This window comes from Neopsephotus bourkii, unplaced genomic scaffold (genome assembly GCF_033783945.1).
Source record: "Neopsephotus bourkii isolate Nb327-2 ecotype Australia unplaced genomic scaffold, CSIRO-AGI_Nbou_v1 NB_1298, whole genome shotgun sequence".
NCBI classification, from domain to species: domain Eukaryota; kingdom Metazoa; phylum Chordata; class Aves; order Psittaciformes; family Psittacidae; genus Neopsephotus; species Neopsephotus bourkii.
Genome location: NW_026901782.1, coordinates 428,615 through 657,396, shown reverse-complemented (window position 1 = coordinate 657,396; position 228,782 = coordinate 428,615). Strand labels below are relative to the sequence as shown.

Sequence of the window (228,782 nt, the reverse complement as noted above, 5' to 3'; positions counted from 1 at the left end):
CAGATAAGGAGGAAGTTCTTTACTGTAAGGGTGGTGAGGCAGTAGAATGGGTTGCTCGAGGAAGTCTTGAATGCTCCATCCCTGGCAGTTCAAGTTGGACAGAGCCTTGGGTGACATGGTTTAGTTTGAGGTGTCCCTGCCCATGGCAGGGGGGTTGAAACTAGATGTCCTTTCCAGCTCTAAGTATTCTATGATTCTATGATATATCTACCTAAGGGATGTGCTCCTGAAGAACAAACCTTCTTGTGTACCTGAAAGCATGTGCAAGCCACATCTGAGTGGCTTCTACATTTTTTTTTTTGTAATTTACCTGTGCTCTGTTCCTTCCTTCACTACGTTTCTGCTAGCCAGAAAGGTTTCACTCATGAGCTTCTGCTTATTTTTGAATATTGACTAACACTGAAGCTTACATTCAACACATTAAATGCTTGAGAAAATTAGGAACATCCTTCCTTTTCAGCAGTATGTGTGCTTGCATGTGGATACTTTTTTTTTGGGTCCTCCAAGCCACTGATGAACAGTACTATGACTTGCTCAGGGCTTCTGTGAACAGCTGTGACGTGAAGATGCATCTGTCCTACAGCATCTGGCTGCTGCTGCTTTACATGGATCTGAGCTAGCTGTAAGTAAGTTAGCTATCTTGAGTACTTAGCTGGAGCTTAACTTAAGCTGTAGAGCTCCCATGAAGCTGGAAATTAATATATGAGCATGTAGTATTCCTGAGAAGTGTGCTGCCAGGTTGTTCCTCAGTACTGTTAAAGGTTAAGTGCTAGAGCTGAGCACTGTCTTCAGAATGTGAAGGAAATATGCCAAGTTGTGTGGAGAGTGACTGCAAACATCACTGCAGATTTGTTACCTGGAAGGGGGCAGCTGTCTCATCAAGTGGGAGAAAAGAAAAAAAAAGAAAACTTTAGTAGCAAAGAAGAGGGGGAAATACAGTTCGTAAAATATTCTTACAGCTTCACCAAAAACTGTGTGAGTTATTTGATTTTTCCAGCAATATGAACAAAGGAGAAAACTTAAGTTACACTTAATAGCTCTTACAGAATAACTTGTAGCATTTTGAGGCCTAATGGTCATTCTTATCCTTGTGAGAAGTGCTGTGTAGAGCGATTTCTCTGTTTTTTTTGTGTCCCACATCACTGATGCCTGTGAGGATGAGGCAGAATGGTGTGATTTGGGGATACAATTTTGCCATAGGTTTCATAGAACTGTAGCAGACGTGTGTTATACTAGATTTTTAAGAAAAAAAAAAGATTTAAACCTACTTGTTACTTTTAATTATAATAAATTGCTATTGAAGTAAATGATTCTGTTGATTTGTTTTATTGACTTTCAGGATGGGAAAGTGTTTTGTTCCCCGTTTTCCCTCTTCCCTGGAATAAAGTTCGGCAGCCTTGATCAATGTTGTCTGGGGACAGGATGTTCAGAGGTAACTCAGTGGTTTTCACCTTCATTATTGCCATTATAAGGATTACATTACAAGGACCTGAGATCTTAGTCCCAAAAGTGTATTGTACATTAGATGTCTTTTCCCTGAGCAGTCCAGTCAGTACCTGCAGATCCATGGGCACTAAGCTTTTAGGATGATAAAGCAGTACAGGCGATTAATTAGCATCTTCACATACCAATCCTCCAAGCAAAGAAAGGCAGATAAATTAGATTCAGTTAGTGAAGCAAGTTGAAAGAAACAGCACCTAGTCTCTGTAGTTTTACAGGAAGGATAAATGTTCGGGTGGGGCAGAGAAGGACTGGATGTAACTGGCCTGTGCTTCAATCCTGTGCTTTTCCTGATTCATGCCATGTAACCCCTCTGGCCATTAGGAAGACATGATCCATTCTGCTAAGAAATGACCAACAAGTCTTAGCTGGGAAGTTCGGGGCTAAGTTGCGCCAAGTCTTCTGGATGCAGAGGTGAACTTTGTAGCCTGCTTTGAAACATGGTTCCAGTGTTTAGGGAAAAACATGTAATTACATATTTGGTAAGAAGCTATTAAATATGGTTCAAAGTTTGATGGGTACACACTTGCCCTTCCATTTGATGCCTCTGTGCTTGCTGTTAGAAGCTCAATTAAACTCTCAAGAGTCCCTCAGCCAAGGCTGCCAGAATAGATGGCTGTTCTAGAAGGTTGTACAGTTGCAGGTGTTGGCTGGTTTACTGCTTCTAGCCACCAACCAAATGGGCAACTGCCCATTAGTCATAAGTAGTGGAAGCATTTGTTCAAAGGAAACAGAGCAGTAAGTCTCATTTTCCCATTCTTATAGAATCACGGAATCAACTAGGTTGGAAAAGTCCTTTAAGATCATCAAGTCCAACCATTACCCCAAGACTGCCAAGTCCACCACTAAACCATACCACTGAGGGCCTCATCTACATGGTTTCTGAACGCTTCCAGGGCCGGTGATTCCACCACTTCCCTGGGCAGCCTGTTCCAATGCCTGAGCACTCTTTTAGTGAAGAAATTGTTCCTAAATCCAATCTAAACCTCTCCTGGTGCAGCTTGAGGCTGTTACCTCTTGTCCTATTTCTTGTTACTCAGAAGAAGAGACCAGCCACCTCCTTACTCCATCCTTTCAGGTAGCTGTAGAGAGCAATAAGGTCCCCCCCAAGCCTTCTCCAGACTAAACACCCCCAGCTCCCTCAGCTGTTCCTCATCAGACTTTTGCTTCATGTGGGGTGTCCCTGCCCATGGCAGGGGGATTGGAACTACATGATCTTAAGGCCCTTTCCAACTCAAACTAGTCTATGATTCTGTGATTCATAGAATCATAGAATAGTTAGGGTTGGAAGGGGCTTTAAAGCTCATGCAACTCCAAACCCCTCCCACAGGCAGAGACACCTTCCGCTAGATTAGGTCGCTCAAAGCCCTGTCCAACCTGGCCTTGAACACTGCCAGGGATGGTGTAGCCACAGCCACTCTGGGCACCCTATGCCACCACCTCACCATCCTCCCAGTACAGAACTTCTTCCTTATGTCCCATCTAAACGCACCCTCTTTCAGTTTAAAGCCATTACCCCTTGTCTTACCAGGACTTGCTCTTATCCCTCTCCAAGAGAAGAGGGAGACATGAGGAAGACACAAGTCTTTAGATATGTTGAAAGAGGATTCTATTATCTGCATTAAATATGACTGGAGGAAGTAGCAGCGATCTTGAATTGCAGGAAATTAGATACAGATTAGCTAAAGTGTACTGGGAGAAGGTATCATCTGGGGCATCAATGGAACCTCTGCTGGAAGGCTTCCGCAGGCAGGGACTGGTGTCTGCACAGGTAGTTGTGCCTGGGAAGGGGCAGATTAATAAAAACATAGCTACATTAAAGGCAGCTGGTCCAGGCCTTAACAGACATGGGACCAGAGAACTCCTGATCTGCCCAAACCTGTCTTGCTGCTGATGTTTCTGACGCACGTCACCTGTATACATCAGACATCAGACTTGACTAGCTTACCTTTACCTGGGAGTTTTGCTGAATAGCAGTGCTTAAAATCCTTGGGGTAATGATATGGCTCCACCTTATTTCAGAACACTTTAATTATTATTTACAATAATATTCCATTTTATTACAAAAATTCATTGTTTGTCCCATGTTTTCTAAGATGATTATTTCTCATGACTAACAGATGCTAAATTGGTGGGAGGGAAAGAGGGGGTAAAGGAACATAATTGATAATATTGAGTCAATTGCTCACTGCTGGCAGGTAGCTGATGAGGAATCATGGGTTTATCAGGTGTTACTAATAGCTTGGCTAGAATCTGTTGCATGGAAAGCTGTTCAGCTTTGCTGTAGCATATGTTCTGCTTCACAGGCAATAATTGTTTTCTCCTCTCTCTTTCTACCTTTATTCTGGAAAACTATTTCTTCTTTTCCCAAGATGAGGAGGCAGAAATCCATGCTGCATTTTATACAGGGCAGTGCCAACACTCCTCAGTAAATCACCCTTTTCAAGGAAAGGCCTCCCATCACCATGTGGGACGTGCCCTTACTCTTCAAAGGTCACAATTTTGCTTTTACTGCCTTCTTCACCAGGTGTTGATGCTGTTGCTTTTGTGCTCTGGCTGTAATGAGGGTCATGATATTCAGTTTAATGCAGAATGACCCAAAACAGCTATTATAATGTGCCTCATCAGTGAGCTGGTTTATGACAGTTTATGGTTTATGTTTTAATCCCATCTTTAGCATACAACCCACCAATGTGAAGGTGCTCTGGTCTCATTTCTCTTTTCTTTGCAGGTTTTTGTAGCTTTGTTCTTTCCCCTTCGACTGTCTTACTGTGGTGCATAATGACCACAGTAAAGATCACAAAGCAAATTTCAATGAATCACTTGCTTGTATATGACAGCAGTTCACACCTGAATATCCCTTCCAGGCAACCTCTTATGTGTTTTGCATCTTGTAGGCCATGCATCAGGGAGGAAGGTGGAAACGTGTCTGTTTGAATGGTTAAATTCCTCATGGAGCAACCTGAAGAAGACAGTCAGTACAGCTCAGTGGTGCAGCTCCATGGTTTTGCCTCCTCCACACAGAAGGAGCTGGTCACCCTGGGTCTGCTGCCTTTCCCCAAGAAGGATGAAGGACTTGGAGTCCAACAACCTTTTGGCTTATGCCTATAACTTGCTTCAGCATTCCTCCTGGTTTGTAACTGCAAGTGGAGGATGGAGATGAGAAGAAGCATGGCATTAAAGCAAACCCCTCCTGTTAGGCAGGGCTGTATTTGCACCTGGGAGGCTGAAGAAGAATCTGTGCACTAAGGAGCTATTGCACACAGTTTCAGTCACGGCTGGAGATACTGGTTTTCTCTGTCACTGAGGTTGTTGGGTGCAAGTCTTTTCTTGATGAAAAACAAGGCTTTGCTTTGAACATAATCTCAGTGGTGTTACCCTTTATTTACATACAGGCATTTTGAGCCCCTGGGGTTCTTGTTCTCATGGTTTTGTTCACAGCTCCCACAAGCAAGGATTGTCTCAGTATGAAAAGAAGAAAGGAGAACTCGGTAATCATATTGCAACTGCAAGAGCCCTAGAAAAAAAACCAACCCACAACATACAAGACACATGATTAAAACCGCAGAGACTGGCAACGTGGTGCTGGCAAAGCTGCTTCTCTGGAAATCCCATGAATTTCCCGCTCTGGGCTGCTAGGCAGACCCCTTTCTGGATTCCCATCTTTGCTCTTGATTCATTTCACCTTGCTCTGAAGAAATGTGCTATTGGCAGCAGTACTTTTAGATCAGCAGCAGAAGTAGCCACGCTAGCCCAGCCCCGGCAGACCTTTCCCTGTCCTACCTCTTGCCCTGCAGTGGGCTGCTGCCCTCACTGACTTGCAGGGGCACTGCAGGCACCACCATAGAACTGGGGCAATGGAGCAGAGGCCAAACGTCTCATAAGGCAGGAAATTGCTGGTGTTCCTTTGCCAAGAACAGGAGAAGGAAGTAGGCAGATCTTTACCCTTTGGAGCAGAGGGAGGGACAGAGGGATCCAGGGGACCAGCCCCCATTCCAGGAAATGCCTAGAACACCCCAGGAAGGTATGTTGCCTCTCAAAGGCTGGTGAGACCAGATCCTATTGGAGACCCATGTTGATCCCATAAGGAGTGTGAGACATCCAAAAAAGCAAACCACTGTGCAGCTGCAGCCTGGGCAATGGGTCCCAGCCCTGGCAAGCTGATGCAGGGAAGCCACAGCAAGGCAGGACCTGCCCTGCTGCACCCTCAGCGCCACAGAACAGCTTCGCCCAACACCAGAGAGGCAAGCTGATCCCTGGGGCAAGGGCTGAGCTGAAGAGGTAGCTGGCCCAGCACCCCTGCCAGCCAGTGGGGCTGTTAGAGGGTGAGTTTCTCACACTGTGCTCCTTGATGTGGCTGTAGGGCTCTCCAGCTTCTTTGAGGGCCACTGGCTTCTCAGGGCATCTGTTGCTGCCTTTCTTTGAGCTGCTGCAGACACTGACCTGAGCCCAGCGGGAATGAATTAGTTGCACAGCTCATCATAAAGGAGCACAGCATCAGCTTGCTTGTGTCCTCCTTGCTTTGGCCAAGGGGAGCGGCTCCAGGATAGCATTGTTCCTGGTAAAGATGATAGCAGGTAAGCAGTGGCCCAAGTTGTCCCTGCCACTATGGGAAGCTTCACAGATAGACCCAGGATGGGTAGGCTCCTCAGGGCAGTGCACCTAGTCTTGGTGTCTCACCTTGCTCCTTACAGGCATCTGCCGTAGTTTCTTTTCCAGTCAGCTCTTTCTGTGCATTTTAGTTAAGTATTTATGCTTTCTTGGGTGGGCTATGTCCTATAATCTCCATTGCCCTTAACATGGGATTTGCTGCTACACAGAAGCAGTATGGGGGTACTGCCTTAGAGCCAGCCACTTGTCCTTATAGCATGTGAAAAATCACAACAGGTAGACCCTAAACAGTTAAACTTTATTAAGTACCAAAATCTAGTGAAAATAAAATAATCCGAACGGGAAAGGGGAATCAACTTGGGGATTAGTCATTACTGAGTAGGATTTACAGAGGAGTAAAACTAGCGTAAAAATGTAAACTAGCTTTGCATCCACCCACCATACCATGTTTGCTTGGTAAGAAACACCAAGCAAGAACGAGTAGGCACATCATCTGGTTTACTGCAGCAAAGGTCCATGGGTCAAAACAATCTAGCAAAAGATTGGCATCTCAGACAGCAGATGCACATGCCTGAGCAGGGAAAGACCTACTTACAGACACGGCACCCACTGGTCCATTGGGCACTGAAGGGTCCTGCCGCCTTTGCCCAGAGCTCTGTCTACATATCTGGGTATTGCCTGTGTGCAAGAGATGTGTCACAGGGACTGCTGCAATCAAAATTATTTTCCACCTAAAGCTGTATTCTGCTCTTTCCCGTTGGCACAAGGCAGGTCAGATACTTGCCTACGGACAGCACTGAGCATTGGTGAGGTTGTGGACAATTGGGTTATACCATGGAGGCCTCCCTTCAATCTGATATGGCCCTTTGCAGTAAGGATGCATATTAAGCCCCCTGTGTCCCAACAGCCCTCCATGTCCTCTGATAGCCCCCTCCCACCAAGCCCCAGCCAATTCCCAGACAGTGGCACCACCCTTGCACATGCCAGTGCATGAGGTTTGACACTGCACAAGGATGATGCTTTTATCTGGCAGTTTGGGGGATGTTTTTCATTCTTAGTAATTCAAACTTGTTTTCATGCAAAGAAGAGATTTCAGTACCTTGCCTGCTGTTGGTCTGCCCTGTATCTCTTCCACTGGCCTTAATGAGCACCTTTTCTTCTGACAGGATCAACACTGCTAAGCCAAACCAAGCTAGCAGCTTGCTTACAGCCCCAGCTTTGGGAGTCCCATGAGAATGGGAAGGTCCTGGTTTATACTAACTTTTCTCCCTGAGAAAGAGAAGTTTTTCTCAGGAAAGAGAAGGGGTTTTCTCTTTCCAGAGAAAAAATTGGTAGCAGAGACCCAGTGCCCACAGCCTTACAAGCCAAAAGAGGAACAAGAAGGAACCAACTGTTGAACTTATGTTTTGCTAAGTTTTGTACTTCTGAAGCTTTATATGCTTTTGCGGGACTTGAGTCCGATCAACTTTTGAAGGCAGGGTTTGCCAGCACTAATGCTTTTCTTCTTCCCTTCCAATCCTGCTACTGACCATGAGTTCATTTTTATTCCCTTTTGTGTTTCTTGCATCAGAGCTACCTTTTTCCCTCCTCCTTTCATGACTGTGAGAGTTTCTGCTTGCTTAATGCTGTCCTCTCTACCTGCGTCTTCAGTGTGACAGCTCTTCAAAGAGGGCAATGGAAGGGAGAGGGAGGTCCTTACACTGAAGACCTCAGCATTGGTGCTGTAAAAGTAAATACCATAGGCTCCAGAAAATGTGTGAAGTTTAAGATACATTTTCCCCCTAATTTAAAAAAAATAATTATGCTAAGCCATCTGTTGCTAATGTAAAAAAAGATGTAAATAGATGATACATAGTGTACGGAGTGTCACATGAGTGCTCCATCTGCTGTGGGGAAAGTCACCATTCCCCAGCAACAACACTGAGTGCTGAAGTCCAGGGTTTGGAGCAGCCTTCGGCTTTCCAAAGGCATAACCACCTCCAGCAGCTGCCCTGAAAGAAAAACAACTCAGATAAGAGTGGATGGGGTAGATCTGTGCATACAGAGTCATAGAATCATAGGATGGTTTGGATTGGAAGGGACCTTAAGGTTATCTGGTTCCACCCCCATGCCATGGGCAGGGATGACTCACACTAGACCATGTCACTCAAGGCTCTGTCTGTTCCTCTGTTTTTCTGACAAGCAGCAATAGTGGCTGTGCTGGGAACAGGCTAAACTATACTTTATGTTCTTGTTTCAGACTCTGAGCAAACTCAGGGTCCTGCTCCCTTGCCTACAATTTCTAGGTTTACCTGGCAGACAGGAATCTAGCTACCTATATCTCTCAACTTAATGACAGCAGAAGGCTCCCACAATGTCAAAGTACTCAGGCAATAAGGTGGCAAATGAAACTCACCTTTGATGAACATAAAGTAGTGTGCACAGGGCACCAACAGCCCTTGCCACAGCTGCAGAATGATTGATGCCACATCTGCTGTTGTCACTGAGGAAGAGACCCAGGAGGTGCTGTGAATTGTTTGGTGTGCTCAGTGGCGGTTAGGAAAGGAAATAAAAGGTTGACAATTATGAGGAGGTAATTTATTAATTCTCTAGTGTGTCTGCATCATGAGCCCCCCGTTGGTTCTGGTGTCCCCATCTTAAGAAGGGTGCAGTGACAAGAGAGAACAGACTCCAAGAAACTGGAAATACATGCCTGAACATGGTAAAAGTGGTAGGACTCTTAACCTGCAAAACAGAGAAGGTATGGTAGAGATCTAAGAAACATGGACTCAAACAGGAAATCTGAACAGGGAAAAACTGCTCTTCACTGCTTTTCATGACACCCCATGGGGTTAGCAGAGAACAGGTCCTGAACTCAGGAAACGATGACCCATTTCACAGAATGCACAGTTAACTTCTGCTGCTGGAGCTGGCGATCTCAGGAGTTTGCCTGGTTCCCAAAAGCTTCTAAATAGATCTGTGGCATGACTTCCAGAGAGCTGCGGAGGCCTCAGAGCAGCCTGTGACCTCTGAAGTTCCCAAATGCTCACTGGCAGCAGATGGAAGATCGTTTATCCCCCCTCGCTCTCTTCTGATGTGCTTGCTGCTGTCAGCCACAGAGCTGCATCAAATGGCCCATGGTCTCACCAGCTTTGGACCAGAAGCTTCCCAGAATCCAATATGTTTCCCTCTTGCAATAGACTTGGGACAACAAGGGAATGCAAAGCAACACAGATGGCAATCCTTTGCATTACCCTGTAGGCAGCATTGCTTGGCTGAGAAAATCTGCTTCCCCTGTGCTGCTGTGGCCTGTGTGTGGCCCAGAGCTGGGGAGAAAGGCAATAGCACAGGGAGCAAGGCAGGTTGTGCTGGCTGGACTCACATGGGGCTCTCCATGCCGCGGTCTCCTCCACCCCCAGCAAGGAGGAGACAGTCTCCAGCCCAGGAATGGAGGGTGAGCCATCCCTCAGGGGCATTCTTTTCAGGTGTCTGAGTGTATTATCCGGACCCTCTTCATTTACAGAGGTACAGCTCTACATTAACAGGTTTTCATCTCTGAACAAGAAGGCACTATCTAACTCAGTGTGGATTTTCACAGTGTAAGGATGACTGGGAGAAACATTTTGGCAGAAGGGCAGTTTGAAACACAAGGACGCCCTTGGGCTCCCTTCCTGACCCTGAGCCAGGGCCCCTTGCTCCAGTGATTCCTAGCACTGAGGGGGATGCGGACATGCTCATATCAAGACATCCACTTCTGGGGCCAAGATAGCTCTTATCGCCAGGATGGAGCCTGCCCTGTACTACCAAACCTGTCTGAGGAAGCAGAGTACACACGGGGTTTGTAAACAGCTAAACCAGGAGCAAAACAAGGGAGAAGAATGTCCCCCTCTCACCCCAAACAGACACCGTTGATCCAGACAGAGGCTGAGCTCATATTGCTCATAAAAAGGCACCACCAAATACTATTTCCTGCCTTTTTAATAAAAACCCTTGAACATAAAGGGGGTGTAATTCTGCCTAGCCCAGTAGGATTTTTGGGGGAGGCAAGCAGGGTGGTGATGCATGATCTGCCTTTGCACCTTATGAGGTGGCACAAAAGTTCCCGCTGGGTGGATCATGAAACAGCCAATGCTACAGACCCAGTGGGATGTAAATGCAATTTGTGTGAGTATGCAGTAGGAAAACAGTAGGTTTTGAGGCTCAAGATGGGGTCAGGAGCTGGTGCCAGCTGTGATACCCTCTACGCCAGCTTCCTCAGGGCTCAGTAATGGGCAGCTCCTGCTGCAGATGTGGAGGAAGGGAGATGGCATGGGAAGGCCTTTCCCTTGTCCCTGCCTGGAAAGCTGTTTCACAGAGGTACAAAGCCAGCAGACCAGAGGTAGGTGAGCCTCTGCTGAGATGATGCTCATACTTGTGCTCGGAGGGCTTTTAGGCACGTGTAGGCTGGCTGTGACTGGTCCATTCCTGTTCCTCACCTTCTACGGCTGCTGGAGAGGCCTGAATGGCCCTGGCTTTACGTCTATGTCTTCTGTGTTGGTTAGCAAACAGGCAGCGCCTTGTCTCCACTGGACTCCTCCACCGTTTGCTGGCTGCTCTCACGTACCTGCCAAAGTGCACCGCAGGCAAATATTTGCTCTGTGGTCTCAGACGCTACCTCACTGCCCAGGTTCTCACTTCAGTGCCTTGAACATTGTGCTTACCCCACCCACACCAGGGGCATTCAGGTCCATAGGAGGCTCCCTGTGTGCCTCCCTCCCCAGCACTGCAGGCACGCAGGAAGAGGAGAGAGGCAGCGCAGGGATGGGGATGTCCATCCCACCTGGAGCCTTTGCAAGCGTGTCCATCCTTGCTGGAGCCTGCGCCAGCTGTGCCCAGCACAGCAGTGAGCACCTGGAGGCGAAGAGGAGGAGCATGCACCAGGCCTGCTTTCCATGGGCATTTGTGTAAATGCTGAGCTCCTGTGTCTCAGTTTGCTGGTCTGCTCTAAGGCCAGGCAGGTGGAGGAGTGGGGTTGCACGTTTATTCACCTAGCTGCAGGTGACTAGCGTGCATCACTTAATTACATTTATAGTTCTATTCCATGGGGAGGGCAGCACTTAATTACATTTATAGCTCTATTCCATTGGGAGGTGCTCCCGTGAGGAAATGCAAGTTAGATAAAATAATTAGTTGTGGACCATGAGGAGTGCTGTGCCTGACATAGCCTGGAAAGCCATGTGGGTCTCCTCGTCTCAGCAAAATGGCCTGATTAAGGCAGCTGGAGGTGCATTATTTCTGGAACACTCTCAGTGAGGCACTTGGTTTGGCTGGGTACGCTGTACCCGCCTCGGGAGAGCACTGGCAGAGAGCTTACGGAGCAAGAGGAAATTGAATTTGCCTCTTTTCTTTCTTTTTTCTTTTCCCTCTCTCAAAACCTCAGAAGTGCATCCAGACACTTTCATTTACACCACAGCGGGGCAAAGACCCCCAGAATGCTCCCTATGTACCCTGGTGCACCAGGGAAAATTTAGGCAGGACCCACACCAGTGCTACTGCAGAACCTGAGGACTGTCTAGGTGGGACAGCAGCTTGGCAGAAGGCCTCACATGGCTTTAATTTGGCAGGTACCAGGAAGAGCAGCACCCCAAGGGTCAGGTTCCAGCTGCTGGAGCAGTTCCTGGCACTCTCCGCTGCAGGATGCCTTCTCTGGGAGGTGTGTGCCTGCTGCAGTGCCATGAAGCTTGGAAGAAGCAATATGAAGGGGTAAATAGGATGCACCAGCCTGTCTGCCAGCACTGCAATGCCCAGCTGCGACAGCCCAAGTGAGGGACTTCCTGCTTGTTGCAAAGCTGGTGTGCGTAGTGAGGGATCAAAGTGTGCGGCTTTAATAGAGCAGCACCAGCACACGGTTTGATGTGTGGCAAGTTCTTACCCTTGAGCCACTTTGCCTTCTAGCCCAGCACACTCGCTTCACACAAAGGTGACGGGGGGGGGGCACTAGAAAGTTTCTGCTGGTTTTGGCAGTCAAAAGGAAAGTGGCGGTGCTAATTCTGAAAGTAGAAGGGAAAGGGAGTGAGGGCAGGAGGCGGCTGCGTATGGGTCCCAGCTGCACAGTACGGGGCTAACACTCCCCTGGGCCACGCTGTGCAAATCTGTCACTTCCCGAGAACGACAATGAGTCACATTTGCCCAGTGTCTCATTTAAAGAAACTGAAAGGATTAACTGGTAAGGCATAGGGAAAGGCTCGTTGTGAGTCATGCTGCCAGAGCCCACGTGGCTGTTCCCAAACAGTGGCCCATGGGCAAGAATGTCCTTTAAAATCTCCAGAGTTGGTGATCAGTGGGACGCCATCACCTTCAGAAAGGGAGGGGTGATTCAGAAAGGATATTGAGGGTTGAAGATGCTCAACGGTTTAATGAGACGGCCAGTCATTTGCACAGCTGGGTTTTGGCTCAGATCTGTCTTATCCACAGTACATGCTCTCAGGCAGCCTGGAAACAGGCTGCAGAATAGTCAGTAAGAAAGCATTTTGTTCACCACCCACTAAAAATAGCCATGCTGTGAGAGAAATGATAGGTGAGGAGGGAGAGCTGTTAATCTCCAAGGACCAACCCATCTGACCAGCACCTGGAGTTAAATCCTCATCTCCCCTCAAAAGACTACAGTGAGGAGAGAAGGAGACTGGAATACATTTCCCCAGTCAACTCTTACTTAATCTCCAGCTGTAAATGCTGGACAGCCTTACCTTGTGGCAAAACAACAGAGGTAATCTGGCATCTCTGTTGTGCTTTCTTAATTACCTTCAAGTTGATGATTTTCTACAGTGCATTTTGGGGAATAGTTACAAGTCTCCCCACTCTGGTGTTTTACCACAAAGAATTTACATTAGTCTCAATTTTGTGTAATTTTCTCTCTGGGGTTTTCCTTCATTTTCTCCCCCATGTAAGCATACTAAACACAAACCCCAGAGAGAACAGGGGTACAAGAAGGGCAAATTTGCAAAGCCTGGCCAGGTCTCAGGGCAACGTTCTCGCTGCGGCTTCGCCTCAGACCTGCCCAGCACAGGGCAGCAAGTCCATGCTGAGCCTGCAGGTTCCTGGTGCTCTTGTGTTAGGCAGAGCCTCTCCTCTGCAGCTGCACCCATTGCTCAGTTCCCCAGTTCATTCCTGATGCAGCGGCAGATGAAGCCATGGGGGTAGCGCCCCTCCGGAGCACAGTGTCTCTGTCCTGTCCTGTTGAAGAGGGTGTACTCGTGAGCTGCAGACAGCAGAAGTACCCACACACCTGGTGGAGGAGGGCATGGAGAGAAGGAGGTGCTCCGGGGAGGCTGCCAGCTGCAGCAGGAGGGAGCAGATGGAGACACAGCATTAGGGTTAGAGAAAAGCTCTGAGTGGGAGGCACTGAGGGAGAGCTCAGGCACAGAGAGACGATGGCAGCAGGGTGCAGAGGAACACAAAGAGTTTCTCTTTGCAACTGTGTGTAAGCACCAGCACTTGCAGAGCATCAGGAGGTCTGGCTGTCTGCTGAGGGATAGGGTCACACAGGGGCACGGCTATTCCACTATAAAGTGGGTAGCTGGAAACCCTCTTCAGGGGTAATATTTGCTTAAGGGCCCCCACTGAGGCTGCTAAGAAGTTAGAGTGTTTGTAGCTATCAGCCATTTCATATCCTTCATATCAATCTTAATATTCCTTTCAGTTGGGCCCACAGCTCAGGGCCATGGATGACTGAGGTCTTTGCTAGCCCTGTCAGTCACCAGGAGCAGCAAGCTCTTTATGGAAACTGCAGAGAGACTGCTCTACCAGGTCCAAAGGAGAAAACTTGCTTGAGTAAAGAAAATAAAAACAAAAAATAGACGATAAATTGACCAAAGATGGACGTTTAACTTTGAATATAAAGGGTAGACCACTGAGTGGAGAAGGAATTGGGTGAATGGTTGCACTCGAAGTGGTAAATGGTTTGACATCCAAGTGGAGATCAGTGACAAGTGTTGTTCCTCAGGGGTCAGTATTGGGACCAATCCTGTTCAACATCTTTGTTGGCAACATAGACAATGGGATTGAGTGTGCCCTCAGCAAGTTTGCCAATGACACCAAGCTGTGCGGTGCGGTCAACATGCTGGAGGGAAGGGATGGCATCCAGAGGGACCTTGACATATTTGAGAGGCATAAAGGTGTTGAATATGAAGTTCAACACGGGCAAGTGCAAGGTCCTGCACCCATGTTGGGGCAATCCCAAGCACAAATACAGGCTGGGCAGAGAATAGATTCAGAGCAGCTCTGAGGTGAAGGGCTTAGGGGTGTTGGTAGATTAGAAGCTACACTTGACCCAGCAATGTGAGATTGCAGCCCAGAAAGCGAACCATATTCTGGGCTGCATCACAAGAAGCGTGGCCAGCAGCTTGAGAGAGGTGGTCTTGCCCCTGTGCTCTGCTCTCGTGAGACCCCACCTGCAGTCTTTTGAGGTTCCCAACATAGAGCTGTTGGAGTGAGACCAGAGGAGCCCACGAAGGTGCTCAGAGGGCTGGAGCACCTTTTCTATGGAGACAGGCTGAGAGAGCTGGGTTTGTTCAGGCTGGAGAAGAGAAGGCTCTGAGAAGACCTTAGAGCAGCTTCCACTATCTGAAGGGGGCCTACAGGAAAGCTGGAGAGGGACTTTTTACAAGGGTTTGTTGTTTTTTTTAACAAAGGCCTTTTTCACATGTCATGCCAGGACAAGGGGTAATGGCTTTCAGCTGAAAGAGGGTAGGTTTAGATGGGACACAGAGAAGAAGTTCTTTACTGTGAGGGTGGTAAGGCACTGGCACAGAGAAGCTGTGGCTGCCTTATCCCTGGCAGTGTTCAAGGCCAGGCTGGATGGAGCTTGGAGCAACCTGGTCTAGCGGAAGGTGCCGGTACCCATGGCAGGGGGATTGGAACTGAATGAGCTGCGAGGTCCTTTCCAACCCAAACTATTCCATGATTTCATGATTTAATTTCAGGCTCATTTAGCTTAGGCAGTGTGGTGTTCAGAGCTGCTGTGTTGTGGTTTACGTGACTCTGTGGTTACAGGTGCACAGGAGCTGACAGGTCCAAGCAGAGCAGGAGTCCATTTAACACAACAGTATGTCTCAGGGAGCAGCTGACTCCAAGAGTGTCCACAGAGTAGTAAAAGGTGTAAGGTGATGGTCAGAAATGGTGTCACCTGGCCACCTATTTGTTTCCTCCTGTGCCTCCTGGTCTGGTTTACTTCATCCCTGAAGAATGAGCCTTGAGATACTCTCCAAAACTCAATCATTAGGATGCAGTACCCATAGCAGTCAGATCGTGGGGCACTTATCCAAGGAGCTGTGAGAGGCCCTAACAACTTGGACTCTCAGGAATCAGGCCTCCAGCCCTGCCTGACTTACAGGCTGCAGGCTGCCAACAGAGAACAGCCTCCATTCACGCATCCAACCACCTCTCTGAACTGACGCATCCATCGGTTACAGTTGGTGGCTCCTCGTGTCCCCTGTGACAGGGTCTTTCTGGGACTGACATTTAAAAGCTGCAGCTAGAATGACGAAGGCATGAATTTCGGATTCAGATGATGAGACATCTGCCCAAATGTGCTGAAATCTTGTCATTTACACTTCCTGACCTCAGCTCCAGTGGGTGGGGGGAACCCAACACAACTTGTGTGTCATATCTTGCACACTGCTATGTCACACCACAGAGAGGGAAAACTTTCAGAAATTACCTTGCTGCAGCCAGCTGCAGGTGAAACAGGAAGTTATCAGCCCACGTCAGGCCAAGTGAGATGGTCACAGCCTTCGTGTGCCACCTACTATTTGACTTCATGCAACTGATACCAATGCCAGACCCGCCTAAAGGGTGCATCCTAGGACCTGAGCTACCTAGGCTGAAGGAAAACAAACAGTAGGCTGCAAGAGCATCATCGCGCCTTTGCCTTGCTCAGTCTAGCGGATGGGCAGGGACCAAGTGAATAAGTGACGATCTATTGAATTGCTACCTTAGGACATCATTTTTGAAAGCTGTGCAAGGGCCGTGTCTGTTCCACCCTTGCAGGGACCTTGGAGACAGAGTAGAAGGAGAAAGCAAAAAAACCAACCCCAAACCCCATGATTCTGAAGGTTATTCAAGTAATGCAAAGCAACCAGCTTTTATTCCACACCCTGTAGATAACAGACCTCAAACAGTTTAAACTGCCTGTTCCTGAGCACATCTGAAGGCACCACTCTGAGACAGACAAGGCCGGAAGAACTGAAAGCTTGAAGAGAACAAGTAGATCGGTTCTAATGCCAGATATCCAAAACATTTTCTATGGAACTAGGCCCTCAAATTGACATCCAAAATCAGCAACGATACCCTCAGGCATCTATCAAAGCATTAAAGGCTCTCATCATCATCTTGTACTGCCTCCCCTCTGTATTTGATTTGGAAAGCATTCAGATTATTGCAAGAGGGCCACAGACTCTCTCAAGAAGAAATCTGTATTAGAGTGGAGTGGAATCTGCAAGGAGTCATCTGGCTAGCATGTGTGATATACAGCCTGCAGCCACTCACAAGATGGAGATTAAAAAGTATTCAGTAACTCCCAGAGCACTGAAGGAAGCATGGTTTGCATTTAGAAGTCACAGTAATACCACACCAAACAGATTATGTGGTCATAAACCCTAAGTGCCAATGTACAACAGCTTGAACTACAGTGTGCTCACAGTTCCCTTCGTTTTTTTCCCCCTCTTAACTTCTACATGCTTCTGAAGCCTCAGTATCCATATCTTAAACCAGAGGAAGACAGTCCCCCTACCAGTTCTTCAGTGTCTAATCTAGAAGCTGTACACCTCTAAAGAGAAAGCCAGGGTCCAGCTATGTGCTGGGGTGTGAACTGGTGAAGCCAACACCAACAGCACTGCTGCGCTTCTCAGCTCTTGCTTGAACTTGGCATCCTCATTGCATTCTTGGTGGGGCTTGGCACTCGGTCTTCCCCTCGTCATTCGTTTTGGAAGGATGTATCTACAAGGCAGGGCTGCCTTGCCAGGGTAGGGGAGCTTTCAGCTGTGACTTCAGAAGTGCTTGTAGCACGTGGTAGTGTTTACTGAGTAGCTCTCCTTTATGCAATGGGCATAAAGAACAATCATGGGAAAGAAAAATATTTACTCAACAGGTTTGCTCCAGATGTGGCTTCAGAACAGTTCAAACGGCAAAAAGGTTTTACCATAGCTTTTTATGCTGGAATGGAAAAGGCAAGACATGGGCAACTGGAGTCCCACAGTGCTGGTGACTGCAGCCAGCTTTTCCTGGTAGTAGTGGCCTGGAATCTGATGTCAGCAGAGCTTTCTCATTCTCTTCTGTTGCTCTTTTTTTAAAGCTTAGTTTTTGAGCTGCATCTGCTCAAGCATATAAGGGAATTATCCTAAAGAGCAGCATCTTTACAAGAAGAAATTCTTATTTCCTTGCACTCAAAATGTTGATAAAATTGAAAGAAAGCAGCATATTAAGCTTCATTTTAAAGTATTTTTTAAAAGCCTGTATCAACAAACTCTTCTTGGATTTTCCAACAAAATGACAACTATGCCTTAAGCTGGCTTTGAAATATCTTCCTAATTAATAAAAAATACAGTCAAAAATATGAATATAAAGCAATTTTAATTTTCATCTAGATATTTATATCAAAGAAATAATACTCATATCCAAGTAGTGTACATAGAATATCTTCCTTATAAACTCTTTAGTTTAAAACACGTACAAAATTGCACATTGCAGTTTGCAAAAAATCATGAATATCTTTTTGCATGTAAACAATTCCAGCACAAGGATCAATGTTATACATTCCAAGATGTCTAAGTGTCTGTTCACGAACAAACAAAAACAACCAACCTCCCCACTGGATCTCCAGAAGGGTCCTAGTGTTATAAATCAATCATTAACAGATCTTTAACTGACGTTCTACACACAGGAATACACAAATGAGCACAAGGCAAGTCGCCTTTTAGTCATAAGTACTTAAGACAGAGGCTTGGAACACAGTTCTGTTTCCATTTAAACCCATGGTACCCATCCCACAGTATTTAGTGGTAGCAGCATTGAGTTAATTTTTCCAAGATTGCCAATTGCAGTATATCTTGGTTTAAATTCTTAAACAAGTTGGCTACCACTGAACATTAGGAACTGGAAAATTACTGTAAACACAGTTATCACTGTTGTATATTCATTAGGTTACAATATTCTCCTAAACACATCACTAAATTAAGAAAATGTTTTACATTTAATCAAGTGCAAGATGCCAACTAATATAATCCACTTTGCCTCAGAAATAAGTATTTTGAGTATAATACTACATAGTTTATAAAAGTAATGTAAAAAAATTACAATGGACATAATCCTCAGTTCTATATTATAAAGCCCTGTAGCTTCTGTTTACATTTAAAAAATACCGCCGCATCAGAAAAAAATGCTGTCAGAAGTATCCTTGGTAAACCTCTCCTGATCAAATCCAGCAAACGAGTAGCTACTGAATTTTGTTTATTATTACTTCTGTCTGTGTCCAATATCTTTGCCAGCACACCTGCTTGACGAGTTCCTCCCAAAAAATCTGGTTTAAAAAGAGGAAGTGTTTCTGTGTTGATAAAAAGTGATTTGCTTGGTTGCTTGGGTTTGTTTGTTTGTTTGTTTGTTTGGAGTATTTTTTTAATCTTTAAATACTGTAATTCTTAAAAAATTCTTCCTGAAGCACAGACTTTGAAAGTGTTTCTCAGAGGCTTCCTCCATGCCAGCTAGTTTAGTAAGGCAGAATAAGAAGGTACACAAAAACCCAACATACAAGAACCCAGGAAAGGATGTAGGCAGACAACCACCCACCAACTAGTTGCACGTAAGCTGCCAGATCTGAACTGCTCTGTCTCCACCTTTCGTTTTGAACAGCTATCCTGAAGAAGAAAGCGTCAGCGCCATGCCCGAAGGCCTGGGAAGAACCTGTCAGGATTCGAGAGCTGTAGCAGGAAGTGGCAGTTTGCTCACACTTCTCCTTTTGGACAAAAAGAGCTTGGGGATGCTGGTGACTACCCAGCGGCAAGGGGCTGCTTCTCCTTTTCAGGAGACCCTTTTGGCCCACTGATCATCATACGGCACAACTGTAAATCCAGTGAGGAGCATAGGACTTGCGTGATGCTGGCAGCAGCCTCAACCCACAATATTGCACAGTATTGCAATTACGATACTGCAGGGCATTAAGTGTGTTTTGCATCACGGAAGTTCAGCAAGAACCAGCCACCGGGAACCACTAAGCACTTTCAAAGCTGGGTCCTATTGCCCCAGACCTCTCTCCTTTTTAGCTGATGGGAGTTAGTTGCTCTGTTCAACTGATGCAAAGACATATTGCTCAAAGAATGATGGATTTTGTTCTTCCCAGTCTGTGCATATCCAAAGCTGCTCCTTTCTCAGGAGGTCTACTTTGAGTGATACAGCATTAGCCATCATGAACACCACACAGGAAAGATATATGCGTGGTCCCCTAAACCTCAGAGAGATTCGAAACTGCAGGAAGAACAAGCCAGCTTTGGATGAGCCACTCCAAGTAAGAGAAACTGCCCTGGAAGAATATCCTACAACTCCACAGACTGAAAAACATGGAAAGCTGAAGAGCTACTTCACGAAAGAGATTTATTCAGCAATACAGACGCAGCTGCCTTTTCTGGTAAGACCCTGCATACGGAGCCTAAGGATTACTGCAGACATCATGAACTAGAGGCCATCTAACATATTGAGTCTCAAGGTCCACAAGGCTCTGGGCCTTCCACAGCAGAACTGCCCTGATAGTGCCTTCTTTTTAGGATCTTTACTCTTTTCTCCTTTTGACCTTAAAAAGCCAGTAGACCCATTCCTAATTGAGTGGGAGTGGTAAGAATCAGTAGCCAAATTTTGGTGGGTGAGAGGCTTATGCAGACTTGCTCATCATTTTCTATTTAAAACCCAGGAATTGCACAATACTCTATTGCAACACATATTCTCATCCCTTTGTCTCCTGTGAAGTAGCTAAGCACAACCAAAGCAGAACCACTGGTGCAAGCAAGTGTTAACATTGATGGCTCACAAGTCAGAACTGCACCAAGTGTCTCTGTAATTAACAAATAGCGCTTTGCAACAAAGCGAAACAATTCTCTGAGTTTTGCCTGTGTTGGGTCTTTTGTTCCGGGTTTGGGGTTTGGGGGGAGGGAGGAGGAGGAAAAAATTAGCGAAGCCTGAATATCTAATCTGTTTCATACGGAGGAATGCTCAAGAGGCTCGCAAGAACTTGTTTTGCTACATGTTGAGCAACACCACATGGGAAAGCCTTGAAATTAGAGCAAACGCTTGAAGACAGGGCGTAGCTGCCTTTTGGAGCTCGTCCTTCATGGGCCGCATTTTATTAGAGAGCAGACCTTTGCATCATCAGACAGCATTCAGACCTGGACTTCACTTGATGACATTTCAGTACAGTGGTTGCCATGGCTTTAAATAAATAAGGGTAAGTGTGAAACTACCCATCATCGAGCCAAACAGGGAGCGGCACAGATTCCAAAGAGAAGTTTAGAAGACACTTAGTAGTAATAACAAAACATAGTAAGTTAAAAAAGGATTCTTAAGAGCACTCTTAATTCTCTGCCACTTAAACGTAAGTATTTCCTTTAAATACTCTTATCAGATAGAAATTTTATTTCTTCCTTGAATTCATTGTTTTGTCTTACTTTTGCTGATTTCTCCAACTGTCACCTCTAACTATCACCATGGGGAAAGGAATAAAAAAGTAGACCTTATTAAACACTACTGGCCTGCTGGGGAAGTGGTATCATACCACTAAAGATACAACAGGCAAAACAGCTATGATTTAGCTGCAGTGTGCACAGAAAGACTTTCAAATACTGCGAGGATTTACAATTCGATTTTAATAATTGGCACAAAAAGGTTTGGCCTGGTAATGACTATTAGGCAGCATTTTAGGAATCCCTGTTCCGAAGGTGTCATCTTGCAGACCTTAAACAGAATAGGTGTACTAGTTACTTATTACAATAGCTTATATGACATGTAATACGTAACAAGATTATTTAACTCTCCAGTAGTCAGTATTTTCCCACTATTTCTGTCACCCTTCCATGAAGGCTATTGAAAGACAGAATGGTAAAAGTTAGAAAAAACAGACTTCAACAACTGTCTCCACTCATTAAGAAAGGCAAGTTTTATACCAGTATCTTCTACTGGTATCTTTCCCTAACAGTTACTAGGGAAAAAGAAGGAGAAGGGTGTCCTAAATATGCTCTCTGGAACAGTCCATTAACTTTATTCTGCGCCACCACATTGCTTGTGTCCTGCATTACATGAAAATCTGGAGATTTAGGGAACAGAGGCGTAGGAAAATTTTTCAAGCCCAACATGTGCTCCTTCAAATGGCTCAGCATGAACCACAAAACTACCTTTATAAGGCTGTTTCTAAGACTGTTCATTCTTAAGGATCAATTTTCCATGTTGGGCACAAGGTCCACACATCCCTCATGATAGTGGGAAGCTTTCTGAAGAGGACAAGAAAATGGTATCAAAGAGTTCAGGCTGCTGCTTTTTCAAATACTCAGTCTGCGATCTAAGAACAGGAATGCAGTGAGAAGCCTGAGTTTCAACAGCTTCAGCTTTCTTCATCTATGACAGAAGTAGTACCACGACCTCATTGACGTAACTGAACAGTTGCAAGAGATGCTTCAAGGTACTCAGCAGAAAGGCTTACAAATTTATTTAAATAAATTTCAAGGGGAGAGTAAAATTGGACTTAACCAAACTTGCAGAATTAAAACCAAAACAATGACTGCAACCAAACATTTTTTTTTTTCTGGGATGGAATGGAGGGTCTCTTATCTCCAGTGACACAGCTCTCTGGACTGTGTGTTACTTATTTAGGTGGCTTACAATTCCACCCATAAGTAGTTCTTAACCAGTAAGTAACAGTAGTAGTAAATCTTATCAGCAGTGTGCTAAATATCAGAATCTAGCAGTGTATTAGTGCACAGTGAACTGGTCATAATTACTATCTCTGTACGTTAGCAAGGCTTCAAAGTCAACCAATCACTCCAAAATGTTCCTACAAACATCATAATACTTCCAGAAAAGCCATTTAGCCAGCACACATACTCCTTAAACTACTGCAATCCATGACTGTTTCTAGTACTAGAAATTTACAGCTAGCTACACTATGGATGCAGACCCCTTGATAACAGACGAAGAAAGCAAATGGCAGGTAGGTAATTATTTATGGTGACTCCCTTGCAAATATTATTTATAATAAAGTTCCCTCCACTTTAGAGCAAATTACTACACATGAACTGCAGCACTTCAGATTACATTAAGGCTAAATGTGAATTTAAAATAAATTATCTTTTTGTGTTAATTTAGCATTACAAAACTTGACAGTCCTCCAATTTTTACTGGAAATCTAAAAAATCAACTTGCAATCACTTGCAATCAACTTGCCACAAACAGAATTGCAGCTTAGTTTCCTTCTGGGAGAACCTGACCATGACAAAGCACATGAAGATGCCCCATCATCTACTGCTGTGGTTAAAAAAATCACAGTTCCTCCATTCGGCCTTGTCCTTCTCTATGCATACTAGTGTCTGTGTGCAACACCTTGACATACGTTTGCAGGTATCTCTGTTCTTCCGAAGAAGAATTTGTTCATAAAGGCTGGATTTTCTGGCTTTTCCCAGATCAGTGGCTAGAACTGAGTTGAGAAGATACCACCCAAAGCAGAACTCCAGCACAAGAACTCATGTTCCCTGCAGGCACAAGACTGAGATTCAGCACTCCTACATCAGTCACTTGTGTCAAAACTACTCAACAGAAAGTTGCGTTTCAAAACACGGTGTTGGTGTGAGGATACAGATCCCAGACTGGTTTCCTTCCTCTCCCTGCCACGGTTTCCTCAGCAGGACCCTAAGAGCTAGAGCATGACAGCCTGGTTGACCTGCACGTAGTGGACTCTTACAACAACCAAGCAAAGAGCCGGTTTGCGACTAGATTGATGCAGAAAGCAAACCTTCTGGTATGCAAAGGCTCAGGAAAACTTTTCCTAGAGTAAAGAAAGCAGCAAGAATCAATGCCAGTAGCAAGTTAACAAGATGATGTCTCAGAAAGCTGCACTTGTTACGAATTAGGTGCATATATTTCTAGACTTAACAACACACGGACATTACAAATTCTTCACTGCACACTCAGTGTGGCAGTGTTTTTTTAGAAACCTACATTTAGTTTGTCACACATGACCACTTTGTGCAGAAGTTGCTTCTGTCCCACCTCTGAGTTACCACCAGCCATTACACAGACAGATTTCACAGCACAAACAGCTGCAGGCCACTTCAATATGACCTCTTGTCTTCTATAACATGCTGCAACACCTAAAGTCTCCATAAATTCAGTTTTAGTTCATCAACACCTTCACAGTAGAGTTTCGCCATGTGCAGCAAGATTAACAAGTTTATACAAAACTTCAGATTCTGCAGTTTGTCACAGGAACACTTATCATACTGTATCAGGTACAGTGAATACTGATGCAGCCCCACAGCAACTGACTGTGGCATTAGAAAGAACAGTGAACATTTGCTGGATTGTTATGCAGTGTGAAAGCTTTCTGTTTAAAGCTTTTTCTACTGGTAAAGGTACAGCCAATTGTTAAAAAAGGCAAATCCCTGACAGATTTTACTGTCCACCTCTGCTGGAGATTGCATGGTGACTGTACACAAAACTGACCAGATGAAGCAACCAAAGAGTGACAAAAAAGTCTACAAACTCTTCAATGCTCATTCTCGGTTACAAGCAAAACTTCAAACAAAATACTTGGAAAATGTAAGTGGTTTTGTACAAATCAAGTATGTACACAATACTCCAATTTTTCTACTTCCTAAACATAGAAACCTACAGAATCAAGTAAGGAAAGAGCAAAATTATCCAGCAGCAGTTACAGCTGCACATAAGAATAAATGAAAATGTAACTCATCACTTTTTAACTTGCACTCCAGAAGCAGAAGGGCGCATAAAATGCAATCAAGAATTACTTATGTTACAAGTAGATGGTTTTAGTGGGGTTTTTCTTGCATATTAATTTCAGATACAGAGGAATTTTCTCCAAGAAGCTACTGGATTCAAATAGCCAAGACTTAGGTTATGGAAGCCAAGTCACTATTTTCAGCATAACTGGTAATTCAGACTACAGATGCACTAATTCATGCATCTGTACTTCAGACACCACTGAACAATACTACACAATAATCCGGACAGTATCATCAAGCTATGTAACGACTAGAAACCAGTTTCACTTTTAACAGCTGCAAACTGCAGAATGCCTCCGGGCCTAACTGGGAGATCACTCCTTTGTCAAAGAAGAGACACACACAGTCAATCAGACATCTAAATGGAAAAATAAAGGATGCCTCCTGACTTCAGTAATGACATAAACACAAACCAAGATAATGGAGAATTATGGTAGGGCCACCCTTTGATCTTGAATGGTGCACGATAGTCAATAGTGATTTATAACATACAGTGAAGAGTCCAAATTCTATGAGGTATTTACCTCTTGCAAGACCATGCAAGGCTCATGACAAAAATGCCATGACCGCCACCACTACCGACTCAGCCCTCTTGGTAATCAGGACGTACCATCCCCAAACACCTACACTTCTCAATTTATGTAAACCACTTCTGTTCTGGGAATTGCTCTCGAAGCCGTCACTGCCAGATGAGCTCAACCTGCAGTCACAGTGAAAGCTGTAAGAACCACGTACCAACCACACTGGCCTGTCTGGACACCTTGCGATACTGACAGATTTCACTACCTGTTCTACACTGGCGAGCAAACCAATTAGCTTTTCTAGTAATGACATCATCTGAACCAGTCATAGCACTTCCCTGCATCCACAGCAAGCAGGGGCAGAGCAGATGGGAGCTCCTCCCTCTGCCCAGGGAAGGATTGGACATGACTTCCCTCACCACAAACACTGCTCCTCCCCAAGATAGAAAAGATCTGATAACAATTCAAAGAAATGAAAGCGTTTTATGAATCAAACTATTGTGCTGTGGCATGTTAATAAGAAGGCACTTCACATCTAGGTCGAGACCTCGGTTCAAGCACATCCAAAATATACTGATGAGCAGCAAGCAAGATATGCACAGGAGCAAGCATCCACCAACAAAACTAGACAAAGGAAGGGACTGCAAAATCTCCAGAGCAGAGATCACACAGAGGGCAAAGAACAAAGAAGGATGTTTATTTGTCATCGGTTTGCACCTGGCATGCAAAACCAGATCAGAAGGGTGTAAGGGTAGCCTGCAAATAAAGCTACACAGGGATAATAATTTAAGGACTAGCGAACGGTGTGAGCAGGTATAGCAAGTATAGCAAATCATGGTAGTTTTGAAGGATGAAGAAAAATTCTAAAAACCACTACAGTTCCACTGACAAAAAGCTGATGTTTGCGGTTTGTTGTTTTTTTTCCTGCTGTTTTGTTTTCTTGGGTTTTGGTGATCTGCTTGCAGGTTTTTTTGGGTTTTTTGATTTTCTTTGGGTTTTTTTTTTGGCTTTTGGCGGGGGGGTATTGGGTGTTTTTTTAGTAGTGACACACAGACAACTTGCCTGCAGTTACTGAAAAGGAGCTACATTGATGCAAATCATATGAAGAGTCTGAAAAAGTTTTACTCAGAATCTGTCCTTTAGCATCTCACAGTGACGAAAGTTTTAGGCAGAAAATCAAAACCTAAAAGAAATGGACATGGAAAATGCTGCAGCAAACTGAAGAAAAAAGGCAGAATAAAATAAAGAAGCCATATTTAAGGATTTAGGAACAGTGCAGAGGTACAATGCGTACTGGTATATTTTAGAAGACAGTAACAACCAAGCCTAATGGCCGCAGCAGGCAAGCACTCCCAAGCCTTCTATTTGTTCAGACTGGTGCTCAGGCTATCCACTCATATCTCTGCTATAGATGAAGCGACCTCAAGCAGAGCTAATAAGGGAAAATAACCCCACCCCACTCCCCATTCTCAGATTTTGGTCACATCAGTGTCAGATTCTAGTAAGAAATACCAGCTAAATAGAGGCATTTATGAAGATAACCTGTCAGTCTACGGAAAACACATTTCTTTGGACAGCTCTGCTACCAGAATAGTAGCCTCTCACAGAGAGCTGGAGCAGCCAGCCCCGCAATTAACCTCTTCTCACTCATCAGGGCAACAGAGCTGGCACTCTCAGCACTTCTACCACTTAACAGATGGCAGTCAGAACATACAGCAGGCTACCAGAGAAGTTACCACATGAGATCTTTGAGAGGCTGGATGCAGAATGGCTCTTGCAGAAAGTTTGAATGGGAGACAGGTAACATGTGGTGGTTTCCAGCTTTAAACCTACCATGCTGAAAAGGGGGAGCTTATAATGCTGCCAGGTTATTGCTCATTATAGCCCTGTCCTTGGCTGGGAAGCGGGACTGCAGTGATCTCCTATATCCTATGGATCCCCCACTTCTCCTTGGACATTGCCAATTTATTCTGACCAGAAACAGTAAAGTAAGAACAAGTGCTGCACAGCTGCAGTTATCACTGTCCTGTCTCCTACCACAAGATCTTTACCTAGACCTATGCCCATTTTCAGATACAAGAACTGAAACAGCAGTGTCCACCCATGTGATCTTTAAGAATTTTTCAAGGATTCCTTAAAAAAAAACCTCACCTCATTACACATACAGTAAAGCTGAGCGTATCAAACCAGTGTATCTACCAGGCAGCATTACCTCTCTCACTAGTAAAAGTGTGTTAAGGGGTTGAGGGAGGGAAGTCTCTATCAGTTTCTCCAGTCCTGCAGCATTTTAGCAGATAGGTTGGTGCCTGCCACACAGTAAAAAAACCAGTTCTTTTTCACCCAGTTATTATGTAACAGGCAGTGCTACAGACTGTATGTTGTCTGGTTCAGAATGCCTTCAAAAAGTCTTTAAACCTGGTTAAGATCAAAATATATTTTTTTCATATGTTCATTAGTATTTCTAACAGCAGAAGGTATTGTTACAGGCAATCATTTCAACCACTGAAAAAGGCTCTGGTGACATGATTAAACAGTTATACAATGATTAATATGGCTTCTACCTAATTTGCATATGCATTAAGTAATGAAATAGCCTCGGAGCATCTCAGCTACAATAACACAATTACTACGCATTGTCATGTAATTTAATGCGTGTGCCAGGAATGACTACGCACTAAAAGAAAAAGCTCACACACTTGACTGCTACAGCTCAACCTTCTGAACAGATAGCACTCACGGATCCCCAATAGAAGAAAGAAAAACTGCGAGTCTATCCTGACCCTCTTGAATTTCAAAGCATCAAGTGTGTCCTTCAGAAGAAGCAAGAGATGTTTAACAGCTCCTGAGTGGCTTTAACAGATCTGAGCAATGGCTCATACACATAAACATGCCTATGCCCCTTGGCTCCTTGTACAATCCCCCATTTTCACCAGCTGGCACAGACACATTATCCCCATTTAAGTTGTGCCTCTGAATTCAAGCAGATCATTTGGCACAGTTTCCAAGGAGGGAGTGGGCCCCACTCTGCAGCTGGATCTGCTCAGGATGAGCCCTGCCATGCCCCAGCCGCAGCCAGCCCCTGCATCGGGGGGGCTTCTGGTGAGGTGATCATCACACTCTGACAGACACTTCCCACTTCACCATGCCACAGGGCTCAGCAGCGCTGCGATAGCGGCTATGCTCAAAATAGGCAGGTGTGGCAGAAGCAAGGTAGGCAGCAACACCGAGCAAGGGATCTAAAGCTTTCAAAAAGTTATTGAGGATTATGTCTAATCGGAGGAAATAGTTAATTTGCTTTACTCTTCTACTGGTAAAATCTTGACAAAGAAATAAATCACACCAAGTTTTTCCAACCAGAAAAACTTTTAACACTCTAGTGTTGACTTGTTCTGTATCTAGAGTATTGCAGAAAGTTTCTTCAGAAAAAAACAGATCAAGAAGCAAGATACACAGATTTCTACTAAAAAATAAATCTACTTTTCCATAATATTTCTGTGATTTATTCAAACAGAATACAATGGAATTGCCACCTTTATAGCTAACCCACCCCAAATGTAAGCCCTTTTCTGTATAGCACTGAACTGTCCCTATACTATGTAAAGAGCAAACACCACTGGTATGTACACAGTGAAAGAACAAAAAGTAAAGCTCTTCTTGCCCAAGTAATGGTTTTCTCTACTAACATGTTATCTAGAAAAATAAGGTCTAGGCAATGTCCAAAAGTGTTCAAGTTTCAACTATCAATGCCCCAAGGTTGCACTTGCACAAGAAAAATGGAGCGTACAGGTTAGAAAAGTATCTTCAAATGACTGAGTCAGCAATGCATTTCATTCTGCTAAAGATTTGACAACAAAAATCATTCCCCTCCAGGCTTTGATTTTAAAACCGAAGCCATGTAAGTGCAACAGCACCCACACAGTTGTCTTAACTCTCAATGGCAAATTAAAGCTCTAGAGAAAGACAGTATTTTTAAAAAAGTTCTTTATCAATACCAAGAAAATATACATAGCCGTATCATGTTTTAAATATATATATATATATACAAGCACATCTTCTCAAAAGGGTACGATTCTGGCTTCTTTTTTTCTTTTTCTTTTTTTTTTTTAAGTTTGAAAAGCTTATCCATTGCTATACAGTTCAGTAAAGGTGTATTAGGAAACACACTTTTTATATCCCCCATTAAAATAAAGTTGAATCTTTCTGTAAACAGGAATTTCCTTAATTTCCGAAATCTCTGCAGACCTCACGTACTTCACTGAAAGAGAACAGCCAACCACCTGTCCCAGAACCACCCACGAATACCCTCGCTCCCGAGAGCAACATCGACAGTCCTCATGAAACGCTTAGCAACAGCCGGCTCCTGCAAACGCCTTCTCCGGGCGCAAATAAATAGTAATAATTAATAACAATAATAATGACGACAACAACAACAGGAGAGCGGTGGCGGGCGAGCCCCGCGGAGCCCCCGCGCCGCCCCGGCGGCGGGCGAGGACGGTTCAGGGCCCGATCCCGGGTCCGGTGGGTGGTGGCGGCGGGGTCCCCCCCAGCGGGGTCCTCCCTTAGCAGGCGCTAGTCTCCGGCGGGGCGACTGCCTCGGGGGGCGCCTCCCGCTGGGCGGCGGCGGGTGGAGGATGGCCGGCGGCGTTTATGTGGCAGCCGGAGGAGAGGTGGCTGCGGACGCGGCCCTGCAGCTGGGTGACTTGGGCGCGGAGGAGGTTGGCGGTGGCGGCCAGCTCGGCGTTCTGCCCCTTAAGCGCCTTCACCTTCTCTTCCAGCCGGGCGATGCGCTCCAGCTTCCGCCGGCGGCACTTGGAGGCGGCGATGCGGTTCCGCAGCCGCTTGCGCTCCGCCTTCAGCCGCTCCTGGCTCTCCGCGTCCAGCGGCGACAGCGACGGCGGCGTCGGCGCGCTGCTGCCGCCCTCCACGCCCGCCGACGGCGGCACCTCGGGCACCGTCTGCGGCTCTTCCAGGGACCGCGCGGGCGGCAGCCGAGCGGTCCCCAGACCCGCCGAACCGAAGGCCAGGCCCGGCGGCCCCGGTGGCGGCCCCGGCGGCGGGGCGGAGGCGGCGGAGTAGGCGCTGCCCGAAGGGCTCAGCGGCCCCGCGGGGTTGAAGCCGCTCAAGTTGGTGTAGACGGCCGGCGGGTCGGCGGCGGCGGCTCCCGGGGGGCCCGGGCGGGAGGTGCAGCAGGGTCCCGGCGTGGAAAGCGGCGGCGGCGGCCCCGCCAGGAGCTGGTTTTGCTTGTGCAGGTCGGCCAGGGCCTTGACAAAACCGTCGGCGAAACCTTCCTGCTCCTGCGTCACCGGCTGCCGGTAGAGAAACGGCCCCGCTGCCCCGCTGCTGCTCGCGCCGGGCGCCGCCGGCCCCGGGCTGCCGGTGCCCAGCCCCGCGCCCCCCTGGATCAGCAGCTGCTCCAGGTCGGCGGCCGGCGGTAGTTTCAGCAACGGCAGCTCCGCAGCTGAGCCCAGAGCGGCTTCTGCGCCGCCGCGAGCCGCCGCCGCCCCGCCGCCGCCCGCCGGCTCCGCTCAGCCGGCGGGCGGCGGCGGGGCGGCGGCGGCGGCGGGCGGCGGCGGCGGTAACAAGCGCAGAGCCGCCGCGCTGCTGCGGCCGCCTGCGGGCGGGCGGAGAGCGAAGGGCCCCGGGAGCGGCGCGGGGGAGGCAGCAGCCAGGTCCCGCTTCTTCCCGGCACCTAGCAGCAGCTTCTGCCCCGCCGCCGCATCAGCCGCGGGGCCGGCGGCGGTACCGAAGCCCGGCAGAGGCACGAAGTCGGGTAGCAGCTCCAGTCCTTCCTCGGGGTAAAACGGCGCCTCCATCTTCACAGCGGATCGTCCGCTACGCCCGCCGCTCATCCTGCCGCCCTCGCCGGCCGGCGGCGGCGGCGGCGGCGGCTTCGGCGCGGGGCGGGCCGGGCTGAGCGCCTGCTCCGCGGAGCCGGCCGCCCTCGGCTGGCAGCGGGAACTGAGCCGCCTCTCGGCGCCGCCGGCCCCACGCCACGCCCCGGGCCCGCCGCCGTCCCGCCCCGCCACCGCCGGTCCCCCCTTCGCTCCTTCCCCCACCCGCCGGGCTTGCGCGAATGGGCTCCCCGCAGCAGCCCCGGCGTGGCCCCGGTGAGGAAAATGCGCTGCTCATCCCCGTTCTACTCCCTAAAAACTCGCCCCGCGGCTGCGGAGCGGGAGAGGAGGAGCTGCCGGGGGCGTCGCCCAGGATGAGGGGTTCCCCGTGGGCATTCCCCGGGGATGCTCCAGCCACGGCTCACTCGTCCGCGAGGGGAGCCCGGCGAGGCCCATGCGTGGGGGCTGCAGTGGGAAGGTGGTTTGTGCCCGTGGTGGACGGGCGCGGGGTGGTGGTGGTGCAGGTGTCGAGGATTCGTGCTTCCCGACAGCGCCGCTGGCAAGTCTGACTCACTGGGATGTGAGTGAAGAACGTTCGGCCGTCGGGAAACATGCCGACCTGCCCAAGAAAAGTCACTTTCAAGAAGGAGATGACAGCGCTGGTGTGGCTTTTCCTCTGGAAAAGAATAATAATAGTAAAAAAAAAAAATTAGAGAAAGGGTTTGAAACACCTTAGATGTCTTTTCCACATTATTGAACCGTGAAAGTAGTTTTTTTTTTTCAGTTTGGGGGTGGTATTTAGTTGTTACCTTCACTGGAGACAATTCCTTCTGCCCCTCTCCAAGTCTCCAAAATTCTTACAGGATGAGGAAATTGCTTTCCACCCACTCTATTAAAAATCCCTTCTGCTGGGGATACTAATGTGATCCTGACAGACCTGCCAAAAGCTCTCCTTTAAGCTGGATTGCTGACCGAGGGACTCAGTGGCTTCTTGCCAGTTCTTCCCGTAAGTGCTGGGATCCACCAGCATCCCCTCAGTTAAGCATCACCCTGCTGCAGTCTACTCATGCTTTCCCCCCAGACTTTTTCTCCCTGCGCATCAAGGGCAAGCTCTTCTTCTCACAGGATGTGTTGCTTTGCAGCTCACTGCTGAGTTCTGCTGTGGCGCCACTGGATTCATGGCCATGCTGTGCCTTTCCTGTGCCCAGGTTTGCTCCAAAACCCAAAGCAGGGGAGGAAGCAGAGATGCTGTCGTCAAGTCAGGAAGGACTTTGCCTCAGATGTGCCACTTCAGATCCACAGGAGAAATGAAGTCTAAGTGCACTGAGGCCTCGATGACCTTGACTCATCAACCTTGGGACCCCTAGCTGCACACCCTGCCCACAGGGCAGGAGCTCCATTTGAACTCAGTGCAGGCCCTTTAGTCCCTGCCCAGCTATGTCGCGAGTGTTCCAGCCCCATCTCCTGGGTGGACCTCGGACCTGTGTTTCCAGTTCTGTTCCTGGCATCATCCACCGCTGCTCCCGCCCGGGCTCCCTGGGGTGGACCTAGTACCTGGTTCACCATCTCGCCTCGTCTGGGTGTGTCGGTGTGCGCAACCAAGCCCTTCTCTGCCTGCCCTGCTCTGTGCTACAGGACTTTGCTCTGGCTGGTGAGGGCCAGGCGTGGCTGTGGCTGCTCCCAGCTTGCCTGCCTTCGCGGCAGACCCGGTCGGCTGCTCTCAAGGCTGTGGCAGATCGCTGCTCAAAAATCTGTGGGCAGCAGTACTCTAGTGAGAAGAAAGCCGCCAGGCAAAAGCCATTAACAGAGGCACTTGGGTGGTTAAAGGAGGAGTAGGCATGTCTTTTTTGGTGTGGAAGGTGGTGATAGAGCTTATTTTTCTTCGGCTGACCTAGCAGCAGCGGGGCAGAGCTAGCTGTACTCAGCCAGCACTGGATACTGAGAGCTGCGAATGCCAGCGGCTGCGTTGCTGCGGCTCCTCGATGTACGAGCTCTTCCTGCCGTATTCCTGGGCGAGCAAACGGCAGTGAATGGCATCTTCTCTGCAGCCGGGCACAGAGCGCTGTCCAGGCAGAGGCACTGCAGCCTCCCAGATAAGATCTGTACAGCTTCTCTTCTACCCCTTACAAAGCAAGTGAAGGGAGGGAAAACAGACTGAAGAGAAAATGAGGTCCAGAGAAAAGACTGGGGAGGTTCACTTGGCTGTGGGGTTATTGCCAGAGAAATTCTAGGTGTAGCGTGATATGTGATAGAGATGACACTTTATTCAGTGCTCCGACAGATCTGTTGGTCAGTTACATAGGATGGTTTAACTCACTGATCTAATGGAGAGCCCGAAGGTGAGCCTGCAGAACAGGAAAACACAGCAACTGCTTGAAATAAAATTATTTGTAATGCCAGATCGCTTTATTTACATTGCTATCTAATACACCTGCAAGCCGAGTTTCGGTGAGTGTAAGGGAGCAGCTTTACACCTCCTTCATGCAAGTGCCCGTTATGGCAATGTGGTCCCTCTGTCGTTATCCCCTCCCCCCACCCCCCACCCCCCACCCCCGCTCCCCCTTTTATTTATTTTGCTATCAGAGCCTGGAGACCTTCCGGGGTGGGCACAAGGACCCTGTGACAGCCCCGTGTGCCCGCCCTCAGTCCTGCCCGCCGGGTGGGGCGAGCAGCCCCGGACAGGCACCGGCGGAGGACCGCCCTCACGGCCTTTCCCCGCTGGAGGCCGGGCCGCAGCGCGGGCAGGACTCCCGCCGGCCTCTGCAGCGCCAGCTCCCCGCCGCGGCCGGCGAGTCTCTGCAGAGACACCAGCCGGGTCGCGCTCCGACGCCGCCTGGACACACGGGAGGTCGGGCGGGGCGGGGCCGGGCGGTGAGGGGCGGACCACTCAGCAGGAAGCAGCCGTTGGGCACAGCAGCCTCCGCTGCCCAGATGTGGTAGCTGGGGGCGGGTGACGTAGTAGGGCGGCCTTGCAGACGGCGTCCCGATTGGAGGATTCGCCAGGACGGCTCCGCCCCTTCAATCCTACTCGCCAATGGGCGGGCGCGGCGCGTGCCACCACCGCGAGAGTTGCCTTGAAGCCGGCGCCGCCATATTGGATTCGGGAGAGGCCGCGTCCCCTTCTCTGCCTCTCGGAGGGTCACGGGAGGGGGGGGTAGTGGTGGGAAGGCTGATGGGAGGATGCGCGTTCGGCGGTGAATTAACCGGTCCCGTGAGCCCGTCCCCCCGCCACTGCAAGGCGGCCGGCGCGGGGCAGGGAGGATGGTGCAGTCTTGTTCCGCCTACCGCTGCCGGAACCGATACGACAAAGAGAAGCCCATCTCCTTCCACAAGTGAGCGCGGGAGGCGGGCCAGGGCCGGGGTGCCATGGAGGCGGGGCCGCGGCCGTGCGCGCGCGCCCCCCTCCGGAGGGGTCCTGCGCCGGGGTCGGGGGGGGGCTGGGGCGAGTGGGGAGGGGGATGGAAGGGAAAGGCGGAGGGAAGGAGCAGGACGTGCTCTCGGCGTGTCAGTGCCGTGCGTGTCCGGCGCTGAGCGGGGAGCCACATCCGGCCCCGCGCCGCATGCCGGCTCCTGCCTGTGCGGGGAGGGAGGGAGAGCCCTTCGCCTGTCTCCACACCCGCTTCCCCCGCGTCTTTCAGCCCCAGCCCCATCCTGGGTTGGCGGGAGGGGTTCGGCTCCAAGGATGAGCCCGTCAGAGGGAAACCCAAGTGGTCGTGCGATCAGTCACGGCAGCGCACAGCTGTAATCCGACCCCCCGTGAGCAAGCTTCCCCGTAAAGCTGAAGGTGTTTCGTATTTGCAGGTTTCCTCTTACGAGACCTGATCTTTGCAAAAAATGGGAGGCTGCTGTTAAAAGGAAAAACTTCAAACCGACCAAGTACAGCAGCATTTGCTCAGAGCACTTCACTCCTGACTGCTTTAAAAGGGAATGCAACAACAAGCTTCTGAAAGAAAATGCCGTGCCCACGATATTTTGTTACACTGAAGCTAGCGAAAAGGTAAACCCGAAGCACTCGTATACAGACACCGGAATGCTGTGTGTTGTGCGTATTCAGGGCCCGAAGTGGCCGGGCAGCCAGGAGAAAGTGCGGGTTCTGAAAGGTGCCGGCAGAGCGGGTGCAGCTGGAGGCACGTGGAGGGCTGTGGTGGTTGGAACACATCCAGCCGCTGTTCTCATGTAGATGTAGGCTGTCTGAGGCTCTGGAGCACGTAGAGCCCCACACTAACTTCCAGTAGCTCTGATCTGCACTTCTGTGCCTATGCAGAAGCCTTGTGCTGAATTAAGTGGAATGGCAGCAGAGTAAGAGGGTACTGCCCTGTAGTTCGGTTGTTCGACTGTGTTTGTGGCATATTTGGAATTTTAGAGAGTCTTCGGTAATACTGGCGAGTTGTACTGTAGTCTTCCATGCTGACTGGTGGGTGGCTCCTTCCAACACTGAAGTGATGATAGGCATTAGATCTGAAACTTAACTGTCTTGTCTAAAGGGCTCTGTCCTCTGGCTTCATGGAGTTAAAGTGAGGTGCAAACAGAGGGGCAGAACAATAGCTGCACCTGCTATCTGTCTGTGCTGAAACCATCCCTGCCTTGCCTTAACAGTTACCTTGCGTTCACAAGCCAGGCTGGTCCCTGACTTCTGTCTCTCTACTTCTGGTGGCGGTCTTCTGTGAGGTGTTTCGCTGCTAAAGCAACTTGCAATAGATGCAACTCAGTTATGAGTTCTTGTTGATGTGATAGCTGCAAAGCAAGAACGGGAAATTTTGGTTCTTAGCTACTGTAAAGGACATAAAATATTAGATCTCTTGCCATTTTCCTGTAGGGGAAGTGGCAAAGAAGAGAATGATATGATAGGTCTAGGGGGTGGGAGACTAATGGGATGATGTGCGCACAGGGAAATAGGGACTTTTGCTTGTTTGATTTTTTTCTCATTATATACAATATTAGATTTGATGCAGAAAAAAAAAGGGAATGTATTTGAAATATGACTGATGATAGAGAAGAGAATATAATCAGAAGGTATTTAAGGAAAACCAGACAATTTCCAGGTAAATATGGCTGTGTTTTTGCTTGGTTATGCTTCCCTGTTATTGTGAGACAGACATTTTCTGTATTGTGTGTAAAATAGTTACAAAACTTTAGAGACTGAAAGCTGAATGGGTTTACAGGGTGATCTGCAGAAGGGCAATTGGCACAGCAGGATTAGCGGTGAGCCACGTTCTTCATTTCATTATCATACCTGGATCTACAAAAACTCAAAAAAGAGTGCCTTTTAATTATGGAGAGGGATTTAGTGCTATTCCTGTTTGTCTCATGGCACTTTTAAACAAACTGCCACATAAGTTCAAGAAATAATATCGTAACGAAGAATAACAGTGGCTGTTTTGGAATTAAATCCACAAATTTTGAAATAGAGCTTTTTATCTTTTGTACTATGTAATTTGAAATACTTTTTTTTCTTATGTCTTAGGAGAACCATTTACTGTCTGTAAGGAGTAGTTAGAATTCACTTATGATGTGTCAGTGATACCAACGATCTGTTCTCCGTGACACGTTGTGACAATAGTAACATATTTATAGAGGTAGCATGTGCTGGATAAGCTGGAAACAGAAGTCTCTGTGTGAATTCAGCTGTCCAGCTGATTTTTGCTTGTGCTTCCATCAAGGGTGAGTGTGTCTTTGCGGATTACATCTTTGCCTTGTATTTTTATTTTAGTAGAAAAGTTTGAAAGTGATAGCTGATAGGATCAAACTCTTTAGAATATTCATGTGTGAATTAGACAGGCACACTCTTAACAGCAATTTCTTGTAATTGAGAAATAAGAGTGATAGTTGGCTGGTTTTGTATTTTAAAGTGATCGGTAATATTTGAGTGCATATGAAACTTCCCTTCAACACCAATCACAAAATTGCCTTCTCAGTTACTGTCTAGCAGACATTGTAGTTTGTACAAGAGGGATATCTAGAGCCCCCCATATCAAGTATTATCTTGTTTGCATTTTAAGTCAAGGAAGGTCAAGTCACGACCTTCAGATCTGGTGAGCTTGATATTTAGGTGGTGAAAATTCCCCTGTCCTTAGGCTTTCATGTTTAGAAATAATACTGGCAACAGGTGGGTAGCTAGATAATTGGTTTGGTGCTTCTTTTACTGAGAATGTCTTAGGCTTTCTTTTGACATGCAGTCTGCAAGCTCTTTTGTTTAAGTAGTGGGGTATTTTTTAATCATCATGTGCACAGAAGCATTTCTGAATTATAATTCATTCCCTTGGGGCAGAACAAATCTGATTCTCTGCTCTGGCCTGTGCTCGAGTGGTCAGGGATCCGTGTTGTTCTGAACCATGCAAGTGAACCTATCAAGAGCAGTATGATAAAAACTGCAGTTTTGTGTGGCGTTGAGCCAGTCGATACACCGCTGCTGCCAAAAGGGGGAACAGTGCTTCTCCCTACTCCATCTCCATCCCATCTGCCAGCCGTGCAGTCCTGTTTCTCACTCCTTCCATACACCAGAGGAGGTTTAGGTCATACCTTGTGTTGCGTTGTTTTGATTTTTAATAAAGAACCGGAGATTTTTGCAGTGGTGGTGGAAAAGCAAATAGCTTTCTGTCATCTTAGCAACTTACTGTGTTTGAGGAAAGAGTAAATACGAGGGTTGGAAGGGCTGCTTTGCTGTTGAAGAGCTGTTTATTTTGGCTCATCATGTCTCTTGAAACCAAACCCTTATGCTGCAGTCTGAAACCAGTGACACAGTCCCTTCCAGTTTTTGAGAAGCAAGCCTTGTGTATACCCCTCTGCTCTGCCCCATAAGTAGGTGATCCTTATTCCACCTCAGCAGATTTATCTGCTGCTGCTGCTGCACTTTTAAGTCAGCCGATAGGTTCAAGGTATATAATGGTAAGATGCCACAGAAAGAAGGAGGGACAAAGGGGGATGGGATGGCAGTGATGAGTTACTCTGTTTGATGGAACAGGAGCCTGCTTTCTTGCTTCTTAGCTTATCGTGGATATCTATTTGACCTAAGTCTCCAAGTGCATATTACTATCTCTCAGATAGTAATTGCCACATTCTCCAGTTCTTGGTTTATTTGAGACTTGAGTTTGAGAGCTGTGAAAATGAAGCTGCATAAAAATATCTTCAGTTTTGAAGCCAGACAAAACAGGCCCAGAACTGTATGTCAATTTTGGAAATATAAGCTTTGAAATTTACTCAGTTTCAGTCCTGGCTGTTTATGTTATTCTGGGGCTGTAGGAAGGGAGCTGTGTTTTGAGCAATGTTAAACATGAAAATGTACTTTGTTTTTCTTCTTGTTCCTAGTCTGAAGAATTTACAGAACAGCCTGAAGATCCGCTACCGCCTCCCCCACTGCCACCGCCGCCGCCACCGCCACCACCACCTCCGCCACCAGCAGCTCCAGTACTACCAGCATCACCGTCAATTCCTTCATTTCATCTCTCTCAGATAGATGCCAGATTAGTCGATCCAAGTATTGGATTATTGATGCCTCCTCTCCAGACCCCTAGCAATCTCACTGTTTTTTGTGATCACAACTATACCGTAGAGGATACAGTTCATCAACGAAAACGAATTCAGCAGCTGGAGGAGCAAGTTGAAAAACTGCGGAAGAAGCTCAAGACAGTGCAGCAGCGATGCCGGCGTCAGGAAAAACAAATTGAAAAACTGAGAGAGGTTGTTCAGTTTCAGAAAGAAAAAGACATACTGGCAGGAAAAGGCTACGTGATTCTACCCAATGACTATTTTGAAGTTGTAGAAGTACCTGCCTAAAAGTCATGAACATCGGTTTCAACTTTGCTAGGCCAAGAAATTTAGTTTGAAAACTAAATGCTCTCTAATTCTGTGCACAAGACTCTCTAGAGTTCTCAGACAGTAAATACGCAGTCATACAAACAAGGTTACAATTTTTCTTCACGGTCATTTCAGTTTGATACACTTCGAAAGTGCAAGCGTCTCAGAATTAGAATATGCATTTAGTTTACAAAATATGAATTGCTTTACAGAAGGAAAGGATGCAATGGTGAATACGTTTAAACCCAGGGTTTTGATTTACTTTTTTGCTTTGTTTTGTTTTTGGTTTTATGTTTTGGTTTGGTTTGTTCATTTGTTTGTTTTTTTTACAGCGGCTGTCTTACGCTTACAGGGATTGGGGAACTGAATCTGGCTGAGAGTGAAGTTGAGGTTGTTATACACTTAGTTCAAAGCTTTGTCAAGGCATTTAATGTTGGCTTTGGTGATCCCCAGGAAGTGGTTTTCACTGATTTCAGAAGGAGCAGGATTAGGGCAGCTAAGAATACCTGCAAGTGCTGCAGAAAAATAAAGGAAGTTAAGATAAATGTTTCAGCCTGGGAAAACTTCCAACCTCGGTTTGCTATGCCTTCAAAGCACTGCAAAAAGTCTAATTCCCAAATGCCTTTGGTGAGGTATGTAAATGAACCTCTTATTTTGGAGCAGCCTTTCACCATGTGTGTGTTGTGAGGGACATGAGGAGAATTTACGGCATAGCTGCTGTAGAAGAGGCTTTAGTTTGAGGGCACTTAAAAACACTCCTGAAGTGCGGTGCTACACTGAACATATGTGTTATTGGACTGTTGGCTGGATCAAGAAGGCAGTGTAGTGTTTTGGAATGGCTGTTTTTCTAAAGTACCTTGATAATATACAGTTCTCAAGGTGTTGCAGTGTGACAGTTCCTACTGTAATGGGTGGAATGTTGTCCTCGTCCTTGAAATTGTTCTTAACTCTCATCTCAGTTGTGTGTAGCTTCAGGAAAAAAAGTTTTTTTTATCTTATCGAGGTGTCATGCATTTGTGACTTCCATTGCAGTATGCTGTGGGTTTTCCCTTGCTCTCTCAGTGGTCCCTCCCCCTTCCCAAAAGGTATCCACCAAAGGGTAGTAACGGAATTAGGCTTTGGGAGCTGCTTGGTGCTAGACTGGTTTTGAATATCTCAAATGCTGCTGCCTCTCCTTTAGCCTTATTAAGACTCATTATAAAAATGAATTTAGCATGACAAAGTAGTGCAGCAGTTTGCACTTAACTGTCTGATTATTTATTTAGTCAATGAAGTCATTCAAAATCAGAGAAAATGGTATCATGCTAACCCTGTTGTAGCCTTCACAGCTGAAATTCCTGGATATATTAGACACAAGGAAAACGACTTTTCTCAGTCCATGTCAAACTTATGTGTAGTGTGGATTCTAGCTCTGATACTAATCAAGGCCTGTTCATGATGGCTTTAAAAGCTTCTGTTAATATCCTGTTAGCACAACATTTTGAAATGTTTTGAACCAGTCTTTATACTTCTGACCTCACTCATGCCACATGTCTACTTTCCCATTTCATAAATTGAACAAAATTGCTGATGCGTCCTTTTGTGTACATTTATGATACGTGATTAAAAATAAAAAGCAAATGGTGTGTTATGTTTTTAACTACTCTTTCTCCTCTTTTCCCAGGACTTTGCCAGAACCAGCTTCACATTTTGTTGTTTTGTTGTTGTGTTTTTTTTTTTATTAAAGTAACTCCCTGGTTTAGATGCTGGGTTTTATTCACAGCATTCCCAAGTCTTTTTGCTGTTATGCTTTATACTTAAACTTGAAAACGTTAAAATTAAAAAAGTGACAAGGAAAAGACATTTACACAACTGTTGCTATGCTTTTGGCATGTGTGGCCAGCTTAGCAGATTGTTTCTGTTTTCTATGCAATAATACCCTCTCTTTTTACTCTCCGGGCCTTTAAAGTGTGACTGCCTGAAGCAGGGCAGGTTGCTGCAATACTGCACCCCTGTGGCTGGGGTGCTGCTGCCATTCCACTCTTCCTCCCACCATTTTGTTGTGCACTGCTATCACCAGCCTTCTCACGTGCACCAGTTCTGGTGCTGAGTGCATCCTTCCGTGGGCAACTCAGCTCACTGAAGCAGCAGGTTTGGCTTGTAGTGGAGAGGCAGAAGAAGATCAGTGGTGTCAGACCTGGTACAAGAAAAAGGCAGGGGCAGGAGCTGAGGATGGAGAGAAGTAAGTCCTCTCTTCTGGTCACAATGAGTTGTTGCATTGTGTCAGCTGCTTCTGAAAATAAAGGGATAACTTAATTCTCTTAACGCTCAACACTGTTTCCTTCCACCCTGGCCAAAGATCCATGTCTCCCTACACTGTAACCTGCTGTGCTTGTTGGGCTCATCCTTTGAGTATTGTAGCTTCGCAACCTTCCAGCCTGACAGAAGCAAGTCAGCAAGATAAATTTAAGGCACACTGATAAATGGCTCGTGCATGAAATTCTTGTGGGTTTAAGCTTTTTATGTTGAAGTTGGTTTAGTGGCTGACTCAAGGAACTGTTCCTCCTGGTGAGAGGTGTCATTAGTGCTTGTCTCGAGGATCTCGGTAATAGCAGGTGGAAGGGGGAACTGGTGCCCAATTCCTTTCCTATTACCAAAGGATTTTTCTATGAAGAGATGCAGTCTGTTCTGACAATGGTCTTGAATTTCTCCTGCAGCAACTCTTCTTTTTTTAAATCAGCCCTCCCTAAGTCCTGATGCAGTATGTTAAGGCTAGGTATGGACTCTGCTAGGGATGTGAGGACTGTCAGTATCGCAGAGCAATGAAGGGAGAGAAAAGGCTGGCATGGAAAGAACCCATTGCCTTTTAGCAGTTGACTTTTCCTGCGCCAGACCTCCCCAGCACTGCGCTGCAATCTGTCTGATAGCAATATAGAAAGAGCAGGTGAAGGCTGTCTGCTACTGACCAGACTAAGAAAGGAATTCCAGCTTTTCATGTAGAATTAATAAGCACAGTGTGTTCCCCAAGCATTTGTTAATGTTTCCTCTTTTTTTAAAGTGGGATCTGTTACATTCACCCCATCAGCTGTAAAAAGGGCTGCATCACTTACTGTTGGTATTGGCCACAACCAGTACCCGCACTTAGCAGCAATTTCCTAAACATCTCAGAAAAAAGTGATTTGGAGCTAAAAAATGGAAGTGGGAATGTAGAATGACATGTGATTGTCCAGTTGCACATGAAGTAGCTGACATTTGTTTAAATGCATGTAGCTGTACTTCACTGAAGCCAATTTTATAAAGCAGAGAGTTCAAGGAATTTAGAAAGTACCAGAATTGGGAAAAATGCTCCACTCTTAAAATCTTGAGAGATTTGTTCTGAAACAGGCTGAAGCTGCAGCAGGCAGAAATTAGAGCTTCTAGAAAGAGAAATGTTGGTTTACCTCCCCTGTTGGCCCAGTTTTCTTTTTGCTGTGGTAGGTTATCTGACCTCTGTGTAGTGTTTACTTTTCTCCTTACACCTCTGCAAAGTGTTTGCATCTCACTGTCTAACTGGGACAGTTTAAGCCCAGGGGTATGTTTTATGGGGAAAATGAACAACTAAATATTTGGATTACTGCTTGTCACACTGAGGGGGTCCTTTGTCACTGCCATTTTTTCTCCTGTGCTCCCAGTTGGCCTCTTGTCTGTGCTGTTACTAGTGTGGTCTTAACAGCTGTGGCTGTAATGAAACTGAGATTTCCAAGTAATCTTCTGCTTTGCTGATATTTCATTTTCCGTCAGCACTACATAGGGTTAGGGTACAGGTGTCCTGTGTGAATTTTGAAGGAGTTCTCTAGTAGCTGAGGAAAGTGCAAAGCAAATCCCAGTTTGAATGTAGGAAGAGGGAAACCAAAGAGGTGGTTTGGATAAAACTAAAACCAGAACAATTTCTTAAGTCCGTTTCAAATGACTTCTCCTATGATGCTCTTTGCTGGAGCCAGGCACTCACTCCTAGTTGTGCTTTTGCGTTGTTTGTTTCCTTAGAACTGTTTTAGGTTTTAGTCTGTAGATGTATCTGCTTCCTGTCAGCTTTCACCTTCATCAGGTGTCAGGGTAGAAAGGGGTGTTTTGAGCTATTGTCTAATTTTAACAACCAAAACGCGATCTGCCAAAGCACATTGATGCTTACTGTCATTACTGCTGCAAGTTCAGTTCTGTAACTTCTGCTGTTTAAAGCATAGCAGGTTATTTGCCATATTTTAGCCACCATTTATTAATAAAGGAGAAAAAAAAACAGGATTCAAAAATATAATTTAAAAATAGGATTAAAAATATGATGACAGTAAGAGCTATTATAGATTCCTCCTCAATGCTTTCAACAGAAATTTTATTTTCTTACAGAGTTATTTGGATAGAACTGCAGCATTTTATTGCATAAATCGGGCAGAAGGCCTTAAAATTTTATACAGACTGAAAGAGTTTAGAAGTGTGCAAGAATAAAATGTATTGCAAAGTTGTTGTTTAATCCACTATGAATAAACAGTTCCCAAAGGAAAGCTTTGGTGAGGAACTTAAATATTCTGAAGTTAAAGAAAACTTTTAAATATGTTACTCAGAAGGAATTTTTCAAGAGCCTCTCTTGAGTATACATTGCATTGTCATAATTAAATAATTTCAGTAATTAAATCTCTCTGAAGTCCTGCCACTATTAATTCATTTAGCACTGAATATCAAGCCTTTTATTGTTTGTTGTGCAAAATGATGTAGTGATCCTCCTGTAGCTGCCTCCTCTCATTGCACAGGGAAAATGGTCTGTGGGGCCTGGGCTCACACATTCCTGGAACCTCTGAAATAATGGTTGTCTTCTGCGTCATAATTGGTTCTAGTGGACTGTTAAAAGGTCCTTTAGTTGGAGAGGAACATGGGAGAACGAAATGAGGCTAGTTGTTTTGGGTTTTGTATGTTTGGTTGATTTTTTGGGGTGTTAGTTTTGTTTGTTTGTTTGTTTTTTAAACTCAGGGAAGACTTGAGCAAATCAGGAAGGCTTCTCATTTCCTTTCAGGTTTCACTGGATGTGACTTGTGCATGGTCTGTGACTATACTAGTCATCTATAGACGAACCAACTCTTCAGTATCTGAGCCTGTGAAAAAAGCCATGTGAGTTCCTTTTGGGAGGTCATCAGTTCAGTGTCTGGGGCTGGTAATCCAGAAAAAGGAGTAGGTCTTGCCTTCAATAATGGTTTCTTCTTTCATCTTGGGCTCATTTACCAGCCCCCAGCCAGAGTCCAGTACTTTCCAGCCAGGTTCATAGATGAGCCAGGACATTGATTTAGCAGAGTGACACAGCAGTGTACTGAAATGGCAGCACAAGCACAGTATATCAACTGCAATATACAGCAGAATCACAATACAAACATACTGTACAAATTCCCATTACTGGTCTCTAAATGCTTGCTGTCATGACACTGTGTGTCCCCAGTTGCCAGGAAATAATATGTGGGCAAAGTTCATCTTATTCCACTCTCTCAAGCTGATTTGGTGAGTGGTTCAGTTTTTATTCTTTATATGGGTTGAGTCACATACATCTTCTCTTCCCATGCTGGTCTGGCTGGCTGTTTTCAGGGAAGGCTATTCATGAAATCTGTTGACTAAGTGATATATTAGCTATATACCTTAAACGAAGGTTACTGTCTATCCCCCCTGGTGTTGAGATAATCTCAGTTTCTTTATGACATTTTGTTGTTATCACTTACATTCTTCCCTGAAGTCCATTCTTGACCATTTCCTCTGGGCCTTCCTCCATTGCAGGGATTAGTCACACACCTCCATACCATCTCTTTTCAGGGGTCTAATGTCTCTCCCAGGAAGAACTGAACTTTTTCTTGGCTTCAGGCACTGTGCAGTCTGCACCCATGGCTCAGAAAGGGAGGTTCTGTTTTTTCTTGTCTTCTTCTTTTCTTGTATTGATAGAATCAAACTCTTCATTCATCTTGCTGGTGCTGGTGCTGTCAGGTTCAGAGGAATGGCATCTGCATGCAAAGAAAATTTAAATGGAGAGAACTGTTCCCAGGCTGGCTGTGAGACATCAAGGTGGACTCATAGGCACTCACTAGAGCATGTGGCATGTGAGCTTGGGCTGCAGAGGCTGGCCTTACTGATAGATGGTTCAATTTCTAATATTTGAAGCTTGACCTACACTTGCAGGCTTGTCTTATAGGTGTTCTGAGCTGATATGGTGTTTTATCAAGTGATTTTGTGGTGACAGTTTATCTGAGGAACTCCAGGAGTCACTGGCAGATGAATGAATGTTTGTGGTATTATGCCAAAGGACTGAAAGAGAAGACATTTATGAGTAGCTTCAAATCAGTATGTATATTCAGTTCTTATTTTCATTTGTCTCTTTCTGAGTCCAGGAAAATCTTTTTTGTTAGTTTTACTTTCTTTGACTGACAAGGAACTGAAATTGTTCAGAGTTTATTTATGTGTCCAGCGTGGCGAAGAACTAGCAATTTCTGTGCTACAGGTACTACAGCATGGAAATCTCCTGGTTATGGGTAATGGGAAACATGTCTATGCCCCCCAGGTGAATGTGCATGTGGCTATTTCAGCTCGAGGAACTCTAGTTATTTGGAAGTAATCTATTTAAAATACACACACATAAACCACTGTCATAGTATCATTTGAGTTATCTTTCTTTGTTATTGCCATCAGCTAACATTACCTGATGGCAACTTTTCATATAACTAAATAGATATGTATGTATGTAATATCCTTTATACTCAAATGTTCAAGCAAGGTTATGATGATGTTTTAATTAATCTAACAGTATCAATCTGTTGATAACAGCTCTTCCATCGGTATTGACATTTACCTCTTTTTCTGTCTACTAATGTTATGACTTACATTTTTTTGCTTTGTGATGTACCAGCTTAATATATACCTGGTATATCAGTTAATTGACATGTATATAACTTCAGAAATAAGATGTAACTAAATTAAACTAATATCTACAAATGGTGCTTTCTTGTGTTGTTCCCAGTGTTACCTGACAGGCTAGATCTCTACACCAGATCAAAAAACATTGTCCTTCAACACTTTTTACTCCTTCAGTCACAGAAGAAATCATGAGCTTATACATGTGGTAGATGACATTGGTCTTTCTTGGTTTTCACAGTATGATGATCACAAAGTCTTGTGAGCATGCTATTTACTGAACCCACCATCTCTGTGATGAGATAGGACTGTAGAAGTAAAACTTTTCTTCCCATTAGAAATCTATTCTAATCTTCAGTGTTATCTCATTTTCTCTGACTTTTTCGTATTTGCTTTGCTCTTCTGCAGCATTGCTCTTCTTTCTTACCAAAGATTAATTTGATCTTTTCTATTAATACTTTCAGAATCTAGAAGTCTGTGTTTCTTACTGCATTTGCCTTTTCTGATCTGATACATGGTAACAATGATACACTAATCTGCTCAGTTACAGAGGCTTTCAGCAATTGAGCACTGGAGTACTTGGAATATGGGTCAGTAACCTTTTTTTGTAGTCTGGTAACTTTTTACTGCTTGATGCTATAAAATGTGCCACAGAGATGAAAATGCAAAATGTTGTTAGAAATAGCACTGGAATGAAAAGCATGTCTCAACTGAAGACTGCTTCGGGTTAATGGATGAGCTTGGCCTCTGGAAAGAGGAGGTTTGGTTATTATTTCAATGGATTTTACTCTCTGTGCATTCAGGCTGAGTTTTTACTTTTATTCTACTTGTTTCTTGATTCCTGTATGTAAAATGATATATGTAAGAGGTTTAAAAGTGAGCTCAGTATTTCTCCAGGTCACTGAGAGCTTTCTGAGCAATGCTTTCACCACTGGCTTAACTTCTATTCCCCTTAAATGAGCAGTAAAACTCCTGCCTGTGCTGAAATGCTGAAAGCTTGACTCAACATTCTGGGCAGAGCCTTGCTGAGTCCCATGGGGCTGGGATTTCTTCTTTGTGTTGCTGAAAATGATATTGTTGTGCTGTTGGAAAGTCCATCAGCATTATGGAGAAGAGGGGGCACTGGGGCAGTGTCATCATCTCAGACAAGGCTAAACAGCTTGGCAACAAACTCATAATGCCCTGAAGCTTCAGCTGATGTTTGCTCATGATGTCACAACGGGCTCCACAGCAGGGTGGCAATCTGCTGTGCTGCAGTGAGATCATGGTAAGGTAAAATCCAGCTGCAATGATAAATGGTTAGTTACCTGAGTGAATAAGGCATCTGGCAGCATTCCTCAACAAATGGTCCGTTACCCATTGAGGAATTAAACTCAAAAGCATTCCTGCATCTTTGGGTTTGTTTTTTTTTTTACTCCTTTTGATTTTGCTGATTATCTGATGCATGTGGAGTTAATGTGTTATGCTCCCTGCACTTGCTGAGAGCCTCAAAATACTGCAACACTTATGAAGCGAAGTCTGTTGGCTGACTGAAATGCCGTTTGAGGCAGGTACACTGTATTGGAAATGAACATAAGGAGCTGCCCCAGTGAGGTCAAGGTGATAATGTGGGGAAGGGTGACAGCAGCACAGTTTGTTTCATTCTGTCTGAGGCAGCCAAAAGGTCTTTTCAGGCCTTTATAAAGTTTGGAGGGGATGGTGTTTATTCTACAATCTCTACAAGAATCGTGGCAAGTTGTCTCCTGGCACTCTTCCTCCTTTTCAGCTTGAAACTGAAATAGGGTAGACTTAGATTAGATAATAAGAAGAAATTCTTCACTCTGAGAGAATGGTGAGACACTGGCACAGGGTGCCCAGAGAAGCTGTGGCTTCCCCATCCCTGGCAGTGTTCAAGGCCAGGTTGGACTGGGCTTGGAGCAACCTGGTCTAGTGGAAGGTGTCGCTGCTCATGGCAGGGGGTTGGAACTGGGTGAGCTTTAAGGGCCTTTCTAACCCAAACCATTCTATGATTCTATGATGTAACTAGGTTAATTTATCTGAATAGGCACAGAGAGGCCATTAAAACAGTTAAAGGAAATAGGATATGCTGGTATGGTAGGAAAAGCAAAGCTAGTTTCTACATATTTTTGTAAGTAACACAAATTACATTTCTCGTGAGGTTAAGTTGTAAACACTTCGGTTTTGCATTTAGCTTCTCTGGCTTGTCAGAAGCAAGGCAAATGGCAGATTTCAAAGATGTCATCCTGTAGAGATAGCTTTATGGATCTCAAAGCCTCTCTAGTTTGCTGTTAAAAGCTTTATTCAATGAATTTGCACAGTTTCAAGATACAGCTATTTGTTACATATGCTACCATATAATTAGGTTACATATGCCACCAAATAATTGCAGCACTTCTACTTTACATCCCTTCTGTTATGATTATATGTTGCCCCAAAATTGCAAGTTACATAAAAAACATACTCTGACTTCAGTCAGAAACTCTGAGGGCATCTGATATACTGTGCTTTTTTTACACTGATGTTTAACAGCAAGCGTTTCCATAGTCCCAGACTAATTGATATTACTCAGAGCTATCCTGTTATATATGTATAGGCTACTATGCATGCAGGTCCAAGTCCGTTATTTCTTCTATATCTATTATCCTGAGACATTTTGTCTGAACACTGAAAAACACTAAAAAAACCCCAAACAAACAAGCCACCTAATACCCATTGTTTCATTTGTGCCACTCAGAAATATAATTGGATTTTGCTTGTACATATTCTGTATTTCACAGTTATGAGCCTGTGGTCTACCTGGAGGTAGACCACACTGAATTTTAACCGCATATGTAGACATTCAGGAGGACTGTAATGTCTTCATGTAATAAGTTATTATGGATAGGAGTTCCAGAAGTTATTGTGTGTGAAAGATGGTTTCTAGGTCTACATTTAGGAGTACTATCTGTTCATAAGCCAGTGAACATGGAAGTCTGAAATATGCCACAGATGTTCAAAATGATGGTCCTACACATTCTGTCTCTTTGGCTCCTACCTGTGAACATTTCTATCTAATCTTAAAATATTGTTATTTATAAATTATTTGACATTAACCCAAACAATACAGACTTAACATGGCAAGCAGGCATCTCTGGCTACAAGGCTCACATCCCAGCTCAAGCCATCAGAAGGTAGTCATCAGGACAGCAGTGGGCTGATGTGATTAAAAGGACTGAAGTGAGTTAGTGGAGGTGTTAAATGAAGAACCTCTTTCATACTCCCCCAGAACTGTTTCTCCATAGACAAGCTGGCTTTACAATGCTGGTTAGGGTGACTCCTGTGACAGAGATGAGGTCTGGTCTGCCAACTGGCTGCTGTCAGAGCAGTTTCTACGTTTTAGCCGGGGATGATCCAAAGTAACGTGCATGCATTTTGTAGGAGCTGCCCCATTCAGGTGAGTGTTCCGGCTGCTCTGTTAAAATTCCCACTTCGTAAAATTATTGGCTGTAACGTAGCTGAATGGGGGAATTTTGCTCTTGGCATGCCACAGCCTCCAAAGTATGAGTGCATGCTGGGTCCAACCCAGCACGCCAGACCTGCTTCTTCCTGGGCAAGAGCTGCAGCCATTTGGTTATCATGCAAAAGATGGGTGTATCTCAAACATCAAGAGTCTTGCTCACAGGAGGACTAAACAGCTTGGATCCTGGGTGGCTGAAGATGCTTGGCATTGCCAGTGGCTCCTAACTTCAGCAAACCTGGCCGCCATTTGGAGATGAAATACGTCTAAGTGGAGCTGGCTCACTTTCTCTTTGCAAGACTTGAGCATCTTCTTACTTGGTGGGCCCCTAGAAATCCAGGCACGTAAAATCTCAGTGCCTGAGCAAAGCAGTGCCTGAATAAGGTGACTGTACTGCACTCACATCATCTGTCAGCCAAACAGGGAGCTTTTTAACATTCCTGGCTCTGTTTTTCAGAAGGAGGCACGTAAGGGGTGATGAGGCATGCTGCTGGTGAATGGTTGGTGGGGGAAAGTTTCTCAAGAGCTCTCAAGATGAAGGGAAGAGGTCAGAATAAGTCTGAATCAGCCAGAGAGTGGCTGCTTCAGTACTCAAGGAAGGATTAACAATTCTTTGATACTTGTTTTAATTGTTATTGTTATTTACTCATGACCTTTCCAATTTCTTTCTGAAAGCTAAAGATGAAGGTGAAGGCATCTGTCTTGTAGTTCAGTGGCCCATGTTGAGGGGCTATCTTTCTCAGCCCCTGAGTTTTGTGGGGCTGAATGTGGCTGAGATCATTGGCCATGCTGCTGCATTTTCTGTTAAAAGAGTAACTTTCAAAAAAGCCCTCTCCAAAATGGCAGAACAACTCCTGATGTACAAGAAATCAAGTATGAGGGCTGTGTTCATGAAGCACAATCTGCTAAGGATATTGTGTGCTTGCAGATTTGAGTATATAATATACAATCTTTTTTCCACAGAAATGTGAGTCCTAATACACATGTTGAAAATGCACATGATGGAGAACTAGTTAACTGCAGAAATAACTGCTTTTCTGTAATCCAAGCAAGCAGCAAGAGGCATAGTGCAGCAGAAGAAAATGGACAACAACTGCATTTCTTTTTATTGAAACATCATGAACAAAGCCACAAGCACGAGAACAACATCCAGTATTGAAGAAAGAGACAAAAGAATATGAACCTCCAACCATTCCTAGCAAATGTATTATGTTGTCATCTTTTGGACACTAGAGAATTATTATCTGTGTCATGATATCTTTCTAAAGCTAAAAAGAAGCCTTCTTGTGAATTGTGGGTGGATGATGTGGACCTACAAAGCAGCCACTTCTGTTAGCTCAGGAAAAGATAACAAAGAGCAAATGCCTGCAAATGCAGGCAGGAATCTCAGGTCAGAACCTCATCCAGGTTCTGACAAAGCACTGGATTTTGCTATGGTATCTCCAAGGGTGTCTCCTGCCCTCCCACACCAGACAGATTGGCTCCAAAACCAAACTCTGTCAGCTACCATCATCAAGGCTGTGTGGCGGGGATATTGCAGCCGAAGAGAAGTGGACAAAATTAACAAAGCTGCTGCCAGGATTCAGGCAGCTTATCGAGGCTACAGGACACGGCAGGAAATGCCCTTTGGGTTTCACTATTGCCCTGCATACAGTAAGCTTATAGTAAACGAGGAAACAGAAAAAAAGACAACGGTTCTCCCTCTTGTCATGGAGGGCTATGTGTGTTGGGCTAAGGGCTCCCAGTCACCAGTCATTACCCCTGAAAATGAGAGGCTGAGAGGTCAATGCAGAGATAGACATGAACCAGGCACTTCTGTCACTCCTGGAGCCATTACCTTCAAAGCAGAGGTTTCTGTCATGCCCTGTAATGTCTTGACCCTTGCTAACAGTTTGCTTACTCCTGAAGTCTTTCAAGCCTTGTCATCTCAACAGCAAGTTCATGATGCTGCAGATAAAATTTCGGCTGCGAGGAGAGCTTACCAAAGCAGATGTAAGCCTGATAAAATGAAAAGACAAGCTGAGAAAATAGCAGAGCTGAGCCAGATCTTCATTTACAGTTATCAATTCACACTAAACAGTTGTAAGAATTACCAAATTTCAGAGTTAGCTAGTGTTACTAAAATGCAGGAGTGGACCACAGAGCCCCAAGACACAGTGCCACATCCTGGACAAGTCCTCACTGTGAAGTTAGAACTGAGAAAGGAAAACAAAGACTCTAATGCAGAGGGCAGTGCACCATCTCTGAGAAAGATTATCGTGCATACAGTAATGAAGGGCCTGAGCACCTCCACAAGGCCTGTCTCCCTGCGTGTCTCCAGCACCAATGCAGCAGTGGAAGGCTTTTAGAGGGCAGTGCGCGGCAGGCAGTCGCATGGACTGTACACGGTCAGAAAGCATGGGGGCTCAAAGCTGTCTCAAGTCCGCATTCATGTAAATGTGGTGGAAATGGAAAGGAGGACAGGCAAGAGTCCATGATGGTAGGAAGACGCCAACAAACCCAGAATCGGAACGGCCCTTGTTCTGCAAAACCTTGCCCTGTACTTGCAGAGCCTGGTCACCACTGGAGCAACTGTCTGGGTGTACCTTGAAAGTGAGTTCCATTCCGGCAGCCTCCCTCAAGGGTCCCAGGTAAAGCGCACACAGCATGCCGTGATCATCGCAGTCCAAACTAGTCCGACGGATCCTTTATAGCCACAGACGTCACCACAGCAGGGCCCTGGGCACTCCTGCACTACCAGGGTCCTGCCAGGCGGGGGAGCTGGAACAGCACGGGATGCAAGGCAGTGAAACGTCCACAGTGGGGACTGGGAAGGGAAAAGGCTAGGAGAAGCAGAAAGGGCCTTCTCTTTGTGTGAGAAAAGGTCAAAAATGAGGAGGAAGACAGTGGCGGCTGTGCTGGGGCATGGCGGGGGAGAGGAAGGACAGTGGGATGCGGTGCAGCTCCCTGTGAGATAAAGGAGCATGGAGGGCAAATGGCAGAGGGAGAGATGGAATTGAGCTGTGCTTGGTGGAGCAAGCCAAGAGAGGTGACAGCAAGGAGGTGCGTGGTGGGGACAGGGAGCCGGAGGAGAGCAGAGAGGCTTCAGGGTCTATGGGCAGGTGGACAGCTGGCTGCAGACTCTGTGCCCTCTGGCCTGTGAAAGTGTCTGGTGCTGCAGAAGCTGCCAAGCTGGGCTAGAAACATCCCTTGCCTGGAGAAGATGCGTGTTTTAGGAAGCTGCTGATGGGAGAGGTGTATACTGCCAGCAAGGACTGACAGCAGAGAGGATCGGTGGGGAAGTACCAGGGCAAAGCTGAGGCTCCAGCAGTGCTGCCCTTTCCCACAGCACTTCTGCTCCAGAAGCTGTCCCTTGTCCCTGCAGGGCTGGTGTTTGCCTGCTGGCTCCCTGTGTTGTGTGACATGGCACAAAGGTGACTCAGTCCTTTCCTGGGAGCTCTGGGGAGCCTGGCTCCATCCCAAATACTGGTACCCGAGGTTTGCCTCCAGTGGCTCTTGGCATACTAACCCCAGGGACCAAGGCGGCAGGTTGGGGAGGGAAAGGGCCCATCCACCTGGAAGCAGCCTCCTGCCTCATAGCTGCTGCAACAGGCTCACCTCTGCAGCCTCTCTTTTCTGCCCCCTGCAGTTGCAAACCCCTCTCAGGCTCTTGATTCTGGAAACGGGTTCTGGTTCACAGCATTTCCCATCCACATCACTCCTGCCAATGTCGTTCTCCCCTGATTCTGGGTTCTCCACACGCTGGTTGCCAGGAGCACCACCACCTCTTCCTGCAAAATGCATTTTCCACAGTCAGCTGCATGATGCCTTTGGGTAGCATGGCTTGGCACTCTCCATCATAAACTCTGGTTTTCAGTTGCTCCTAGCATTAACTATATTGCTCAAACTTTTGGATTTGTGCTTACAGGTGGATTTCTCTGTTTTATTTGTTTGGTTTTCCCCCAGAAGTTTGAGCTGCCCAGAGGGTTCCAGCATTGCTTGTGCTCAAGCAGCTCTTGGCTCTTTTCAGCCTAGAATTGCAGCCTCACATCAGTTACAAACACACAAAACCCATGGAAAATCAAAGGAAGGTTCTCAACAGAGAAGATTCAAGTTTTACCCAGGAATTCATTTGCTGTCTCAAGGTGGGTGCTCCCAGTCATCCATGGTATGTCTGGTAAAACAGAGTGTCTGTGTGTACCTGCCTTCCCAAAACGTTGAGGAGCATGGCTGAATAAAGGCCTGTAAACAGAAAGCATTATTAGCAAACAAGAGTTTATTTCTCCAGTACCCTCCTCTGGTTGATGGATAACTCTGGATGTCAAAGACCAGGCACGCGGTAGGTTCTTACCTCTTGTCATAATCTGGGCAGAGGGTGGAGGCAATGGTAAAGCAAGAATATATCATATTTCCTTCCAAGCAGCTACCATGTAGTAGCAAAAAGCCTGCTCCTGTAGGTTACTAGTACCTCAAGGCAGCAGGTTAAAGCCTTATGAAAAGAAGTTTCTCTGCAGTCCGAGATTCAGGATTGTCTAACAGAGCAATGCCTGGGTGCGATCTCAGGCAGTGATTACAGAGGTGTTGATGGGCACAGGCTGGGACTTGCACACAGTCATGAAGCTGTGATTCAGCAAAGATGATGGGTGATGTCTGAGGGTGCTGAGCCCTGTATGGGACTCAAAACATGCTGGAATACATAGGGTAGCCTACACAGAGCATTTTAAAAGGGGAGCTTTGTTGCAGAAAAATTTACATCAGACGAATAATGGAGTTATCCCATGCTCCACATTCTGATGGGTTGTGGTGCTGTCTGTCCACAACACCCCAGCCAAATGTTCGCTGTTGTTTTAACGCCAGCATAAAAAAAGGACTTTGACAGGTCGTGTACTTACATCTGGTCTGTATCTAATGGGTAAGCCGAGCAGTCTGGTACTTGAAAGCAGCTGGTGGTAAGAAGACACTTTGTTCGGGAGTCTGTCGATAGTACTGTTGGTTTTGAGTTGTTTTCTGCAGCAGGGATGAGGAACTGTGCAGAGAAGGGCAGCTGCTCCTCCAGCCCTGCAGAGATGAGGAGCTAGGGAGGACTCTTGCAGATTCCCTATGTGTAGTACATAAGCAGAATAGGCAAACTCAGCTGCAGCTTTGGAGGAAGAGAGGCTGGAGGAAGAGCTTTGGAGGAAGCAGGCTGCAAGCCCACTGCAACGCAAATAAGGTGGGAGGACACTACAAGAAGGTCACTGATAACGTCAATGTGACTTTGAACCACACAGAAACATCTTTTTTGTTACAGGAAGCTGAATTATCTGATAAAGTTGCAGCTGCCAGTTATCAGTCCTCTGTGGGGAACTTAGATAAGGCAAATCTGAATCACACAGCTCATGACTGTACCAAAATCTGGGCCACTGCACAGAACGGGCCCAGCTGTTGCTGAAAAGAACAGGCTTTCCATCTAGAAGTCAGCAAGCAAATAACCAGAAAAAATAAATCAAAGCAGAAAGTGTTTCAGGTCTGGGCGCAGACTAGAAGAATTTTGCACCACTCTTTCTTGAACTCAAAAGTTGAGAAGGAAATCTCCTCTTCAGAGAGAGATGACAAAGTGACTTCCATTCGGGAAGAAAACAGAGAAGATCCTGAGATCCCTTGGTAAAGGAGTGTCAGGGGGATCGGGAAAGAGGAACCCATGTCCCTTTTGATTTCAGAGATTCCTGGTGGTTTCTGAAAGGACCCCTGTCTGATGTGTCACTGGCAGGAGTGACACGTACAGAGGAACTTGCTAAGTAACCAAAGGTCCCATCACTCTCATTGCTAAACACAAGGTCCTGGGACATCATACTCTGTTAAGTAATGTAAGGTAGTACTGTGCAAGCATTTCTGTGCTGTTGTCCTAGTGTTTTTGCGTATGAGTGAAGAGATACACATTTAGAAATCAACCCTGTTTTCCCACCTGTATCTTAGTTAGGTTTACCCCCTATTTTATAGCTATAAACCAGCAAGTGCAGTATGAAAAATGAGTAAGTTCAATTAGGTCTGTAGGGAGGCTATTAGACCAAGTGATACAGCTGGAAGAAACAGTCTTTCGGGCACATGATCTATCTCTGGGTCTGACCTGCAGCCTCTTTTTTTCTCCAGCTGTAACTGGCAGCATAATAAGAGACACTTCCCCTCCTTAAAAACCTTGCCTCACTTCTACTCCTAGCCTGCAGTGCCTGTAGTAACCCAAATACTGCCACAAACAAATCAGAATTTAGGACCCAGAGCCTTGTTTTAGGCTTACAGGATGTGACAGCTGACTGAAAATCAATGAAGTGTGATTTACAGAGCGTCATAATGAGGCAAGATAAGGCTCTGAAAGGTGCTGTCTTGCCTTGCAGACTCAATTGTCCGCCTTGATGATTTCTAGCCAGATTATTCTATTCCCCTACTAAGATGAGCCGGATTTGCTTATGAAAAGGAAAGATCAGATTTAAAGGAAAAGCCACGGTGGTGCCCATGCTTTGCCTAGCGCTCTTTGTGCTGTGTCTGACCCATTCAGGTAAGTGTGATTTCTTCTTTTTCCAGGCTGAGCTGCAGATGTTCAAGGGTTTTGTCTTATTGCTTGCTGGGACAAGGTAGATGCTCGCTTCTGTTGGTTGTCTTCTGAGCACTGACTAGCAAAAGAGGATTCTATCAGCTGCTGCCTTTGTATTACAGCCCCAGCCAGGCTGACAACAAGGGCTGGGGGCTGCCCACTGGATAGAAGTTAACAAATGAATCCTAAGCTTAGTTAGCACTGCTGAAGGGACTTACACAAGGGAATCTCCTTCACCAGGAGGAAAACTGAAATGCCCCATGAGAGCTGACAGGAGGCTAAGTGTCCTGTCTGTGCTTCTGAGGGTGTTTTGCATGTTTGTTTGGCAGAGTCCCTGCCCCAGCCATCCTGCTCCTGTGCCTATGAGGAATTTCTCCTGACACACACCAGAGAGGCAAACAGGAACCTGGTGGAGAGGGGAGATGACAAACAAGGCTCAGCTACTCACACACACGATAACCTGCCAGGGAGCTCCCAGCTTTTGCCTTCTCTGTGCATCATATGGTAAATTCAGGGATGAGTCCATCCTGTGGCAGCGCTTCTGTTTTGTCTAAGAGAGTGCTCCTGTTTATCAGTGTTTTGTCCCTGGCTTTATCTAATTTCATCATCAGATGGGGCTTGACCAAAAGGAGCTGTTAGGCTGTTTTTTCCTCTTGATATGTCTTCCTTCACATTAAAATCCTCTGTTTTTAAATTGTCTTCCTGCAAGTACTGAGGCTGTCTTATAAGGGCATCAATCTTGTTCCTTCTGGCTTTCTTGCTAATGAGACTTCCCAATTCTTTTCACTCTGTGGCTTCCCCAGCAGCTGAGAATCAATACCTCCAGCCCCAAAGCCAGCTTTACCACCCCTCTGCTATACTTTCTTGGAGTATTAGGGACCTTAGACTTCATGTGAAGTATGGGCTGTGAAACAGCACTGTTTTCCTATGAGTGGGTTCATACGTAGCCACGGACAGCATGCCCATGCTGTGTGTGGTTGCATATGAGTGTGCAGGGACTTAAATACACCCAGAGCAATGTATTCCGGCACTAAGACAAAGCCAGTTTTGTTCCTGCATGTTTTAGGGTTGTGCTTTTTTATAATCAAGGTCTTTCCCATTAAATTTCCTGTGTTAAATAACCATGCACCCCTGTGAATAATCTCCAAATGGGAAAGCAAAAGGGCCGGGATCTAGGGTCTTCGCAGAAAGCTGTATGTGTCAGGGGATTGGACCACTGAGGTTGTGGGTAGTGAGGAGGGAGAAATATGTTCTTTGTCTTCCTTTGGTTGTGGATGCAATGCCTGTCTAGCATGTTTGGGCAGGCAATCCAGTTTCCTAGGACAGAGGCCATACTCTGTCCCAGTTTGCTGTGGTGAAGCTAGGGTTAGCCCTGAGGCGAGAACAAACCCTGGAGCAAACAAAAGGGGCATTTCTAGTTTTCCAGATGGTAATAGCAGACCTCAAAGGCTTGTGACAAAGTGGCAAGGTACAGAGTGGATGCAAAGGCTGCTATAAACTGTTCTGACAGCTGCATGAACCTGTCCCTGGCTGTGGTGCAGAGCAGGGGGAAAGGAATGCGAAGCTCTGTCTAACCGGCTGGCACCCACCTCTCCGGGGCCTGGTAACCCCACCACAACTGCTTGTCCAGCCACAGAGGACAAGAACAGCCTGCCCTAGAACATTTGACGGTACAGTAATCGTTACCCTATGAGTGTTAATCATTAGGCTTCAGAGTTTACAGCTTCTCAAAGAGGAATGAGCATTTGCCTATTTACTGGAAGTGGGGGATGGCGGTCCTGCTTGGACCTGCTGCTACCCTGAGAGAACAGTTCTGTCCCGTGGGAAGCTCTGGCATGGCAGCAGGTTTCTCCCCTCTGGAGGGACTGCTGGGCTCAGGTGCCCTTTTGTCAATACCACGGCACAGGGACCCTGCTGGGGGTTGCATTACCTGTGATGTTGCTGCACTGAAGTGTAAGGCCCTCAGCTATGCCCCCTGCCAGGGCTCTCCCATTGCCTGGTCCTTACGCCATTCCTTGGCCATAACCCTGTGCCTAATGGCTGGCAATTCAGGCACTTGTGTCCTATGTGCTGGGGCTGGCAGGGCACGGGTGGTGAGGAGACAAGGTGGGCCTTGGGCAGCACCCAGTGAGGTCCCCTTTGACTGCTGGCACTGCAACACCAGCTGTGACCCCTGTGGCACAGTGCTGATCAGCATGAGCTCCTTTTCCCTTCATGGTGCTTTTGAGGCGATGTGAAATCCTTCTCATGCTTTCTGCTGTTTGTGTTCAGAAGGGAAGCGGTGGGGATCGTGTCAGGACCTCAGCATTGTGAAGAGTGGGGCTGGCATTTAGGAAAGGATGGAGAGGCTGACTGCTCTAATGGATCTTCTAAAGGAAAACAACCAAGACGGACCGGGCAGGTACTTTTCATATCTGGTGATATGAAAAGTATCTTCTCATACTTTTTCTCTTGAAAAGGACCCCGTACACCAGATAGCACTAGTACAAAGTCATCACTGCTCTGATGATTTTAGTTTTGAATTGGGCTTGGGCTGCCTTGCCTTCCCCTCCTCTCACCCCAGCTCAGCTGAAACTGTGCATCTGAATTCCTACAGATAGTACTGTACAAGACAAGAGCTGCCCAGAGGCAAATTTGTCTCACATCACTGCTCTGCCTCACCTCTTCAGCTTCTGCTGTTCTCCATATCTCTTTTCTGGCATGCCTCCACTCCCTGTTGCTCCCTTCCAGGTGTAGCTGCCTTCAGTTCAGTGGCTGAGAATGAGGATGCGCTCCTCAAGCACCTATTTCAAGGCTATCAGAAATGGGTCCGCCCCGTGGAGAACTCCAATGACACCATCAAAGTCCTTTTTGGACTAAAGATATCACAGCTTGTGGATGTGGTAAGCGTTGTGTTGGGCTTGGTAATATGCCTTCTTTTACAGGCAGTTGTGCATCCACCTGGGAGGGCTGGGAGGATGCTGTTGGCTTTTGCCTACTGAGACATGAAATGCAAAGTGCTGGTCAGGCAGCAAAATGCTGAGTGTGATATGGTGCTGGTGATATGACCTCCTGCCCCAAGCATGGCATGGGCCTCATTTGTTTTGCAGCAAACCTGATGGTAATCTTTTCCCTGCTGTTCTCAGGGAATAAGGCCTCCCTTCATCAGGTGTTAATCAGAAAGTCCATGCCAGACAGTCCTGGTGCCTACATTTGCAGTTTAGTGACAATGCAGCTGCAAAAAGGGGTAAAGAAGGGTAGAACTGGTTGGACATTGTTCACGCTAAGGCCAAAGGCAACTTGTATTTTGACCGAGATGGCCATGCAGATAAGACACTAGAGACTGAACAATCCTGTGGTTTTGCCCATGTGGAAAGTTTCCCTTCTGTTTCCCCTCCATCCCGGTAGAATGTGCACAGGGGCCAGACAGAGGTACCCACATAGCAGTGTTCTCCTCACCTGCCCTGCCCTCTGGCAGTGTCTCCCTGTGCTGTGAAAAGTAGACTCTGATTTTGTGCTTTATTTACATATTCAGGGATGTTTCAGCTTGTATCTTCCCAAGCTCACTCCAGGCTGAGCAGTGTGGGGAGATGAGCCATCTTGTGAGCTCACAACTGTGTGTGTTCTGACCCCACTGGGCCCTGCTGCCTCCCTGCTCTTCAGCATCTGATTCCCTGGGGCTGCTGTGAAAGGCAGACCTTGGGTTTCCAGCCTCAGAAGCTCTCAGCAAGAGCAGAGGCAGCACTTAGTGAGTCAGTTCACTTCCCCACAGCAGTGGCTGAAGAGCCCAGGCCCATGGGGAAACAGGACCACAGGGATCTCATTTGCTCAGCACAGGGTTGGACTCAGCAGGCATGGGGTCTGTTTCCTCTGGCTGTTCTGAAACTGCAATCTTCTCTACTTTGTCACCTTAGGATGAGAAGAACCAGCTGATGACAACCAATGTGTGGCTGAAGCAGGTAAATCAGACCAAATCAAACCTTCCCTTTCACTGTGGTGCTGCTGAGCCGAATGGCCATCCCAGCCTGCTGCCCACTGTGACATCCATCCCCTGTCAAGACACTGAGTGGCCAGACAAAAAGAGCACCACGTTACCTTGCCTGCAGTTTTCACTGTACTCCCTCTAACTTCACTAAAGACAAGAAGGGGCCAGAAGGCAGGGAAATGGGCCTTGAAGAAATAGGGTGCCGTCTTCCCCCTGCCTGCAGCCTAGCTTTGTGCTCAAGGCAACTATATTTCAGGGAAGGAACATATCCTTGTAGTGCAGTGGCTATCCCTGGGATGCTGCATGTGCCCTGAGGGACTATCCTGTCTCAGACTCAGAGGTCACACAAGTACGGTTTCTCTTGCTCAAGATGACTGGTGCCTCAGATAGGTTTCCTCTTCAGCATAATAAAGGGAAAGAAAAAGCCAACATGCTACCCATGCTACACTAAATAAAATCTATGCCAGATTAATCAGATCTCTCTAATATAATTGCTTCTGGGAGTGACAATAATTTATACAAGTGGTGAAAGGTGCAAAAAAGGTTGTGAATTAGGTCTCCTTTCTTCTTCACTCTTGAAGAACACTGCATGTGGTTTAGATTACATTGCACCAGTTTATTGACCTTGTGATAATTATTTTAAGTATCTCAACCATGTGAGTATCTATAAACATGTCAGCTGATCCTAGGCAGAGGACATAAAACCCAAGCCACACTTGAAATGATGCCATGGGAAATGGTTCCTAGTGGTCGCTGGGCCGGTGGAGGAGAAATACAGCTCAGTTTTGTTAATAGTTTGTTTGACAGAATGTTCCTGGGCCTGACCTTCTTCTTAGGGAAGACTTGGCTGCTTGCTCTATCCAGTACAGCAAAGTCTCCTGTATTCTGGGCAGCCTTCATCCCTCTGGCTGGCTGACATCTTCACCCAGGTTACAGTGACTGCAGGAAAGAGGGACCTGAAGTACTGACTCACATTAGCAGGCCAAATGCATAGGCAGGCTGCCTGAGGGCATTAGGCCTGAGATGTTAATACAGACAGACATCTCCTGATCCTCTCTCAGCTGCTACATGAGCATGTGTGGAGATATTTCAGGTTAGCCCATCCATGCTGAACTCCCTGTCTGTACTGCAGCATGGACCTGCCCGGAGTCACAGCCTGGAGCCTGTGTCACTGCTCTTGCTGTGGGAAAACAGGTTCTGCTGCAAGTTACTCCAAAGATGCTGCAGGAGGCAGGGACATGCGACCATCCACTCATGCCTCTCTGGTGCCTGGGAGAATGAGGTGGAAGCTGCTTTATCTGATCCTTCTGACTCATGCTGTGGATAAAAGATGTGGTCTGACCCAGGTCTCCTGCTCTGGGAGTCATGCATTCTTGTAGCTTAGTGTGAACTGGTCCCATGTGCAGTCTGTGCTTGGGGGGAGGGGGAGTTATTAGTGCATAAGCACAACAGCTAGGAAAAGGTTATTCTTTTTCTTTTCTTTTCTTTTCTTTTCTTTTCTTTTCTTTTCTTTTCTTTTCTTTTCTTTTCTTTTCTTTTCTTTTCTTTTCTTTTCTTTTCTTTTCTTTTCTTTTCTTTTCTTTTCTTTTCTTTTCTTTTCTTTTCTTTTCTTTCCTTTCCTTTCCTTTCCTTTCCTTTCCTTTCCTTTCCTTTCCTTTCCTTTCCTTTCCTTTCCTTTCCTTTCCTTTCCTTTCCTTTCCTTTCCTTTCCTTTCCTTTCCTTTCCTTTCCTTTCCTTTTTTTTTCTTTTTCCTTTTTTCTTTTTTCTTTTTTCTTTTTCCTTTTTCCTTTTCTTCTTTTTCTCTTTTCCTTTTTCTTTTTCTTTTTTTTTCTCTTTTCCTTTTTCTTTTTCTTTCTCTTTTCCGTTTCCTTTTTTTTTTTTTCTTTCCTTCTTTCCTTCTTTTTCTCTTTTTTTTTTTTTTTTTTTTTTTTCTTCACCTCAAGTATCCATATGCTCAAGGTGGTGAGAATTCACGATGTACATGCAGGCAGACACACAAGGTGCAAAGGAGCTTTTAGTGGTTGCTGAGAAAGTACCTGGGTTTGAGCAAGTTATGGGGTCTACTAGCAAGGGTTGATAATCTGGGTCCAGTGTTTCTTGGTCCACTTGCTGTGGGTTAAGCACTCGAGTGACATCCCAGAGGTAGGAATTTAGCAGAACTGGAGGAAATGGAGAGCAATGGGAGGGTCTGGAGCAGCTTGAATAAAAGGGAGAAAAAAGGAAATGGCCCTTTGCATCTGCTGCTACAGTTCACATCAGCATAGCCCATACGGAGATTCCCATTTTAAACTGCTCATCTCCGAAGCCTGCACATAATCTGTTTTCTGCTCTAGTAAGAAGACACACCACCATTTGCCCTGCAGACATGAAAGAGCACTTTAGCTGGGAGAAAAATCAGTGCAGGGCAGGAAGGAGGAGTCTTGAGATGCAGCAAATAACCCAAACCGAGGGGCTGCACCAATTCAATTCTGAAGGGATGATTGTATCATCTGGCAGCTCACAGGGGTATTTGCATCTGTTGTGTTAGTATAGGCTATGAGCTGACTGTGTTGGTTGATACTGTCAGCACTGGCTATTCCCTTGCATAACAGATGTGTTTCTAGCCTAAGCCCCCTTGCACCTATTACAAGAGGTGTCCAGGACACATGCGAGTCTGTACCATCCAACAGCCCATGCTGCTGGAAACATCTGGTAGATACCCATCCACAGAGAACAGTTCATGCTAAAAATGGTGTACTTTGTCCCTGCTGGTGAAGCTAAGAACAGCAAAGATCCTCCATCTATTTACATACTTGAACAGCTCCAATCAATCCTTCAGCAACAGGAGGAGCCAGGGATGTAAAGCTGCACTGATAGCTGATGCCAGCCATTAGAGCAGTTCAGAGAGTGGGTCCATGTCTCTTCTGGTGCAGGTTGTGGGGCCATTAATCCTTCCAGTGCACCACCCTTAGCAACTGCAACCTTTGTGTGTGCCTTGAGCCAGATATTAGGAGTGGTCTATCTGCTCATGACCTTGGGCCCCATCCCTCCCCTGCACCTGGAGGAAGAAGATGCTTGCCTCTACTGAGGCTCCAGGTTGCTGTCACGCTGTAAAGGACCGCAATAACAAGTGTCTGTAGGTATAGCTGTGAAAAAAATGTGGAATCAAAGACATAAGAGGGAGCAATATGGTGGAAAAAGAAGCAGATAATAGCACTTTTTGGTTCATCCTTAAGTCATGGAGGAGATTGCCTAGACAAGGCTGAGGCTTCCACATCCCTGGGGAGCTCTTAGTGCTGAAGCTTAATGGAAAGTGGTTCATCTTCTGCTTCTTTGTATTGACTGCAGTCTACAGCTCTTGCTTCCTCTCACTGCTATTCCTGTGGGCAAGTGAAAACCTGCATCAATAATGAACTGGGATGAGATAGCTGCTTTTCCACTGCATCTCTGCGGAAATCTCCAGGTTGCTAGAGCCACTTTGTTAGTATCTCCCCATCTGAAGAATAAAAAGGAAAGAAAAATTATTCTGGAGTTCAACATGGTGAAAATGGACAGGACTCCCCCTGCTTTGCTTCTTTAGTGTTACCTTTTCAGGATTGTTAACCAACTGCTTTACAACAGCATAGTATTACTTACACTGCAATAGTGTGCAGGTCTGTCTGATGAAAGAACAGTTAAGTGATTTGCCAGGACAGCATACGGATATTAGTTGCTGTAATCCATTCACTGAAAAAAGCCAGCTCTCCACTGAAAAGTAGTTAAAGGTCACCTCTCTGTCAGCTGGGTAGTCCCAGTCATGCCAGCAGGCTCTTCTATGTGGTCAGTCTGCCAAAACCACTGTGGGTTGGTTCTCAGAGGGAAGAAGAGGTGTCATACCCAGGGGAAGTGTCTTCCTCCTTCTGGGCTACCTTCAGCTGGGCTGGGCAGGGTGGTGAGTGGGGTCAAGGGCTCTGCAGAAGCGCCTGCCTTGAGGTTGCCTGCAATGGGATGGTTTACTGGAGCCAGTTGTGGCTGGAGGGGCAGTGCTTGTGGGGATTAACATCTCCCAGCCATGCTGTGACCACTGTGCTGTGCAATGCAGTTCCTTTCTGGCAGGGGGTTGGAGGAGGAAGGAGGCTGTTGTGTATGAGCGAATGGATGTTGTGTATGCGACTCTGCTGGCTTGTTGCAGGAATGGATCGACCACAAGCTCTCCTGGAATCCAGAGGAATATGGAGGGATCACCTCCATCCGTGTCCCTTCTGAATCCCTATGGCTTCCCGACATTGTTTTGTTTGAAAAGTGAGTAGCATGGCTCCGGCTTATGCCAGAGCTTGGGCAAGGCATTGTCAGCCACTGTGAAGCTGGTGTGGGCTGTCAGAAGGCTGCTTCTTCAAGCAGTATGAATGTTGGCTTCCCTTGTGCTCCAGGTGATGGGTTGAAAGCAAGAGCTGTGAGGAGGTAGGTCTGGGACAAATGTAGTCTTGAACTTGGTACTGTTTCTTCCTGTCCAACTCCTAGTGCTGATGGACGTTTTGAAGGATCCCTGATGACCAAAGCCATAGTGAAGTACAATGGATTGGTGATCTGGATGCCACCAGCCAGTTACAAGAGCTCCTGCACAATGGATGTGACCTTCTTCCCCTTCGACAGGCAGAACTGCTCCATGAAGTTTGGGTCATGGACATATGATGGCAGCATGGTGGACTTGATTTTAGTGGACGAAAATGTAGACAGGAAAGACTTCTTTGATAATGGGGAGTGGGAGATCTTAAATGCCAAAGGTATGAAAGGCAACAGGAAGGATGGGCTGTACTCTTACCCATTTGTCACTTATTCCTTTGTGCTGAGACGCCTTCCGCTGTTTTACACTCTTTTCTTAATAATCCCTTGCCTGGGATTGTCTTTTCTAACTGTCCTGGTGTTTTATCTGCCTTCAGATGAAGGAGAAAAGCTTTCATTATCCACATCAGTTCTTGTCTCCCTCACTGTTTTCCTTTTAGTGATTGAGGAAATAATCCCGTCTTCTTCCAAAGTCATCCCTCTGATTGGCGAGTACCTGCTGTTCATCATGATTTTTGTGACCCTATCTATCATTGTGACTGTGTTTGTTATCAATGTCCACCACCGGTCCTCAGCAACTTACCATCCCATGGCTCCCTGGGTTAAAAGACTCTTCCTCCAGAAACTGCCCCAGCTGCTCTGCATGAAGGACCATGTAGATCGTTATTCCTTCTCAGAGACTGAAGAAAAAGAAACCACCTTGAAATCAAAGCTCCCAGGGAAGCAGAAACACAAGCAAGCGAAAGATGGAGAGAAAATTGTTATTGCCTTTCTGGAAAAGGCAGCTGACTCCATCCGGTACATTTCCAGGCATGTTAAAAAGGAGCATTTCATCAGACAGGTAGGTGAAGAGAGGGCAAGGAAGGGATCACAGTTTCCTTGACAGCAATGGCTTCCAATCTGTACCTTCTCTGCATTCTTTTCCCTTTGCCTCTTCCTCCTGCTCTCATCTGAGACATGACCTGGGATCTTCTCCTGCCTCATAAGTCATATGTTTTCCAGGAAAGCGCATTGCTTCAGGGAGAACTTGTGCTGTGGGAGTGCCTGGTCTTCACAGGCACGAGAGGCCAGAGCAGCCTTTCCTGGATGAATTCTTGTTTTGGGATAATTTGAGTAACTTTTTCCAGCTTCAGCTGGGAATAGATACCAGTCTTGGGACTGTTGCACGCTCTGAAAGTGTGTCTTCCTTAGTATCTATCTCAAGTATCAACACCTATAGGCAGGCTCTGAAACAGTTGCTAGGTCTCAGTCCTTGTCTCCCAGGGGCTGCACACGGCACAGCTGCCCGGTTCTGAGTGGGAGTCTGCCAGATCTCCCTCAGTATCAGCTCAGATTAGTCCCTAACTACCATCTTTCTCCTCTTCCTAACAATCCCCCTGACTAGTAAAATGGCAAATTACTGTGTGCATAAACAATGCTTCTCATGCGAGGGCAGGACAGCAATGCAATGCAATTTGCAGCATATGGAGAGAGCAAAACTTCTGTTAGCACCCTCCTAGTAAAAGCCGGGGCTTTGTTCGAACTCTGCTGTGAGGACTTCAGCAGGACGTTGAACAGTAAATCAAACATGCAGTATGCCAGCATATAGTGCTCATGCCTAAAGCCTTCTGTTTGAAGCTGAAATAATTCCTAATGAGAAATTCCCCCTAACTGCTCTTTAAAAATAGTTCTTTTGTGTGTGTAGGGTTGTGCCAGTACTCATAATGTGAAATCCCCTTCCTGAATGCACACAATCTGAGCCAAGAGAGCACTTAGGAAAACACAAGCCAATGTGACCACTTGTACTGGAGCCACTGTTCGCATCAAAATGCCTTGCTGGAGCCAAGTCCTGGCACTTCATAGGAAATGCAGTTCTGTGAAAAGAAACTGAGTTCAGTTTAAAGCTATCTTCAGGCTCAAGTCTGTAAACTTTCACAGGGGCACTTAGCTTTTGGACAGGCTAAAAGATGTCTGATTACCATGTGTGTAAAACAATGGGATTATTTGGGGTTTTGAGTGACTCACAGCTATGGGTGCAGAAAAGATAATCCATACCAGTTTGAGGGTGCAGCGCACTTAAAAACAGACTTCTGGAGCTGAAATATGTGTAGCAGTTTCAACAGAGTACTGGACTCATTACTGTTTCTGTTTGTTCTCCCTCTCTCCTTCCCAGGTTGTCCAAGACTGGAAATTCGTAGCTCAAGTCCTGGATCGGATTTTCCTGTGGTTATTTCTGGTAGTGTCAGTGACAGGTTCGGTTCTCATCTTTACCCCTGCATTACAGATGTGGCTGAACCGCACTTTGTAGAAAATGCTCACACAGCAGCATATAACAAGTACAATGCCAAGGGATGGTGGGGCCTTTTGAGCTTGGTCTCCATTGTACAGGATGGGAAGCAACAGCAAGAACAAGAGAAGGTGATGGTAACAGTGGGCATTGGCTAGTGCTTTCTATCTTCATACAACCCTACCAGTTACAGATTTGGCTGAGACCAGAGAAAGGCTCTGTGCACAGTCGAGTCCTAAAGTGAACCGGGGTGCACAGCTGGGTATAAGTATTTTACTAATAGTTTGGTTTATTATAATAAAAGCAAATATTATTAGTAAAAAGTGGAAATAGTACTTCTGGCACAATTATACTTAGAAGGCAGATCTGCCAGCTAAAATGCTACTTTATAAAAGAAGTTATAGTAGGAACACAAATCAGTACTCAGTTTATCTACTTTTCCAAGTAAAAAACACAATATCTGTACAGCTCGCTTTGTGCATGTGTCAGAACTGGCAATTACACAGCATGTGGATCAGAAAAAGTGCAAACACCTTTTAGATGGGATGTTTGAAACCTTTACTTTGTGGCCTCACCTTGCTGCAGGATCAACTCAACAGTGGCAGAACTTACCAGTATGCACACTTGCTGCCAGCCTTTATGACATGCACATTTCCTCTCTCCTCTTGGCCATCAGGAAGCTACAAGGTGTTGCCCTCTTTTCAGGGAGGCAATTTTGCCTGCTGCTCTATAATATACCAAAAGGCTGAACAAGTAAGGATTTTCCCCGTGCTCTGCATTTAGGAACTGTGATTTCTGCACCTGCTTGTTCACAGGACAAGTGGAACATCACCTGAAGCATGTCACATGTAGAAAGGTGGCTGCACTACTCCATAAGGCAACAGTGAACTTCCTAAATGGTTCAGTTGCAGGGAAGCTACAGACAATGTTTTCAGCAAATGAAACTTGTGGTTGCTGCAGAAGGAGAGCTTCTCCGGAGAGGTATGGGGTGGGCTGGCTACCAGGAAGATACATCTTTGGGGTTTGGCTTGTTTGTGTTTCCAGGCAATCCAGAGTTTCCTGTGATTCATTTAAATGGGATCCTTTTGCATGATTAGAAACAGTTCTTAAAAGTGTAAGTGAGACCTGACAGAAAATGCACAGTTTTTTCTCACCCCTTCTGCTGTGGCAGTGCTCAGGCCAACATGGAGTGCTTTAGAAAATCCCAGTCAGAACTTGCAAAAGTTTTCAAGGCTAGCAAGTGATATGGAGATCAGTTTTTCAATTATCTGAATGTGAATCTGTTAAAGCTTTAGCTAGCCTTGAAACTCTCTCCCTAGGGATGGAGGTTAGAAGGCATTAAAAATACACACAGGTATTCTGGTGCATGGATTATGTGTTGCCACCAGACCTCTGTGAGTTAATGTAATCTCCTCTTGTCATGTCACTATAGAAAGTTCTGTTCACTTGTGCGATTGCTATTAATAAAGATGTATTTATTAAATGATTCTTGGGGTGACAATGATTATATGCTGTTTTGTTGTCAACAAAGTGCAGATTGTAGCCCATTTTAGAAGACTTGTCTCAAATTGACCTGAACAGAGAGGGCTGTCAATGTTCTTGGAAAGCCCTCATAATTTTTTAGCTCTGTCTGTGAGTTTGAGGAGGGAGCATTCAGATCTGGTTATTATATTGCAGGAACCTAGAACAGGCCCATTTAATTTAGTGTATACGGGCAATAGATGTCTTAATATACAACACTGCCATAAATCTCTTACACACTGACCTTACCACCAGCTGCGCCTTTCTTCTTGCATTAAGTCAGTTTGTTCCCCTAGCCAGTACTGTGAAACATCTGTAGGAAAACACACAGGAAGCTCTTCCTTCCAGCATTTACAGACTCTTGGAATTATTAGTGACAGGCTTTACTCTGAGCACTCCTGCAAGGAGCCTGCCTGCTAGCCATGACAGCTGACAAAATCCTTTCTGGGGCAAGTGCTTTGAGTGCTTAGCTGGTCCTGCCCTCACCTTGTAACACCTTGATTGCCCACCTGCAGGTGAAGCACGGAATCAGACTCAGAGAGAGTTATAAAACAGTTATGTTTATTAAGGTGCTGGGTGCAAGGGGGATCACTCCTCCTAACTTGCACACCAAGGGGTTAAGCAAGCAGATATTTATTACACATAAACATGCATATTCATTAGGTTCCCAAGAGAGAGGTGGGGCTATTGCAATTAGTTTAGGTACTCACAAGTCTCCTCCCTTTTGGTGCTTGTTCACTGCCCTCCGACAGTCGTGGGCAGGGGATTTCAAGATGAAGTAAGTAGTCTTCCTCATGTGGGCAGGGGTCTTAAAGATGAAGTAAGCAGTCTTCCTCATGTGGGCAGGGGTCTTCAAAATGAAGTAAGTAGTCTTTCTCATGGTGTACTTCTCACCTTTGGCACAGTTGGATGCCCCAGTAATCACAAAACTAGCTGAAACCAGCCATATCTGTAAGTTTCTGATAGCTGGCAAAGATTTAGAAAAGTGTGACCTTTGTATAAAATTTATTGCAAGCAAAATAGGATGGGCAGACAAGGAGTATCCCAAGCTAGCAGATGTTTGGGAGTCACTGTCTCCAAACTAACTGATAATTAGAAGGAAGGTAAGAAATAATTCACTCATTAGAAGGATGGTAAGAAATAATTCACTCATGTAAGGCTACTGAATTCTGTCATCACACCACAGACTTACAACACAAACACTGTTCTCTATCTTAAGACCTAAGTTAAGTTAAAAGTATTTTAACCCTATGTTTTCCAGGCACTTGCTTTCCTTATATCACAGGCAACACATGGCTGTGTCTCATGGTTGTGTCTGATGCCAGGCTGTTTTTTCTGCTTCAGGTGCTAAAGGTCAGCAGTGCTCACGCCCTATGGAGTAGGAGATATATGAACTCTGCCCAGGTATGGCCTTTGGGGTCTGGCCTTCTTGCAGTCTTGCTACTCATTATTTCCTTGTGCTGACTATTTCTGAGCTTCCCTGAACCTCTGTGCCACTGGCCTGCAGATGGATTCAGCATGTCCCACAGCCTGGCCCACCACTAAAAACACAGCCAGGGAGGACACTGGGGCGGATAGTCCTCTGCTCCTTCCCTCTGCCCCATGTGCTCTATCTGCCTGTGGATGACAACATTGCAAATTGCAAATCTTAAACCCCTCGAGCAACCCTCTGCCTTACTACTGCCTCAACATGTTCTGCTTTGATTTCTGTGCACTGGTTTGCATCAACCTTAACACCGCTCTGCAGGACCATGTGTATCATCATTCACAATGAGACAAATATGACAAACTCCTTTGGGCCTTTTAGTGAGGGTAAAGTGTAAAAATGGTCTTCCTTGGGATGGCACCAGCTCTGGTTGAAACTTTTCTTAGTATTTCAGTTAGAAGATCCCCCAGAAAGGGCTGGGACAAGCAAAGATGTCACTTTTGTGTGGGTTTTACGTCTGCTCAGAGATGGGCCTCCACTACAGCTTTCCTCAAGGTGAGATGCTTATTGTGTCACTCACCCCCACTCTCTCTAATCAACCAGCTGCTTTCACAAAGCTGGCAGAAGAATGCAAGGATCCCAGTCTGGAATGTGCCAAACACAGCTGAAAATGGCAAAAGAAGGATCAAAAAGTTACTGGGTGGGCTGGAAGACTTACACAGCCAATCACTCGCAGTCTAGGAGGTTCCTCCAGTGCATTGATGGTAACTTCTTAATGCAAATGGTGGACAAACCAACTAGGAGAGGAGCGCTGCTGGATCTAGTACTCACCAACAAGGAGGGTCTGGTTGAAGTGGTGATGGTCAGTGGCAGCCTTGGCTGCAGTGACCATGAGATGATGGAGTTTAGGATCCTGTGTGGGAGGAATAGAATACCTAGCAAAGCCACAATTCTGGATTTCCGAAGGGCCAACTTTGGCCTGTTCAATCAACTGCTAAGAGAAGTCTCATGGGAAAGGGTATTAGGTGGGAAAGGGGCTCAAGATAGCTGGTCAGCATTTAAGGACCACTTCTTCCAAGCTCAGGATCAGAGTGTCCCAATGGGTAGGAAATCAAGTAAGGGAGCCAGGAGACCAGCGTGGTTAAACAAGAAATTGCTGGGCAAACTCATGTGGAAAAAGAGAATCTATGGATTATGGAAGGAGGGGCTGGCCACTTGGGAGGAATATAGGGCAGTTGTTAGAAGATGTAGGGAAGCAATTAGGACAGCTATGGCCTCTTTGAACTTAATCTTGCAAGTCGGGTTAAGGACAATAGAAAGGGCTTCTTCAAACACATGGCGGATAAAACTAACACAAGAGGCAATGTAGGCCCACTGCTGAATGAGGTGGGTGACCTGGAGACAGAGGATATAAAGAAGGCAGAGGTGCTGAATGCCTTCTTTGCCTGTGTCTTTACGCCTGCAGACTCTCCCCAGAGGCCCCAGATTCCTATAGCCCCAGAAGGAGTCGGGATAAAGGAAGAGTTTGCTTTGGTAGATGAGGATTGGGTTAGGGATCAGTTAAGCAGTCTGGACATCTATAAATCAATGGGTCTGGATGGAATACACCCACGGGTGCTGAGGGAGCTGGCGGAGGTCATTGCTCAGCCACTCTCCATCATCTTTGGTAATTCGTGGGAAACAGGAGAGGTGTCTGAGGATTGGAGGATGGCAAATGTCACGCCAGTCTATAAGAAGGGCAAGAAGGAGGACCCAGGTAATTATAGACCGGTCAGCCTTACCTCCATCCCTGGAAGGGTGATGGAACAACTTATTCTTGACACCATCTCTAGACATATCAAGGATGAGGGGGTCATTAAGAGCAGCCAACATGGTTTTACCAAGGGGAAGTCATGTTTGACCAACCTCATAGCCTTCTATGCGGAAGTAACTAGGTGGATGGATGATGGTAGAGTGGTAGATGTGGTTTTTCTTGGTTTCAGTAGGACATTTGATACTGTCTCCCACAGCATCCTCATAGATAAGCTAAGGAAGTGTGGGCTCGATGATCAGGTAGTGAGGTGGATCAAGAGCTGGTTGAAGGCAAGAAGGCAGAGAGTTGTAGTCAATGGGGCAGAATCTAGCTGGAGGTCTGTGACTAGTGGAGTACCTCAGGGGTCAGTGCTGGGACCAGTGCTGTTTAATATTTTCATCAACGACCTGGATGAGGGAACTGAGTGTACCCTCAGCAAGTTTGCTGATGACACTAAACTGGGAGGAGTGGCTGACACACCAGAAGGCTGTGCTGCCATTCAGCGAGACCTGGACAGGCTGGAGAGCTGGGAGGGGAGAAACTTGATGAAATTCAACAAGGGCAAGTGTAGAGTCTTGCATCTGGGGAAGAACAACCCCATGTACCAGTACAGGTTGGGGACTGACCTGCTGGAAAGTAGTGAAGGGGAAAGGGACCTGGGGGTCCTGGTGGACAGGAGGATGACCATGAGCCAGCAATGTGCCTTTGTGGCCAAGAAGGCAAATGGCATCCTAGGGTGCATTAGAAAGGGTGTGGTTAGTAGGTCAAGAGAGGTTCTCTTACCCCTCTATTCTGCCTTGGTGAGGCCGCATCTGGAATATTGCATCCAGTTCTGGGCCCCTCAGTTCAAGAAGGACAGGGAACTGCTTGAAAGAGTCCAGCGCAGAGCCACAAAGATGATTAAGGGAGTGGAACATCTCCCTTATGAGGAGAGGCTGAGGGAGCTGGGTCTCTTTAGCTTGGAGAAGAGGAGACTGAGGGGTGACCTCATCAATGTTTACAAATATGTAAAGGGTGAGTGTCAGGATGATGGAGCTAGGTTTTTTTCAGTGATGTCCAGTGATAGGACAAGGGGCAATGGGTGTAAACTGGAGCATAGGAGGTTCCATGTGAACATCAGGAAAAACTTCTTTACTGTGAGAGTGACAGAGCACTGGAACAGGTTGCCCAGGGGGGTTGTGGAGTCTCCCACATTGGAGATATTCAAGGCCCGCCTGGACAAGTTCCTGTGTGATGTACTCTAGGTTACCCTGCTCTTGCAGGGGGGTTGGACTAGATGATCTCTTGAGGTCCCTTCCAACCCTTGGGATTCTGTGATTTTGTGATTCTGCGAAATAGTGCACTCAGAAAGAACATGACTTTGTAAATCTTACTTTCTTATGCTGATGAGCCAAACCCTGTGAGGTCCAGAGGCAAGCCAGGGTGATGTGTAGTACTGTAAATGGCAAAGACAGGGAGCTGGTACTGAGGCATTGAGGCCCCCTAACTGGAGGCAAGGAGCTGTGCAGTTGTGAATGCTTTGACAAAAATTAAGGGATTTTGCAGAAGTCATCTTAGTGGCTGTGGGGTAGTAGCTGTCATGCCTAAGACACCAATGCGGTACACCTTCAGCTACAGAATTTTCTTTGCTCAGATGATCATAGACTGCAACAGCGAATTTCCTGTAAATTGAAGCTTTCAGGCTTAGAATGCAGCTCTCCCCTTTAAATTCCTTTTCGTTCCTCTCCCCTCCTTTCCGATTAAAGAACCAGCATAACAAATATCATTTAGTAGCATCTCTAAACACATCATAAAACAGGCAGTTTTTAAAAAAATACAAATTCTGCAAGAAAGTATATCCCAGGATTGATATTTAATTGACAGGCTGATGAAGCAAACCATGCTTGTTCATATATCTGTCTGTCAGTCGCTAGATTATTATGCACCATTAAGGGGGTTTACAGAAAATACGGTTTTCTTCTGGAAAATCATGACTTTACATATTTCAACTACTGGATTAAGACACTTATATTATTTTCATTTCATCTTTATCTCTAACATGTACACTTAGTCAGTTTTATTCTCTTTATTATGGAGCATCAAAAAAAAGTAAAAGGCCAGCCAGGGACTTCAGGAACAGAGAATTATGCTTTCCAAGGACTGGTGATGTTCAAAGCAGAGACTGATACATGGCAGACATTGAAAACACTGCACAGACACCAAACAGTTGAATTTAGAGCCTCCTATAACCAAGCAACCTTTTTTACTCTTGCAGCCATTGGATTTAATTGAAGTGGTGTCTTTTAGAGAAGAATTCTTCAGCACAAACTCAATGACATCTTAAACTGACATGGGATATGAGGATAAACTGTCCATACAGAATAGAAACACACAAAATGCGCATCTACAATATTTCAGGATTAAACGCAGTAGGACTGGGAACCTAACCTGGTTATACAGCAGCAACCTCAGCCCCAAAGTAAATGTCCCTGCAGTTACAGGCTTGCACACACAGCACTGACTCATAAGGAGCCAGCAAATGGAAAATTGTTGCCGAGCTGTTCAGCCCAACATGCGCAGCTTTGCGTAGTGTTGAGGATAGCCAGCCTTCTCCTGCTGCGGTGTGTGTAGTCCAAGTTGGTCAAATCAATCCGATGCGCTAAAGCCAGTACTGTCTGTGATGAGTAGTGACCTAGAGACAAAACCTTCCCTGCTGGCCTTATACCTGAGCTAGAGCATGCAAAGGTTTTTACAGCAGAACCTATAGACTGGGATCACTGCTAACCTGATGAGAGACATGTGGCTTGGAAAACTTGCTGAAGCTCATGAAACTCTTGGTATCATGAAGTAAAGGGGCACTTTGGTGGCATGCAAAGTAGCAGGATTTCAAATGTCACAGTAACATGTAGTTTTCAAATGTGGTTGCCTTATAGAGTAACCACATTCTAATACTAAGTCAGTTTGCCTTCAGCTGTGATTAAGTGCGTAAGACCTGTCTGACTGCAAACATAAATGTAAACGCATGCTTTTTTGATCTGGGACTTTCATTTGTGCACAGACATTGTGGAAGATGGGGAGCCCTTATTTTAGATTGTATTGAAAATGTTACAGTGTCGGGGGATTAGGGTTTTTTGTGCTTTTATTGGCTGACTTCAAACAAGGACAGGAGAAAGAGCATTGGTACGGTCAGGACTGTGGTAGCTCATCTAAGAACCATGCCAAAAAACTAGCTGTTGTACAGGGAGAGAAATAGAGAAAAAATGTAAATTAACTCAAAGCTGAGAGAGAGTTATAATCAGGAGAGAAAAATTAAGCCAGGTAGAGTTGTCTTTGGGTAATGCACTCAGAAGCACCAGAGCTGACCTAGTAGCCCCCTATTCTGAAACCAAGGGAAAAGCTCAATAACTTCATTCTGCTCCTCTGATCATCAGTGTGATTGTTATTGCTGATCTCACTGAGGGAAAGACCCCATGCCCATCTTCCATTTTCAGTCCTCTTCTTACTCTGTTTTAGGATGTTTGCTTTCCCAGTGGCCCTTCCCTCTCTTTTTCCTTTCCTCTGTGCCTGGATGCTGAAGCAGTGATGAGGAAAGGGGTTATGGAAGAGGACAGATACACAGGGAACAGTTCTGAACTGAAAATGAACCAAGAAAAGAAGTGGATAAAAAGCAGTGAATCGAGTTACAGATCTGCTATTAGTGGCTGGATGAAGAGCCCTGCAGTCCCAAACACACAGAGGATTATAAAAACCCAGAGGAATACTCTGTCTATTACCATAGCTACGTATTTCCAATCATCTTCCACCTGCAAGAGGAAAAAAATGAAAAGGATAAACTACGTGTAATGTAACATGTAGTTGCAAGTTTTGCCCAGGGAAGTGGTAAATGCTCCATCCCTGGCCAGTGTTCAAGGCCAGGTTGGACAGAGTATTGGGAGACACGGTTTAGTGTGAAGTGTCCCTGCCCATGGCAGAGGGGTTGGAACTGGATGACCTTAAGGTCCTTTCCAACCCAGACTATTCTATGATTCTATGACATTATAGAATAGAAATGTCCCTTTTGCTTTTGAATGTGAGGAAGAACATATATGCAGTCAAGAATGTTGCTTGTTGTGCTTTTAGTTGCTGCAGTTTTAAATGTCTTTAGTGGGGGCTGATTTTCTAATAGCATTTACCACTTCTGGCTGAGAACATCCAGCACAGTCCTAGTGTGCTGAATTTTTCTAAATATTCAAACCTGTTGACAAGCTATGGCTGTGATGCTGACATTAACTAATAGGACCTGATCATTTGGTGGGTGCAGAGTGAGGTAGTTTAACAGCAGGCACCATAGCTGCTCATTACTAGACTTTGTCAAAGAATCTATCCTGGCAGCACACACAAGAGTTTGCTGTTCTGGCCTGATTTGGCACACTGTCACTGCAACCAAGCCCCACTGACTTCAGGAAACTGGAGAGTGGGTGACATGGACTATAGCAAAGCAAGGGTCCTGACTGAGCAAACCACAGTGTAGTGTGCTAAGCAGGCCAGAGTGGATCTTGTATGTCTGAGACACACCTTAGAACCACATTCAATGGAGCTGCTATCCTTTAAACTGTACTTACATACAAGGACCACTGTATCAGAACATTCACACATATAAAACTAGTGACTCATTAAGAGCTCTCTGCTGGGGGATATTGCACTTGTTTTCCCCGTTTCCTGATGCTTTTCTCCAAGAGGCTGCTGCTGTACTTCTTGTGAAAGAAAATGCAGCAAGAACTCCAGATGCTGTAAATGTTGCCACAGTTTTTGAAGGGCTTTTATTTATACAAGACTAGTGCGTGATGCCGCCCATATGGATTTGCATGTCTGGCCAAAGCAGAAGAAGCCTGCAGAATCATTTCCTTGGTGCCCTCCTGGGAACACACCTCTTTTTTCCCCAGAGAGAGGATTTTGAATGAAAAATCCCACTTCCTGTCATCAGTGCATTTTGAAAGGTAAGATACAGAGCTGCTGATGCACACATGGGACTTAAGAATACAATTGCACGTGGCAGGAGAGATTTGCAAAATGCAAATCAGCAGAAGTGTCAGTGGAAGACATCATGAGCTGTGTAATCAAGGTGGCATGTTATTAGGACTGCTTCATGCAAAGTTTCTTCTTTGGAGCGCACGGGAGAAATCAGCTGAATATGGTACATGGATGTGTTTTATGCAGCTGGTGTGACAGTGAGAGCAAAACATTAAGGACCTCCTCTGTGCTGACAGATTACTGTCTTTTGCCTTGGCCTGACTTCTCCTATGGATTCAGTCACCATGCCTTAGCAGTATATTTTCTTCAGAAAGGTATGGACTTTTTTTACAGAAAAAATTTCTCTTCAGGACACACCAAAAAAAAGTAATTTTTTTGTTGCACAGAAGTTTTATGCATTACTGTTGATTTCAACTAAATATTCTGATAGAGAGAATACCTTTCAACATTTCCCTCACAAAGTATTTGCGTTTTCAATACAAATACAGCAGTGTTTAATTCTGAAATGGTTTTTGTCATCATAGAGCATCTAAAAAACTTCAAAACCAAAAGCAAACATTTTATTACAAATAACGATAAATGTTTCATGAGATTCTAAACACTTTTTACAAACATATTGAAGTTTCAGATAATTCCTATTCCTTTTATGGCCTGGGTGTGTGGGATGTCAGATACTCTTTTTTGGAGGTTTATTTTGTTGCTTGCGTTTACACCTGAGGATGTGGCCCTGGAATTCTCTAAATTCCAATGTGCATCATCTTCTGTGACAGTAATCCCAGTTAGGATGAAAGGTTTGTAACCTCACCCAAGCAAATCTATTACTTCAAACATCAAGTTTCATTTTTAAATCCCTTTTTTTAATCTGTCTTCTCCCAAAACTCAAGTTTCATTTCAGCATATGTTTCTCATGGCAGAAAATACAATACTGCTGAAGCCACAATTAGTTAAATCACTAAAAATACCACAACACACCAGACTGAAACAAAGTACAGACAACAGCACCGAAAGGAATACTTTTATGAGACTTATCACTGTTTGAGAATAGTTCTCCAGATCAACCACTGCACTGCTAGACAAGCCCTGTTCTTTAAAATGCAGTTCACAAAATCTGTTTGCTCCATTACCAACACAGAAAAACACCCTGCTTGGCAAAAAGCATGCCTTGTATTGAGATGTCCCTTCTTACCAGGACTGAGCAGTTCGTGAGCAGTGGAAGAGTGTTGCTTCTAAAGATCTACAGAAGCAGGGTTGGAAGAGATCTTGAAACATCCTGTCTAGTTTATCCCCTGCCCTGTGGCAAGATCAACTCTGCCTGAATCACTGCTGATTCCTCATGGCGCAAAAGGCTGCTATTCCTCTGCTTTTACTTCAAAGGGTGAGCCTTATGTCTAATCTAAAACTGTCTTGCCTAAGTTATCCACTGGGGATAGAGGAAGACCAGATGAGATCACTGTTTTTTCCCCTCCCAAGTGGAAGATTTATTTTCTCCCTTTCTGTAGGAAACTTTGACCCATTCACAGGTCAAAGCATTTTCTTCTCAATACCCGACAATTCCAGTTCCTCTGGGCTGCCCTCCTAGGTCATATTTTCACCGCTGTAAGTGTGTCCCCATGCCCAGCTACGTGGTTCCCTCCCTTACCTCTTTGGTTTCATTTTGAGATCTCATGTTCTCCGCGATGAACTGAACACTGCTAATGACATCCTTCACTTCTGGGGAGTACTCCATGTGCTCTGCCATCCATTTCAGTGATGGATGGCTCAGCTGTCTTCTTTTGGTGGTAGTGAGTTCAGCTGCATTATCACAGTGACTGCATCGCTGCTCCTTGTGTAATTTGGCATCTTTGTGTTTGCTGTGCTTTGACTTGCCTGGTGTATGGGCTGATCCTTTCTTGTTTTTTCTGGACAGGTATTTTTTCTGCTGTTCTAGTGGTCTCTGCATCAACAGGACTTTGGGGAGCAGGTTAAGAAAGACTGTTTTTACCCATTTGGGCATTGTGTGTGTAGTTTGAGTCCTGTAATGTATGTTCAGGACAAACACCGTGATGACAATTGACAGAGTCACAAATATCATAGTAAATAGTAAATATTCTCCTACAAGGGGAATTACTAAAGAGGTGGATGGGATTGTTTCTGTGATCACCAGTAAAAATACAGTCAGAGAAAGGAGCACAGAGATGCAGAGAGTCACTTTCTCGCCACAGTCAGATGGCAGGTAAAAAACTAACACAGTCAAGAATGAGATGAAGAGGCAGGGAATGATCAGATTTATCGTATAAAACATGGGCAACCTTCGAATATAAAAGGAGTATGTTATGTCTGTATAGATCTCTTCACAGCAGTTATATTTGATGTCATGTTTGTAGCCAGAAGCATCAACAATTTCCCATTCACTATTTTCCCAAAAGTCATTCATATCTACTTTGGATCCGATGATCAGAAGATCAATTTTGGCTTTGTCATAGGTCCATGAGCCAAATTTCAGGGAACAGTTCTGATGGTCAAATGGGAAAAAGGTAATATCCATAGGACAGGAGCTTTTAAAAATAGCTGGTGGTGTCCAGGTGATCATTCCATCATAGCGAAGGAGGGCTTTGGTCTTGACTTCAACTTGAAAATCTCCCACAGCACTAGAAAAGCAAATGAGGCAAATAAAAGAAACCATGAAAACAGAATGTCTTTCATGGACACTGCAAGAGGGTAAAATGGAAAAGTGTTCATCATACTTATTATACAAGACAATATCTGGTTTCCAAATCTTATCTGCTGGTACCCGAACAAATTCAATACCATCATATTCTCTGGGATCCCATCGCAACTTATAGTCATTCCAAATCTGAAAGAAGAACAAAAAAGAATTTAAACCTCTTGTATTATCAGCAAATATCTGGTTCTCAGATCTTCCTGTAAAATGACAGGCTACGATAAAGGCTGAAAGTGCAGCACATGTGGAGGGGGACAATGGTCTGAAAGACAACAAGGCTGGGAGAAACACTGGACTTTTGTGAATATTACTCTGTTGATTTGGTAGTCCCTTCTCTGTGAGGGGATAGGAATGATTTCCATTGCTGCCATGCTGAGATTTCTTCTCTGTCTTGCTACATCAGTATAGATGCTTACCTCTGCAAGGTTACCTCCGCACTGCAGAGAGGAAATACATACAGGCCTTGCTGTTGCTGTCTTTAGAGTGCACCCTGCAGCACAGAGGAGGCCAGCATGAAAGGAGACGAGCGTTCTAATGAGGAAGGAGGTATGTATGCACACCGACAGGCAATTGCTTTCAGGAAACATTATTGATTCCACAAGGGTAGTGAAGTACCAAGTCAGGGGCAGTGAAGGATGCCCAACAGCTCTCCTGTCTTGCTGTCCAGTGCCCTACCACAGGGCCATGCTCCATGCTTTTCGCAGACTACTGTGAAGATCCTGATCATAAGTACAGTATCTTGTACAGAAAACTTTGTGTGGACCACAACCAGTGCCTGAAAGAAACATTTTTTTTTTGTGGAAGTTGGCTTGGTTTGCTCAGCTTTTATGGTCCTCTAAGGATCTCTGTCTATGTGTAAATGCTAAATATCTCAGGAAAAATGGATGCATGTTCCTTTTGCCAGTAAATGTTTTGGATGAAAACGTCAATATGAAGATGACCTCGTGCTGCACAGCTGCATATTTAATCACTCTTTAATAGGTACATCCAGCTAGATCTACCAGATAAACCAATGATCATGAAACAGGGGGAGAATATATCACAGAGGAAAGATGGGAGATGTAAATTTTTTGGAAATAAGAATAAATAAATTATTTTGTCAAATATGGCTTTGGTTAATAGTGCTTCTCCTTATTCATAGCTTTAAAATCCTTGTTATGAAAACAAGCACTCTGTATATGTAGCTTTCAAGGTAAGGTAACATGGGTGATCACATCAACCCTAAACCATCTTGTCCGTGAACTGCTCTTTGCTGATGATGCCGCCCTTGTTGCCCACACAGAAGCAGCTCTGCAGCGTTTAACATCTTGCTTTGCGGAGGCGGCTGAGGTTTTTGGGCTGGAAGTCATCTTGAATAAGACAGTAGTCCTCTACCAACCTGCACCACAAGAAGATCATCGCCATCCCCATATTACCATCGGCGAGTCAGACCTTAAGACAGTTCAGCAGTTCAGCTATCTGGGAAGAATCATTTCCTCGGATGCCACGATCGACAAAGAGATAGACAACAGAATAGCAAAGGCATATAGAGCCTTCGGAAAACTCCATAAAAGAGTCTGGTGTAATAAACACCTGAAGAAAAGTACAAAGGTCAGTGTCTACAGAGCCATTGTATTGCCTACTCTTTTATATGGATCTGAATCATGGGTCATCTACCGTCATCACCTGCGACTCCTGGAACGCTTTCATCAGCGCTGCCTCCATACAATTCTAAACATCCATTGGACTGACTATGTGTCTAATGTCACTGTCCTCGAACAGGCAGGGGTCACCAGTATCGAGGCCATATTGCTGAAACTGCAGCTGCGCTGGGCAGGGCACATCTCTAGAATGAAGGATCACCGCCTCCCCAAGGTCATGTTTTATGGTGAACTTGCCACCGGTAGCCGCAAGAGAGGTGCTCCAAAGAAGAGATATAAGGACTCCCTGAAATAATACCTTAGCCTTGGCCATATTGACTACCATCAGTGGTCCACCTTGGCCTCCAATCGGGAGACTTGGAAGCACACCATACATAATGCCGCTGACTCCTTTGAGAGCTCACGAAGAACTAGTCTCGAGGAGAAAAGACAACGCAGAAAGAATCGCGCCCCACCTGTTCCACCCAAGGAGACCTTCTGCTGTGCTTTTTGTAGCCGGATTTGCCTATCCCACATTGGCCTTCTTAGTCATCAGCGCGCCTGTAGTAAGCGTGGGTAAAAGCCCTTCCCAAATCTTCGTTCGCGAAGTCAAGCCATGATGATGATGATGATGATGATGATGAACATGGGCGATCACATCAATGCAAAATGCATGAAAAATGCAATGCAGAGTCACTTACATGTCTTAGCCACAGATTTGTTTCCATGATCTGATTGACTTCATCCTAGAAAGAAACACAGGAATGTACGTCTTCAATCCATGAATCAGTTACAGTATCCAGAGATGGCCAACTTGTTTGATAAAAAAGGAAACTAGAACTTCACATTAACTGATACCAGATTTTTTCTGACTTACTTTTACCTTGGTTTACAATGCCTTCATTTATCCTTAGCTCCCTGGCTGCTGTTGAATGTTGCTCCTCACAGTTTGCCTGTCACTTCATTATGAACTCAACTAGGTACCTTTTAATCAAAACGCAGCACCTGTTCTGTGGATAATTTGCTTCACAGAGCAGACTTTAGCAAGGGTTAAGGTCAGGTTTTGTTTCTTCTACAGTCCCTCTGCCCTGCCTAGCAGGTCTGCCATCTTAGACACACTCACCTATGTATATAGTGCACCCCAGAACACACAACTGTCATCCCTGCACTTTGTAACAGCACTCTGCAGGCTACACAGTGGGTTCCCCAGAGAGGAGGTGGGTGTCTCATCCCTGACAGTGTTCAAGGCCAGGCTGAATGGGGCTTGGACAACTTGGTCCAGCAGAAGGTGTCCCTGTCTGTTCCAGGGGGGATGGAGCTGGGTGATCTTCAAGGTCCTTTCCAGCACAAATCATTCTATTCTGAAACAGACTGAAAAAACTTGCAAAAGAAGAAGATTATATCTCTCAGGACCACTGAGAAACAACATGGACTCCACTAAAGAGCTAGCCCACATGCTACTCAATGCAGACACAACCAAGTGTCTGTGGCATGGGCTAGCCCTGTGGAGAGTGGACTTGATCTTTGAGTACTGCTGCTTCAAGTGCCAGAGGCTGCTGCCCAGGGTGGAGGAATTTGATGCTACAGAACAAGCAAACCAGGTTGTGCAGTTTGAACTGCTCATTTGAGCAACTGGAATAACTCCACTGACAGAAAGAACAGCAAAGGTCTCAGCATGTATACAAGTGTGCATCATGATTACATCTGCTGCTTTAGTAACTTTGTGTGTTTGCAACCACCCCCAAAACAAAGCAGTATTCTGTAAGCAGCCTTACCACATTTGTGAGCTGGGTAATGGCGACTTCAAAATACACAGTGACAGGATCAGACACATTTTCCACTGGTCTGATGAACTGGTTGTACTGGGAGAAGAGTTTGTGAAACAACCGTTCCTCTGATTCACAGGCTGTGGTATCTGTGTAAGATAGAAATAAAGAACAACTATGTCAGAGGTAAGGAAGAGGGAAAGAAGGCGGTAGGTAACATATTGGTTCATGCTATATTTCTGGATGCTGTGCTTGTGACCATGTATCAAGACACACGGTTGAAAGCATTCTTCCACAGGATACTGCCCACTGCTCCTTCTCAAAGTGTCTCCTATGCTAGATCTAGCCTATGGGCCTCTCTTTGGCCCAACCCCCCGGCTATCAGATCAAGGTAGAATAAAGTGGTATGAAGCAGAAAAAGTAAAAATGTTTTGGGTTTCATCTTTGAAAGGTTTTTAGGGCAAAATTGAGAGTTTATGAAAAGCATAGCTACTTACTCAGAAATTCAAAACTTGAGGTTGCAACTACTGCGTCTAAATCTATGTCAGAGACCCTGATTAGGTTGTTATAATGATGCCTCCTAGTCTTAAAAAATATGACTACATTTTATCCCTATATTCGTTATTTCAGCTCTTCAAATAGCACAATTTTTGCTCTGAAAAAGGTTCATTTATTAAGTTCTATGAGAAAAAAGTGGAATTATTAAAATTTTTCTAGAATAGCATGCATCTTTGTAATACAGACCTGTTCTTTGGGAACAAGCAGATCATAGCTGTAACCCCCAGTCAACGCAGGACATACTGGGTGGCTTAGCAGGAATTAGGTATAAGAAAGGCACTAAGCTGCCTCACTGCTTGCTCTTCATATTGAGCAGAGCTACGTTATCGAAGTTATGTGATGATGCCAACAATATTACTGATACAACTGAGGAAAAATTTGTTTTTCAGATAAATGGTCATAAGTTTTGGTGTCCCAGATTGTGCTAGAACATATCAGTAAAGAAGTCATGATAAGACTTTATGACTGCAAATTTGAAACATAGAAGGGGTTTGTGTCAGGCAGTGTGGACTCTGGCACAGCATGGGACATTTACATTTTCTTCAGTGAACACAAAGGCCTGTGGTTGTACAGATGTCTTCCAGGGAGGTGCTTAGTCTCAGCATACTGCACTGTTTTCATGCTTAGGCTGTCCTTCCCCAGGTTTTTCTGCCTCTAAGGTACGCTCAAACCATGCTCAGATTCTGGGGATTATCACAAAAGCTGAAATGTTGGTTATTGGTGACTTACGTATATGGAAAGAAGAATCAAGTTATTTCCATAACTTGATTTTTTTGTTTTATCTTTTAGCATAATTCAGAGAAGATACATGAGCGTCTGTAAAGTCTGGATGTCTGTGTATCATATAGTGTGCTATTCAACAAGGAAATTTCAATTTCCTTTTCAAGTTTCTCCATCATCATCTATCACACCGTGACTAGAATTACCCTACCATGGGAACATGAATTTCTTGTCAAAGTCTCATGACTAAAGCCAGTAAGTCTAAAATAATTTTTCATTTGATATTTTCCTCCTGGCTTTTTAAGAGACACGTGCCTTAAAAACAAAATAACAGAGACAGGCAAGTATTTCAGACTTTCAGTTTTGTACTTCAGTTACAGATTCTTGTCCCACTGGTGCTGCTTTAAGACAATGCCTTCTGCCGTGCTAGCACAGGCTCTGTGATTCATACCTGTCTCTGTCATCAGCAGAAGTGAGACTTTCAAAAAAAAAAAAAAAAAGAAAAAAAAAAAAGATGTAATGTCTTAAAAGGAAAAATCCTGCAGAACCTCTCTGAGACTTGTGCGTGGATATCACTTCAGGTCGTTCAACCACAGATTGCAAACAACGGTGAAATAAATATATCACTTTCTGAACTCTGAAGGTGTGAGAACCAAACACGCACATCTTTAGCCTGCATTATTTAAGCAACTGCAAACTTAAGCATCAAATGAAACTACTATAATTCCTATGTAATTTTCATTTTTTGCTAGAAACAGTTCCTCAATTAGTTATCTAACCAAAATTAAGTGGTTTATGTGTGAAAACCAGTATTGCTTTAGTTCTTTTAAAATATTGTTACAGACTTCAAGTTAGAAATAGCCGGTAAAAGCTTTAGATTGCATTCATTCCAGGAGAAAAGAAGTAGAGACAGTGACTAGCAAATATTTTAGAGACTAGTATCAAAGAGATCCTACCTTTAATCAAGGATGTGAACATGAATGCCAACACACAGAAAGCAGGGTAACGGCAACGTAACCACCTCTCAGAATGCATTGCTAGCAGCAGAGTAGACCTTCTTTTTGAAAAGAGAGATCTGGGGAAAGAAACAGAAGGTAAGAAGACACACAAGCCCCCTGGACAATAAGGAGTCCACACGAAGATGGATTTCAGTTTTGCATTTGCAGGAAACTGCAGTCTGCTGAGCAGAGCCTTGCAAAATTGCTACCACTGTCACCAGGGGAGGAGAGCTTATGCTATGCAGAGAGAAGGGAGTTGGGCAGCATCCTATCAGGTGACTTTTAACATATCCAGTCACGCGCACCCTTGCCTCTGGGGGAATTGTAAGAGTGCAGGAGAAAGAGGGAAGGCAAAACACAGGGTAGCCAGCGTGGAGAGGGAAAGGAAGAGGAATTCACTCAGCCCTTCATCCCTTGGTTGAAGAACAGTCATCCAAAAGCAGCTGCTTAGGCTATTGCTTCGTGCTCACCTGAGTGAGCTTGTCAGAATATGAAGAGGCAAAACAACTTCAGTGTCTTGGCTGAGGACCAATTCTGCAGCAGAAGAAATGGATGCTGTATGGTTTTAACACCTCCACCAGAAACCATCTAAACCTTGAAATAAACACAGCACCATGTGACAGACTTGCTTGACAGTATTATGTATGAATAAATCTAAGGCAAGTGGATTTTTTACTGCCATGTGACATGAACAACTAAGCATGCAAAGTTCTTTCCTGACAGACAAGTCATTTCACAACATAAATTTTTCTGTCATTTCTTGTGTGAGCAGTGACTCCTGTGCCAGTATCCTGCAAGTGTGGAAATGCAGCAGTAGAATAAAGGAAAAACACCACGCACTGCTACAAAAGTACCCAATATGCCAAATTCACTGGGATAGAGTGTCAGTTTTTATCACAGAGGTTAAAAACACCAGAGATCATGATCCTGAAGAGATTAATGTGTTCACTCCTCAACTGGTCAGTATTTGCAACAGGAAGGTCTGAAGAGGCAAAGGGTCTGAAAAACTGACCCCGTTTAACTGCAGAGGGGTGGGAGGCACCACAGCTTACCCCTGTGGCAGCTGGGACAGGGGATATTCTTTATGTGCACTTAATCCAGCATGAACAAGTCTGGGTGGCTGGAGGAATGATTTGATCAAAACAGAAATGCTGCTGATTTCCAGGCAGTTACATTGTGTAAATGCGGAGAGAAGGGAAAAGCTATCAACAGAAAAAGAATGCCCTTCATACTGCAGAACACAGGCAATGCTGCAGCTCAGGATAAGAAAGATTTATCTGTATACAAGTTGTTAAAATATGGGAAGAAGGAAAGAGGTCTGTCTGGAAGAAAGACTTAGAAGTGAGTTTCCTGTATAGAGAAGGTATCTGAAGTGGGCAGAGTCACCCATGGAAAATTTTGAGGGATGAAAAGGCAGTCTTGGAGGATTACTAACAGAAGCTCTACTCCAGAGCTCACTGGAGTCTGGGAGCCTGGAGCAAACAGATGAGAAAACAAAAAGATGAAACTGCAAGAGTGTCTGAAGGGCTGGGAATCATCTTGCACTCTCAAAAGCTTCTAACCAAATATGCTTGTAACTGGATACCACAATGCATGAGTATGAGGCATCTCCAAGCTGAATTTTACATTCTCTCACAAATGATTTTAAGATGAGAATGTGGGATTCAGCATAGTGATTTTTCTTGTAATTTTCCATTTTGCCAACATTTTCCAAGCAAAAATCTAAAACCCACAAAAATATTTTGCTTTGTGTGAGCTTTTTCCAAGTTGCAGTGTTTGTTAGAATGATGTTAACAGTCCAGATCCATAACCTTACAGTTTTCTCACATTATCCAATGAACCTCATTCTTACTCCTTGAATTTATGTTGCCCATAGTGTACTGTGGCTAACAGAATCACAGGATGCCTGTGGTGGCTGCAGTCACGGGATATGCACTCCTGTTAAAATTCCAGTGCTTTTAGAAAGATGACATATGATAGCATAGTCAGATGCAATTTGAAAGCAAACTGACCCCAGATTAAAATATTTTGGCATTCCCAAAATTCTTGTTCTTCCAAAAATACTGTCAGGACGGTGAACTGGATGTGAGAAGTTAACATACCTGCAAATGCATACCTGGGTTAAACTGAAAGGTCTTCAGAGATTAGGGTACTGAGTCTGTTACCCTCCAGAGAGAAAGAGCAATGGCAGGCCAACTTGAGGTAAAGGTCTGCTTTGGTATGTGAGGAAGAGTCTGGGGAAACAGGCAGAGTTAGGAGGCAGTATCAGTCATTCAGTGAGCAGGTGGCAGGAGGGATTGTGCCATAACTGCCCTGCTTATAGGGCCCTGTTGGAAGGGGTGCTGCTTATGAGACAGACTGAAAGGGAAGGCAGAGTTCAAACTGGGCCATAACATGCAGCTGATGAGGCATCCAGACAGGGTCCGGAGTGACCAGATGAAGTATTGCCTTAGCAATAAGAAAGCCAGTGGGGAACAGAGCAAAACGTTTGTGAATCATTGCTGCTAGGGAAGGTACCTCATTGAATCTAACATGAACTAGCCAATGAAGGCATTGACATGCCAAACTCAAAAATCAAGCACATACAGATCGGCTTTCGCCATCTTTTCCTGCCATGTGTAGAAGAAGAGGCTGATTTAGTCCCTTTACATGTGCTTTTACTTTCCAAGAACACACTGACTAGGAGAAAAGTCTCTGGCTTCTTTTCTTCAGGTAGGGTAGCTTAGGCAAAAGAGGACAAGAAGCTTTCAGGGATGCACAAAATCTGCCCACTATAAAGGTTTCTAGCACATGGGTGCACCTTACCACTGGAGCTTGACATTGTAAAAGTTTCACAGTGTTGACTGTGGAAAAAACCTGTTAGGACCCATTTAGAGAGTTGCCTGTGTGCCCTGGAACTCCGGCTGAAGACACATGCCCCAGTACCACTGTCAATCCTAATGACAGGTCCTGCTAACTGTTTGCTAACTACCACTAGGCAAGTGAATTTGCACCTAGGGGTACCTGCTCCACTTTCCATTGCTGGTCTAGAAGCACTGTGAGGGGATGAACTGCTTCTCACAGTTTTCTTGCTCCCATCTAGCCACACATTTGCTTTCTGTGTCCTTGCTTATTGTGTCCTGTCCAAGCTGTGAAGATGGCATGGATCTCAGCAGCATTGCGTGTTATGTCTTCTCTGCTACTTACTGCTTTTGCAAGCAGACAACTGTTAAGGAAGTAATCAATTCAGCTACAGCTCATTCTTACCTGGGTTTTCACACACAGCACTTCCCTGGGCATGGCATACCTACTGCTAATAAAAATTATGCCAGTGCAAGAAAACGGTAAAGGGAGAGTGAAAGTATCAGTCAAATCACACATCTTACTGGCAGTTCTCTAGTCAGCCTTGGACAGCTTCTTCATTAGCCGAGTTAAGGTAATGAGGGAACTTGGTAAAGCTCACAGACAGGGGGGAGATTTCTGAGAGTGGGAGATGCTTTGCTTGAGCAGGAAAATGAAAGACAGGCTCTACCAGGAGAGGTATAAAGCTGCATTGAAGGATCCAAGTGATGAAGGACTAGTTTAGTCTGCAGAGTTGGTTGGGACTAGTGCTTTTCTCGTGCTTGTGCTGCATATGAACTCAGCTGCTTGTGAACGCTAACATTTTACCCTAAAATGCTCTGTTCTGATTCACAACATTTGGACACTGTCACTTCCAGGTCTTTCAAGCTAAGCTGCTATTCCTTGTTAGGTATAACTCCAGCTGACAGTAGAAATAAAGCAGACATTTTAACTATTCAAGGCACTGCATACTCTGGGCAGGGAGGCAGAGGCCATCTCCTGTACGTGCACACATGTGCAGAGCCATGAAGTTCCACCTGTGTGAAATCTGGCGCATCTTCTACATAAATGCTTGACATGGAAATCCAACTGGCAACACCAGCCTGCCAAACCCTAAATTTTTTAGAGACCCAGTATAATTTCATACAGCTGCACAGGAACAATACCAACAGCAGCGCTTCTTCACTCTTTTCTTTAATTATTCTTCTGTGGAGTGAAAGCCATAGGGAAGTGGAGAAACACAGCTCTTCCTGGGGCACTGAAGAACAAAACATGATATCGCTCTTTGCTCTGACCTTTCACACGCCTTGTCTGTGCCAATTACAGGCTCATGTGAGCAGAAAGTTTCTATTAACCTCTGTTAGCATTGCAGTTGGGATGTCCTGTTTTGTTTGACTCCTGGATATCACTACAATAAACCAGGCTAATATACCATACACCAGTAAAATATTAGGAATCCAGTTTTCACTGCCACATTGGCAGATATTCAGCTATCATGGGTGCATTTCCAGGTCATCACCCTTTGCTTAAGTGTTAGCACAGCCCAGCTTGTCACATCTCACACCTCAGTTAGTACAATCACACAGCTGGTTCATCTTGTGCACTCCCTACAGCAAAGCCTGTGGCTCACCCACATGTAAACCCTGGGCTTTGGGTGATCTGCTCTGGAGTCTCAAGTGCCAACAGCATTTGCTCTCTGACTCGATAGGCACTGACCAGTGGCTTCTAGTGTGCAGGAGATATGAAGGAGGAGTAAGGATGGAACTTCAGTGGTACTGTGTGAAAATGTGCACAGTGATACGCTTATGCTTTGGTTCATTTAATTATATTAAAGCTTTCTTTGTGTGTGCTAGTCAGATTTTAAATGATGGGTGGGAAGAGGCCTTGTAGCTTATGTTGATTAGAGAATTTCCACATACTGAGCATAGAATTTCTTTAGTTCAGTAGCTTCCTCTGTGATACAGTCCTTTCTTCCTTTTGTTTTGAAGAGACTGAAGCACAATACCTCTGTCAGGCATTGCCTGTTGCCCCAGCTATAAAGTCTGGTAAGTCAGGCAGTGACTACACACTGAATAGCCAAGTACATTACTGAGGATGCCTATTCCCATGATGCTTCCTGCTAAGCAGCAGAAGTAACCAGAGTACAACATGAAGATCCATCTTTTATAAGGTGCACCTCCAAATCACCTTCCATTGCACATATGGGGTCAAAAAGCACGCATCTTTTATCTCTAAACTTTAAGCATTCCTCCTGTTCCCTTCTGATCCCTAAGGAGTACAAAGCAGCATGCACAGAATCCAGGCAGGAGCTATGTGTATGCTGATTAGTGGACATGTGCTGACTGGCCATATGTGTGTTTCCAAATGAGATTCATAGTCTGTTGCTCCTTCAGATGGGGAAAGGTGAAAATCTCATTTGGAGTCTTCTCTTTGTGCAGTTTTTGGTTCACACCAAATTTACAGAGACTTCCTTTCCTTTAAAATTCATTATAAATTGGCCTTTGGAGGGACCAGTGAGTAGACATTGAAAACATAGAAAAAAAAAAAAAAGATTAATGTGATGGCATAAGTATTATTTGAAAAGGAAGCTGGGCTGAAATAAAGAACATTTTTTTATATTCCTGCTATAACTATTAGCAACACATGCAGAAAATAAAACCCTTGGACAGGAAACAAGTAAAAGATAGTACATCTCCCAGTTTTTATCCCAAAATCTGATGTAGGAAGAACACCAATCACTTGGACAATCAGAAAAGAGAGATGCAGGTTAGGCCTTCTCAACATTGGTGTATCTCCTGGAAGCTTCTTGCCCATGGCAAGTCCAAGTGCAGCAACTCTTGTCTACGTGGCAATAAACACTGTATCCATTCATGTCTCATTGAACATCAGATTCTACCTGAGATAGAAACCTCAGAAATGCCCCAGATCCAGACCAGGCAGCTTGACATTCGTCTGTAATTTTCTGTTAGAGGACAGAAACTGAAAAACAGCTGAGTGAGGGAAAAGCTGTTGCCAGGTTGGACATTTAAGCAAACATTTGTGCCTTGCTAATGATGGAGGAAAGCCTGAACAATGCAGTGGATTCTCTGGAAATGTAGCTCCCAGCTGGCACGCCAGCCTACACCAAGAGAAGCACCCTTTGAGAGAACATGTAAATGCATGAGATTAAAGGTCCATGTCAGCAGGAATTCTGACATCCACTTCTCAGATTTCCCCTGCAATAAAATGAAACCAATGCACCTATACCAACCCCAATGCCTATAGCACCTCTTCCTAAAAATGTTGGAGGACACAGATTTTCCACAAATCATAAAGAGGCCATAAACTGAGAGTTGTCAATACTTCAGTCCTTTCTCTTTATTCCGGAATGCTGGAATGATTTACAAATGTTTCTCTTAAAAATTATTCATTACAATATTTTAATGGACACTGCAAGGGTGTTCGCATATGGTAAAGGGGACTCTTGAAGATAGGTATCCTTCTGGAAGCAAGACAGGTGCTGCAGTGTTATGTAAGGGCTCAGTGTATTTAAGACATACCTTCAAAAGTTTGTGTGGGAATATGCCATATTCAGTGCAAATGAATGGAAAATAGCTAAGAAAAAGTACAAATAAAATACGAACTCAAATCTCCCATCTTTGTTAAAATGAGCCAGGGAGCTGGGAAGGTTAAGTAATCCTGTCAGTTTCCAGGTTTGTGAGATATTCTCATATCTTAGAGTCCTGTGGCTTTTAAAGAAACTATTGTGTTTGGGACTACTTGCGCTCAGTTTTGTGAGTAGTTTGGATCCCTTTTAATTAGTAAGTATTAATGTTTGGGTTTTTTTTGAACCTGAGTTATTCCTCTACTGCTCCTAAAGACCACATCACCACTCTGGAATAACAAAAGTAGTAATAAAAATGTCTGGGTCTGGGAGAACCCAGTATTTCTTCCTCCACCTATTTTCCCAACCAGTCACTGAAGGTTCTGGAATTTCGCAAAGCCAGTGTGCAGTGAAGGTGCAGTGCTGTGACACAGGGTCAGCCAAATATTCCAGTGTCAAAAAGATCAGCTTTGCGTGAGCTCAGCATAAACACACTGAGAGACAGTCCATCTTGAGAGGAGTCAATATCTGATCTGGAATCGGAGACGAAGCATGGAGGAAAAAAATCTCAGTGGTCACATGAGTGCTTGGAACAGCCAATGTGCTGGGCAGTCATGGGAATCAACAAAAACTGAACTGGAAAATGTGGACTTCAGGGAACTAACCACAAAAGGATAATTCCTGGATAATCAGGCATCCCTGTTTTTCATCAGATTTCACTGGAAACTGGTCAGCAAAAGCCCTTCTGGCAAAAACTAAAGACACAAAATCTTGAGAAACTTTGGAGCAAAATGAGTGACTTAAACAGGTAGGAATTTAGGCAGACCTCAACAGCCACGTTAAATTCCATGTGGAACATGAAAGCCTGTTGAAGTATACAGGTTTAGAGCAGCACTGATGTCAGATCCTTGAAATGCAATAAAGCTCAGTAAGTGCGCTTGGATTTCCCATCAGCCAAGAACTCCAGTCAGAATTCTTCCTAAGGGACATTTTTCTTCTGCAGAAGGAACTAGTGCAAGTCTCTGGTGAATTTTGACCTCTGTGAAAGGGAGAATTGCTATCACAGTGCTAATACTGAGCCTCGAGTATGCCATAGAACCTGTACTCAGATTCTGCCAAGAAGTTTTACCAATGTTGTTTTAAATAGCCCAGAGCTGTTTTTCTGAGCCATTTCCACAGTTTGACATAAAATCATGCACATTTTCACATTTTAATTTCCTTTTAGGTAAAAACTGGAAAATATGGAAAAGAAGTAAACTGAACTCCCTGACAGAGCTCCTGGCAAGGAGAAAGGAGCACGCCATGACTGTAGTGACATATAGCAGCCTCAGAAAAGCAAAAAAGCCAAATGAATCACTGACAAAATCTTATCATGACATGCCTCCTATGTAAAATATTTCCATTTTCAGTTGATTTATATGAAAGACGGGAAGAGAGCTCTGTCACCCTTAGAAAATGATTCTACCTTTCTGCGAACAGAACCTCTTGGACAAAATCCTGACTCCTGAAAGCTGAAAATATTTTTAATCAAGTTTTGCTATTACTTAATTATTGGCTCTTAAGGTATACTGAAAAAGACAGCTGTGGGACTGACAGAATTTAAGTCAATCACCCCCTGCAGAGACGCAAACAATGAAAACACTCCAATGTAAGTGACCAAGGCTTCAGTGGTTCTTAAACTTGAACTTTGGGATGACAAAGTCATGATTTCTAATCTTTTGGGGCTGGCCTAAGTTTGTATCTGGAAGGAGAGTACTTCAAGGCTACCAAAGGAGACCATTCACGTTTATGGCCATTCCCATTTAAATGGATAACAAATTAAGGTCCAAATCTTACAGTAATTCAGAAAGCAATTTCTTTAAAAGTCTATCCTCTGCCATCCTCTTCCCCCCCCTTTAAAAGTCTATCCTCTTCCCCCTAAGAAAACAGTAACTCTGTGACTGAAAGCACAAATGGGTGTACTGAGACTAATGAGAGCCAAGTGGCAGGATCTTGTGTTTGGTAGACTGGTGGATTGGACTTGTGCATCTATCCTATGGACACCTTTGTTATTACTGAGGGAGACGTGAAGTCCATCAGCAAAATTGACTGACTTTCTTCTTTATGTAGCAATGCTTTATTTCTGTTAAATGACTGTCTGACAGTTACAAGAGACCTGTACACTTCAGTTAGTGAATGGTTTTGTGAACTTTATGAATTCAGACATTTCTAGGACAGTCTGAGCCATCAATACCTTGTGCCTCTGGCCAAAAAGCGTAAGGAGAAAGCCTGATGTCATTGCAGTCAGAAACCTTTTCTGCTGTGCTCTGAAAGAGTACTTGGAAGGAAGAAAGGAGAGTAACAGCAGCCTCATGATGAGCATTGTGCCTGGAGAGGGAGGAAGTGGAGAAGTTAATTAAAAACATCATCTGCTTTAGTTACACAAGTGTTGCCACTGACTATTAGCTACGAGCAAGGCAATGTCTGAAGGGGACAGTCTTAAAGTTCTGTGCATAGGTTTGGGATTAGACAGGAGTGCTCAGTATCAGTTGCAATGCCACAGTCCTTGTGATGCCATCTTAGGTTTAGGCAGAGATGAGGTGTATCTACCTTTGATTCAGGTAGGAGTAGACAATCTTCTTATTGGGGGATTAATTCCACCTAACCCTAGCTATCCAGAAATAAGGTATCCATTTCAAGGGTTTCTCTGTCATGAGTGGAAGAGTTTTTGCTGCTGCAGAGATTGACTTATGACAGAGACACCACAGAGCCTATTCTGCAAGGACTAGCTAACTCTGCCTTCTGGATAGCTTCTCCTTCCTCTTGTTTCATTTCACACAATAGAACAATGCTTTGCCTCTTAGATCTCTAGACTCTGAGACTGACACAGACTCTCCATTTGCTGTATGAGGTACCTCCTAAAATTTGCGAAGTAGGCAGTAACAAGGAAGATGTTCAGATGGATAATAATTAGGGCAGACATAGATGAACAGTGAGAAGAAATAATGAGAAGAATTTGCTTCTCCTTAAGGAGAAAAGTGTGTAACAGAAGTGAGAAAAAACATAACAATTCCTTTGCAGGCCTCCAGAGGCTGTGCAGCAGGTCCTATATTAGCTTTGTCTGCTACATTCTTTAGGGCATTGTAGCTATAATACTGTACATTTGTATTTGAGCTCATGACTCATCTATATGAATATCTAATGAAACAAAATTGGTGCAAAACATATGATAGTAATGAGCAATAAGTTTGGGCAGCAGAGTGCTGTAACTAATAACTGTGATTTGTTTTTTGGCAGAGCAGCCTGTAGCACATAAAGAGCATCTTAAATCAGTCTGCATTACCTGCATGAGGAGGAATGAAATATGCAGTCATAATCAAAGCTGAAGCATGCATTGAGCTGGAATGTGCAGAGCAGACCAGGCAGATTTGAACTGTCATTCATACATACTACAAAAGATGTAGCATTTTTTAATCAATAGTGGTGAAGAAGGTAAGTATAAATTGGCAGGATATCCCTTGGCTTCAGGGGTGCAAATTCAGTTGTAAAGTTCCAGGACCACAAACACAAATATTAAAGGAAAATATGACGAAGAGCAAGAAGTGACAAGAAACAACAACTGTGATCCACTGGGCATCACAGCAAGTTCATGTCATGTCAAGCATCGGCACCAAGACAGGCAAGAGAACGTCAGTACTTGTCTAACATATCTGCATTGTCAATGAGCTGCAGCTTGACGAGGAAGAGCAAAGGGTGAAATCCCCTGAGTAGACCCATAAGGAATGAGCAGCAATGACAGCTAGCATCTGCTGGAACTAAAATGTGGCTGGATCAAGCAATAGGACCTCCCTGGCCCTTTAGAGATGGCCAGAAGCCTTGCAATTCAGGCAGTGCCAAAGTCTAAAAGAAGAGACACATTTTTTTGCAAAGACAGCTCATTTTTCTTGGCCACCTCTATGGCCAGTAGAAATTTTTCAAGTATTCTAATTTGTGATTTCTTTGAAGTGTTTTCTCTTGAAAAGAAAATTGCTTATTTTGGAAGGGGAAAAAGATTAAATTTAAAGCCAGTCTGACAACGACCTCTAGATTTTACTGCCTTAGTTGCCTGTACCCACGGAATATTTTGTTACTTGTCACATAGAAAACTGTCAAAGAGATTACCAATCTCTATTTTGTTTCTCTTGTTTCTACAGTTTGTTTCATCCTTCCACTTTTAAGCCAAAACTCAAATGACTCTGAAGAAATTCTAATTAGTATAAGAATTATTTGCCAAATCAGAAGGTCTGAAAAGTAGAGGTTCCAGTGCTGCTCCTTTGCATTCCCTTTCCTTCCCCTCAAATGATCCTTTCTCACTAATTTGGTCAGATAGAAACTGTGAAGAGCAACACTGAAATCTAGAAGCAGCAAAATATGTCCTATGAAATTAAATGAAATCACCATGTAGAAAAATAAGAACACAGGATGTCATCACTCCAAGGAGACATGTTTGCAGACAGCAACCTTTGATTGACAGATACAGTCAAATACAGCCAGGAAAGTTGACTCCTCTGACAAGGGGAATATGTATCTATGTGTTTGAGTGTGTGCATATGTACAATGTTTTACTTGTCATGTTGATAGGTCGGGAAGGCCCTGAAAGTGCAGGGTGTACTTGAAACTGATGCACTGTGCTAATCTAAATTGTCTGACTACCTTGTACGATTGGATATATCTGCATTATAGCATGTAATGGTACAGAAGCATATGCCCATAATGTCCAAAATGAGTGTGCAACACTTCTGTCTATTGAGCTTTAACAGCTTTGGGCTTTGGAGGAAAGCAGTTGCACTACAGTTCAAGCAGCTTACCAGTTCGTTTTCAGAAAGCAGTAAAATTGAGAAGTCTAAATGTTCAAAAGAATTCACAAGGTGTTTTAATACATCATTTGATCTTCAAAAATTGCTGGTTTTAGCATGTATTATTTTAAGAGTTCTGTTCTTTGAAAATGAGTACTCAGTTAAATTGTACACTTCCACTTCACCATTGTACAAATGGGAAAACCTTGCCTGGGATTTTTTTCCCATGAATCATCTACCCACAAGTACAACCTACACCTTTTTCTTGTACTGAAACCTGTGGGCAAGCATACCAGCAATCTTTCAAGCAACCTAATAAGTACCTTTTGCTTTAGCCTGGTCACCACTATGCACAGGTATTTTTCAGGACTTGTTTCTCTCATTCTGTGTCAGGCTAAGCATGAATATAAGTCTAAGACCAAATCCCAAGCTTTTCACATGAGTGCACTGTGTGTTTCAGCAGGCTTCTCATAACATTACAAAAAGCCCCTAGAGAGCACGGTATAAAATGGTGGACAGCTGGCAAGAGGCTGTTGCCCTGGTCATTGCTCTTTTAGAAGAAGGATGGGCTTCCTGGGGATTCTGTATGAAATGCTGAGATGAATATCCCACACTATCATTTCAAATGGCAATGAAATGGAAAGGTTATCACGAACTATCACCATTTATTTGTGGTTTGTGTACAACTGTAACCACAGGTAAATCTGTCAAGATACGAGGTCTGCTATGAGTCTAATCCAGGTAGCACAGGAGAGGGGATGTGCCTGATAATTGTACGCAAATACCTAAGAGACCTTTGGGGAGTGCAGGGGAGAAGCACTGCCACTTCACAGCCAGCTATTGTTCAATCCTAGAGGAAGAAGGGCACAGACTTTCTCCTGTTTTGCAAGGCAATAGGCCTGCAAAGCTGCTCAACAGCTGAAGATGTTGACATCTCTTACCTTCTCTCCTGCTGTTGCCCTACCAGATGATGCTTAAACACTTGAAGAGTGCAAAATGGCTTTTATCAACCTTCCATAGTGCACTGGCAAGCCCAAAATAAGACACTACAAGTGTTTGTTATCCCCTATTCAGCTTCAGAAAAGGGACAGTTAGTGTTACTGCTTGATGGGGAGAATGGTGTAGACCCATGACACAAAAATATTGCAAGTCCTGCACAAGCTCAGAACATATCTGAGCACAGCTCACCTCCCAGTGCACTAGCTTTAAACCTTCCCAAAACAAAGTAAAACAAATTAATAAATCATTACACAAAATATTTCCAATGGCTTTTCTGAACTTTACTCCTTCAGTTTCTAAGTATCCCTTAATGGCCTGTTACTCTCCTCTGTTCTGCAGTTCAGGACTAAAATAGAAAGGCTACAAAGCTGCAGGGAAGATACTGATGGACAGCTCTGCAAATTGCTTCAGCTGAACCATAAAACTGTCAAACAAATGATACATGTTAGTTGTGATGGCCCTATGCCTCCCAGAAATAAAGTGACTCCCTAATGGAAGACTTTGCTAAGGAATTAAATATTAAGTAGTGCTTATCCAAGACGAATATCAAAGGGATTAGAGACAAACCACAGGTTTGTAGGTTTTTATTGGTAGAATGAATGCTAGAGCATTTGTTTCTGACCTTTGGGCTTTTGACTGATTCTGAACCAGACACACCTACAAGTGAGATGATCATACGGCAGAGGAAAACATCTTTATTTGTTTTGCAAGTGGTATTGACCCAATGCTCTTAGTTTTCTGTACTTGTTTCATAAAGCACGATCATAGAAGAGTGCTTATGTTCTCTATTATTGAAGGGTTCCTAACTGGAAGATCTTCTAGCAGGTTGCCTCATGAGCTCAAGTCATAGCCACAGAAGGTATAAGGCTATATGGAAATTAAGGCTTCACTTGGTGTCAAAGTGGCAAATAGCTTTGTAACAGTTTTGAATACAGTTGGGTTGACTTTTCAGACAAAATAAGATAGCAGAGGGAAAGTCAGACGTTTGCTCCTAAGCTCAAGAATGCTGCAACTAGGAAAAGACTGCAAGGGTAAGTATATGCCATGTGTAATCCTGCCTGACCCAGGAGGTTCCCTGTGGCAAAGGACTGGCAAACTGGGACTCACCTCTAAGAAACTGCAGAGTGGGTTGGTTCTGACTGTTGATACATAATTCCTCCAGCTGCAGCTTCATCTTCCTTTTGATGCCTTCAGTCCCTGCTGGTCTTGTATGCTAAACGAGTTCACAGCCAAAGTTCAGCCAACAGCATTACACCCTGAAGGCTCAGGTATGAATGGCAATCTGGCATTGTGACTTGACTCTGAAAGGGGGATTTTCCTAAATTCTCCAAGGGCTGCTTATGCTGTGGCTTAGCTCAAGTACCCTAATGCCCTGGAAGAGTAGCAAGGCCCAAGCTGAGTTCTAGAGAGGGTTCCATACACGGTACTGAAGACATTGCCTTTATCCTCACTGAAAATGCCATTTTGGCAGCCAAAGCTTCTGCAGGAACATTCTTGTTTTCTCCAAACTCTATTTTCTGAGAAATCCCAAGGAAGGTGTTAAGCAGGCAGTGGAAGTACAAACTCAAATGGCATCTGAGAACTTGGGGGCCAATAGGTGGGGAGCATAAATTCTGCTCTTGGAGATGGGAAGAAATGACAGACAGATATCTGGATATATATATATATATATATATATATATATATATATTTTGTGGTGATAACTAAGCCCTAATAATGGTGAGGCATTCCAGGGCCTGCAACAGCCTTTGCTTCTTGGATAACTGCACATTCCCAGATGGTTGCCACTGGTCTTTGGGCAGATGGACCGAACAGTCTCTGTTTAAAGTCACATCTAATGCAGTCTAACCGGGGCTCCTACTACAAGGGCTGGTCCTCCTCTTCTTCTCTGTCACTGCTTATCTGCTTCTGCTGTTTTCCATGTGTCAAGTCTGACAACCAGACAGCTGAAGAGAGGATAATTCAGCTGGCTGGGTGGGAAGCAACTCTTTTTTTTGGGTCAGTTTGTTTTCTTCTGGGTTGGCAAGCAGCAGAGATGTGGCACTGCATGGTTCTGGCACCTGGTAGTCTGCAACAGTGAAAGTACAGGGACAGGGGTGGGAGAGAATGAGACCAGACTTGACTCAACTGGCTGCTGTTAGGATGAAGAAGGCACAGTATAAAATTGTGCTCCAATGCATGTATCTTAGTAACTTCTATAGCACGGGCAGCCTTTGTAAAAAGCTAGCTCTCCAGTGATCCTGTCATTTGCAGGAGTCCAGCAAGACGTACACACTCATCTTCACCACCTACTTGCTGCCATGCTTGCAATTGTTGGCAACTTACTAAAGGTATCTGTTGATCAGACATATGTCTCACATTTGGAGTCTTATCAGCAACGCAACATGTATCACAGTGCTTCTTTTCTTATGGAAGGCTTGTTTTTAAAGCTCAGCTTATGACAGTGTTGAAGCTATTCCCCAGGACCTGGTGGGCTTTGTGAGCCTGGGATTTGCTTCCTCCTCCTCACTGATTCATTCCCAACCCTTGGGATGACTACATACTGGATGTGGCCTGCAGCTCATTGCTGCCTTTCCTCTCAATGGGACAGTCTTAACTTGCTTCAAGGCCTGCAGTACCTCTAGCACTAGGTTTCTGCCCGCAGACTGTGCAGATTGCAGACATGCAGATTGCAGACTGTGCAGATTGCATGGTGATCGCCATTGCTTTTGTACAAAGCAGCTGTTATCAGCCACAGCTAGAAATGGAATGTGATACATTGGTGCTCTCCTCTGAGGCACTGAAAATCTTGAAGGACCCTGGGCATATCCTAGAGTTGCATGATCACCCATTTTGGATGAGCAAGGGTTGGTGAGTTAAACAGAAAACATCAGGCACTTTATGCCCCTGTGTAGGGTGGGATGTGTCATTTCCTCCCAGGGGTTTCAGATTTTTCAGTGCCTGTTACTCTCCTGGTGCCACATCGTAATTTTTGTCCAACTCTCACTTTTTGTCTAGAGATACAATTCTGACAAGTTTTACAAGTGTTATATGGCTTTTGGAGTAGACTTTCTGGACTTTGTAGCTAAGGCACAGGTGATCTGTATACTGAGGAGATCAGTTGCTAATATACAGTGTAGTCTGGGTAAATGAAAACAGCCAGACTCAGACTGATTAAAATACTTCTCAGCCCTTCACAAGTGCTTTCCTTCTCATTACTTAGTTTACCTAAGATGTGATTAGGAGGTCTTGTTATCACCTCTGTGGAATACAATGAATTTAACCAATATTGTGGGTATTCTTGCAATTCTAGACACCAACTGTGTGCATATCTTTAATATCCCAAAGCTAGAATTCAAGGACAGGCTTTGACACATCCCTGCATTGGTGATACCTGTCATTCTACCCTGGCTTTCACCCAAGTGTATATAGGATAGGGCTGCTCAGTAAATCCATTCCCATTTTTCCAGGGCATGGATCTTATTAGTCAGATGTGACCTCCTAACCCACCTTGATTCAACATGACTAAAGGGCCTTGCTGTGCTGCAATTCAGCACTGTACGTCTATTCTTGTCTTCAGATATAAACTGATACATATAATTTTGTCATTACCAGTATTAGGCCAAGGGCTTTACATTAACCTAACGGTGTGTTGTCTTAGGGTTTGTCTTGGCTGATATGGTTTTAGCTGTGGCAATGATTGTTTGCTGGTCGGGTGACTGTTTTCTACAATTTTTAAGCTTGTCTTGGGGGACAGCACCAATGGTAGAATGTGTGAGAACACAGCAAGAGCCAGATGCTCCCTGAAGCTGCGGGAGCTAAGGGGGCTAACGCAGCCACCAGCGGCCTGACCAGCTTAATCTACTGCCTCTGAACCAAGGAGCAGGGCAGGCACTTGTACGGACCTGCTATGATTGCATTGGTTGTCTCAAACATTTGGCTGACACTGCATGGTAAGGTAGTTGTGGTTGGAAAACGGGCCCTGTGGAGGTGGGGCAGTACTGGTCTGATCCAACTTCCCTCTGCAACTGAAAATTACATCTGCACCAAGAAAAATGTCACTCCAACCGAGGGAGCTTCAAGACCACAAGAGACTCCCAATGATCCCACTAATTTTTGGAAGATTCTAGAAGGCTAATGTTAGAATTAGCATGTTACCATCACCTTATTTTACATAGTGGGTGTAAGCCAGAAGGAAAGGACTATAAGAAAGGTGGTCTCTTGCTGACTCCAGACCCTCCATGGTGACAGAACCAACACTGGGTCCTGGACTGGTGATCACCCCTCTTTTCTTCTTTCTCCGCTTTCCTTCTTTTCTCTGCTTTTCTCTTTCTAGATACCAAAAAGGTATACAAGTTTTGTTATAATAACTGAAACTGTCTCTGCTGGATGTCAGAAAGTTGTAGCTGAAAGCGAGACTCTGGCCTTTTTACTTCACTTTTCTTCTTTACTCAGTGAAGCCTATTCTGTACTTATGCACAAAGACTTTGTAATGTTCATACAGAGTAAACATGAAGTTAGAAAAAGCACAACTTTCTCTCATCATCACCCATGCCTTTTGATAGGCAAAAGTGTGAATGCCCCAAACCATATAGAGGGCCATGTGGTTTCAGAATAGCCCAGCTGTCAGAAGCTCGATTCTGAATATGAGGAGGAAAACATGCCTACAAGGATGGAAGAGAAAGGATTCATGTCTGTGCAAGGAGGAGGCAGAACCCTCCTGAGTTAGCTTTCATTGGAGATGTTGTGCTAGGCAACAAAGTAATTTTGGTAGCAATCCACCAGCAGAAGAAGCTTCATGGCCTGAGAGGTGCCCATCAGTTGTTTTGCATCTAGCTGTAGGAGGGAACCACACTGCCTACAACTCCCTGATTCTGTATGTGCACTGAGTCTGAAAACGTAAATCTGATTTATGCTCTGTCAGCACCTTTCTCTTGCCTAAGTTAGAATAGGTAAAGACCAGAAGGGAAATTCAGATTCTGTGGTCTAACAGTAGTAGTACTGTATGCTGCCATTAAATGAACATTGACTGTTGGATCTTCTCCAGCAGTTAGTACCATTTAGATGGTACTAAGCAAGTGGTCAAGGTCAAATCCAGTCACTTGTAGCTGGGCAAAAGCAAATCTTGAGCTATGTTTACAGATTCCAGATGCTCCCAGATGCTACAAGATTTGTGTCAGCTTCTGTTTTGCACTTGATTCAGGAGGCAATATTATCTGTATATCTGTTTGTAATGTGTCTGTTGACTTAGCATTTGTCATAATACTTGGTAAAAAGAATTCAACAGACACTTTTTTTTTTTTTTTTTTTTTTGTTGCGAATTAGAGTTAAATTGTTTGCATTTGGTCTGACAGCAAGTTTTGGAAATCTGTGATGTTGACTGTGTAATATCAGTGATGCCAGTCAACATTATTAACAAATACAGGTTTGGAAGTCTTTCCAGAAATGGAAAGGCACAAGATTTACACATTTTCACTTGTTTATTCCACAGGACATGGATTGTAACTGATGTTTTGTGTGGGCTGTGGAGAAGCAGAGATAAACAATCATGAAATCCTCTAGGAAACTCAGAATGGCTGCTCTTTCAGTCCTCAGATATACATCATAAGAAACAATCATTTAGAAAGTCCATCTACAGCGCCTCTGTTATCAGATGCATTTAAAGCCCTTTGCCATACATCAACAAACATGTTTAGAGTGAAGAAGCAGACACAGTTTAAATTCTGCTGAAGCGCTCTTTCGGGAAAGGCTGTTCACCCGCCCTACTGTGCGATGCTACTGCTTACAGGCCTGTCAACACAGAACACGAGGACATGACAATAGACAAGACAATACTCCCCTCATGTGGTACCCAAGAGAAACGTGTCAGCGACATCTGCACGCCGTGCCGCAGCTGCAGGGAAGTAACTCCTGCTCACTGGGCACCACCACCACCACCGCACCAACCAACCAAAGCACCAGACACCTGGGCTTCAGGCGGAGATGTTACTAATTTTTACATGTCCTTTTCTTTTTTACAGGAGTGGGTAGGGATAGGATAGGGTAGGATAGGATAGGACAAGGGGGAATGGCTTTAAGCTGACAGAGAATAGGTTTAGGTTGGATACAGGGAATAAATCTTTACTGTGAGAGTAGCGAAGCATTAGAACAGGTTATCCAAAGAAGTGGTAAATGCTCCACCCCCGGCAGTGTTCAAGGACAGGCTGGACAGAGCTTTGGGTGATATGGCTTAGTGTGAGGTGTCCCTGCCCATGGCAGGAGGGCTGGACCCACACAATCTTCAAGGTACTTTCCAGCCCAAACCACTCTACCCCTCTGCGGGTCTACGGAGTACCCGAGCGGTGCTTCCGCCTGCGAGCTTGCCAGCTGACCGCCCCCTCCGCTGCCTTTGGGGGCGGGACCCGTCGTGGGCGGGAGCCGCGAATCCTGTCGCGTCCGTGGCGCGTCGGTAGCAGGCGCCGGCGTCTCTCGTCCCGGCCCGCCATGGCGCTGGTGCTTTGGCTGGCCGTGCAGCTGGGCGCGGGCTCCACGGAGTACGTGGTGTCCGTGGATGCCCGGCGAGCCGAGCGGCCCCTGCAGCACTTCTGGAGGAGCACTGGCTTCTGGTAAGCGCGCAGCCCTGCTGCCGGCGAGAGCAGCCGGTGTGGAGCAGGGTTGCCTCTAGCCCTTCTCAAGCAGAGGGTCTCCAGGGTGTGCGGACGAGGCCCCTCTTAAGAAGCCTGGGCACTTCCCGGCCTTCTGGTGTGGGGTCAGGGGTCCGGCACCTCGCTGCCCTTCGCTGCGCACCCTGTGCTGTGTTATATATATGGAGCTGGACAAGGGACTGGCCAGAGAATGAAAACAAAGCAGGCCACAAGGCAGGGCCTGTCGCCAACTCCCCTCTGACTTGCTCCCTTGCCTCCAGTGAAAGGTCATGTGAAGTCCTTCCTCTTCCCCAGGACAGTACATATGGTGATACTCGGCACTCATTCCCTTTCCTTTTCGCAGTTTCCACGGTCACAGCCCGTAAGTAGGCCAGGGCGAAGCTTCCCTGCCTGTTAGTTCTAGGAGTTTGTTCTTGCAGGACACTTAGAAGCGTGCACCATCTTCCTGATGTGGCCAGTGAGTCAGAGCATGCGCAAATCTCAGCTCCACGACTTCATACCCTGGTAGTGCTTTGTGTCTCAGAGGAAGCCCTGTCTTGCTTATCTAACCGGGGTTGAGCAGCCCTCAAGTTTTGTGGGATAAATGAAGGCTTCTGGCAGGCTTAAAAGCAAGAGATGGTATCTTCCTCAGCCATATTCATCTCTTACTCTAAACTAGTAATGAATTCCTTCATTTAGACATACAGTGGACAAAATAACAGTTGCAGGAAGAAGAGTTACATCAGGGATGGAGGAATCTGCAGTGTGTGATTTGGACGAAAAAGACTTTGTGCACTTTTTTGTGTAACGCATAAATATAGCCTAAGACAGAAGTTGACAAATTTTCCATTAATTTTCCATGTCAGTGGGAAAACAGAAATGTTTGGGCTGTCTGGATTTTTTTTTTCCTTTTGGCTGTTTTATTTTTTGTTTTAATACTTGTAATGTTAGGGAACATTAATGAAAAACTGTCTTAAGGAATAGTATGTTTTGCCCATTCAAACCGCAGCCTGAGAAACAGCTGTGATTTTAATTGTGTGAAAGAAACTTTGGAAAACTGCAAGCATGAAAACCATGTGACAGGAAGGTGGAGGAGGAGCAGCAGAGGCAGGGGCTCTCCATGCGTCTGCAGCTGTTCAGTTATGATACCTGGCCAGCACTGGTGTTTCTCAAGGTAGCATCCCAGGTCTTTTGAAGGCTCACATTGTAACACAGCTGGGTGCCAGTTGTGAAAACTTCTTTTCTAGTCATGGTTTCAGACAGCTGAGCAAAGGCACAGCCATGGATCAGTAGCTGATAAAATCTGTGAGCAAGGCTTAAACAAGTGGGAGCAAGTTCTCTTGGATGGGCACTTTCTACTCAGAACAGAAAAGGACAGATGCTGGTGCTACCACTAACAAAACACACTCTTCTGCCATCTTTCTTTTGTATCTCTTCTTGGTTTCAGCTAGATTTCTGTATCGCTTAGAGTGAATTTCAGAGTCCACTAAGCAAAAATATGTGAATGCCGTATGCCTTCACTTTTGTCTTTGCCACTGCTTGAACTGAGGCAGATTTGAATCTCAGATTAGCACTCCCTCAAAACCTGACAGTTAACATTGTCTTTATCTACTGGAACAATTAAAAAAACCCCATGTAGCTGATACATTTTTAGTATGAGTGGAATTGGTAATTTCTTGGTCTCGCTTGTGTGACTTGAAGCAATCTCAGGGAGATATTTTTAAGTGCTTTGAACATGGCCAAGGAATGTATAGGCAGTGAAGGTCTCATTCTGCTTCTTACAAGTGTAGCTTCCACAGCAGAGCAAGAATTGATGTTGTTACATGGAGTTCAGCAGGAAGATCAAGTCCGTATTTGTCTTGCTACAGACTCCAGCAAGTATGACTTGCACTCCAAAGCCTAAAAAACCCTGAGGTTTTTTATCATTAGTTACTCAGAGACAAGAAGACTGCCACTGTATGGCTTCTTCAGGCCACTGCTGCCCAAGGTTGCTATCTGTGTAGGAATCATTACATGTAATACTTCCCTTTGAGCATGGCAGTGAGATGGACTGGAGTTGTGTTCTGCTTTGCCAAACTACATGCAGAGCCAACTAGCCGCACAAAGCCTGCAACCCCATTTTGATTTGTCACTATTCAGCCTGGAGAAGAGAAGCTGCATGGAGACCTCATAGCAGCTTTCCGGTATCTGAAGGGGGCCTACAAGAGTGCTCGTGGGGAACGACCTGTTAGAGAGCAGTGTAGGGGAGAGGGACCTGGGGGTCCTGGTGGACGACAGGGTGACCATGAGCCGACACTGTGCCCTTGTGGCCAAGAAGGCCAATGGCATCCTGGGGTGTATTAGAAGGGGGGTGGTTAGTAGGTCGAGAGAGGTCCTCCTTCCCCTCTACTCAGCCCTGGTGAGACCTCATCTGGAATATTGTGTCCAGTTCTGGGCCCCTCAGTTCAAGAAGGACAGGGACCTGCTGGAGAGAGTCCAGCGCAGGGCAACTAAGATGATTAAGGGAGTGGAGCATCTCCCTTATGAGGAAAGACTGAGGGAGCTGGGTCTCTATAGTTTGGAGAAGAGGAGACTGAGGGGTGACCTTATTAGTGTATATAAATATATAAAGGGGGAGTGTCACGAGGATGGAGCCAGGCGCTTCTCAGTGGCAAACAATGATAGGACAAGGGGCAATGGGTACAAACTGGAACACAAGAGGTTCCACTTAAACTTGAGAAGAAACTTCTTCTCAGTGAGGGTGACAGAACACTGGAACAGGCTGCCCAGGGAGGTTGTGGAGTCTCCTCTGGAGACATTCAAAACCCGCCTGGACACGTTCCTGCGTAACCTTATCTAGGTGTTCCTGCTCCGGCAGGGGGATTGGACTAGATGATCTTTTGAGGTCCCTTCCAATCTCTAGCATACTGTGATACTGTGATAGAGAGGGACTCTTCATCAGGGACTGTAGTGATAGGGCAGGGGGTAATGGGTTTAAACTTGAACAGGGGAAACTCAGGTTAGATATGAGGAGAAAGTTTTTTACTGTGAGGGTGGTGAGACACTGGAAGAGGTTGCCCAGAGGGCTGGTGGATGCTCCATCCCTCTCAGTGTTCAAGGCCAGGTGGGATAAAGTCTTGGGCAACATGGTCTAGGGTGAGGTGTTTCTATTAAGATAATCTTAAAGTCCTTTCCAACCTTAACCATTCTATGAGTCTATGTTAGACAGTACTTCTCAAGCCTGGGGTGATCTTTGGTGGTATAGGGACCTAGCATAGCTATCCTTGGATACCCAGTGGAGCTACTAGTTAATGTTACAGTTTGTTTCTTTTCTGTCCTTCCTTCCCTGAAGCCCGCCTTTACCTCATAGCCGTGCTGATCTATTTGACCTGAGCAAAGACCAAGAGATCAACCTTGCCTACATTTCTTCTGTTCCACATGGTGGCATTGAACAAGTTCGAATTCACTGGTTATTGGAATTAGTAGCTCTCAGGTAAGCAAACACCTTTTTCTTTATTCCAAGTTATCCTGGTATTTCACCATCTGTGAAAGTATAGCACAAAGCAAACTGTTTCAAAGAACTGCTGGTTTTATTTTTCAAACAGAACTACACATTTACCTCTAGGTCATGTGACACAGGAACATTCATGGTTATGGGGGAACCCAAGGTGTGTGTCATGGACTGGACAGTTCCCTGGTTGTTGGCTACCAGTGCTGGTAAATACAGACATTTTGATACCTAGACCACACATTCTGGCCATGCTGCACTAGTCATCAGGAGAGTTTGAGGTGAAAATTCCCAACTCTTTGCCCAGCTCCATAGGACCCACACAGTCCACAAGAACCCTTTCCTATTCTTATGTAGCAGTACTAAAGTTTGTTGGATACATGATTAATACAAGGCACCACAGTGAACAAAAATATAGTCAATCTACCTGATGGATATAACTTTTCCTAAAAGGCATATAATGATTTTATTTCAACATTAGTATTAACCTAGTTGGAATTACAAGCCTATCCCCAGCTTCTCTCCAAGTCACAGTACCTAGTTCCTGGTAATATAGAAGAGAATCAGGAGGTCTTAACATCTTCAGTCTTCATACACTTAATTTTTGTGTAAAGCAGTATAGCAAACATAAATGTGCTAGAAAAAAAAAACACTTGCTTTTTTAGTTACCTTTTACATACTCCTTAGAAATAATTTATAATCTCCCAGCATCACCACATCATAGCACTGAAAGTTGTTCCCTGCTGTGTTTGACATTGTCCTACATAAACAAGTCAATTGTTAGTCAGCTCTGCCAATGAAACAGAAACATAAAATTGTTTTTATGGTTTCTTCTGGTCTAGTGTGTCTTCCTAGTAAGAGTCTTAAAACCTTACCCCCACTCTTACCCACTGCGAAGTTTCTCTGCTTGGCTATCCTTTGGTACCATTCTTACAATAAATATGATGAAAAAGAGACTTCTGACATTCAATTTGTCAGCCTGCTGGATAAGAGAAAGGCAGCCTCTCTTCACATTTCTACGCAGACTGTTGCAAGGATACACATTCGTTAGCACTGGAATCTCTTTTTTTCTTCCCCTCTGTCTTTTAAAATGAGAATCATCTAGAGTTAAGGCTGTATTTTGCTTTTTTTCCTTTATATTCTAGGATGATTGCTTGATCCATGAAGGTAAAAGAAGTCTAGATTGCTAGGATATGTGTTCTTTTGTACTGAAACAATTTTATTTGACTTCCAACAACAGCTTTCTTTGTCTTAACAGCCTAAGAGTGTCTGTATTGATGTTGTCTGGCAGTAACACCTGCAAACCCACTTCCTCATGCTAGGCCCTAACAGGACCTTAAAAGAGATATTCCCTGATCAAAGAATTGTTACAAACAAAAGCGAACACAAAGCAATACCTTTTCTTGGGCTCTGCCCATTTGCTTGTTTAACAGAGAGAAGCTAGTTATACCATGTCACTGATTTAAAGAATAGTGGAATTAAAATCTTTTGGCAGAAAAATGCTGCCAATCTTCAATCCTTGAATCTGTTGACAGACATTTCTGTCAGGTTTTACTGCTCTGGCAGTACTAATGATGTGCAGCTGATTGATAGGCTTTTTTGTAATGGGTGCATGAAAGTGTCAGCACTGAATCACTTACCTAATTTTCTGTTATTCTCAATACCTGTGAAGAGGTTTTTTTATTTTGTATTTTACTTTAACAAAGTATTTGTTCTTGAGAGCCAAACAGGCTGTAGGGCACCTGGAGAGCCTCAGTTTGAGTGTTCTTCCATTCAGTGACCTGAAAAGTTGGAATAAACAAGTCACACACTATGTTGACCTGACTTGTTATTTTAAATGGCACAGCAGAGAAATGGCTTTTGCATATATGGAACCTATTTTAGAGTCTGCTGTTTGTAAGAGGCACAGCTGTGGTAGAATTCCCTTCTGTGCTTGGTGCTGTGTATGAACCCAGCCATGAGTAAGGAGAGTAAGATAAGGCAGCTGTCATACCTTTTGTGCAGGTAATTACAAGTTTGAATAAGAGAGACTATATTCTGCCAATGCTGTAGGCTGTAACACTGAGTACTAACTGTGTTACAATCAAAATCTAAATATATGCATATTTGTAGATGGAGAACATGTATATGTAACAACACAACTGACTCTGGGGGTATCATTTGACACAAAGCAGAATGAGCAACAGTTAATGCAAATTATGCTAGAAAGTAACCCAGCCCTGTAAAACATGGTTTAGTGGAACTCAAATGAGAGAATAATATGATAGAAGGAAAAAAAAAGTAAATATCTATATTATGTACAAACAGTGGTGGAATTTTTCCTTTACTTAGCCCAGGTATGCTACTGTAAATCTTCATTAGCACTTCGTTAGAGAAGACCAGCCAGGCAGTTCTGACTGACCCATCAATCCCCTTTTAGGCAGATCACAGATTTACCTTCCCACCTCACCCTCTTTTCTCCTGTTTTATTTGCACCCAGTGGTAGGAAAAAAACAATGCTAAGATGAATCACAATTCTAAGATTTTATGTTTGATAGTCCTCATTTGTCCCTGGAGTTGCATGTGCCCACCAAAGGCAACTTATTTTTGCGGGATGGTACAACGGTGTGGGTAACTGTGTGACTGCCAGGTAAAACCATTAATTTTTCTCTTTATCCCCTTACTAGTTAAAAAAAGTTACAAAATTGTGCAGCAAAGTCATGGTTCTTCCAGCATCATTAGGGGTTTCACAACCTTTAGTAACTAATTACCACAAATGGAAGCCAATAGCACAAGTGACTCCAGCAGCAATTTTTTGGAAATGATGGTTTTGAGAGAAACCAGTGATGGATCATGGTTTCTTCTTTTGGCTGGTTGTATAAGCCTATGTAATCAAGGTGGCGAGACATGCTACAGTCCACAATATTTTATGCATTTTATTTGTACTTAAACAGTGGGAGTTGTTCAGGAGCACACCTAGAATGCTGGAAGGGGCAAGACCTTGCAAGATGGAATTTAAATTGTTAGGTCCAAGATGCTGAATTAATTGCATTTTCATGGAAATGGTTTAGCCCTCCTAAAACACACCAGCCATCGAAACGTTGTCAGCTGGCACTGGGCAGACCTTCCAGTGTGGCAGTCTCCTGATGTATATGCTGAGTCACACGCATTCATGGCACAAGGGGGCAGTCAATCCCAAACTGCCGTATTGCACACCACCTGCATTTTAAAGTGAAGGTGCAGATAAGACAATCCAACCTGTTCCATCTTGGTCCTCCACTGCATCCCCAGTGGCTGTTCTGTGTAGCATCTGACAAACAGCAGACCTCTTCAGAACAGAGTGGCTTGTACACCCATTGCTGTACACAGTGAACAGTGTGTCTGGTAATTTAATCATTGCAAACTGCCCCTCTCTGTCACTTTTGTAGTGAGTCGTTAGGGAAGACACAGGATTAAACTGAGCAATCTTCTGGAAGCTTTTGATCTTTTGCAAACTGTACAGCATTATGTATACTGTAGAACAGCATTTCCTGCATGCTGCCAAAATCTTTCCCAAAGTAACCTCCTCTTTTCAGAGAGTCTATCACTGAGGGATTGCAGCAAGCCAGGAGAACAGAAATGTTTAAGACCTTGTAGTCTTTCAGGATTTCCTTTAGAGTATTAACTCCAGTGGTGTCCAAAAACAAGATGGATGAGCAATCTACAACAAGGGCTTGGAAGTCAGTTTGCTTAGGAACCAGTTGCAGAGTGGTTTCTCCAGTGCCCAGTCCATTAGGAGTTGTGTGATCTCCCTTTTTCAGATGCTGCTTTTCCTTCTTCTCATATTTCTTCCTTCTAGCAACTTCGAGGTTAGGATCCAAGTTAGTCAATCTGTACAGAGACTTGAGGAAGTAGTCTTTATTTGCATAGTAAAGTGGGGCCTCAAAACGGAATATTTTGATCTTTGGAACAGAAGAGAGATTTTCATATTCTAAATCATCCTCATAAAAGTTGGTGTCTTGGATCTGACCAAGCAGGGCTGTTCGTGGCCTCTGTGTCCGAACAATGATGCATAACAGGGAGAAAACAATGCCAACCAACAGCCCTATTTCTGTGCTGATCAAGGCAGAGGCAGACATGGTAACAATCCAAACAAATGTGTCCACCTTATTCATATGGTACCGGGATGGCACGTCTCGGAACTTCCTCAGGGCTCCTCGGAGGCTGACAATGATGATACAAGCCAGGACACACTTCTGCAAGGAGTAGAAGAGAGGTGCCAAGAAGAGCAGCACCAGCAAAACCACCATTGCACTAATTACTCCAGAGACTTGAGTCTGGCAGCCTGTAGATGTTTTGACAAGTGTTTTCGCCAGAGCTGCACTGGTTGCAAAAGAGTGGAAGAAAGAAGGAATGATGTTGCAGAACCCCACGGCAAACATTTCCTGATTGGCTTTGATAGAGTAAGCATATTTCTTTGCGCACATTTCAGAAAGGGATACAGTGAAGACGAAGCTGACTATGGCAAGAGGCAAAGCATCTACAGCGACTCTGAGCATTAAGTTGAAAGGTGGTACCTTGGGAGGAATAAATCCAGTAGGAATAGCTCCAGAAACACTGGATGCATACACTTCATTTAACTTCCCATAGTGTGACACCAGTGTTGCCACAACAATAACTACTAGCTCTGTGGGAAGAGGAAATTTCAGCTTATGCTTATACCGATCTCCCAGTTCCTTAGCAGTAACCAGCACCAGGATACAAATAGCACTTGTGATGACATCACAAATATTAGCCTGAGAAATGTTCCGGAAAACATTAATCCAGGTAATAACAAGCATCCCATGCCCTTGGCTACGTGGGATTTTTATTCCAATCAGATACTTCACTTGAGCTGTTAAAATGGTTAAGGAAGCACCAGTTGCAAAGCCATCTAGAACAGCCTCAGATAGGTACATAGATATGAAACCCAGACGAAAGATTCCCATTAAAACCTGAGGAGACACAAAAAACAAACGAACAAAACAGATGAGCCTTAAATGGTGCTGCAAATAATTACGTGAAGATGGAAGAGAACTAGCTTGGAAGAGAACTAGCTGGAGGCAGATAGCATTTGACAGTTTTGAGTCCCAAAACAGGAATTATTCTTGATGTTTCCAGTCTGCTTTTAAAACATGTGATTCCTTCTACTGTGGTGGGATACTACAAACCCAAGAAGTGAATGAGGAGTTTGAGGCAGGGTCAGCCAAGCATTTTTCTGAAGTGACTCCTCTGAAGTCTGAATTTTATTTCCAGTGTAAAAATCAGTGGATCAAAAAATGCTTCTGTTATACCAAAGTCAATTTTCCTTTTATTTTCCCTGTCTTAAAGTGAATAAAGTTAAACCTTAATGGCCATTCTTTTGTAAAGAGAACTAGAATGACAACAGCTAAGGGTTGTGCCAACTTGAATAAGAACAGCTAAGTGCCTACTTTATTGGCACTGAAGTGGCTGTTATATAAAACAGCTTGTAATTTTAGCCCTGTGAACAGAAGGGAAAGTGGAGCACTGACAGCCTTTGTGGCATGCCTAAGGTCAGAAGTGTCAGAAGAAATCACAAACTTTCCCAGGTTATTGTGCATAGCTAGTTGCTTTGTCTTCCCTTGATGGTTTTGGAAAGTACAGCTTCACAAGGGCACTTTGGTATTCATGAATGTGACCTTAGTAAAAAGGAAGATAGCTAGCTCTTTCTTAGTTAATCTATAAATATAAATCTATACGATTACTAGGTAAGTATGTTTGTCATGCTTTCTTCTGTGTTCTCTTGTTGCCTTTGTGATAGGCAGCATAGTGGTAAATCTCAAAACGTCCAGCACACGTATTGTCTGAAAAGTAGGTTATTCAATCTATTTACTCTCTTGTCCTTTCTGCTTCTGAATTATCTTCGGGCAGCAGTTCTGTAGAACCTCTTACACATTAGCAAAACACAGCAGCACATTCTGAACCTGTGTAGAAGTAGACAAGTGGGTCTGCACCTTTAATAAAGTGTCTAGAAACCAGAATTATTTCTCCATTGTTGAAGTACACAGCTACCTGTGAGTTTCCCTCATGGTAAGATCTGTATTAGATTCATGCTCCCACAAAGGCAGCAAGACCAAGATGCAGTAGGGCATCAAAACAGTGTTAATGGTCTTGCAGAAAGACTTGCAGAAAGACCTGTGCCTGCTAATAGCCAAGGAAACTGCCTACCTCATGCATTTTCTGAGTTGCCTATGTTAACCTTCCTGGAGGAAACAGTTCAGGGTCATTCAAGTGAACTGGTGTTGCATCTCTCATTGAAAGGGAGTCGAAGCAAAGCTTAAGCCCTGCAAATAAGCTTTAGGAACTTCATACCTTGCCTCTGGATGTCAGCAAGAACTTACCTGATACACTCCAGCTACAAATGTCAAGGCTGTAGCGATGCCAATAGCATAGCATTCTTTCCCACATTCAGCATTCATCCCTGCAATTGTGAGGTTGAAGGCAGTTGTGTTGGCCTGGGTGTCATTCTGTAGAGAGCCATCCCCCAAGGGTGATGAGGCATCGTCATTCAAGTCAAACCCAGCCAAGAGAAGTTCTCGGTCCACAACTTGTCCTACCATTAAGCTTATCAAGCTGAAAATGCCAACTGAGACATGACGGGATGTGCCCATTAAGAAATAGATGATGTTGGCAAAGAATGATGTGTACAGACTATAAATGGGCTTCAGACCTGCCAGCAGCGAGTATGCAATTGCTTGGGGCACCAAAATGATGCCAATCACTAAGCCAGACATAACGTCCCCCCAAATGTACTCCTTGCACTTGTATTTGGGAAGCCATCGTAAAACAGGAAGGAAGTCCATGAGAAAGTTCTTCAGTTTCTGTGGAGTCCAGGAGCAGCTCTTCCTCAGTTTAGCTAGCATGACTTGTTTCCTGTTAATCTTGACATGAGTCTTTCTTTCCATGAGAACACAGGCGGAAGTGGATTTTTCCATCCTGGTAGCCTCAAGTGGTCTTTCCATTGTCCCAGTGTTTACTTCATGTATGTGTTCCTGCATGAAGAAAATGGGTGTTAGGTGGCAAAGTCATGAGGCTTTTCTAGCATAGATGCTTAATGCTAAAAGTTTGTCACCTGGTTGTGCTTTTAAGGAAACACCATCCCAACAGGAACACCACCACAGGGCTCCAGTGACGCATAAGAAATAAATCTGCAGATTGACCCTTTCGTGCAGACATTTAAGAATACATTCTATTGAATCCAATTTGTTTTACTGCGAAAAATCTGAGTTAAATAATTTCTTTGTACAACACGTATTTCCAACAGCTCTTCCAAATGCTCCATTATAGAGGTCTCTGTGATCAAAGACAGCACTTGGTGATATGAAATAAACATACATTACTGCGGTACGCTATGGACTTTCTAATAGTGCATCTTGTAGTCGTTGATGTGGAACTCACGTGTGATATAGTAATTTGTCACTGCAGGTGTCCTCAATGCAAAGGAGAAAAAAATTGCTGGTAGAACCTGTAAAGCAGAGTTTCCTGGAGAAAAATTATTTAGATTTATGCAAAAATCTGTAGACGACCATTGATGTACTCTTAGAAACTGCTACATAACACAAACCTATTAAATTGCAGATTGTTATGATGTGCCTAATTAATAAGCATCTCCTCCCAGCTACCACTTTGGGAGCATATGGACCATGCACCATGATGGAATCTGTTACTATCTCAGAAGAGTGCTGCGTTTTCAGGTTTAAACCCATAGTTACCCTAGCTTTACCTCCAGCATCTACGATACAACAAATAATCCTGTGGGCAGCAGAGCAAGCACAGCAGTGTTTCCTATGGTTCTCCTGCATGTCAGTTTTCTGATACATAAAGACTGGCAAAAATTGTGTTCTTCAGATGCAGGTGTTTCTGGTGTCTCTTGCCTCTATAAACACAACTGTTTTCACCAGACTCAATCTCTGCATTTTTACTCAATTGTCAAATAAAATTGATATTAGCTTAGTGTATTCATAAATCTTTTAGGGGTAGGTGGGGACATGACTGAGAGGCAGAACAGTGTAACATGCAAGTACCCTACCTTAAACAGTTTAAAAATAAAAGTAGGAGCAGGAAGGTGGAAAATGTCAAAAGGATTATGCCAAGTGGCAAATTGTGTCTTCTGGTTTGCAGTGGAAAGAAAGAAGAGACTTCCAAGAGTGGATTCTCATGTGTAAGCACTGAGAGATAAGGAAGACTCACTGACCTAGAAGAAGAGAATACATGCTAGTACAACAGTATGCAAAATCTCTAGGAAAGAACTTCTGAAGTTCCTGGCCTTTCCCAGTGTCATACAGCCAGGATCTCTGAAACAAAGATTTTGGTGCCAGGTGTGACATTGCAGTATAATTTCAAAGCTTGTCTTCACTTACAAATATAAACTGTTTCTTCCTCCTTTTAGTATCTAGCAACAGAAGCCATATCTATCCATTTCCTAAAACTTGAAGTACACTCACTGGCACAGTATTCTATTTTAATTATTTTAACAGTCAATAAGGAGGTTTAGACTCCAGTGACAGAAGTCATCATTCTCTGTGTAAATTTCATACATTTTTGTTGTTCTTGTTGGTAAGAAGAGTATTTTGATTTGTTAATGTTTGGTAACACCCAGTTAAAGTGTAGAATTCCAAACTGAGAAAACACAAAGGTCTTATGAGTCCAACTGGAAACAACTGATATGCAAAAGAATAGATGTCCAACAGCCTGTAAGTTTTTGATCTGTAGCCCTCCAAATACGAAGTGGCTTATTATAAAGTCTGCTGTCTATCCTGCTGAGATTTTTTTTTTTAAGATTTTACCAAATACCTTTTGCCAGCAAATTTTAAATGATAAGAAGATACATATCTGTAATTAGTGCAACAAAATTTCCAGGTATTATTGTAAATGACACAACATGATTTCTAAGGCCATGCAAAGTTTTTAACCACAACTTGAAACAGGATGTTTAGGTATTGCAGATATATAATTCATAATTTGGTAAAAGGCAGAAAAGAGATTCTTGTTAGAAATGCATAGACTTACTGTTCAAGTTGAAAATGAGCTGCATAGTAGTCTAAATATATTTTTTAAATCAGTAGATTTCTATCCATCCCTGTTATATTAAACAGTTTTCAGCTCCCACAGTATAATTTTCTTCATAAGTAAGGTTTATTTCCATCATAAGTGAAAATTAATTACAATTTAATTTATTATTTAGAAAGACTGATGCCTATTTGTTATCAGCAATGCCAAATTTACCTTAGACTCTAATGTATTGTGTGGTTATGCTAGGCAAGGTCTGCTTGGACAGGAAATAAGTTGGATCTAGTCTTTGTTAGAACACAAGTGTGAGAAAAAATAAAAGAAGTTACAACACCAAGATAAATATCTAAGAGATTATAATTATAAAGTCTATCAAATACAGAAAGCTAGCAGCTGTAATAAAGACACTAATTTTTCACGTGGAAAAAACTTCAACACTTCTGTCTTATCTAATTTAGTTTGGAGAAAAAGAGGCTTGTGCTTCAGGAGAGCAAGTCCTATTTGAATGCCACTCACTTCTAAAAGCCAAGTGTATTTAGACAGCCAAGAAATAAATACTTTGCCTGTATTCCACTTACTTAAAATCTAGTGGGTACTTCAGTATTCAATGAGTGCTTTTAATAGGCTACATAAAAAAGACTGCATTGGCTTCTGTGCAGTAGGTTTGTATATTTAGTTGCACAGTTGTTATCTGCCTCTGTCTAAATTCACATAATTTACTTGCAAATAAATTTGTGTTTACAAAAAAAACCAGTAACCCTAAAACATTAATATTCAGCTTCCTGAGGGGTGATAATAGTTTTTCGTGCATAAAATTATCAGGATATAATTTCTCTGGAAATCTGTTAAGAGATCTTGTGTATAAATTATAAGTTAGTAATTTATATCTTGGCTGTACTGCCTTACTGGGTAATCAGAACAGTAGGCTTTTGTAAAAGGAAAAAAAAAAAAAAAGAGCTAGTTACAAGGAAGTGTTCTCGGTTCAGCCATGACATAGAGCGTGTATCTTTTCATCAGGTTTGATGCACTTTAGACAAAGGTCGAAAGCTTTCCTGATAGAATAAATATGTTCAAGCTAAAACACAGCAAAGTGCTGTCAGGAGGTAATTTTCTTAAATTCTTTTTTTTTTTCTCCTGAAAATAGGGTTTCCTTCCTATAAATAACCAGTAATTCTCCTAGATACATTTTCAAGTATCCATGTCAAATGAGCATGCTAGCTGTAAAGCACTTAGCTCTAAATGAGATGCTGTTGGTTTCCAGAAACTGTTAGCATTTAGTTTTTTGCTTTTATAACATAGTAAAGCCACACTGAATAGTGCAAGGGACGTTCTTACCAGCAAACCACTTTCCTGTGTAACCCAGGAATTCTCAGGCTTTGATGCCTGGAGCTCAGCAATAACTTAGTTGCTTCACCTGGAGGAAATGGGATTCCACCATGGCTGAGGGCCATCCCCTGTATATTTGTGCAGCTTAGCAGGGAGCTGTGAGCTTCCAGTGCTCTTGCCAGCTCCAATGACAGAAGGATGGAGAGCAGATCTAGCTACTCCTGTGCACAGGACTAGACTTCAGCCTTTTGATTCTGGCACTAAGATACTCCACCATCGTTCCGCAATGGTAATACTTCAGCAATATTCAAGAGCCCTGGGGGTGTCAGCAAATAAGATTCCTCTACTGGTTCACCAAACTAACCCATTTTCAGCTCAGTCCATACTAAGTGGTTTAGAAGGGACAAGCCCTATTTCAGGCTCCCGCTTATCCCCCAGAGCTTCCCAGAGCATAATGTTTGCACTTTATTTAAGTGAAGGCTTCCTATCAATTGCTGAATTAGCTGTTTGTAGCAAGGATGTACAGATGAAGAAGCATATAGCATAGAACATGTCTGTCCACTCATTGCATTTGACTTTGATATTGAAACTTTTTCAACTGTTTAATACAAGTGAAAGTTACTGGTGTGCACATTCATATATCTATATGTATGATCCAGAATGTTACAATGAAAAGTAATCTTGGTTATTTTTAATTGTATTGTGATGTTTGGAATTTTGAGGGTTAAGTTTTTTGAAGTTGCCTTTGACCATATGAACAAAAGCAAAAAGGTTTTGCTTTTTTTTTCCTCCTACTTGAGCAGAACCACTGTCTGAGCCAGTCATTCTTTTAAGTTAAATGCAGTGACTCAGTTTATCTTGTGAAAAGAGAAATAAAGCAAAGACCGTTTTAGCCCAAAAAATTACTGACTTTCCATTTGGCCTTAGTCCCACCTTTCTTCCTGTCGTTTCACCGTGCCCGTGACCTGACAAAATCTCTCTGCAGGAGAGGAAACATTCGTCACAGTATGTTCAGTGGGACTTCTCTTTGCAGATTCCTTGGCAAGCAGTTTCTGCTGGTACACACATAACCATTCTAGCTGGATGAGTTGTTCTTTGTGAAACAGCACAACCCAAAAAATCTGTATTCTGATGTGTCCTTTTGTCTCCGCATCCTGATTGTCCACCAGAAAATCTGCAGATGTATGTCTAGAAAGCCCAAGAGTGTGTAGGCAGGGGGAGCCTGCCTCACTGTGCTAAGGAGATCTCTTAAATGCTGTATTCAGGGTGAAAATCAGACAGTATATTATGACTCTGTAGCAGAATTGCTCACTTTTGCTGAAATAGTGATTTCAACTGTAAGTTAGGATGGAGCACTTCATACAGTTCATGCCAAGTGGTGCTTGCAATTTTCTCTATTTTGAGCTAGGGAAAATTGGCTAAAACCTAATGTAGGTAGAGCAGGTTTTGTGTTTATCTGAAGTTCCACTGATTTTTTTGTTGCATAAATCACAGGAGAACTTTAAGAACACCAGCTTAGTTAAGCATTTGATTTAAAACAATTGTAGGTGTTTAGTTAAACTGTTTACGTTACTCATTTTCCATATGAGCAACCTTTTATGCCTGTAAGAAACCTCTCTCTTGATCTCTAATGGCTACGACTACATTACGGTTCTAGTTTTGAGTGTTAACAGAGTTTGAAAAAAATCCCTAATTACCCTCATTTGTGGTGCATAGATCCAATGTACAGAGGCATGCTTGCAAAACCAGACTTTTTTTCAGAAGAAAGTACCCAGAAGCACTGCCCCAGGGCACTCTGATTCTATATCATGTTATAAAAATCCAAGCCAGCCATTGGTTCTTTGAATGGACTTAAACAGATCTGATGAGGACATTTAGTCTGTGGGACATGACTAGTGTGAAATAAAATACCCTGAAATGCATATAATGTAATACTTCTTCAGTACCTAGTGTTTTGGTTTATTAATCTGCTTTTGTTGTGCAGAATTACTTAGAAATGTTGACATAACCTGAGTTTTTGAAAGGATGAAATGAGAAAACAGAGCAAGTGAAATGAATGCTTCTGTCTGTCTTTTCAGCTTTATAGCACCAGGACCTAGATGTACTTGGAAGCAGACTTAAGCAAGGTGCCAGCAACCCAAGCCATTTATTTAAACACTGGCCAAGCAAGCTTTCAGGTTATAGATGAAGAATATACGGGGTTTTTTTTTTTTTTGGGAAAATCACATGAAACTTGGTGGGCTCAGTTATTTATATATATTTTTCAATTATATGTGGGCAAAATATTCTGACTTCAAAGCATTTTTCTGTTGAGTTTCAATGTTATGCTAATCCAAAAGGAAAAAGGTAAAAATGGAAAAAATATTGCCGTTTGTTGGTTTCTATGAGCCAGGAAAGACAAAACATTAGTCTTAAATCCTGTACAAATTAACACTACTATACTAAGCAGGTATTCTGAAAGTCAAGCAATCTTTTAGATATATGTATTTCTAATTAAAATCTCCAATTCAGAACCTCTACATCCAGCTATCAGTTGATCTAGTATTTCCAAGGCAGGTTAGGCTCTTTTCCAAATGCCTGCATTCACCACCAGTTGTTATTCAATTCATATTTCCCTGAGGATTCTCTGTCCAGTGTTTCAGTCAGTAAAGTAACAGCCACTGACATGTAACAATCCCAGAGGTGATGAGCAGGCTACAGCAAAACTCACACAGCCAGCCAGTGGCTGTTAGGCTGGCCTATCAGGTCATCCTTGGGATTGATCAGACCCTGGAAATACATGATCAGGTAGTTCCACTGTTTTGCCAGGGGCTGGTTTTGTTCAGGGGTTCCAGAACATGCTGTTCACAATATTGCATCTGCTTGATGGAAAGACAGTGTTACTCTTTTGGAGAGTCCTAGGGCATGACCACTAAAAAGATATTTTCTGTGGGATCAAAGAACTTTCCTAAAAATCACACTTCTTGTTTTTGGAAAGGCAACTAGTCCAAAGTGAAAGTCTGTATTTATTAAAAAAAAAAACAAAAAAAACCTTTCAGAACAGCTTTCTAAGACCGTAGCCATCAGTCACAAAGCTAAACACTACACTCTATTGTCTGCCCTGTTGTTTTGCTGGACTTTAATCACATCAAGCTGTTGTAGAGAAAAACTTACAGATATCCCATTTTCATGTCTTTTTCTGGTGTTTTGGGTTTACTAAGTCAGGACAATATTTTGGAAACCCTCTTTCAAATTTAATCACTAAGAAAATGCTCATTTTAATAATAATTTAATACTTTGAGAACCAGATAAGCTTCATATAGGCCACTTTTCTTAAGTACAAATAAAAACTAGCCAAATGCCTGGTCTGGAGCTCTCAGACCAGGGTTTTCAAGAAAGATTACTTCCATACCAGTTGCTGCTGACTACATGTTTTACAAACCTTTGCTCAGTATCTACCTTTATAAGCAATATTTATGAAGAACAGAATAATGAAAGCACTTAAAAAACAACAACAGTGTGTAAAATAACTGCAAAGAGGCAGTTTTGCACCTCTGAAAACAAAGAACAAATAAAACCTGAGTTCAGAAGTGTGGGAGGGGGCACAAATCTCTTACCTGGATAGCTTTTTGACAGGAATGTTCAGCTCTGTTTTTGAACGTTGGAATGAATGAAAGTCTTCAGTTAGGCATTGCACTATTTACATAAAGGATAATTATTAGCTAAATATTCCTCAAGGGAATAATAGGGAGTTACGGGATCTTGAGCTCAGTAGTGTGTTATCATTTTTACTGCTCTGAAAACTTGGATATATATGCAGCACTCACTAAGGATTTGAGTTTAAATAATGTGTAAGATTATTAATTAACTAACGCTGATCCAAAAATTGTGCTGATTTCAGGCTAGTACGTCTCTGACCTTTGAAGCTGCTTCTTATCTGAGGTTTGATCTGGTTTATGTATCCTCATCTAGCATTAGGTTTTGATTTTACATAATCAAAATACAAGAATAGAACTGCAGTCTTTCTGAGATTTGTGCATTTTGCAGGATAGAATAAGTACTGTTCTGCTTAGCGCATAGGATGGGATTGCTGGAGGTCAGAGTTCCATTCTTACACGTCAGTGCATTAAAATCTCAAGTTATCTGTTGCTTTTGTACAAACCAAAGACTGTAAAATGTAAGCAGATCAGCAGGACAAAGACTGTCTTTCTGTGCATTCTTGTGAGGTATATAAATGACCTAATCCCCTCTGTTACCTTAATTCTTTGGGTAGGTGCAGACCTGTTCCAATGACAAATAATCATCCTTGTCCTCTCAACAAAGGTGATTGGTAATGTTTAATGATTACTAAGCAGTGTAGATAGACAGATTGAGCATGTGTCTGGCACTCAGAGGAACTGCATTCAGTTAGTCTACAAACTAAGGGATTAGGAGGTATGTATGTTTCTCAGCCAAGGGAAGACATGAACATGCGTGTAGTAAGAATCTGAGGTGGAAAGTGCAAGGACTGAGAATAGGCTGTGTTGCTGGATAGACAGAGATGGTTCAAGCTTCCCTACTAGCAGGAGTGCTTGCAGGGTGGTGCAGTGCACAAGTATGTCTACAGAGGGCTATATTCCAGCATAGGTTTTTATCCCATTGCAAAAACTTGCTTGCTGCTCTTTAAGAATAAAAAGAAAACATGAAAATTACAGAAATTAAATGTCAAAACACCAGCATGAGGGTGGAATAGAAAGGTAAGCACATCCTACCTCTGTGATGGTAAAATGGTCATGGATTCTTGAAACTAGTGGCTGTTACCAAGAACTCAAACTTGGTAGTGGTAGTTGTGACATTCTAATCCCAAAAGCTAAAGAAAGTCATTTAAGTCTTAGTAAAATCCTCTTTCCTGCCCCTTTCCTGTGGAAAGTCTTCTCAAGTATCCCTATCCCTTTGCCATTCCCAAGGTAGCTCTTAGAATAAAGGGAAGCAGTAGTGCGTTTAATCTGAAATTAATTGTGCACACTAGTGGCAGTAAGACAACGTGTCTCTCTGGTCTTGTGCACCACAGAATAGAAGATTACTTTATTGCTTCTGTTAATTTCTTTTCAGGCCTGCAGCATTTCTTTCTTGAAAATGAAGCGACTTAAACACAGTCTCTCAAATTTGCTCTTTCATCCATTTTACTACCTAATTCTTAGCACTAAGAGTCATCTTCCCTAATGACCTCTTAAAATGTGCATGTCATCCATCTGCTTCAGGACCAAAGCAACCTTGCCTACTCTATCGCCTTTACAGCATGTTTCCAGTATTTGGCAACTGCAACTTCCAGTATTTTTAATCCTGGAAGTTGCAGAATGATTGGGTTCTACCTCACATAACATTTTTTTGAAAGAGACCTCTTTGCATCTCTCTGGAACAGAGCTTTTCCCAGTATCAGGCTCCTAAGAGTACTACAGGATGTTTAGGTTATCACTTGAATGTAGCATATAGATTTGGTTGTAATTTTGTTTTGCCTCAAGGTAACCTAAAAATAATACTTTCTGAAATTTTAAAAGAAGGAAATGTTAAATTGTAATTCTGAACTATGTGAACACTCCTTAGGCACAGCTTCATTCAAGTGAGGCTGAAGGTCTCTGGATGGGACAATTGCGTGTGGGGAAAAGATATGAAGTAGTCTTTTATTCTGTCTCTACGACTTGTGAAAATAAATCTAGTTTTGAAGAAACTACATAATATGACAAACAAGCTTAACATACAGAAGTACTGACAGCACAAGATTCTTCAGTGCTTTAATAATGGACATAACAGCTCATACGCCATAACATGAAGCCATTCATCAAGGCTTCAGTCCAACAACAGTTCTGTGTGGATAGCTTCTGGCATCCTCATTGACTTCCACTGAGACTAACAAAGCAGTAATATTTTCTAAAAGGACTGCCTTTCCATGTTAGATGCTCAACTGTGTATTTAAGAAACAATGGTAATTGGCCAAAATAACCCAAATTCTGCTAGAGAAAAACACCTATCATTTAGAATAGAAACTACATTAAAAAAAAAAAAAAAAGAAAAATGACCGTTGACCAGGAGTTGAGACTTTATAGATTATTTTCCTTTGCGTGACATACTGTTTATCTGTATGAACAGATGCCTCATACTAACTGGATTAAGAAATCTACCTGAGGGTATTTGTGAAATAAATGCTGTAAAGAGATTAAACGCATTTTGTGGTGTTGTCATGTTTACTTGAGGATTTCAGAAGGTTTCAGAAGAATTTATGACATTATTACGTACAATTCATGTGTACGTAACCTGATTATATAGTTAAAAAAATATGCTAAATTAGTCACACAGGGATAATTAATTGTAGAATCACAGAATCATAGCTAAAAGTTTACATACTGGGTTACAATGAATAGCATCAAATCTTAAAAGTACATAGTACAAGTGTAATAGTCTTGTTCTTCTGTGCAAATGTTTGAAATTCAGAAATTCAATAAATTATAAAAATAACACTTAAGCTGAATATCTGCATTATTTAAAATACCCTCAAGCCTCAGTTAGTCTACAGTCTTACCTTTATACTATAGTGACCCGGTGATGCGCCTGAAAAGCACACATTTGGTTGCTATAAATAGGAAAGACAGGAGCACTAAAAATAAACTTCCACTCTTCTAGAAGCCCCTGTGTGCTACACCTAACATTCCTTCTCTAGCTGTGGCAAGTGTGCGTTGCACCTAAAAATTATGTGTATATGAGAGGGGAGAGACATTGATTGTTCCTGCTGCAGGAGAGAAAGTTCAGTGCAAATGCATATATTCAAAACTGAGTAAAATCATCCTTTACTATGAATCCCTCTTGTTTCCCACTACAAGCATAGAAGCAATTGATTAGCACTTACAAGAGGCATAAAGTAGCTGCAGTAGTTCCACAACAGATTTCTTATCAGCACACAGTAGCACAGTTCCTCAGGAGCACAGCTTTCTGCAAGTATAGATTAGAAGTTCTGTTGTGATATATCTGGGTCTGTCCAATGATTTTACTCCAATGGTGTTCACAGTGAGATAACATAAATAAATAGTAGCACTGGCAGAAATCTTTGTCCTGTAGAGTGTAATCATAGGTAGAAGATAAACATAAAATCATTACATTATAGGGGCTGGTAATCTCTGCCTTCTTATTCATCCCTGTTATTCTGTTTTAGTAGAACCAGTAGCACTACATGGGGTCAAATAGTATTGCAGTCCTAGACAGTGTAGAGCTGTCATTAATGGAGTTATGTCCTTTTAAAAAGGGGTTTTATTTAAATACATCATGGAGAGGGCTTGGCTAATGGATCTTAATGTCTAGGAAGACTTCATGTACCTTCAGCTGCAATTGAGTGTAATGGAGTTGAGTTTGTCTGTCTTGTAAACAAAACGGCTTGCTTTTTCATGCCTAAACAGCCAGTACTGTGAAACCAAAGCCTGCTTGTTGATTGGTTTAGTATGAAGATTGTTACCGATATTTGTAAATCTTAGAGGCAAGTTTACTGTGGCAAGGATAGTCCCTCAGGAATGCTGAGGCTTCTGCACCAGTTCCTTGCGTTCATATGTAATCGTAACTAGATATTCAAACCCCATTTCTATGTGCAAAGAAAAGACCAGGATTTCTTCCTGCATTGTGAGGTAAAATTTCATGTTTGGAAGCACAGAATTTAATGCACTATTTTTCTTATTACTGGAAGTTGTTTGGGACGGGGGAAGAAAGAAGAAAAAAGGTTATACATTAACATGAAGAGCTATCACTGCCGTATTTAAGAATACCCCAGTAGCCTAAGTAGTAGTGCGAGAACTAGGTTCTGAATAGAATTATCATCTTTCAGTTTGGAGAGACATGTAGGTTTGCATCCCATTGAAAATCGTCTGTAAATGCAGTTGGTTAGTTTCACCTCCTTAATTGAAAGATTTTTTGCCATATTTTATATTCAAGAGCCAAGAGCAGGTACACTGGAATGCCACTTAAAGAGCTGCTCTTTCCAGACTGGGTTATAGTGTTCATTTGTCAGTTCTGAAGTATTCAGAAACCACTCATCAAAAAAATTCTGAAAGATTAAGAGCAAGACAGTGTATGACTTTGCCTTTTCATCATCGTAACTTGTTAAACATCAGTAAATTAGGAAATGAACTAGGTATCATTTAGTGAAGACCACTTCTATTTTTCATTTTGCAAATAAGTGATATATTCAAGTTTAGACATACAGTGGACGGGCAAAGACCGATAGAGTAAGACACACCTGAAAATATGTCTGCCATGCGTATAGATCCAGGAGCAGCTGTTGTTGGTCAGACACCATGTGCTAGCTGTACTTTCGACATCAGGAAAGTACAGCAGCTGAGAAATCTAGCTGCAAATCTTTGCACCTTTTTCTTTTTCAGTATTTTTCTTTTCTTAGACTGTTTGTTAGTTGCCCCTTTGCATGCTTTTCAACACAGATCTCACCAAATGGAAACAAGTTTTGAGAACTGTAGTTGGAAGAAGTTAAACACCTGATAGAAGTACCCCACTGTGTATTAATGCTGAATTTCAGGTGCAGTTGCAGCATGTGAGTGGTGACTATGAGCAGCCTAAAAGCTTGCAAGATGTACAAAGAAGACTAAGTAGAGCATTGTTGAATTTGGTTCTTGTTGTGTTGGCATCACGGAGGGCAATCACTTCATATTGTGATATTGTGCAACAGTAAGTAAGATGGGTCCTGTGCTATAGTTGGATTCACAGAATTTGGATGACTATTTCTGTGTACAGCTAAAAGGCAAGAGAATAGAAGGAGCATAAGCAGAAAAATAAAGATGTGAAAATGGAGGAGCGATAATAGCAGGACTATGAAATAAAACCAGTTAAATATGTACCATGGAGACTTGTTACTGAAGATGCCATATTAGGCTGAGTGCTTGAATTAGAATGCTAGATGCATACAGAGACCAGTTTTGCAGCTGTTTGGAAAAAAAAGTTCAGTGACAGCTTTCCCAGGCAGTGCCAAAAGGAGTTACATGCTTGAAGTAAACTAGTTTTAACACTTGATCGTAATTTCTCTTCCTTATGGAACTGAAAAGTCACCCTTTAAAATTTGTTCTTGATTTAGTCTTCCTGTCCCCTCTTGCCAAAACTTTTGCTTATATATGATATCATTTGGAGTTTTATCATGAAGGACAGCATAAAAACACAATGACACTTTTCTTGTAACCATGTGTTAAACAGGAGGAAGTCACATCCATATATCAAACTCAGCCAGAAATGAAGGTGTCCTCTCTCAGCCCAGCTCATACATGGTGAGTGAGCCTACCTTTCAGTCAGTGAAAGAGTCTTTAAATTTGTAGTGATGAATCAGTCAAAAGCATTTTCTGCTACTGGATTCACCTTATCATTATTTGATTAGTTCCCTTCCTGGATTAATGTTGACCCAACAGGTCTCAACAAGGGATCACAACAAGATCTCACAACAATCTAAATTATCCATGCCTAGATGATCTGATCAGATACATTCACATGTCTGGAGAGGCTAGATACTAAAATGCCTGATGCCTTTTCCTATATCACTGTGCTTTCTTTGCTTGTTTACCCTTTTACATCTTGAATTTGTTTTAAAAGGGGAAAGTGGGGTGGGGGGGTGGGGGTGGGGGGGAAGAGACACAGCAGTCTTAACAATATTTTCCTAGCAAGCTAACTCACCTCGTCACAGGAAGCTGTTGATGCTTTGTCTGCCTCTCTCTTCCCTTCACACACAGCATGCTCATTGCTGACAGTAGGACTGAGACTGTGCTCACAAAAGCAGGCTGAGTAAGAAACAGAAAATCATAGGCCGTGATTAGCATCAGCTTGAAGGCATTCATTGTTTGCTTGCACTTCTCTGCGTGTGAGTTTTAGCCAGGTCACAACAAGGATTTTATGAGTTGCTTTGAAAGGTAAAGGTCAAATGACGCCAATTTCAAAGAGGAAAGAAGCTAATTAAGATGCCATATAAATCAAAGTAAATTCTATTTTTATGTATTTAAAAAATTCAGCTGAATGCACAGTCTCCTGGCTGGCTTGTAGAAGAGGCAGTGGTTTCCAGTAAATCGCAGATTATGTATTTTGCATTTTTGAAGCCATTTTTTTCCTAAACCACGAAGATTCATACCCATCCTCCCTTTTGCGCATGTATCATGCCAGTTGATTGTGTGAATGGATTAACTGTGACAAGCTCTGACATCAGCAAGGGCTGGATGCTGCCTGGCTGTGTGGTTTTGTAATGCATCCTCCCATTACTGCTGGGCAGACTCATTCACGCTATAGGGTGAGTGAATTATGCATCGTATGGGCACAGCATGGACTGAAGTCTTCAGCATTGTGCTTCTGTGCAGAAGCTGTGCCATAATTATAAAGCAGGCAGATTTTCGGCTTACACAAATGCTATAGCTGAGAGGCAAATGGAGAGGAGTATTAATGCTAACAAATAAGCTGGAAGTGGTAAAATATGCCAGTTCTTTAGCATGGGTGGCCTTGCAGCTTTGAAAAAGCTGCTGGATGAGGTTTTTGGTCTGCAAAGCATGTGGAAAAGCACAGGCTGTGTTTTGCCTAGGCACTGACAGAGAGGAAGAATCAGTGTTCATGAACCTGCAAAAGTTAAAGTGATCGTAGTTATTTTGGGATATGGGGAAGGGAGCTGATTTACCCTATCTGAATGATCACAGAAAGCAAGAGGTAGTGCAGCAAGAATGTGATAGGAGCAGCTCTGATGTGAATGAGCTCTGTATTGTCAGTTTCCACTAAATTCAGAAGGGGAAGTGTTATTTATTAATGACCCAGGAGCCTGCTGATTTCATAGTTATTCATTAATGATCTTGTGCTTGAACCTGAAGTACCAGTGTAGGGGGTTTTTGGTTGACGTTGAAGAAACCTGGAGCAGTAACTGCTGAGAAAGTAGCCTCTGGAAAGGTGAATGCTAATAAAGCCTATTCTGCCCTTCTTGTACTCTGAGGCATTATTTCCATAGTGCTTACAGTCCTTAGGACCTCCTTTTAAGGTCCTGAAGTTTTTTAAGTACTCAGCAGAACAAGAAACTTATGCAGACGTTGGTTTTGGAGCAAACAAGGTCTTTGTAACAGCCTGAACTTTAAACTGGCTTAGTTTCATTCCTGGTAACTGCAAAAGTAAGTAAAAAACCAAGGAGGCAGGATCCTTTTGTGTTGTAAGAGGTGCTTGGAGGGCAACAGGTTGCCCTCTTTGAAAAGATAAACTTGCTGACATATCCTACCCAGAGCTTTTGACCTTCATCTTGAAAATGCTGTGCTCACAGCTCGTGTGCTTCACTGTCACTTCAACGGCCTGCTTTTCAACGGCCTGCTTTTCCGGCTAAAGAAACAGGACATTTCTGAATACAGTTCCTTCTGGAAGACCTGCTAGTAGCATGTATTTGAACTGGTATAGTTGGTGTTTTTTCCTACATCTTTCCAGTGAACTTCTTGGCCTTGGACACTGAGCTCCTCTACAGGTTAGATGGGCATTTGTGTCTGTTCTGGAGTTTTATGATCCCTGAAATGGCATTATGGACTCTAGAAAGGCAGTGAGCAGTTCCTTGGGACTCGGTATCTAAGAGTGCTTCTGGTAGCAGTCACCTACTGCAACAACTGTTTACTCTTGATTTACTCTTGAGAGGGGGGAATATAATTAGCATGCATACTTACATTCATCAGAATAACAGTATCAGTGTTGCCACTGGTGTGTGTTGTGGCACCATGGCCAAGGGAGCGTATGCAGAAACTGCAGCTGATGGTTTGGCACATAGCTAAGCATCTCTGGCAAATGGATAGTGGTACCTAATACCATTATCTCAGCAGACACCATAGCAGGGTAGTATCTTAGACTACACTTTTACTTCTGTCTAAGACTGTACATAGAAAACTTCCCATGGAGCAGGGTCATTTTTAGGTGACTCCCTCATGGAGTGCACCTTTCAAGTCTTAAGTTGGCCAATAGCCTGCTGAAAAATGTTGTTTACTTTTAAAGTGTCATTTGAACCTCTCCTCTGCCAACACCTTCAGTCAGTTTTCTGTCCCTGTTTCTCGGCTGCATTTGCACTAGGGGAGCAGTCTTTCCCAGCGGTGAGGATGTAAACAGGCTCTGCTGCCTTGGGAGTGGTGTTAGCGAGCCAGTATGGCCAATCTACTAGAAGAGAGACTGTTCTCAGACATTGGTGACAGCAAGGTTCTGATGTGCATGGTAACTGTCTACCAGCGATGCAAAGGGAGGCCATGCTAGCTGAGCCAGAATGTCAGGATGAGAAATTTTGTTCAGTACATTACAATAAGGTTTGATGAACTGAAATTGAAGTGTAATCAGAGATTCAGTACTTCACTGAAGATTACCCAGAATGGATAATAACGGATACTCCCTGTCTCTGTTTTTCTTACTCTCTTCTCTGTAGATAAGATATTTGGTCAAATGTGTGTGTGTGCTTTCCACAATGAACATGAATATTCCTGGATAAGATTAGCCGAGGGAGGAAGGAAAACAGCAGATTCTGTGCACAGGAAGAAAGCTGTAGCTGCAGGCTAAGGAACAATGTAAGACAGGTGTGCCAACTGGATCGCATCTGGCTGTGACGCAGGGGGATGGCAGCCAAAACTACTTTATCCCTGCCCTCCCAGAAGATTAAGTTTGTGAATGGGAGTAGGCTGAAAGTGGCATGGATAAGTATAAAATGACTGTTTTAGAGCACTTTGGCGAGCTGTCCACTAGCTGCCTATGTACCTGAAAATAATTTCCCTCCATACTGAAAAAATCTTACTTCGGTAAAGGGAAACAGTGCAAAACTATTAACATGAACATGTTAACATTAACATGACTTTGAGTCAGCAAAGGATGCCCATGAAGCAAGCCTTTCCAAGGAAGACAGCAACAAGATTTTGTGATGGGTCAGTCGATTCCTTTGCATACTCATCACTGCTCTTCATGTTCACAGCACAGTTGTTGATCTCAAGAGGCAGCACATAAAAATGGGTCTGGAACTGAGACAGCCATGACAAAGGCTGGAAAAAGACTTCACCGGCAGCCAGCAGTCTCTGGAGTGTAGCAGCCTCAAGTCTGGGGCGTATAAGAGCATTGGTGCCACAATGCTAGTAAACATGCTTTAGTGTAGCTGCTTGTTATAACTGAAGATGAGAAAGACTTCTTCTGGCAAGTCTTCCAGAAAAACACCAGGTGAGGAACATTTCAAAGCCAAGCACAAACAGGACAGCAATCACTGCTCCACATCAGAAATAACCCAACAGCAGTCCCAGTCTGGCAAGTGCTCAAATGAGTAGCAAGGACCTAGCCTTCTCCATGTTCATAAATTAAGACAGTGATGTCTAAAAAAAAAGACTTAAGGGCAGAGAGATCACAAGAGAAGCAGTAAAAAAAAAAAAAAAAAACAACGTAAAAGGGTATAAATGTGTGTGAGCTTGCTACCAGGAGCCATATTGTAAATACACAATGTTACACCAGCAAGTCCTAAATCAGGTGTTCAAAGCTGTTTTGAACAACTTTGACAATGTCAAGTGCATTTATCCTGGGTCAGAGTAAATCTCTCTGTAAGAGTTTTGATCTATCAGAATTTTGATCTATCTTCAGTGTCCTAAAATTACATTCATAGCACTCCTTGTGACAGCCTAGCAGTTGAGCCAGTCTTCTTTATTAAGAGCTTTTGTAAATACCAGCTTATGAAGGTCCTGCTGTGCCTCACGTGCAGCAACCAGCATGGCTTCCAGATACCATATGGCATGCAAGCATGCAACCCAAATACTAGTGATTCTGTATAGGTATAAAAAACCCCATGAATTTCACATCAGAAAGGTAGCATAGGTAAGGATGAGATCAAGATCTGAGCAAGCAGAAATCCTGTTAGTCAAGTAATCATCTTATTGGTAGAAGCAATACTGCTTAATCCATTTGCAAGCAAGAAAAATTTCTCTTAAAGTGACACATCAGTCAAAGGATGCAAGAAGTGCCTCTGCACCTACACACATAAGACAGCATCTCACATACCATCACTTCAGTCATGGCTAGCAGTGGCATTCTGGTTTAAATGTTTTGCTTAGTTGATACAGGAAGAAAAACGTAGGTGTGCTGGGACCTTATGTGTACATATGTGAGATAGAAAGCCTATTTACCTGTATATTTTCATCCAGTACTGAATAAACCTTAGACTGGACTTGGAAAACACTTGTTGATTTGCTATTACCTAAATGGTTATTAAGTTTTTACAAGACAGTAGAGTTAATCATTCTTACGCTCCCTGACTGCAAGTGTGCATGTAAGCAAATATTTCAGTAGAACACAGGGTACAACTGGAAATAGTTAATGGATCTGAGGGAGCAGAGCTACTTTTGCAACAAAATATTTGTCTTTGAACTTTGGAATAGGACTGTAAGGAATTTTTTTATTTGTTTGTTTTTATAGCTGTGTCTCAGCAAGAAACCCACCCCCCTTAGTTCCGAATGTCCATTTCTGAGTCCAAGACTAACCTCTAAAACGCTCTTGTGGATACTAAAGTAAATACCTTTCTGCTACTTTCTTCTTTCAGAGTTGCACCATTTGATATGGCAGGAATGTAAGCCCATCAGTGGCTGCAGGCATGGCAATTCTGTCATGGTGGTAGGACACAGAGAAAACCTAACTTCAGATCTTTGGTATAAGAGTGTGAGCATGCTGGAGCCAAGATTGTGTGCTTGGCTGCATCACAGATGGAGCTGGTACAGTGGATATATCTTACGCTTACATTTGCTTTGCCTGTCATGTTTTCGTCTTCTAGGTCATAGTCAGAGATGTTGATGGCACTCAATCCTCTTCAGGTTGCACAGTTCCCATCTTTACTTACTAGGCAATTCTGTCAGCCTTTCTTAATTCTCTGAGAACTTCAGACTTGCTTTTACAATTCACTGAAACCTTCTGTTGGCAAGAAAGCAGAGAGGAAAAGCCTCAATCTAGGAGGCTCGGAAGTGCATGGGAGAGGACAGAAAGAAAGAAGCTGTGAATCACAGCAGAGCCCAGTATTAATTGAAGAGATCTGCTAACTGCCCCATTCTCACTTGTTATCCTATGTGCCCACTATGCCTTGCTAACACTGATGAGTTACAGGAACTGTGGTTGTCTCCTACCCTTCCAGCATATCTAGGACATTGCATCTGCTTTCCACCCAAGCAGAGGCAAGGTGCCTAGGAAGAAGTAGGTAAAACAGGAAAACAGATCTCAGGCTACACTGTAACAGAGAAATTAGGTGTATACTCTGGCAAGGCTGGCAAGACCCTAATCAGCTCTCCCATATGACCAGGACTGGACTGACCCCAAGGGTGCTTACAAAGCCTTTTCTCAAGGCATACTGAGGTCAGAATTTGGGTGTCAGGCCAAAGCTGTGGCTTTGGCCAAAACGCAGTAAGTCATACTACTAGAATATTGCCAACAGAAGTTCATGTTTAATTCCTGTTAGGCACTTCATACCAGCAAAAATTCTCCGGCCCTGGCAGATTTCTGTTAAACCAGGCCACAAGTTCAGAGGTTATGGGAAATCATAAACCAGCACACATAGTACATTATGTTTGTTTTCACTGGATAGAGGCAAGAGAATAATTTCAGGAATTTAAAGCATATCTTCAAATGTATCACAGTTAAATTGTAAATGACAGTTTTCATCACCTGTGTAAAAGAACTTCAGTGTTCCCATGCGGGTGACTGCCCAAATTTTACTACCATTGCACCTGCAAGATTCACTGACACAAAGGGATGCATCATTGGGCTACTCCGAAGTCTTTGAACACATGTATTCAAAGCTAGATAACAGGATGGCAGCCTGAAATCCTGGGAGTACAGTGTTAGCAAATGCTAACGGTGAAGTAAAAGTTACAGACATTGTGTGCATAAAATCAGCATTCTTTGAAAGATACAAATCCATACAGCTAGACCTAAATACATAAGAAGCATTCCTAAAAAAGCTATATCATGTACTGCAAATTAAGAAAACATTAAGAAATACTGCATATGAGATAATGTGGAAACCAGCTGGCCTAACAATGGACAATCAAATGGAAATTGAAAAAAAGCTTAGCCAAGATAAGTGGATAAATTTCACTGCTGCAGGGAGTTAAAAACCTTTATATCATACTAATTTCATGTTAAAATCTCAAAATCCAGCAAGGAAGCTCATTATATAGCTTCTGTTGCCGCTGCTGGAATAGGTAAATGGCATGGATTGTGCAAGAACCATGACTTGCTTGTGATCACTTTAGAGGAAGAAAGTTTGTATTCAATTCGAAGAACTTTAGTTACCTCTAAATTTTGAGAGCCCAAAGGAAGCAGCCATCTGACCCCTCATCTGCAACCAAGTGCCACCTTTGCTGTAATATTTAGATTTTTACTTTTTGTTACTGGTATTCTTTAGAGTGATGAATGGAAAACTTCACTACAATTTTACTGCTTTGGATAACCTTATGGATCGCCTGTGGGAGTATAAGCTAATTCCAGGTAAGGACAGCTCCATGCATACACAGCGTGTCACATCTGTTTGGCCATATTGTCCAATCATCAGAAGATTAGTGGAGAGGTTTGCCAAAGCTGATTTTGATAAAAATTCATTCTTTTCCTACTTGCCTTTACCTCATGGCTGTGTAAATATAAACAGTGAGCAAAATACTGTTACAGAAATTAAGACAACACAAATGGTTTTACATTGCTTACCACAACAGTTTGAGGTGTATGAATTGAGAAGTGAGATCTCTCGATCGATCTTGATTGAGAAGGAGATCTCCTCTTGAAGAGGAGAAAGCTTTGGACACATTAACATGTACGTAAAAGAGCCAGAGAAGCAGATACTCAAATTATAGCTTCCCTTGAATTTCTGCAAACATCCGCTATTCAAATTTTTCTCTGAGCCCTGAATTGATGATGGTAAGTATTAGTATTGTTTATATAGCTATTGACAAGTAACAAGGATGTACAGTCTCAAATCTGAAATATTCTTGGTTGGGACATGTAGAAACAGGAAAGAAAGCCCATTTAATGACATTTCTTTATTAACAAGTTTGTTTCAAATAATGCAATAAGCCCCTCGTTAAACAAAAGGAGACAGCATTCCCAAAAAAAAAGGAGACCAATCTTCTGTCTTTTATAGGATTTGAATTGATGGGGAATCCATCAGGATATTTTTTAGATTTTGAAGATAAAGAACAGGTAATAAGATGGAGAAACTTAATTACACTTCTGGCCAGCAGATATATAGGTAAGTTAAAAAAAAAAAAAGGAAGAAGAAAAAAGACCAAAAAGACCTGTCATTTATTCTGTTGTAATCCATTCTAACTAGCTCAAAAGGTTTATATTGTGGTCTGTGTATTGTGATCGATTTTAAGATCCTGGATTTCAGCACAGAACAGGAGACAATGGGATAAAAGCCCATTTTTTTGATGACCCATGACCAGCAGCTGCCTAAATGAGTAGTATGTTCTGGGTAGCACATTGACCTGCCTCTGATGACTGACTTCTGACTTCATTATGTTGTGGTGGTTGCAAACCACCAGCTTGTGCTAGGACATGGTAACCTGAATAATTCCCACATGGCAGCTTAAACTTTCTATAATGAGTCAGAAGCCTCAATTTAAATTCAGGCTAGGTAAATGGCCTAACCACAGGCTATAGTTCACATCATCTCCCTCTCACCTTTCATCATTTTCAAATACTGCTGCATTTCATTGAAAATGAGAGGTCATTTTGAAACTACCAAAATCTCATTTCCCCCATTATTGAAAATAGGTAATTTTTATATCCTGTTGTTATTGTGGGTGTTGAACCTCACCTGCAACCCTAATCAATACGATTGGATCAGTGGCTAGCTAATAGGATTGTCTGAATATGCAGCTCACTGATAAATGAGGTCTCTCCTGCAGATAGGTATGGATTAGAGCATGTTGCTAAATGGAATTTTGAAACATGGAATGAACCAGACCATCATGACTTTGACAATGTGTCTATGACAGTGAAAGGTAAGCATGTTTTGGAGCACTTAACTGGTGTAGTGAAGTGAGACAGGTTTGTGAGCTGGGTGGAAGGGTGACAATGAGAAAGGGGAGATACTGGCAAACAAATAAGGTAGATGGGAGAGAGAAGGAATCTGAAAGTTAGTCTGTTTTGCTGACTATGCTTTTTTGCCTGCTTGTACATCAGTATAAATACAGGGATAGCAGGACAGGGAAAGCAGAACAGGAATTACATGAAGACACAGTTTGTTATTTGTATATTGGGGTAAGGAGGTAGAGTATGCATCTGTTCAAGAATACAGCTGAGGTTTCAATATCTTTTCGTGTTGTTAGTTCCTAGGAAAGAGTAGCCCTAGTTTATGAGGTCCTGCCAATAAATGCAATAGTAGTTATAACATCTGTTATTTTAGATCAAGAATTTAATTTGAGTTACCATCTCTGATATATGCATTTGCTTGGATTTTAGGGTTCCTCAACTATTATGATGCTTGCTCAGAAGGATTAAGAGCAGCCAGTCCTCTACTAAAATTTGGAGGGCCTGGGGATTCTTTCCACCCCTTACCCAAGTCACCCATATGCTGGAGTCTTCTGTGCCATTGCTACAACGGAACTAACTTCTTCACAGGGGAGACTGGTGTAAGGCTGGACTACATCTCTCTCCATAAGAAGGTCAGTCCAAGATTTCAGTTTAAGGCTAATTTTTTTCATCGATTCAATCCAAGTTACATTTTATTCTTATTTATGAAGTGGTTTTCTAGATGAGTGTGCAGCATAAAGCAGGAAGCATGGCTACGTATTCTAATGAATCTCTGAAGATACTCAGCTGCAAATTTGCCATTGCTTAGTTCCCAGAGGGAAATAATCTCCTCGGTCGCTTTCCTATTTTGTATGGAAACAGCACATGCTGTAGTGGATTAGGTAAACATGCTAACAGCTTCTCAGGGGCTCTGGGAACATGTTTTCAGAATGTTTATGGCTGTGTGTTCAGTCACTTTCACTAAGCAGGTATGAAATATTGTTGCAGGGAGGTGGGAGTTCTCTCTACATCTTGCAACAAGAAGTGGAAGCAGTTGAACAAATTCAGAAGTTGTTTCCAAATTTTGCCTCTGTTGCCATATACAATGATGAAGCAGATCCAATGGTTGGATGGTCCATTCCGCAACTGTGGCGAGCTGATGTGACCTATGCAGCTATGGTTGTAAAGGTAACTCACTTCACTGGCAGTCTTGTACAGTCTCCTGATGCATTAATGCAGTTGCAAAACCAAACCTATAGTCAATTTTTAAGCAGCTCTTCAGAATAAGAGATTCAGTAAAGAGAGCTCAGTGTTGGTACAGCTGTTGTTTCCCTGAGCAGTCTGGTTTCAGTAGCTTTATTTAGCTGGTGTTAGTTTGTTTCATCTTCCCTTTAAAAAACAAACAAGCAGCCCCCCTGCCAACTAAGAACTAGCCTTCTATGTGCTGGAGAATGTCTCAGATACTTTATGCTGTCTCCCAGTCAGATCCACCTGATAAGATTATACACACATATCCTTTCTCCATGTAATACTACTGATATCATCTCACTACCAGTAGCTGTCACTTATGTGAGACAATATTTCCCAGTTACTTCGTAAGTTTATCTCATCAAGAGAGTTATAATTAAGAAGTCCCTTTAACTCCCAGTTTAAGCTCATTCTCTGTTTTTTTACAATATCTATACACATGAATAATTATTAATTACTGCTAGTAAAGACTGCTGCTGATCAGAAAAGCAAAAAGAGAAAAGAATGCTCAGTACTCCTGCCCCTGCAGGCATTGTAGCCTGGCCCCAGAGGAAGCACAGCTTTTGGTCCTCTGTAGCAGTAGTTCCCACTGAAGGCCTGTTGCTCTGTGAGCCACTACCTTATACAGCATGCGGAGTCTAAGCGCTCCTGTGCAAGGTACCAATTCTGAAATCTGGGAGCATGTATGTCACCCAAAAGCAAGATAAATCTTATTAGCTGCTCTGATGGAGACAAAGGCTCCTAGCTCCTTTAAGCTTCATACAGAAGCAGTCTTCTCCAAAGCAGCAATTCAATGACTGCATTGCAGAGAGTTTGAGAGCACAAATATCAGTGTTTATAATGACATGGTGATATGAAGAGAGAAAAAAAAAAGACATATCCAACAGTAAATTAATACTTGGGTGGATGGGAGCTGGAACCCTGTGTTCCTTCAGGAACACAATTATGAGACTTTTTCAGCCTTCAGTTGTCAGCCTTCTGAAGTTCTGTTTGGATCAAATAGGCACAATCTGGTAAACAAAGAACTTGGCAGGTCTGACATTTGCAGGAAGGCAGCACAACAACCAGCGAAATACTGGAAGAACTAATTCCATGTTAGCACCAAGTGAGTAAAATGAGTCATTGAGGAACAGAATACAGGGCAGCTCCCAGACACTTGTGTAATGGGTACAAAATAATTCCAGAATTGGAAGACCATTTAGATTTAATTCAGGTGGTAAATCCTGATTACTGATTTAATATTCAAGACAGAGAAGCATCATTTGTAGTGCAGTAGCCAAGGAAATATAATTTATGCAGAGTATTAGTAATAGTTACTTCACAGACTCTTTACCTCGAAACTATGTGGATGCTTCAAATTTTCTAGTGATTAATCACCTAAAAAGTAGTTTCTCCAAGAGCTGTGATGAACATTTTACTTCTTCAAACTTTTCTATATGGCAGACTGACAGCTCTTTTCAAAATGCTGTAAAGAAAAAAAAAAATACAGCTATTGTGTGTTTGCTGGATTTTCTTCAGGGTGAAGTTCCATCTTCTCTATGACTTTGCAGGTAATCATCCAGCATCAAAATCTGCTCTTTTCCAAAGCCAACAACACCATCAACTACACGCTGCTGAGTAATGATAATGCCTTCTTGAGCTACTACCCCCATTACTTCACACAGCGGACTCTGACAGCACGCTTTCAGATGAACAATACTGCACCACCTCATGTCCAGATGGTGCGGAAACCAGTGCTGACTGTCATGGGCTTGCTGGCACTGCTAGGTATAGTAACCACTGATTAAAATGCACATCAATAACCTCTTCTACCGAGAAGCTTCCTGCTTTAAGAGAGATTATTCCAGCCATCTCAGTATTTGTAAAAGCAGGATTACTCCTACTCCCTGTTTACCAGTTGTGTTAGGAAAATGAAGCTTCATTTCTACTAGAAATTAATAGCGCAGCAGATTTGCCTGACAGTCTATTATCCATTTGGTTTAATTTACTGCTCTGTTTATACCCTCTGTATGCCAACCACTCCTTTTTTGTTGACTGGCACTTCCACCTTGTGCCATCATATCAGGCTGTAAATGTCTTCAAGAATTTCTCACAGCTGGAAGACCAGGTAGCATACTAAACATAGATCCTAATTCACTGTTATATGCTTAGATACTGCTAGCTGAACTGCTAAGTGTAAGAAATGCTGTAGAATGCACATGGTCTGCTGCTGTAAATAAGCCTGACTAAATGCTATACCCAGTAAAATAAGCTAGAATATAGCTCAACTTATAGATGCCCATGTTTTGACCCTTCCTGTATCAGAAGCTGATACAGGACTATTGGTGATGCTAAAGAGTTGTCACATTTTTAAAGGAGAAAAACAGATTCTTGCAGAAGTGAAGAACAGTGAAGGGGAAAGCACTGAAAACAGCACGATTGGTGTCCTAGCATCTGTACACACCCCAGATGAGATGCAACCCTCGGACAGTTGGCAAGCTACTGTACTGATGTATTCAAGTGAGGATAACAGGACTTCATCCAACATCAGCACTGTCACAGTGAATTCCATCCACTTTCCCAAACTTAGAGGTAAATAAACATCCTGTAGGCAACTCACATAATTGATCTTTAGGGCAAAACATCAGCTGAAACACTTCTGTTGAGTGAAACTCTCTTTGCAAGAGTGAGTTTCACTTGCTAACTTTCACCTTTTGGGCACTCCCAGATTTTCTGAGATGTGATGGTGTTCTTCTAGGAAAGGTACCTTCCTAATGCCTGTGCTTTGATGCCATCTTCAGTGGCAGCTACAAATGCTACCTTTTTTGGAAAGCTATTAATTTCAGTGTCCTGATGGACAGTTGACTGGATATTGCTGGGCAGCAATTCCCTTACTGAAGGTGACTCCAAGACAGCCAACATGACCACATGATTACACAGTTGATGCAGTTGTCCAGCAAATATGTGCAGCAGATGTGTGAAAAATCAAAGGGTTTCAATTCTAGTTATGGAAGTAATAGCTTGAAATCTAAACTTGGCAAATTAATCAAAGAATTTTGCAGGAGTTTGAGCCTGGTCACTTTCCAGTGGAAGCAAGGCTCTGAAGTTCTGAAATCACTTTTGAGAAGATAGTCTTAAGAAACTTCTGCTAAATTTATTCTTGTTAATCCTTAAATCCAAGTAAAGAGTTTATTCTTTTTATGTTCCTAAAGAGCTGGTGTATGTGACGTATTACCTGGATAACAACCAAACCAATCCCTACCTGAAGTGGAAAAAGCTAGGAAGCCCTGACTTTCCTTTTCCAGAACAGTTCCAGGAAATAAGAGATGCTGAGGTATGACCATGTGTTTGCTTGAAGTGTTGTATGGGGAAAATACTCATGAACTGGCTAACTGCAGCTAAAGAGAACATGAAATCAGCTCAAGTAGTCATAATTTTGTTAGCCCACAGTCGTGTTTGTTATACACAAATGAAAAAGCACTTGCAATTACACAGACAAACGTGGCTAGTACACATTTGTTTTTATACACGAGACTAAATGTAGATGACCAGCTTCTTCTTTGCTATTGCCTCACATCAACTGAGGGGGCAGAATTGCTCCAGATCAAGTTCTACCATCTCTCTGGAACTTCAGTGAGCTTTGATACTTTTTCTGTTCAACATCCCCAAATAAGTCATGTGACCCTGTGTATATTACAGAGTAACCAAATTGCTGCATTGGAGAGTTGAAATGGACTCCCCTCAGTAACAGAAAACAAGCACCTCCTGGTGAAAATTACCCAGGGCAAGTTCAAAAGACACTTGGCATCTCTTGGGGACTGAAAGTGGGGCCTGCATTTTCCCCTCATCCTTTGGTTCTGAATGGACCCCAGAGAGTACTGAGGAGTAAGTCCTCTTTGAGGACTCCTCTCTACTGAGAAAAACCATGCCCAGATTACTTACCATATGTGAGAATATGTGAGCAGCCGGTCACTTTAGCTCCTTCTCCCAAAGTTTCCTTATGCATTCAGACCCATGGGTAAAAATAAGGAAAGCCAACTTTATCTCCTGAAGGGCCCACAGCCAGTAATTGTTTCCTGGGTTTGGTGTCCAGTACTATGTCTCCTGTTCCCATTCACCATAACCTACTATTGCTAGGGCCTGTGGGATACTATAAAAGCCATCAGCTCTTCCCTTCATAAGGCAGCAGCAGGGTTTTAGGTACTCTTGTCATCTGGTGAAACCTCATTCTCAGAGACCAGCTGAGTGGCTGTTGTAGCTAGCAATAGCTTTCACTGCACACTGGGAATCCTTAGCTGAGAGACAGGGGTGTGTTTTATAAAGACCACTAGCCTGAAATGTATCCATGGTAGATTACTAAAAGTGGCAGATCCTGCCTAAAGGGCATTTGTGATCAACCCAGTTTGTGAGGTGGACATAGTCTCTGTTTCCTGAAGAGCTGGAAAACAGGCAAGATAGAAAAGTCTCCCAGGCAGAGGAACTTTAATGGCTATAAGCCAGTTATCAGGACCAACTGTGTTGGAAATTTAGTCCCAAAGTAAACACACAGTCATTTCACACTGATTTAACAGTTTGCCTTTAGGTGCTGTAATGAATGATTACTCACAACACTACTCTGGCTTCACAGGATCCAGTGGTAACAGGCCCATTCCCATTTCCTGAAGGTGGCATCCTGACACTGAAGCAAGACTTTCCCATTCCGTCAGTCTTTGTTATCCATATTTGTGCAAGACCCAGATCTGTTCCTGATCAGGTATGTGTTGTATTCTTCTGTCAGACTCACCAAATTAGGAAGTGCTTCCTGCTTTCACTCACTAAGTAGAGCCGGACTAGCACCGAAGCCTATTATTTCTTAAAAGTAGTAAACAATTCTCTCCAAGGCATGATTCAGGATAAAGCACTACACAGCAAGTGATAGGAGCCATCAGCGAGATAAATGCAAATCTATCCATGGTGGGAAAATCATAGTGCAGTACTGTAAAGTGCAGTATCTTTTTTAAAATCACAGCATGTGCTACCAAGCTTGACAGCAGCTCTCCAGTTAACAATCATAGAATCATAGAAAAGTTGGGGTTGGAAAGGACCTTAAGATCCTCTAATTCCAACCCCCCTGCCATGGGCAGGGACACCTCACACTAAACCATGTCACCCAAGGCTGTTTCTAGTTGATAACTAAACTTAAAATGGAATTATGGCTTATTTAGATTAGACGTCTGTATATCCTTATTCAGTCCCACCCACATTCATAGTTGTGCCCAGAGCCTCTGAAGGTCTTCTGCAAGGTTGGCAGGATGGGGACATAGGCTACAAAGGCATAAAGCCAGAAATTTTGGATTTGTCTCCTGGTGTCAATTGAAAGAATCAAAGCAAATGATTAGCAATGAAGGATAAACACACAAATATGGCTTGGCTGACTGGTTTGTAAGTTTTCTTACATGGTCATGTGTCTTTGGACAGGTGACTGGTGTCCGTTTGATCCCTCTCACAAAGGGACAGGTCATTGTGTTTTGGGACGATGGTTGTGTAAATTCAAAGTAAGTAGCTTTTAAAATACCATGGATATAACCAAGTTTCCAGCACATTACTCCCTAATTTGCCACCAGTCCTGTCATCAAATTTGCAAACTGATTATTACTTGCTCCCCAAGATGCTGCAGTGTATTTGCCTGACAAAGGGAACAGTAGGACCTACATGCAGTCACTGTGGAGAGCAACCCTGACTGATCTGTGGTCTGGCCATGGGAATCTGCTTGTTGCTTACCAGCATCCAGTGGTATTTTTAGGGACTTGCCTTCAGCATAGCAGACAGGAAAATCCACAATAAAAGTTATATTAGCAGCAGGTACCTACGTGGGATTTTGACTGTCGCTGTAAGAAATTTTATCTGGAAGAGAAAACCTCCACTTCCTTACTCCAGCAAGTTGTACAAGACTGGAAAACTTTTGTAGGTGAAAGAAAGCACTGACTTAGCCCCTTTTCAAGCCAGTCTCCCTAGACTCTTCTGCCTTGACAACCCTAATTTGGGAGTAAAAGATGCTTAACAGTTTGGGATGCTGCACGTACCCAGTATAGCAAGTCAGTCTGCGTGTTATTCTGTGGTGTGGTGGAGCATTGGTTCTTCCTAATACTATAAATTCATGCCACTCCATATTTGGTAGGAATGGAATGAGTCAACTGAATATTTCTTATTTTTGGCCTTCTTGTGAAGTAGGACTGAGATTAGGATTTGATTGCTCATTGCATTATCAGTTGTATTTACTGAGCTGTCTGGTTTTCTTTTCCAGATGTATAAAGACATTTGAAGTGGAGTTCTCATCAGATGGGAAAGCATACAAGCGGATTAATGCCAAAGACACAATTTTCACTCTCTGGGTCTACAGTCCAGGTAAGGCAAGGATACTGATGGTATCTAACCTGTCGTGTTAACAGTGCCACTTATGAGTGCGTGAAACATCATCTAGTAACTACTAAAGGTGTGCAGTTTGCTGGTTACATACACTCCCATAACAAATAAGAGCACTACCCTTCCTTTAGGGCCACATTCTCAGTGAAAGCCTTATTCTCAAGGACAAGCAATGATTGACAAGTAGTCATGAGGACATTATTAGTTTGCCATGAGTACTCATTGCTCATTGCCATGAGCAGATTCCTTGCCACAGAAGCCAGTTGCCCAGGTGCAGGCCTGGCAAGCTCTCTGAGAGGCAAAGCAGCACTTTTGTCTCTATTTGTAGCTGGTAATTGCTCCACATGACCACAGCTTTGTGTTGTGCTCTTACTAGTAGACTTACCGTGATGCATGTCTCCAGTCTGGGCTCAGTCCTACAGGTATGGGCCTGAATTTGTACAATGCTTTTGCAGTAGGACAACAGGAGCAAGTTGTCTTGTTAACATTTGGTTTGTGCTACTGTGTCAAGGTGTTAGACTGCCTAAGGATGAGGCATCAACACACAAATAAGTGGGAGGTCACTTCCAGCTTTCATGAAGAGGTTGGTTGTCTTGCATTTCTAGTGTTCTGAGCTGTTCTAGGGGAAGGTTGCATTCTACTCTTGTCAGCATCTGTCCCTGTGACCAACCTATTATAGCTTGGCAACCTTAAGCTGTTGAGTTCTCTCTTATCAGAACAGAAGAGTCCTCCTGCAGAATGGTTCCTCCTGACTAGCTGAACACTTAACAAAGGAAAGGCTTTTGTCTCCTCTATGGTTCCTCCTGACTAGCTGAACACTTAACGAAGGAAAGGCTTTTGTCTCCTCTCATTTCCTAGAGCTTTTTTTTTAGCCCTAACTACCTGCCTGTGTTTTAGAAGTTTCATTTTATAGGACATTGAATTTTAACTTTGCCAACAGGCAAAGCTTGTTTCAGAGCCTATGGTCATTTCTCCTCAAGTACAGCCTAGATGCAATAGAAATGTACCCAGATGAAAAACGCTGAAAAAAGTAGCAGTGTTTTCTTTGGGTATTTTTTTGTTGTTCTTTGAGGTTTTTTAGCCAAATGTGGTCTAATCTGCAATATCACTCTTCCAACGAGTATTACTAATAAGCACTGATCAGAGTTGTGTAAAACACAGGCAGACCTTGCTCAGAGTGATACTAATAAAGAACAGTTCAGAGAGGTTTTTGCCAGGAACGTAAGCTCATCTTAGCTTGGAAAAGCTTAGCATCAGCAGTGGGTGCATAGTACGGTTCAGAGCTATTATTGCAATGTAAAGGCTACACAGTTAAGCAAAGACCATAGATCATGGCTAAGGCAAATCTCTGAAATCAGGATTTCTTACCATCTAGTGCTGCACATGTGGGGAACCTGCCAGATATAACTGTTTATTTCAACAAACAATGACAAAAAAGAAGACTGCTTGAAAAAGTCTCAGAAATCTTGTCTCAGCAGCATTTATTGCTGCATACTTCATTCTCACTTATTATGTCTGGCATTTGTTTAAAAAAAAAACACAACAAAACCACACATAAAATTCAAGTGAATAGTAGAGAGAAAACATTTATATTACTTGTGGGGTAATTACTTGACTCTGCTAGCGAAGGCTGTGTTGTTCAAACTAGATCAAGGATGAAAACCAGGAGAGACACAGAACATCAACTAACACACCTTTGGAGCAAGTGGTGCTGCTTCCTGAGTTGAGCGGAGGTGCTTCAGTCAGCCTGCATGCTTCTTGTGCTGCTGTTTGTTGATCCTGTCCCCACATAACCTGTTCCAAAGACACAATTGAGGCAGAAAAGTCAGAAAAAGGGAGGTTAGTAGTTGTGGATACAGAAGATGTCATAGCCTTCTTCCAAAACAACTGTTAGGACAGAAGCTGTACTTGCAAATACTAATGAGGAAAGATGAGGTCCTTGGAGCAACAGAGAAAAAGAGACAGTACTTGGCCATAAAGAATTTGTAATAGTTTTTAGTTAGACAAGCACAGACACATTCACATAGGATGCAACACTTACTTCATCGCTTCCCCAACCCATTCGACAAACCTACGTTGTATGGGAGTAGTGCCTGCTCTACATGCTGCAAGCACCACAGGTGTCAGCCTTTCACAGTGAACATTTCTAACCTTTCCATTTGCAGGAAGCTCAGTCTCCGGCTTTTACAGAGTACGTGCCATTGACTACTGGGGGAAGGCTGGCCTGTCTTCTCTTCCTGTGGAGTACATCGAAGCTTTCAAGTGACTCCGAAGAGGAGTGCCTGGCTTGGTGGCTAGGTGGTATATGCTCCCTGCAAACACCAACTGCCCAGAAAGATAAACTCCTCCCAAGCTGAGGAGGGAGTACCAAGAACCAGATGAAGCAAGTTTGGAATGCAAATTAGAAGCAACTGCCACTATTAACTCTTCATCACTCAAAAGACAGTGCTATAAAGCAATCACAACTGACAGTCCAGCTGGTACAATTGTATGAGGCTGCTATATGGCTGGGATTCAGCTTAATAACTATGAATTATGGGAATAAATATTTATTATTACCTATTTCACACTAATAGCCACAAACTCCAGCAGGAGCAGGACCATCACTTTGCTGTGTGAGCGAGAATGGCAGCAAAAGCACAAGAGGGATCTGTCTGAGAGTGAAATGCCTGCCTCAGCTGCCAGGCTGTCTTGATGTAGCGGTTTGATGGAGAAGTGCACAGCAACCAGGCACGTCCAGAACATGGAGTGAAGGATCCCTGTGTCCCTGCCTGTTAGTCATACCTGCTCCAGTGGGTTATTTCAGAGTATTTGCCATGTCTTCAGATGTATGAGACAATTCATCCTCTCACAGAGGGCTTTCCACTGAACTCTCTCTGCATTTGCAGCTGTTACTTGGATACCAGGGCTGTTCCCTCACACTGGCAGAGGAAGGGGCAGCAGCTCTTCCTCAAAGGGGAAAAAGGCACAGAAAACTCTAGCCTCCAGACTTGCCTGTCTTTTCTGCTTTCTGCTTTTGCCCAACTTGCCTGTTTGCTCTGTGGCTGCCAGCTGCTACCTCTTTGTGGTGGAGGCTTTAACCCTGAAAGCCTCTCTTTCTCTCCATTGCTGTCACCTAACATGGCCTTCTGCAGTCTTTACAGCTAATGTCTCTGTGAGCATGCGTCTCCTCTCAAACTGTGAGTGACCTGAGGCTTAACTTTAGGCAGTCAGGAGAAAGCTGAAATGCTAGTCAGAGCTTTTGTGTTTCCATATTACAGGAGAGCACACTCTTGACTGGAACAGGGCTGCTACTGACAAGCCTTAGGAAATGCAACAAGAAAACTGGAGCACGTGTGCTTTGCAAAGCATGTGCGCAAGCATGTGATAGCCCCAGATCATGAGCTACAGAACACCTCTGGCTGTCCTTGCAGATGCCAAACACTTTATGTAACAGCAAAGTTCCCTGAAATCGCAAGGGTGGTTTTTTTTGCTCTCTCCTTTCCACAACTGGCACAGTTTGAACTGCACCTTTAAAATGCTTGTAGAGAGAAGGATGATGCCAGTAAAAACAGCCCCAGTGTTTTCCATAAGAGGAGCAACTTTGTTGCACAAACAAATCCCCTGCTGCTCTCTTTGCTGACATCAGCCACCTCACCAACATAACAAAGACCATATATTTGGTGGAACATTCAGGTCTTACACAAAAAAATAGCTTTGCGAAGTAGGAGACAGCAGAACGACCTCAAATGGCCTCGCACACACAGTGCAGAAAAGAAACATGTAAAAAAAGTCAGTATATATGAGATAAGGCTTTATATCCCCTTATTTCTGGTTACTTGTTCATGTGCTTACCCTGAAAGTTAGCCTCGAAGGATTCATTTTGTCACAGAATTCAGATGAAATATTTCCTGCCTTACTGAAGTTTGAATTAGGAGCACTTGTAACATCCTAATCTGCCAATTCATTGCCCATAAAGGCTTGTGCACAACAGAAAAGGGTCATTGGAGCCTGCTTAATGGGCAACTTTCTCAACTCTGAAAAAGTTAGTGAGAAGTTCTATTTGGACAGAGATAGTAAAAATTTATTTCAAAGTTGTAATAACTGCGCCTAATTGAAGAATCAGAATATGCAGTTAAATAAAATCCAGCAGCCAAGACATGCTTGTTTTGTCAGTATGAAGTGACACCACAAAATAAAAATACTTTTACAAATGTTTAAGTATAGATCCTTGAGAGATTTTAGTGTATCTGAAGGAGGGGAAGATACATCTTGAGAGGACAGTTTACCGTGTTAGGATGTCCTATTTGAGTAGCCTTCTGCTTTAAAATTTGCCCACGCTAACAATCAAAATACAGCAGTCTTCATCAAGTCAATGGCTATGCACTGGTCACAGGTGTTTGAAATGAAAAGAAAAAAGCATAACTGTTACGAAGTGTATTGATTTTTCTGTGCAAGGGTGTAGTGGAAAACGTATAGGTGTGTAAATCACAAAAAATAGATCATTGCCCTGCTGATTTTGCAGACAAACTTAAGTTATACCTCTCAGAGGTGAGGTTTGTAATGGCATATATGACACAAATGATGCAAAGCTGATAAGTCCTGGTGGAATATTTGGCTTTTGCAAAGGTGCAGAACAGACAGTGGTAATTGACTTCTCTTTCACTGTATTGAATGAAGTCTATCTCTATGGTAAGTAAGTTCCTTTGGGGCAAGTTATCATCTCTTAGAAGATTTTTACTGCTGGAATTTCTGTTGACCGATGATTTCTGCTTCTTAGCAGAGACAACCATGAGGCTTGCGGCTGCCTTTTTAAAGTGGTTTGTAATTTTCTTGTTTTGTCAAAAAGCAGTGTAAGAGTTCTGGTTTCTCTAAAGTTTCAAGGTGAAATTTCCTACAATATTGTGTTGGCTGTTGAAGCCACAAAAAGGCAGAACTTGTATTTGAAAGGGCAGAATTTAGCATGTTATAGGTGCAAATAAAAGTCAGTTTCTTAAGGTCAAGTTGAGCCACTTTGAAAGTCTGTCACTAGGTCCCTCATTTAGGGCTTTTGCGTTAAACATCTTCCAGAGTGTGGAAGGCACGCTGTTTTTTCAGGTCTCAGTGGTAAATACACCTGGAAAGCACAGCTGCCCAGAAATGGTGCACTGCCTGTTCAGAAACCAGTTTTGAATATTCAGCAAGAATTTTTTTCTTTGCTGCTTTGATATAAATCTATTTCTTTCAGCAATGAGCAAGTCCGAACAATTGCAGCAGAGAATTTGATATTTCCAGGCTTGAATTTATTTCCAACAAAGTATAGAAGTTTTGGGCTGCCCTTGTCTGTTTTATAATTTTGTGTCACAGATAACTGGTATTTTATATTTGAAACGTGAGTTTTCTGTAACCATCTGTTGCTGATTCTGTCAGATGGGGCTTCCAGAACTGTGTATTTAACTCTACTGTCTGCATTACTGGGCAAGGATCAGCCTTTGCTCAGTTTTAGTTTTCAGAAGTGCTAGCAGGTGCTTAGTAGTTCTGTAGCATCAAAACCCAAGCAAGACTTCAGAATGCTCAGTAATATCTCTTCCTGGCCATAAATCCAAGTAGGAAAGTAAAAAAGGTGAGATTATTTGCCTGCTCTTCAAGCAAAAGCTTCCAGATCTAAGTTAACAGTTTCTCAAGTATTTGTTAAAATGAATGCTAGGGAAAAACCTTTCAAAAAGAGTGTTTTATAATAGTGTATATACTGCATTTGTTCCCATCTTTTGTGCTACTCAATAAAACCAGGTTTTAATCTTTCACATGAAGCCTGTAAAAACAGGATCTGATCAATGTGTTCTGGAAACTGCCCAAAAATCTAGTGTCAACAACTTAATTTTGGGAAGTAACCCCTGTTCTAAAGGTATAAAAGCTTGATTGGTGCAAGTTTCAGCATTACATAAAAGTGAAGCATGAAGGGGAGTATGACTGTAAGAAATTTCAAGGCTGAAGTGGGAACTTAAGTGCGTACATAGAGTGCCTCAGTTACCACCACCCAGGGAAAACTAGTCTAACTCAACATGATATCATAGGGTTAGATCTCAGGCCTTACAGTGTCCTTGCTTGGAGAAGGTTCACTTGTGTGTGAAGGACAATATCCTTGCAGGGTTCCTCCTGCTGTTGCACAGTCATAGCCATTCTGCCAGCACTAAAGGACCTTCTGAGGACAAAACAACAGTCCTTTTCATTTGTAAAGAGCTTTTTCTTTGCTTAGTGGAAAGTTTGTGCTTGACAGAAATAATGACTTGGGACTTATACACACGCATCAAATCAGGAATAATAGACTGGTTCTCATTAGCCAGCTCAAACAGCACACAGAAGTGTGTCTGCTTCTAGACATACCCTAGGTGTTTTATGTTGCACTCAATGGAATAATAAGTGTAAATAGTATCAGAATACACTTACAACTGCCCACCCTACTCCATCTTTCACATTTCATGCAGTCAGTGGAGAGAAATGGATATGAGCTAACTTCCATCTGTTTACTAGCTCACCAGATCATATGGTGAGGGCCTACATGTGGTCCTGATGGGGTAGTGTTCCTCCAAGAACAAGGCAGATTCCTGGGGCATGTATAATTCCATGGTGTATTCTCCCAGAATCTCCATTATGCTCCTACAAACCTGGAGGCACAGGCTTGTGTGACTGAGGGATTCCACTGCCTAACTTACCTAGACAGACTGTAACAACCACACTAAGGGTGCAGTTGGTCCTGCATATAGCACCTTGCTAGAACTCCCATCTGCTCTGTTCATACAGTTACTATAACCGTAGACATTAAAAATTCCACTTCTGTAGGACTGGTAAAATTGGTCTGAATGTCCTGGACAGATGCCAGGCTCCTCCAGCAAAGGGTTAATGTTGTCTAATTGCTCATGACGCAAGTCCTAAGTTCACAGATCTCCACTCAATACTTCCTTATGGGAGAAGGGGGCAAGTCATGAGCATTCAGTCAATGCACTGACCTTGCACTTAGTTCAGCACAAGTGGCTGATATTTTTTCAACACTCCGTGATCTCTGTCTATGTAGTTTTTGTTTACATTGCTTCCTTCTGGTCTTCTGTTTTTGTCCTTAGGTTTAGGTGGTAGCTCACCATCTTATTCCCCACCAGGGTAGCCTTCCCTAGACCAGAAGATCAAGGTACACCTTTATTTGGTGCTGGCTGAGAGACATCCCTGCATCCCTGGGACAGTGTCTCTGGCATCATAACAGAGTCTTTAGTCTTTCAAGTGGCTTTTTATGCTCATTCCAACAGATGCAGTTGGCAGTCATAGCATACTGCAGACGAAATTGTGCAAGCATCTTGCAGAAGCTGTTTTACAGCGTAGTGCTCTGAAGATGTTCCCTCAGTATCGACCTTGTGACACATACCTTTTGAAAGTCTCAGGAGCAGGGGCTGTTCTGCTTGCATGATTAGTTGGTAATCATGGCTGCTAAAAGTTTGTATTGCTGACAACTTCAGGGTTCAGCAGTTTCATTTATAAGAAACATTCAGAGTGAATGTGATTTTACTAATTGCAGTGGGACACATGCCAAAAATGCTGACTTGGGTTACCTTTTTTCTACATGGAGTTGTCTAGATACTATTATTTTGGTTCGCTCCATGAAATTCATGGCCATAAGACATGGTTCTATATCTTTCAGTTCTGTACCTCTCAGTCAACTGCAGGCTGAATTATGCAGGCAGTGGGGAGTAAATCACTGCTGGAACCAGTAACTGCTCATTTAAAGCAATATCCCAGTGTCACTGAAAGGAAAATATGCTTTACTCCATTTGCGATTCAGGGGCTAGTTAGAAATTCTCTACACAGACTTTTGCGTCTTCAGCCAGAAATAACCATAAGATATTACCAGGCAGCAAGGGTCACTATCAACCTCACCTGGGTTTTTGTTCGGGAGGATTCCTTAGCTTCAGTATTTAAATGGAATAGGTGCGAGAGGTATGTCATACACACCAGGGCACCGCAGGCACCTATGAGCCTGCCTTCGTTGCTTTATGCACCTGCATACCCCTTGCCCATGGTCCACAAGCCCTCTTCAGCTCAGCCCATACCCCTGCACGCTTGGGAGCCTTTCGCTGCAGGTAGCTCTGCTCCTGAGACCCTCTGCACAGCTGTTTCTGCCCAGAGCCACCTTGCAGGCAGGGCTGTGCCTTGCTGCACTCACTGCCTAATGGACTCCCCCAGTGAACCCCAGACCTGCCCCATCACTGTCTGACAATCAGCACTGTCAGAGACCTGTCCCTGTGACCTCCCCTACCCTGTTCCCCCTGCTTAGTGCTGGAGAAGGACACTGCCCCCACTGTGCTGGGGTCACCTTGGCCACCATCTGACCTCTCCTCCGTTGAGTGTCCCCACTCCTCCTGCTCCCCAACAGGACAGCAGGTAACAAAAAGCAATTCCACAAGTGAGGTTTTTTTAAAAACATTTATTGAGAAATGCCACGGTATTCCCTTGAAAATTCAGCTATCAGTGTACTGCATTGCACACAGTTTACAGAATCCCCAAGATTTTCATGTGTTTTTCAGGACAAACACACTACTCAATACTATGATTTTCTTTTCTTATCAGCCGAGTGGCAACTTCAAGACCAAGAGGTCTGGTTCCTGTGCTTAAGGGTACTTTAGCAGGCCCCTGGAAAGAAAGAAAGAAAAGTAAACTTTAGTTCTTGCAAGTAAATTTTCAAAGTGCTTTAACAGCTTTTGCATCTTCAGTGGAGCTGTAGCCACATCCTCCCTAGGGTACTTCTGAATCAAGATTAGGATGGGGTGCGAAAGACGCTGTCTGCATTGCTCTGTGTGTTTTAGTGAAGCACTTCAGCAACCTTTGCTAGTCCCAGCCACCCATGAGTTTTCAGGCACTTCAGCTTGAGCCCACAAGCCAGCTACCCTTCCTCTGCTACAGTGAACAATACAGAGGGGCATGGGGCAAGGATGCTCATGCCAGTCTTATAACCTCAGGTGATGACAGGACCTGCTCTGAGATGGAGGGCTGGCTCACATAATGATGTAAAGTTCAGAATGTTTTAGCTGTTATTTCTTTTATAAGTCCAGCAGTGCAGGACATGTGTTACTGCAGCAGCCCCCCACACCAACCCCCAGGTCCTCAGGCCTGTCTTAGTAAAGGGCTAATCTCCAGGCAAAGCTGTGGGCATGTGCAGGGTATGGGCAATTAGCTACCAACAAAGAGGAATTTATACTTCCAGCATAGCCTTAAAGCATTATCTGCCTGTCTCATGGGCAGCATATGAGCTAGAAGATCAGCTCTCATGCTCCAGAAAAAGGTTCTTTCAAAATGGGCTTCAGACATGCTCTGTTTACATGTATGTGGCACAACTGCTGACTACTACTGCCATCAGACACATAATGGCTGCTCAGAGCCCCTCATCTCTGCTGCTCAGACTGGCCAGGACACAAATCTTGCTGGAGCTAAGCAGAGGGAGGGTGCTCATTCCTGAAGGCAGCTTCTCCTCCTTCCCTAGAGGACAGTGCACAGACCTAAGATAAGCTGCTGTTAACCAGGTGGCCAAGAAAAAAAATCTCCAAGTGCAGAAACACCAGGTTGTTCTACCCATCCCTATCCTATCAGAGTATCAAAGGTGGTCTTCCTTCTGGTAGCGTGTGTTTCGGCACACAGGATTCCTATGAGGGTAAACCTAAGGCTGCAGAACTGCCCTGTAACATGCTTTCTCCATTGCATGAACTTCCCCTTGTATCCATTTTCTGATTGGATATAACATGAAAAAAGCTTGCTGAAAGACGATAATGTAGTTTGCTACAGTTCTGTTGTGTTTGCTTGTGAGCCCAGAGTACCTGACTGAAGCACGGGCTGGAACTGGCCAGACATGCAGATTTCTTCCTGCTTCTGGCGCACGATGCGCTGGATGGCTGGGGGCAGGCCACGAGGGTTGCGTGAGAAGATCAGGGAGTAACCATCATCGCAGGAGCCATCCTCCTTCAGACTGCGGCAGGCATAGGTAATGGCATAGTTGTCATAGTCGGTGTCAATCACCCAGTAGTTGTCCCCTGAAACATCAGAACACACGTGTTGGTCACAGTGGCTAAGACAGAGCAGAGGCGGATGTGGTCATCCTGCAGAGAGACTCCTCACTTCAGCACAAGCCAGGGATAGCTTCTGAAAGTATCTAAAGTCACCTCCCGCATTCAGCTTATCTCCACACCATGAAGTGAAGAACTGGACAAACACAGGGCATCTTTGTTCCCCATGAAACTCAATGCATTTTCGCCTTTGGTTTCTGAGGCTGAAATTATTAGAAGGACTAGGACTTTCTAGGATTTCTGTAACAAGAAATTGCTTTATGCTTCTTGCTCAAGCATGGGGAGGCAGGGCATACACATTAAATTTTCACCATACAGATTGCATTTCCTACACAAGCAGCCTCAGCAAAACCTGCCTCCTGTTTTGCAGCCTTGCTCACCCAAGTGCAGTTTGGTGTGCCTTATCTGCCAATACTAGGTGAATGTATTTCTTTCTTATGCACTAGCATGCTGAATCCTGCCCAACCTCCACAGCTGGAGTGCCACAACTATGGAGACTAAGGCACAAAGTATGAGGTATGCAGAGTACATAACTGAGGTTCAGCAGTTTCTGCAAGGAGGACTTCATTTCACAGCTCCATTTTGTTCATTCCAGCTGTGTCTCCCTGAGAACTGAACCTTGCTGCTGGAGTGCAGATGTGGGTCTACATGTTGACTCCATTAGCTATGAGGAGTATAATGACAACTGCCCTACAGCATCTCAGCACTGTGGGGCTCAGAAAGTGCCAGGTTCATCACCCCACCCAGCTGCACAGAATCTGTGTGTGTGATCCGTTTCCTCTAAGCTGCGTCCTTCCTGTTAGTATATATGGTGTATAGGAGAGGCCTCTGTGGAGTCCCTGAGTCCTGCCCCTTCTGTGGAGATAAAAAGCACTTCTTGGGTAACGCATCTGTCCCAAAAGAATGTTTTGTCTCCACTTGGAGCAGTTTGCTCTCAACTATTTTTCCTGCTCCTGTACTGAACCACACAAACCCGGGCAGCTGTAAGCCACTGCCCGGTACTGGTGGGCTGGAGAAGTTCACTCACCACCGCTGGAGAGGTAGCTGGCCAGTCCCTGGTAGGTCATGTACATCTTTGCTGGAGTGGCTGGGTCAGGTACAGTATACTGAGCAGCCATGTCAGCACAGATCACCCAGAACCTGCAATGAGAACCATCAGACTGGAGGTAAAACCTTGTGGCATGTGAGCTTCTAGCAAGCGTCCCTCACTCTGGACTTGGGCAAGAACCAGGCTATGGTCCGTCACAACTGCTTCAGGCATGGGCATGGCCTTTCTTACTGCAGTCACTGTCACTAAGTAATGACATACCCCCATCACTGACAGTGCATTGCTGCCATATGGTCCCCTCCTCCGCTGTGCAAGCATGCTGTGGCTGGGGCAGTGCCCTGACCCCACTTCAGCTCAGCAGGCTTTTTACCACCCGTTTCTGTACAAGCAAACCACCACCAAGCAATACGATGGAGATAATTTCTTGGCTCCCTGCTAGCAGTTTGCAGCATGAGGTGACCTGCATTTGGGCTCATTTGGGCTCATTTGCTGTGTCCCCAGGTGGAGGTGGCAAGTCTTCTATCCTCTCTCTAATCCTTCTTAGCTCTATTGGCACAGGGATGTATGTTACAAGCACAGAAATAATTGCAGCCACTCTGCTGCCCAAGCTAGTTAAAAGTCTTCACACAGGCTATGGGAATCCTGTGCTTATCTTAACTGTCCATTTCTTCTAATGCCCTTCTCTGTATGGTTTGAATACCATCTGCACCTTAGCACCCTTTGTCAAGTGTTACATGGATTTGTGGAACAGTGGAAGGGTCTGCATTAACTTCCTTGCACAGGCCATGCTTCCCCTTTACCCTGATGCTGCATAAATAAATCCCTGGCAGCTTTGAGACCCCACTTGGTTTCTGAAGAGTTCTTTTGGGAGTCTTGCCACCCACAATGCGTGGCATGCCTGCAGATCTTCATTTGCCCCATTCCAAGACATCCTGAAGTGCTGTGCTTTTGAGACCTTCACAGACACTCTTCTGTGCTATTATCAGCAGTTAGACAGTTTTTGGTAGTTAATGCACAACAGCACTAGTGCCAGCCCACTGGAAGCCCCAGATTTTCTTTTCCATACCCAGAAATCTATTTAATCCTTTTACATGCTGTAATTCTTTACAGTAACCATGGCCAACATGCAAAACTCTTAAGCTTCCTTACATCTGTCTATTCAGGCGTCACAGTGGCATCCAAGTGTTAACCCTATGTTTTCCTCAGCAATCTATCCAACACTGTGTTGAAAGGTCTGTGAAAGTAGTGCCTACTTACACTCCTTTCTTTCCCCTGACCCTCTCAATGGAGTGAGAGGTGTCCTGCCTTTGCAGCCCCACAGGCTTTGCTAGCTCCTCTCGTTTGGTTGCAGTTCATTTAACTAACCACTCCATTGTTCAACTTTGTAATTGGCTTTATGCAATAGTTTTGTAATGGACCCAGACCAGAGGCAGGTTGAGAAGTAACCAGGACTCAGAAGTGTCTAACCTCTGGCCCCTAATACATTACCTTGTTTGTGTTTCCCTTTTTGATGAGTAAAGCCCAGAACTAGATGATCTTAAGGTCCTTTCCAACCCTAACTATTCTACGATTCTGTGATTCTATGTTCTGTACTCCAGGTAGATCACCATCCATGTCCCCCTCCTCTAGCACCTCATGGCAGCAACTGGAGCTGAAAGTCAAGAGAACTCACCCAAAAAGCTTGACTCGGCCTTTGGATGATGCTGTCATTGTGCCATCTTCCTCCACGGTGTATTCAGCAGAGATGTTGTCCTGAAGGAAAAGGCCTTCTGGATCCTTCTTGGCCAGGGCATACCATTTCCCTGCATACTAAAATGAAAGACTGTTAATATCTGGATTAATCACCATTTTTGTAACTACCCATTGCCTAGCCTATGGAGAAAGTCTGAGTTTGGGTGGGTATGCAGCACACAGGCCCTGCTATGCTGTCTAACGAACCCTTGCTTCTGTGCCAGGAGTGGGTCTAGGAGCTCTGCACTGCTGTGTGCATGTACTCATTGTTGCGTGAGATGTTCCCCATCAATAGGGACCTGACACGGAGAGCTTCTCCCATCTGGAGGTGCCTGCTTTGGAGTCAGGCTGGTTCTTCCCTCTTCCCATTCAGGCCCCTGCTTTTCCATGGAAGATGCACTCAACGATGTCAAACTACAGCCACAAAGACTTCAGCAAGCCAGCTGGAGACACTCTTGTGGCTGCTGGAGGCCACAGTCAATCTTTTCACCAGCTGATGGTGAAAAAACAGCAAAGCAGAAATCAACAATTCTGCGTTACGAAGAGGAAACAATGTGCTGGGGAGGATAGCAGCAGGGGAAATGAAATGAAATTAAGGGAAAGAAAACCCCTAGGAAAAACACGGGTCCCTGAAAATGCACAAGCAGCATCTAGTAAAATGAAAACGAGATTTAAACAGGTGACAGACAGGAAGGCTCTCAAAAGTTAACATCATCAGTAGAAATATTGAGGAAAGCAGAACTTAGCTGTGTTAAATTTGATTCCCCAGAGAAGCTAATGAAATATTTTCCCTGCAAGTTATGAGCTTAAGCTTGAAACAGAGTCCAAAATTCCCAAATACTGGAGCTTGAGAAACACTCTGACTTTTTAAAACCAGGCTGTTCCCAAAGCTGTCCTCAGAGATGGGCTTGTGTCCAGCAAAGCCAATCTTGCATGGAGAAAGTGCTGACCCCTTCCCAGCTGCAGCTGCAAGTGGTGTTCCCTGAGGGACTGTTAAATAGTTCTGGACCTTTCCAGCACTAAGCTAGCCCTGATTTCCTCCTCAGAGGCAGGCAGATTAAACGCTGTTTTTAAACAAGAGTCTGTCTGTGTTCAGGATACCCAGCTAGGTAAATCAGGAATGGATGGTGGTGGATGCAAGTCCCCTGGGCATGTGCTGGGGCTTTCTCTCTGGTCTAAATTGGTTCATTCATGGGACCGCTCAAAGACAAGATCTGCACCAAGCTTTGAACTAACAGCAGATGACATCTAACAGAATAGTGTTCCTGACTTTCAAGGCTGATTTTACCCTTATGCTCAGAAAGTTTAACAGCAGTAAGAGAAACAAACTACAGGAACTTTGAGAGACACACACAAAAGAAGTTAACTTCTTGGTGAGGAACCCCTTTAGATTAGCACCAACAACAACCTGGAAAAACAGTTAATATATGAAGCTTGTTTACATATATGGTTGAAGTGACCATACTTACCCTTTTTGGATCAAAATTGTCTTTCACAGCAAAAGACTCCACTGCACAGGTCTGAGCCAGGCTGTATTCAACAGTAGAAAAGATTGAGGCCAGGAAAACATACTGTGTGTATTTCATTCTGCAAGACAAAAGCAAACATGGGGTTTTATTTCATGCAATAGATGTAGCTAGCAGATGTAGAGTAGCTAGTGCTGTGCCTACAGATACAGATTCCCCTCATTTTAAAACTAGTTTTTTTCCATGCTGAGTAGACTACTAACTCATCCCATGAGAAGCTACTAGGGCATTGTGATGCCTAGATCCAGCCAAAATTGGACATCAGTGGCATATGCTTCATAAGGGTGTTTTGCTTGCCAGTAATAGCATTGTGGTTCGTTTTATTTTTACATTGCAGATCAAGCCAGACTCTAGATGAGGTTGGTAAGAATTGATAAAAATTTGATTTTTTTTAGGTTTTTGTTTTCACAAGAAGAGTGATGTTGCAATGAGCTCTGGTAAAGCCTGCGGGTTGAAAGGATGGTGAGCCTACACTTTGCTTTTAAGTTAGCAAAGCTGTATTCTTTATGACCAGTTCTCATCACTGAAACAGGCTCTTCATAGCTGCCTACCCTAATGGCAAAATACATCTTAGTATTGTTTGCCCTCAGACCGTTCCCTCTACACACGACATGATACTCAATTTCTAGAGGCTTGATCTGCCATTGCAGCACAGCCACAAGGTGGCCATGGCTTTTCTCAGGTATCCCAGCTCATCTGTATCCCAGCATATTTGTGTTTCTCACAGTTTGAGGAGAGAGCATGTGCATTATAGATTCTTGGAGAGTATTTGACCCTGAATATCTGTTCTGATGCCAAGATAAAACACAGTTACCTGAAACCTGCCTGCAGCATCCAAGGTGAGCTACCAATCCAGGACTTCCAAATACCCAAGCAGCTACTCAGTTATAGCTGCTGTCTTGCAGCCTGCACTTCCCTGCTGCAACAGATGCTAATCTGGCCCACCTCTGCTGAAGAGACCTACCTGTTGGAGTAGAGGTGCTCAAGATCCCTGAGACCACTCTGCTTTGTTCTTTGGGTTGCAGTCAGCAGGAGAGTTTTGTGTCAAATGCCCTCCAGCTGCCTTTAAATAATGAATCTGTAAAGTCACTAATTGGTTATTTTTGCTCGTGTGCCTGAATAAAACGCTTAATCTTGGATAATCCATTATGTAAAAACCAACTGTAATCCTCACACTGGTGGGTCTGACTGCCACCGTAATACAAATACAGCTTTTACATAATGGAAAAAGCTGTCCAGAAAGCTAATAAATCTGCTGATGTGATTGAAACACACCTTTGTCTCACTGAAGTCTTTCTGCTACTAACACGTGTTAGGAGAATAAGCACAGAGCATTAACCAGAGAAACTCATGGACTATACATATTCATCTGCATAGGCACGTGTTCATATTTGACAATTCGCATGGGGTACATATGTAATTAGCTCCTCCAGTATCTGCATTGTCAAATTAAGGTGATTCTTGAAAGAGTGGAAAGATGTTATACATTATCTACAGGGAGAGGTATGGGGGGGGGGTTGAAGATGAGAGAATAAAGATTTTGTCTTCATGTTCACATCAAAATCTTGGAATCCCCAGTTCTATGCACTGAAATACACATTCTTCCCAGTTCAGCCTGTCAACATTTCCAGTTGCATAAATACTGTAGCTCTCTTACTCACAATACGTTCTTCCTAGAAGCCTTCCATGGGGATGCAATAAAGCACAAAAAGACAGGAAGGCAGAAATGGCTGGAAAAACATTTTTCCTAGCAAACCATGCCTGCCATTCTTAGCATTTCCCCAGGTGCCCAAGGAATTACCCGGACTGCAAAGGCTGCTCATGTAGTCTTTCTACCCAGGCTCACCTGAGAGATTTGAGACTTCAGACTCTCATCTAGCAGTTGCCAGCACTAGCAGTTACTTCTCCCATGAGGCTCCTGGGTGTTGGGGAGCCTGGGGCATACCCACTAGGCATGATCCTGTAGCTCCTATGGAGTAAGCCCAGGGAGTCCTGAACCTCCTGGTACTAATCCGGGCATTCAGAGTAAGGCTAAAGCCTTCTGGATGTGTTGGACTTGCTGCAGAGATCACTTAAAACCACTTGCCCAGGAATTCCTGACCAGAAGCATACAACCTTGCCCCATAACTAGTGTGAACTGGGTTGCTTTCCAGGCAACTTGTTTACTGTTGCCCATTACTGTGGAAAGAAAGTCCTTGCTTGCTGCCAGAGGAAACTTTGGTTTGGCCTGTGTACAGCTTCTACTTACACTTCAGATGAAGCAATGACACTTTGCAGGCACAAGTCTAGCAGACAGACTGAGCATACCCTGTTCATGCCATCTGCATGGCTTCAAAGGCAACCTGGGCAACTTCACAGGGGAGTGACCTGCTGGTAACTGGGGTGGGAAGGTGACAGCACCCATCCCAGGCTGGGGAAGACCAGGAGCAAGTGCCACAGCGTGCCCCATTCTGCCTGATGGAGTGGCTGTGTGTGGTCTCTGTCACCTTCCCAACCATTGTGGGGCCACACCACCACACCCTGTGCTCTTGGCCTTTTATAAGTGGCTTGCTTTGGGGCAGGTGGAGCACTTTTGGACTGGCCAGTGTCATACACAAAGATCGTTCTTCCCCTGGGCATTTTGGCTGGGTTTATCCAGGAACACCAAGACCTGGAGGTTTGGGGGGAGGTACCGGCTGCTTTGTGTCCTGGGCAATGTGGATCTACCTTGTGCTGCCTGGACCCCTTGGCCTGATTTTCTGGAAGGATGCCAAACAGCCTTTTGCCAGACTAATCCTTGAGCTACAGCTGTCTGCTCACCATATGGACTGTGCTCCAGTGGGGAGCAGCGTCCCTGAAAGAACTGAGCACGGCTCATGGCCTCCTGCACTGAGTGGAGAGTTCCTCCAGCTCTGTCAATTTGAGCACTGCATGATGCCTATGGCTTTGAGCACACACTGTACAGCCTACTTTCAGCTCCCCTGGCACTCACTCCTTACAGTTGTGTCTTCATCACCAGCAGCATTTACTTCATCTAGAGGTGAAAGGAAAATAACAGAAAGCCGAGTTAATTTCTTTGCAGTACTTGGCCACTCAAATTATGACATAAAACGTGAATTCTTAAACGGACTTTTGCATGCCCTCTATATTTTCAGAGAACTTCCTGCTGACACTGAATCTGGGTGCAGAAGTGTGCTTCTCCAGAGTGGCTCAGGGATTTGAGAGAGAAAGAAATTCACTCTTTTCTGTGAATTTGAAGGGCTTCAAAACACTCATTGCTTTGTCTGTTTCCAACAAAACAGATTAGTTTATGTCCGTGTGAGACATAGGTGACACTTGAAGCCATGCTTAGGTGACTATTTAATCCCCTGGGGATTAGAGGCATGCTAATAATAGCTAATCACAGCACAAGATTTTGGTTGGTGACCATAACATCTGTCACTGCACTGTGTGCTGTTTGGAATAACAAAAAAGCAGTAAAACTAATCTTCATTTTCACAGTATTATGGTAGTTTGTACTGCATGTAGAAAAAGAAAGGGAGGTGTAAAAGCACTGAAGGATATTCCTTGGCCTGTTACATTTGGTGTATCATGAAACAGACCATATAAAAACAAAGGTACACTGCAGGATCCACTTGTCCAAGGGCCTGTTCCAGACCTGCTTATCAGAATGGAATGTTTTTTAATAGAAGATTTGTCCTGACCAAATAAAGCACGTATTCAGTGTACTGGACTCAGCACCAAAGTAACTGGTAGTTTCAGTGGCCTGCAATAAACCAGGTATGCAGACGAGACAATCTTATCACCTGCCCTAATATATGAAATTCAGCAGCAGCAATTTGGGGTTTCCTACCCCTAGTAGCCCTCCTCCTCCTGCCTTATTATTGGAATAAGCACGGGTAAACTGCTCTGGGAATTACTGCAATTGCACTGCTGGCAGCTCAGCTGTGCTAGCTCAGCAGCTGATGGCACAGTATCAGGACTCTAAATAGCCTGCTGCACTTGGCATTAAGTTCCCTGCTGTCCAGTAGGCACTCAAGTTGTGGGCTTGTTTACCAGGGTGCTGGAGAACAGCTACATGTAGATGCATTTTGAGTCGGCTTTGGCATCTCTTGTAGAGGTTATTGCACTGGAAGTTGGGAGGATTTCCTGCTCCAGCTTTAGGTCTAACTTGTGAGGCTGAGGTTGCAGGGCTTCCTTCTGGGGTGTCACACACATGTGCCTGTGTTGCTGGAGGACCCATCTCCCAGTCCCATGTCCCAGGGACGGAGAGGATAGTGATAGTCTGTTCTACATCCTTACCAGGGCAGGAGGCAGGAGAAATAAGGTTTTCCCAATAAGACTTGCACACCACTCTAAAGTCATTGACTAAGAGGTTCTGGGTTTCTGTGACTTCTGCTCAGAAATGCTGATCTTTCCCAGCGAAGGGAGTGACTCAATCCAGATGAAGAGGAAATCATTTGAAGTTTGTTCCTTTGTGGTTCAAGGGTAAGGTTCTTGGGTGTGCTACGTCATTAGATAAAAAACATCATAAATCACTGCCTTATTACTTTCAAGGTGCCATTCAAATACCTCACAGCTTTAAATAACAAAAACTGAAAGTCACCTTTCCCATCTGAAGTGTGATAGTGTCTTTCTTGCTCAACGTTTAGACTGACAATTGGTACAGCAAGGGCTCCAATGCGTGCACACAACACATCTCAGACAGGCACACATGTTCTCCCCCCCAGTTCACAAGTGAAAATGTGAGGCTGCTCAAAGCATGGAAGAGTCAAGGAGCCTCAGGGCCTCTGCTGTTACAGGTAGCCAGCACAGGGAGAAATGATTTTCTCAGGGCCATTGACAAGAGCCTGGCAGCAAAAAAATGTCCTAATCTCTCTCCCATTCAGCACAGGCTGAACACAAAGCTGACTAAACTCTCTTCTGATGTGGGATTTTAGCATACTGGGATCCATCAGCCAAAAACAAAGATGGTCTTTTGTGCCATCTCCTGTTTTCTGCACAACTGTGTGGACAATGGTTGCAGAATGATCAGTGAGCTGCTGGATATCCCTCTCCAAGCCATGACAGTTTCCCTAATGGCCTGTTGCTCCTCTGTACCAAGACCATCCAGGCCTGAGACAACCTGGTGAAAAAAAACACCTTTTTTGACTATCAAATAAAGAGATGGACATTTTGGTGGTTGTTTTCTAGCATTTACTACTAGGCGCACTGTTGCCATAGCTATATACATATCTAGTAATTAACGCTAATGACATGGTCCATTTGCAGACATTGTCAGGTTTATTAATTTTAGTTGCAGCATTTAGTTAAAGATCCAGTACTTGTCTTTTCATGCCTACCCACCAGCTCCTGGAGGGCAGAGATCAGGCTGGAGAGCCTGCCTTTTTCAAGTGGAAAAGGAGGGTGGCATCTGCAAACATGAGAGGGGTTCAGCTGTCATGAGCTAAGGTCTTTGCACTTGAAGACAGCTGTGGAGTATTTCCATGGACCGATCCTACGCTTCTCTTTGGGCAAGGCAGGAGCAAGGGGGTTGTTCCCTTGAGGCAGACAGTATTCCCTGCCACATTTTGCAGTGAGGTAGCAGGCTGGAATTTATTTAATCCCTGGTGTTATTCCCAGGATGCCTTCAAAAACCAAGAGGCACAGAGGGTAGGTGGGTATCCCTGAAGATGTAAATAATGCTTGTATTATTCTAAGTCTGGTTCGTTTTCCATTGATGCAACAGAAACATCTTAACACCAAATACTCAGGAATAAACCTGTAGGCTCTAACTTGTTGCAAAGCATGATGTAACAGTAGAATATATGTCCTCCATTAGATATTGCAGACAGTAAGTGCTGCCTCCAGATGATTGCTCCAGATTACTCCAGTGGAGTATTTACAGCCCCTCACATGGCATGCATCTCAAGGTGCTTTACAAAAGTGGTAACTGCTGGCACAGAGCTCGAGTAGTTCTGAGTAAGCCTGGCTGCCCCTGCCAGTCCTGATGATGGATTTAAAAGCTAAAACCAGAAGCACAAATTAACAAAGCCAGGGGAATCTTATGTGCATACAGCCAAAGGCCACTAGTCAGGTGCCTGGCCTTTCTGAGCATTAGAGGACACAGTTTCCATCTGCAACAGAAGGCGGAAACAGACTAAGGAGGAAAGGTTTAGGTCAGTGCTCTCTGAACTTCAAGAAGGTGGCAGTTGAGAGCGTGAAGCTTATTAGAGAGTCACAGAGCTAGAGAATAAGCCAAAGGCTCTCACACACAACCGCATTTCAGCTTTCTGTCTCTGCTTCCTCTCTGCGAGAAAAGGATGGACTTCATTATACTGCTTTGCAAAAGGGAAAAGAACTATGGGGTTTCTAGGCTATCAAAGATGATTAAGTTATTACTAATTATTTCATGAGGGATTTTGTTTGTTTTATGCCTTTAACAGCTGTTTTTCTTTGAAACTGCAAGACCTGATATAGAACAAGTCTTCCATTGACAGGAAACTCCTCATTTTTACCACGGCATGCTTCTCATCAGCTAAGGGCGCTTACCTAGCAAAGTGAGGAGCTACAGCTTCTCCTATTATGACCAATAAACACCCGTATGACCCAACTTTTTGCTGGTTTCTGGAATATGAGTACTTGCTTCCTCTAAGCTGCAGCCTTGTACTTGCTGATGTTGCACCCCTCTTTACAGTGCTCTGCTGTGTACACCGAGACTACACAGCCTCTCCCAGCTTTTTCTCATGATTTCTTAGCCTTCTTACCCATGGCAGCTATGCTCAGGCTCACACTTCTTGTTCCCCAGTTTTCCACAGCAGTCTGTTCTTTGATTTAAAGCCACTTTCTGTGCTTGCATCCCTGTGCCCAGCGCTGTCACCTCATCCTGCCAAGGCTTATCCCTGAGCCACCTCCATCTTCTCAACAAGCCATCAGTCTCTTTCTAAACTCACCTGAACACATATTCCTCTGAGTATCTTCCCATCCTGGTTTAGTTACTGTGGAGCAGTTGTGCTGAGAATCACTTGGCACCACCTGCTCATATCTCAATAACCAAAAGCAAACACTGAAATCCTTCCCAGGGGACCCTTCCAGCCTTGATTCTCCCTACCCAAGAGCTCCCTGCATCTGTCCCCTGGATCTTCCCTAGTGAGATGCTCAAAGATTTTCCTCCATACTCAGTTTCAAAAGTATGGGAGGGCATTTTCTGTTGGCATTTGCCTCAGGGCCTTCATGGCTCATCACCATTATTTTTAATTACTCTACTACCTATGTTCTCCATATTCCTTCCCATGTTTCAATACTTGGCTGTTTCTGCTGCTTCATATGGACTCAATATCCCTTTTCTTCTTCCTCATTACTTTATCATGTCTTCTGCTCTTTCTTCACTCTTGAAGTTAGTTTCTCTGTTTCAGTTCTTTTCTGCTCAACAATCGTATTCTCTGCCTTCTTTTTTTCCATTGTGGCCGTGTTTCCTGTAAATCACTAATTTCAGATGCTGCCCTTTTGTTCTTCAGACATCTGCAAACCTTTTCTTAGCGCCTCTTCTCTTTGTCATTTCTCACTGACACTGCATGAGCTAACCTACTTCTGGGAATATATGAGCACCTATAATTGTGTTATTAATGCTCCTTATTGAAGTTTCATGTCTCCTACTATCATGTTTTGCTTAATTCCATGCCCACAATATGTGGGAAGATGGCTTCACAAGGACTGCACATGGTAGAGTTTGGGAAGAGTTTAATGATCTTTTTTGTTCTTCAGCTTCACAGGACATTTGACTAGCTAAGTAATCTTCTTATTCAAGGTTCGGTGATTTGTGCTAAGAGCTTTGGATACAATCTGTCAGTTGCAAGATAATAAACTTATGTAGTCTTACTGCAGAAATTGTCATTGCTGCTGTACTGTGATGATTTTTTTAACTGAGGCAGCTCTCCATAAAATTAAGAGTCTGTCCATGTTTACAATGTATGCAAGGAGGATAAAGACAAGAAGGCATGTCACCGTGTCAGGCCTGGTGGACTTCCTCAAGGCTTAAGTGCATTTCCAGTCTTCTGTCGTGGCAAAGATAGATGCCTTTTCTCGTACATGTCTCTTGATAAACAACAGCCAGACTTGCCAAATCCAAAACTGACTTATGTGCTAGAGTGCAAGGGAAGCACTGCCGCTTTCAGGAACTCAGGACTTGTCCTGGAGAACTGGGCAGTGCAGGGGCTGGCCTCTCAAGCACTACCATTTCCTTGAGTGAAGTACCTCCATTATAGCAGGTGCTGTTACACCACTCCGCAATTATTGATAAAAACAGACACAAACAAAAAAAGCTTTTATTTTTAAAGTTTGCAAGATTCTGAATTTAGGGAGAGGGTTGGGTTTGGGGTGGCTTTGTTTTGTTTGGGATTTTTTTTTTTCAGAAATAAAATCAAGCAGTTAACTGAGAACTAGCCTAGTGTTAACATGAAAAGGTACTTTCTGGGGTTTACCAAGTTATGGAGCCTAAAAGCATTTGGCAGGCTAACCCAGTATACCTATTGATTGTTGCTTACTCTGAACACACTACTATCTAAAGTAAAAATTTGTATTTATGCATGTGCCTATAGCACTTCCTCCTCTCTGCTGAATACCATTTAGGTTCAAATCTTTGACTGTTTACTGCTACTCACCAATGCAATACTTAAATTAGTACGCTAATGTAAAAGTAATTCTCCAAAAGGATTAATAAGGGGAGGGTTGATGGTCATGAGAAGATGGAGACAACATTCTGGCCAAAATGCAAGCACAATTTTGTGAGGGGTGTTGAGGTACTAATTTTGACTCAAAAACACATTTCTCACCCTTTGCAGTTGAGCTGCCAGCAGCATGCTTTCCCCTGTTCACAGTAGCGCATAGGATTTATACTTCATTATAAACATTTAATGATCCTGCTATAATTCAGATATCCCCTATCCAATCAGCAAGAAAACAGAGCTCTAGCATAAGAAGCTGCTGCTCAGGTTGTGACTTCTTCAAGCCTAGGATTGTCACTTCACTAAGCTGTGCTCCTGTGCCCCACTGCTGTATTCCTGTGTAACAGCCAGAATACGTTAAAACAAGTGTGCAGCTCAGGCCGTGCTCATGCACATGCCCCAACTGACACACGTCTCCTTGCTGCCATCCTGCACTAGGGGCAGGACTCACAGCTTGCCCGGGGTGGGCTGTAGAATCCACTTCTCCACTCCCTGAGGTCCCTCTGAAAGGCAGCTGTGCCCTCTGCTCTCCCAGTTTGAACCATCCCCAGACTTACAGATCATGGAATGGTTTGTGTTGGAAAGGACCTAAAGTTCATTCAGTTTCAATTCCCTTGACATGGGCCGGGATGCCTCACACTAGACTGGGTTGCTCAAAACCCTGTCCAGCCTGGCCTTGAACACTACCAGGGATGGAGCAGCCACAGCTTCCCTAGTGCCCTTCTTACCTCTCATCCATCTCCAGCCTCCTTGCCCATGGGTGCCTGCAGGAAACTGCTGCAGCTTCCCACCCACTGATAGCTCTGCTAGCCAGGACCACAGGCAGGAATGGGTCCTGACTGCCTGGAACAGGGGGTGATAGCCCTGGAGGCAGGGTCATGCTGTGGTCCCATCTAAAGGCCCATGAACAGCCATGGAGAAGAAAGAAAAGCCAACAGAAGGTGCTGAGACGGAGCCATGAGTTTTTTCACACTAGTCCACTGCATGGCAAGAAATAATCATTGTGAGGCTGAAGGACTGAGCTGGACATCAGGGGCAAAAACCCCTGCCCCAGGAGGAGTGAGGGACACAGCTCTGATCCTCTCTGGGCTTCCTTGGTTCCAGGCAGGAAAGCTTATTCATGGATACTAGCAGGTGGCATGACAATATTACTTAGTAAATCAGATAAGCTGCAATCTTGTTATGCCAACGGATGAGTGGGCCAGAAAGGTTTGAGTGTGGCTGTCAATACAGCATCCTGTACGGATAATGTCTAATCAAATTAGTCCCTTGCAGCTGCCCTCCCCACAGCCTTTTGGTTAGGAGGAAAACATTCTTCCCATGAAGGAGGGGCAGAAGTATCTTTGGACCTAACATCCCCAGTGCTTGCCATCACCATTCCTGCTTTGCAGATAGTATCTGCACCATCTGCTTTGGACACATAAATGACTCTAACTGTACTGCTTCATTGGGCAGTATATTTTGCACGACATTAGCTGGATGGTTTTACTTCACAGCTGGAGTTTTAGTAGTGTCCATCATGGGAGTGGGGAGAGGCTGTGACATGAGTTATTGGGAGGGGAGGAATTTTGTCTCAGAGATTCCAGCTCATCTCCCCAGCCACGAGCCAAGCCATCAATTCAGTTTAAGCATTTGAAGTTTCCATGTCAAATCCAGTTTAAAGGACATCCACCAACACCCAACAAGGCAGAGGTCTTATGCCAACTCTGCAATTCAGTTTTAAAGCTATTAAAACCAAATGTGTGCAACCACATGTGCTCAGATACTATGCTGTGTGACAGCCTTGTGCAAGTTTCTTAAAATAGCAGCCTCATCCTCCTCCAAAATCCTCCATTGTCTGCCTAAGTCCGATCAAAGAACATTATCCTATTGCAAGCTTAGACTGTACCCACCTCAGTTATCATTGTTATGCCAGCAATGGCTTTCATGGTGCCACCTGTGTTTCCCTGAAGGCCTGGGGAACACCTGTATCCTTTGCACCACACTTGAAATTCTGGGTACACCAGGGCATCACCCTTTTCCAAGGGATCTGCTCTGGCACTGCTGGCTGCCTTTGCACAGATGATGCAGATTTCCATGCACTATTCCTGCGTGATTTCAACTGCACTGCCGTTACACAGCCCTGGCTTGGCTTAACCAATACTGCCTCAGTTTCTCCACTTCTGCAGCTATAAACTTCAGTACTTGGGTCCTTTATTCTTTCCCCTTGTTAAGGGGAAACATGCTTGTTAAGGTTCAAACCGTGCATGCAGAGGAAAGAACAGAGCTTGGATCTTTCATATTTGGAGCCTGGAGTGTCACTGTTGGACACTGCTTGTTCTTCATACAAATGTTTCAAACAAAAATATTTATCTTGAACATTTCATTCAAACAAAGTGCGAGTGTCTGGGAAGTCTGGATCCAAAAGAGTGCCAGCTTCCATTCAATATGAATAGTTCACCCCGTTACAATTTTTCTGCTCCCAAATCACAACCCAAAAGCATGTACAGCATTTTTCATACCCTTTAATACAGCCACAAAACCTGTTTATGTCAGCTTACACATAAACAGTGAAGCAGTACAGACTGGAAAACACCATATGCTACCAAGCCAAAAGGGCCTCCTGTTTAGACATAGGGCATCCTGAGTATGTCTTACAACTGTATAGCCCTGTGCTATAATATTCTTTTCATACACAGCCTGATTCCTGGACATTGAAATAATTCAGGGAAGTGACCATGAGCTCCCAGGAGAACTTCTCTCCTTCCATAAATCCAGCCTGGCACAAGGGAAGTCCACTAGATCAGAAAACTACCAGACCACAGTATGCTAGACTGTAAGGGGAGCTACACTTCATATCAGACATTCTTCAAACTCCACGTACAGGAAACTTCATTCCTTTAGGATACCAGCATCCAAAATGTGTTAGTTGACTAGCAAGATTTTTAATGGTTTTACTTTTACCCAGTCCTTTTTCCTCTCCATCACTGGGGGATGAAACAAGACTTGTACTTTACAGCACACTGGAAGGGCCCAGGTTGATACTGGGATGGAGGCCTTGGAAGGCGGTAGGATGCCTCTGGCTTCCGCTGCACACAAATCATCAATAACATTATTCCTATCTGGCAGGTTTACACTGCCACAAATGAAGCTTTTCCTGTGTGTCTAAGCAGTAGTTTCCTCACACATAACTGGCCAGTGAGGTTGTGGACTGTAGGTGGCTAGACCCACAGGAAAATGAGTTTTCCTCCAACTGTAAGAAGTTGTTTATCCATAACACTTCCAGCAGGCTGGCATCATTACATGTGTGTCTCTTCTGACAGAAGGTATTCTCTGGGAAAAAGGATGGTGTCTCTGATTCTAAGGGTATCTAAGATAGGGTACAAGCCTTTTCTAGCTATTGTGGAAGCCTTTCCAGTGCTTCTTGTCCTTCATTACTATGAAGTAATGAAATCTCCTGTTCTGCATTACTGTGAAGAGCACATAGTTCCCTTCATCTTCACAGTTGCCTTTTATGCAACTGGGGACTGAAAAGAGATGACTTGGAAGAGACACGACAAACCTGTCTTTCTTCAGAGATCACATTTTCCTGCTGTCTTCCAGGTGAGACATCTGTTTAGTACAACTTGGCATAATCTCTTACATAATAGAATGTTCACTTAATGGGTGTACAGCTCCTTCTGCCTCGCGTTGTTGACCCATGTTCAGCATGTGACAAGCCCAGAATAGTGACTCATCACCTTGAACTCACCAGATAACTGTTCTCCACATAAGTAGAGCTTTTCATGCATTCTTGGCGAGTTCTAGTCCACCTGCACACACCTGTCTGCAATTTAGTTGTAAGATGGTGCTCAAACACATTTACAGACACCTGGCCACAGCTTATACACATACAATTTTATTCCACACATCAGTGGAAACACTGAGATGCTCTACATCTATGACAGCCTCCATGGAGAATCTTATAGAATCATAGAACAGTTCGGGTTGGAAAGGACCTTAAGATCATCAAGTTCCAACCTCCCTGCCATGGGCAGGGACACCTTGCACTAAACCACATCACCCAAGGCCTCGTCCAACTTGGCCTTGAATCTTACTCAACAAGTTCTTACTTTTCATTAGCAAGCTACTAACAACAACTCTTCATCTTCCAGGTGGATTTGCCACCACCTTCTAACTATTTCTTCTAAGCACTCACCTTAAAAGACAGACTATTTTGTGTGTAATTTTCTCATGAGTCAAGAGCTGTGACAGTTGTTACTTTCCCCCTGTCCACAGACTTCTTACTCTGGCATAGAGGGAATTATGCTGGTATGACAGTTTGCTCTTGACAAAAACACACTGGCTTTACTTCTCTCTTCTAGTTTTTTATATAAACATGTTTGTTCCTGTATTTCTTACAAGCTAGATTCAAAACTGTCTGTTGTGGAATTCTTCAGTTCTTACTTTTTGCTGTTTTGCTAAAAGAATCATTACATCTTGTCCCAGCATTTTAGAACCTCGGAAGATAGTCTGTTAATCATCAGAAAAAGCTTTTGACAGCTTAAAAGTCACTTCACATAACCCTCTAACCACACCAGTCGTTCAATACTTCCCTTGATATTCCTACTCTAGCCAGTATGACAGAAATTGTTTATTGCCCTCCGTGTTCCATTTTTGGCTACTCATGGTATTCTTGCACCCATCTTCAATAATTTTGTCCAGTTTATACACTTTCTGCCTTGTTTTTCTCTTGATTAACAAGAGCACATAATCTACAAACCCCCCCCCCAGTTTCAAACTCTCATTTCATGGTCTGGCACACCTGAACTTCTCTTGCCTTCAAGGTCTCAGCTAGTTCTTTCACTTGCCTCCAGTCAGAACTGAAGAAAAATTCCTCTTGCTCTTTTTGCCACCCTTTGTACCAGAAAACTGCTATGACATGCAACACATTTCTGAACAGCCTGAGTCCTGAAACACTGTCATACCTACAGGTAACAGGCATTTCCCACTGCCACCAAGTCCTGTGCTTGGGACTGTCCTGCTTGTTACTCATAGAAAGGCTTCAACCACTCCTGTTCCGGAGACCTGGAGCAGATCCTCATCATGCTACTGCTGAGCAGCTCCAGTAGAGCGTGGACACTGAAGGCAGTGTATGCACCCCCGGCGCACATCACCTTCTCCGAGTCTTCTTGAGCAATAACTCTATTTTAATATCCTGACTATGAGAACTACCAGAGCAAGTTCATGCTATGCTAGCATGAAGGCATCTAAGACATTCAACCGGTTGACCCAGCAACATTCCTACTGCATTTCCACTGATGCAGGGAACTGAAAGAATGAATAGGAGAAAATTGAATGATAAATAATGAATTTGTACATCTTTGACTCAGTTTCCACTGTTTTACCTGCAATTTTCTGAAAGGATTTCTCTCTTAACTGCTTTCCTCTATACTTCCACGCCTTTGTGTGAGAATGTTCACCTCCTTTTTCAGGGGTGAACATGAATGAATCAGTGGCTATCTATTTGTTCTGTTCTCTCTGCTGAAGGGACATACCTGAACAAGCATTTCTAACACTGCCACCACAGCTCTCTTGTCACCCTCCTCCCAGGCACCCACGTTCGTATCTGGGCTGATTTGCACCACTCCTGGCAATAGTCCCAACGCTCACAGGAATAGGCCTTTTACTCCCTGAGCAAGTGAGCCATGATTATCTTTCAGCAATGTGGTGGATGAGACTTACCCCTGTTACTCACTGATGAAAGCCCATGTGCATCATTTAATTCCCCTAAAGAGTAGTGGCCTCTGTGGCATTTTGTCTCCCAGCGTGATGCTGACCCTCACCTGCTGTTTGCACAGCACGGTGGCTTCACTGATGTGAACAACTCTGTCAGTCACAGCTGTAATTCCCACCCTTTCTCCACTCAGAGTGATGAGCAAAATTTTTCTACCTTCCTGGCTGTTTTGATATTTTTTTATCAGCTGGGCCTTCCATGATTCCCTAGATTCCTTCCTCAAGGGATGCCACTAAGAAGCACGTTTTCCTCTCCTGATTCTTACCAGCAAGAAGAAAAGGCTACAGACCTTTCAAATTCAGTTCAAATCCTGGACTAAAGTGTTCAGGATTGGTGCTTCCATTTGATAACAGCCCTTATAACAGCATATAAAGAACTATGCAATAGCAGAGGGAGCTCTGAAAGAGCAGCATTAGCTCACTGTTTTTGTTCTGCCCACAGTGCCTTTTTGTTGAGGATGCACTTCCTACTACTGCAGGGAGCTGGGAGAGTAGAAATAATAAGATGCTCACCTTGTTAGCCAAGGATTAGGCCCAAGCAGTATATATTTAATTAGACTTTAAAGAGCTTATTTCAATGTTAGAAGATGTAGCTCTTCCCTGTTGCTGCTGCCTCAGTATAACAGTTTCAGTAGGTGTTCTGCTTGTCAAGAGAAAGGAGGGTGTTTTCAGGTATTGTGAGTGCTCAGTTTTTGTTTGTATTTAGACTAAGAAGAAGAAAGTTGACCCAAAGCTGTTGTAGAGGTCATCTAATCTGTTTGGTTGAGAAGATCTGTCCTCCCACTGACTCACCTTTGGCACTATAAAGGAATACCTCTTCCTGATGACAAGCTCTTTTGCAGTGTTGCCTCACCCTTGGTCATTCTAGAGGCAACATCTTTTATCACAAAAATTTAGGAACTACATCAGAAATTACAGTTTTTGCATAGACCACATCTTTGGACTACTACCTACCACAAGACCCAGGGCATTCACAATGAGCATTAGTGAAGACGACGTGGAGAAGTTTCTTGATGGCAACCCTGCTTTTGCAAAGCAGTACTTTGAGAAGAAACAAGGAACGGAGTCCTGGAATAACAATGAGTGTGAAATCCTTTTTGAGTTGATCCAAGACATGCAAGAAAGCATCAACATGGAGAAAGTTGTTTTCAAGACCTTGAGAAGAATCAGGTCCCTTATTCACGCTGACCGCTGTAGTCTTTTCATGTACAGGCAGAGAAATGGCACACCTGAACTGGCAACAAGGCTCTTCAACATCCAAGAGGGAAGTACCCTGGAGGATTGCCTGGTTCCCCCAGACTGCGAGATTGTCTATCCACTGGACTTAGGCATTGTGGGCTATGTTGCGCAAACCAAGAAAACCATGAACATCAAGGATGTCAGTGAGGTAGGTTTGTCATTTATTCTTTCACTTAGTAGAAGAAAGGTTCACATGCTTGCAAGTACAAAAGGGTCAAGAGGCAGCAGGGCATCTTAGTGCTTGAGGCTCAAACCTCTTGCAGTGTAGTAGCCGTGTACTGGAAACCAAAGCACCAGTGGCAAGTCTGTTGCTTCCAATTTCATTTATGGAGCAAAGTGAATCTAAACAAATTAATTACAGTAGGTGTTAACTCCTGCAAACAAGTGCAGTGTCACACCTGCTTGTCTAAAAAAATCACATTTAGTCCAGCAGAGGTACAACCATATCTGCACTGAAGGCACATGGAAATTTCCACAAACACTTCTATTCCATGAGTAACTGGCAAAGAGAGAGGAATCCCTTATAGTATAAAGTCCAGAAGGGTTTTTCACCACAAATGCAATTTGAAAATGTTTGCTGCCTGATAAAGTTTGGGTCAAGGGAATTCAGAGGCATTTTTGTCAGAGGGAGTGGACCTGTGTGTGAGTGATCTTCACCAGAAGCAGCTAGAGACAAGCTTTGACCAAAAAAACTCTTTCAGCAAACCTGCACACTGCAATACCAAGAGGGATCCATGGATTTTAATGTTATATCTATGCCTTCATGACAATATTTACCCCCTATACTCCTGGGTTGAATCATTTAAACCTGAATGGCAGTAATAATAATCCACTTGTTCTAATCATAGGTATAAAACTAAAATCCATGTGACCCAAATATGGCATTTGGGATTACTCCATCTTTTGTTTGATAGTTACAAAGAGACCATCTGTTTATCTATCCGTTTGTTGCTCAATATAAACACAGCCAAATGCTTCAGAAAACAATGCCTTGTCCTTCACAGAACATACTGAAACATTGATTTTGGTTTTGCAACCACTTTTGTTTTCTTGTGAGGAGGGAAGCATCAGAATGATTTAAACTCTCTTTTAATGTGCCTTAAATTCTCTTTGAAAACTCCCTTTCCTTCCCTTCTGTCTATCATCCCATGCACAAAGGCCCAGCAACATGGAAGGGAATGTGTCGGAGAACATTTTCAAGCAAAACAAGGGGTAGATGGCTTCATAGAGGCTGCAAGCCAACAGCAGCTTCAGGGCCCAGGCAAAAGCATAATAAAAAAGAAGATGAATGAACTTCCCAATGACTGCACAGGACAGCACTGATTTATAAAGTGTGGCTACACAATGCAGTGTGGTAACTGGCTGGTAACTGTGGTAGCATGTTAATGGAAAGTCGGAGAAAACGATGGAGGAGGTACTATGAAGGATGTCAGTGACCTGAGAGCCTCTTTCTTCTGACAGAGTTTGCAATGTTAAAGCTCGTGATATGCAAAATCTCTGAGAGAAAGAACTGCATGCGTTGCAGTGAGAAGCCACAGTCGGTTCTCTTGGTACCAGCTTTATCACCTGTACTCTGTCCAATTTTCTGCTAATTCATTTATCTTCCTCAGTAATTTTTTAAGCAAAACTTTCTTTAGGCAGCTTATTTTGAGAAGTTGTGATTTAACTTGGTTTTAAGACTACACATACTGTGGGAAATGCTTAATCTGTAAATTCTCTGTTGAACAGTGTGCCCAGTTCAGTACATTTGTTGACCAGCTCACCGACTACACTACGAAAAATATCCTTGCAACACCCATCTTGAATGGCAAAGATTTAGTTGCTGTTATTCTGGCTCTTAACAAGCTCAATGGTCCATACTTCACCAGCTCTGATGAAGCAGTAAGTGTTCCATAGCTCAGTTTCTATCAAGCGGGTGTTACTTTTGGCCTTTAACGCAGACTCTACTGCAGTAGGGTTGTCTGCTTTAGTGAAGCTCCACCGGTGCGAATTTCCCCACAGGGGACTCACCCTCTAACACAAGAGGCTCATTATGAGGATGCTTATCTTAGAAATCTTTCAGGGAAGTTACAGTGGGATAAGCCTTATCTCATACCAGTGCGAAGCAAAGCATTTATCCAGGGGAATTACCATGATGTTGCTAAAAGGGTGTTATGAAGTCTAGTATACCTGAGGCTTCTACTGCATTCAACTCAGTCTCATTGTTTGCCTTTTCAGCTTTTCCTGAAATACCTGAATTTTGCTTCCTTGAACTTGAAAATTTATCACTTGAGTTATCTTCACAATTGTGAGACTCGAAGAGGCCAGGTAAGAGTGCAAATGCAGATTGGGCTGTATCCCAAAATCAAATGAGTTAATTCTTCTGATTTCAAAGCTGTAGCTGATCTGTTCAGAGATTTGTGCCTGAAGAGCAGAAATAAAAGGTGCTCTTGTCTGCTTTAGGATACTGCTCCTCCCTCACAGTTCTTCATTACTCTGTTCCTGCTGTTGCTGGCAAAACTGCAGGAGCTGGTGCAGTGGCACCAGCTTCAGCAGAACTGGGCTCCAGATGTTTTGTTGAACTGAGACTCCTGGGGCATTTAACCACTTCAACCAGCAGCACTAAGAGATTTCCTACAATTAAGAATGTGGTGTTTTTCCTTACCTGCTTATTAAAAAGGGCTATAGAATTTTTCTTACTGCCAGTAAAATGACTCACATGCTTTTTGAATTGGCCTCCCTCATTAGAAATTAACATAACTGAGGGGTTTAGGGTATTCTGAATTGAAGCAATTCAGCCACCATTATATTCCATGATTTGAATTATGAAAGGACTCTTGAATTTATTGGAATTGGATGTGAATCTATGCAATCCCTTTCTGCAACAGACACCTGGCTGTTATTGAAAAGGACATGCAATTTTTTCAGTGATCGTAAGCATGAATGATAATCAGGTGATATACCCATCTAGCAATGCTCAGTAACTCAACTAAAATAGAGCTAGCAAAGGTTTATTCCTCTTGAAGTTTAGCAGTAGGATGGGGGGAGGTAATGAAAGGGCTAGAAAATAAGAGAGGAGACCCAAGAGGTAGAAGGCCTAATGCATCCCACAGTGTGGTCTGGTCTGCGTGAGTGCTGTGTTCGTGTACCACTGTTGCATCAGCAGGTCCCACAGAAAGCGAGGAAAGTGAGAACGAGATGCAAGACACACAGCCAGATCTACCACTAGTTCAACTGGCAAACCTTTGGATATCTAGATCAAAAAGTCTGTGTGAGAGTTAATATGATTGATTCTGTGAGGCTTTAAAGTAACAAAGTACAAAGTAAGCAAATGACACTCTCTAAGGTAGCCTAAGATTTTAGAATTGCAAATCCCAGCTGCAAATGCTGGGGGATACTGTAAGTAAAACAGCTTGTGCAAAGACAGTCTATACTTGTGCTTTGATACTGTGAAAAAGTCTTATTAGAAGATCATGTAATTCAATTTTCAAACTTACTTACATCATTCCATGAATTGGCCATTCTTCAGGTGTTTCTTTCAGCTCCTACTGGGCTTTGTGGCTTTCAGCATTACTTATTCCGTGCTGTAAAATGCCAAAAAATAAACCATTGATCATTTCCTCTAATAGTTTGTATGACACTGCTATCCTATCTGAGGGATGCTCAGAGGCCAGTGATATTGAACACCTGAGACTTTGTAGGTAGTGGTCAAGTTTTTCCAGTTTATGGATTAGAAACAGAAATTGATGAAGCTCAGAACTACCAAAACCATCTGCTAGTGCCCAGTGAAGAGCTGAGACACTTTTCCTGATTGTGGCCATGTAACAGTACTTCTTGTTCAAAGCATAGGTCCAGTCACCTTCATCCTCACCTCCTAGTGCTTCTGAAGCCATACTTCTCGTGTTCTGTGGGCTTGGAAAGCAAAGCAAGACACACTCAGATACAGGCACACATTCATTAGCTAAGCCTAATTTGCCACATAACCTCAATTGTTAAAAATGAAAGAGCCTAACAACAGCTTTCTTAAGGGTGCATTTGTAGGGCACAGGATAGGGAAAGGGATCATAGGCTGACGTGCACACAAAGCAGCAGTGGAAGGGCTTTGAGTAAAATGTCAACTTGGGTATTTCCAACTCCAGCCTCCAGAATTTGCAACACTTTTGGTGAAACTGTTTTTGGATGCAAGATTTTGCTTATGGATATAAAATTCTAGTGGGGTCATCTTTTTATCTGGCACTACTCCTTTTTTGTGCTTTATTCGTAAGACTGAACTTTTGCATAGCATTCTATGGTGCCCTGACTTGTTCTGACAACACACCTTTCACTAGTAATTCCCAGTGTGAATAAGGAATGCTTTTACACTTTGCAGTATAAGTTGCTTTTGCAGTTTTCAGAAACCGTAGTATAAAGCCCCAACTGTTTCCTTGTTATTCCAAACTCATTTGGGAAGCCTGGCTCTCAAGAAGAAGATATGTTTACATTTGGATTTTATCCTGCAGGTGCTGTTGTGGTCAGCTAACAAGGTTTTTGAGGAGCTTACAGACATTGAGAGGCAGTTCCACAAGGCTTTTTACACAGTGAGAGCATATCTGAACTGTGACCGGTACTCAGTAGGTCTCTTGGACATGACAAAGCAAAAGGTGAGCGTTCACATGTGTCTTGTATATCTTTTGGCAAATGAGGAGCCTGGGATAAAGGAAAGAGAGAGAAAGGGAATAGCTTATCACTGGAATGGGACTGTCAGAAGAGCCAAAGGCTGGTAAAACAAAGGTGTCTGACTACAGCAATCCTGGTCAAAGCCTGCGACATAAGCACAGCCTCACAAAGCCTGTGGATATCAGAACTATAATGAGACACCTTTATAAACCCCCAGCAACAAAGCATCCACCCTCCTCAAAGAGTCGTCCATGGGCATGTTATCCAGGCTTTTAGGCAAAATTTGGCTTAATGAAAGTAAGTTGACAGAAGCTAAGTTACTTTTGCAGCTCTGATTTGGTCTGACTGCACCTTTACAGGCTACATGTGGGGGTTGCACAGTTTCTTTGCCATGGGAGCCCTGCCTTATTCCACGGTCAAGCTGAGTGAGGCTATCATGAACCGTGGTGTCCACCATGTTGCCAGAGGCTTTATAGCATGCTCTCTTGTGAAGACATGTATTAAAAGATCACGAGTGTGATAATGACACTTTGATCAGCATCATAATCTAGCCTAAGGGAAGAAAATAAAATCTTTTACTTTAGCAAGATGGCAAGTAGCAAATCAGCCCTATAGTCACACTTTGGAAAATGAAGAACACGACTTATTGACGTACCCATTTGCTCTGTGGGTACAGCCTGTGCTGTTCACTGAATGAAGCAGCATCCTGTGTATAGGATGACTACATACAGCCACATAATGACCTTATGCTTCATGATTTGGACATACCATCATGCTGCACAATATCAAACCAATCTTGTTATTTCATGCTTTCATTACACAATACCAAAACCAGCATGGTAGAGCAGTGGTTACTTCGAGGCTCATGGCACTTTTTTTACTCTAAGTATACTTGGTTTTTATTTTAAAACCAGGAATTTTTTGACCTGTGGCCAGTCTTGCTGGGAGAAGTTCCCCCGTACTCAGGACCTCGCACCCCAGATGGCAGGGTATGTGAGAACCAGATTTCTTAAACTCTCTCCTATCTGGCTGGATTGCCTCACTGCTAATTTTAACGTCACATTCATTTTTATTTGCAGGAAATCGTCTTTTACAAGGTCATTGATTATATATTACATGGAAAAGAAGACATCAAAGTCATCCCGTAAGTGCCCAGGTTTTGTCTGCCAGGTACTGACACAGAGAGTAGCTAAAATCAAGGCTCTCCATGACACAAAGACTCGTGAGGAAATATTCAAAGGACAGATAGAATACAGACTAAGAGCCAGAATGCAAGTTGATGCTTTGACTCACATTTCTACAGGACAAAGGGCGTTGGGACCATGGCTAACAAGTCAGGCTCCAAAAGTTACTGCGATCAGTGATTCTTTTTAGATGCAGAAGTCAAGTTCCTTGAATGCCTGCACTTTTGCCACTTTCCTTGGCAGGCTGTGGCATCACTTCTCCTTGGTAACTTCCCTGTGTCAGCGGGTGAACCCATCCAGGTTGTCCTTGTGTTTAGGCACCCGCTGTCCCAGCCCTGCCATCCACCCCTCTGCCCAACTTCTCATGGTGAGTCCTGCTTCCGTAACTGTCATCCAGCTTCCTTGCTTGTCTCTCATCCTCCAGTCACTGTCCCCATCTCAAGGCTACCTCTGGCCTTTCTTTCTCTCTTGATACCACACTGAGACTTGTCTTTCTTAAAGTCTCCCTCTTTTCTTGCCACTGAAGTTTCCAAAGGAGCCTTGGGCACCTTGGACAAATCTGACGTAACAGGCATTTCGCCCAGTTCTAGTCACTTCACTTTGCACTGCTGTTTGTGCTGCAAGAAAAGGCCCCTTAGATACAGCACTGTTCAGGAGTTCAGGCTTGCAGATACTCTGAGCCAGGAGCTTTCTTTAAAAAGGCACTTTTCTCTGTGCTGAAAGTCTGAAACTTAACTCCCACTTCCAGGAGCAACTTCTTAAGTGTCCACAGACTATGTTATTTTATGGGTTATTCTACATTGGATCCTTGAAGGAAAAGTATTTACCTTATGTGGAAATTTTTTGCTTGTGCACATGAGTCCTTTCAAAGTAACAGGACTGTTTAGTAACTGACAGTGAAACATATAAAAGTGGACTGTACAATCAGCTGAATACATGTCATCTCCATAATCATTCTTCAGTAAACATATATCCTTAATTTTCCTTACATGATTTTCTTCCATTCAGAAATCCCACCCCAGACCACTGGGCGCTGGTTACTGGACTGCCAACCTACGTGGCTGAAAGTGGATTTGTAAGTACTTAACTAAGGCCTCATCAAGGCTTTCTGAGATGAAGTCAGACTAATGCTGCTTTCTCATCAATTCAGTTTTTTGTTTTGGTATTTAAACTTCTCACTGCCCGCATTGTAAAATGTTTTCTTGTGTGATCCCCTAGATTTGCAACATTATGAATGCTGCTGCAGATGAGATGTTTAAGTTTCAGGTACAGTGAAAACTTTCAGTCCCATCAAGGGTTCTACTTTGTATGTAAAAATGTAATTTAGAGTAAATATTACACATATTAGTATTTCTTTAGCCAGCAGCCTTTATGTAAAATGGGAATGCTGATGTATTTAGAAAACACATTAAGTACATGGTGTCTTTCTGGTTCCTATTGCTTCAAGGAAGGTCCTCTAGATGAATCAGGATGGACTATCAAAAATGTTCTCTCCATGCCAATAGTGAATAAAAAGGAAGAAATTGTTGGCGTTGTCACCTTTTATAACAGAAAAGATGGGAAACCATTTGATGAACAAGATGAGACCCTCATGGAGGTATAGTTCCTTGCTGCAGCTGGAAGTAATTCATACGCTTGAAAAAGGTCACTATTACTCATTGTATACCTACAAAGCATCCCCCAGTATTTTGCAGCTAAGTAAGTTTCTTTGTTACATATAGAGGTGTTATGCATCAGCTTGAAAGTTTTCAAAGCAACTGTATAAAACACTGGGGGGTTTCAGTCTTGGAAACTCAGCTGTGTTTGCATCATTTTGTTTCAGCATTCTTGGATTGGATACCTAGCCATGAGCAGCTGCTATGTACTAATATGACCATTCTGACCTGTGTTCACATACATGTAGCTGGCTCACACTGGCTGGGCAACTCCTTTGAGAAATTACACAGAAATTTTCTGTGTAGCTAAGATACAAAGGGTGGCCAAGTATTGAATCTACCAATAGCATCTGTGATTAGAGACCTTGCTGCTTAGAAATGCTCCCATGCTAGTTTCAATCCAATTTAGCCATTCAGCTCTTGGCATTCATTATCCGTCGGAACATTTCCTGAAATAGACTCTTTTTATCAAACAAAAACACTGAAAAAATAAAACATCAGTTTGAATTGGCCACTGAACAGCAAACAAGATGGGAGCAAACACAAGGTGTAAGTAAACATGTATGAAAGGTGATAAGAACACCTTTCTCTCCCTTGATACAAGGGTTCCTGACCTGCTGTCAGCATTGAGACACCAGCCTTTCCACAGGCATGGAGACAATTGCAACAACGCAGAAACAGCTTTCCATATGCTGAATGTCCACCCTGGATAGAGGGTCCTCCACATGCATGGATGCTCTGGAGGTCTAAGCAGATCCAACATTTGGGGAGCTGCTCTGCTGAGGAGCAAGTAGGGGTTGGGAGCAAACACTCATTGATAGATATGTGGCCAAAGTGGAGCTTGTGTTTCTCCTAAGATATATCATTCAGTGTTGTATTTCTGTGTGTCTAAGGAACACATGTTTTGTTTATTCCACCATTTCCTTCTTTTCTTCTCCCCAAGTCCTTGACACAGTTCCTGGGTTGGTCTGTACTCAACACAGACACATACGATAAGATGAACAAGCTGGAGAACAGGAAAGACATTGCTCAGGATATGGTGCTCTACCATGTGAAGTGTGACAAGGATGAAATCCAGGAAATTCTGGTAATGCCTCACAGGGTGCAGCACACTCCCAAGGGTGCTGGCCTTGCCTGTGACTTAATGCACAGACACAAGCCTCCTATCCCACAGAAAACTCCCAAGCACCATAGTGTGGAGGCAGGACCCAGGGCCCCAGTTACTGCAGAGAGGCAGAACAAGTCTCTGTTTTGACTCTGTGATCTTCCTCTCCGCCTCAGCTCACTGCCACACTGTGTCATTCCTCATTTCCTCAGCAAAGCCAGTCTTGGATATGGGCTGACACAGGTGCTACTCAGGGAAGGCAGGTAGGGTGAAAGAGGAGCTGATTTATTCCCCAATGTCTCCCTAGTGCAGAGGGTGTGGAGTTGGAAGACCTGGCTGAGACACTGCCTCAAGGGGGACATTTGCAAGTGGAGGAAACATGAGCACGAAACAAGATCAAGGAGAGGGAGAACATTTTACCAGGAAGAATGGGCTGAAAGACCCTAGACAGAGCTAAGGTCCAGGAAGAAAATGCACTTTGCATATGAGAGCTGCCCTAGGTTGCCCCGAAGCTGCAGAGAGCCAAAATCCAGTGGGGTTTGGCTGTAAGTTTAACATGTATGTGCTCTTTGCAGCCAACACGAGAAAAGCTGGGGAAGGAGCCAAGCGAGTGTGAAGAAGATGAGCTAGCAAGCATCCTGGTAAGAGCAATGTACCGCTCCAGTGGATAGCTCTGGCAAACAAATATTGCTTGCGTGGATGCAGGGAAGAGTTCTCAGTGCTGACATACTGGTATGCGTCAACAGGGCACCTGGTGAAGGGTGAAGGCAAAGCATGCCCTGCCCTCCTCTGCTGTGTGAGTTTAAGGTTATTATCGGGTGGCAGCAAATGCCTTACCCGGCTCCCAAGAGAGCTCTCTGCCACTTTATCTCAAGGAGGTCAGAGTCCACCTGGAAACTCACCAGCCAGCTTGACCTGTCACACTATTTGTTCTCCAGAGTAAATACGGAGGGCTGTAAGTCTTCCCCATAAGAACTCTCAAGTCTTGGGGTCTTTAGACTATAGCAAATCAAGAAAAGTGCTTAACAGAAAACAAGCAATACTTCTTGAACTTGACCAAACATGCCTTCCCTATTCTGCCTCCCCTATTCACTTATGGTGTTATCATGAAAAGCTGCATTTCAGTCTATTTATGTGCTATATTCTAAAAGCAGGAGTTTCTAGCAGTATCATACTGATAAATTTGTATTAAGCAAAGCCCATTCCAGGTGTTTCTAGGGATGGCATAAGTAGTACAGCAACAAATTGTCCCACCTCCTTTACAGAAAGAAGAACTCCCGGGGCCCACCAAGTTTGAAATCTATGAGTTCCGGTTCTCTGATTTTGACTGCACTGAGCTGGAGCTGGTGAAGTGTGGCATTCAGATGTACTACGAGCTTGGCGTGGTGAAGAAGTTCCAGATCCCACAGGAGGTAGGAGCTGGCAGCACTCAGGGCCTCCTGCCTTGGATGGCCAGCACATTCAGCACTGAATGGTTGAGGTCACCGTTCATGCCCTGCATACCTCATGGTGCAGCCATAGGTCTGGGGTTGTGGGAGCTTGCAGAGGTGTGTATCCTGAGCACCCCCCCCCCCCCACTGAGGGCAGGAGATCCCCTCGCAAAGCCTCTGGCTGCTACATATGTGTTTGGGGAATGAAGCTGGCCTCTGCTGCCCTGCGCTGTCTGCCACGTGCATGGGTTTGTTGTCAGGTCTATGTAGATGGGAAAAACACCACGCAAAAAATGGCTTGCACTTGCCATGTCTAATGCCTCTCACAGCCTCACTGTAAAAGCACAGTTTGCAGGCGCAGCACAGGGCAGTGCATAATTGTGCATGCTTTGTTTGCTATAGTACATACCTGACAGCTTTCAGACAACATAACCACAATGGCAGGTCGATCTGCTTTTCTTCCCCCTTCAAACAAAAATATGCCTTCATTTGGTGCAGTTGTTGCCTGACTGCTGGCGACAAGAGCGGTGAGAACAAGGGTCCACTAGCCCCTGATGTGCAAGTTCACACTCTTGGCACTCTTCACATGTGAAACCGCAGGAGTCCCGAAACTGACATTTCAGCAAGTGGTTTCCCAGCTCATCATGTGAAGTTTATTGCCATCTAGTGGGTTCTGGGGTAACTGCAGGAAGAGTTTTTACGCCGGAGAGGCAGGCAGCGAAGCAGGAGTGAAGTGGGGTGCTCTGGACGGGAAGTACTTCTGTGCTTTTTACTGATAGCATGTCAGTGTCAGAAAGTATTCCAAATATCTACTCTGTAACAACTAATCTCTGATACAGGCATGAAAAGCAGTCATTCTTTGCCTCCACTCTGAGCAGCTAAGATTTTGAAAAATGAATTATCTATGCATGATTAATTTGCTCCTTAATGAGAAAACCTATGGAGCTACAAGAGGTAGTACATGTGGAGAAGTAGAATGCAGAGGAAAAAAAAACATTTTGCTATTTCATGCCTTATATTTTAATAGTTTAGATGATATAAACACCACCCATCTCTACATCTATGGAGCCATATCACTTGAAAAGAGGTATCAGTATTACTAAATCACGGTAATTTAGTAAAACTAATTAGTATTAATAAATCTTATATACATAGAGAAACACAGAACTTCAACAAATTCACAAACAGTAGGATCAAATCTATTTTTATACAGACATTGCTCTTTCTTGTTTGTCCCTCAAGCGTCTTTGATTTTGTTTCTCTGAGATTAGAAAAAAGACATCTAGATTTTAGTGTTCCTTTTAGCCTTCCACTAGGCTTTACTATAGCAATTCTCTGCAGTAAGATGATGTTATTACAGCTTCCTATTTCTTTCTAGGGCCATCTCTGAACCTCATTCATGATTTCTGTGCACGGTCTTTATTACAAGCGCAACAGGCAGCAGCTTCATCACACAAACTGACATCCTCTTCCCCCCATTTGCAGGTACTGGTAAGGTTTGTGTACTCCGTCAGCAAAGGCTACCGGAAGATAACTTACCACAACTGGCGCCATGGCTTCAATGTCGCGCAGACCATGTTCACTCTCCTGATGGTAAGGTAACACCTTCCTAGCTAATGCTGTGGCTTGACTTTGTTAGCAGGAGGTCTTCTGTTGCACTTGCAATAGGTAGGGGAGAGAGACTACAGGACTTCCCTTCCTCCAGTAGTTTCTGACAGTAAGAGCCAGACTGAGGTTAGCTGGAAGGGATGCAGACAACCTCACACTTTCCATTTCCAGTCAGGTATAAGTTGATCGCTAGTGTGAATGTGGCAAGTGCCATTTCTCACAGGCTCTCAAGGCCACAGATGCCCCAACAATAAAAGGCGTCAGACTGCTGCTCCACACGACTGGTGGACCCTGTGCAGACAGTAAGACCCAGACAGCTCACATCAGAATTACATCTACAGTCCCCCAGATAATCCTTTGGGTGCTTCAGATTGGAATCTAAACTCCATTGCTCAGAAAGAGGCAGAGCCCCTTCACAAAGGGGTTCACTTTGTGTCCAGTGACTGGAGGGGCTCTTGTGAGGATCCAGGTGTCCCTAGGGCAAGAGGCTGCTATAGAAGCAGGCACACAACATTGCAGGTGGGCAACAAGCACATATGTACAACACGCCTACCTGAGTCTGAATTGTTTTGTTTCCAGCTGCTTCCCCATTTTAACCTAAGTGTGCCACATATTGCATTTATCTTCATGAGTTATTTTCAGTTCTCCTGGAATGTTTCAATGAGAAGATCCCCAGAACAGAGCAGTAACAGCTCAGTACCTTTTTCTATCAGAGATACTAACAAATGACATGCAAATTCTCACCCTCCAGACTGGCAAGCTGAAGCGGTATTACACAGACCTTGAGGCCTTTGCAATGGTAACTGCTGCTCTTTGCCACGATATTGACCACAGAGGAACCAACAACCTCTACCAAATGAAGTAAGCACTTTCCTGCTACTTCAAACCATTTACTGTTGCTCTCGTGTGAAGTGGGATCAGCCTGTGATCACACCAAACTCCAGAACAGCTGTTTTATACACTGCAACATTTTTTTGCAAATAACTTCACTTTTCAGGTTACTACAGCACTTGAAATCTTGCAGTGCTCTCTGGGGCTTTCTTTGGCTCACAGCAAACCTCCTTTGGTTAAAGCCACGCTCTACATTACTGTTACAGGGTGGAACATGTGCAGGACAGGCATTTAGTAGCCTCAGCATCATAGAAGACTCAGGATGCCATTGGGAGGAACCCAGCCATTAGAGGCCCAGAGGTGTCTATGGAAAACCCACCATGCATGGCACTGCCCTCACCACCTGCATAAACAAAGCACCCACGAGTACGAGGGTGCTGTTCCCAGTAGGTGGTGACCAGCTACAAAAGAACAGCTGCGTAATTTCATGACCAGTAGAGCCTTTGTTGCTCTGATGCTCAGTAGTGTCAGATCACAGCTCTTCTGCAGTGCTTGCTGGCTGTACTGTCTTACTGTCGTCTGGAGCTTTGGGATTTGTAAGTGAAGGTGGAGGGGTTTTTTGCATAGAAGAGCGTCTTGTTTGTCAGGTAGGAAAGTTCCCAAGGACTGCTGTTTCTTCTGTTCCTGTTACTAGATATGAACGTGTAGCTATTCAGGAGTTAAACAAGCTTACTGTGCTGGGTAATAACAGCCCAGTCATAAACAACATTTTTGTGCAATCTATAGTGGAAGACTATTTTATACGTCATCCAAATAGTCATAAGCAGTGTTATAAAACTCTTCTACCAGACTGAACTCATTAGCTATTAAAGTATTACTCTTAAGCCTTTTTAGAATGAGTTGAACTTTTGTGTGTGACAAAATTAAAAATAAAATGGGACACTTCTTTTCTTTTTTTAAGTAAGTGTTGTGGTAACATCTTTAATTTTTCATTTGCGCAACCAGATCTCAAAATCCTTTAGCTAAACTTCATGGATCCTCCATTTTAGAGAGACATCACTTGGAATTTGGAAAATTCTTGCTCTCTGAAGAGGTTGGTAATAAACCGTAATGCAGGGACATGAATAATTTACTTTCTGGGAAGATTTTTCAGCAACAGAGCTGACAGCTTAGCACAAGACCTTTCTCTGGTTGGGATATCCCAACTCTGAAGTTGCTTCACTTCGCAAGTACTAGGTGCTCACCCAGGACCAAAATGCACAGGCTCCTAAACGCACGATTTGGTTTCTTCAGAACCCATATTGTTACCCCCATGTAAATATGTTAAACACAGGATTGTCCTCCTGTAGCACCACTGGCAGGGCCAAGGCTAACAGACTCCCCCAGCTAACTTCTCATTTCAGGAAAGCTTGCAGTGGGACCAGGGCACACGGTTTGGGCACATGCTGTGTAACAAGCTTCAGGACACTGACCCTGTTCAGTGAATAAAACGGGAGACTAGGCATCAGCTACAGTGAACAGGGCTCACAACCCTTGCACCTTAGAGGAGCAAGCTGAAGCTATTAAAGATACGTATTAAAAAAAGCAAGCACATTTGAGAAAGGGAGATGGTCAGGAACTCACAACACCACAATGCCTGGATTTTGCAGCTCCCTTTTGTTTGCTTTTCAGTCGCTGAATATATGTCAGAACCTCAACCGCAGACAGCATGAGCACATGATTCACCTCATGGATATTGCCATTATAGCCACAGACCTGGCGCTCTACTTCAAGTAAGTTGGTCACATCCACATCTATTTTACAAAGGCAAAAAGTGATGTTTTGTTCTGAGAACCCCTCATGCAGAAATCCTATTCACTGCCTCTAATACTGACATGAGGGCTGGTGGGGAGAACTCAAACTGCTCAAAAAAACTTTGGACTTTTACTCATTATATCAAATACATGACATTTTAAGCCTCAATTTCCATCAAGGCAGTGCTGTATGATCCTGTAACAGAAAGAGATGTCTGTTGGTTCAAATAGTCCTTGCTAGCACTTCATCACTAAAGATACTCATAAATGATGAATGGCTTGGCGAGGGCTGCATTATCAGCACGCACTGGCTTCCTGGGACACACAGCTGGAATTCAACAATATATGACTTCCTAATTAGCAGGGAGCTTTCAACATGTGCTTTCAAAATGCAGTGTCAAGGCCAGAGACTGCTTCTGTGGTTTGCACTGAAGAATGATTGTGCAAAATATAAAGTCCACAAAAGAGGAATGTAAGGAAGGGTGCAATACCCAGTCCTCATACTCCAAAGGTAGGGTGGCTATATGTGAGCAGTTACCACCTCTTCCTTACCAGGTGCACACAAACCAGTCTTTGCCATCCTTGGTGCATGCAAACAAAGGCTTGGTTGAGATCAGACCGAGGCAAAATGATGCACATAGAACATATATGCAAGCTGCTTTATGGATCTGGCCTAAATGTCTTCTCTGCTAGCAATGAAAAAGCAGGTTTTTCCAAATTTCACACCACTCAAAATATGGGTGTGTTGTGTATAAACCTCTCCCCAGAATTTGATGTATATATTTAGATATATAAATAAGGTTAGCAAGGTCAGACTATGCAGGTAAAACCAGGTAGTTTCACAAAGCCAGCTCTAGGTTTCTACAGGTTGCTTAACATTCAGGGAAAAAGCCTTCTTGCACTACCAACAAAGGTGGAAGCTGACATAACTTGCAGTATCTCATACTTTCAAGTTCTTACTCATGACTGACCACTACACTAATTTTTAAGACATTTATAATAGTTTTCCCTACTTAAGAGAAGCAGGTGATGGTGGTCGATTTGTTGGGGGCCTCCTTGAGGACCTAAATGCTAGGACAGCAGCTACTGGAAACCCTTCCATAAGGGTTATCAATGCCAGGCTCAGCTATCTTTTTTCAACATGTTTGTTTCCTTGTTTGGGGGCTTTTCCTATTTATTTTTTTCCCCTCCTCAAAGAAAGAGAACAATGTTTCAGAAGATTGTTGATGAGTCCAAGACATATGATAGCACGACTGCCTGGACTGAATACCTGTCTCTGGAGACAACAAAGAAAGAGGTTGTCATGTGAGTAATCAGCTCTGAAAAGGTTAGTAATGCAGTCAGCCAGTGAGAGAGCTCCAGAACATGCCTTGTGCTGCACTTATTGCAATCAGCACCTGATACATTACTGTCTGCTCAAATCTGATTTTCTGGAGAAACAGGGGAAAATAGTGACTGGATTTGGAGTGTCCTTCTGGTCGTATACTCCTAATGAGATGCAGAATCCCTCCTGGCCATATACCAGACCACCCTGCAGGCCACAAGCAGGGGCAGGCTGCAATGGCAGATGCATGGGAATCCAGCACATTAGCAGTTCTTCCCAGTGGCAACCAGTCTGAGTTGCACAATGCTGCTGTTTGATGAAAATGCTTTGCTCTGGTGACTAAGTGCACTCACAGCCTCAGTCTGCACTGCTACACCTCCATGTGGGAGACAAAGATACTACTCCACACTCAAGATGTTCAGCCCAGTAAATTATTAAAGCAGCAAATATCTTAGTGCCAGAAGCAAGCAGTTCCCTAGCATAAATCCATGTTAGTCAAGAGAGTAATCCTTGATGAGCATCCCAGTGAGAGCCAAGGCTGTTCCAGCAACCCATTTTTCTTTCTCACTTTATCTATCTTTATCACTTTATCTACCTTTATGACTTTATTTATCACATTTTCTATCTTTATAATTTCAGCAGGGACCTCTGCTACTTAGGGGAGTATTAGAGCATGAGCATCCTGAGCCTGCAAGAGATAGGGTGCAGACTTAGAGAATAAACTTATTTCTTTTCTGGTTTTAGGGCCATGATGATGACTGCCTGTGATTTGTCAGCAATCACAAAGCCTTGGGAAGTCCAGAGTAAGGTCAGATACTAGATATACTGTTAGATTTCTCTAGCTTACACTTCAAAGTAATGCAATAAGCTGCCTAGAAGCTGAATCAAAGCCTCCTACCAAAACTACCAAAGGGACTTGAGAATAACTATGATTTTGATGCTAAATCAATCTTTAAGATTGCACTTGTGAGTTCTTTAGAAAATTCATGTTCACCAGAGAAGAAAATAACCCCCCAAAATGTTTAGCTTCTTGAGCTACAGTGAGGGGTTTTGCATGTAACATATGGGTGAAGGTTTGGTTTTTTTTTTACAGCTATACTTGCTGTCTGCTCAGTTGTTTGGTTTCCTTTAGAAGTTCCCTCCTGAACGGTACTTCATTAAGCTGTCATTAAGTTTTAAAGGAGGATAAAAGAAATAAAACCCACCTTCCTGTTGGGCGTAGAGAAAGGACAACTGAGAAAATCATAACAGGCCGCCACAACTGTGATCAAGAGGCAAATCCTGGAGGGGGACACATTGCAAATCTTTCTTAATAGATGAGCAGTACTAATAAGCTTCAGTGCAATAAGGCTGTTGAGCTGACACTACACGGGTGCAAACCCATGGTCACTGCGATACTTCTGAGGAGTAAGTTTGTGGCTGGGCTTGGACAGAAAGAGACAGAGGGGCTAAAAGTGAGATTTGCCACATGTTAGAGACCTGAAGCACATCAAGTTATAAGGCCAAAGTCAATGCTAACTTTTTCTCTCCTTGGCAACGTAGGTAGCTCTGCTGGTAGCAGCTGAATTCTGGGAGCAAGGAGACTTAGAAATAAGCGTCCTTCAGCAACAGCCTATTGTAAGTACCATGGGAGACCCAGAAGGTTCAGCTCAGACAGCAAGTCTCAGCAGAGACTTACTACAAGCAACACTGCTCTCAGAGCCCTGTGAGTTTTCTGAAATCACCATGCCTGCCAAAAGGCACTGTAAAAGCAGGTATTCAGCTAGGGAAGATGCTCTGTGACAGAGCCTCTTGTGCAGTTCTCGATACAGTTAGATTGGTCACAGTGGCTGTGAACCAGCAGGGAGTGACCCTTCCCCTTGAGACGTTGCAGTGATCCCTTGCAGAAAAAAGGAAAATGGAATACATATATCACAGAGGAAAGAAGGAGTTCTATTAAAAAGAAAAACAACAAACACAAACTTTGTAGAGTCCAGAAGTTATCTCTGGTAATTAGAAATACGTTGTTACTTAGCATATATTTTTTTCTGCTATAATAACAAATACTTAAATTGGCATTGAAAGTGCCAAAAGTCTTCATAACTAACATAACAGTCTAACATAAGCCTTTTCTCAGGTATATGGTTGAGAGGCACAAGGGAAAAGCATTTTGTCCTCCTCCCAATACAAACAGAGACCTGTCTGAAATAGCTGCTGACTGCTCTGCAGCAGAGGAAGTGAGCTGTGATAGAAGGCCTTTACAGATGGCATGGCATAACTGCCAGGTTGACACAAGAAGGCACTTTCAGGGAGAAAATAGAAGTGTCTGTTTCAATGAGGTGTCTCATACAATATGGCAAACTTGTGTCCTTCCACAGCCCATGATGGACCGGAGGAAAGCCGCTGAGCTTCCAAAGCTTCAAGTGGGTTTTATCGACTTTGTGTGCGCATTTGTCTATAAGGTAAGCAACACACCCTTGCACACCCTATCCTTTCCAACAGGGGTTCAAATCCTAGGTGAGTGACTCCTGGTGCAGCAACACCACTCATGGGGAGAGGGGCAGGTACAGGACCCAACACCTGCCCCTCCCTGGAGCACTGTATCTTGATCCCTCTTTGTGCCCTTGGTACTTTAGCTGCATGAGCCAGCCCAGGAGGTGAGGTGCTGGGGTTTTCCTGGGGTAAGATGGACAAGCACTGCCTCTGCGCTGCATTGTGCTGATGGGTACGTTTTGGTTAGGAATTTTCCCGTTTCCATGAGGAAATTCAGCCTATGCTTGATGGGCTGCTGAACAACAGAAATGAGTGGAAGACCCGTGCTGATGAGTATGATGAAAAAATGAAAGCTCTGGAGGAAGAGAAGAAAAAAGAGGAGGAGAAGATGGCTGCAAATAAAGGTCAGAAACAATACATAGTTTTTCATTCCAAACTCAAAAACATACTTATGCAATACTCTCCCAGATCTGCAGCAAACTCTGCCAAGAAGGTAAAGAGTCAGATGCCCAGAACAAGTTTCCCCAGTCTTTCTCCATCAGCAAGGTTGAAGACACCTTATCTTCAAACGAGACACCATGACAGGCTGTGAAAAAGGCCACCTGCCCAAATGCCCAGGAGATAGTGCCTGAGAAACCAGTGAGACTACATTCAGCATGAGCACTCACGCAGCTGGGAGACATCCAATTGTATACAGAGTCTGTGGCTGATGTGCTGTCCCACACAGCAGGTCATGAAGCAGAAGGAGTTAAAAAAACCTAACACTCATTGGGAGAACACTGAGGAATGGAAATTCATCCCATTTCTAGCCCAGATTACGTACTTCCTAGAAGCAAGCAGTAATAGTGTAGCAATTCATTTTGGTTGAATCCTTTTTTTTCCTTCTGTGGGCTCAGCCTCTGTAGCACTGAAATCCATCAGCTGCAGTTGGCACTGGGTGAAAGCTTGTTTGGTAGCATGAGGATTTGTTTGATTCTCAGAGAGGTGGGAGCAGAAGGCTCTCCTAGCCTCTCCCAAGTGCTTAATCAAACATCCATCACACCTTAGTGCCTTCACAGAGACAGCACCTGAAATCTGCTTTTGTTCCAGACTGGATCAAAATCCCAAACAGCCCATGGAGTGGGCATTCCTCACATGACACAGTTTAGGAATCATTAGAGCAGTCTGGATATCTGCTCTCAGTTTAATTAATAGTAATTAACATAAAAGATTAAAAGTAAGTGCTTTAGCTAGGATTTGGAGAATTTTTGAAGAATCGTTTCCTAAGTAATCAGTATTTAAGCGAGGAAGGTTTCTACTAACTCTAAAATGTTCTTTCCAAAGCAGCCTTACGTGTATGACTAGTTTGCACAGCAGACAGCTCTTGATATGGGTACTATACGTATAACCTACATTGATCACTGAATAACTTAAAAGTGCTAAAATACTTCTGTAATGGCTGAGAAGTACATTTATGACTGTACCTCTGTGTTTCTTTTTATACCACAGATGGAATAACCTGCAACGGGGGAACAGCTCCAGCTTCCAAAACCTGTAGCATACTTTAGATGTATTACCAATGCAATATATGCCACCCAAAATGAGAATGCCCATGCTTTAAATATATATATATATACATATATATATATATATAAAATGGCATACAGATACATTCCTGGTTGGACTGTTCTGCTACTTTGATTAGGCTTATGACCCATCAGGGAAGAGCTAGATCTCATTTGCCTTAACTGCATCTCTTCCTGATGATAAGGAGCCAATTCTGGCCTGTCTTTTGCTCCATTTAATGCACCTGATGTCAGATGGCATATGGCAAGTCAGAACAACATTTGGCCAAATAAATCAGGTTGCGTGACTATGGAAGAGCATTTCTCCTGTACAGAAACACTTCTTACACAAAGCAGATGAGGTCAGTTTAATTCATATTTTGCTCTATACAACACTATGTGATTGTCAATGCATGGAACTATAGCTTGCAGAGTAGAAAAACTGAAAAGGAGCCAAATTCATCATATCTAAGCCTGTATCTGTTAGGATATAATAAAGAAATCTGTAGGTAGAGGTAAAGCATGAAAAATGACCCTAGTAAACCTCTGAACTTCTCTAAAAAGTTATAATTCCATGTAAATCAAGGAAACACAGTGATAACAGTTCTACACCTCGTTCAATAATTTGCATAGGTTGCTGCTTTAAAGCACGGAGGCATTCGTGCAAGACCCAATAGCTGCCATCTTCACAAGCAAGATGCATACTCTGCGCTAACCAAGGCTTTGCTCTGGCACATGATTGTAAGAAGACAGTGTTACTATTACCTATTTCAGTTAATCAAGCAACCTGAATCATGGCATCTCCTAAATTTGTTCTGTTTTGCCTCATAATGCCAATGTTATTTGACACAGTTCTCTTCTGAGCAGTACTAACCCTCCTTCCTTTCCTCCTCCTGTTCTGAGGTATCTTGGTTTTAGATTTCTCTCGACTCTGAAAAACTGATGACTTGTATTCTTTTATTTGAGATAAAAGCTAGGTTTCATATTTATCCATGCAACCATATTAGAACATTTAATTATGTTCTTGTAGCAGTACAGAAACCCTTCTCTGCTCCTCTCTCTATCTTTTTTTTTTTGTTTGGAGATCTGTTTTGCTGGGGATTTTCTTCTTCTTCAATTACTCCTGCTACCTTCAGTGCTTTCATCCTTCAGTATCTTGTTTTGCATTGCAAAAATACAGCAAATAAAAGGAAGACTAGAACCATGGGTGTACCTGGTGATGATTTATCTGTGTCTCTGTACACTAAGTAAGTGTAATAGAATCATAGAATAGCCTGGGCTGGAAGGGACCTTCAAAGGTCATCTGGTCCAAACCCCCACAATGAGCAGGGACATTTTCAACTAGATCAGGTTGCCCAGAACTACATCCATTCTGGCCTTGAATGTCTCCAGGGATGGGACATCCACCACCTCTCTGGGAAACCTGTGACAGTATTTTACCACCCTCATTGTAAAAAAATTCTTCCTCCTGACCAGCCTGATTCTCCCCTCTTTTAGTTTAAAACCGTTAATCCTCTACGGCTACGCAGAAATTCCATGAGCAGCAAGTTGCCTCTCAGGAAAATGCAGAAACCTGTCCACCTGCATGAAAGCTAAATAAGCCACTAGTAGTGACTTCATGTTGTATGCCTCAGTTTCATTGAGAACCACGTAGGAGACTTGCGTACCAAGTCAAACAAGTCTTTTTTTTCTTTTATTTTTTTTTTCGGTGGGAAAAATGCCACAAGGTTATCATGTTGCTGAGTGGCGAGCAGTGGGCTTTCAAAAAATGACCACAAGCCACTGTACACTTAAGTGTTGAGAAAAGCTCCTTATGTCCTCAAAGATTTACAGGAAATAAAGCTGGGAGGCTGGGGTCTGTCCTGGGCTAAGATGGACGAGCACTGCATCTGCACTGCATTGCACTAATAGATGTGTTTTGGTTAGGAATTCTCCCATTTCCACGAGGAAATTCAGCCTATGCTTGGTGGGCTGCTGTCACTCATGTGTCTGTGGGAAGCCACATACAGCAAAGGGCAGTAAGGGAAATAGAAAGCCCTTTCATTTCCCTTTTATTTTCCTTTGCACTATATCCATTTCTGATGGGATGCTGTCTGTAGGCAAAATCTTTCCCCTGCAGCTTAATCTCAGGGGCTGCAGAGTTCTTGCCTGTCTCCATAGAACTTGCATCCCTAGTGGACAGTCATTGCTAACTTTGACAGAACAACCTGTGAGCAGAGACAGAAGTGACCCCTGCAGGTCATAGGCAAGCAGCATGTCTGCACTGGGGGAGCTGAGAGGAGTTGCAGGGTAGGGTGGAAGGGCTGGTGAGACAGTCTAAAGCTGCAGTTTGAGATTACCCAACAGCAAAGTGTCAGTCATCCATGGTACCATGGGAACCCTCAGCTCCCAGACCGGCTCACGCAGGGAAAACACTAAAGGAACAATGCAGTGCTCAGAAGAGGCAGCTGGTGGGAGGAAACCCTTCCCTTCCCCCTACCTGAGGAGATGCTGTGATGAGATGCTTCATCTGCTGTTCCTGCTATCTTCTCATCTGGCAAACAGGCCATATCCAGCCACAGTATGTACAGCCCTGAGCTCCAGGCAGCTTGTCCTTCCCTTTTGCCCTTCACTGTGGCTCACTCCCACTGCCTAACACACACTGAGTGTCTGAGGGGAACACTGACTTTTATTTCAGTATACATCAGGGAATTGAACTTTTTTTTTCCTTTTCAAAATGGTATCACCTAATGACATAGCCACTTTGCCAGAAGACTGGGATCAGTGTCCTTTTCAGCCAGCAATCCCTTACTAGTATGTGTTACTGTGTCTTTTTGCATCATCAGAACCATACCACTGGAAGTTTGTTTCCCACTGGAGGTAGGTCAGATGCAGGTGAAATCTGGCAAGTTTCCTACCCACAGTGCTCCCCTTGACAGCTGGCTGCCAGGAATTATTGGCCAAAGAAAAGGGAAGGGGTAAGAAATACATTTTTGCAGTCAGTATTTCCCCAGGCCTGAGAGAAAAGTGATGTCATTGCAAGACAATTTCAGGAGGGATCCATTGACCAGACAGCTCCCGGATGAGTGTGGTAAGAGTGATTCAGCTCCACTTCTGGGATATTTGCCTGTACCCCAGGGCAGTGTTTTCACTTCTGGCTTGATGCAGTTCCCAACTCCAGTGAGAAACACAAGGGGCCTGCTTTGTAAGTGCCTCACTGAAGGAGGTAAGGCATCCAGAATTCCATTCTGGGCTTTGAAGGGAGGGATAGGGAAATGAATATCCCTGTGAGACTGGGAGGGGTTTCTCACATAGGAATTCAGAAATGGAGAGCAGATTTTCCCTCCATTGCCTGAGTGAGAAGCTGCCAAGAGATTTTTAGTGCTACAGCTTGCCCATCATATCTGGTCCTAGATGGAAGGGGTAGGACAAGCTAACTCAAGACAAGACCTCTTTGCTCTGCTACTGAAAAGAATGTGGATGTTCTTCAGCTGTTCAGTCTGCTGAAGTCCAGCCTGCTCCCCCACCTGCCCAAATGTATTAAACTCTGTCTTTTCTGATCACAAACATTACCTACTAGTTATAGGCATAGTGACTAGCTGTTGCTGGAGGAATATAACATGGTGTTTCCGCCACAGCAACGGCCTGTTTGTGACAAAAGTTTCCTATCATATTCTGTAATTATTTCTGCTGCTGTTCTGTGCAACTCACTCAAATACCAACTGAAGCATTTTAAGTACTTTATTGAGAGAACGGCATATAGAGTCCACCAACCACTGCACAGTTCAGAGCCTAGCCATATATTTCCATATGTGAAATTAGGATCCAATCTTCTGTTCATTTCAATATGGAATCTTCGCTTGCTAGAAGGGAAGAAAAAACAAAGACAGTTAGGACTACTAGTCAGTCCCATGCAGTACTAAAATAGGCAAAACATTAGTGAGATCAAAAGCTACCTTTAGTGTGACATTTCTTTCTAGCCAGTTTTTATGATTCCCGCTTCTGCTTATTCAACAGAAGTGTATTTGGGGTAAAATACCTTTTTTTACTTACTCATTAGTAAATTACTGTTTTCTGAACTGATAATTCAAATTAAGCCCAGAAAAAGCTATCATTATGGATATGTCCAGTTATCCATCTTTAAAGAACAATCTCCAACAACTGCATTGCACTGAATGAAGTTATAACAATTGCTTTTATAACAGGAAAACTACACAAAAACCACTGTTGGGAAAGCAGACTGGTCATCTGTGTGCCACTTTTAAACAAACATTCTAAAGAAATAATAACAGAATTCCATTATTAAGTGAAGTAGCAACACTGTAGTACAGCCTCTATCCCCGAAAATATACAAAAGTTTCAGCTAATCTAGAAAATACCCACAGGCCCATTTATTTACTCCATGAATAACAGAGACTATATATTTAAGATGGTAAAAAAAGCTGTGCAAATAGCTTCTAGTAAGTGATAAAATTCATCAATTTGCCTATTTGATTACACGTATGTGTGGCTAATTTAGTTTTACAGGGGTTTGTTCAACATTAGTCTTGCTTAGGACAATACGAATGCCACTATTTCCCATGGAAACAGTTACTAAGCGTGTAGCTTGAGTTACTGATCCATTTCTTAAAAGTTCTGGACTGTATGTCCACTAAAGAAAAAAAAGGTGAATTCAAGCCGGACAGCACACTCCTCTGTATGGCATCGGGAGAAATCCTGTCAGAAATGCACAGATAAATAAACAATTCTAACAACAAGAGAAAGCATGCTGCAGTAGGAATGCTATAGGACAGAAGGGAATGAGAAAGAAGCAGCAGTATTAGTCCCAGTAAATCACCTCCAGTATATGCTCTTCACGTAAAATATAACAAATAAAGCTGACCTCTAACACTACACCAGTGATACCACTTTAAAGTTTGAGTTGAAATTTCAAGCAGTTGCCTATAACTTCTGGTTTAGGTAATCAGTCACACTTGTAAGACTTCTTCACTGCATGGAGTAAAGGGATCACGGGTTTGCTGCATCCAGCTGAATAACAGACATCTGAGTAACGTTAATATGCAGTTTCATGTACTTCTCACAAAATAACCGGCACAGCTTTTAGAGGTTTGTTTTCTCAGTGGAAATCCAGACTGCCATTTAATACACCCCATTTGGTTGCAAAAGTGTTTTCAACTCTACCAAAGCTTGCGTTCAGTAGAGCCTGTCAAACAGCAGCACTATTTACCCTTCACACAGCCCTAACCGCTTTTCCATGGAATCACAGGGGTGTGCAGCCCCCTGGCTGTAAGCCTGAATTTCTCTTAAAAACGCTGCATTAAGATGTCAGTCCACTTGCAAGCCAGGGTACACAGTTTGGTATGGGATGTGCGAATTAAACTGAGGGACTACCTTCTGCAAGCTCTCTCGCGATCCGCTCAAGTTCTTCACGTTTCTTTTTCTCTTCAGCCTCTATTCTTCTTTCTTCTTCAGCAATAGGCTTTAGATAGTCTGTCATTAACACACGCACTTTAAAACACAGTTTCTAGGAGCCGGCACAAAGCTCTGCACCTGCTAGCTCACTCAAAAAGGACATAAAACCACCTTCGCTGTCACGAAGGCACAATTTACATGGATCTGTCACTTCACACCGGTCAGAGCCCGGCCCCAAGGGCCGCCTCGCAGGGCCCTACCAGGTCCCCCTGTAGTGGAGCGGGGAAATGGCGGCCGTGCCCGCCTCAAGGTGCCCTTTGGGTCCCGAGCGGGGAAGGGGGAAAGGCCGCCCGCGACGCGCACTCACCGTATCGCTTCTTGCCGTAGATCATCCCCACCAGCAGGGCCGAGTACCGGGTGAACTGCGGGAGGCACAGACAAGGACGCGCCCTTGGCTCAGCTCGCACCACTAGGCCCAGCTCGCCGCCCCCCGCCCAGCCCGCCTCAGCCCGGCCCGTTGAGGCCAGAGGTCACCTCCCGGCCCCGGAGCTCAGAGGGACGCCCACACGGCACCGCGGGAACCGCCTGCCACCCTCACCTTGATGAGCGGAGAGACCTGCACCGGCGGGATCATCCTGGCGGCGGTTGTGGTGGCGGCGGCGGCGGGAAGTGACGCCTGCGGAGCTGAGGAGTGGGCGGGAAGCGTGCAGAGCTCGGCCCAACTCGGGGCGGAGCAGAGCTTCTGCTACGGAAGCCGTTAGAGCCGTTCGTGTTCCGTCCGCCCGGTGCCGGGTTTTGTGTCTGGTCGCGTGTTACCCAGGAGCCGTTAGGTCGCAAAATGAGCCGTGCGCCTTCCTCCGCGACAGAAAATGGGGCAGGCGAGAGCGTTTTCTCTTCCTTGGAGCCGCGCCCGAGGAATCCGGTTGAGTTTCGTGCTCTAGTAAAATCAGGGAATTGAACCTTCGGTCGTTAGTGACATAGTTTTAAATCGCTTGCGTAAAGTTAAGCGTACGCACCGAATGGGCCAGAAGGTAGTGAACTCCCGGCCCATGGTGTTCTCTGTTAATCAAGACACGGATAATAGAAGTTCTGCTAAAAGAAGCCTGACATGTTTCTCTCTTCAGGGAGCCTGGAGGCAGGTTCTCGGTACGCCGTCCATTTGTAGTATCACGAGGTTTTTTAGTTACTGTTTTATGTCCTGTGCCGGTAAGGCCTGAGAGTGGGTGGAATGTATGTAACCTATTGCTTCTGGGCTTTGGTGTTGAATTTTTTATTTTTTTGTTTACTTTCAGTGGCAAGAACTCAAGACACTTTGAGCATTACAAATGAGAGGTCGCTGCTAGATGGTTATCACTTCAGTTCCACGCACTGGCGTCAGCTTGTTAATGCCAAAGTAGTTTACCGTGAAGCTCAACACCAAGTCAGTCCCAAACCACTGAGGTTACTAACAGCACAGTGATTGCCTGTTCAGCCAGCTGACAGTTTCAAAATCTGTAAATACCCAACAGTGGAATGATTTTAATTAAGTGCATTTCAGGGTTACTGGTGGAACCTTATACATTCAAAATACCAAGATGCTCCATTTTTTTAATGATTTTGAGCAATTAATTGAACGACATCTCTATGCTGGATGTTAAAACAGAAAGCACTAAAGCTCTGAGAAAAAAAAAAAAAATCACTACTGCTCTTCATTTCCTACAATACAGATATTCTGGTCTTCCCTAGTGACACAGCAGGCAAGTTGGACTACGAGTCATGATACTACCCCATCGCATATGGAGAAGAAAAGGAGGAGCACATGGTGCCATGTAGTTACCCGTGATAAGATCTCAAATGATAAACATTAAGAGAGAGCTGTGCATTTTCTTCTCATCACAAGAGCATTTGTCTGTGCCACATTCCATGGTAACAAATAAGTTATGTGATGCTGTCCCAAGTAACCTCACAGGTTACGAGGCTGAAGTCTGCAAAGTTCCTATGGTGAATTTAAGCTTTGCACACTGTCAAGTACTCTCACACTGAAAAATGAAACTAAGCAAGTCCAAAATTCCTGGTGACGTGAGTTTATTTTACTGAAAAATCCGATTGCAGGAGCTGCTCATGGTTTATCAGATGCCAAACAACAGCTTTGACTATGTCTGCTTCAAACTTACATGGAAATTTGAGTCATCAGAAGAAACAGCTTCCTGGTTAGTTGTAAAAGAATTACTTGCAGTAACTAGTTGTTTTCAAGTTACATGCAAAAAGTCGTAAAGCATATGCAGTGTTCATTGCGATTAAACACAAATCCTGTCTTTGCAAAGAACTACAGCTATGACTGTTACTCTTCTAAAGTAAATTAAGAGCTGTCTACACTCATCATTATTCTGAAGGCTTCATACTGAAAGTGCATCCCTAAGCAGTCTTTAATAGAATTTTTCTGCTAGCACTATTTGTATGCAAGGCAAAGATGACAATGCTACAAGTGATTGTTACCATCTTTTAATGTCTCTAATGGATTAATCTTGAACTTGAATCCATTAACGAGGCTAACTGGCCTGAACAAACGAAACAGCTGTCATTATGGGATCACGGTTTTGAGCAGAGAGACAGCAGGCTTTTCAAATACCCGCCCATGCACTGTCGTAGTTTGTCCAACGTGACCTATTTGGTTTATGAGGCAGTTGTTCCTGACTGGCAGTACCAACACCACAGGCAAAAATTTCCGTGTCATTAGAAGGGAAGTTTTACTGCAACATTTTACTATAATTTTACTTGTTTTCAGGATATTTAATTAGAACTATTATTCTGGCAAAGAAGGCCAGCAGTCTCCTGGACTTAGGAACCTAAGTGCCCTTGACTGGCAGGTCAAGGGAGGTGGGTGATGAGAGTATATACAGTGTGCAGTGTCCAGTTCTGCCCTCCCCAGTGTAGGAGAGGCATGGACATTCTAAAATGAGTCCATCAAAGGGCAGCGGAGGAGATGCAGGGACTAGAGAGTCTCTCATGCAAGAAGAGACTGAGAGAGCTAGGACTATGCAGCCTACAGGAGAAGGATAGGGGGGTTCTCATAAATGTTTTGAATACCTGATCGGTAGGAGGAAAGACTGAGACACTCTTCTCCTTGGTGCCCAGAGATGGGATGAGATCAACGGACTCAAACTGAAATACAACAAATTCCTTTTAAATGGAAGAAAAATGTACCCTTTTTTAAACTGTAGGGGCAACTGGACATTCAAACAGGTTGACCTGCTGAGTGGTTCTGATGTCTCCATCTGTACAGATGTTCAAAGTCTGACCGGGTAAAGTCCTAAGCAACCAGCTTGAGCTGAGGCTGTTTTAAATACAAAGGTTGGACTAGGCAGTCTCCACGGGTCCCTTCCAACCTCATATATTCTGTGATTTTGGGGATTATTATCATTGTGTTTAATTTTTCTAGAGATGAAAACCTGTGGTCATTAGTGATTATGTAAAGAGCAGCTATAGTTAGATTGGGAATGTTCTTCCTACCTGAGAATCACGCAATTCAAATTAATGTCTCGTTCTGAAATGCAGTTTGTTTCTCCAGAACTTCCCAAAACTGTTGGAGTAATCCTAAATCAGTTCTGTTTATACAAAACGTCAGGTCTAAGTTTGCCTTCAAGTTTAGGTTCTCATATATCAGTAAATTGATTTGAATAATGGTATCTTGACTACAGGCAAATAATCCAGTTAGCCAATACAGTAGTATTTATACACAGCAATTAGCTACTCTTCAAAGCATACTTGTAATGAAGCTCCACAGTCAGATTCAGTTTCAGGTCTTGTTTTCTTCAAGTACCAACACGATTAGAAGCAGCGTTTCCTTACATCACATTACAAGCTTTAGGGTGTTTCATAGAAAATCACAATGATTGAGATTGGAAGGGACCTTGATGATTTTGAATGGGAAAAAAAAATATGTCTGACATACTTCTAACTGTAAACATCGGATTTCAGTTTCACTTGCAGAACAGAAATAAAGGGCTAGAAGATTTGATTTTTTCACTGATGAAAATTTATTACAAATACACATACTCACTGCTTATTATGTGCCTGCTGCACATTAGAAACAAAACCATATAGAACCAAAAGTGCTTTTATTAAATACCAGAAAAACACTGCGATACAAATGCAATGCAAAATCCTCCCAAAAGTCATTTTACCTCAGACAGGTATAAACTTCCTTGGATATCTGAACATACTCTCTCACAAGAAGTATGTAATACTAACAATTACATATTGGTATCAGGGTTCTTCAGACCAAAAGCGTAAGTGCTTTCAAGACTGATCTCAACTGAAGTGAAATACCAGAATTTGTCTTCACTAACAATTACTCCAGACATAGTTTGCTACAGTATTTTTAATTATTTCTTTTTTAAAGGAACAACAAAATCCCTCAAATGCCTTTAAATACGGCATTAAAATTGTCAGGCACTAAGTTCAAGATACAAACTACAGGCTCTGCCCAAAAGAAATGTAAAGGCTTCCAGGGCAGCCAGAGGCTAGATGACTTTGTCCATTCCTTCTGTACAACCCTCTGCAGCGTAACTTTTGGTAGGCATAAAGCTTAATAAACTGAACATAAGTGTAGAAAAACTTCAACATGCCATGGACTGGAACCTTTACAGGGATAGTTTTTTTTGCTGTCTTGCTTAGCAAGACTCAGAAATTTGTGCGATCCCCTAGTTAGCTTCTACTTAGGGAAAAACTCCTTACCTGATGGGGAACTCTTATCTGTGTCAGGAAAGTCACACACTCTCTCTGAATATGACATAATGCCATCAGAATGGATGGAAAGATGTTCTCTCAATATGAAAACAGACACAAAGAACCTGAGAAATCCAAATCTTTCATTTCAGATGAGCAACTGCTTCAGAACTGAAAATAAATTTACCTCTAGTCCTCTTTGAATCACCTCCCTGGGAGATACTAAATCTGGTTCAAACCTTGGATACATAACCACATGCATCCTCACATGTTAAATGCATCATTTTTTTTTTTTTTTCTTTTAGAAGAGCAGATATGCCTGAAGAACTTGTGGTCAGCTAGCCTTGAAGACTGCACATGGTCACAATTGCGACTCCCATCTAAACCCATGCTCAGCACAACTCAAACACAAGTAGCTTTCAAAATGCCACCACAAGTTCTTGACTATGAAGAAGAGACATTGTAACCTTAAAAAAAAGGGTGACAAAAGGGGACAGACTAGCAATCTGTGTGCCATGATGCACTATCCAGAAACGCAGAGGTCTCCGTGCCTTTCAAGCCTTGCTCCCCATCTTACAGTAGCACAGCCAGCTTCTATACCTGTGTTTGGCTCCCACAGTTGCTGCCCTATATCAGAAAAAAAAGGACATTTTGCAGGGCATGTGTTTGTGCACTTCTTAATCAATCGTCACTGCAGTTACATATCAAGCAGCATTTTTTTCACAAGGGTAACTCTAAAGGAAAGGGAACATGCTTTTCTTTGTATCCCCTATTTACCCAATTATTTCAATTACAGGTTTTGGAGACAGGGTCTCACACATGACCAGCTAAAACTTAAATATGCCGCAGTTATGGCCAAGAACGCTTTAGTTTAGGTCAGTATAATCCAAACATGAAGATTATGTGAGTCAGAAGAACTGAAGTTAATATTCTAACTTCACATGCACTGCACAGAAATTCAGGACAGTGGTTCAGTAGGAGACAAACATGCCTCCTCTTCTTCTAACAATACAACCTTCCGTCTGGAGAGAGACATCATGGACCTTAGGACAGTTAAAGCAATTCTAACAAAAATGCGCAAGGCAAGAAAAGCAAATGGGATTACAATCTGCATAAGATGGAAAATTGCTGTGCTAAATTCACTTAACAAGCATGTTAGAAAGAAGACCCCAAGGCTGACACAAGGGTAGAGAGCCAGCTTGGCAAACATGAAGGCATGCTCCTTGCCACCATATCTAGCAAAAGGATGCAAAGTTTCCCTTTCATGGAGAAGGGCTGTAGTCCATATTGCAAACTGAAATATGCTGGCAAAGAAAGTGATAACACAGCTGACCTGAATGGCTTCTATTTCATTGTGAGACTTCTCTGCAAACTCACTGGTCAGCTGGTAAGCTAGTGGAAGCCCACCAATGAAGGCCAATGAAAGTATGTTAAGCAGTCCCATTAATCGTGTAGCTTTTGTTACATAAAGGAAAAGTGAGTGATGGACAAACCACAGGAGACCGATGGTTACAAATGAGCCAAAGTATGCAAGGTAGTTTGGCCCATATTCACTTAAAGCTTCAAGAAGGCTGCCGTGGAATTTCTCCTCAACTTCTCTGGGATCAGGGACATTGTCTTCACTGTGGAGAGAAAACTTACTTTACTTTGCATAGTACTGTTATAAAAACACATCTGGAGCAAAACTGAACTACACTGTTTACTTTGAGCAAGCAGAGAACAACAGGCATCCACTCTGTATTTCTCCAATTTGTGACTTAGAAACAGCATTTCAAATAACAGCTCTGCAAATAAATTAGATCTGAAAGGAAGTCCCAGTCTAAGTTGGCATTCCTTTAAGTTCATGTAGTAAAGTTGCCTCAGTGACTAAATATCTTTTTTTTTTTTTTTTTTATAAAAGCCTTTTATCTGAAAACATGACTAAGCAAAAGTGAAACTTTGCTCTTTAAGAGTGCCTACCCCAGGACACATTACATAGACTTACGATCACTACTGCTCAAATGCGGGCATTAGAATTATCTTTTCTTTGCGTTGTGTATTTTTCCAGAAAATCATACTCAAAGTAACCACTGCAGGTTTTAGAAGTCAAAGACAATGGAAATAATTTTATGTCCTCAAAAGTCAGTATTATATTTAATAACAGAAAGCGAAGAGGCAACACAAAGCGTTACCATATATCCAAAATGAGCAGGGTTGCTACAATAGCATATACTCCATCACTGAATCCTTCGACTCGTTCCTTACTTAGAGGCTCACTGAGGTAAAAAGTGAAGGTTTCTAAGCTATGATGTTCCTCCTGTTCATCTCTACGACCTGGAAACAAACACCAGACAAAATCAGACAGTATAAAAAGACAAAATCAGATAGTGTAAAATAGGTATTTAAACAACCTATTGTGACCTCCCTTTTTCTCTCCGCCTGCCAAAATCTTGCTGTAGAAAGAAGGCTGTCATACGTCCACACAGGTCAGTCACTCCATTTTTTTGGAGCTGTGCCTCTCCCTGAACTTAATGTTGCTTCGGGGCCCCAAAAGCCCTGTCCTTTAAAATGTATGGCAGACCATTTCCACCAAGTGAATAATGGCTCAAAAGCTGTAATTGGACCAAACATTTGAGCTAAACGAGTTGCAAAGCCCTAATAGCTGGAGGTCTTCTACTGCATGGGATTAAAAACTCGCTGGAAGATGTATTGGGACATCAAATAACCTTCTTTAAAATAAATCCAATCTTTGGACAAAAGGTGGATTCTGAACTGGCCAGCTAGCCGAGTTGCACCACTTCAGCAGTATGGACTGGATGAAGAAAAAACCTCCAGCTTCCAGAGGAATTAAAGAGAGAAACTGAATGAAAAGCAAGTATAACCACAACTCAGTCAACAGAGCACTAATTTAAGTTAGTTAGCCATACAGCAGGGTGAGACATACCTGATTGCAGACCACAGTGCCCCCATCATAATAGGCATAAGCATTGTTCCTCTGTGTTTATTCCCTGGCTCTGAGAGTCTGGCTTTAGCTGTTTCACAGCATTTTTGCCTAATATTGCTGCCACATGGGGGAGTCGAAGGAATGTTCCTAAATGCAGTGTAGGCAGTCGGACTTCTGCTGGGCTGAACAACAGCAGAAGCACAAAGGTGTTATTCTTCTGACTCAGTTTGGGAGTGCTAATTCAAAAGGCGTGGTCTGTTCAGTGTTATTCTGGTCAGTTTATATTGCTCTCAAAACGGGGCACTCCACTTTTTGGGTGAATAGGTTGCATGATACCACCTTTTCCTTTATTTTAGCACTGGCAACCTCAGCACGGTTCAAGAGCAGTTCTGGCTGCTGGTGTGGTTGTGCAATTGTTAGTGCTGACGCAAGAGGGCAGAAGAAACGTAAGCAAGGAGTGTGAGGGAAGGAAGCACTTTTTAAGATGACTTAAGCCATGTGTGAAGGCATAACTTTAGACCACAGCAGTTAGATTAATGAGATGCAACACCTTAAATAATTAATTGTCCTGAAAACATTTAATTTATAGGTACTCTTCTTGCCAGTTTGAAAATGTGGAACCATAAGGTACTGTGGGGAAGAAAGTGATAAAAGCATAGAGCTTGCTTCCTGTTTTCTTCAGTCTCCATTCTCCTTTTTTAGGACAAAAGGTTTAGATGGCCTGCAGCTGTCATTCATATACTTTTGTGTGTGTACATGCATGTGCATAGTCAGGGCAAACCAGACAACTTCTGCATTCAGAAATGCTCTTTGAATGTGTTGTGCCTTACACAAACCTAGTCATAAATTAAGGTAAATGAGGCAGCAAGAGAGAAACTGTCTGGATGAAGCAGACAGTTCAATAAACCCCAAATCACTATGTTCCCAGTCTGAAAATGGAAGTACAACTAAAACTACTTCATTTCAGGCTGTCTGGATAACATGTTGGCAACCTACTAATGTATCTGGACAAATATCCATGAATACTGTTACTCACCAACAATCTTAGTTTTACACCATGTAGTGAATCGAGTGAGATGTGGAAAAACGATTACGAGCCCAAGAAGTACATAAGACTATGGAGAGAAAGTGAATACAGTTTAAATTTTGTTATCAAAATATAAATTACCTTTCAAGTTTAGTATGAAACTGTTGCTCCCAATCTTCAGGTATTGTCACATTCAGAAAAACAAATCCTGACTTAATTACATGTAAAAGGCTCATGTGAAATGCACATGCACGTCCTGAATTTTGCATGTGCAACTTGAAACTGCTTTTTGATAGCTAATTTAGTGCCAGAATGAAGCAAGATAAAACAAGAAGGGAAATAATTCTGCTAACAAAATATAGCAATGACTTCACTGGAAGTTGGAGAACTAACCCATCTGATCCTTACGGGTCCCTTCCAACTGGAGATACTCTATGATCCTATGATTCTACTACTTATGTCCCAAAGACACCTCAGTGGGTCTTGAGTGATTCACAGGCTTTGCACAAGAGCAACTTGGAGACTATTTTCATTGTTACTAATATTAAAAGAAAATACACTAGTGAACAAGGCAAGGGAGAAGAGGGAAGTAAGGGTGTTAGAGGAAAACATATTTTCAGTTAAAATTAGGCCTTTTCACATTTGGACTCATAACTATCCTTTTTATCAACAGCAACCCAATTCCTCCCAAATTTGGGTATTATTTAAACACTGCTAATTCCCATGGGATTTTTCTCAAAATTCTAAATCCAGCTTTTCCTAAAGAATAAGAGGAAAGGAAGCTCACGATACATAAAAAAACTAGATTTCAGTTCCAAACAGGAGTTCTGAGAAGATAAAAGCTATTAATAAGTAGGAGCAACTCCCTGTAATTTATAAAGATGACAGAGAAGAAGGCTGTGTAAGAGCAGGCCTTAGCCAAAAACGTTTGTTTTGAAATGCAGGTTGGCTAACTAGTCTGCTTATTCTGTTTGCTCTTACACCGAGTGCAGCAATTAGATTTACTTGCCTTCAGTTTGTGCAGTGTGATACTTACTTCATATAGCCATACACATTCACCTACTTCTGATAAGCAAGATGCTAAGTTACAGTTTAGAAGACCTGCTTTGAATTAAGAGAAGCATTAAAAAAAAAAAAAAAGTAAATCGGGCAGAGAAAATAAGGTTAATACTGTAGCAGAATATTCTTTCAAAAACTGTCCATACTCATGGATCAAATAATTATGGATTGGTATCTGTAAATTGAACACCTTCAACAGAAAATAGCAGCTATGATTACAGCACCACATAACTGGCATATTTAAGTTAAGTCTGCATATTTCACATAGATACAATTATTTTAATATAGAGTCCTAAATACAACTAATATAAACTGCTGCATCAAATTTTTCAGTTAACTGGAGAACTTACCAAAGGAATAAAGAAAAAAGAGCAGATTGCTGCTAAAAAGCATAAAATCGGTCCTCTGAGGATAATCTTTAAGATATGATGTTTATAGAAATTCTGATTTTCAGACACCTGTATCTGTTGATTAAGTAAGTGTGGGTGATAAAATCCATATGCTACTATCACAGCCTGCAAGGAGAAGAGCATTACTGATGTTACTACATAAAAGTACATGCAGCCTATCAAATGTAAACCCGTAAATCAACAAATTCCAAACCACTTGCAAAATTATTCTTCACTCCCACATGGAGGGCTGATCTTAGAAACTCTGAGATTTCACCATACACTGCATGTCAAGATTTTGCCTCCTCTAAAAATCCATGTCATGACCATAGATTTTAATGAAGTGGAATAAAGACTTCCATAATGAGGAATATGAAGTGACAAGGACTTGAGGCTGAAAGACCATGTTCACTCAGCTATGGCTGCACAGCTCAGTAATAACCTCAACAGGAAAAGTCAATTGCTATTTGCCCAAGAAATTTTAAAGAGTGGGAGAGGAATTATTATTTTGTAGACTTTGAGAACAGCTGATTTAGTTACACAGATCAGCTTCACATGACAATGCAACCTTTCATCATACATACGGATAATATGTTATTACAACTGACACACTTTGAGAAAGAATGCTGTACAAACAAACCCATTTAGCGATTACCCATAGTTAATAAACATATTTTAGTTCTACTGAAGAAAATCTATTTAAAAGTGAAAATTTAAATAGATAGCTGCAATACCTGTATAAGACCAATGACAACAGCACAGACACTGAACAGGAAAATGCCAAAAGGTACCTCCGGAAAAGAGGCCATTAAGGAAAACTAGAAAAAAAAGAAAGAATGCAACTAGATAAAATATTTAAGAAGAAATGTAGGAATAACCATACAAAAACAGAAGCAATCTTCATTCGATATTGAAACTCAAAAGCCTAAACAGTGTGTTGCATTTCAACATAATTCCACTCAGTGCAATTTCTATCCACAAACACAGGCAGGCATCCCAACCAAAGACATAGAGAGAGATGGCTTTGCTTTTATATTGATACTGCAAAACCTGAACCTCTCTGACACTATCTCCATAATAACTACAGACTGGCTTGTAGCTGAGCAGAATGTTTAACAGTAGTTTCAGTGGGAAAAAAGTTGATAGTTGTGAAAATTTGTTTTGAAGAACCTTTTTGAACCTTTTAATTTCTCTACCTCCATGGCTCCCTGTTGTATTAATTTATCCAGTTTCATTAAAGGAGGGAGGAAAGCATGGTTTAGTACCAGGGTGACACTGAAAACCTTCCAAAATTACTTCAGCTTCAAGTCAAAGTAAAAAACCTATATTCTGTTGCTGACAGAGATAATTTTAATGACCACAGCCTTATTCTTTCCAGCCTCACATTTATATATATATATAACATAAAACATATTCACAGAGAAAAGGATGCCTCTCACATAAATCTGTTCTACACATACAATAAAAATCAAGATGCATTTTAATCAACTGTTTTGTTCTGCTAATATGGTGTTCAGTTGCAAATATTCTTGCCAGGTCTAAAGGTTATCTGACCAAAAATTGTGCAGAACATCAGGTTTGCAGATGAATGAATGGCTGTCAGAATCAACCTTGCTGTCAAGTCAAAATGATACCAGAAACTGTCTAGGTTACAAAAGGAAAATATTCTGTCATCCAAAGAGGAGTTTGAAACACAGCTTTAGCTCCCTTACAAAATGTAAAACTACCATCAGACAACTCCGACATTTTTCAATACAGATGCTTTTTAAACAAGAAACCACAGGAAACTACGACTTCCTATGATTGTAATTTTTCTTCAATACCCATTTTCTGCCTGGTCTATAACATGCAGTAACTGAAGGTTATAACATGTCCTTACGAATTTAAAAAAGGTTTAACTATTACAATGGATTCAGGGTTTATACAACAGTAACACTTCTGGGTTTCTGAACACTTTGGTAAAGTCTCTCCAAATAAATGAAGAAAACCCCCCTGTAATTTAAACATATGTCAAATTTTAGAAAACTACTTACTGTGTATGGCAAGAAAGTTATGATCATCATACAAGCCTAAGAAAGAAAAAAGCATACTGAAACACTAGGCAAAATACAAAGCAAGGAATTCCCTCATTAAAGGCACATCCAGAGAATGCAACACAAACAGATCAAATACTCATGCTATGTTATGAAAAAAACCATATTTCTGAAGTTGCTGAGCTTTGATTGTAATAAATGGATAGTTCTGTACACAACTTCCATGTTTGCTATCTAGTCTGTACAGGCTTATTTTACAAAACACTACAGTTTTGTTACCAATACCACAGGCAAAAGTTTTGCTGTGGCTCTTAACAGACTTTTTTGAAAACTATCAATTCCAAAAATAACACACGTTCTAAAGAGGAGTTCCTGGTTTGTCGAAAACATCTCAGATTACAAATACTCCATATGTGATGAAGCAAAATTAAAAAAAAACAAAACAACCACCTCAAGCACAAAGAAATGCATTGCTTTGAAAACTACATTAGATAAGAATTATATGCCTTAAGCTTGTCCTCTGACATAATTTCCTGTAGTGTTATCTCATGGAGTTTAAACTCAGTATTTCTATTAAGAAAATTAACTGTGTGGTTGCACACTGTCACAAAAACAAAACTATAAATAATGTAAAGTTCTAGATGAAAGCAAGAATATGTTCACCATTGCAGCATCCCCATTACAACCACTAGGAGCCAAGATATTACAGGGTGGCTTATAAAAAAAAAAACAAACAAAAAACCACGTAAGTAAATGGAGAAGTTTCAAGAGAGAAGATTTAGGCAAGCATAAAGCTCAAAACACTGATTTAGAGATTGGTATCTCAGTGGTAGGTTTGAAAGATCACATAATCCTGTTTCAGATAAGCTTCTGAATTGCTTCTGGGCAACTTAGCAGAGAAATGGCTGAATACTGTAATTCAAACCTACCACTAAGATACTTTTATTTCTTTTTTTTTCCACCAAAGACGTAGCATTTCATGTTCTTAAGCCTGGAGGACAGATACTTCAGCTGAACATAGATGAACAATCAAAAGCTTTTGCCATAGGTGCCTCTTCAGTTCCCTCAGATGAACTTCAGACTAACCTGCTGCAGAGCTTCTTTTGGCTTATAATAAAACATGTGGAAGTTAAAAGCAAGTTAGTTACCAATAAGCCACTCTGGCAAGGAGGAATTCAAACTCTTTACATCCTCCCAACTTAGAAATTTTGCAGAGTTATGCTATTTAAATTAGAAACTTTTTGATATGTACATACAGACTTACGAAAAATTGACCTATACTTGCTAGTTAAACACCCAATTTGACAAGACTCACCAGATTTAGAAGAGCGAGGACATCATCTATAAGCTCTATCACCTGAAACAACCTTTCAAGGCAAGACAAGATATCATGAACAAGCCAGCTCCCAAAATACGTTTTACAACACTGTATACAATTGTACATTTATGGTATTATAGGACAACCTGATTTCCTTTCATCCAGAATTTATACAAGTAGTCCAAAACTCTAGCTCAAGCATGGAAGTAATTTGTCAGAAAGCTCTAAAAAGCGAGATACGAACAGTCAGTCTCAATCATGGAGAAGTTACTAAGAACATCATGTCTATTTGAAGGGCAAATGGCATATGATGTAGCAAGCAAACTGGCTTCCTTCCAACTCTATCCTTCCTCTACACCTGAAATTATGTATTTACTTTGAATTAGATTTCACTGTTAACAGTCAGCTCATCTGTGAAGTTATCCAGATGTCAGTTCTCGCCCATCAAGTTACATATCATAAACCTAACAAGGCAGTGAGGTACAAATGGATAACACTCCTTGGAAAATGGAAGATATGGGGATCATTCAAAAGCAGGAGTTAAGAATGATTTTCTGGAGAATTTGCACTTCACTATAGGATGAAATGCAGCCAGGTCAAAGGGCAGGTGACTGGTGTGCTTTCTCTCACTGCAGTTTGTTCCAGAACATCTTTATCTTTTGCCACCTGACACATCTGGGACAGGACAGCTAGAAAATTGCTGGTGAGCTGCACAAGGCTTGGGAGCCACAGAACACCCATCATCAGCTGTCGATTAATCACCTATTTACTTTAACACAGGCAAGGCTCATAATGGAGACTGACAGCCTGTGCTCACTGCTCAACCAAATGCTTCTGAAGCATGAACAAAGGCAGACTTTAACCAGCAGGCACTGTCCACTGCTCACACAAGAATATGAGTGAGCCTACTTGATACTCTGAAGCCAAAATAAAACTACAGGCACCAGACTGACTTTTAGCTTGTCAGATAAAGCAGTGATGTTTAGGGATCTGAGGCCTGCAGTAGCACTGCACGGATCTTCCAGAGCAGATTCAGATGTTCAGAGTCCATCCAGAGTCCCAGATTTTTCTTTGTCTCATATTGCCATGTGAAGAGCTATTATTCTAATTTTCTCTGAGTTTTACTTTGGAGAACAGAGGCAAATTCATGCTGTGAGTGCCAAAGTATTTTTAGAATTTTAAGGCTTAAAATTATTTCTCCTGAACATACAGCATAGGGTTGTTTGTTTGGGGTTTTTTTTACACAAAGTTGATAAGCTTTTCTTTGAAACTGCCCCACATCTTGTTAATGAAATTCCTGTTTCACAGAAGTGTTGCTTAGAATCAATAGAACCAATCACCCTCCAGAAAACCCCAACTATGCAAAGATTGTGCCTTGGCATTTACTTATGCAGGCAGTGTGATAAAAGTACTGATGTAAAGTATCAGCTTCAAGTATTGAATTACAGTTGCACACCTCTGTTAGAACGCAGATAATCCACTTAAAGGAGTAATATAGTAATATTTGTAAACTTTAAAATTCAAACAAAAATTGCCCTCATTCCAATATGATGTGTGCACATCAATTGCTTTTCAGCTACCAAGACACGGGCAGGTGATGCTGTCCAGAGTTTATAAAATGCAGCATCTGCAATACTGCAATTGATTTTGTGAGAAGCATTGCACAGAACTGACAGACAGAAGTTTTAGGCCGGCTGTATTAACAGAATCATAGGATAGTTAAGGTTGGAAGGGACCTTATGATCATTGAGTTCCAACCCCCCCACCATGGGCAGGGACACCTCACACTAAACCATATCACCCAAGGCTTCGTCCAACCTGTTCGGGTCATCCACTGCCAGGGATGGAGCATTCACAACTTCCCTGGGCAACCCATTCCAGTGCCTCACCACCCTTACAGGAAAGAATTTCCTCCTTATATCCAATCTAAACTTCCTCTGTTTAAGTTTTAACCCATTACCCCTTGTCCTGTCACTACAGTCCCTAATGAAGAGTCCCTCCTCAGCATCCCTATAGGCCCCTTTCAGATACCGGAAGGCTGATATGAGGTCTCCATGCAGCCTTCTCTTCTCCAGGCTAGCAGTTCATCTATTTGTGTAGCACACACAAACAGCATAGTTAGAAATTTAATTCCATCTAGAATACGAAGTAAAATGAAGAGCAACTTAAATTTCAGATATATATAATGCTTGGTTTTGCTTTTCTCTGTATCACTGTGTTAGCACTTACACCACTGCTTAGGGTAGCATTTCCTCACAATTATTTTTTTATGTTATCCAACAAAAGCGAATTCAGAAATTTGTCAGCAAGACAGAAATGTTATCAGACACATGGTTACTTCCTGTCCTCTTAAACAATAGGTTTTCTGTAACTTTGGGGTTAAACACTGTTCGTACCTTACATGAGCTGCCCACGCCACTGTGACTATTAAGAAGGTCATTAAGTAGACTGCAATTTTTGCTAGAAGAAGTTGCTGAACACTTTCACCCAGTTTCTGAAACAGAAAGTGAAATGCAGAGACAGAGAAAGGGAAGATAAATGTTACATTGTGACATTATTAGCAGTATCTGCAAATAAGGAAAGTCATGCAGCTGTGTAACGTATTTTTTGAAAATGCCTGCCAAGAGTACAGTTCTCTTCCATCTTTTTACTACGATGCAGAGAAACCGGTTTACTTGACACATCTAAGTGTGCTGAAACATGCAGTTAGTGGCATATGAGGTACCAACACATCTCTCCAATCTGTTTCCCAACGCTCTGTTCACCATGCAATTCCTTTATGCACGCTCTCATCACTGCTACTGCAATAACACATTTCAGGGGAGGGTTGGCCACAAAATGCCTCTTTTATATTTTCTTAGCACAGACTCGTGGCATAGAAGCAGGTTTCATGTGATGACTCTTAACAATGAGGAGGGGGGAGGGCTTAACCACAACAAATTTTTCATGTACCACCACAATGGCTTAAATAGACTGCTGCATATTTGCAGTGTTACTGTTCATACCTGGGTTTCCTTAACTAAATGACACAAAACATTTGCATCTAGGTCTGGCTTTAAGAGCGGAAAAAAAAACAAAACCCAAAATACCGATTAAAAAGAACCCACTTATTTATCAAATGATCAATTTATGTCTCCTAACATTCCTGTTTCTTTGAGAAGTTTGTTTTCTGTAGTCTTCTTTTTTCCACCTTTGCTTATTCTGATTACATTATTAACTTGGTTTCAGGATTCAGTTCACAGTATGTAAGCAACTTTGCTATGTGCTGATGTATTACCAAAAAGAGCAGATGCTTTCTGAAAGATGCTTTGGTCAGATGGGCAATTCATTTTTCACACAAAAGTAACTGGACAAAATCTATGGCCTACAGTATACAGCTCATTGAGGTTTTATATTACAACTTCTTCAGATTACACTGATCTTGAGTATTTAAGCTCTTCACCCCGAGTTCAACAGATGGTTTTCGTAAGGGAAATTTCTGTTGGCTTTAATGTTATTTAATGGCCTGAGCTATTTAAAAGTCTGGAACTTGAAGTGGGGTTGCTAAATTAGGATGTTACATGTACTTGAACAGTCAGAAGATAATAAAACAAAACACAAATGATACCTGATCAGGATGTATTTTTGTGTGAGCCACAGGCAAAATCTGAAACAACAAAACCTTATCAGTACATGACAATCTTTTCCTTACCGAGAGTTTTACTAAAACCCAACAGACAGCAGGTGTCCACAAACTCCCGAATCACGAACCCTGCCCGCAGTTCTGTAAGGGCAACGCTGTCCCCGCCACCCCCCACATGCACCCCGAGTCTGCACTGCGGCCAGGGAACAGCTGCACACGGCTCTCCGAAAGCGCCGGGCGGGCACGGTCGCGACCCGGAGAACCCGGCACCAGCTGCTGCTGCTGCTCCAGTGCGTTCCCCTCGCCGGCGGGCCCTGGGCCTGGTCGTGCTGCCGGGGCCACCCTCGGCGCCAGCCTGCCCCGAGCCCCGCAGTCCGGCCGCCGCCGGCCCGGGGTCCGCGGACGGGCAGGGCAGGCTCTGCGCCATGGCTGGGCTGGGCCGGGCCGGGCCGGGCCGGGCGCTCACCATCACCGTGGCGATGATGGAGAGCAGCGCATCGCTGTAGGCCAGCAGCCGGTGCGACGTCTGCGTGCTGCTCCCCAGCTCCAGCTCCATGCTCCGGCCGCGCACCGGCACCGAGTCCAGGCCCGGCTCAGCGGCTCGCGGAGCCGACATTGCTTGGCTGCGCTCCGCTCCACCCTCGGTGGGGGCGGTGCTCCCCCTCCCACCGCCCTCTGTGGGGCGGGAGCCGCCGCTTCCTTCGGGGGGAGCCTCGGGTCCGCCGGGGGGGGGGGGGTCTGTGCTGGTGTTTTGGCGTCTGAAAAACTGATGGCTGACGCAGGCTGAGGGCGCTGGGAGAAGAAGCAGTGCAATAAAGGGTGTGTTAATATCTTAGCGCCACCAAAGCTTGAAGTACAGACACCGAAGATTACACTTACCAGAGGCCGTAGTGCCTGGAGATTCTCAGCTTTGTTTATAGATCGTATTTTAAAGTCATAGAATCACTGAACGGTTTGGGCTGAAAAGGATTTAAAGCTCATCCAGTTCCAACCCCTCTGCCACGGACAGGACACCTTCCACTAGAACAGGTTGCTTCAAGTCCAGTCCAACCTGGCCTAGAGCATTGCCAGGGATGGGGCAGCCACAGCTTTCGGAGCAACCTGTGCCAGTGAATCAGCACCCTCACAGGGAAGAATTTGTTCTTAATGTCTAAATCTAAACCTGCCATCTTTCAGTTTAAGACCATTACTCTTTGCCCTGTCACTCCCTGCCCTTGTGAAAAGTCCCTTTCTCCTGTAGGACACAAGAGACATTTTATTTTCCTTTTTTTTTTCTTTCTTTTTTTCCTTATCCATTCAAGACTGGGGTTGGAGTCTACCTGTACTGTACATTATAAAACATGCTGAGAAGCATATTTTGAATGGAATGGTGCACAATGGAATGTAAAGCACAAGTATTTTAGAATGCAGCATGAGTTCATGAAGGAGGAGAGTGAAATTCTTCATATGAATGTTTTTTGATGGTTTGTATGAAATGTTTTATGAAACATGTAACTTGAGCTCAAAGTGTATTTATTAAACATAATTGAAGTAGCTCCAGGCACACAAATGTCTGTATGACTAGTTTAACTTTGAGTTGTCTCACAATGAATTCTGAAGCTAAAGAAAGGCAATGAAATAGATGAGTTAACTGATTTCATAGTGCACTTCTGATTAACTGTGGTTTAAAGTCCTTCCTCTTTATTTTTCTCTTTCACACACACTTGAGCAATCACTGTCCTCTGAGAATAGGCGTTTTCTGGTGTTAAGTGCTCAAATTTATATGCCAAGGATTAAAAAAAAAAAAAGAAAAAAAGGCAGAACCAAAAGGGGTGTGGATGTGGATGTTTTGTTTTCCTTTTTTTTTTTTTTTTTTTTTTTTCTTTCAACCAGTTACCTCTTCATGCATCACTTTGTGGAGGGTGTTTTCCATCGAGGATGACTGGCCTGTTGCATCACACTAGCTACCACTTGAGTTACCACTGGTAGGCAGTGCCTTCTCCAGTCATTCTTGCAGCTGAAATACAACTTACCTTTATATTTTTGAGGGTGGGCTTTGACTCATTCATCTAAGTGCTTTGCCTTCATTACTGCTTTCATTACCTCACTTCACTACTGGGAGGTGTCCTGAAGTGAAGGCATGCTGCTTCCTGGTAGCGAAGACTTCCTTGCAGAACAAACACACATCTTTTGCAAAATGTTTTCTGATGTCCTGTTAGGGAATGTGGTTTGCTTGTGATGGCCAGTTCCAAAGCCTTCAGTTGTAGCTGAAGTTATGCATGCATCTCAGTACCACTCTTATTACTGTTTAACTTGCCTAGGTTATGGAGTCACTAGTGATTTAGACTAGTGATTTAGAGAAGCTGAGTTTAGCAGAACATACTGCAGCAGTGTTGAGCTGCTCACCAGGAAAATGCTTTTTAAGACCAGATGACGCATCCACTGTTGTTCCTAGGTAGCTTTGTGGTACTGTGCTGTAGTTGGGTGTTCCAGTGTGCACAGTCACAGTGTTCTCTCTTAATCACTACTTCTACAGAGCATGCTGTTGGTTGCTCTACAGCTACTCCCTTAGCCACTGACACAAATACTATTTGGAGCTTGCAACCTGGAGCTGTTATGAACATCTGTTCTCACATGGAGATATACATCTGCATAGTTCACTACTGCAGCTGAGTACAATGTATGGATATTATGCCTAGGAGAAAGTATCATTTTTCCCTTACAAATTAATCTAAAATCTCTGTGCTATGTTACCAACTTGAGGTCCTTTCTATTTAGGACTTAGAGTAAGAATGGCAGCTTGAGGAAACATGCAAAAACACTGAAATCTGGCTTAGCTGTGTTCATATTTCACATCATGATAACACTTCTGCAGAGTTTAGAATGAACACGGTTAGCCAGACACAAGTCTTACAAATGGAGTTTTTTGTAGCAGTACATTGTAAAGTTCACACAAATCAGTCTTAATCTATTGAACACCTAAGGAACAAACTAGCAGAAGCAGTTACATCAGCTGTTTGTATAGATATGTTAACATTTCCACTTCGTGTTCTGCCTGTGCTTGTTCTGTAGTCCAGCTGCTTTGGGTCCTTCTCATTTGCGCATAAAGATACTAAGATATGTCAGTTAGTACCTCAAAAAACCCACAAACAAAAAGCCAAACAAGACCCCAAACCCAAACAATTTCTTTTCACCTCAGAATTCATTGCTGAAGGGCATTCTGGTAAGTAAAGTGCTGACTGAATCTTTGTTTTTATTAGTACTTGTTCTGGATAATGCTATCTGATGGAAGTTCAGTCATATCTCCCTCAGTGAAGAAAAGAAAGAACCAGTTAATTATTTTGAATCGATTTCAGGTTAGTGTCTTTGTTTGCTTGGCAAAAATCGGTCTTATTTGTTTACTGTGAAATATAATCTGATAGGACAAGGGATAATGGCTTTAAACTGAAAAAAAAAATAAAAATAAAGTATTACCTCGTACTTTTTCCATAGCAGAAGACAAAAAACCTAACAGTGAGAAATTGCAAGTGGTGTCAAACACTGAGGAGTTGCACTGCAGTTTTTCTTCTGTACCTGTATTCTCGGGATTGTTATTCATTAGGTGAGAATGGCACAGTATGAGACCAGTGATGTTGTCCTGTCTGCCCAGCCTATAGCAAACAGCAGCCGCAAGACCACTGAAGCATGTGGCATCATATCTTGAACCACCACAACAGATTGTTTGCTTTAAAACAGAGCACTGTTTTAAAGTACATTTCACACACACCTGAAGGCAATAAATCTTAATGGTTGTTCCAGGTTATGCCATTCCTGCTTGAGCATTGGACCCTCTGATGTGAATCAATTTCGCAATCTGCAGGACTCAGTGTGCCTCAGGGTTGTTGACAAACTAGCCAGATGACAAACTTTGGAACTTGGCATTACTAGATTTTATGCTTGATTACACAAGATTATGACTACATGATGTTTCTGTCTTTCATCTTATGTCCTTGTATCTTCAAATTGTGGTCAGTTTTTATCAGTGAAGGTGCAATATAATTTAAGTAACTGACCAGGATTCTGATTATCTGAGTAAATACACTGGTAAGAAATGTCAGTGAGATAACGTTTGAGCTGGGGGCCAATGCAGCACAAATAGATGAAAACAAGGTTTTGAGACAAGGAGGCACAAAATGAAATACAAACCTTTGTAAATAAGTAGAATAAGTTCTAAGTAATGTTAAGTTTGATGGTTTTGTAACAGTAGCAATGGAAAATAACTGAGGTTCATGTTTCACAGAAAAAAAAAATAATAGAGTGGAGCTAGGGAACAGAGTGAGAATCCTTGTATAAGATAAACTGTTGTAGTTGCCATAGTTTTAGGTCCTTATGACCTTAGTACAAAAATAAGGGTAAGAAAACCAGGATAGAAAAACAGGATGTGTAGATAAAGATTATCAAAACTAGCAGGTGTTCCGAATGGGCTGCAGCTAAACTAACTGACAAGTAGAAGGCCAGGATAATTATGTCTGCAGTGTTACCGAACCAATTAAGCGGGTGTGAGCATTATCTACTGCATGTGCTTCGAAGACTGCCAGAAAGTGATGAAGATTGTTGGAAGAAGTAAACGACTCCCAAAAGACCACTACCAAGTTGTGCGCATGTGAAAATGGGGGTGGAATTATGTAAAGCGGTTCTCGGATGGTAAATGAATATGTACGATGTTTAATGAATATGCGTGTTAAGCAACACTATAACCACAAGTCTGAGGTTCGGCTGAGACACGCTAGGAGGAGCTATCCCCCGTATCTCCCGGCGCTGCAAAAAAGAGTACCTGCTTGTCAACTTAAACTTTGCTGGCGAGCTCGTGGAGATTTCTCCGAATCAATTTGCAAGTACCAAGTTACCTTTTTTTGTTGTGGCTGTTTTGTTTTTTTCCAACTTTTTAAAGCGTTGGACTTACTTTGCAACTGATTATGAAATGCACAGTTAAATGTTTAGCTTCAGCTTGAGTGGGGAAAACGCTAGAAACAAAATGTACAGAAACTGTTGAAACAGATTGTGAAAATCATGGCAGTGAAGGAGAGACCTGTGCACCTCCATAAGTACATCTCATGCTGAAATTGAGATCACTGTAGCTTGTGTGAACAAAAAGGGCACATACAGTTTTAGCACTTGTGCTTTGCTTTTAGACTGTTTTAATCCGTACTTGGGTGTGGTAGTGATGGCACAGTGGCTTATCCATTCAAAGTTCCAAGCTAGCACTTTTCATTTTTCCTAGCTTTATAGATTGTACTGGAAAATACTACTTTACAGTTCTCATACTAGTATGGATTTTGAACTTATACTTTCCACTGAATTACAGATTTTTTTTTTTTTGTGGTACAGAATAACTCTATTTTTACCTCATAATTTCATTCTGATGTTTGTTTCCAGACCAGATTATCTTTAAAAGTGAATAAGTAGTTTAACACGGATATTCAGTTATGCTTCTGCATTAACTTCCTTTGGGCCCACAAGAGAAGTTACTGTAGATTGGCAATTATATAGATAATTATACAGGCTGTGCAAATAATGCAGGCACCTGGCTGATAAAGACAGTGCTGTAGGTCTCGCTGTGCAGTGGGGTGGCTGAACATATGTTGGATACCTTTACTTGTAATGATGGTGGGTGAAGATTAGTTCACATTCTGCATGTGAATTGGTTCTGCAGATATGCAACCTTTAAAACCTGGACTTTTCAAGAAATAATATGAATTGCTTTTACCTGGTTCAGTTACCCTGATGAGACAAAGAATTTTAATTTGTTACCTGATTTTTTCATTAACTTTTAACAAACCAAATGTGATTGGCATATTCAAGATCTTACTTGGACAATAAGTCATATATGATAAATACAGAACAGGTAAAAACTTTTTTTCTCCAGTGCTCCAGTGCTTTTGTCCTAAGAAAACAGACCCAAACTCGGAAGTATAATAGTGGAAACCTGTGAGTGGTCAATGCTTATCCCTGAGAGCATGTTCACAGATTTTTTTTTAAACTGAGATGAGCCTGATAATTATGGATAATTGCAGGAGTGAACTTCAACCTGACGTACCTGTTTGCAGGGAGAGTAATGCTTCCCGTCATACAAAAAGTTGACCAGTGAGATCTCAGAGGTACCCACTGGAAGTACTGAAGGGATAAACACTGCTAAAGTGCAGATTTCTGACAGTTATAAGATGTGGATCAAAATAGGTAATTCACACAGAAAATGCAATATGAGGTTTAAAACAAAGAGGGGAAGGATGTAAATCGCCTACTGAATGGCCTTAGCTTAAATACTTCTTCCAAAGTTACTACTATTCTGAAACTAACATTTCAGGATGCCTTTGCAGCTCTTCACCTTAGAGGCTGGCCCATGCAGATGGTAGTAAAATGTCAGCTAAAACAGACTTGAGAGGTTTGGAAACATGGTAAGATATACCTTTCAGAATATAAGTTACCAAAATTGCCTCTTGATAGATGCCTATAAACAGAAGTCTCTTGCTCACAGGAAATGAAATTTTATTAAGAAATCACTTTTTTGTTTTTTATTACAAAAAGAAATATTATGTATGCCTTATTTTTATCTTCTAGATAAGATGTGTGATCAGATCATAGAATCATAGAATCATAGAATCATAGAACAGTTTGGGCTGGAAGGGACCTTCAAAGGTCATCTGGTCCAAGCCCCCTGCAATGAGAAGGGACATCTTCAACTAGATCAGGTTGCCCAGAACCACATCCAGCCTGGCCTTGAATGTCTCCAGGGATGGGGCATCCTCCACCTCTCTGGGCAACCTGTGCCAGTATTTTACCACTCTTATTGTAAAGAATTTCTTCCTCACAACCAGCCTGAATGTCTCCTCTTTTAGTTTAAAACCGTCACTCCTTGTCCTGTTGCAATAGGCCCTGATAAAAGTTTCTCCCCATCTTTGGGGCCACTTTTAAGAACTGAAAGGCCACAATCAGGTCTCTCTGGAGACTTCTCCAGGCTGAACAACTGCAACTCTCTTAGAATTTCCTCTTAGGAGAGGTGCTCCAGCATTCTGATAATTTCTGTGGCCTGAAATGCAGTCATTTTTTTCATAGAAAAAGCCATCGAGGTCATAGTTAAAGCACAAAGGAGCAGCTGCATTCCATAAATAGTGGGAGCTAAAATGACACTTCATCTCAAAAATCTCGTGTGACCCTTGATGCGTAGATGTGAGCAGTGAGGTGATGTGGTGGGGAGGGTTTAGCATATGTGTTAGACTTGACAAAGCATGTAATTCAGCATTGGAGGCAGTTATGCCTCCAAAACCACTGAAAATCTGGAGATGGTTAACAGGGAAATGCTGCAAAAAATGACAAGGACTATAAAATGTGTCATGAGAGGTAAGAAATACTATCAGTGTGTCTTGCCAAAAGGAAGACTGAGATGTGACATGACTACATACATAAATCCCTGATTTATGTACTATGTTGTGGAGACAGTGTTCTCACGGGAGAACACATAATTGGTACATAAACTGAATAATCCTGAAACATACAGCAAGGCCGTGAGAGGCCCGAGGAAGCTTAAGCAAGCAAGATAAGAAGCAGCTGTAATTCACCGGGTTAATGAGAACTGTGGACTGTTGGCAAGCTTTCGAGGTCAAGTTCTCACACCTGTGCTTAACCAATTATATGTTAATCACTAAGGGTCTTCAAGACATGTATCCAATTATAATATGCCAAATCACTGTAAGTGCCTGTAAGAAATGGTATATAAGGAGTTAAAGCTTTGTAATAAATTGGCATTCGCTGATCACATTGATCATTCCTGCATTGTCCGTGACTCCCACGTCGACACTATGTTAAGAAAAACATGCACTAAAACTGTTGACTGGAGTCAGAAAAACTTGAGTATTACATTAAAGCATAAGTCTTTCATAAGAAAAGATAAATTGATTGACCAGACACAAAGTCTGCTATAAGAGTGTGGGCTAGAGGACAAAAAGCAATTGTGACACTCACTGAAGGGCTTACTGAGCGAAAATTAGAATTTCTGTTTCGTTGTTCAAGCCCTGACTCAAAGTTTCAGGGAAAAAAAAAAGTCTCAAAGTGTTATGTAAGTACTAAGCCACTGTATTTTATGGAACTATGAAATGTAGTTGAAGGAGATGATCAAACTTGATTCTCTCTACCAGTAGAAAAATATATCTGTGGTTCTCTGAATTTTATTTGCTGCCTTTTTTGTGGTTGCTTTCTGTATGTATTAACATAAACTGAAAAAGTTTGGAGGCCAAGTGGATGCTTGAAAGAAACAATTAAATAAATTATTTAATGATTCTGCACAAAATTTGTAATGAAGTTGCAGGGCTTCTTGTTCCTGGGTCCTGTAGATGCTAAAAGTTTTCATGGTTGTGAAGGGCAGCTAAGTGAGTTACTGCAACAAACATCTATCAAAGGGTGGTAATAAATTATGGCCCTTTAGCTTCAGGAAAACCCTGAACTGAAATTGTTGAGACCAAAGAAGTATTTGGAGAAATAGCACTATGCACTTGATCTGTTCCTATAGAATTTGCTGCTGGTTGCTGTGGAGATAGAATAATTGGGTAAGATGGACCCCCCATATACATTTTAATGTTCATATCAGCTGAAGAGTGTTTGCATATGGACCTGTATGTATGCTAAGGCTTTTCACTGAGTTTCTGCTATGACTAATGCTTTGGTCACAGAATCATCTTCAGGATCTCCCTGTGTAACTGTAAAATAGTACCAGTAAAATTCTCTTTTTTTTTTTCTGCAGTGCAAAACCTGTAAGGATTTTGCTTTGTGGAGAGATAACATCCCAGGCTGTAGATTACCAACAAATTGTGAGAGAGAAAGGTGAGCAAGACCCTTCATGGGTTCCTTCTTAGGTGTGTTCTGCATGTGGCCAAAGTCATGTTTTTGTGATCTTTCAAAAAGTAAAAAAGAAATGTGCATTCAGACCTAGGAGAAAACCACACAGATGTTGATATGCATTTTTCAATGCCTGGTACTGAAGATGGCATACCTGTAACAGACTTATTCTTGAAAGTGCTAGGTACCTTCTGCTTCTCTGATGCAGGAGAACTGGTGTTTGCACAAAAGTCAGAAGGCGGTTGTTACATCTGCAGGTTTGTACAGTGAAAGATTTAACACTGATGTTGCTTGTCCTTGGCGTGCATAAGCCTATGACACTTGAAGTTCACACCCAAGGGAATTCCTTATGTATTCTCAACATATTTCCCAAAGTAGCATCTTTCCAGCAGTTGAACCCCTTATATAATTATTCCCCTTCAGTCTTCCCTTCACATACATGATAAATGCAGTTTTTCTCTAATTCTATTGAACCCTATTACAAGAAAAAAATGAATACCAGTTTCTGGTACATTTTACACATTCCTCTCCCAGCTTTAATACCTAAATGGTTTCAACCCTAGTCATCATAAGCAATATAACAAGCTTTGGTGGGGCAGCTTGTAGGATTACACTTATCCTTTCAGTTTTAAGAGCTCAAGTCTGAACTAATACCACTAACTTGCCTAGATCCTGAGACTGTTGGATAAAAATGCTGATTGTCTGCTGCTATTAGCAATACAAAACATAGTATAGGAAGCTTACATGCTTACAGTTAGAAAGGTTTTAGCCAAGATAACTAGATAATCCCAAAAAGCTTCTCTAACAATTTATGAACTCTCAAGAATGTATGAACTAACTTTACAAAACTCCCTTCACTAGAACTGGACTGAAAGACTTGCATGGTTTTAGTAGCATTCAAATAACAGTGTAAAGAGACCAAGCATGCTCTCTCCCATGGCAAAGTGACAATGACACTGCAGCAGGGGATCAGGTAGTCGGACTTAATTCTAGGTGCTTAATCAAATTCAGTTTCTGCACAAGCAGTTAGAATTGTGTTGGACCAGAGCCTTTCCTTAAAGGCTATTGTGCAAAGTCTAAGAATTGGCAGTAAGTTGTGTGCTCTCTTAATCACCGGAAGTGAAAATAAGTAGCACAGCCTTCACTAGTTTCAGTGAAAGTGGCTTTTCCCATATCTAGTGGTCTTACGGATAAAGCTACCATTAAGGTTTTTATCAGTTGGTGTCAGTTTCTGGTTTTTCAGGTCGTTTTGGTACCCTGGTTTTTCTTCTTAAGCATAAAATGCCGTGTTATTTTAGTTGTCATGTGCGGGGAGAAGACTGAGCAGTCTTGATGAGCTTCATGTCTGTTAAACCTTTGCAGCAGGCTCTTACGGATGTCTGAGGTAGAGTCATTCTTGGGAACCAGACCCTGCTCTGACTCTGATTCTTGTGCATGCAGATACATAAACATTATTTCAGGCTTCTTGTATGTCAAAGTGTATGAACTCTGTATCTTTCTAGGTTTGGGTGATTTTAAAGTACTACATAGTGAGACAAAGGGGCACAAAATCACAGAATGGAATATAGAAACCTTTAGAATTAGTTTTAAGTAATGTTAAGTTTGATGGCTTTGTAACAGTAGCAATGGAAATTACTGAGGTGCATGATACATAGAGAAAACAAAATAAGAGTACAGGTAGAGAACATACTGAGAATTCTCACCAGATAAATAGTTATAGCCGACATAGTTTTAAGAAAAACAGTCTAGAAGAACAGGACACAGGGATAAGGGGTATCTGGGAACTGCAGGTGTCCAGGATGGGCTACAGTTAAACTAACTGATAAGGAGGAGGATAGGAGGATTATTATGCCTCTGGTGCTAACAAACCAATTAAACTGGTATGAGCATCTACTGCGTGTGCTTCAAAGGCTGCCAGAAGTGATGAAGATTGTTGGAAGAAGTAAACGACCCTCAGAGACCACCACCACAATTCTGTACGCATGCGGGACACTCTCTGGAAAATGATGTAATTCATATGTAGCCTCATGAATATGTATGTATGCCCAGGGACTATAAAAGGACGGCTTGTGTGGCAACTGGGGTACACATGTTAGGAGGAGCTATCCCCCTTGTCTCCCGGCACCGCAATAAAGAATACCTGCTTGTCAGCTTGAAAACTTTGTTGGCAAGTTTGTTCTTGGAGTTTTCTCCGAATCAATTTGGCTACCCAGCTGGGACCCTCTCTGCTCTTCTGCAGGACCTGCTGAGGACAGGGCTCCCTAGGGCCCTCGGGAATTTTTCCCGGAGGGACCCCTTGACTCATCCGGATCGCTGCAGGAGCAGACAAGGACCATCTCATAAAAGGTATTCTTTTCTTTTATATAGCTTGTAAGGTGCAGGGGGCATCTTGGTTTGGTAAATTGGTTTGGTAAACTGGTTTGGTAAGCGTACGCATGGTTTGGAAGCCTTCCGTAAATTGAGATAGGAAATCTCATAGGTAGACAGATGCAGAAATGGAAACAGAATGTAGAAACAAGTGGCTTATTTCCCTGTTTCTCAATGCAGGTCCCTGTTTTTCAGTGCAGGGTTTGGTGTTTGGCTATGCCACTGATGAAATTGAGGAATGTATGCCCTTCACAGTTCTTCTGGCATACAAACTGACTACAGGCATGAAGGTTCTGGAATGGAATGGAACAGAACATGGCCCTGGGTTACGCCAGATAGGAAAACACAGGTTTGTAATGCCTAAACCATAAGGTTGTGAAACAACAAAAATAATTTATCCTGCCTGCTATTAAACCAGAATTCACGTTCATCAAAATGCTGCTGTCATTTTCATGTTCCAGGGGGGTGTAAGTTTCACAAGGTATATCTGCATGTAGCACACGTGGTAGGAACAGCCAACATGGTTTTATGAGGGGGAAGTCATGTTTGACCAACCTTATAGCCTTCTATGAGGAAGTGACTAGGTGGAGGGATGATGGTAGAGCAGTAGATGTGGTTTTTCTTGATTTCAGTAAGGCATTTGATACTGTCTCCCACAGCATCCTCATAGATAAGCTAAGGAAGTGTGGGCTTGATGATCAGGTAGTGAGGTGGATCAAGAACTGGTTGGAAGGAAGAAGGCAGAGAGTTGTAGTCAATGGTGCAGAATCTAGGTGGAGGTCTGTGACTAGTGGAGACCCTCAGGGGTCGGTGCTGGGACCAGTGCTGTTTAGTATTTTCATCAACGACCTGGATGAGGGAACTGAGTGTACCCTCAGCAAGTTTGCTGATGATACTAAACTGGGAGGAGTGGCTGACACACCAGAAGGCTGTGCTGCCATTCAGCAAGACCTGGACAGGCTGGAGAGCTGGGAGGGGAGAAATTTGATGAAATTCAACAAGGGCAAGTGTAGAGTCTTGCATCTGGGGAAGAACAACCCCATGTACCAGTACAGGTTGGGGGTTGACCTGCTGGAAAGTAGTGAAGGGGAAAGGGACCTGGGGGTCCTGGTGGATAGGATGATGAACATGAGCCAGCAATGTGCCCTTGTGGCCAAGAAGGCAAATGGCATCCTAGGGTGCATTAGGAAGGGTGTGGTTAGTAGGTCAAGAGAGGTTCTCCTCCCCCTCTATTCTGCCTTGGTTATGCCGCATCTGGAATATTGTGTCCAGTTCTGGGACCCTCAGTTCAAGAAGGACAGGGAACTGCTTGAAAGAGTCCAGTGCAGAGCCACAAAGATGATTAAGGGAGTGGAACACCTCCCTTATGAGGAGAGGCTGAAGGAGCTGGGTCTCTTCAGCTTGGAGAAGAGGAGACTGAGGGGTGACCTCATCAGTGTTTACAAATATGTAACGGGTGGGTGTCATGATGATGGAGCTAGGCTTTTTTCAGTGATATCCAGTGATAGGACAAGGGGCAATGGGTGTAAACTGGAGCATAGGAGGTTCCATGTGAACATCAGGAAAAACTTCTTTACTGTGAGAGTGACAGAGCACTGGAACAGGTTGCCCAGGGGGGTTGTGGAGTCTCCCACATTGGAGATATTCAAGGCCCGCCTGGACAAGTTCCTGTGTGATGTACTCTAGGTTACCCTGCTCTTGCAGGGGGGTTGGACCAGATGATCTCTTGAGGTCCCTTCCAACCCTTGGGATTCTGTGATTCTATCACTACCTTAGCAGGTTTCTTCAAAATAACACTTGTCTTTAGCTTATTTTCCCCTGGAGATTAAGAATGTTTACAAATTGCTTACAATCAGCTGGATTTTTTTTTTTTTACATTTTGCTGGAATTTTTTTTTTTTTATGAACAAATATCAGCATTCCAGAAGCATGGCCTGGAATAGGGCTATAGTTTCCTAGATAAAACAGAGCTGTTTTGATTCAAACCTCATGTATACTATATTTGATAAGTGGTCAGAGCCACTGGCAGCTGTATTCCAGACCTGAGTGGATGAGTTACTGAGCCCACTGTAAGAGTGGTGCACCTAGGCAGTCTCAAAGGCAAGAAGTTCTGGGCTGTGAAATTCGCAGGAGAGGAAAGGAAAACCATACATGTGGCATGTAAAACTGTGGAAATATTTGCAAATGTAGTGCCTTTATTTTTTATGTGCATGCTCCAGGAGATGCTGACCTGTCATTTTGACCATTGGTTTTCTGAATGCTCAGAAGACCTTGCAGCAAAGCTTACCCCTGTAGCTGCAGCAGCTTGGTGAAAGGCCTGCATTAAGCTGGTGCAGGGGACTGCCACTCACAGCTCTGCCCACCCTGTTGCACAAGGGACAACCAGCCAGAGAAGCCTGAGCTTCCTATACTTGGTGTGATTGCTTGGCATTTAGATGCTTAAAACATCTTCACACTCAGTAACATCCTTTGCTGTCACAGATATAGCAACAGCCATGAAGACAACATGTCACAGCAGGCGGAACATATCCGGAAGGCACATGAATAGTTACCAATAGTCCAACATACTGATCTCACTGCACATAAGGAAAGATCATGCCAAACAATTCTCTCTATAGTTTCTTTGGCCTAAGTTTCACATCGATAGCAAACTTGCCAACATTTCACCTTAAATTCAATGGGAATTTGGTCCTTGATTCAAGGATAAGCAAATTTTGCCCAAGGAACATCATTAAGTATTCAAGACCAGGCTGGATGGGTCTTTGAGCAACCTGGTCTAGTGGAAGGTGTCCCTGCCAATGGCAGGAAGGTCATAACTAGATGACATTTAAAGACCTTGCTAACCTAAACCTCTTTTGCATTTAAGGAACGCCACTTAGGTCTGATATTTGCCCAGCCTGAACGTTCTCTGTGGAAGTGAGATAATTTTCTAACGTAAAATACAAATAGCAGAAACATATCTCATATCTTTCTTTATTCAGAAAAAATGTTCATAAAATCTTCCCCTCATACACAAGATAAGCATTTCTTTTCTCTTAAGCAAAAAGTAGGAAGGACTGTTTGGGTTGTATCCATGTATTCTACAGCTACCGTATGGTATCGGTCTGAGTCATTCTCTTGTGATCTCAGTGTTCATTATGGAATGTCAGACAGATCTGAAGAAG

General features: G+C 43.4%; 11 protein-coding genes across 28 annotated transcripts; 5 read left to right on the top strand and 6 right to left on the bottom strand.

The window, feature by feature from the left end:
- Window positions 1-25,657: 25,657 nt before the first annotated feature.
- LOC133219065 (transcription factor JunD-like) lies at window positions 25,658-30,574 on the bottom strand. The gene is given in 1 exon segment (XM_061366085.1): window positions 25,658-30,574. A coding segment is annotated over 1 exon segment (1,290 nt). The 5' UTR covers window positions 30,487-30,574; the 3' UTR covers window positions 25,658-29,196.
- A 2,850-nt stretch (window positions 30,575-33,424) lies between these two features.
- THAP1 (THAP domain containing 1) lies at window positions 33,425-39,901 on the top strand. Its single transcript, XM_061366084.1, has 3 exons — window positions 33,425-33,800; window positions 34,270-34,465; window positions 37,774-39,901. The coding sequence occupies exons 1-3, from the start codon at window positions 33,730-33,732 to the stop codon at window positions 38,239-38,241; spliced, it is 735 nt and encodes a 244-aa protein (XP_061222068.1). The 5' UTR covers window positions 33,425-33,729; the 3' UTR covers window positions 38,242-39,901.
- Window positions 39,902-49,709: 9,808 nt separating this feature from the next.
- Window positions 49,710-52,877, top strand: LOC133219076 (uncharacterized). 3 transcript variants are annotated; one of them, XM_061366122.1, is made up of 3 exons: window positions 49,710-51,279; window positions 51,751-52,062; window positions 52,595-52,877. In XM_061366122.1, the coding sequence occupies exon 1, from the start codon at window positions 49,852-49,854 to the stop codon at window positions 50,995-50,997; it is 1,146 nt and encodes a 381-aa protein (XP_061222106.1). In that variant the 5' UTR covers window positions 49,710-49,851; the 3' UTR covers window positions 50,998-51,279; window positions 51,751-52,062; window positions 52,595-52,877. The 3 variants fall into 3 exon arrangements, with proteins under 3 accessions (XP_061222106.1, XP_061222105.1, XP_061222107.1); XM_061366121.1 differs by lacking the exon at window positions 51,751-52,062; XM_061366123.1 differs by lacking the exon at window positions 51,751-52,062 and having other exon boundaries at window positions 49,710-51,300.
- A 1,961-nt stretch (window positions 52,878-54,838) lies between these two features.
- On the top strand, window positions 54,839-66,001 carry CHRNB3 (cholinergic receptor nicotinic beta 3 subunit). Its single transcript, XM_061366083.1, has 6 exons — window positions 54,839-55,160; window positions 57,927-58,078; window positions 59,090-59,134; window positions 63,311-63,420; window positions 63,640-64,522; window positions 65,834-66,001. The coding sequence occupies exons 1-6, from the start codon at window positions 55,118-55,120 to the stop codon at window positions 65,966-65,968; spliced, it is 1,368 nt and encodes a 455-aa protein (XP_061222067.1). The 5' UTR covers window positions 54,839-55,117; the 3' UTR covers window positions 65,969-66,001.
- A 7,793-nt stretch (window positions 66,002-73,794) lies between these two features.
- Window positions 73,795-84,228, bottom strand: CHRNA6 (cholinergic receptor nicotinic alpha 6 subunit). The gene is made up of 6 exons (XM_061366082.1): window positions 83,996-84,228; window positions 81,771-81,910; window positions 80,697-80,741; window positions 78,399-78,508; window positions 77,315-78,302; window positions 73,795-74,468 (listed from the first exon to the last, which is right to left on the bottom strand). Exons 1-6 carry the CDS (start codon window positions 84,072-84,074, stop codon window positions 74,346-74,348), a joined length of 1,485 nt encoding a protein of 494 aa, XP_061222066.1. The 5' UTR covers window positions 84,075-84,228; the 3' UTR covers window positions 73,795-74,345.
- Window positions 84,229-102,680: 18,452 nt separating this feature from the next.
- Window positions 102,681-148,189, top strand: IDUA (alpha-L-iduronidase). Of its 4 annotated transcripts, XM_061366078.1 has the most exons (14): window positions 102,681-102,837; window positions 106,187-106,327; window positions 133,086-133,168; window positions 133,815-133,922; window positions 134,584-134,679; window positions 135,140-135,342; window positions 135,698-135,877; window positions 137,488-137,704; window positions 138,293-138,508; window positions 139,129-139,250; window positions 140,544-140,669; window positions 141,374-141,450; window positions 142,200-142,300; window positions 144,484-148,189. In XM_061366078.1, exons 1-14 carry the CDS (start codon window positions 102,716-102,718, stop codon window positions 144,582-144,584), a joined length of 1,893 nt encoding a protein of 630 aa, XP_061222062.1. In that variant the 5' UTR covers window positions 102,681-102,715; the 3' UTR covers window positions 144,585-148,189. The 4 variants fall into 4 exon arrangements, 3 of the variants coding, with proteins under 3 accessions (XP_061222062.1, XP_061222063.1, XP_061222065.1); XR_009727345.1 differs by lacking the exon at window positions 141,374-141,450 and having other exon boundaries at window positions 144,484-144,611; XM_061366079.1 differs by lacking the exon at window positions 140,544-140,669.
- SLC26A1 (solute carrier family 26 member 1) lies at window positions 108,853-144,606 on the bottom strand. Of its 9 annotated transcripts, XM_061366075.1 has the most exons (6): window positions 126,362-126,455; window positions 123,555-123,637; window positions 114,390-114,554; window positions 113,759-113,842; window positions 112,702-113,352; window positions 108,854-111,294 (listed from the first exon to the last, which is right to left on the bottom strand). In XM_061366075.1, exons 5-6 carry the CDS (start codon window positions 113,320-113,322, stop codon window positions 109,774-109,776), a joined length of 2,142 nt encoding a protein of 713 aa, XP_061222059.1. In that variant the 5' UTR covers window positions 113,323-113,352; window positions 113,759-113,842; window positions 114,390-114,554; window positions 123,555-123,637; window positions 126,362-126,455; the 3' UTR covers window positions 108,854-109,773. The 9 variants fall into 9 exon arrangements, with proteins under 9 accessions (XP_061222053.1, XP_061222054.1, XP_061222059.1 ...); XM_061366069.1 differs by lacking the exons at window positions 113,759-113,842; window positions 114,390-114,554; window positions 126,362-126,455 and adding exons at window positions 144,013-144,112; window positions 144,470-144,606 and having other exon boundaries at window positions 108,853-111,294; XM_061366070.1 differs by lacking the exons at window positions 113,759-113,842; window positions 114,390-114,554 and adding an exon at window positions 144,013-144,034 and having other exon boundaries at window positions 108,853-111,294; window positions 126,362-126,465.
- A 2,352-nt stretch (window positions 148,190-150,541) lies between the features above and the next one.
- On the bottom strand, window positions 150,542-182,894 carry LOC133219058 (purpurin). 3 transcript variants are annotated; one of them, XM_061366067.1, is made up of 6 exons: window positions 182,774-182,894; window positions 156,625-156,742; window positions 155,097-155,233; window positions 153,404-153,516; window positions 152,131-152,343; window positions 150,542-150,952 (listed from the first exon to the last, which is right to left on the bottom strand). In XM_061366067.1, exons 1-6 carry the CDS (start codon window positions 182,851-182,853, stop codon window positions 150,942-150,944), a joined length of 672 nt encoding a protein of 223 aa, XP_061222051.1. In that variant the 5' UTR covers window positions 182,854-182,894; the 3' UTR covers window positions 150,542-150,941. The 3 variants fall into 3 exon arrangements, with proteins under 3 accessions (XP_061222051.1, XP_061222050.1, XP_061222052.1); XM_061366066.1 differs by lacking the exon at window positions 150,542-150,952 and having other exon boundaries at window positions 151,377-152,343; XM_061366068.1 differs by lacking the exons at window positions 150,542-150,952; window positions 182,774-182,894 and adding an exon at window positions 157,646-157,737 and having other exon boundaries at window positions 151,377-152,343.
- PDE6B (phosphodiesterase 6B) lies at window positions 171,559-193,884 on the top strand. Of its 3 annotated transcripts, XM_061366063.1 has the most exons (22): window positions 171,559-172,503; window positions 174,084-174,236; window positions 174,573-174,662; window positions 176,834-176,974; window positions 177,905-177,979; window positions 178,070-178,134; window positions 179,183-179,249; window positions 179,393-179,440; window positions 179,622-179,771; window positions 180,773-180,916; window positions 181,510-181,575; window positions 182,200-182,346; window positions 183,850-183,957; window positions 184,724-184,833; window positions 185,809-185,896; window positions 186,475-186,575; window positions 187,794-187,901; window positions 188,665-188,728; window positions 189,463-189,537; window positions 190,278-190,361; window positions 190,640-190,796; window positions 191,881-193,884. In XM_061366063.1, exons 1-22 carry the CDS (start codon window positions 172,093-172,095, stop codon window positions 191,937-191,939), a joined length of 2,511 nt encoding a protein of 836 aa, XP_061222047.1. In that variant the 5' UTR covers window positions 171,559-172,092; the 3' UTR covers window positions 191,940-193,884. The 3 variants fall into 3 exon arrangements, with proteins under 3 accessions (XP_061222047.1, XP_061222046.1, XP_061222048.1); XM_061366062.1 differs by lacking the exon at window positions 191,881-193,884 and having other exon boundaries at window positions 190,640-191,093; XM_061366064.1 differs by lacking the exons at window positions 174,084-174,236; window positions 174,573-174,662; window positions 191,881-193,884 and having other exon boundaries at window positions 190,640-191,093.
- A 1,754-nt stretch (window positions 193,885-195,638) lies between these two features.
- On the bottom strand, window positions 195,639-198,105 carry ATP5ME (ATP synthase membrane subunit e). Its single transcript, XM_061366061.1, has 4 exons — window positions 197,926-198,105; window positions 197,695-197,749; window positions 197,307-197,405; window positions 195,639-195,778 (listed from the first exon to the last, which is right to left on the bottom strand). Exons 1-4 carry the CDS (start codon window positions 197,959-197,961, stop codon window positions 195,753-195,755), a joined length of 216 nt encoding a protein of 71 aa, XP_061222045.1. The 5' UTR covers window positions 197,962-198,105; the 3' UTR covers window positions 195,639-195,752.
- A 3,302-nt stretch (window positions 198,106-201,407) lies between these two features.
- On the bottom strand, window positions 201,408-215,031 carry TMEM175 (transmembrane protein 175). The gene is made up of 10 exons (XM_061366060.1): window positions 214,872-215,031; window positions 214,391-214,429; window positions 213,180-213,277; window positions 210,781-210,832; window positions 209,466-209,501; window positions 208,167-208,250; window positions 207,394-207,558; window positions 205,994-206,072; window positions 204,206-204,347; window positions 201,408-203,656 (listed from the first exon to the last, which is right to left on the bottom strand). The coding sequence occupies exons 1-10, from the start codon at window positions 215,019-215,021 to the stop codon at window positions 202,993-202,995; spliced, it is 1,509 nt and encodes a 502-aa protein (XP_061222044.1). The 5' UTR covers window positions 215,022-215,031; the 3' UTR covers window positions 201,408-202,992.
- Window positions 215,032-228,782: the final 13,751 nt, after the last annotated feature.

Coding starts and splice junctions, on each gene's coding strand:
- THAP1 (XM_061366084.1), top strand. CDS start 33,730: ATGGTGCAGTCTTGTTCCGCCTACCGCTGCCGGAACCGATACGACAAA. Junction 33,801..34,269: donor AAGCCCATCTCCTTCCACAA/GTGAGCGCGGGA, acceptor TCGTATTTGCAG/GTTTCCTCTTACGAGACCTG. Junction 34,466..37,773: donor ACACTGAAGCTAGCGAAAAG/GTAAACCCGAAG, acceptor TCTTGTTCCTAG/TCTGAAGAATTTACAGAACA.
- LOC133219076 (XM_061366121.1), top strand. CDS start 49,852: ATGTATTATGTTGTCATCTTTTGGACACTAGAGAATTATTATCTGTGT.
- CHRNB3 (XM_061366083.1), top strand. CDS start 55,118: ATGCTTTGCCTAGCGCTCTTTGTGCTGTGTCTGACCCATTCAG. Junction 58,079..59,089: donor TATCACAGCTTGTGGATGTG/GTAAGCGTTGTG, acceptor TTGTCACCTTAG/GATGAGAAGAACCAGCTGAT. Junction 59,135..63,310: donor CCAATGTGTGGCTGAAGCAG/GTAAATCAGACC, acceptor GGCTTGTTGCAG/GAATGGATCGACCACAAGCT.
- CHRNA6 (XM_061366082.1), bottom strand. CDS start 84,074: ATGCATTCTGAGAGGTGGTTACGTTGCCGTTACCCTGCTTTCTGTGTG. Junction 78,509..80,696: donor CAAATCTGTGGCTAAGACAT/GTAAGTGACTCT, acceptor TTCTTCTTTCAG/ATTTGGAATGACTATAAGTT. Junction 78,303..78,398: donor GATATTGTCTTGTATAATAA/GTATGATGAACA, acceptor TTGCTTTTCTAG/TGCTGTGGGAGATTTTCAAG.
- IDUA (XM_061366078.1), top strand. CDS start 102,716: ATGGCGCTGGTGCTTTGGCTGGCCGTGCAGCTGGGCGCGGGCTCCACG. Junction 133,169..133,814: donor GGAGTATAAGCTAATTCCAG/GTAAGGACAGCT, acceptor TGTCTTTTATAG/GATTTGAATTGATGGGGAAT. Junction 139,251..140,543: donor AGGAAATAAGAGATGCTGAG/GTATGACCATGT, acceptor CTGGCTTCACAG/GATCCAGTGGTAACAGGCCC.
- SLC26A1 (XM_061366069.1), bottom strand. CDS start 144,109: ATGTGGGGACAGGATCAACAAACAGCAGCACAAGAAGCATGCAGGCTG. Junction 123,638..144,012: donor CAGCACCACTTGCTCCAAAG/GTGTGTTAGTTG, acceptor CTATACTTGCAG/AAAGCTGTGCTCCTGAGGAA. Junction 113,353..123,554: donor GCAGCTACTTTATGCCTCTT/GTAAGTGCTAAT, acceptor TTCTTCATGCAG/GAACACATACATGAAGTAAA.
- PDE6B (XM_061366062.1), top strand. CDS start 172,093: ATGAGCATTAGTGAAGACGACGTGGAGAAGTTTCTTGATGGCAACCCT. Junction 172,504..174,083: donor ACATCAAGGATGTCAGTGAG/GTAGGTTTGTCA, acceptor TCTGTTGAACAG/TGTGCCCAGTTCAGTACATT. Junction 178,135..179,182: donor GAAGACATCAAAGTCATCCC/GTAAGTGCCCAG, acceptor TCTTCCATTCAG/AAATCCCACCCCAGACCACT.
- LOC133219058 (XM_061366066.1), bottom strand. CDS start 182,853: ATGAAGGCATATTTTTGTTTGAAGGGGGAAGAAAAGCAGATCGACCTG. Junction 153,517..155,096: donor GGCCGAGTCAAGCTTTTTGG/GTGAGTTCTCTT, acceptor TTCTCATTGCAG/GTTCTGGGTGATCTGTGCTG. Junction 152,344..153,403: donor CAGCTACCTCTCCAGCGGTG/GTGAGTGAACTT, acceptor CTGATGTTTCAG/GGGACAACTACTGGGTGATT.
- ATP5ME (XM_061366061.1), bottom strand. CDS start 197,961: ATGATCCCGCCGGTGCAGGTCTCTCCGCTCATCAAG. Junction 197,406..197,694: donor CTACGGCAAGAAGCGATACG/GTGAGTGCGCGT, acceptor TGTTAATGACAG/ACTATCTAAAGCCTATTGCT. Junction 195,779..197,306: donor CGCGAGAGAGCTTGCAGAAG/GTAGTCCCTCAG, acceptor CTTCCCTTCTAG/CAAGCGAAGATTCCATATTG.
- TMEM175 (XM_061366060.1), bottom strand. CDS start 215,021: ATGTCGGCTCCGCGAGCCGCTGAGCCGGGCCTGGACTCGGTGCCGGTG. Junction 214,430..214,871: donor CCATCATCGCCACGGTGATG/GTGAGCGCCCGG, acceptor TTGTTGTTTCAG/ATTTTGCCTGTGGCTCACAC. Junction 210,833..213,179: donor GCGTGGGCAGCTCATGTAAG/GTACGAACAGTG, acceptor TTGCCTTGAAAG/GTTGTTTCAGGTGATAGAGC.